At 39.1% G+C, this 217527-nt stretch overlaps 16 protein-coding genes, 2 long non-coding RNA genes and 1 other non-coding gene across 24 annotated transcripts; 13 read left to right on the forward strand and 6 right to left on the reverse strand.

The window, feature by feature from the left end:
• Positions 1-18692: 18692 nt before the first annotated feature.
• On the reverse strand, positions 18693-31590 carry LOC132984311 (basic helix-loop-helix transcription factor scleraxis-like). Its single transcript, XM_061051105.1, has 3 exons — positions 30564-31590; positions 30059-30275; positions 18693-19382 (listed from the first exon to the last, which is right to left on the reverse strand). The coding sequence occupies exons 1-3, from the start codon at positions 30947-30949 to the stop codon at positions 19344-19346; spliced, it is 642 nt and encodes a 213-aa protein (XP_060907088.1). The 5' UTR covers positions 30950-31590; the 3' UTR covers positions 18693-19343.
• A 20189-nt stretch (positions 31591-51779) lies between these two features.
• si:dkey-33i11.1 (sialoadhesin) lies at positions 51780-61579 on the forward strand. 2 transcript variants are annotated; one of them, XM_061051106.1, is made up of 19 exons: positions 51780-51884; positions 51990-52055; positions 53252-53350; positions 53567-53678; positions 53772-53917; positions 54019-54139; positions 54247-54383; positions 54660-54782; positions 55294-55440; positions 56208-56313; positions 56615-56778; positions 56868-57017; positions 57203-57334; positions 58635-58716; positions 59015-59063; positions 59207-59293; positions 59402-59535; positions 60317-60441; positions 60674-61579. In XM_061051106.1, the coding sequence occupies exons 2-18, from the start codon at positions 52007-52009 to the stop codon at positions 60417-60419; spliced, it is 1941 nt and encodes a 646-aa protein (XP_060907089.1). In that variant the 5' UTR covers positions 51780-51884; positions 51990-52006; the 3' UTR covers positions 60420-60441; positions 60674-61579. The 2 variants fall into 2 exon arrangements, with proteins under 2 accessions (XP_060907089.1, XP_060907090.1); XM_061051107.1 differs by lacking the exon at positions 51780-51884 and having other exon boundaries at positions 51904-52055.
• Positions 61580-63652: 2073 nt separating this feature from the next.
• Positions 63653-68123, forward strand: LOC132984313 (B-cell receptor CD22-like). Its single transcript, XM_061051109.1, has 10 exons — positions 63653-63706; positions 63794-63852; positions 64041-64382; positions 64471-64695; positions 64806-65084; positions 65739-66035; positions 66195-66273; positions 66824-66854; positions 67120-67229; positions 67621-68123. The coding sequence occupies exons 2-10, from the start codon at positions 63813-63815 to the stop codon at positions 67679-67681; spliced, it is 1464 nt and encodes a 487-aa protein (XP_060907092.1). The 5' UTR covers positions 63653-63706; positions 63794-63812; the 3' UTR covers positions 67682-68123.
• A 637-nt stretch (positions 68124-68760) lies between these two features.
• LOC132984317 (uncharacterized) lies at positions 68761-69640 on the forward strand. Its single transcript, XR_009674911.1, has 2 exons — positions 68761-69208; positions 69281-69640. It is a non-coding gene; the product is annotated as an uncharacterized LOC132984317 (long non-coding RNA).
• Positions 69406-93073, reverse strand: hpn (hepsin). The gene is made up of 13 exons (XM_061051110.1): positions 92939-93073; positions 85081-85239; positions 78520-78627; positions 78177-78218; positions 76989-77118; positions 76793-76912; positions 76588-76628; positions 76177-76342; positions 74945-75135; positions 73406-73501; positions 73011-73153; positions 72699-72863; positions 69406-71672 (listed from the first exon to the last, which is right to left on the reverse strand). Exons 2-13 carry the CDS (start codon positions 85115-85117, stop codon positions 71628-71630), a joined length of 1284 nt encoding a protein of 427 aa, XP_060907093.1. The 5' UTR covers positions 85118-85239; positions 92939-93073; the 3' UTR covers positions 69406-71627.
• A 239-nt stretch (positions 93074-93312) lies between these two features.
• Positions 93313-99354, forward strand: LOC132984315 (B-cell receptor CD22-like). The gene is made up of 8 exons (XM_061051111.1): positions 93313-93838; positions 94133-94260; positions 94358-94419; positions 94502-94707; positions 95962-96225; positions 96679-96963; positions 97921-98023; positions 98464-99354. The coding sequence occupies exons 1-8, from the start codon at positions 93784-93786 to the stop codon at positions 98519-98521; spliced, it is 1161 nt and encodes a 386-aa protein (XP_060907094.1). The 5' UTR covers positions 93313-93783; the 3' UTR covers positions 98522-99354.
• A 549-nt stretch (positions 99355-99903) lies between these two features.
• Positions 99904-104556, reverse strand: LOC132984316 (B-cell receptor CD22-like). 2 transcript variants are annotated; one of them, XM_061051113.1, is made up of 7 exons: positions 103802-104556; positions 102731-103075; positions 102407-102628; positions 101300-101599; positions 101064-101160; positions 100915-100942; positions 99904-100831 (listed from the first exon to the last, which is right to left on the reverse strand). In XM_061051113.1, exons 1-7 carry the CDS (start codon positions 103836-103838, stop codon positions 100790-100792), a joined length of 1071 nt encoding a protein of 356 aa, XP_060907096.1. In that variant the 5' UTR covers positions 103839-104556; the 3' UTR covers positions 99904-100789. The 2 variants fall into 2 exon arrangements, with proteins under 2 accessions (XP_060907096.1, XP_060907095.1); XM_061051112.1 differs by having other exon boundaries at positions 101252-101599; positions 103802-104519.
• A 1291-nt stretch (positions 104557-105847) lies between these two features.
• On the forward strand, positions 105848-110348 carry LOC132983129 (uncharacterized). The gene is made up of 6 exons (XM_061049370.1): positions 105848-106104; positions 106675-106784; positions 107727-107947; positions 108967-109114; positions 109679-109801; positions 109897-110348. Exons 2-6 carry the CDS (start codon positions 106694-106696, stop codon positions 109944-109946), a joined length of 633 nt encoding a protein of 210 aa, XP_060905353.1. The 5' UTR covers positions 105848-106104; positions 106675-106693; the 3' UTR covers positions 109947-110348.
• A 5825-nt stretch (positions 110349-116173) lies between these two features.
• LOC132984321 (uncharacterized) lies at positions 116174-120200 on the forward strand. Its single transcript, XR_009674912.1, has 5 exons — positions 116174-116319; positions 117985-118029; positions 118445-119234; positions 119429-119453; positions 119630-120200. It is a non-coding gene; the product is annotated as an uncharacterized LOC132984321 (long non-coding RNA).
• Positions 120201-120693: 493 nt separating this feature from the next.
• LOC132984320 (phospholemman-like) lies at positions 120694-134494 on the forward strand. The gene is made up of 8 exons (XM_061051115.1): positions 120694-120852; positions 130100-130157; positions 130542-130574; positions 130915-130938; positions 131099-131173; positions 131307-131343; positions 131520-131563; positions 134227-134494. Exons 2-7 carry the CDS (start codon positions 130124-130126, stop codon positions 131560-131562), a joined length of 246 nt encoding a protein of 81 aa, XP_060907098.1. The 5' UTR covers positions 120694-120852; positions 130100-130123; the 3' UTR covers position 131563; positions 134227-134494.
• A 3665-nt stretch (positions 134495-138159) lies between these two features.
• Positions 138160-156669, forward strand: LOC132984322 (uncharacterized). The gene is made up of 3 exons (XM_061051116.1): positions 138160-138447; positions 139414-139644; positions 155729-156669. The coding sequence occupies exons 1-3, from the start codon at positions 138298-138300 to the stop codon at positions 155879-155881; spliced, it is 534 nt and encodes a 177-aa protein (XP_060907099.1). The 5' UTR covers positions 138160-138297; the 3' UTR covers positions 155882-156669.
• Positions 156670-161055: 4386 nt separating this feature from the next.
• Positions 161056-169935, reverse strand: sdha (succinate dehydrogenase complex, subunit A, flavoprotein (Fp)). The gene is made up of 15 exons (XM_061051117.1): positions 169794-169935; positions 168590-168673; positions 168251-168412; positions 167925-168068; positions 166868-167032; positions 166610-166758; positions 166313-166437; positions 163646-163814; positions 163349-163544; positions 163090-163261; positions 162732-162850; positions 162445-162556; positions 162196-162326; positions 161822-161935; positions 161056-161720 (listed from the first exon to the last, which is right to left on the reverse strand). The coding sequence occupies exons 1-15, from the start codon at positions 169854-169856 to the stop codon at positions 161634-161636; spliced, it is 1992 nt and encodes a 663-aa protein (XP_060907100.1). The 5' UTR covers positions 169857-169935; the 3' UTR covers positions 161056-161633.
• A 140-nt stretch (positions 169936-170075) lies between these two features.
• LOC132984324 (coiled-coil domain-containing protein 127-like) lies at positions 170076-174459 on the forward strand. The gene is made up of 4 exons (XM_061051119.1): positions 170076-170206; positions 170751-170888; positions 172322-172566; positions 172655-174459. Exons 2-4 carry the CDS (start codon positions 170759-170761, stop codon positions 173099-173101), a joined length of 822 nt encoding a protein of 273 aa, XP_060907102.1. The 5' UTR covers positions 170076-170206; positions 170751-170758; the 3' UTR covers positions 173102-174459.
• A 485-nt stretch (positions 174460-174944) lies between these two features.
• Positions 174945-176476, reverse strand: zmp:0000000930 (uncharacterized). The gene is made up of 2 exons (XM_061049371.1): positions 176195-176476; positions 174945-175509 (listed from the first exon to the last, which is right to left on the reverse strand). Exons 1-2 carry the CDS (start codon positions 176326-176328, stop codon positions 175173-175175), a joined length of 471 nt encoding a protein of 156 aa, XP_060905354.1. The 5' UTR covers positions 176329-176476; the 3' UTR covers positions 174945-175172.
• Positions 176477-177769: 1293 nt separating this feature from the next.
• mrpl32 (mitochondrial ribosomal protein L32) lies at positions 177770-179119 on the reverse strand. The gene is made up of 3 exons (XM_061051120.1): positions 178945-179119; positions 178562-178752; positions 177770-178230 (listed from the first exon to the last, which is right to left on the reverse strand). The coding sequence occupies exons 1-3, from the start codon at positions 179039-179041 to the stop codon at positions 177979-177981; spliced, it is 540 nt and encodes a 179-aa protein (XP_060907103.1). The 5' UTR covers positions 179042-179119; the 3' UTR covers positions 177770-177978.
• A 1399-nt stretch (positions 179120-180518) lies between these two features.
• On the forward strand, positions 180519-184794 carry psma2a (proteasome 20S subunit alpha 2a). The gene is made up of 8 exons (XM_061051125.1): positions 180519-180631; positions 181124-181200; positions 182129-182261; positions 182623-182745; positions 182897-182978; positions 183366-183439; positions 183671-183728; positions 183838-184794. The coding sequence occupies exons 1-8, from the start codon at positions 180591-180593 to the stop codon at positions 183952-183954; spliced, it is 705 nt and encodes a 234-aa protein (XP_060907108.1). The 5' UTR covers positions 180519-180590; the 3' UTR covers positions 183955-184794.
• Positions 184795-185208: 414 nt separating this feature from the next.
• LOC132984326 (ATPase family AAA domain-containing protein 2-like) lies at positions 185209-200831 on the forward strand. 4 transcript variants are annotated; one of them, XM_061051121.1, is made up of 30 exons: positions 185209-185594; positions 187075-187229; positions 187780-187835; positions 187969-188140; positions 188342-188429; positions 188518-188599; positions 188912-189079; positions 189243-189363; positions 189587-189601; positions 191658-191759; positions 192172-192280; positions 192493-192608; positions 192924-193098; positions 193234-193322; positions 194052-194211; positions 194386-194476; positions 194728-194905; positions 195024-195160; positions 195366-195498; positions 195828-196014; positions 196664-196849; positions 196987-197122; positions 197376-197593; positions 197715-197874; positions 197989-198111; positions 198480-198641; positions 198727-199404; positions 199617-199750; positions 199943-200071; positions 200188-200831. In XM_061051121.1, the coding sequence occupies exons 1-30, from the start codon at positions 185382-185384 to the stop codon at positions 200218-200220; spliced, it is 4506 nt and encodes a 1501-aa protein (XP_060907104.1). In that variant the 5' UTR covers positions 185209-185381; the 3' UTR covers positions 200221-200831. The 4 variants fall into 4 exon arrangements, with proteins under 4 accessions (XP_060907104.1, XP_060907105.1, XP_060907106.1 ...); XM_061051123.1 differs by having other exon boundaries at positions 185210-185594; positions 197376-197572; XM_061051122.1 differs by lacking the exon at positions 189587-189601.
• Positions 196138-196272, forward strand: LOC132984415 (small nucleolar RNA SNORA5). Its single transcript, XR_009674925.1, has one exon. It is a non-coding gene; the product is annotated as a small nucleolar RNA SNORA5 (small nucleolar RNA).
• Positions 200832-201765: 934 nt separating the features above from the next.
• Positions 201766-216143, forward strand: LOC132984329 (zinc fingers and homeoboxes protein 1-like). Its single transcript, XM_061051126.1, has 8 exons — positions 201766-202416; positions 204206-204524; positions 205195-205646; positions 205794-205991; positions 206096-206308; positions 206856-207020; positions 207252-208457; positions 210708-216143. The coding sequence occupies exons 2-8, from the start codon at positions 204317-204319 to the stop codon at positions 210978-210980; spliced, it is 2715 nt and encodes a 904-aa protein (XP_060907109.1). The 5' UTR covers positions 201766-202416; positions 204206-204316; the 3' UTR covers positions 210981-216143.
• The last annotated feature ends 1384 nt before the right edge of the window (positions 216144-217527 follow it).

Here is a 217527-nt window from a genome sequence, read left to right on the forward strand (position 1 = left end):
GTCACCCATCCCTACTGTGAAGTTGGATATTGTAATATTGAGCCTAATGGGAAAAGCCTGGACATCAAGGATCTGCAGTTTTTGGCACTTGAGTGTTGGCTTCATTATTGTCTTGTATCAAGACCATGACAAACCAATTCAGAAGATCTTTTACTTGATCCTTTGCACCATTTTCTCTCATGTAATATATAACATACCAACATCCTCAGTTGCTTTATCATTGTTAGGAAGGTTTAAAAGTCAGAACTGGTTTTAAATCAAATCAAATCAAATCTTTGTGACATTTGCAGTTCAGGTATTGTGTTGCATGTGGTCATGTGCCATTGGCAGGACACAAGAGCCATGACAAAGTACGCTTCAAGACAACAACAAATAATACTAAACTCAAGAAAAACCTGACTAAGAAGTTCCCCTGACAGTATGTCTGACCTAACAGCTCAGTTTGTCACATGTGCCTTTTGTGTTGTAGAAAAGTTGCTGCCTCAGCCTCATTTTGTGCTGATAAAACAGCTGCTCATGCATTGCTCACTATGTTTCCATAACGAACAGTCAGCTGCAGCTGCCACCATGCTGTATATTTAACTCTTAAACACTTAGCAGAAACTCCCCTCACACAGCCAATCTGTTCCTACAACAAACTTTCCTTCACTACTTATTCCACTTCCAGCTTGTTGTTTTCCCAAATTCAACCCACAGTCATTTTTGTAGTACAACTTTTATCTTTGTCTGGACCTTAACCTCTTGTATAGAAGCACAAATTTATCTTCAAAACTTTTCAGACTCATGGGAGAAAAGGGTTGGGGTCTCTTTAATCTTAGTTAAACCCTAACACCATGTTCATAATCACATGTTAGAAATGAAATAAATAATATAACACTTCAGACGGCTGTATCAGATTCTATGAAAAAACCTTAAACCACATGGTGTGAGAACATGTTGACTTTTCTTTTTCTTCACAATCAGTTAGATATTTGTGGTTTTAGGGAGATTGTGCTATTATACTGTATTTCTTGTTGAACAGCTGAGCACAATTTTGTTTTGCAGGGGTTGCCAGGCATATAAGTGCTGGACATGGGGATACCTTTTGTTCCTGAAAAAAATGTTAGACTCGTTTCCCTCTGAAGCAGAACGAGATGGAGTTTTCCCCTGAATGTTTTTTGAGCAGAAAGGTGATAAAGTTATGTAAGAAACTTGTATTATGTGTTTTAGAGCTGAGGGTTTGAACAACTAGTATCCAAGGTCATATTTATAGAGTTACTTCTCCTGTTACTTAAAGTCTTTCTATGTGATTTTTCACACTTAAATATAATAGAAATCAAGTATATCCTCTGAAAATAACTTAGTGAGTCATGACTGTCTACAATGGGTGTAACACCCGAGTCCCACTGTCTGTGATGTTTTCAGAGTTTTCAGAGTCCTATCTTCACTTTGTTTACATCGCCAGGACGGCCGGCTGACTCCTCCTCTCATGTATAAAAGTTGTTTAATTGAGGGACTAGAGAAAAGAAGAATAACATACTGTACTCACTGCTTAACTGTGTTTCTAGATCACGCTCATTTCAGGTAAATTTACATGCAGTGTGAAGATACGAGCATAATAAAGATCACTAGCATTAGCATGCTAACACAACAATGCAGCAAGAGTTGTTTTGGTTTCATGCTGGTGCTCAAGGGCGACATCTGCTGGATCAAAAAATCGCATATAAAGCCTTTAAGGATCAAACCATGGATGATGTAAAGATAAGTGTTCCTCCATTGATTAGCTATTTTTTGTTTTCAATTAGTAAAACCTTCAACAACAGAATGGAAATCCCATTTAATTAAAAAAAAAAACTAAAATAACACACTCAGTGTGGGCTCAGACCCAAATACGCTTGACCCCAAAGTCTGATTCATTTAATCAGTGGGAAAACAAACTTACAATTACTGGGGTACCCTGCCTTAGTCCGCTTGAAGGGGTAGTCTTGGGCATGATTTATGTGTACTTGAATACAGTCTGTGGGAGATGTGAATGCCACTGTGCTCAAACAAGGATATGGACCGCTATATGACGTAGTTCTTTAAAAAACTTCTTATCCACCCAGCACAGGCCCATTTCATCGTCTCAGCTGCACGGTAGATGTGAGAGTAGAAGGAGGGTGGTTGTTGGCGTCTCAAAAACACCAAAAACATCCACAGTTTGCAGGATGGACTCAGCATGCAAGTGGTTGCCATGGTTGCCATGGATGACACATTTGCAAACTATGTGCATCAATCGTTTGTACTGTTATTGAACAGTACATATTACATTCATAATTTGTTAAATTTCCATTTGAAATGTGGCTTCCTGTGATATATCTAATGTTTGTTATTTCCTGTGCTTGAGTTAACTGAGGTGACCAACCCTGCAGGGAAGATGGTTAGAGCAAGATGCACGCAAATGTACATGTCAGCCGCTTTATGTTTGGTTTTCTGTTCCAAGACAGACGCCAGGGCTAGTGCTCTTGTGAGTTGATTCATGCTCAACTCCCTGCATTTCTTGTTTTCCCAACATGATGTTTGGCACATTTCCTGGTAGAACATGTACATTTCTAAATAGATGTCAGTTTATTGGGCCTTCAACAAAGCCTCTTGAGTCTGCATCCTACATCACATTTACACATCTTGCTGAGCTGTCTTACAGGGAAGGCTTTTTGAATGATGATCTAAGTTTCAAGTCCTGTGAGAAACACAAAGTCAAGAGAAGGAAATTGTAGAAGAAAAGCATCTGTACTCCCTTCTATTGTTTTTATAGATTTCTCAAGCCAGATTTATGCAGCTTTATCTTGAAATATCTATTTATGTCAACCATTATGTTTGTGACGTGAAAAAAGTGGAACCAACGGCATCTTATTTATGATGATCAAAATGTAAAAATGTGTTCTTTTTGCAAAAGGAAAGACAATTCTGAGCTCTGATGGCTCAGAGTAGAGACAATATCTAATTCTTTCATTCATTTAAAAGCTGCCACATTTCTGTATGCTCCATCTCCTCCATCTTTATTTCTGTTGGCAGACTTGTATTCTTCTGCCTGGACATCACTGTCTGGAGAGGATAAGGTTAGTTTGTGGTCTATAAACAAGTGGCAGAAGCACATAACATTAGTAATAAATCCCATCACCTCACATCTTACGGTGGCTGCTGGGGTCAATTTACTTCAAATTCAGTCTAGACAAAGTGTAAACAGAAGGTTCCCTGTGTATAAGCATCATGTTCTTGTGATAATTTATTTATCAAAAAATATATCCACTCTGGGACAAAGCCAAAGTCTAAATCAAAAACACTTTTAAAAATGTATTCTTGAGCTTTCAAGCCTTTATTCTAGATTGCACAACACAGCCAAACATAGCTTTGACATTGAGCATCAAACCAACCACTAGGCCAACCGGTGCCCCAGAAAAAACACCTTTTGAACATGAAATGAGAATGGAAATCATCGCTTGTCACACTCATCACTGTTTAATTTTCTGTCTTAACAGGAAGCATCTTCCATTCGTAATGTCTACTGGCTCTACTGGCCATGTTTTCTGTCCATCTGGCTTCCCTTACTTTCCTCCTGTCTGTTTTGTCATTTGAATCTGTCCAGGAGTCTAGGTCTTCTGAGTCAGCAGGTCTTCTGGGAAATAGAGTTCTGAAGGTCCTAATCCTTTCCATTAAGACGGCAGCTTCCTTTTGTGTGCCTGTGTGTTTTTGTGTGAGGCTACATGAAAATGTTTCATGGCCTGCTCTGATAAAAATAGAAAATTCATAAAGGCTTGTAAAATAAATTAAATGAAATGTCTAGTAAATGCACACAGGATGCTGCAAGTTTCAGGCCAAACTCATCCATCCTGTCTGAGGTTGATGTTGAAACAGGAGTAACATTATTGATTCAGAACCAAACAATCCATCAAACAATAATTCATGAAACTTCCTGAAATCTGTCTTGAAAAAGTCAAAATGAGAAAAAACCACAACATGAGTCCAAAAACATTCCTAGTTATTAATAAACCTCATTAGAAAACTGCTCATTTTGCGTTTTGTAACATGTCCAATCATGTTTTGATTGATATATTCCTGGCTCCCAAAACAATGGTGTACCATGTGAAATTCAGCCTAGTGCAGATTTTAACCGTCTGTTTGAGTTTGTCTGAGGAAGAATCAGAGCAGGAAACAGAAAATACTCATTTGAACTGTTCACTGAATGGTGAGTTACAAAGGGTTTACTATCAATGGCTGGTTATCAGTTTGCAAAAAAGACATTCAGCATAACCTCTTAATAACGATCAGGGGCGTGTCCACATTGTTTTGACTGGGGTGGCCTAGCTGGGGCACTGACTTATGCAGGGGTGGCATGACCTTTGGGGTTCCATTCTGGCATGTTACCCTTTCATGCTATATGGAGTTGTAAGTAAAACCATTAGGCAACATGTAAACCCTCTTGCTTGATTCTTTACAAACTTAAAAACAAAGATGTATGTGCAAAGTCATCATGTTAAGAGAGGTTTCAGTGGGTACTTATCCAGTAAAGAAACCTAGAGTCACACAACCAAAAACATGATTGGTTCTTTTTGAAATATTGTAATTGACTGAATTTTTTACAAATGTTTCACAAAGAAGATCTTCAGGTTCAAACTGAGAGCTATTATAAAACACAGTTAAGGTGTAACGGTAATATGAAACAGAGATTGAATCTAAATTACAAACATCAGTTCCATCTTTGTCATTTCTTAAGTCTTAAATATCTTGAAACTATAAAAAATGGTAAGACAGCAGTGGCAGAGTATCTACCCACAGATCGAAGGGGGGTTTTCTTTTTGGTTTTCAAGCTGGTGCTTCTCCTCTGTAGGGGAGCCCAGTGTGCTCTGACCTCCGCCCTGACCACAAACCCTGCACTGACTGCCCGGGTAAACTGCTCGTGGAAGTGGCTACAAATCTATGGCACGCGAATCAGGGCGTATCCAGTGCTTCCAGCTTTCTATTGCTGGTAGTGTATAGCTTCTTCATCAAACACAGTTCAGGCATCTACGTCTTCTCAGAGTAATATAATCTTTGCACAGACTGCAAAAGGACCTGGTCGAAGCTCACTTTAAATGTACATTTTCTGATTTCACAATCTTGTGTCTTTGTGGCATTTTCTCCCTCTCTGCTTTGGGTGGATTCATCTGGATTAAATCATTCCTCTATATACTTGCAATACAGAGCACTTTTTATTTTATTTTAAATCTTGTTTAGGGAGTCTTATCATCTGTCATCTGTCTCTATTCTCAATATTTTTCTGACTTTAAGAGAAAAATGGAAGTTGTGTTTCTGAGGAAATAGGCAACAACAATATCATATACAACTTTACATTTGAAGAACACTTCCAAGACATTTGGTGATGGAGTGCTATGACTGCAGTGCCTGTAAGGCCACTTTGATCGGAGCCATAGTGCAGTCCCACAATTTTTCCTTGAAGTCATCAACTCTGAAATCAGATACTGGACTTACCATAACCTTTTTTTTTTACCTGTTGGCACTGTATCGAGACCAAACAAATCACGTTTTTTCCATGGCAAATGTATCTTACGCAGAAGCATAGAGGAATCTGGACTGGCAGAAAACAAACTAATGGAAGCTATCCACAAGGTCATTCTTTCAAGTCCCAAAGCTCTGAACTGACTACAGCAATGCAGAGCGAAAAGGATCATTATTCCAAAACCAGCTTCCAGTATGTCCACTAAAAATGACCAATGAAGCGGAGTGAGACACACTCAGACACTCAGAATGTGCAGACGGTCCTGTATGATACATTTCCAAACCACATGCACGCCTGTGACTGATGCCCCTTTTTCCATGTGAGCCACTGCCAGTGTACAATCCTGCTCGTATTTAAAAAAAAAAAAAATGTTAGGACAAGAGATGCCCACAGTAAAACAATGCTTTATTTTTATAACAATGGAAGATTCCCAGGTCATAATATTTGTGCGCAAATAATCTCTGGGACAAAAAGGCATACATATGGTGGCCGGGAGAGCCCATACCTTTACAATGAAATGAGGTTTGAGCCCTCAGAAAATTTCATTTGAAACTTTGTGTACACACCTCTTTTCATCAATTGTTCAAGGTGATTAATCTTTACATTCTGTAAAAAATACAAATGTCTCAATGCTATCAGGCAATGCCAATAGAGGAATCGAGGATGTGCAGTAAGTACATATTAAATTCCTCCTTAAGTTCCTGCCTTTTATGTACCTTCACTTAATGCAGCAACCATCTACCGAACCAGGACCTGGATGTAAGGACATGAACACAATGAATACAAAATTAAATGTAAAAAAGTTCTCAGACCCATACATCACATGGAGCATTTTCTCAATTCACCAAGTCAACCCACAGGAACATGTCATTAAGGCCCATAGCAGACAAAAGGGGAAAATACGAGTACTTGTCATTATGCGGTATATGTAACGTACCTGAATGACTTTAAAAATGTTACTCTATGGAAAACAATGTTGACTTTTTGTTTCACAAAGGACAGGAACTCCACACATCCAAGGGAAATGTGTGTGTTTGTTCAATCAGTTCTCTGCAGAATCCAGAGACCTGCCACATACTGTAGCTCTTTTTAACGTGACCTTATATTGTACAATTTCCCAACAGCCAAATTCAGCGTTTTCTTTGGAAACTGAGCAAAAAGGCTCAGCAGGTGAGGTTGAAGTAAATAATATGGTTTACATTTTTGACCAATGATGTGGAAGATTGGGAAGATACAAGTAATGTGTCGTACCTTTGGATACTCTGTGCCTTAATGTTCCACTGAGTATCTTTTATACTAGTTAAAGGTCTTTGAACTTACATAAAAAACCTACAGAGATCAAAATTAAACCAGTACAGGATAAAAATCAGACCCAAGCAAACGTAAATAAAGCCCATTAGACTGTGTGACAATACTCCAGATAGTATCAGAAGTGTGTTTAAAATTGTAGGCCAACCTGTAACTGACATAACAATCAATTGAGGCTGTTAATTAGCCCTACTGGGTTAGGTGTGTGTGTGAGTGTGCCCCACTATCTGACCTATAACCTTTGACCTACTAATTCATCCTTCGCTATTACATCTTAACTCCACTGAACAACAACTTAAATCTGAGTTACCGTTCCACTTTTTATCCGACCCAGGAAGAATGTTTTCTTGAATGATGCTACAATAAACGATAAATTGCCTTGACGTTGATGATTTTGTCTTGTACCTCTCTTTATTGGGTCCAGACCAGTACCGGTCAGAGGAAATATACAAATCTGTACAGCTCGGGTTGCATTTGTAGCCGGTGCTGACAGTGGTGAGGAGTAGGATTCATATGGAACATATTGTTGTTGTTATGAGCGGTGGAGGCCGTCCAGCTGCCAACAGAGCGAGAAATGTATGGGATCATATGGTTAAAAAAACCACAACGCTTCTACTCTCCACAGCCAAAACCCTGTTCATGTCTCTCTCATTCTTATATAGGCCTACACAAACACAGAAAAAATCCTGAACATAAATAAATGGATGCACACAAGGACACTCAGCAGGCACACACACACACACACACACACACACACACACACACACACACACACACACACACACACACACACACACACACACACACACACACACACACACACACAAACCCTCACTCATTCACATGCACAGACAATTAATGCTGATATGAATCATTGGTCCAATTTTTTGTTGGAGCGAGAAGCACTTTTTTCCAAATTCCACAAACTGATCTGCAGTAATTTATGGTGTGTTTTCCACCGAGGGGAGTGATACCGGGTTCTGGGCTGTAAACGTTGCTCTGCCATGTTTATTTTCTTTTCATTTTGTTCTGCCTCTACTAACACTTTACCTTGGTGATTTAAGGAGGCTGAGAGTGGTTTTGGAATACAACCAGCTGGCAGTGTTTGTGTGTAAACTTGTGTGTCTGCAATGTGCGCCAAGGTCTTAAGCTACTGAATCCTCTTCTCCTTATATTATTATAGGTTTGTAAAAAGGTGGCATTAAAGCGTCACCTGTTGTACTCTGTGCACCTGTCACCTTTGATGATCCATGAAATTTTCTTTAGTGGTCGATTCAAAATGTTCAGTTCTCAAGGTGCTGTGTCGTGTTTAGGGATATCTATTGACAGAAAATATCAGCATCCTCTGAATAGTAAATTTACCTGAACATTACAGTTGTTGTGTTTTGTGACTTCAGAAAATGTACTTCATGCCATGTTTGGATAATATAAGGAGAGTACCCAGAGAAGACTTTTAACCAGAAGTCAATGAACAAAATTCAGAATAAAGGCTCAAAGTAAGAGTGCATGGAAATCAAAATCTTAAAGGAAACCAAGACCAACTGAAAGTGCAGCTTAGAAAATGAAACACAAACAAGGAGCTACAAGAAAAAAATCCAAACTAGAGGCAGATCCAAACAATATTTAAAGAGTCCAGAACAAAACAAATGAAAAACACCAATCTCTACAAAGTTCACTGAAATAATTGAGGGTGACTTGAAAAGTCAAAGTGCCACGGAAGGGAAGGAACAAAGGGTTGTCCAAAATCACACATTACCAACACCACATACTCGTACACAGGGAGTACTCTGTAGAGATAGAGCACTCATCAACAAAAAATAAAAAAACAGTTCGGAAACTGCTCGCTGTCTCGTCGTCCGCAGAGAATGACATCCATTCTGTTGCACAACTAAAAAGTACAGTAACAACGATACCTAACAGTAGAATTTCATAATAAATACATACTAAATGTGTTCTTAACAAAATGATGAAACATATTTTCACACCACAACTCGTTTATTTCAGCATTCAAACGATAGTGTCGTGCCCGTCATCATCATAAGGAAAGACAAAAGTTGCTCTGTTCAATAAAACAGCTTCTGGATTTTGTTGAAATGTCACCTATAACGCTAGCTTTTGTGTGTTTCTGTGTTCAAACTGGTCGTGCCCCTCTCATCTGTCTGTCATTAATGAGAGCACGTCACTCTTCACTCACTAAAAGCTTTACACCACAGTACATGATTATATTGATCAGATAGTGACTATTGGTTGTGAACTACTTTTGAAAATGCATTGTGGGATACAATAAGTGTAGGGTATAACAACGGCCACTCAGAAACAAATATGCAGTAAAGTAAGGACTTTAAAGTTTGGTGTTATATTCTGAGAAGGATGTCAAAAATGGCTCCTGATGGACATGCCGACCGCTCAGGGCCAAAACTGATCATTGGAAGGACTTTAGTTCAGCAGGTAAAAGAAAGAGCTCATTAATCTCACACATACTGTACGCTGCCAGCTGCCACTCAGCCAGTCAGTAATCGTCGCTCATCAGTCAGCCAGTCAATCCTTCATTCTGTCAGCCGTGTTAGCCAGCCTGTCAGCACCCAACTAGCCCATCAGCTAGTCAGCAAACCAAAGAGAGGAAAAAAGAAAAACAGTCAGTCAAATCAGATCCCATCGTGCTGGTTAAGACTAGTTTTCCTTAAGGAAATCTGATTTAAGCAAGAAAAAGAAAGCAAGTGAAAAAGAGGCTTCAAGAACCACGCACGCAGACGTGTGTGAGTGAATGAAGGAAGATTTGTATCAGTGTGTGTGTGTGTGTGTGTGTGTGTGTGTGTGTGTGTGTGTGTGTGTGTGCAGGCAGATCCGGGAGTTATTTTCTGTAATACCCCCAGTTTCATTTCAGGTTTGGTTTGCGTCCAGGTGGTTGGCTTTAATGTAGTCCAGATGGGGCGATGCAGAGCCGAGAGTGGCCAGATTTTTCCAGAGTTTAGTTCGAACTGGGGCTTTGCTAATAAAAGCAGAGGAGATTTTCACAGTTCCGCAGACAAAACCTTGCGCACCAATTCTCGAGGGGGAACGGAGAGCGAGCGAGACCGCAATGTTATACTTTGTTTTTATTAAAGAGGGTGATTGACAGCTCGGAGGGAATTTTCCAACATTAAAGCAGGGGTCTTATTGGAGAGGACAGAGTGGAGAGCACAGGGACCTGGCAGAGCTAAGCAATTCGCTGGCATGCTGCTACTAGCTGAATGCTTCTTATTCTTTCTTTCTTTACCATCCACCAACTTGTAGTCCATCAATCACGTGTGACACGATTGCTGCAGTCTGCTCCTCTTCCTTTTCTTTCTCAACCTAGATCACCTTTGACTTCCTGTTTTCTGTTTGAGTTACTCCCTATTTTCAGCTCTCTCTCTTCTGTTTGATTTCTTGTCTTGTGCCTCATAAATGTGAACGGGTGCTTTTGACTTTCACTTTTGGGAGGGCGGTTCATTGTGAGATGTGTACACGCCCGCTTAGAGGCTAATAAAACTTGACTCTCCTCCCAATTCACCGAGCGTGTAAAAGGATGAAACACTTGCAGCCCCTGTTTGAGCACATGCCTCCATACATGCACCTCAGGGTGTGTCCCAACCTCTATTTATCTCAATATTCATCTATCCTGAGCTCAGATCAAGTAGATAAGTCTGCATGGGTCACAAGTGTTTCTAATGCAGGAAAGATGGAAGATCTCTACATCAACAGCAGTCACAGATATTCTGTTTTGTTTTGGTTGCTTGGATTTCCCACACAGCCATTGATTGTCAGCTGGTAGTCACTGAGACTGGACTTGGTTAAGGTCTGGATTTCTTATTGCATCCCTAACAGCACAGAGCTTCTGAGTGAAATGTAAACATCTTAAGACCTTCATAATAATCCAGTGTAAATGATCTAATTGTCCTCAAAGTAATTATTGTGTTTTCCACTTTACGGTAGCTTGGTTTGTTCAGTGTGTGGGAAAATTGCACGTTTATCCAGCTCATTATTCTTTTCACATGTAGCCTGACCTCTGCAAGGCCTGGCTCTGCTCTGGCTCAGGATCAGAGCTGGTGCCCTTTAATTTCTCAGCATATGGGACCACAATCCAGATTGCACCTGTGAAACTATAGCAACGGCACAGCAGCCATTGTCAACATCGACACTGTGAAAAAAATAACGTTTATGTAATTAATTACTGGCCTATAATGTGATTCAAGCTTATTTTACTTCCACTGTTTATTCAGACCTTTCCTGCCAAAATGCCTTTGCCACCACTGTCCCCTCACTCTGGCATAAACTTTTGTTAGGGCTTTTAATACAACACTGCAGACAAAAAAAGGGGAAAGAAGAGAAATACAAAAACATAAAAGCTAAAAATTTATACAGCAGACATCCTTGACTGAGTAGGTGACCTAAGCCTTCAACATTTTGCTCATTCTATTTCTGCCAGCTTACTGCTAAGTCCACACTAACACTCAGGGCCATTTATCCATCGATGAAGCTATGTCCATTTGTCTTAAGCATCCCACCTTTACAGGCATCATGTTGTATGTCTAGATATGAGGACATTATTATCTAATAGTATTCTCTAGCTAAGTCGACTAACACTACAGTTGACTGACACCTAATGCGGTTGGGAATTGACATTCTCTAGCATTAATACACCTCAAGACCAAGGTATCAACATTGCGATGCTTGTTAGTGAACCACAGATGAGATACAGTTTGTTGTGTCAGCTGAAGGAGTTCAACGTATTCATGTACATGGAAGGAAGTCAAATGAAAACTTGATTTGGTGGTGAAATTTGAAAGTTGGAGAAGTGAAACAATTCCATGCTTTTTTTCTCCTGAATTAAATACACAAACTTTATTTGTGTCCCTGGAGCACTGTTTGGAGCTAAAAAAAAACTGCAGTTACAGTTTGACTGTTGATATTTTGCTTTCCTTAAAAATGTAAAAAGCACACTGTCTAACTTGAAATTGACTTAATTTCCAATAAATGTTTTTGTGCAAGTTATACAAGAGTTTGCATGCAATCTTCATGTACTTAAAATAAAAATAAAAATGTACATACATTTTTGTTTTTGAGTCCCTAAAGAATCAAGCTAAGAAGATGTTTATTGTTGCCAAATCATGTTACTTAGGCATACATATCATTAGTGGGGATAGAACATTTATCAATTTGCATGTGTGGGCCCATAAACGTCATGCCACCCCTGCACAAGTCACAGCCCCATGGGCCTGCACTCTTAAAAGTGTCTGGACACGCCCCTGTATATTAAGATATGTCACAATAAGTGTAATAAAAATATTAAAGGTTTACTAAATCATTGATCAATTAAATAAGAATAATTTGGCAGGCAGGACACCAGCTGTCCCTTCAGTCTTTGTTGATTTAGTTTCTTTGTCATTTTCACATTGCTCATCAGTGTACATTTTCCAGACAGGCATTAATACAGAGTCTAGACAGTCGCTGTAAGCTCCCAGTGAGAATTCTTCTTTAAAAAGTGTGTGGGGGGGACCAGAGGAATAACAATGGAGGAGCACAAAGGGGAAACAATCATTGACAGAACGGCAGCTTTCCTTATCTGGCTTGATCCCCCTAAACCACAAACTTCAGTGCATAAAATGATGTCTGACAAGCAGAGCTGAGGAGAAACAACTGGCCTTTTATATTCAGGATATGTTCAGGAGAAAGAACATTGAGCAAGACAATCATTTTGTTCAAAAAAATAAAAACAGAAAAGATACAGACCCACACAGCCAATTACAATTATTAAGGCTTCCATGGTGGTATCCACATGAGCAGGAAATGTCTTTTTAACAACACAATTAAAGGTGAGCCAGGCTGCTAGCTTACAACAGGAATGTTTACACAGAGGAGCTTTCTGAGGGAGAGAACGGGGGAGACAGATTCATCGTGGGGGAGAGAGGAGGGAGATAGAAGAGGAGAGGAGGTTGAAAGAAAGCTGGAGAGCAAAACGAGGGAGCGTCAAGGATTTGGCACTTTCACAGGTGTGCACAACAGGGGTTTGAGGAGGAAGGAGTTGTGTGTACATGCACATGTGTGTGTATGTGTGTTAGAGTGGGTTTCTGAGTGTATGGAGCTGCCAAACTGGCCACCTGTCTTTCCCTCGTTGTAGTTTTAGTGTTTCCTTTCATCCGGCCCTCGGCAGCACAGCTCCCACTTGGAGCAGTTAGCCTCCTGCCGTGTGTGACTGTGTGTGTGCGCGTGTGTTTGTGTGTGTATATGTTCGTGTGTGTATGTGTGTTTGTGTAGCTCATGTCCCAGCTGGGTTAGAAAGACTAATGTTCCTAAAGGTGCATTTTGCTCTTTCCTCCACGTTTTTATATCTTTGTTCTTGATGTTTTATTGAGACAGTTGGAGCTGAGGCAGGAAGTTGGCCAACAGGCCGACAGAGCGGTAGAGGACACCAGAGGAAACTTTTGCTCCAAAGTCAACAGGAGGTCATGCTTCAGGAAAAACTGCTACCTATCCGTCTTTAATTAATAGACCTAATTCAGCTGGGTACAATCTGAGCGCAAAAACATGGATGAGTTGGAGAAACAACAGGAAGTGCTCCTGTCTCCTCCACTGACTCTCATGTTATGACAGTTGAAAAATGTAGACATATCTCGTTTGTGTTTCTGAAGGTTTCAAGAGTGACTAAAGACACGTTTGAAAAAAACAACATTCCTATATGTAAAAACTTTGGTTGCAAGTTTGATTGCAGAATGTCAAGCTGCACAGCATCATTTTCTTTCCAACCATGTACTGGGGGCCTCACAGTAATACAAGCATTAATGGAACATACAACGACACGTTACACCTTCAAAGATTTTAATATTTTCATTTTCTGAACTGGTTTTGAGATCTGGTTCTTTGGCTTGGATAGTACTGGAGGATAGTCATGTAGAAATTAATTAACCTAGCTTTATTGTGTACAATGTTGCTTTCTTTTTTGAACCAATGAGAACTAGCTTACAAAGTGATACAGGTGACAAAATTAGATTTATTCACCGGCTTTAACAGAAGCAGATATATGAGTGTGGGGTGACTCCATAGTCAGAGTCTGGCAGTATTGTAGACTTCATGTAACTTACGGTAAGGCTGGACTTAGAATTAATAGGTCAATGTATTCTGTCTTGAGAATAACATGCACTTGTTTTTGGGGAGCTCAGCACAAGTTTAACCCCCAATTCACACATACTCCGTGTCAGCCACTACACCGTACTTAGCTGCCACTCTAGTCAATCATTGTGTTCACACAGGGCGCGCTGCGGTCCATCTCCGGCGCGTGCCACCGACGGCACTACGCTCTGCTCCGTTTCAAATACGCAGCGAGTCTATTTTCGCCGGAGTACGCTGCAGGCACGAGTCAAGCTGGACAGAATATGACAGCCCGGACAGGAAGTCAGACAAGGAAACGCACAGAGCATCCAGTCCATATACGATATATGGACTCACGATCGTATTTTTCATCACTTTATCAACATTACGTCAAAACAGGTACTGAATGAACAACAATGCATCCTCAGAAAGACAAAGCAACATGTTGTTTGCATGTTTTTCTCTTTATTCCCGCGGGATCTTGTAGTTTATCTGTGATGTGTCATGGGTGCGCTCCACTGACGTCCCAGAAACGGATCCAGTGTGAATGGGCGCGAGCCGTCAGACGGAGCAAAACTGTGGCACTGACGGACTGCGGCGCGCACGGAGTATGTGTGAATTGGGGGTAAGGCTATCCAAAGCATTGAGGATTGAATTAAAAGCAATCTTTAACTGCAAAATAGCTGTTGGTACATGGTCAAATTGTACATGGGAATACAATATTATGTCATCAGCATAAAGATTAATTGAACAATGTTTATGCACTTAAGTCGATATACATTGGCAACAAAGTGGCCCAAGGATAGATCCCTGAGGCACTCCTTTGCTGACTTTACATTATCTGCAACCATTGCTTGACTTATTTTAAGTAGTTGTGGAACTGACTAGAAGCAATTTCATCAAGACCATCATGCCCTGGGTTATTCTCCATATTCATAGCTCAACTAAGTTCATCCAGTTTTCAACAAATTCGGTCTTCAGGCTCCATCCTGCAGCCCCTCTGGCTCTGGCACCACCCGTACATGCCAAGACAAAAGCTGCTTTTTATTACTCCAGCTATCAGTATTCACACGCCAGATTTCCACGGGGGCATCATTGTCAGAAACCATTTTATTGATAATAAGAGCCAGTCAATCGTCCAACCTCCGGTTCACCTTGGTCCAAAACCGCCCACTTAACTACACTGCAGCAGTCTGCCCTCTCAGCTGATCTGTTTTCATCAATGTGAAACCCAGAGATCATTAGACATATAAGCTATATCACAGATCTTTCTGCTTAACGCAGTGCGTGCATGTGAGCGTGCGACAGCACAAGCAAGCCGACGTCCATCTATTTGTGCATATGTAAGTTCATTGGAGTATGAGTGTGTGAATGGTCATCCGTGTGTGTGTTAAGTTGTGCTTGTGTAGGCGTTGGGGGAACTTGATCTGGTCTGTGTGGGAGGAACTGGTTCCTTTTTCCGCGCTCTCTGCTGCTCAGACAGACGCTCTGCTAGAGAGATCAGACTCTCAGACTAACTGGACCAGAAGTCATTAGGATACAGACACACACAGTTATTTTATTTTTTTAATCTATTGCTTCCTTTAAAAAAAAAAAAAACCTTCAGCAGTAAGATTATCGACATCTCAGATCTAAGATCTTTTAAACAAGACACAAGGCACTTTTAAACCTTTGTCTCAGGAACCAGTGAGCAGCAGGGACCACTTACCCTCAAACTGTGCCCTGAGATTTAGTCTTTTGTTTCCAGTGTTAGGCTTTGGAAGGAAAAATGTTGCTCATGCACTTGAATCTAAAGGGCATTTTAAGCAGAGCAGGCCAGAACATTTTGTCTTCGGTATAAGAAATTTAGCAGGAAGGGTTTTGCAACAATCTTGGAATGCAGTTCCTGATTTTTTCTAGACTTTTTAAGCATGCTATTAACTGTGTAATTATATATTTATTGCCACAAGGATTCCCCCTTCATCACCTAAGTTATTTCATATAGTTAACATGACATCAGTAGCCTCAGCTCTCAGATCGACTGCACGTGTGCAGTACTGTTTATAGTTCCTGGGTGTTTGTGAAATTACACACACAATAAATCTGATTTGTTTAAAGAGTGGCTTCCACTAAAAACTGTGTTTTGGCCGTGCAATCAAGGGACATTTAAATTCTTGTTGGTTGTTTTTCTTTACCAGGCACTTGTCACATTGAAGGAAAAAAAGACTCCATTATTGGCACCTGAGTCGCAGAAGCAGCTTGTTAGCATTGTTAAAAAATAATTTGGAAACACTGCACTGGAGCTGTACCGGGGATAGCCTCCATTAAAAGAAAGGCTCATTTACATTCAGCTTAATGGTGGAAAATGGCAAAAGAAATATGCTGTTATGAGGATCAAAATGCTGAGCTAGGACACCATAGAAAGGGTATAGACTCAATTATATGACGCTTTAACTCTAAAGCCATTTTAATCTGTACAAAGTACTAGCATGACTCATTTTCAGTGAACAAAATCTCTTGTTTTTTTCCATGAAAAAGTTGCTGCCTATCTTGTAATTTAGTTCAGTAATATCACACAAGAGGGAGTGATGTTGGGCTGAATACGACCTTGTGTTTACAATCAAACCACAGCCGTGCTGATATCAAGTCAACAGCATCTGGACGTTGACTGTGATATATAAAATCAACAACAGATCATATTTTAACTCCACCAACCATTTCCAAATTGTACCTGAAATTTGTTGTTGTTAAGCTACCCAAACATTCCCCTGCTACTCTTTGTGCCCAGGTTACCACAGACCAGCTGCTTTATAGTAGTTGTAGGCCTATTTTTAAATAAATGCATTTATTATTAAACCAGTGAAATGAGTGTCTGTTGTGTGATTCTGATGCATGGGGTATCATAAAGAAAACACTGTCAGCAGTAAATGTAAACTTAAAGTATTCATAACTACATTTTGTGAAAAGTCCCAGTGATGTTGTTCTCCTGTAGACCATTTTTGTGTTTGTAAACGGTGATGATGTGTTTGGTGGGCTGAGCCAAACTGGTGGCAAAACGTAAGCTAGCGGTAGCTACAGTATAGCAATACATAGACCTTCCACAGCAGAATAATACTGCTGGTTGATCAGAAAGTTATGGACCAACTAGACGCCTTCTCTGGTTATTTTAATAGTTTGTCAGTGGCAAATCAAGGTGTTATATAGTGAAAAGCTAACTCTTGGAAATGGACTTAGGTTTCCTTACCCATACTTACTGTCTTCTCAGTCGGTCTGCAGTCCAACCAAATGGCCGGAAATACAGGGCGTAAAAATCTTCTGACGCTTACAATTTTGTGTTCATATCCAAGACACTGATTATCGGGAGTTGTCAGATGGTTTTTATGTTTTAAGGACTGACGCACATGGGAGCCAGCGTCAAGGACATACAACACAGCTATACAAGACGTGCAGCTATCATAAACAAATCAAACAGATACTGTCAGCAAACTGTACTTGTTTGGCTGGGTAACTCTTAATGATGTATGTTAAGTCACTCTAAGGACTGCTGCTACTGGTATCTGTTCTTTTTAGTCCCAAATATTATGTCATGCTCTAACTGTAGGGCAAATAGAGCGTGTTCTCTATGAATTCCCAAATATAATATAATAATAATATTATCAATATTATCTGAATTTATTGTTAACATGTGATTCATGCTCTAATGTAGGCCAATAATCACAGGTAAGGGTCGTGCTGCGACACAGACAGTAAGGTGGTGAATTGAAGCCTGTAGAATGTATATCGATGCTTCTCACTATGTTTTCCCAATAAACTATTTAACTTTACCCACAGATCCACATCATCATAATCGTTGACTGCTGATATGAGAACTCTGCAGTGTATGAAGATATCAGTGTGGATTCTGTGACCATATAGAAGCACTCGTGGGTAATGATGAATGGAGGATAGTTTAGCACTGCAGGACGACGTGTGAATGCAGCAGAAACGTCCGTTACAACCTCTGATCTGTTTTTATTTTGTGACCCTACTGCTGTAAGCAAACAAACGCTATGTGCTTCCTGACCATTCATTCACGAGCACCTCCATTTCTGTCACAGAACGTTTATTTTCTTCGTCTTACTTCCGGTTGTGGAAGTGATTGTGATGCTGGAAACCTTTGAAAGATGTCTGAGTGTAGTTCATACATAGATAGATAGATAGATAGATAGATAGACAGATAGATAGATAGGAAAAGGAGGAGAGGAAAAAAGTAAATGGTGCGTAGCTCAAACACGCTGGAAAGTCATCACCAGCCAGACCCGGTCCAGTGGCCCTCCAGGGAAAAGAGAGGAAGAGCAGAGGAGGAGCGGAGGAGAAGAGCATGTGTAAAGGTAAAGAAGAGGACAAGCAAGGGGACACAGGCAGATGTCCAAGCAGCCCTACCTGCAGATTCAATTCCCCTCGTTTTTTTCCTCACTCTTTCCTCTTTCCTCTGCTCCTCAAACCCCTTTCCTCTGTCTCATCTTTGAACCGTCTCTCTTTGTGTCAGCTCAATGCCCCGGGAAAGAGAAAAATAAATGGAGTATGTGAGATAGATAAAAGACAGAGAGATTGAGAGAGTGACGGTCAAAAGTCAAAGCAGGAGTTCGGTTGATGTGAGCTGCAGGTGTAGTTGTTGTGGATCTTCCATTTACTGTACCGCTTCTTTTATGTAGGACTTTAAAACTTCCTTCGACATGAACAAACAAACGTGTGATAAAAGCAACTTTTAGAATACATTTTCCATTACAGTAAATCATTTAACTCCCAGATATACAAAACATTTATTGGTCATCTTTAGTTATTTCCCAGCATCATGACATTTTCAGGAAGTGATTGTCAAAGATAAGCCAATACCACACCAGTTCCAGCATGCTTTTTTTTGATTGAGCCATGAGTTGGTTTTTGCACAGTTTTACCTTTCTTATTTTGCCATGACTGCTGGTTAAATTACATATTATCAATATATAATGTTATATCACATAAATATACATTTATATTTCAGTTTACACATCAATAACACACAGGTTTGTTTGACTAAAAATATGTCTTTCATGTGCCATATGTTCCTCAGACTCTTTGAATGATACAGTACAAAGTCTCTTATACGTGTTGTTGTAGATTCTTCATGGTCTTGATAAGCATAGGGAAGCTCTTAAAAAGTACCATTCAACTTTAAAGGAGTGTTTCAAGCATATTTGAAACACTGTAAAAAGTTCTTGTAGAGTGATATAAAAAAAAGAGACAAAAGAAAAAATGATTGGTGGAGTTCCTTCAAAAGTCCTGGAAGTGCTTAAGAAATCCTTCAAAATCTTTGAATCCCTCACACGTCTGATGAGTCTTCAAGTTGGAGATATTTTAAAAACCAACTAGAGCGCTGTGAAGCAGTTTGTCTGTGTGCTTTGTGTCCTTGGTGTTAACTTCTGATGGCTGTCTTCCTGTCTCTGTCTTTGTTCTGCAAGAAAGAGAAACATCTCACATCACTGAACATTCAACACTGAAATCATCTTGAAGGAACAGTACAACTTAGCTGACAGAATTGCTATAAACAAGAAGATTTCACACTTTTGTATATGGAAGAAACAAAGAGAGGTATAACACGAGTGAGTTTGAAAAGTGCTAGAATTTTGTTAGCTTTGGGCTAACAGCCATCTGGCTCATTAAGATATGTCAATGGCATTAATCTTCTCATGAAACTTTTGCAGTAAGAGCACAAGGATATTTCCCTTACTGGCAGAATTGTGTCCTCCATGATTGAAATTCTTCAGATTAAGTTTGTTATGTTTTTAACCATTTTTGCACCTTTTGGTTTTTACAGTGTACTTCTACTGATTTCTGATCCCGCCAACATTTAATTCACTACTTTTCCTTTGTTTAAACTGTTAACCAAATGGCATGACACTGTTTTTTAAAGCGGACAGGTATGGCAACATTCCTTGACTTTGATAAATAAACATTTGAGTGAGAAAGCAGTCTTCAGGGAAATGTAGGGCAAATGAATGAAATGGATAATCATGTTCATGTGGCAGATGTATGTTTGGTTTAGTTTTGTACTATGATTTGTACTACAGTAAATATACCTTGGCTGCATGCAGTAAACTCACACAAACACACTTGTACAGTAGCATGCATTCTGCACACTAATTATGACTGTGGTAGCTAATTAAAGTATCTATAAACTATGATATAATAGGATGCAGAGCGACATCGTGAGCTAGAGTTTGACAGCCCTGCAAGTGTTTCTCATTTCTCAGTGGTATCAGGACACAGAGGCCTTGATTTCCTGGCTGCTGGGGAGATTTCTCTATCTGGCCAGGAAAATAACATCACATTTTCCCTCCACATTTAACCTCTGCTCTGCACACGTCTCAGACCATCCACCACTCACTTTCCAAGCCACTGTCAAGGGGATTAATAAAAAAAAGATATCACTGAGTGATGTGCAACCCAAGCCATCCTCGTCTTTCTTATTATTTTTCACAGTTGATGTTTGATTAACTCATCGGTCTCAAATGAGCCTATCTGTCAAAACCAAATAGTGGTAGACAAATGTGGAAAAAAAACTCACTCTCCATTTTCATGCAGAAGTGAATGCAGGAAATGTAATTTGGTAGTAAAAGTACACAAAGGCGCTGGATGAAAAAGTCCAACAAGTGATCAACTTCTGTGCACCTCAGTCCTCTGCTGACTTTTCTTCCCCCTCTCATATCGTCTCGTCTAACACTCAGCCTTCCCCCGTCCCCCCTCGCCTTCCTCTCATCAGCCTCACACCTGTTCCACATTTCCTCTCAGCCGGAGCAAAAGGTGTAGGTGTTTGGAAAAATCTGTTTGACTGACATCACCAAAGGTGGGTAGGTGTTTGGAAGCGTATCAGTTCTGTAACGAGAGAATGAGATCACAAGATCTGGACAGGAATCAGTCCTCCCACTGATGGATGGTTTGTGTGAGCAGACACATAAACAAATAGTGTCAATACTTCCTCCAGCTGGACAGAGAGCAGAGCATTACTCTCATATTGATGTTATTAAGAATTCAACCATTACATTTTGTTCTTGGCAACGTGCGCACCACTTTATTTGATGTATATTGCAGGTAGAAGACCTCTTTGAGTGTTTACAGCTAGATTTAATTTCTCGTTTCATTCTTTTGTTTGGCGCTCACTTTGTATGCAGGTTATGTGACTATGTCTGACACAAGTAAAGACGCACAAATACTTCTGAAACAATAACAGCTATTGGGGGTTTATTTGCACCTTAAGTGTGCACTTATAAAAAACTGGGGGAAAAAAAGTTTTTACAGGTTAAACTTTGTGTTACAGTCAACATTTCCATACATTAGCGTTCGATCATTAATCAACATTCTGCCTATTTTTGGTGTGTGATCACTTTTTACAAGTGCCGTCAAAACACTGAGTGTTTTTACAGAACTAATGTCTTCCTACCTTTTTTAAGCAATTTTTTTCTAACAAGTTCAGAATTATAGTGACTGAAGAATTGTAATTACATTTTAACATGAACTTCCTCAGAAAACACTCAAGTGTATGTAAACAACAACTACTGCAACAACAAAAACAATTTTTCAATAACAGGACAAAGAGAGGACTAAACAGATGTAGTTTGTTTTTTTGAGGATCTTGATGATCTCTTTCATGCTGTAAGGAAAATAAGCAACCTTTTAACAATTCATTCCACAAGTGGAAGTGTACATACCTGGTATTATTCTATTATTGTATTTTTTCTCCCTTTATTTAACTGATGTACATATGTTTGATTTTTAACTTCTTGTTATTTTTAATAATTATATTCCTGATTCCTGTTTTCTTGAGCTGTTGTAACGAAAAAATGTCCGCCATGGGGGATCAATAAAGTTTATCTTTATCTTTATCTTTTGGCTAATAACAAAACAACCCATGCTGCCAGACTTCTTAATGACATCAGTCCGTCAGTACCTGTTTTTTATAGTTATTTGACCTTAGTTTTGGATTGTGGGGTAGGGGCGGGGGAGGTAGTCATGTTGTGGCTGTTTGATTTATTTTGATGTAAAAGCACTTTGTGCACTTGCTCCAGCTGGAAGAGACAAGTTTAGCCGCGCTGATTAGACACTACTTTTAAAAACTGAAGGTATTAATCAGTGAGAATAACATACAAGAGGCAGGTTACAGGAACGTGGGTACATTACAAATCTCACTTCAAAACTGTGCAGGACAATTGGACTATTTACCAAATTACATGAAATTACTCTGAAACCCATGTGAGCGCTGAGCAGCCGTTTGGGGAGCACAGCTGTGGCTGGTTCAGTCAAAACAGGCGGAGGGAGGTTTAAGGGCGGCCTGGTAGTCAAAACAATCTCCTGAAGACTAATCGGACATGCTCAGATGGCTTCTCTGCTCTCTCTTTCTTTCTCTAAACACCCACACACACACTCACACACACACGCAGACATACCTCTGATGTCTCGGGGGGGTGATTTGTCCGACACTAATCTGATTACCTGATGATATTTTCTTTAGATCCATTATAATGATATGACCTCGCTGGAATAATATGGTTTTTATCAGAGTTGAATGTAAAGACTGTAAACACTTTCTTAGCATCATCTTTTCAACTCTTCAAATTCAAATTCAAACTCTCAATTTGTTTTTCTCTGGCCATTTCTTTAACCTATAACTAAATGCTTTTCCATGCTCTCTCTCTCTCTCTCTCTCTCCCTCTCCCTCTCTCTCTCTCTCTCACTTTTCCTGTGTTAAGCCGTCCTGTCAAATATAAACATCTAATTTAGTTTCTGGCCGCGTGAAGAGAGAAACGACCGGTTGGAAAAAGTTGTTCCACTCGGGTACTGGCCCCGACAACCATATAGGAAGATTGCTATTGAACCGTGAAATGAAAACTGGTAATATCCCTTTAGTTTATTGAGTGAAAATATGTGAATATGAGTCAGTTCTCTCTTGTGTCTCGTAGAAGCTGAAATGACCCTCATAAATGATAATCAATTAGAAGATTATAGACGTACAAAAAAAGAGTGTGATAAAAAAGTTTTTAATGAAGCTAACGAACAAACCAAAGAAGCCACAGTCACATTCATGTGGTTTGGAGACATCACACATGTACTTCATGTTCACTGTGGTTTGTTCATAAGTATCCTGATGGCTTCTGAAAAACACAATGAATCTAAGATTGACTAATCAGATGTAATTCACACATACATTTAATTATTCCCACATTTTGAATTGCTTATAATGACTCCAGTCCACTTCATTTAGAGCAGTCTGCGATGACTTCATTCTGCTGCGTTACGCACCAGAAAGCACTTTATCATCAGTGCTCAGATGGTCACCCAATAAGGCATTAGCTTCAGTAGGTATTTACTAAAGAAACTGCTTATTTTAACATCCAAATCCTGCTTTTCTCTGTGTTTTAGATTTCTGTTAGTTTTGTCCTTAGCCTGGCTCGGCTCTCTGTGTTTTTGTTTGAATTTCTTCTGCGAGCAGCTTTCTCCCCACGGACCAAATGACAACAGAATGATAGTTTTGCTAATAGATTTTGTTAGTTATCTGAGCTGACTTCTTCTGTTGGTGTTAAATTAGAGTTTAACTGCTTCCATCTGTGCTGAAAATATACAGACAGGTCCATGCATGAAGCCTCACGTCATACACAGAGCCAGGGTAGACACACACACATGCAGACAAAAACACACACACACACAGAACGTGGGTAAGAATATTTTTAAAATCTCTCTCGCTGTGTATAAAGCTGCCTTCGATGCACCTCATTAGCATAGCTTGAATGAGAAGCAAACAGGCCGTGCACAAAACGTTAACTCCAGTCAGCAGCATGCAGCATTTTATCAGTAAATGAGGGTAATTTAGTTTTCATCTCTGACCTTGAAACGTCTACTTTCATGCACACAAATGACGTAAAGCTTTTTTCCACTGCAAACAGACTAATAACCGAACGTCTGCAGAAACCGCAGACCATTACTTTGCTATTGCACATGTCCTATCTGTGCATTTAAGCTCTCTTAAGGTGCACGCTTCATTTCATCTCTATAAAGAGGCAAAGTGTAACTTCGGCGCAGTCTTAAAAGCAACTGTCCAAACCGGAGGATAAATAGCTAAGTTGATTATCCCGCTGAGTCGTTGGATATTTCTCTGCCTCTTTTTCGCCCCTTCTCCATCTCTGTTTCCACTACTTCCTGCACACCATTAGTTCAGAAAGTGTTGAAAGCTCTGTCGTGATCCAGGGCTCCTTAAGTGAGTAATCATATATGAGATTTTTTTTTTTTGGGGGGGGGGGGGGTCTAGAAAGACGCAATGAAGTGCCGTCTGGTCGAGGAAGAGAAAAAATAGAAGAGGTGGAGTGAAACGCTTTTGATAAAAGTCTCTCTGAGTGTGGTGCACTGTATTTCTGTATGTGTGTGTAAATAGTCGTGTGTGTGTGTGTGTGTGTGTGTGTGTGTGTGTGTGTGTGTGTGTGTGTGTGTGAGCAGCCAGGGCGTTTCACAGAGAGTGGTTTCTTTAACATTACCATCAAAGACCGTCGTCAATGTGTTTCTAATAGCAGCAGCCGAATTAAACACTGGCTGAACAGGCCTCAGCAGAGTATAAATCATTTACAGAACAATTAGCTCATTTGTTGCTCCACTCTGCACCGCCAACGACTTCCAGACACAGAGAGCCCGCCAATTTGTGTATGCGTGTGTGTGTGTGTGTGTGTGTGTGTGTGTAGGAGCGTGTTACTGTATGTTAAAAAGCCCCTCTATGTCACTCACATCCATCTCAAAGTAACAAACACATACAGATCAAATAACCACTCATTTAGCCTCACACACACACACACACACACACACACACAACACACTCCAGTACAGATAAGTCAGTTTCCAATAACACAGTGCAGTTTTAGTGCCACTGTCTTTCCATACGCCCTGCTTTCCAGCCACACACAAAAATCTTCATGTATAAAAGTTTTACTGCAGCCTGAGATGAAAATAAACGCTCTTTGTGAAATTAGGAGCGTTCAACCCTTCTGCACTGTGCGGCTAAATTATACATTTCTTTTTTCATTTCTAGAAATTCCAAATAAATAACATTCCTGGAGTTGTAATTAAATCAGAGTTGTGCCTTAAAATTCTTGTAAACTCAACTAAATTTGACCATATCAAAGCAACAATAGTCCTTTCACAGCTGCCACATAATACGTATCATTTTTGTCATATTTTTGCACAATTTTTTATTTTGTTTCCGAACCTATAAATACTCCTTAAATTTGTACAAACGCGCTTCTTTAAATTTCCTCGATTGGAAAATGTGTGGACTTGTCATATCCAGCTTTGAGGGGGAAAAATTTCAGATTGATTGCCGCTACTGGGAGATGAATCAACGTCTCTGTTTACGTTTGTCATCGGACGGAATTGACCCTTTGCCTGTGTCGGGCCAAAAGAAATAAGACAGAGTTGCAGAGGAAGCTGTAAAAATGTGTCAGGCGCTGCAGACTGCCCACAACAAAGTAGACAAAAAAATCAAACTTAAAAGAGCTTTTTGTTTCACCTTATGTTAGATAGCTGAACAAACATTAAAGAGATTCTTGCTTACCTAAACATACTGAAGCACAAATGAATATGTATTTACAGCACTAAAGATGCTTGTAGTTTCTAGAAGAGATACAGGACATAATAACTCCAGAATGATTTAGAAAGCAGTGATAACGTAGGTTTTCAGTAGGTTCAGTCCAGGCACCTGACAGTTGCAACGATCAGCAGAAGCAGAGGGCTGCACAGGATATCTGCATCAATCAACCCGACAGCGCAGGGATTTCAGCAGCCCTCTGCTCACCTTAATCCTCCATCCTCAGTCCTGAACATTTCATTCACAGATGGATCCATCAGGAGACTCCCTGTTTTTTGTTTTTTTACTGCTACTATCACAAGCACAGCTCCAACGTATCCCTGCCAGCTGCTGCTCTGTCCCACAAACGCTTTTTGAAAATTTGTCAGGACATATGTGGAAAAAAAGAGGAATAGCTTGGAATCAGATCAAAAGATAGGGAGTAGAAATGTTCCTCAGTGTGTGGCTACAGAGCTGAGAACTAAAGAGGATGAAGAATATCTTACAGTAGTGCAAAGTAACAGATATGCAGTGGGATCTCCCGCTGAAACTGAGCAGCAAAACTCTTTAAATGGCAATACCAGAAAACAAAAAAACAATGTATTGTGATTGAGGCTCACACTGAGGAGATTTTCACTGATCTTCAGACCTCTACACATGTTCTCCTAAACAAAAACAATCTAAAGGGAACATGTGCGTCTTGGAATTGGTTCATTTGGGTGAAGCACGTCTTTAAATCCTGTGCATGAAGTCCCACATAATGAAATCCCATCAGTATTGCTCTGAATATGTAATTCCCCCTCTCGTTGCAGTAGTCATTACTAACACACTGTTTGTTTTGAAACCGTTATACTGTATGGACACATAATAAGAGGAAATGAGCGTATACTTTTCTCACTTTCACCCTCTCCAGCACTGGAAATAAGCATAATTGTAGCAGCGGCTCTAAGCGGAGCTGACAGCTGTGATGAACCTCAATGAGCATAAAAACATACAAAGAGAGCACAAAGTCTCGTTTTACCTCCACAATCGTTTCCTCTCTGTAATCACAGCACTGGCTCTGCCCTTTAGCCCACTTAAACCCTCTGCACGGCCACTTTTCCAGGGAAAATGAAATCCCGTCAGGTGCTGTCAATCAACAGTGAACCATTTACATGCCAGGTGAGCCAGGGATCCCTTAAAGTCTCCTTAAAAAAGAAGTCTAGGGATATACTAGATTTTCCATGTTTCCATCAAATATCATAAATTGACAACAAAAGACTAACAATTGATATCGTTAACAAGCATAGTTGACTTCTAAAAAAACCTGTATATTACATTATTTTTCTATTGCAGCCCAACAACTTCAAAAACAAAGCACTTATCAAAACTCTTGCACTCATTAATATTTCCCTTCACTTTTGTTTATATGTGCATTATAGCTTACTCTGAGTCAGTCACATTAACATCATAGTGCCGCCCTAAAAGCTACCAGGAGCTCCGAATGTGAATACATGTCCCTACACTATACACTATCAATCCTCCTTTTTGAGCTTTCCAGGGAATATACTGAGCATTTGTTTTCATAAGCCACTGAAAGATTAATGTGTGTTTGTAAGATTTATTGATATGAAATCACATTTAAGTGGACGATGATGGATCATAAAGCAAATTCATTATAACGACACAAGACTTGGACAAATGCTAAAGTTGTAATAGTTTTGTAAAAAATCACACAAAATGTAAAGTGGCTCATGCTCCTTTTATACAAACAAGATCAAAAATAAAAGCTCTGAATATTTTTATTTCTTGTCTTATTTCTCCTGATCGGTGCTTTTTTGTAGCCTGTAGAAAAATCAGTCAACAGAAAGTAAAACAATGACTTTCATTTGGGTTATCTGATAAATATTATAAGGTTATTTTTAAAGACACAATCTCCGATATTTTTAGGATTAATAGAATCAAAAAGTACCAAACCTTTAAGAATACTTAAAAACCTCAGTCATATTTTTAGCAAACGCTGCTGCAGGCATCTTATCTGCACAAACACCAAAATCAGCAAAGTATTTTTGCATTGCAGACAAAGTGCGAGAGGTTTTTGAGATCTTTATGTAATTAAAAACAATAATTTCCCCAAAAGTGGGCGCCTTGGACTTGTAATTTTTCAAGAGAGTTTTTGATATTTGGATTTTACTAGCATGGTTTTCAGGTTTCAAAATCTGGTTACATGAAAATCTGTTATATTACATGAGAGAAGAAATACAATATACACAACAGTGAATGGTGCTCACTGTTGGGCTTAATGGGAAACAGCATCATGTAACTGACATGAGGTCAGAGTCAGAGTGTCTACAAGTGAAGGTTTTGACATGAGAAAGTTTCAAAATAGGTTTCTACCCAGCATGCAGTTACAGGTCAGTCCTGTGTCTGCAGCAGAGAGCTGACAGCAGCAGATAATATTACACAGCTCCTACTGACAGCTCTGACCTCCACCCGGCTGATCGATACGCAGAGAGACGAGGGAGACGAGGGGGAACAAGAGGAGCAGGGAGGAGGAGGAAGGGAAACAGAATAAGGAGTGCGTGAGGTATACATGAGGAAGATGAAAAAAAGAAGTGAAGAAGTGATGAGAAAGAAAAGGAGACAAGAAGAGAGAAAAGGAGACACTGAGGATGTGAGCCGAGGGTGTCTGGGTTTCAGACACTGTGGACGTCTAGGCTTTCACTTATAAAGGCTCAGAGTGGAGGTAGTGATTGTGGGGGGAGGGGGGGGGGGGGTCTCACACTGCTGAGACTCAGGTTATCCCCCTGCTAGAGGGTCTCAGGGTTTAGACACTGAGGAGGGTATTAGCTTTCACACACTGCTGGGGTAACGGGGGAGTCTGCCAGATGTCAGCTCCTCACCCATAAATCCTGCTAAATGGGCAGCGGCTGGGTTTGAGGGGTGGGGTATGGGGGTGGGGGGTTAAAAGGACGTCACCTCTCTAACATCGTCTGAGTGGGCTGCTGGTGTTTGTTGAAGTCAAACTGGAGGCCTACAGTATGAATTGACCTGTGAATCAATCACACCAGTTTATCTATAATCTCAATGAAGCTCTTCTAAACTTTATCTCTATTAAGGTGCAGACTTTATGACCGTAGAGACTTAGGGGAAGGATGGAAAAAATGTCACAACAGATACAAAACGATGGAGCTCTTGATTCTAAAGAAGCAATTTAACTGATAGGCCTACGTATTTGTTCTGCTTCCTAAACACAATCAGTGTCTGAAATGTTAATTATAGGTCTGAATTGTTAAGTATTTGTTGTATGTATAGGTACAAAAACATCTAAAAGTGCTTTTGGAAGATTGTTCTTCCTATTTGAAGTTTGGAATCTGAGGAATTTTTATTTTATTTTGGTTTTGGCGACCCCTGTGGACAGTGGGCAGTACAGCTTGTATTTTTGCTTATGCTGATTTGTAAATACGTTATATATATATTTCCTCAGCCTTCCTTTTAACTTTGTGAAGTTCTATTCACTATTCCCTCTTCTCAGGGGAAAGTGTAAACAAATACTCGTCTTTGTCTGGATCTGACAGAAGTAACAGTCATAAGTTCATAGAAATAATCCTCTCTCTTGTGTCTCATGTGCTTCTATAGGTCACATAAACAAACATTATTTATTTCAGTATGTTTAATAACCAGCAAGAAACTCCTCACAGTATGGTTAAGATGTAAAAAGAGAATTTGACACTTTGTTTTTTGTGACTTCCAGTTTCAGTGGAACAAAGTTGGTCACTCATGTTTGTTCTTCAGCCGTTGTGATTAAAACCTTTCATATTCCAACTGACGTCAACACAATCTTCAAATTACACACATGGTTTTGGAAGGATTTTATGGTCGTCTTGTCATAAATCTAACTGTGTAAATACCCCTGTAAACTTCACATTCTTATTTTAAAAAAGAAAGGGGAAAAAAGCATTGTTTGGTTGGATGATTTTATATCTTACCCTGTTTTAAATCATGTCGTTGTAATGTAGAGATATGTGAGTATATCGTTTGTACCTCCCTACTCGGCCCTCTCTAAGTCACACAAAAACAATTACTTCTCTTTGCTAAAATGTTGAAAGAGTTTAAGAGAGCGCCTTCAACTTTCAAGCCACCTGCTCGAGTAAAACGAACCCCCAACAGAACAATAACACAAAGTCCTTCACCCCCAGAAGAGGACTTTAAAGACGTTCTGCTTTTAATGTCCCTCAGGGCCAATCAGGTTTATAGGCACAGTCACTGATCTCAGGTCAGCTTTAAACACCACATTGACCTCAAAGCACTTTTCTAAAAGTGGCTTCACTCCACAGATTGAACAGCTTTTTTTCTATTCTTTAAAGCTGGATAAAGCTCTCATTTAATGTGTGTATAGTATTTTTGTAGAAAAGTGTAGACATTTTATTGTAATTAGTGACTTTTTTTATAATTTTGTTTGAGATCTTCAGCTGAAAACGTTTCCGTGTCAGATGTTTTTTTTAAACTTTTTTTTCCTGCTTGTTGATTAATAACTTGGGTCTGCTCACCATTTTTCTCTGGTTGCTGAGACAGAAAGTACAGATGTGCTTCGGCTGAGCTGATTGGTCGGATCCTCGGCTGGGGGAGGAGTTAACGTGAAAGAACGGCGGTGAGGGAGCGTGGCACGGCTGTCCGTCGTGGAGACCCTCGCCCAGGAGCAGCACGTTCCCCAGATGGCTGATGTAGCTGCTCGCCAAACGTAGCGTCTCAATCTTGGACAGCTTCCTGTTCACCAAAAGAGAAAATAATATTTTATTATAAATACAAAGGTAACACTTCTATAGTGTATACAAAAATGAAGAGAAAGATTATGAATTAAATTTTCATACAGTACTTAAGTTTCAATGAAGAAAAGCTAACTCTATTAAATATCTATTAGAAGAAATATTCACTCATATTTAAAATGCCATCGCCCCTCCTGTAACATTCTGATTGTTTGTATGTCACCTGTTGTCTAGAGATACTTTCTTGTTCCCCAGGTAATGAGGACAAAACGTCTTGTTTTCTCCGTACCTGTCTGCGGGCTCGGTGGGGATGAGCGTCCTCAGTGCTGTGAATGCTGTGTTGACAGAATTGGTTCGATCCCTCTCCCGAGCATTTGCTGCCGTCCTCTGGCGACCCTCACCGGGGGGAGAAGAGCCCGGGGGCACGAGCCTCTCTATCATGGCCGCCATGTCTACCCCTGACGCGCACAGCTTCCTCTTCCTGTTCATCTTGATGTGAAAGGCAGATGGCGAGGAGGACAGGCGATAAGCGCCGGAGTTGGAGGGGTTGTTGGCACGTTCCTCTGAGCCCGATCCCTCGCTGCCATTCTCGTCGTCGTCTTCGGAGAGGAGGGCGATGTCGCCATACAAGAAGCGGCCTGCAGGAGGCGCTGTGCGCAGCATCGCGAAGGTCATCTTTGCTATAGATGCTCTTATAGATCTTGATCTTCTTATAGATGCAACTGGGCTATTATTGAAGATGTGTAACTCCTAAAAGTTGTTATCAGAAGTGCTTTGCTGTTCTTTTTTCTGTGATGCTAACTGAAGTTTGTCAACTCTACTCCTGCAACTTTACACCACTTTGTTTTTCCAAAAGTTGATAGAGACAGGTGAATCAGATAAAGCCTTTGAGATGATAAAAAAAAGGCTCAATTTAACCTGTCATGAAGTCGATCCTTTGACAATAATCAAGAGCAACCCGTCCTCAGAGCTGCTGGGTCTCAGGTGGCTGCAGGTTCCACGTCTGTTTTTCTCTCCTGGTTTACTCAAAACAGTTCACATTCCAAATGTCAGATCTTCTCTCAGTTAATCCTTTGAAAGAAAGACAAATCAAAGTGGCATGTTGCAGCAAAATGAATTGTCCTCTATCACTTCTCAAAACGTCTGTCCTTGTCCTTTGTTTCTATATTTGTCTTTTGTTTTAATCCCAAAACCCCTCCGCTGTTGCAGAAGTTTGTCACTCTCTTTCTCTCCTTCAGCCTCTCTTAGCTTCTTTACGTTCTTCTCTCTCTCTCTCTCTCTCTCTCTCTCTCTCTCTCTCTCTCTCTCTGTCTTTCTGCCTCTTTGCTCCACGTGTGCCTGCTGTCTGAGTGTTTCCGTCTGCCTCGGGTCTTATAGCTGGTGGGAGGGCCCGAGGACTTGTCCGCTCCTCCCTCTGAGCACTGAGGGTCCCTCGGCTGCTGTCGAGGAGCAGGCCAGAGAGACCGGAGGCAAGAGGCGAACCATCACCAGCAGTTTGTTTTGGCTGCATGCTGAAGTGTTTAAAGGGAAACTCAACGTAATACAGAAGCTGCATCATCCTCTTGTGCTTGGTGGGTTTGGTGACACACATTGCTGATATGAATACAGTATACATATTGACAAATATCAAACATCTGACACTGAACTAAACTTGAATCTAGTTTTTGATTCTTTAAAGACCTTTCTTTCATCAAAAGTAGCTTAATCTACAATTTTCATATACTTTTCTGATCTTTTCATTTTTAGTTGTTGGTATAAATCAATCCTACAAAAATATGAGCGCACAGTCTTCAGTTTTCCTGTTGTTGTTTTTTTCCAATTGGGATTATCTGAGTATCATTTTAGACAAACTTAAAGGCAGGGTTGGTCATTTTCTAAAACTAGCATGATTTTGAAAGTAGCATTCCCTCAGTGATCCGTCTGCACCCACCCCCTCCCCTCTGTGCTCCCTCAAAAGCCACGCCCCCTCACTTACATGCACAAGTGCCGTTGGTCCAGAAGCGGACTTCAGCTCATGCTTTGAGTGTGGGCTCGTGCATGCATGGGGTAGAGAACGAGCAGGGAGACATGGAGGCGTGTGATTGGTTCATCAGATTGGTACCTCGTGGCAGACATTCGTCAAAGGTCTGTCAGGACCTAAAGACAATTTCAACCAAAATCTTAAAAGTGTATCTGGAGAAAATTACCAACCCTGCATTTAATCTAAAGATGCTGCCATCCACATGTAAACATTAATCACAATAGTTATTTTTACAAATGGCACCAAATGAATGTGTAATATACTTACTCTGCCACAATTACTCAAAACATTTCAGACAAATGTCATTTATTTTTTTAGCCAATTCATTTTTGCATAAAGATAAAAAACAAAATAAAGATAAAAGACTCCAATAACTGTTGGTTCTCCTCATGTGCAAGTTAAGTAAAACAAAAAAACACCTTACTCCCAGTTTGATTTTCAATGTGAATAAAAAAGGGTGTGAGAGACTTTTCTCTTCCAGGTTACAGTACATTAAGCAGGAGAAGATCTGCTCTGGGTTGGAGTTGAGCTGAGGGAATTTAGTCGTTGGGCACAAACAGCTTCAATCTTTTCAACTTGTCCGTCTCTACTTTCCACTAAATGTCCACAATGATGCTAAATTTATCTCAAGACTCTGTCATCCTTCACCCACAGATCCAATTCTGCTCTTATGAATCAGTGTATGTTCTCTCTCAAAGGGGACTTGAAGACTGAGTAGTGCTCGTATTTTTTATTGTATTTTTTTTTTTTTGCTCTCGACATCTTTTGCCTTCAATATTCTTCCCAGCATGAGGCTGTGAGTTTGGTTTGCAGGAGCGGATGTTTCCTTCAACCACATTCTTGACAGCAAGAAGCGAGGAAACTCGAGTGCTGAAGCAAGAGTTTCCCTTTCTCCCTGTGTCCTCTTTCTTTCCCCTTGCCTCCCTGCTCTGGGCCGTGTTTGTCTCTGGACAGCAGGCTGGGAGGCGTGCAGCCGCAGCGCTGGACAGTCCAGGCTCGTGGTCAAAGCCAGAAACTGGTTTTATTCAGCCACAGCTGAAGCCTTTTATCAGCACAAGCTGTGACGCTGCTGGGCCTGCAGGCAGTTTATCCTCAAGGGATTCAGATTTTTAGGGTGGAGTCTTTTTGGTGATGAAGGGGAGGCTCAGGGATGTGTAGGAGTTGCTTCTTTACTCACTTTCACTCCTTTTAATAATCTGTCTTCCTCTGAAAGAAAAAGACAAATGAGAGCAGACAGCAAAGGGAGCAAATACAGAGCAGGGATGAAGATAGAGCTAATGAAAGACAGAACAGAAAAAAGGTCTATCCAGCTTGTTACTTTTCAAGCTACGGATACATCTTAAACACATGTAATAAGGTGGACAAGTTTTTTCTGTACTAGTTTGGAAATCAGCTTTTGCCTCAGATTTAAAACTTTTACACAGCCTTCTTCAAACTCCGATCTGCTTTTCTTACTTAAAGTCTTTTGGATTGTATTATCCTTGATCGAGCAACTTAACTCATTTCCAAGGAACTGACTGACCCTTAAATTTTATTTCCTGCTTCGACTGTGCAGGGTTTAAAGGTTGACAGCCTATGTAAAACTCAACTATGAAGTCTGTAATCCTCGGTGGTACATTATTGAAAACTCTAAACCCGGCTGCCATTGCTGGTATGCTTCTTTTGTGTAGATTGGCAACCGAGAGGCGATGTTGAAAACTAATAGCACAATGAATAATCTGTCAGTAACACAATGTTGCAGTCAGCATTCATCACTGTTTTCCTCTGCTGTCCATATTTTTCTCTCCTTCCCTCCACTTTGTATCTATCTCTACCCTTCAATCATAGTCTAGTGTTTATTCTGTGGTATTGACTGTTTGAGCTGAGGCCAGAGCTGGCTGCAGCCGTGGATTTCACTACATGCAGGAAGTGCTTGGGGCAGCAAGGATGGAGGAAGCAGACCAATGGGTTGAGCTATAGGTGGGAGATCAAACCACCGCCTTTACACTGTGATAGAAGAACAGCACACAAATCTGAGTTTTCCCATTTATGTACCAAGTATCTGATTTTGAAAGACAGATGAGGAAAAAACGATGAGAAAAGCATCTGGGGTTGGCACTCCGAGATCTTGCCTGAAGGAAACATTAGCCCCGGCAACACTTGTCTGTTCCTGCTCGGACAGCCAAGTCTGCGTGGGTTAACATTTTGTGGTTTGTGTCCCGTTTTTTTGCTGCCATGCTAGACATGCAAATGCATAATACATTTCCTGGCATTTAACAACAACAATTGCAGAAAAAAATTGGACCAAGACTGGAAACAAGAAAGCAAAATGGTTTGGGCTATAAACATTTTTCCACCCCCTCTAGATCTCTTATGACACGTCCGGTCACTGGATATGAGATCTGTTTGAAAACAGACGCCTGGCTGTGAAATATCTGAGGCTCAGTGTGGATCAGCATTACATGGTATACTGTAGGTTAAAAGCTGCTTCCTTTGCCCTAAGCCCTCTGCAGCAACCTTTAGATCCAATTCCATCACCAGATCTTCACTTCCATTTGTGATCTTCAAAAGCCTGTATTACTTTGGTTAGAGTTATGTTTTTTTTTTTTTTAAATAACCAAACCCTCAATGAAACAGGACTAAAGAAAATAATTGCCCAATTTAAACAAACTGAGAGAGTCAACTTTGCAAAGCAATCAAACAGCTCATAGCTCCTGCAAGGGGAAAAATATGACAACAAGAGGTAAACAATGTGACTTGGGTCAGATTCCCTTTTGGATAATTTATTATAATAGTCAGAGAACTCATGGCAAATCATTGCAGACCTTGAAATTATCCAAATTGAACAATAAAAACTATAAGGGAATTCTTTTGATCATGTTTCGTTTAGGGTGCAGAGAGTTGAAAGACCCAATGAGAGCTAATATTTTATATTTTGAGGGACTTTTAGTTCAGATCTAAGGAAAGTCTATAGTGATTTTAAACTTATTATATTTCTTAGAATATATATTTAGCTAAAAAGTGGATTAAATAATAGCGGATTAATGATGAGGATGATGATGGTCTAGATATTATTGATGATGATGATGATGGTTTTTGTTTGATAACGTCGACTTATAAGATGGTTTCTATACTGATTAGAGCTCTCAAGAACTGCCCTCAATGTTGTGCTTTGCCTCTGGTCACTTCCTGTCAGCACCTGTGTGTCCAATCAGACTCAAAGCTGATCGTTTGCTCTTACTGACATTGTTCACTTTTTCTAGATCCTTGCTTGTGTTGTTCTTACTCTCTGATGTACGTCTCTTTGGATAAAAGCGTCTGCTAAGTGAATTGTAGAATTGTAAATAAAAAATGGTGACAGCTTTGAATTAAACACAGGGTACCAATGCCCTAATTAAATAATATCTCAGTGAATCCATCTCGTGTCCCAAATATGCCCCTATGCCCTACTGAGAAGTTACGTAACCTACCCTATGGCCCTTATAGTTGCCACCACAACCAAACCAGCATTGCCACCTTCAACAGAGCCAGGCTGTGTTGATGAGAGCTTCAGGTAGTAACAGTGATGAGACTACCTACCCCAACACAACTCAATTAACCGTGTAGACTGATGGACAGGGAGAGCCAGGAGCAAGTAGATCCACACCTGGATTTATGACTGTTTTCAGACTGAATATATGTGGATTTATCTTGATACTTGACTATATTTTCAAGCCAACCTCACTCTCTGTGGTCCCACATTACATGCATTAGCATGATCTTCCTCTCATTTGCATCTCCCAGGAGTGTGTGGCTGCTCTCACACAGTATCCATTTCTCTCTGAATCACTGCCCGCAGGCCAGAAAACACTGACTGGGTATAATGTCGGGTTTTCAAAATCACAAATGGCTTTATTTGCTAGAGGAATGTTATATAAAGGAAATAGCTCCATTACAGCACAGTAATGGACATTTACATCAAACTACATAAAGTGTTGACCTCAGTCTAAACACACACTCTGGATTTCTGAATATTAAATAACCACCACTGGTTGTCTCTTACATGGTATTGGTTAAGTTTTTACATTTAATAAAGTTAAATATAGATTTATGAGTTAAGTTCAGACAGTGCAGATCAGAAGGGTATAGCAACACAGATACAAGCAAGTCTTTTGGACAAGAATATGTACGCGTTGATATAACTGTTAGCTTTTACATAGTTCACATTTGAACAAATTACAAAATCGGTGAAATCCTAAAAGTTCCAAGTCTGCATCAAGTAAACTATATATGTCATGTTGTGGAAAAATTAGTAACTGGACCCAATCGTAGATAGAACAAAAACTGAAATATTTCTTAAACAAAAAAAGTCACCTGGAAACACAGGTAGGTAAATGAATGAACTGAAACTAAATAGACACTGGAGTTATCAGACAAAAATCAAAATGGAGGGAAACCTTTTACTGGCCCCACATGAACGAACAGTTATCCACTCCATATTCTCCTTTTTGACTCGTGTTTTGGTCTCTACCTTCTCCTGACTGACTGGCTCTTCAGCAGCAAAGTTATCAACTGTTTACCTGCTCATTGCAAAGTCGTGGTTTTCTTTCAGCAGGTAGTGAACAGACGTTTCAACATATTTTTAAAATGAAAGAAATATGCATAGTGCTGCCATAAAGTCATAGCATGCAAACAATCAGATCAGACTACACATACCACCTTAAAGCCAAATGCAGATTTAGGTTATAGTTCTATGCTGGTTCAATACTACTGGGGATATTTTCACATTATTCCACTGATTGCACTTTCTCTTTTGTTATAAAATAAAAAATACTACATAGGTTCTACCAAAGAGTGAATCAGTCCCTCCTGACAGTTTTAGTAAAGGTTGCTGTTACTTGTGCTAAAGTGTTAAATTACAATCACGAGTTGGACTCTGGTGTCTGCCTCAACAGAGACATTGTTTCCTCTTTAAAGTGATATTTGCACACTTATAAAGATCTATAATCACATCTGTGTATTTTATCAATTGAGTGGTGTTCTCCTTTAAGGAAACAGCAGCAGAAGCAGCAGCACAGTAGTAGAAGACCATCTGATAGTCATTACCCTCCCCTCTCCTCCCCCTGCTCTCTCCTCCTCCTCCTCTCCTCTCGCTTGATACTCTTCTCTCAGCTCAGACGTATTATTCATTAGTCTGATGAAAAACACCCACCGACTTAGCCTCGCTTACACACACGCGCACAAAGACACATCACACACACACAAACACACAGCCCCAGCCCAGCTGAACCGCTCTGGCGTGGGTCAGGGACCTGTCAAAACTCGGAAGCAGGTCTGGACCCGATATGGTACCAGAGAGCGGGGAGATGGGGGGTGGGGGGACTCTGAGGAACTGAGCTATTTATCGTAGTCCTTGGAAGGTTGTTTTTTTTTCTTTTGCTGAAAGTGATAGAAGGAGAGGAAGAGACTTGTTATGGTGCGACTGAGCAGACGTCTGGAGAGGGTCATTACCAAACGTAACCGTCTGCTAACCAGTGAGCACAAAAAGAAGAACAGGAGCGAAGGAAGATGAGAATGTGAGATGTTGGAAAGGAGTTTGGAGACAGATGAGGAAAAGTAGAATGGAAAGGAAGGAAATGAAGGAAGAAATGGAAGAATACAAAGGGGATAGAGCCGGCGGCAGCCTGCCAAAGCTCCAGACTGCGTGGTGTATCGCAAGGGGGGAAAATGGTCGGAAGTGCTCACCCCTCTAACTTGCACCCCCACCACCAGCCCCAATTTCAGCCTCATTCAGCCCCAGCTCCAGCCACACTCTACTGTGTTTCCCAAGAGAGCCCAACTCTACAGCTGGCCTTATTAAACCGAGAGAGGCTGAGAGACAGAAAAAAAAGAAGGGAGAAGGAAAGAGAGGTCACACAACTGGAAGACATCAGCTGAAACCGTGCTGGCTCTCTTTTTTCCGTTCATATCCCATTTTATGATAGAGTTTCTCACAAACACTCTGGCAGAGCACTGGGTTCAAACACATAGTAAAAAAGCTATTGTTTGATTCGACATCCCCCAGAATGCTGTAAAACAATGAAACAAATGCCTGGAAATTAAAGTCTGTGTGACTTTTATCTCAATTGTCTGAGTGTGTCTGAAGGCTGTCGTCATGCATCTGAGCCACGCTGCACGAGGACGTTGATCTGAATCCGGCTGTATTTGTGAACACACTGGGGCAATAAAAGAAACTGTGAGGGCTTGGAGGCTGTTTCCAATCCATTATCTGGTGTTCATTTGTAATTTGTGTCTTTTCTACTGTAGCTTGTCTGAGTTTCAGTTTGACCTTCAGGAGTTTTTCTTCACAATGTCTGTTTTAGAATGACAGAATAACACTGAGAGTTTCCACAAACAGCCTCTTGTGCCAATGATCTGCTCCACTTGGGCAACTGATGGTGAAGCACATTGTAAGTCAACATATCACCTCCTGTATCTTCAGGCCAAAATATAGAGTTTAGTGTAAGCAGTCAAATTGGCAGAACTCTACAGCTAACAAAAGCCTATCGCAAAAGTCAATCATTCTGTCTTGTTTAGATGTGCTAGACTCGAGCAACAATATGGCAGCCATATATTACATTGAGTTGTACTTTCATTTTAAGCATCCTGGGACAGTCTATAAGGAGTAAATCATTGCAAAAATAATGACCAATGGATGCAAGCAAACAATAAATGTTTTTAGTAACAGTTTTTTAGTAAAGTTTCAGCATGCAATTCAGCTCTCACATACAATTAAATATTTTAAGAAAAATCTCCAAGGCAGTCAAAATGAAAGCCAAAGTTTTAATGTTGAAACATGCAGGAGTTTTTCAAGGTCTACATGACAATAAAGGCATTTTTTTATTAATCATAAGAGAGTGCCTTTAAGTTTACTTTTATCAATCAATGAATCCTGATTCAAAGAGCAACTAGGATTAATACTTTGAGTCCAAGGAGAAGTCCTTTCGTTGTATTGTTGGTATTACTCTCTGACTTCTTTTTTCCACTTCTCTGTCATTGTCTACTTTCTGAAGAGAATAATGGAGCTGCTGGGAGTGATGGGAGGAATGCATCAGGTCATTCTGTTTAAAATCAAGGGAAACTCGTCCCTGCTGATCAAACCACCTCCACCAATGTTACGCAATGCAAGAAAAGCTTTGGAGGCAGGGAGTAAGAATGAAAATGTGAACAAATGGATCAACATTATTTCGAAGGTGTGTGGAAGAAAGCATTTTAACACACCTGCCCAAAGTCTTCTGTAGGTGTTTACTTGGGTTGCAATCTAGTGGTGGTAACCTTTTCTTTCAATCATATTCAACAAATCATGTTGTGAATATTCGTGCTCTACAAATGGGGCATTGTTATCCTGAAGACTCAACTCCCACCAAGATAGAAGTGTTTCTCTTATAAAATGAAGTTTATAGCAAACACAAACTTTGTGTTGATTTACAGTGACACTTAAGGACAAGTGGACCCAAAACATACCAGCAAAATGCCCCCACAGCATAAAAGTTTGGTCTTCTAATTTTGTCATCCTCCTTTATGATGTAGCCTGTTGCATTGGCAGCAATGATATCTGTGTGCTTGTGTGCTTGTGAGCTTGTGTGCGTGCATGTGTACGTGGGAGTGTGTGTGTGTGTGTGTGTGTGTGTGTGTGTGTGTGTGTGTGTGTGTGTGTGTGTGTGTGTGTGAGTTCATTTCTGAGCTTGATCAATATGCACAAACATAAGCCATCTAAGGTGTTACATTTCCACTTATATCTAAGCCAAACTGTATACTATAGTTTTTAGATGACAGCAGTACATCATTTTTATCCCACAGTAAATTACGTTACATTTAATTGTGCGCTAACTATATTCAATAACATAGACAAACCACTCTCAACAATCTGATAGGCCCAGTGTTGGGTGAAAAATCTGGGTAATGTCAATGGATATAAAAAATAATTCAATTTCCTGCAGCTAATCAGATCCCTGAACAATGCTTGTTATCCTCTTCTGGGGAGTATTATTCCTCTACTTCCTGATGAATGGCTGTTCGACACATAAGACAAATGGAGGGAAACTTGACAAAGAGATTGAGTGAAGTTGATAAAGGGCCTGTTTGGAAAGACTGCGGCTCAAATGTAAAGATATTTGCTTTGTTTCAGAGTAAAATATCTGAAACCTCTCTGTAGACATTAAAGTGAGCCTCATCCTCATGGGAAACTGTTAAAGTCTTTGTTTCAGCTAAATCAGTTCAAGACAGACAGCTGCAGCTGCCCTGGTATTAGTAAGTGGTATTAAAGAATCTGAGCTGTGATTACTCAGCTCAAAAAAAAGGCCTCTCAAATCTGAGCAGATCCGGCCTCCTTTTTACTCGCTCTGAGTTATAGACGATATAAAAGCAGCTCCCCAGACTCTGCCGTTAAAGGCTGTGGTCAGTAGCAGCTTCCCCCTCCTGTAACAGAGGAGCGGTGGAGTGTTTGAGCATTATAGTAGCAGGCTAAAGGAGAAATCAGCTGTGATGTCATCGCCACTAATGAGGTGGCAGGAACGATTGTGACCACCTGACTCACTCACCAGCTCACCTCTCTCTCTCTCTCTCTCTGTATTTTTAGCTTTCTCTTAAACTCTCCCAAACAGTTTCTCACTCCCCCTTCCTTCCTCCCCCCATCTGCACCCTCCCTGCCAACCACTCGTGTTGTTTTCCTGGTTCATGTGATTTCCCAGGTTGTCCTGCTTTGTAGTACAGTGACTTCATGACTGCAACTCTTAAATGAAGCAGTGGGGCAGTATGAGCTTACTGAGACAAATGTTGCACCCTTGAAATGAACTGGTCAGAACTCGTCCATTTTCACTTATTTGCAACTTTTATTAAAGAAAATGCCCACAGCTTTACACAAGCTTCGTTTTCAGCCTACACACACCTCTGTGTCTCCTTCACTGCGCCTCCCTTAAAGGGCCAGTGTCTTAATCTTAAAAGGTAAATAAAACACACAGTATTTACTGTTTACTCTTAGAAATTTAAATTAACTTACATACTTCTGCAAATTAACTTATTTTAACTAGACACACTGATATAACAAAATGACAGAAAAAAATATGAAAATATGAAAAAGCATTTTCAGCGTGTTACACAAACACATGAAAAACAACTACATGTGCCTACAGTAAATGAAGCTTACCTCAGTGGCTTAACATTTAACCAACAATTAGGTCTTCTTAAATTACTAAGTTTCCTAGGTCTAGTTCCAACAAGATAAAAGAATCCAAACATCAGCACTTCAGTGGTTTCTTGTTAGGCTTCTTAGATTGGTTCTCCCAGTTTAGTGTTTTAGTATCTCATGGAAATCAAAGCACAGCTCCCCACATGTCTAACCTGACTGGTAATGTTAGCAGCTTCACTGTAAACACCAGTGGTGTAACGGTACACTGAAGTCATGGTACGGTCCGTACCTCGGTTTTGGGGTCACGGTTTAGTCAAAGTTCAGTACAATGGAAAAGAAGCAACAGAAGTCCAGAATGCATAATTCTAGGTTTTAATAATTTGTTTTTTTAACTGACTGCAGTGCAAGTTGTTAGTTTGTTCCATCTAGTTTCAATTAGGCTGCTACCTGTGTGACAGTCGCTACAGTCATAGTGTATCAAAAATCAAAAATAAAAGGAAGGAAAACAAAATCAATGATACAAATAAACAGCAACATAGAAATGAAATCCCCTGATTTTGAAATATGAGACAAAATAAAATACATGCCTTTAAGAGCAATGAATCATATTTATGATCTGATTGGTTAATGCATAATGATCAGTCAGAGTTGATGAAGTGTGCAGTCACTGTGAGATGGCTTTAAGTGGCACAGGAAGTCTATCCATCTGATGTTAGTGCAACAGCGGCTGCAGCGCTTATTCATGCTCAATCACTGCTCTGTACACCAGAGAGAGAGAGAGAGAGAGATGATAGGAAATAAAAAAGGAGATACAGAGAGAGCAATAGAAAGAAAGGGGTTAGGAAGTGGTAAAGATCACCTTTGGGCAGAAAGTGACTGCAGCACTCTCACTGCAGTGACCCAGTGGAAAACAGGTTGCCATTCTGAAAAGGTGCATATTTAAAAACATGCAAAATTCCAAAACAAATGCATTGCCAGAAGTGCACTGTAAATTAAAAACAAGCCACAAAAAGGAAACATAAGAAACAAACACACTGTTCTTACAGTTCACATATTATACTCAACACGTTTAAATAAGTCTCAGAGGTCCCCAAAAAAATGTATGTAAGGTTTCTTGCTTAAAGTCCACTCTGATCCTGTGTTTTGTCATGTCTATAAACCCCTCTATTTCATCCCTGCTCAGAACAGGCTGTTTCTGTGTCTGTACCTTTAAATGCCAATCAGCTGTGTCTGACCACGCCCCCTCTGCAAGGGGATGTGACTTGGACTTTCTTGCACCGTGCCCTATTCTTAACAGTAAGAATGCAGGAGACACCCACATGGGGGAGGGGTTACTGCCCTTTGTGATGTCATGAGGGGAAAATCTCCAAACCACATATTTTCTGAAAAGTGGAGCAGGCAAAAGATGGAGAGGAGTTTCTTCTTTAATAATTAGGGTTTTTTAAACAGATTAGGGACACATATTAGTGTTTGAAAACATGGTAAAGTGCGTTTTGCATAATATGTGACCTTTAACACTCATCTGTTTCAGTGCACTGTTTAAAGCTGTTGTGATATTTAACAGTTTTTTTTCCTGTACAAACAAATGCAAGGTTAGGTGATATCTTTAGGGCTCTGTGGCGGCAGGCATGGGTTAAATTATTTTACTGAAAGTCCTTAATGTGCAAAGTGTCATTATTTTAATGGCCAAGTGAGTTCACTCGACTCTGCTCACAGATTTCAAACACTCTGGTTTTTGACAACTTTTGAAATGCCCGTTTTTTTCCAGGAGCCAGACTTTGGAAAAGCTAAAGTGGAGGTGTAATATAAATAAATATTAAAATGTAAAAGCAGTTTAATTGTCAGGTCATAGCCAAACCTTTCATACTTCATACTACATTTTATGACTTTACTACTGTGGCGCAGCAGCCAGGCGACTTTCCCAGACCAGACCCCGATGACTGAAAAACAATCCTTCTTTAAAAATATCACTTCAATTATTTGGCAGCGAGTTAAAGAGAGGATTTTTAAAGTCTTGCTTCCTTAGTTCAAAGATCAGATTCACTTTTATATTTCAGTGATACAAAAGACAGTTTGTGTCTCTATTTCAGGCATATGCACAAGATGTACAGAATACTAGCGAACAGATTGTTTGGACATTTTCTTTTATTTTAAAGAAGAGGGAGCGACCACAAAGATGGGAGTAAAGATCAGAGGTGTGTCAACAAAAGAACATGTGAGTAGAAGAGTTCATTTGATGAACTTGTTAAGGGAGGCTGAAGGTTGAAGTGAAAGATGTGTGAAGTCGAACCTTTGTGTTAAGTGTGTGCGTATGTGTGTGTTTGATGTTACAGTCTTGTAAAGCAGCAGCTGGAGAGGGCTGTCCCCTGAGAACCACCGCAGCCGGCTAGTAAACCACACACACACACACACACACACACACACACACACACACACACACACACACACACACACACACACACACACAGATGCACTCTTTAATAAAGCCATTGCTCGGGAAACAGGCCAGACCCGACTGATCCGAGGCTGCTTTAAGGTGAGAATGACTCGGTCATGCTCTCATTCATACACATTCACATCCTCTTAGCCAGAAACAAAGACAGAAGAAACTCATTGTTCTGACTTTAAGCTCGACAAAGCAGCAGATTCCTAATCAGACAATAAAAAAATATATGACAGACAAGAAGCGGATGTATTGAAATGAAGGCCAATCGTGGACTCCTTTTTACTGATGTTATCAATTACAAGTATAAGTATATATTTTGTCTGCATATGGTTCCACTGTAAAACTGTAAATGTACTGTAAAACTGTGGAGTCCAGATGTGGAGTTAGTAATACAAGCCACAGCAGGAGGGGACACCTTAAGAGCTCTATGAAGTCAGTAGCTCAGTGAAACTCATTAGAAAAGTCAAACACCTGGAAGAGCCTGAGAAATAGCAGAAATAGGTAAAGTTTCTCAGGTGTGTTGTTCATGATAGGGCTCTGTTTACTCATTAAGCCGATAAAACTGCATGAACTGCTTAAACGACTTGTAAATGATGTGCTCTGCATCTTAAAAAAACAGTTTTAGTGCTGTTTTAACTGTTTATCCACTTGTGAAAATAAAAGACAGCAGGTGCAAGAGCTCAGGCAACAAGTTTCTGTGTTTATGGCGAGTCTCTGTGTAGACAAACATTAGCTTCAGACGGAGAACCAAATTAGTCTGCACCACAAGAATCTCCATATTTAAGGAAACCGCTGTTCTTTGCACATTCACTTGTCATCAAATATCTTTTTTTTTCCCTTGATTGTTGGAAATATATTGGATGACATCATGCTGCAGCTGACTGGGAGCAAACAGTCCTATTTTAAAACTGTGGACCGTTTCCAGTGAGATGATATAACGCAGTCCAGATGAGCCTCTCCAAGGATTGTCTCATTATCACACACGCCGCAGCTGCACCACCGCTGTGTGTATGAATGACCGTGTTTAAATACGCGTGTGCATGCAGGCTGCATTGTGTGTATGTGTTAGCGTGTGCGCTTTTGTTACCGTTTAAACTCTACTCACAGTCAATTACCAGAAAATGACTTGTGTGGACTATTTTCCCTCCAAAAAAACTAATGATAGGGTTTGGGTTAAGGTTAGGATTGGGGTTGGACTGCAGGAAAGCTGAGTTGGTTCGATGTGGACGACGTGAAACCAGAGGCGTAGCCGGAGCACGGTCAGAGTGGAACTGGACTCCATCCAAATCTGATTGCTCCCCCTTTGTACCACCCCAAAGCTTTTAGTTTATCTTCAGATATTTTCGGGTTCCCCACTTCAAGTCACTAAGGTAGCCTCCCTGACTGTAAGACTTTATTATTAAGCAGCCAGAGAACAGTCAATCCTTCAACAACAACCTTTACAGTCTAAAAGGTTTACACAGAGTTCAGTCTATTCTTCCTTTAAAATCACAGCTGACATTAAAACACATTAAGCCTGATGAATGTGAGTCACTTCACAACACACAGTTTTAATGAAAGCTTGTTACAGACATCATAATGTTCAATCATCTCTCTAACAGCTACAGAAACTGATCTATTAGTGGTAGCTTATTTACATAAAATGGTTCCTATAGTTGTTGTTTTTTATACGAACAGCAAACTCCATCAGATGAAACACTGCAGAATGTGACAGTTTTATTTTGAGGTGTTTTTGCCCATTAAGGTTCCAATTAGGATAATTTAAAGCAAACATATATTATTGTTATTCAACAACAATGCAGGATTGGACCATATTAATAATAACTTTTTTTCTCACTTTCAACTTTGAATTATCCCATAATATTCTTTATTCATCTGTATCTCAGATTATAGCTTTTTGTTTAACTCATCATCCCTCAGTTGAAGGGCAACATTCTACGAACCACATTTGATAATGTGATATTTTGCTCTTTTAAAAAACTTGCCTTTTAAAAATGAGAATTGTTTGCTATTGTTTTGATACATGGATTAAATACTGAACTATGGAGCTGAGGTCTGTGGTACCTGAAGTAAGGTAAACTTTAGATTTTAAACCAGTTTGTGGCCTATGCCTTTTTACCCTTTTTTTAGCTATGATGTGTACAAAATTGGGTCATAATAAGTTTATATTTCTTTGGGGAATTACCAAAATATGTTCTTTGAGATGTCTCTGTAACATTGACCTTTGACCTTGACCCCTAATGTGTTCCTGTTAAAAAGAAAGGGACAGATTAGAAGAAACAATCTTGTAAAAGCAGTGCCATAAAATCACTGCAAATCTTTTTTAACTTCCCCCAAGTGATACATTATACCTTCAAAATGATGTATAACATACTAACTTCATGACGAAATCTATAACCTGTACGCGTTGTATGATCTTCACATGTAAAAAAAACAAAAAAAACAAAGAGGAGGAGTAGGTGAAAGAAGAAGTGTTTCCGACAGTAGCCCTCACCTGACAGCTTCCCTCATATCCGACTTCATTCAGTCCCATACAGGGACTCTGCACACGGTAAACCCATCACAGGCACAGAAACACACACACACACACACACACACACACACACACACACACACACACACACACAAACACACACACTACCTCTGTTTTTCATGCACATACAGACACAAATGTTTTTTTTCTGAAACTCTAACCAGGAAATGACTTTAATTCATATTTGATATTTATTTACAAACAGATAGAGAATCATTGTGTCACTGGTGAATGAGATTAAGATAACCAGCAGTGAAAATCTGAAAAGTAGAAGGTGTGTTTCCTGATTCCTCACCTTGACTGTCACTGTGGCTCTAGAGAAGCTACAAGTTTCAAATAGCTTTATGTATGTATGTGTTGACGTGCTGTTAATAATCGCCTCAGGTTCACCATACATGTTAATGACATGTTAACCAAACATACAAACGCCTCTGTGCACAGCGGTAGAACTAAGTTGACAATTTAGGCAAAGAGAAAACTAGATTGCTCGGGGAATGATTTGGAAATAAAACTGAAACAGTTATTCTACTTACACTAGCGTAAGGCAGTGAACTGAAGTTCATAGTCCAAGCTATTTGCTTGGACCCTTTATGAAACTTATATTTAAGTTTATATAACTTTGATGTAGTGAGCTACGTTTTCCCTGTTGCTGTATCTTCAGTTGCTACCATTCTTCTACATTTACATTTTAAATGTATCTTGCAAAATAGACGATATTACACAATGGTCAAGTCATGTGACGTCACGTTTAAGGTGGGAAGATCAATGTTATCATGTCGTACTTCTGTGTTCCAGGTAGACATGCCATATAAACGCTGAGAATCGTTTTGATGTCAGTTCTTCCCAATTGTTCAGAAACTACAAAGACAATCCATACAGAAACTCCATCAGCGACACAGCTAACATTAGCATTCAGACACCTCAATGTTAATATTTACATTTTAGAATCATAGATATGATAGAATAGGTGTATATTCATTTTATGTATAAACGCTGATCGTGAACACATCAATAGGTGAAACTCACTGGATGTAAATTATTTGGGACTCCAAATGAATATATTTTTAATCATGTTTAATTCCATTTCACATGTCGCATGTTTGAAATTCTATTATTTTTCATTTCAAGACATATTTGGGTGTTCTTTTGATTTTGTATTTTGTAATATCTCAAGCTTAGGGTACTTTACTTCCTGTTTGAATGAATATCTTTTTATTTTGAAAGACAATAAGGAATTTCATGTGATCAAAAGTTATGGCATCAGGAACTGACTTCATATAATTTGAATAAAGGGTGCATGATCATCACAATGAAATAGTAAAGGAGTAGTTCTGTATTTTAGGAGAAAATCTGTCTCCAGTGCCTCTAAAGGTCATTAAGTAAACACAATATGTCCCATGTGTGAAAGAAGAGAACATAAAAACAACAAATTGTGGTTTCACAGGGGTGTGTATGCCAGACTGTTTACAAGCAGGGCACCTCACTTGCTCTAAATGATGTCAAGGGTTTCCCTTTCTCTTTTTTCAGTCCAAATACAAAGGTAAGATAAGTTTCTATTAACCACACAGGCGTGAGGGAAAGATTGGTTTCTTCGTGAATTTGGATTTTTTTTTCTAAATCTAATGTCCCTCCCCTAAAACATCTGTCAATTATCATTGTTTTAACATTTAAAAAGCAGATCAGACATGTCTCGATTTTCAGATTTAAAGATACACTTCCTCCTTTTATTTTGACCTCAATAAAAAATAGGACAAAAAGTAAACTCAACTGCAGTCTTACACCACAAACCAAAAATGTTTCCTTAACTCATCCAGCTTGGTTGAAAGAGAACCCGATCCTAGAGTCAGCTCGGCTGGAAGAGGCTCAAAAAAGATGTAATTTTGTCAGCTGCCACTAGACGGGGTGAGAGATGGGGGGAGCCAAACCCCTGCCCATAATAACCACCAGACATGACTCATTCAGCGTGGAATACCACAGCAGCCACAGACAGGTCTCTGGCAGACGACAAGCAGAAACCCGACCCTGCAGCCCAGTTTGTGAATGGAACCCAAATGAGCAAAACCAGAGTGATTTTATTAGAGCTCCTATAGGTCTCAAAGATTTAAGAGTTTAAAAAATTCATAAACGCTTGGTTTGGCTTATTTATGAAAGTTAAGAGTCTGGGAGGCTAAATATGATATTTTTTATTCATAAGTGCGGCTTAACAAAGGAAAAAGTCATTCTTTCTCGCTTGCCATTTCTTTTCATTCCTCCTTTTTTAATTCCCTGTTGGTTCAGTGATTCTTCTGGCTACCCCCCCCCCCCCCCCTCCCATCCAGTCATCCTGCAGAGCTCCTAAAAGACAGCACAGGAACAACACATCACCTTGTCAGATACAACTGTAGCTCTGATCATCGTCAGTCTTTGCCCAGACGTCCCCCTGTGGAGACCACCACTCAATGTGAAGACTAACACATGTTGGACAGTCAAATCATTATTTGCTTACGTGGAGTGCGTCCAAGGCTAGAGGGGCCTGTAGAGCCAGGAGTCTAATCTGTGGGCATGAGGAGGAACACAGAAATAACATATTGTACAACTTAAAGAATGGCAGGGGAGCAAACTGTGAGCGCTCACGTTACATGAAAACAGCAGGCAGGAAGTGTTTTGCAACAGCGGAAAATCTTCAGGTCCAGTCTGACCACCAGACGGTCACACTTCATCGGGCCTGGAGGCTGCGGTCAGCGGACGGATACCTTCCCTACCGTAGGGGTTGGATATGCTGTCATGCATTTGTCTGTTGCTCCCCCTCAAACTTTTTTTTTCTCTATTCCTCCTCTTTCTCTCTCTTTGGACAAACTGGACACTTTTGTTTTTTAAATCGTCCCCCTCCCTTTCCTTACAGTTCTCTGTTTCATCCTCAGTCTCGTCTTCCCTCCCCCTGTAGCAGCCTTACCTCATTCTGTTTTCGCCCTCTTTTCTCCTCCCACTCACCCACCTTCCCCCTCAAACGTTCCCAATCCTCCATCTCTCACCCTCTTTCTCTCTCTGTTTGTGGTCAGTCACACTTAATCTACCTCCATCCATCTGTTTCTCTTCATTCGTTTAGTCTGGTCTGTTTTCCATTAAGATTACATCAGGCTTTGACCTATTAGTGCGCCGTGATCCTTTTGAAGTCATTCTGTGGTTACAGGTTAAGCTCAAAGCCCACCACTCTTCTTACTCTACATAACACAGACTGTATTTATAAGGAGAGGGTTTTTAAAACTTCTCAGCCTCCGACCAAAATGACTTTTTTTTTTCCTGCAGATCATTAAATCATACGAGAATTTTTTGTCATGTGGAGACCCGTCAGAGGAGGGCCTGCGACCCATTTTGGGTCCCAGCTCATAATCCAACCTAGCAATCTGTGAACTGGAATATATTGTTCATTTGACCTCACATCCTGAGGATTTTGATGGTTTTTTTTTTCTAAATAACTTTCCCAACCAGAGAGTCTCTGTTCCTTATTAAGGTTCCTGTTTAAAGTCGGGTTGAAATCCCCAACTTAACATAATACAGACCTCTTGAATAAAGTTTTTTTTAAGTGTTTCCTGATAGCCTTATAGTTAAAATACAAAATCCAGGGTTGTAAGTCATATTCCAACTTTTAATATTTCTTTCCATTACACTGTCCTATCTGATTACGGCTAAAATACCGCAAAAATGATCTTAAAATAATCAGTGATTTTAGGAACAACATGCAGTAAGGAACACATTCCTTTGATCTTATTTGAATAAATAACAGGCTGAATAAAAAAGGAAGCCTCCAAATCTTGAGATATAGCAAGATATAAATCCAATATACATCCATCTTTCTTCATTGATCCCTTATTGCCAGCCTCACTTGGCAAATAATTAAGCAGTCACTGTTCATTTCCAGATGTAGATCTCGATATCATCTCTTTAACCTTAACTTTCTCTCCCTTCTTTCTCCCTGACTTGATGCCAGTGAATAGAGATTGACTGAAATGTTAAACTGTACATCATCATTACTCCTGGGTCAGAGCGCGGGTAAGTAGCCAATTGGCCGAGTCGTGATGTTAAACTGACATCTATTGGCCGAGCTGTGGCAGGGTGGGATGTTAAAGTCATTTAGACTCATCAGGCTAAGTGGACACAGTTGAATGAGAGGTCTCGAACCTCCCCACGTCTGCTTGTGGGTAGATTTCTGCGCCAACGATTCTCAATTAGAGCAGTGGATGAGAGGACATCTGGGCTGCAGAGTGTGTGTCTGCTTGACTAATGTGTATTAATGTACGCCAACAGAGCTGAGTTCCCTCGACAAATGAACCGTACATGTCTTTTCAACAATCAGTCAATCATGATTGAGAGATACTGTGAAAGTCTCAGATTGAAGGCTGACTGTTTTCCTGCAATGAATCTTGTACATTTTGATATTATACATATTTAAAATGTCTAAAAATGACTATGGTATGTGTAATACCAAGGTGTCACTCACTGAGGTGATTGAACAGAGAATTATTATCAGCATCTGTAGATCTCCTGAACGGGGTCATTTTAGCATCTTTCAGCACATTGTTTTGGTTTAAGAGAGAACAACTTCAGTGTTTTGGTTCACTCTCAACTCTCTCCATCTCTCATCAGTCTTTCTACAGTCTCAGCAGGCAAACACAGAACTACTATACTAAACTATTTGTTTTCTCATTTAACAACTAAATGAAGTACAGAATGTTGTAACCAATTTTTTTACATTGTCCATGACGAGTGTTACATTTGACTGAAATTTGTCTGAAAAAACACAACTTATACTTGTACAGGACAAAAGAGATCAGTGTTAGCACTTTTTCAACAGGGGGCGCCAAATGGAAACACTCAAATTTCCTCACAGGACCTTTAAATAAAAGAGGGGAAAAAGAAAACAGAATAAAGACAGAATTTCAATAAAAAATAAAAAAAACAGTTTTTTTATTGATTTTGTTTGTTGTTGAAAGAATCCGTTCATAGTGTATGCAGGTATTTATTACTTACAGTATAAATGTTTCTGTTCTTTTCACAGCTTTTTATTTCTAAGGAATACTTATTTGTGTAATTGTTTTCTTTAGTTATATGAGAATGCACACACATTTAATCTTTTCATTCATGTCTTACTGACCTCAGGTCAGTTATATTAAGTCACAGTCGAGGAGACTGATCGAAAGTGATTCCATCACAAGGACATCACAAGTTCAAAATAGTGTAAAGCCATCAAGTCATTGACCTTTAAAATCTGCTTCAGAGGGAGACGTGGAAAAAGTCAAAATAGAAACAGTTCAAAGTTTCAAGACTATTGGAGGGTAAACACACTACTTCCCCTTCCTCCTGCTTCTGCCCCTTTTACTCCTCCCATCTCCTACCACCTGATTCTGATCACCATGCAACAACCATCGCCATAAAAGATCACCTCCATCACTGCGTCCCTGAAGCCCTGCCCCATCTGACTGACTGATGTGTATAAAGATACTTTAAGGGGTAAGTGCTTCACCTTAAATCAGCTGGATTTGTTTATCCTGGTTAAAATATTTGATCATCTGTCCTTCTCCTTCTTCTTGTGCTGCATCTCCGGTGCCATTACAGCGTTTGTGTCAGCGGAGATGTTGGCAGGTGTGTTAGCTCTGGCCACCATCCTCACAGCTGTACCAGGTAAGAGGACTATAACAAAGCTGATTCATAACTTTTTATGTTGAGGTGTAAAACTGAACAGAAAATGTAGAAATAAGTATATTGTTTTATTACTTAGTTAGAGCTGCAAAGCTTCATCATTGTCAGATAACTGTTTTGAGTTTCAGATGTTTCATAAAAAAGACTCAAAGAAAGGTAAAACAGGTGGAAACTGTTGAAAAAAGAATAGCCTGACTTTTTGGATTCATTATTCACAGACTGAAAGGTGCTGCAGCCAGGTGCCCTTGTCTTTACGCTCAGGTTATTTATAAGTATTGATTGTCTTTTGTGCAAGGTAGTCAGCCAGGCAGGCAGATAGCAGCGCAGGACGACACCACGGCTGCACATACAGGCTCATTGTCACTGCTTCAGTTTTATGTGTCGCTCTGTGAGCACATCCAAGTTGTGGTTTGACAAGTTTTACTCTGAGGAACCTGTCTGAAGGAAATATTGAAATTCACAGTTCTTTTAGTTTTCAAGTATGTGTTCCCTAATCTGTTAGTTTTAATTAAGATTTTAAACTGTTACTAGTCCTTGATGAAATAAAAATAAGAATAACACATGAGCACTAATGGTGAACAGTATGAAAAGATAAATCAGAATGGACATGATCTTTATCTTTATACTCTCTCTTTTTTTTATACTTTGTTTTTATTTTTTTAAAGAGTTGCTTCATTCATGTGGTCATTTCATTTCAACAAACATGTTTTCAACATAAGATGTTGAATGAATTTTGTTTTTTTTATATTATATATATTTATATTTATTTTATTTTCTCTCTCTTATTTCATTGTTTTGATGTGTATGTATGTCTGTGTATTCATTTCTAAAGATGTTGCTGCTTCTTTTCTTGGGGGTAGTTTATTTTTTGATATCTTTCATTCTCAAGTTTTTGGCACTCATATCGTACCACCCCTAACGTATTGCCCCCTCAAATTGCATTGTACCATATATAATAACGTATTGAAACATATGTTGAATCACATTGTTACATATTGTATCCTATCATGTTATACCACAATGAATCATATCCTTTCCTATCATTTCATATTATATGACACTGTATCATATCAAATTGTATTTTATTAAATAATTTATACTGAGATGTACGTCGTATTGGATCCTATAATCATATCTTTATGATCTTCATTTTATTTGTCATTTAAATTGTCTTACAGGTATCCAGAGCAGGTGGAGTGTGACATTTTCTCGAAGGGAGATCTGTGTGTGGGCAGGAACAACTGTAACTTTGCCCTGCCGATATGACTACCCTTCAGGTATAAAATCTATTAGTGATCCTTCACTAGAATTCATTTGTGTTTTCATACAGTGATTGGCAAAGTCATAAAAGTCTCTAAATATTATATATTACTAAGATCCAGGCAACATAGCTGGCTAAACCCCATAAAGCCTGATTATGTTTCGCTACTTTTGTCTCCGTGATTTGTTCATGTAACATTTACTCTCAGGCTCTGCTGTGTTTTTCTCCACAGGTCACACTGTGAAGAGGGTCATGTGGTTCCGGGTTTCTACGGACGGTCGCAGGGAGTTTACTCACCACACGGACCCAAACCAGATCAGCCTGTCGTACAGAGGACGTACACGGTTGGAGAAACACACATTAATGTTTAAAAGCTAATTTACAAATATTACAAAAATATATGCATGAATGTTTGACAAATGAGTATTTGGTTCCAGCTACATCGGGGGAAGCTACTCCAGCTGTTCAGTCCAGATCCGGGTTGTGAGACTGAGTGATGCAGGTCAGTACCACTTCAGGTTTGAGACGGACCAACCACTGGGGAGATGGACCTCCCCCAACACCATCACTCTGGATGTGACAGGTTAGACGTACACAAACTATCACCCAGATTAACTGATTTGTAACAGTTCTGCGCTGGGCTAAAACACCCATTCTTTTTACCTCAATGTCTTCCTATTTCAGACCTCCAGGTCCAGGTCCATCCAGCACGGCCCTTGAACATGTTTGGATTTGGTGAGACTGTGTTTGTCGGCTGTCAGGCTTCAGGATGTGCTGCACCTGGAAGGAGCCTTGCTCTGTACAGGTGAGTTACATGTGGGAGTATAATGGGTCATCCAAAAAGTGGTTCAGAGCATATTGTATTAAAAGAATATATAGCGTCTGTCACAATGATTATATGATGTTCTGTAGGAATGGACTCAACCTGGGCTCCTATGAGAAATGGATGATTATAAACCGATTTGACCTGCAGCACGCTGGAGCGTACAGCTGTCGACCGATCCCACCACAGAACGTCCAGTCACCTTCTCTCTCCCTCGCTCTGGGACGTGAGTAATCAAAATCAAACAATCAAAATGTCATAAATGTACCTGCTGGAGGCTTTATTGTTGAGATTAAAAAAACACAGAAATATGAGAAGCTTAAACTATGAAATGCAGAAATTTTAAAGATGTCCCCCGAAAAGTGATCAAACAGACAACTGCCACTTTTCCCATAAAGGTCAACATAATTGAAAGTTTGTTATTCTGCATATTGCATTCCCTCCATTTCTTTCTCATATTCTTCTTTACCATCCCTCCCATTTTCAATTTCTTCCCTTGCAGACACTCCTCGCTCCACCTCCATATCAGTCTTTCCTGTAGGGGAGTTGTCAGAGGGGGGGTCAGCCACTCTGACCTGCAGCAGTGATGCAGCTCCACCTGTGGAGAGCTATGCATGGTTCAAAGGTATGAAACAGCATGTTGCTATTGTGTTGACCAACATAATAGAGGTACTTTACTCTTAACGTTCACTGGTTTACTTTGTTCAGAGTTTTTTTCTGAAGTTGGAAAAGTAAATATCCATTAATGATTTGTTGAAGCAGATTGGTAGAGGTTTATGTGGATACTAATGAACAACTGATGTTTTGTGAGTTTCCTGTAGAGTTGCAGAATATTTAAACTGTTTGCTGTTTATGCATACTCTTAAATGTTAATGTGAATTTGTGTGTGAACTAATTTGGCACACATGTTTTGGCTGTTCAGCACGAGTCTAGTTCTGCTCACAGTTTCTTCTTGACAAAAGGAAGTTTTTCCTTACCGCTGTTTCTTGTTAAATTTTGCCAAGTGTTTTGCTCGAGGTGGATTCATTTTGGGTCTCTGCTATATATAACAACTGCACGGTCTAGACCTGCTCTTTTTGTCAAGCGTCAGAGATATACAAATAAAGATTGACTGATGTGTCTTCCTTGCTCTCCAGATATGGAAAGCGGCAGCATCCCAGACAGTTTCAGGCCTCAGCTCCTCCTGCCTCACCTCAAATACACAGACAGAGGAGAGTATTTCTGTGTAGCAAGAAACTCACTGGGAACCGACCGCTCCAAATCCCTCCTGCTCAATGTCACCTGTAAGTCATACTGGAGGTTCAAACACCGGCACACTTTAGAACAGAAGAAAAAAAGCTTTTCTTGGAAGTGTAAGGTCTGCTGCAGGTTTGTATCTTAGGTCCTTGTTGTGTAAATCTGTCTGGGGTCAGTCTGTGTTAAACTGATGAGGAAACAACTCTATTTTAATCAGGACTCTTCTGTCATGTGCATTTAGAAGGAAGTGATAAAAACAGAAACTACTGACATATTACTTTTGGTTTGTCCAAAAAAAGTAGAAAGAGCTAAAGTGATACATCAACTAAGTCCTCCAGCAGAAAATAATCTTTTGACATTATGAAACATTCAACTGTATCATATTGCATAAATATTTTGTTTTGATCATTTTTAATGTGTGATTTTGTCTCTCCTGGTACTTGTCCTTCCTACCTGACTCCTTTTTCTCATAACTAAACTGAAAGTATCCGCAGACTTGTTCTTAAACCTTTCACTGATTTATTTTTGTTTTACATTTTTTTAACTTAATTTTTGTTTTAACTTAGTTTTTATACTTTTCTGTTACACTGTTGTGGGCTGGGGGAAAATGACATTTTTTAAGGGAACTGACAATTTATCTGAATTTCATGAATCAAGACTTGACTATATTTCGAATCTCCTGTTTTTCAGTTTGTTGATGTTCAAAGCCATACAGGACGTATGCACCAGTATCTGTTTCACACACATCACATGAAGGGATCAAACATGAGCTTATGCTAAAAGCTGTTTCCTCCTCGTCCGTCTGCCTGTTTAGACTCTCCAAAGAACACACGTGTGCTGTTGAGTCCTCCAGGGGACATCAGAGAGGGCTCGTATGTAAACCTGAGCTGTGTAAACCAAGCCCACCCTCCTGCCAGCAGGTACAATCAATACTTCTCCTTTCTTTAAAAAAATAAAGGATTGAAATTATTCTGCCATGGCTAGCATCAATCTTAAATTTGTCTTTGTCATCTGAAAATCTCTATTTCTCTTTTATTTTTTTAATTCGCTTTAGAAGTGCAGACTTTTACCTTATTTCAGGGTGTTGTGAATAAATGTGAAAAAAACTAATATATTCATATGAAAATTGTGTTTTTGAATCTGAATATGATGGAAATCATAAACAACAATTTCCCAGCCCTATGATCATTTTCATCATCTTCTCCATGTTCTCTCTTGTAGGTTTGCTTGGTATCATATTGTAGGTGATCAGATGATGAATAAAGGAAACGTCCAGAATCTGACGTTCCCCTCAGTGCGGGCTCGTCACACTGGTCAGTACTACTGCTCAGCCTGGAACCGGTTAGGATACCAAAGCTCCCCTGTGGCTACACTCACCGTACTGTGTAAGTGCAGGTCTAAGTTTTTCCATTTGGTTCAATGTACTGGTATGTATCTAATGAACAGAATGTCATTTATTCTCCTTCCACTACAGATCCTCCTAAGAACACGTCTGTTCTGGCTCGTCCCTCCACTGTGGTGGACGCTGGCCGGCCTTTGACGTTGACCTGCAGCAGTCAGGCCAACCCCGCAGTGGACAACTTCACATGGCACCGTCTAGCTCTGGACGGGGGCTCTGTACAATGTTAGCATCTTAAAAAATGTGGTTCCACTCAAGGTTAACATTAAGAAATCATCAACTCTATAACCACTGGATAATGTTTGCAGTCAGTAAAGTGTTGCTCTTTGTGTGTTTCTGGACTGTCTGTTGGTTTGGATCCTCAAACACTGTCAGAGTATATTTTCTCTCTGTGTGTGTGCTCCCTGTAGCGTGGGGCACAAAGTCCGGGCCTGTCTTCACCTTCTCAGAGGTCGGCCCTGGAGAGAGCGGTCAGTACTACTGCGAGGCCAGGAACCGAATCGGAGCCCACAGCTCTCCTGTCCTCACCGTACGAGTCAGAGGTAAAAAAAAAAAATGATACATGTATGGAAAACGTGTAACTGAAAGCAACTTTGGAGTTTGCTTGTGTTGTATAAAATTTTGGAAGGACATTTATGTCCTCTTGAGGATGAATCCCACTAACTTTGAAGGCTCCACCATAAGGTTCAGATTTGCAGTTTTGAGCAGAATTTGTCTTGGTGATGGAACTTACAACTCTTAACCGAGCAATGGCTCTATACCACTCTTTCTTTCTGTTACCTTTTGAGTTAAGCTCTTTTTCTTTGTTGCAAACACATTTTGGTCTCATGACTGGCTGAGACCAAAATGTGATGTTACACACTGGTTTGAAACTACCACTGTGGCTAAGTGGTAGAGTCAAACGTCTCTTAACTGTAAGGTCCAGGGTTCGATCTCCAGCTCCTGCAGCCACAAGTTGAAGTATCCTTCGGCTAGACACTGAACACTGAGTTTAAGTAATAAAGCTGCACAAAGATATGGAAAAACATTATACGTGCTAAACAGCATGTTAGCATTGCTATTGGTAGAAACTTAGCATGCAAATGTTAGCATTTAGCTGTAAGCACAACTAAGTAAATACAGCATCACAGAGCATCGAGTAAAAACTAAAGACTCTTGTAAATGTATATATAATTTCCTTGGAAACAACACCCAGGAACCGAGTTGACCAACAAAAGCCAAAAACATAAATGAAGTGATGAATTGTTGACTGGCATGTTGGTTACACCCTTCCCATCTTTGGACGTGTCATGGATGGGATGAACTGTCACTGATAAGCTCAGTGAAACCCTCCTGCCTCCTGTGTACATCTATGTTTCTGATTATCTCAGACAAGGACCAAAAAGAACAGATTATTCTGAGGTTATAGCTCACAGGATGTTAGGATGGGTCTGATGTTTGCTAGGAGTGATGGGTGATGAGACCTCCCCTGTCTCTATTACAGCATGGCTCTAACTCCTCGCTGCATATGGTGTCATGGTTCCTGACTGTTTTTATGTGAGTCATTGTGAGTCATGTTAATCTGTCTCACTATGAGGAGAGAGGACAGGGTGATGAGGTGTTGTGGAAAACTACTATTTGAGTCTAGACAGCAGAAGTGGAAACACAAATCTGAAGTCTAGACACTTCAAAGATGATGCACAATGTTTTCCTCTTTCTTCACTTTCTCTCTTTCTATTTTTATGGTTCTGTTGTTTTTATAGCTTGCTGCACTTCTATTTTTATTCAACACAAGTAACCTTCAGTTTCTCTCTTCTACTTGATGTTAGAAGTCAGGCTGATCAACTGTCTTTAAACCGGCAGGTCGTCTAAAGGTCATCGCCCTGGCGTCGGCTGTAGGCGTGTCTGCTGGACTCATCACTCTCACTGTGGCCATTATGATCAGGTGACAGGAAGTACACTGCTATTTAGTCAGTGCTTGATAAGCAATTTTTGCACTATTGGACATACAACAAAAATGAATTCTTTAAGCATACTCTCTGTTTTGTTTAGGGAAGAAGACCCAACAATTTAGTTCCCATTGTTGTTACTTTTTGTGTTCAGCACAATTTATTCAGTGTCTTATGGATTTGCACCACATTTTGATCTTCAAAAAGTCAATTTCATGGTTTATATGAATCACTTTTGTGGAAGGAGTCATCACTTCTTTATAGTTTGATAATACTGTCCCCATGTCTTCACAGTAAGAACATGCACAGAGTAGACATGGAGACAGGAGAGGTACCAAACAAGGTAAAATATTTTACATTTTCTGATGTCTTAGGTGAAAAACACATTTTCAATACTTCCAAAACTGTGCAGTATTCCATCATTATGTATAACTTTTTTCCTTTTATTTACCGTGTGCATATGCGTGTGTCTTTGTGTGACCCCAGCGTCCATCAGTGACAGCTGACACTATGTTTTACGAGTTAGCCCAGCAGAGCTTTCCAATGAGGAAGGGCAAGATGTCCGACATACCGGTACACAACCAAGTAGACCCTCGCAGATTCTTCTATAAAATTGTGAAAAGAAAAATAGGTGAACTACATCAATGCATTTATCAAAGTGTGTTTGTGTGTGTGATGCAGGAGGAGCCAGAAGACTTGAGTGACAGCTGCCACCCGGCCATCGTCCCCCTGAAGGATGCCCCTCCAATCACAGAAGTTGAAAGTCGAAGCCCCGCCCCCAATTGCATCACTGTCCATTACTCCAAATTGTCCAGGTAAACACGATATTTTGATGCTATCCGTCAGCCATGTGTCATCCAAGTAGTTGACTTTTGGCCTTTTTTGTGTTTTCGTATAAGGTGGATATCAAATTAATTATTAATTATTATTAATTATTTGTACTTTATTTAGAAGACTTGATTTTATTTCAGGTGTTTTTGGTAGAGCTGGGTAATATTGCTGTGGGTATGGTGTAGATTTGTGGGCAGGTGTTCAATAAGATTGGATGGGCTTGACCACCCTGTGCTCCATTTAATTTGAACATTTTTGTATGTTTTGATCAATTGAAAATAGAAAGATCGACACTACATCCACCTTTCTCAGTCTCTGACAAACTCATCGATTCTATATTTGTTTCTCTCTGCTTCTGACTCTTTTATTTTAATCTTTTGTCCTTCCTTTTCTGTCTCCTGTCTGCACCATCTGTCTCCCTGCAGACTGTCGACCCCAGCACTAATCTACTGTTTCGTGTCTTGCATGTCACTGATTTTTATTTTACAGCTACACTGGCCCTCTACCTTTCTTCTTTATCTTCCTGTCATCACGTTCTCTATGCTTTCCACTCCTTGTCAGTTCAGCTCCGTCTTTACTCTGTCGTCTGGGATATCCAACACCTCTGTCTGTTTACGAGAGGATAATACATTTCTCATCCAGTTTTGGAGGTTAAAAAAAACATTTTAATGGACGTGGAGTAAAACAAAGACTTGTTTTTGTGATTTAACTCATGTGGAGAAGAACTCATGTGGCTGCTGCTGTTGCTGTTGTTGTCGGTTTCAGCTCAGAACATGTGCAGGTCCACAATCTGCCACGAGGGGGAGACAGAAAGCCCAAGGATTCATCCAAAGTTGTTTACACTTTGCTGCAGCAGCCATGCCACTAACAGCAGAACGATGGCAAATCAGGTATGATACATTATAACTTTCAGTATTTACGTTTCCAAATGAACAGCCTGTCAAGTTTTTTTGCTTTTGGTTTTCTTATTTTTACTTTCACAATAACCTTCTTTATTTATTCATTTCCTGTCTTACCTGCTGCTGTTTCAACTTTCTACCTACTTTATCTTACTAACTTATTTATTGACTTAATTACTTATACCCATTATCTATTCTCCTCTTCCTCATCTGAACAACACAGCACACCTGATGTGAACCGATCCATGTACTTCTCAGACTGTGGGACAGGTCAGTCACTCCTTGTGGACCCGGATGATGCCTTACTGTGCGTCTGTGTTGTAGGCCTGACATGTTTCATCTGACCCTGAGGACAACTTTGGGCTGTGGTCCAAAACTGTGTTGCATGTCTTTTCCTGTTTTTGTTCTATGCATCTAACCCCTGTATGCAGCCTGATGAAGGACACATGCTTCAAACAATTGTCTGCCACGTTGCTTGATCCACCCTACATGCTAAATACAGTACACTATACTGCTGCTTTTAAGTCGATGGATGAAAAGGAATTTCCCAAACCTGTAATTATTCCAAGCCACAAAGAGACCGGTTGCTATTTCCTCAACATTGAACTATAATTGTTTGTATTAGAATATAGTTCCTTTGTATATATACTTTAGTGTCAGTAATCTGTAGAAAATAATTTGACATTTATGAAGAATGTGTAATATTTGACACAGACACGTTTGACTCAGATGTTCACACTTATAGTGGACTGACCTATAAAGATGCTCATTTTGACTGAAAATAATGAAATATGAAATATAATTACATAATTGGAAACAACAAAAAGTATTGGTGCTTGGAAGTTTGTTGGAATTTTTTCAAGTGAACCAAAAAAAAACAGGCGGTAAAGATTACCGAAGTGAGGAGTGACAGTGAGGAAAGTTAAAGGGTTAAATCATTGAGATTGTCTGAATTCTCATGAAAATGTGTCTCAGGATTATAAAATAGAAAATATTATATCTCCTTTACGCATCAGTTTCTTTCTTACAGTTTGACTGACAGTATTTGTTTTGGTACAATGATGTGATAAAACGTGGATCTGATGGTCAGCCATGTTTAACAATGGTGGCAATAAAAGAGTTGATATCAAAAACATTAACGTGTTGTTTCTTTTCTGTTTAAACTCATCACACACAAATAATTGAGCGTGAAATAAAAATAAAGGTTTTTTTTCTTTTCTACTGTGAGGATTTCTTACGACTTCAAATTAAATATTGTTTGACCAGTTTGTTATGAAACACAGGAGAAAATCTTAAATCGGCTTCTCTATATATTTACTGAGCAACTGTTTTATGCTCTTGTGATTTTAAATGTACAGCACAGCATCAGAAAGGATTGTTTTACCCAGACATTTGAGAATGTTCCAGATGACACAGGTCAGTAAAGGGACATGTTTCTACATTTGTGTTGTGTTTCACTTACGGAAACTCATACCACACACACAGGACCTTACAAAATTCAGGAACCCTCTTCTTGCGATACAAATCAATTATAATAGCACTCAGTTTCCAAACATGAACTTTTTGTCACCTCAATTTATCACTTTGTCTCAGACTTTGTTTCACAAGTTGCAGAGGAACTGTTGAGTGTAATAAATGTTGTGCAAAAAAACCTTCCTCTCTTCATTTGAAGCTGAGATGTTCAATGTCAGTTGTGTCATTTGATGGATGTTAAAAGACAACATTTGAAAAAGTAATTAATCAAATTTAAGTGTTTATTAATGTTTAAAAAAAAAAAATTGAAGAAGAAGATATGCCCGCTCATCAAAGCTTGAATCCATCACAATCACCATCATGAATACATTTGAAAACAATGATTTATTCATCTTTTCTCTTCTGAGCTATTTTACGACAGAGGAAATAGAGTTCTTCTGCACTCACCAATAACAAAGCCTTTACTTCTGATACACACATAAACACACGTTGAAAAGAAAGATTCTGGAGGTCATCAACAAGAGGTCAACACATTATGCAGACTGCAAATAAAAAGAAACCGTTATCGAAGAAAGACATGACAACAACTAAAAGCTAATCATACAACCACATCTGTCTGAAAGTGATATTTGCAAAAGAGGAACATGTTTAATTTAGCGTCCAGTTTTCCTTTTTGAAACCCGCCAGTGATTTGCATTGGCAGATATTGGTTACAAGGTCCAGTAAGACCACCACCCTGTGGCCTAAAATAGATCAAGGGTTTTAAATAAAAGTGAAGTTAGCTGTTACTGTTACTGACATGCTGATAGTTGAGACAAATCTCAGATCTTATACTTTAAACCTGGTTCCATGCAGGATGGTCACTTCATGACACAAACAAATGACGTGCAGGTTATAAGTAAAGCCTTTCTTTATGGATCTTCAAACTTTATCTTACTCACCCTCTCTCACTTATAGTTATGCAGCCTAAGGAGAATAAGTCTGGTATTTTAATGGTTTTTTGTATTGTATTTTGTTGTGTTGTTTTTTTCTTAACTGCTTTAGTTTGTCTGATTATATAACATCCAGATTTTTTTACAAGAGAAAAGGAACCTTAGTTTGGGACAGTTTAGATAACCTCTAGAAAAGAACTTAACTCTTCTTCTTGTATACTTTAGAGATGTTGATAAATGTAATAGATGATGCCTTGTTAACTTGGTGTACCCCCTCCACCTGCACTTTGTAGGTCTCTCACTGATTTCATTTTACACAACATCAAAAGTGACGTTCCTTGATTTCCCCATGAATATTCTTTTTAATTGGCTTATTAATCATTTGATCAAGTGGGAACTTTTTTGCATTGAATTAGCTAAGTGGCATTTTCTGATGGCAGGTGACCAATTTTTTGTCAATCTATTTATAATTTCACAGTAAATTTAAGGTATTTTTTTTGTCTAAACTTGTTTTTTTCTCTGTAGATTTAGTTTACAAAATTGGATTTCTCCCTGGGGAAGCTTTGCTGTATTTCAACTTCTTCCAGTGTGAAGAAACTGGTAGCTTGCATAGCAATTCTTTCAAAGCACCTTCCTCAATACGGTCAACCAGGGACATTTTAAAAAAACATGATGCAAAAATCTGACAACATATTTTGAGTCAAATCTCCAGTGACGCTCCGCCCTCTGTGTGTGCATGTACAGGGTTAAGATGGGAGGAAGCTGTGTGGGGATAATACCCTCCAACTTCTGCTTTTCACCACACAAAATCAAGTCAGAGAAGAAGACAGGGACAGCATTGTGTCTTCTTGGTGAGTATGTTCATCTTTAATGTAATATGTGCTTAATCATGTTCACAGACTGTATAGTAACATGTATTCTGTGTCATGTTGTTGCAGATTCATTTTAACAGAGCTAATGGAGAGTTCGATTCTGATCATTCTGTTCATCATCCCAGGTAGGAAAACTTTTATTTTGTTTACATTTTTAATTCTGTATGGTGTCTGTTATCAAATAATAATGCAGCTTCTGCCAAATACTTGTACTCATTAAACTCATACAGTCTAATTTGTATTTTATGTTATTAACCATGATCCTGTGGGGAATGAGTTTTCAATGTGTCTCTTTTATTATTTTTGCTCAAAGGTGTCTGGAGTGGAAACTGGGGTGTGACCTTTACGGATCAGTGTGCTCTGAAAGGAACATCAGTGTTAATAAAGTGCGAGTATGACTATCCTACTGGTCTTATTGTCACTGGAGTGGCGTGGTATCAGAGACTTAGGATATCGGGAGGGTTCAGACTGGTTCACCTTTCAAACATACCCTCAGCCCCTGATCACTTTAGATATGTGGGCGACAAGTGGTCTGACTGTAGTCTGAGGATTAATGATGTTCAAAGCTTCGATGCTAGAGAATACTATTTTCAATTTCAGACAACCTTTAACAAAATATGGATGAGTCGGAGACCTGCTCTTTTGACTGTAACAGGTAAATATTGAAAACAAAAAAAAGTCTTCTTAATGTGGTTGTTTGTATTGGTTTCATTAAAAGGGTTCTGCTTGTGTTTCTCATTTAGAGTTGACTGCTTTTGTCGAACCAAGCACTGTGACAGAGGGAGATCGCGTCAATCTGATCTGTGTGTCAGGGTGTCCTTCACATGTAGACGTAGTTTGGTTCAAAGACGGACAACCTGTATCAAATCCAATCTTTCAGGCCAGGAGAGAGGATGCTGGGAGGTATTACTGTGCCGTCCAGGGACAGGAGAAGAGCCGATCTGCCTCTGTGGCTCTCAATGTTCAGTGTAAGCATGTGAACTTAACACCCAGCTTTTAAAATATACAACTGCCTGTAATTTGTAATGTGTCACAGTTATTTTGAATCCTGAAGTGAATCTTACATTTTCTCCCTCAGATGCTCCAAGGAAAGTCTCGCTGTCAGTGAGTCCATCATCAGAAGTCCTCAAAGGGAGTGCAGTGACCTTCACATGCAGCAGTGATGCAAATCCAATCGTGACACACAACGGATACAGCCTGCATAAAGACGGACATTTGATCAGTTCAGGAGCGATTCACAGCATCTCTGACATCCAGCCAAGCCACAGTGGACTGTTCTGGTGTCAGGTCTGGAATAACATCAGCAGGGGGGGCGTGGACCTGATCAACTCTACTGCGGTTCACCTTGACGTACAGTGTAAGTTTGCTTGACATGACTCAATTAAAAGTCTGCATTCAATGTTTTAGCTGTTTAAGAAACTGTTTGGCTACAAATGCACTCTTCATCTAAGCCATTTGTTGTTCTGTATTCATGTGGGGTCAAAAATTCCCCTGACAGAAAAGGAAACAGTTCAGTAAAATGATCTGGGAGTAAGAGGAGGTTCAGACCAAAGGTTCATGAAAACACGTGCTGCATTCAAGTGTCAGAATAATTGTTAAAAAATAAGTTTCCTCTTTTGAAAAATAATGCAAACTCCCCCTTAAAGACATTGTTTCATGACAAAGACCTACTGTATCAAGTGTGAGCTTTGGTCTCATTAAAATGTTGACTTAGAGAAGATTAATCACATAAAACTAAAAGTTCATAATCAAATGATTTTTTAACGTGTAATTATATTTGGTTTCCAACCTTTTAACACTGTGACCCATTATCAGTTATAACACATAATGTCAGATTATAGCAGTAATCTTAACAGTTATTTACTTTAGATTGTTTTGTTTGAAGGACTTTGGGTGCATAAGAGGTGAATTTGAAAAGAAAAACAACCAAATTAAGAGAAGAAACAGCTTTATGATTTTAAAATAAACGAGTATTAAATGTGAACACATGTATTGTTTGTATTTATTTCAGACCCTCCAGTGAACATTTCTGTTTCAATGGACCCTCCTCATGTCACTGAGGGCAGCAGTGTGAATCTGACCTGCAGCAGCTCTGCTAACCCTGCAGCACAAACCTACACCTGGTTCAGGAGGACAGCTTCTCCCAGCTCCGGCTCCAGCTCCATGTTCCAGGTGGGCTCAGGACAGGTGATGTCTCTCCCCTATATGCATGTGAACCACACTGGACTCTACCTCTGCCAGGCCAGGAACACAGTGGGGGAAACCAACTCAACTGAGGTGCTGCTGACCATAAGTGCCAAAAATCATGGTTTGTACCTCTTAACTGTTATTGTTCATCATTAAGAAAAGATGAACTGTTAAAAATCCTGATAGGAGAAGTTTAATTTATTCTTTGATGCTTATTAAAAACATTTCATATTTCATCTTTATGTTGTACTAAGAAACCACTCTTTGTGCTTCTCCTCAGGCAGTCAGTCTGTCCTCTTCTTGGCTGGAGTCGGAGTCTTTCTTTTCGTTGCACTTGTGCTCATGGTTTTTTTCTTCTGGTGAGTCCCGTGATCAAAAGATGCAGACTTATTTTTGCTTCTCTTTTCAAAATATTTTGTAACTTTTCACCCAAAGTTGTCATTGTTGAATGTGTAATAGCATGTGTGTGTCATCTTTGTTTCCATTCTGTTTTAACTTCTTACAAAGATTACACTTGCCATCGCCTCAGGGATATAAATATATTTCATACCCTGAAATATTTTTAAAGTTTTAATTTTGTTTTCTGTTAGGCATACTGTTAGGAATAGGTTATAATGCTCCAAGTTGTTAATGTTATTATTGGCTTATATTAATAGGGCTATGGCTATACATACACAAATAGAATTTATTCTCTCACACTTCTAGTTTTCTACAGCTCACCTCTGACAAACAGAAAGTGAATATGTGTGATCTGAGCAGTGATGTAATGAATGTAAGGAAAGAGCGGAGCTTCTGTGATTCCCGCTGTTACAGACAACTTCCTGTGAAATGTGACATATAAGTTTGTGCAACAATGGTTTTTTTTCAGACTGATTTATTAGTTTATTTGGGTTTTTCTTGTCTTGCTAGGAGGAAAAAGACTAACTACACAGAAAAAAACGTGAGTACTTCATATATGTTTTTATTATTTATTCATGACAGTGTGAGAACAGACCGAAACAGACTTTTAAATGTGGTAAAACCTTTTTTAATGCCATGTAAGTCTCTGTGCTGCAGCATTTAGTGAAAGAAGTGAAGTATCTTAAAATCAGAACTTCACGTTACAGCATCACAAATACATTATCAGAACATAGACTTATGTTGATCCAAGTCTACTCATTACAGTCTGCATGAGTTGCTTTGACAGACTCTTTTCTCTTCCTCAGTCTCCAACATCTCATGAAGATGACGTAACGTACTCAACAGTGACCATCAAACCCAGAATCCCAGATGATCCACAACACATGAACAACAACAGAGCCATGAGGGACTCCGCGTAAGTTCACTGTTAAGTTCATGTTTTTAGTCTTTGGTCATTGTTTTTATACAGATGTATAACCAAGTAACAGAACATTTGACCTTCAATGAGAATTATGACACATTTCTGTTATCAGACACAATATCACAGCAAAATCCCTCCTACCATAAACTACCCAACAATGTTTGGGTTTGGACTTATTTACTTTCTCTCTGTTAAATCATTTGATAACTTGATTTAATCAGCGAAATCTTCTTTTCAAATTGAATTATTTTAATTCTGCCAAATATGCAGGACAAATCAGAAACTAATGGAAATAAAAAAATCAAACTTCGGTATGACCTTAACAGACTTCAGTCAGAGTGACATCTTCAAATAAAACAAACAGGTGATATTGTTTTCTCCTCAGGTCCAGAACGGGAGAATATGAGGACACTGTGATCTACGCTACAGTGGCTAAATCCCGCTGAGTCTGACTGACACCTTCTCCACCTGAGTCAAAAGTTTTACTATTATTCAAAAACCAGCGAGTCGTCATTCATGTAATGTAGCAGCATGAGAAGATCAAAGCTCAGTCTATGAGGGGCTTATCAGTGAGGTTTAAGATCCTGGGCAATAAACCACTTTCATAAATGTTCAACATTTTCAACAGTATCAGTAAAAGTATTTATTGTATTAAGTTATATTATTATGTTATTTCAAGTTGTGAATTTGTATGTTCTTACTACTCTATTCTCTATTCTTAAAAACTTTAAATATGGATGATTAAAAGATATAATTTTATATAATACAGTATTTGTTCTCATGTTGTGTACCTCAGTATAATTGTTTTTCTATTTTTGTAGTTTGTAGAGTTAAATGTGAATGTGTTTTTATTAAGTCTTTATTCCAATACAATACTCAATGACATAATTCACAGTTTACAGTATTTATTTCATCACAATTGCTATAAATGTACATACATGGATTTTTTTTCAAAGGGAGAACAGGTAGTGAATTTTCTGGGGTTTAAAGGGCCCATATTATGCTTTTTCTGGTTTTATATGCTCTTTAGTGTGTTTTCCAAGTGTCCTGTGCATGTTTAGGCACATCTATGTGCAAAAATTTAAAGTCTGCGGAAACGCGGCTTCTCCTACGTCCTCCTGTTAGCTGTAGCATTAGCTGCATGTAACGCTCGGTTCTAGCCCCCCTCGATAAAAATTTGTCAGTGCAGCGTCATTGTCAGTGTGAGATCACTGATCTAAGCCCATTGGCTCGTTGTGGCAAGCCCTGCAGCTCATGTGAAAATTTCCGAGAAGCGTGCTGAGCAACTGACCAATAACGACAGAGCGGATCGGCAGACCAATCAGAGCAGACTTGGCCCACGTGGGGTCTAACAGTGGGGGCTCAGCAGAGCGTAGCTGACGGACTCAGAGCGTAGAGGGAGCAAGGAGGAGCAGTACATGAAAACAGACACTTTTTTCGGACTTTAGCTATTGTGAACGTACAAAAGTAGGTACATAGATTAAATATACGAACCCCAAAAAGGGCATAATATGGGCTCTTTAAAGAAGATAAGTTAAATGATGAGAGTTAGTTGGGTTCACATCTCTTTACATCATCCTTTATTCAGGTGAGGTGCAGGTACAGATTCAGTGATGTTTGCATTCTGCATTAACAGATGAACATTGTATTTTTGATAACATTTCTTGACAGGCACGCTGTAGTGTATCATTTGTGTTTGCTCACACTCTGAGTTTCTTTCAATCACTAAGGGTGTTCCACAAGGTTCAATCTTAGGCCCAGCCCTTTTTACAATTTTTTATTAATAAAATGATTCCATTATTATCTAGCGACCATTCACATGCTCACTTATGTGCAGATGATACAATATTGTACTGTATTGCTAATTCTGCTCAGCTTGCCATGGAGAACCTGCAACATTCCTTTAATGTTCTCCAAGTTGCACTTAGCAATATTAAATTGGTTTTAAATGTTCAGAAAACTAAATGCATATGGTTTTCTAGGGCTAAATGTGAAACTGATAATAACCTTCATATTACCACCCTGCTAGGATCCATTATCGAGAGAGTTAAAGACTATAAATATCTCGGTATATGGATAGATGACAGACTAACATTCAAACTTCACATTGATAATCTTACTGTCAAATTACGACAAAAGATTGGTTACCTAGAAATAAATCAAATGTCCCTATGTTCTGTCGGAAAAGGATAATTGAAGCAGTATTTCTCTCAGTTTTGGATTATGGTGATGTGGTCTATAGGCATCACCACGGCATTCTACATGATAAAGTTGGTTGGCCCTCCCTCACTGAGAGACGCAATAACCACTGGCATCTTTTTATCTATAAAGCCCTTACCGGAAAGCTTCCATCATATATCACCTCATTGTTACATCTGAACCCTGGTCCATTTTAACCCGCTCGAGTGAGAGGCTGGTTCTCCAGGTTCCTTATGCCAGGACTGACCTGGGGAAAACTGCTTTTAGTGTTAGTGCTGCAAACTCCTGGAATATTTTACAACAGGACCTGAATTTGAGCACTTTTGTCCCTTATGGACACTTTAGAAATATTATTTTTAACCGCCCAATACCTGACTGTAACTGATTTATTTGATTTTAATTTCTGACTTATCATTGTAGTAATTTCAAGCTTTTAAATTGTTTTAGTGAATATATTTTATTGTTCTTATTGCTCTTTTATTGATTTTATTTTCTGTAGTAGCTTAATCTCGTTTCTCGTTGTTTATCATTTATGTATGTTTTCTCGGCATCATTGTAAATGAGGGTCGTCCTCAATGATCTCTCCGAGAACTTACAGTAATAGGTTGATGATGATGACAACAGGTTGCCTATGTGCAGTAATCTTTATCCTGTATAATGTGTGTCAATAAAGAGTCATTTCTAGTGTGCAAATATTCTCGATTGTTCTTTAAATGTTTCCTTTTTCTGTCTGAATGTCTTTTCTTACATAATAAGTTTAATGTCCAAAAGCAAACAGTGTTACTGAAGTGTAAAAATGAAACTATTGCCAGATGCCACTGTCATCTTAACTGTACAAACAATAAAAAAAAAAAAAAAGAATAAAACTGGGCAAGGCTGAAATACAGTATGTTAGTGTTTTACGTTTAAAATTACAATATTACATTTTTGTATTCAACACAGAACTTCAGACATCAACCTGATGTTTGGTAATCATTAGACATCAAGTTATTTCTCTGTTATTAAGCCTGTTTTTAAGACTCGTGGTGTAGGATCTGTGGTTCATGAAGACATCCGTAACATGGCTCAAATAAACATGTACACATTGACAAATATTTACAAGACAACAAAAGAAAGTGGATTTCAGTATTATTGAAATCAAGTTTCATCCTCACCTGTTATTACTTTCATAAAGTCTGATTGTAAATGAATAGTTAGTTTTAACAAAAAAAACAAGACTGCATTTAAAACAACATTTATGTTTAAAAGTCTTGATGTGCGCATCAATTTTACAAAATGATGCTAACATGGGAAAGTTTAATATGTCAGCTTTACTCATAATTACTGAAATTTAAAATCTTTGTTCGTGTTTGTTCTTTGTGTGTGTGTGTGTGTGTGTGTGTGTGTGTGCTTGTATACGTGTGTGTGTGTGTGTGTGTGTGTGTGTGTGTGTGTGTGTGTGTGTGTGTGTGTGTGTGTGTGTGTGTGTGTGTGTGTGCTTGTATACGTGTGTGTGTGTGTGTGTGTGTGTGTGTGTGTGTGTGTGTGTGTGTGTGTGTGTGTGTGTGTGTCTGTGTCTGTGTCTTAGTGAGGCACAATGTGCAGCTCTTTGTACTTCAAGATGAAATATCTTTACTTTGTAGAAATTAAAGGTGCAGTCTGCATTTACTTACACTGATCAGGCTCACTGTGCTGCAAGAAGCCCATTCATTAGTGTATACATCTTTTCAATTACCTGGAGAGTGCTTAAAATGAATCTTACTTTTACAAGTCTTAAATCTGGTCAGCACGTTAGTAAAAAAAATCTTGACTTCTGGTTACTTAGCAGCAGCTGAAAAAGGAAACTGGCAGCTTTAATCCAGTTTAGTGTTCCTAATGCAATTTCATTTTCACCCTTTTGTCATTGTACTTTTTATGAAAAACAAAAAAGGGCAACCAAAATAGCTCCTCCAATATCACATTTCCTACTTCACTTCTCCTAAAGAGCTCTGTCTGTCTGACACAGGGTAGACATTAAGAAATGTTGGCAGATTCATGAAGGGGTTAAATCCTCATCGCAGGTTTAGGATAAGAAGGGGAATCTCATGTACCGTGACATAAGGGGAACCTCACATCCCTTGATCCTTCTGTTATACAGTCCCCATGGACATTGTTGAGGTCTTTTAGTATTGTCATCCAAGAATAGAAAAAAAGGGAAAGGTGAGAGCAGGAATCTCATGTTCGGGCCATTTTGTGAAGTCCTGGTGAGTTGTGATAATTCTGGAAGAGAGAGAGGAGAGCAGAGTGGTTAAATACATCTGTAGCCCATATAAAATATAAGGTTACTAAACCCTTATATGTTATTACGATGTGCAGATGCCCCCTTTCCCGAGTAGAAAGCGCTAACCGCTGTGTAGCATCAACAGTAGAAAGTGCTACATAAAGTCAGCATCTTCACGTCCTGCCTAATCGTCCTGCAGGCGTGAGGTACACAGCCACGAGCAGACGGAGCTTTTCTTTAACATGTGCTGAGAGCCTGAGGGAGATACTTCTGTCGAGTTATAAATGTCTTCATAAATCTCCAGTTTTTGTTTTTTTTTGATATCAGAACATAAACAAACTCAGTGATGGTGAGCCCAGCCCAGTGAGGACGGTGGCTTACGCAGTGTGGCCAGCTACAGGAACCTTCCCCAGAGGACGTTGATTGCTTGATTCAATAGTTCTGATCCCACATACACACACCATTGACCTACCCGAGTAGTAGAACTTGAACAGAAGTTCACTGAACAGAAACATCTGGATTATTCCCCCCCAGAATTGAACTCTTTTGAGCTTCACAACTCTTCTCGATTGAGGAGCATTCAAGTTTCGATTCCAACTTGAAAGGACAACTTCTTTTGTTGTTGTTTATTTTTATTAAAATGTTTTAAGTTTTGTATACACACAGCACTGCTGTAGATGTTTACTGATGCTGAAAAGTGACATTAAAAATTGTCAACTGTTCAAACCAACACCCTCCGGGAGTCATTTAAGGTGTATCCTCCTGTTGGACCTAGATTCATGTTAGTATCTCATCTATCTAACCATCGGTAGTATAAAAGTTTACACAGATATTTGATATTTTGTGAGGACAAACCAGCCTGTCCTCAGTGATAATTTTTTATACATAACAGTATCAATAATAAACTAGACGGTATTAGAGAAAAGTGATTTCTGCTTTACAGCTCATGGACAAAACCACTGAAAGTGATTAACGAGTTCATACAATCAAAAAAGCAGATACAATAAAACAATCCCCTCTCTCACCCTCATGGCCGTAGATATCCAGGGCAGAAATCTGGACACCCGAGTGTAGACCCCAGGTTTCTTTGCCATGGCACAGCCCGTTCCCCAGCTGACCACGCCCAGCAGACGATACCGATTAGTTTTAGACAGGCAGTCATCTGCCACAAACGGACCGCCGCTGTCTCCCTGAAACCATCAACATACTTTATAACTCAGGCAAGAATACATACATAGTATACTTAAATACATTCATATCAGTGATGTGTGGGAATACGATTATAAATAGAAGTAAAACCTAAACAAATAAACACACAAACACAGTCACAATCTTACCTGGCAGGCATCAATGCCTCCTTTGTCATAACCTGCACAAAACATGCTGGTGGTGATCTGGTTGTCATAGTAATCAGGAGCATTACAGACATTGTCACTGATGATCGGGACGTTTGCTTCCTGCAGAACATCTGCTTGATGACCTTAAGTAAGAAATATCACAGTCATTAACAGTTATATATGAAAGTGAATTTATCTTTCTACTGAGTCCTGAACTTTTAAAAATGTCAGACTCATTAACTCAGAGTGAGAAAATTAAATACAGCAAACTAATGCAGAAAAGCAAAATAAGGATGGAAAGGCAACATTTTCAAGCAAAACATTTTTTTATTAAAAAGAAAGGCTTATATCTGACAATATCTAATTTAATTTCAAGTGGTCAAATGTCAACTCACCGTAGTATCCGACATTCCCCCAGCCTGTAACGGTTCCCATCTGTCCGTCTATCAGTCTCTGACCATATGCTGGCAGGCAAACAGGTTGGATGTGTTCTGCGCATACACAAAGGTATTAAATAATAATAAGCAAACATATGAGCATAATAATACCTAAAAAACACTTAAACACAATCATCTAAACTTTTGTCACAGTATTGACAACAAACAAAAACATTGAGACATTTGAAGTATTTAAATATATGAACTGATATCCCTGATCAGTTAAACAAAACAATAAGTAAGCATGAGAAGTCATACTGTTTATAATAAAGGATCTGTCCATGTCCTCACATTCAGTCATGGAACATTTATTACTGGAGAAATTAGTTCAGGGAGGGTTGAGAGACTCTGGAACCAACATGTACAGTAGAGACATGTATGACATTTTCAAACATAACACCTCCTGTCTGAGTCCAGGCTGAATGAATGACATAAAGGTTAAAGCTTTACACTTGGGCTACACAATTCAATTCATTACAATCAAAGCTGTCATATTTCCAAGTGTAAAATGTAAATACACAGCTTTTTCAATAACTGTACACTTTGTGATTAAATATGATTTTAATTAGTACCTGTAGTGATGATGAAATACCCTGGCCTTTAAATCTTTTTTTCTAATTACTGTGTTTTCCTAAACCCCAACAAATACCACATTAACGTTTTGATGTTTTCAGTGTAAACAATACCAGCTACGCACACATTCTGATTAACCATCACTTAATGATCATCACAGTCACAATGTCTTTAATTGCAATATCTCTTTTTTATAAGCCTTACATTTGCACTTGTGTACTGAACAGGATGTAACGGGGAACAGGAATTTGCTTGATTTGAAACCAATAGTGGACTTTGTGCTGTTGCTGTAATTATGAACACCAGACACCAGATGGCAGACATGAACTACTGAACCATTTCTAACTTTTCTTCTGCTTCATAGTAGGTCATGATATTTTCTAACAATAATGACTCAACAGTATGATGAAGCCTTTCAAAGCCTCCTTGTGTAAACACTGCTTCAGACAATTTGTCCATACTGTTTCTTTATCCTGATCAGGTCACGCAACAATACAATATATATCTGCACTGTGATATTTGCTGACAACCCATTAAGCATGTAGACCTAGATTTATTTAGCTTCTTGACTATCACAATTGTATAAATAGATCGCTCTTACAAAAAGCAAAATGTCAACTAAAATTGTTAATGGCTTTGAAAATCAATTCTCATCAACCTTTTCACAAGCTTCCTCAGATTCCAGTAACATTACAAAGGAAGCAAAAGATTTGCTCTAAAAGTATCTTACCTCAGTGTTTAGGATTGATAAATAGTTATGTTGAATAAAGGAACTTTTATCCTGCTGACTGCTGGGAAACGGGCAACCTCCAGATAGTAAATAACCAAACGACATCCCTCCTGTTCGTATCTGTTGATTGTTATTATGTATTCCTATCCTCATGTGTGTTAATAATTATGTCTATAAGTTGTTATGAAACCTACCGTTAAAGGTGAGGGGCTGGGTAAGGGCCAGAACAGCGATGTCTCTACTGTTATCATCAATATTAGGGTCTACAAAGGGCAGGTAGCTGCTGTGGTAAACGATGGTCTTCACCTCCACCAGGTTACCGTTCCCTGGTTTATTATAGATGGAGCCCAGCAGCACACGCCAGCGGTTAACGAAGCGATACCGCCTGACACAGAGGAGTGACAGAGGAAAACATTATAATGCCTGATAAGAGTATTATCATACAATGTACACAGATACACCTCCATTACTGTAACACAGACAGAACCATCACTTCTAGACTGATGGAAAAATAGACATCAACACGGAAACAGATTCAAGTTTGCAAAACTGAACATAAGAGTTAGTTGTTCAGATTATTTCTTGTTGTGTGTTAATAATATAGACTCTATATAAGAGGTGACGTAGCCTTTATGTTTCAAAAGCAAGGTCAATACAAAGTGAACAAATCCAGCATTCTTTCTAATGGCCAGCAGGGGGCGAGTTCAAATGTCAAATATATTGACAGACAAGTTTAAAAAGCATGCTTCTCCAACAGTTGATCTACCTCCTCAGTCTAACTGACTGTGAGGAAAGAGAGTCTTTTTAATAAAGCTGCCTCCATAAAACCTTCAAAAGTAACCAAGACCAACAGAGAGTTACGTTTTTTTTCATCTGTCACATCTGTCATCAGCTTGGTGATGAAGCAATTTATAGAATGCAGACTGAAAAGCCTTTTTGTTCATTTTTATTGCCATTATCCACCTGACTGATACAGAACAGGATCTTCAGAGAGATGAGAAGTACTGAGTGTTGATTGAACACAAGCTATAAATCCTTTGTTTCAGCTCTTTATTGCCTATTTTGCTGAATCAAAGTCTTTTCATGCAGAATGGTATTCTTTGTATCCTATGGTCGCTACATCAGCGACACATCCACCAATATAAAGGTGTAGCATGAGTATCCACCCACCTGCCTAATGTAGTCACTTTAGCCTCCAAAAGACAAGTTGAGGACAAGGAAATATAACATGAGGTGGTGATTGACTACATCTACATCTACTTATATACAGTCTTTGGTCTCAACTGAAAGGTACAATCAATTTTTAACAGCGTCTTTAGTTTCGTTTCTCTCCCAGAAATGTGCCGAAATTAAGAATTTCTTAAAATGACAACAATCACTTCAATTCAAATGTGATGTCAGTATGGTTTCAGGCAAGATCACTTACTCTGGGAAGCAGTGAGCTGCAGACACAATCCATCGGTCTGAGATGATGGATCCTCCACACTGATGGACCCCATCGTATTGCAGGCTCACCTGCCATGGCCAGCTGCCCTGCCTTGCATCCACACCATTAACTATACGGTCTGCTGCAAAGCTACGCCTGCCGCAGTCTGCAGAGAATGTTAATGTCTGGATTAACTCAATGTGATGCAAGAATGAGAACAGGTAAGTCAAATGAAATAATGGCAGACTTAGAAGAAAAAGAACGTAATGAACGGTGACAGGCCCATGTTGATAAACGTGTGTATTAGTAAAGTTGTCTGAGTCTGAGATGGGAGGGGGGTCTGGGTTATCTGAGAATAAAGTGTGTCAGTGTGTCAGACAGAACAAGAGCAGATCTGAGATCACATCTTACCTTGGCACAGGAGTGTGAGAACCTCCCTGCTCTCACAGTCACTGAAAAAAAGACACACAGAGTTATATCACACCAACGAACAAAGAGAGGACATCCAAACTGTAAAGTTCTCTCCTTGTAAACCGAGGAGGCAGGACGAGGAACAGAGAGGATAGTGAGACTGTTGTTAGACAGTTGAAGGATCAAACAGGCAAGTGTTTATTACCATGGAAACAATGAGTCTTTGATTTTCTTGCCATAGCTGAGCTCCTTCTCTCTGACGCAGAAGAACTCCCCTCCGTCTCCACTGGCCTCAGGCACCAACGTGAGGGAGTAATTCACCACGCTAAAACAAACACATTGTGCTGTATAACATTTTGCTTCATGAAGACAGTGAGGTATAATCGTGCAAATGCTCTCACCTGACAAAGCCCATTTCTTCACAGCTGATGCTAGCTAGAAGCTCGTCTGCTGAGGAGGAGCACACCTGACGCCACCTCCTCTGGGCTGAGTCAAAGACTCTGAGGCGTTGGTCAGGAGAATTTACCTGAACTTTAGGGGATGATAAAGGTTTGTTTTCAAACAAGCTTAATGCAAAAACAAAGTCCTGCTTACAAGTATCCTACATGTATTTCTTCCCCCATTGTAACTGAAGTGATCAACTAAGAATTCTTTGTGGATCTGAAACTAATTAAAAAGTCCTTCTTTGTTTGTCTCAGACAGTGGTGGAAATATATCATTCAGGTTGTAGTGTAGTTTAAACATCTTTACAATGGTCTCAATGATCAATGATTATGGCTATGAAAGCTAACAAAGTGAATTTCTGAGCTGTTGTGAAAATAAAATATGTACACCAAAATTACCAAGTCAAGTTACTGTGGCTTGAATGAATGAACATTTATAAATATTGTATATTTTAAAACACTTCTATGTATGACTGCCTGCAAATCTGTAAAGGAAGAATGTGCAACTTTTTGATCCAGTAGATGTCGCCCTTGAGCACCAGCATTAAACCAAAACACACCAAGGAGTTGAGTTATAAAGCACCATAGTTATCACCATTAAGAGCTAAAATTGTCTTTTGCTCGAGCTGCAAATGCCTGTGGTCTGCATTGCTGTGTTAGCAGGCTAATGTTAGCGCACTTTGGTTAACTCATAGCTTCACATTGCACATAAATTGACACAGAACGACCGAGATCTAAACACACTTATGTGACATTCAAATAAGCGGGGAGTATGTTATTCTTCTTTTCTCAAGTCCTTGACTAAAACAGTTTTCCTCGTCCATGTTAAAATGATGTAAACACATCTCCGACAGCTGTACAGATAGATGGCACTCTCACTTACTGTAGACAGTCATGACTCAGAGATACATTCACATAGGATGTATTTGATTTCTGCAATATTTATGTGTAAAACGTTGCACATTCTTCCTTTGATGCTGTGTTACATGTGACTGCAGGCAGTGATGAGAGTATTGTAATCCAGGGGATCAGAGCGCACTCTGCTGGATTAAGTGATGTGTTTGTTTTTTATGTTCAGTTAAACAAGTTTTCACATGAGAACAGAGTCAAAAATCATTTGAAAACATTCACCCTCTCCATGCTTACCATCATACAGTCCTGTGTCTTCCTCCATTGTGCAATACGTCACTACAAACGGGTAGCAAAACAAACAAAAGTCAATAAAAAATACGAGAGAATGAACAGCCAACACACTTTTTAAAACCCTGCTACATCGTCTTGTTTACTCTTAAAGGGACAATTACCTACAAAATAGGTATACTGCTTTATTAAGGAAACTCCAAACCAGTAATTGAGACTATACATCAAAAGGAACATGTTTCCAGGGGTTATAAATCAATGGCCAGTAGGATCATGTATCAGAGATTATACACAAGCTGCATCCATTTCTTATTCATCTCTACGTGTGTGTGAAAGCATGTGGTCTGACCTACGGCCCAGACGGCTGCTCCAATGGCTCCCAGGGTCATCAGGACCACACACACCCCAATGACACGACAGGGGGTTAACACACAGGTTAGAGAGATTCCCCTGCTCCCTGTAGATGCAGACACACACACACACACACACACACACACACACACACACACATGGACAAGTGCACATATATGTGACTGCAGCACTCAAGCCTTCAACAGTAAATAATATTCTATCACACAGGTGGCTGAAGAGAGGTCAAAGGCTAAATATTATTGGTTTTATACATCTAGATTTTATTAGATATTTGGATGCTAGTGTTTAATTTGGGCTTTTTTTAGGAAGGGGGGGGTCTTAAGCCATCCAATAACAAACATCAGCAAACTGGCTGCTGTCAGCTCTCTGTCCTGATGTGAAGGGGCATGCAGCACTTTCCTGGCACAGATAGAAAAGTACAAATGACACTGATGAGATCAATAGTCTAAAGTCTACCATTTCTCCACAAAGCAAGAACAAACTTTTAAACGAAGATACGGTGCCATGTCTGTGCAGCGTGCATGTATATAAGTGTGTGTGCCCCTGCATGTGAGTGTTATTCTCAGTGTGTGTCCCTCTCTGCTCCGAGCAGAGTTTTGTCAACTCGACCTACAGCTAAGAGTTTAAACACACTGTAGCAAAATAAGTGGAAGAAAGCACTGCCAGTGTGATTATTCAAATGTATAAATCCATCCAACTGTGCCAGTTTCAGAGTCTTATTGCTGTGCATGCTGACTCACAGTCATGAGGGAACTTGTGAAGTCCCATTTCTCCCATTTTTCTTCTTTTCATCTCAAGGTTTTCTTTTTATGCTGTTAAAAACTAACTTCAAGGAAAGTAGGAGAACAAAAAATGCAAATATTATTAAACACTCAAAAATCTTCTGTTCATGTAATCAGCCTGAAATGCCCTTTTCACTGAACTGCTTATTTTACAACCCCATTTCCTAAAAAGTTGGGATGTTGTGTAAAAGGAAAGTAAAAACAGAATGTGATGATAGACCCCATATTTAATTGAAAAAAAAAAACACAATGACAACATGTCAAATGTTCACACTAAGAAATGTTGTTGTGTTTTGGAAAATGATATGCTCATTTTAATTACAATGCCAGCAACAGGTTTAAAAAAAGTTGGAAAAAGGTCATGTTTACCACTCTGTTGCATCACTTTGTCATTAGCATTTGGGATCTGAGAAGACCTACTTCTCCTCAGGTCCAAAATAATGTTTTACCATTCTTAAGTGCTTAATGTAGGACTTTAGCTGTTCAGCAGTTCGGGGTCTCCTTTGTCTTATTATACGCTTGTTAATGCTCCAAACATATTTAATGGGAGACAAGTCAGGACTGCAGGAAGCCAGTTTTCACCTGACTCTTTTATCATGAATTAAGTGTCTTCAAAAACAAGTTGTCTATTTGGCAGCTTATATACCTTACAAACTGAGATGTTCCGTCAGGTGTTTTTTAAGATTTTCACAACTTTTCAAGTCTTTTGTTGCCACTATCCCAACTTTTTTAAAACGTGTTGTTGGCATCAAATTCAAATTGGGCGTACAATTTTATAAAAAAAAACAATGAAATATCTCAGATTCACTTTTTTTTTTTTTTTTTTTTTCAAATCGTCACATTCAGTTTTTATTTACATTTTAGACATTATCCCAACTCTTTAGGAGATGGGGTTGTACTTCCCACCATCAACAAAGATTGAAATCCATGGTCATTATCATAATCCGCTTCAGCATAATCATTTTCATCATCATCATCAAAGTTATATCAACAGTGCAGACAAAAGGCTACACCTCTTAACTACAGGAAAGGTGAGTCATTTTACTGTTGCTTTAAGTTTTATGACTCTACAGCTGGCAACAATGTTGGTTCACAAAAGGAAAAAAAAAACCCAATCCAGTTTTATTTACTATTTAATTTTTCTGGCTCTACAAACCCCCTCTTGTATTTGTCACCTATAACTTATAAACTTTAATTTTTTTCTGAGATGGAAGTAGGTTTGAGTTACACTGACATTATGGGTATATGTAAGTATAAGTAAGTGCATCAAACTAAGAATATCATCTTTGACTAATTGTTTAGTTGTCACAGCAGATAAATCACCAGCATCACTAAGGACATTAATAATGGCTTCAGGTATTGTAGAAATCCATGACTGTATGACACTAAGCCCAACATGCACTCAACAAAACAAAGCAGCTGCGTTCAATTCAAACATAACTAACACACAAGCATTCAACCCCTTTCTGCATTAATAACACTCCTTATCTTCTGGAGGCCTTCACACTTCAGAGCCCCTCTAATGACCCCGACACACATAAGGAGGGATCACTTCTTCCCAGTGTAAGAAGTAGACAAGTAATGATACAGGCATTTTAGCAGCACATTTGATTTGTCTTAGAGAGCCAATCAGGTGTTACAAATAGTACTAATGATGGCTGCACCAAATACAAGCCCTGTCAATACATCACATGCACAGTGGCAGCCATCATGATGTTATTGATATCGACCCTGCAGTTTCCAGCCATGACATGTCAAAATAAACTGGTATGCAGACAGCTAGACTCCAGTAAATGTATTTTGTATTTAATTAAGCAATCATGTGTTTTAATGTATTAATAATAATACTTTAGATGAAGGAAATAATTAGTTTTCAATGTTGAAATTGAATGTAATCCTGAGTGGAGTACATTTATATTTGCCATTCAGAGCCTGATAATCTATAAAAGCAGGGAGAATTAACTAATCTAGAGGATTGTCTGTTCATTACATTGCATAAGACAGTCAGGATTTGAAGTAATAGCTCATATCAATGTGCCAGGAAACAACTGAAGATACAGAAAGTATATGAGTATCCGATCGAGTCAGAGAAAAACACTACATGCCTCATTTCCTTCCTGCTTCTGTCTCTATCGCACGCTATCCTTGCTCCCTCACAATCTCTGTCTTTTTTCATTTTCTGTGAAAACGTTTGAGGAAGAATAATGTACCCACACGGTCGATGAACTTTAACTTAAGGTTTACCAAATGTAAATGTTCATATTCTGAAGGCATTTATGATTCTTTCTTTGGACATATAAGAGCCAATCTGACAGCTCTGAACTAAATTATCTTAAAAATGTCTTCTTCTCTGTTTTGTTCACACCTCTCTTCCTCTATTTGTGCTTCACGTCTGTAACGCTTGTCCCTCTAATACTGGTTCATCGCTACATTTGAAATTTAATTGTTGACCAAAAGGCCAGTGAAGCATTTTAAAAGTAAGTAAGATTTGATTAATGTATGTATATCATACATACATCACCTGATACATCAGAGGGACATTCAGGCTTGTTCATCCAGATTGTATTTCCCAGTTAAATACCCCAATGTTTCCTCCACACATTTCCACTCCAGCACAAACACCACTAGTCTGGCCACCCTGCTCATTCCCAAATCTCCTTTCTTCATTTATTTTCTCTTGCTCACTTCCCCCAGCTCTGTGTTCCTGATCACAGAGCTGGACAGAACAAACACTCTATTGTATTCTTTTCTACCTGAGACCACGTTCTGTTGTGTATATGTGAGTCTGCATGTGTGTGTCATGAGTCAGGGCTCTCCTGAACTCAGGGGCCTCACGTGCAGTGTCGGCTAAAATAGTCAAAGTCTGTGGGCAGTTGTGAGTGCACTTCATATTTTGTGCGGCTTGTATTTTCATAATACAAATACTGAAGAACTGTTGTGAAGGTCCATTAAGTTCATAGCACTGGTTGATGATAAACATATATTTAGTCATTTACCTAGCACTGACACAAAGTGCGTGTTTATTGAATCTTAAATGTTGATGAAAGTTAAATTCTGGATCCGATGTCAGTAACATTAAATCATGTAAGACATACTATTTAAATTATGCTTTACTGGTCCAAAACAATGGTGATAGTGTCCAGTTGGATCAATACATATAAACAAATAATTCAAGTTTATCTAAACACTGTGCGTTACTGGTAATTATTTCAGAGCTTCAAGCAAGTTACAAACTAATTTACTCACGCTCAATTTGGGCTTAAAAACCATACATTTTACCGCTGTTTCTGTACATCAGGTATATTGTTCAATACCACTCATTTAGGGTTTAGCCGCAGCGTGACTGCATCGTTTCTTTCAGTGTTTTTTTTTTTTCACCACTGCTGTAAACAAGCCTGGCAAGAGAGGTCAGAATGATTCATGGCTTACAGTTAGTGACCAATCGACAGAGATTTAATGTACGCATCGATGTTTTATTTTGGGTTATGTCCACCCTCATGGATGAGTAACATGACCACACAGAAGCAGCACGATGGAAAAGGTTCACTACGCCTTTGACTCATCCTCTAGGATACCCTCTCTCACACCAAAGTGTTAAACGGAAAAAGCAGCTGTGTAGCAGACGAGATGTGAGGCTGGCCACATCCTCCCAAAAGCCAAAATGGACAAGCTGATGACTGTTATCCATAGAACTACAAACCAAATACGTTTCTCAGAAATTTATTGTGACTTATCATCTTTGACAAAAATCCATCCTATAACAAAAAACTGATTTTTATTTCTAAGAATATAGAAGCAGAAGTGTATTTTTTTCCTGAGGCAAACTCCCTGGATCATTCTTGGCACGCATGCTTCAGAGTTATTCAGAAACGTGTTTTTGTTAAAAAAATCTGACGTCATCAGTATTTTACAAGATTTATTCAGAGCTTTTAATTGGACCACAAACTTCATCAGCCGTTATACCTTGAATTGTTGTCATGGAGATGGAGCTGACAGCTCAGTGGTTGTTTTGAAATTTATAAACATTGTTTAATGGCTTCTAATTCATGGTTTGATTTTGGTTTCATGTGGCTTTTTATTAATTTCCTTGAAAAGAGTGGTTTGTCACAATAATCCAAACCTAATGTAAGCTAACTATTTGTGTATGGTCACAATCTACAGTATTATTCTTCATCCTCTTAGAGGCACTTTATGTTTCCTGTTGTCCATTTAAAACAAGAGTTAGCTTTTTCTCCTACAGCTGAAACAGGACAAGGAGTTTCAAATAAGCTTCACCATCCTGTGCAGACTGAAGTGAACCTTGGCAACAGTGGGGTGAAGCAAAGATAACAGCGCAGACACTGGGGGAAACCTCACACACACAAACACACACACACACAGATGAAGACGTAGCAGAAGCTATGAGTCATAGTGGTAGCTGTAAAAGTAGAAAATAAACACAACCAAAGCATGCAGTAAATGAGCCCGATTAGACAAACGCTCTGCTCTGCTGTATGATTGTGTGTGCAGATTTCTGCTTCTCCACTTCTTAATGTGTGCATGTCAGGATTAAGGTAAACTCAGTTAGTTTCTGAAAATAGATGATGCCCCACCTCGTCTACGCACACCGAGTAAGAGCATGCGTGCCACTCCTTGGCTAGACCCTGTTTGTCCTGTAATTAGACACACCAAATAAACGGTCTGATTCACTGCATATGGGTGGACTCCTTTAGTCAGCCACAGAAACTGTAAAACCAAAGGACTAGCTCTGTTTTGAGACAGAAAGTAAGGAACTGCACATCGCTGACACAACTACCTAGAAGATGGACTAGAGACAACCTACTTCTTTGTACTGACTGTTTTTCCCTGCAATGGGAGGTAGGTACTTCAACTATTATTTGGGATCTTATTATTGGGTAAAAACAGGATCAGTGTGAATAAATAGTTTCTACCAAGTTGTAGCGCCTGTCAGAATCCCCTTTCTACACACCTTCATTCGTTGCTTCCTCCCTCCTTCCTTAACATTAAAATTATGCACCAAAAAAACAGTACAAATAGAAGACGCGCTTGTGCTCATGGCAAAGTCTCACATTTTATACTGACAGGTGTGCTTTCTAGCCACAGTAAACATCTTAACTCTTCTTCTGTAAAACAGTATCATATAATTGGCAGTAAAATAATTAGGAGCCATAAATTGAATGATATTTTGCCAACACGACAACACTGCAAGTAAGCAAACGCAAAGTAACAGAGCACGTGTTTCCCCCTACAGTAATGCCATCATATTTCTATTTGGGTAAGGACTTAATTCAATCCAATAAAAAGAAGAAAATCACAACCTTTTAATCTTTTTTTAAGCGGACAAATAAACCAAGTGAATAGAAAGAAAGAGAGCCAGCTTTAAAGAAACCAGTTAATGTTTAACTTGTCAAGTGAACTGATATCTGGTTCCAAATATGACCTGCCAAGGGACTGCTGATGTTAGCTCTAAGCTAACTCTGGTACAATGCATCAGATGGCAAAATTAAATAGTATTGTACATGGTCCCTTTTTAAAATAAATGTAATTAATTAATACAGACAGACTGGTTGCATGAGCTGCAGCCCGACCAGCAAGAAGGTTTTTTTGTGTGTTTGTGTACGTGCTTGCATGCGTGCGTACATACGTTTGTGGGTACATGTGTGTGTGCGTATACGTCAGTACGTGTGTGTGCATGCTTGCATGTTTGTGCGTGTGTGCTTTAAGCATGTGTGTGTGTGCTTTATGCACGCACTTACCCATCTTCCCCTCTGTCACCACCTTCTCAGCATACATTTGTATGCAGTGTGAGGCAGAGTGCAACAATAGATAATGATCTGTCTCCTTCCTTCCTTATGTCCTTCTCTCCTTGACTCCTCAGGGCAGATGGTCTAGACCCCCTTGGTAACCAAGTTTGCCTGAAATATAATGTTGAGGGTTTAAATTAATAAATAAACATCAGGTTGAAGTAAGAAAAATGATCAGAGTTACAGATTTATAACCAACTTCGACCTATATTCTTTATAGGATATTAGTTTGTTGTTTAGTTTGTCAGGGACCATGAACAACATACATACATCTCAGTTAATGAGAGGAGATACAGTGCACCAGATTTAGTTGATTATGAAGTATCATATGCAGTCCCAGGGCAGAAAGGGGCGAATGCACAGGTTGCAAAAACAATTCCAATTGTATTCAAGTCAATAAACAAATGACTCTACTTGTTTTATAAACTCAGCAAATATTTAAGTGATTTTTATTTTATAAAACAGCATGATTATTTTTGTAAATGATGGTCCTATTCAGAGTAGATGATAAAGCAGGGTGAGCTTCACTAACTGTGATTGGCAAATTGCTAACAAGGTGACCTGTCAACCAGGATAAGGACTACAGATGTGTTATCCATCCTCCCTTCCAAATATGGTCTGTTGTAGCCCCCAGAATTCATTGGGAAGTCCAAAAAGACAAATATGGGACTTCAAAACAGTAGTTCAAGAGCCAATGGGTAACAGAAATGTGGCTATAAAGTCTATCTTTTTGTAATAGTTTATTAAATGAATAAAAAGTGATAGATATCCCCAAAATTACATTTTAGTCAGATCATGATTGTTTTAGATCAGTTGTTTTTTATTTAGGTGGGTTATTCACTTACACACATGAACACTAACACACACACACCTTAATATTTACAGTCTAAGGCACACACTCTGAATACCTACAAATTGTAGGGCCCACCCCTCCAGAAAGCCAGATCTATACTAACAAGTTGTGCCCTTATTATTTCTGATGTGGAAAACTGACAAGGAAAATAAAAATCAATACTTTGTAAACTCACTGAGCTGCTTTTCTAAATATTTGCAGCTTAAATCAATGTGAACAAGCTCCTCATATTAAGACGAATACAACTGTTTAATATAAATAAAACAGTTAAAAAAAGTTTAACCAGGTATAGTAGAGGAACTTGGGCCCCTAAAAGTTGAGAGGTAGAACAAAGCACAACCATATTTTTTCATAACTTGAACATGTCTAGTTTATGAAATGGATAGTTGTATAACAATATTTTACTGCAAAATAACTTTTTTTTGCCAAAAAACGAAAATAGGTCAAATTAGGGCTTCTCCAAAAGGGACAGCTCTAGCCTTATCACATGTATCTCTGGGAATCAGAATCAGAATTTCACCAAATTTGGACAGGATGTTCACAGATAGTTATTAGTTTCAATTATGCAAAGTTTTATCAATACCATTTTCAATTTTTTAATTTTTCACACTTAAACACACATGTAGTTTAGGCGGAAATTGAAAATTGAAACAAAAATTCAAAAGGTATGTATATCAAAGTCTGTCATTTTTTAAGTAAGGACACCAAACATTTAAATATGTCATTTTTTATCTTCTTTAGACTGTTATCTCAACATAAAAGCAAGTTATTTGACTTTTCACTTGACCCTGTGCTGTCACCAGCCCCTAACAGGAAACTAGTGCAGCCAGGATTTCAGGGCGACCTGGTACAATGCGGCCCTATGGATGTGTATGTGGGAGGAGGTGGCCACAAACAATTGATTAAGACTTAACAACAAGACACAATATAATTGTATTCTGTAATATATATATATAATTCAACATTTTATAGTTATTCCTAAGAAACTTTTTCATACACGTATTTTACCTCATTATATATATAATGACGTTTGATTTTAAATGCTAATTACAAAGGATGATTTCCACTTTTAGACAAAATGACTGTGAACCTGAGAGCTTAACACCTTGCAACTAAAAACCTTTGTGTCACACTAAGCATTCCCTGGGGACAAAGTTTGACCTCTTATCTCACAGGAGCTTTAAGAAAACAATTGCTGCAGAAAATAACCATCAACAAAGTCAACCAACCAAATCAAGATACCACAAATAATCAAGAAATCACAATCAAATCAAGACGCCACAATCAAATCAAGACGCCACAATCAAATCAAGACACCATAACCAAATCAAGACACCACAACCAAATCAAGACACCATAACCAAATAAAGACACCATAACTAAATCAAGACATCACAACCAAATCAAGAAATCACAACCAAATCAAGACATCACAACTGTATATTGTACTTTAAATGGTACACAGCCAAATGTAGAAAACACAACCAAATATATACAATAGAAAAGATTGCAGATGGCAAAACCTTACGCAGGCATCAAAATCAATTGTACGCCCACCGGCTATAGTCTGATGAGCATTTAGCGTCTGCCCTGCCTCCAAAGATAATAGCCTCCTTCGGATTCTCCATTCATATAATCTATTCTAAGACAAATGACAACATATAATCAAACACACACGTTTTTTGTTTAAAAATACATTTAGCTATGTTATATTGTCTGTGGCTGGATTGCCTGTAGATGGTAATGCCTTTTCCTTGCATTTTGTTGTGTTGGCTGCATGTGGTTATTGTGTCAGTAATGTCTAATTTTTGTTGCCTTGTTTTTATTTTGCTGTATTTGATTGTGTTGAATGTATTTCTACAATTCTACAATTTATTTAGCAGACACTTTTATCCAAAACAACGTACATTAGAGAGTAAGTAAAACAAAAGCGAGGATCTAGAGAGGAGGAAAATGATGTCAGTAAGTGCAAATGAACAGCTTTAATACAGATCGGACACTAATGCTGACAGGCAGTGCACAGAGGCAAAGCACAACATTGACAGCTGTTCTTGGCAGCTCAATCAGTATAGAAACCATCTTAAATTCATGGTTATCAAACAAAACCATCGTCATTACCATCATCATCATCAATAATAATTTGGTTATGTTGTCTTGATTTGGTTGTGTTGTCTTTGGTTGTGTTGTCTTGATTTGGTTGTGTTGTCTTTGGTTGTGGTGTCTTGATTTAGTTATGGTGTCTTGATTTGGTTGTGGTGTCTTGATTTGGTTGTGTTGTCTTTGGTTGTGTTGTCTTGATTTGGTTATGGTGTCTTGATTTGGTTGTGGTGTCTTGATTTGGTTGTGTTGTCTTGATTTGGTTATGGTGTCTTGATTTGGTTGTGGTGTCTTGATTTGGTTCGGTTGTCCTGATTTGGTTGTGGTGTCTTGATTTGGTTGTGGTGTCTTGATTTGGTTGTGGTGTCTTGATTTGGTTATGTTGTCCTGACTTGGTTGTTATCTTTGTTTGGTTGGTTGACCTTGTTGATGGTTATTTTCTGCAGCAGTTGTTTTCTTAAAGCTCCTGGGAGGATTGTTTTGGTTGGTTATGGAGCTCACTTAAACTTATACTGATATCTTTGAATGGTTTACGAAAGCAAACAAGACCTTCAGATAGGAGATATTTTCTTTTTTTTTTATATTTCTTGATTTGGTTGTGGTGTCTTGATTTGGTTGTGTTGTCTTGATTTGGTTGTGGTGTCTTGATTTGGTTATGGTGTCTTGATTTGGTTGTGGTGTCTTGATTTGGTTGTGGTGTCTTGATATGGTTATGGTGTCTTGATTTGGTTGTGTTGTCTTGATTTGGTTGTGTTGTCTTGATTTGGTTGTGGTGTCTTGATTTAGTTGTGGTGTCTTGATTTGGTTGTGTTGTCTTGATTTAGTTGTGGTGTCTTGATTTGGTTGTGGTGTCTTTGGTTGTGGTGTCTTGATTTGGTTGTGGTGTCTTGATTTGGTTGTGGTGTCTTGATTTGGTTGTGGTGTCTTTGGTTGTGGTGTCTTGATTTGGTTGTGTTGTCTTGATTTGGTTGTGTTGTCTTTGGTTCTGTTGTCTTGATTTGGTTGTGTTGTCTTGATTTGGTTCTGTTGTCTTTGGTTGTGGTGTCTAGATTTGGTTGTGGTGTCTTGATTTGGTTGTGTTGTCTTTGGTTCTGTTGTCTTGATTTGGTTGTGTTGTCTTTGGTTGTGTTGTCTTGATTTGGTTGTGGTGTCTAGATTTGGTTGTGGTGTCTTGATTTAGTTATGGTGTCTTGATTTGGTTGTGTTGTCTTGATTTAGTTATGGTGTCTTGATTTTGTTGTGTTGTCTTGATTTAGTTATGGTGTCTTGATTTGGTTGTGTTGTCTTGATTTAGTTATGGTGTCTTGATTTTGTTGTGGTGTCTTGATTTAGTTATGGTGTGTTGTCTTTGGTTGTGTTGTCTTGATTTGGTTGTGGTGTCTTGATTTGGTTGTGGTGTTTTGATTTGGTTGTGTTGTCTTGATTTGGTTGTGGTGTCTTGATTTAGTTATGGTGTCTAGATTTGGTTGTGGTGTCTTGATTTAGTTATGGTGTCTTGATTTGGTTGTGTTGTCTTTGGTTGTGTTGTCTTTGGTTGTGTTGTCTTGATTTGGTTGTGGTGTCTAGATTTGGTTGTGGTGTCTTGATTTAGTTATGGTGTCTTGATTTGGTTGTGGTGTCTTGATTTAGTTATGGTGTGTTGTCTTTGGTTGTGTTGTCTTGATTTAGTTATGGTGTCTTGATTTGGTTGTGTTGTCTTGATTTAGTTATGGTGTCTTGATTTTGTTGTGGTGTCTTGATTTAGTTATGGTGTGTTGTCTTTGGTTGTGTTGTCTTGATTTGGTTGTGGTGTCTTGATTTGGTTGTGGTGTTTTGATTTGGTTGTGATGTCTTGATTTAGTTATGGTGTCTTGATTTGGTTGTGTTGTCTTGATTTGGTTGTGTTGTCTTGATTTGGTTGTGATGTCTTGATTTAGTTATGGTGTCTTGATTTGGTTGTGGTGTTTTGATTTGGTTGTGTTGTCTTGATTTGGTTGTGGTGTCTTGATTTAGTTATGGTGTCTTGATTTGGTTGTGTTGTCTTGATTTGGTTGTGTTGTCTTGATTTTGTTGTGTTGTCTTGATTTGGTTGTGGTGTCTTGATTTGGTTGTGGTGTCTTGATTTGGTTATGGTGTCTTGATTTTGTTGTGGTGTCTTGATTTGGTTGTGGTGTCTTGATTTGGTTGTGTTGTCTTGATTTGGTTGTGGTGTCTTGATTTGGTTATGGTGTCTTGATTTGGTTGTGGTGTCTTGATTTGGTTGTGGTGTCTTGATTTGGTTGTGTTGTCTTGATTTGGTTGTGGTGTCTTGATTTGGTTATGGTGTCTTGATTTGGTTGTGTTGTCTTGATTTGGTTGTGTTGTCTTGATTTGGTTATGGTGTCTTGATTTGGTTGTGTTGTCTTGATTTGGTTATGGTGTCTTGATTTGGTTGTGTTGTCTTGATTTGGTTGTGGTGTCTTGATTTGGTTATGGTGTCTTGATTTGGTTGTGTTGTCTTGATTTGGTTGTGGTGTCTTGATTTGGTTATGGTGTCTTGATTTAGTTATGGTGTCTTGATTTGGTTGTGGTGTCTTGATTTGGTTCTGTTGTCCTGATTTGGTTGTGGTGTCTTGATTTGGTTGTGGTGTCTTGATTTGGTTCTGTTGTCCTGATTTGGTTGTGGTGTCTTTGGTTGTGGTGTCTTGATTTGGTTGTGGTGTCTTAATTTAGTTATGGTATCTTGATTTGGTTATGTCCTGATTTGGTTGTTATCTTTGTTTGTTTGGTTGGTTGACTTTGTTGATGGTTATTTTCTGCAGCAGTTGTTTTCTTAAAGCTCCTGGGAGGATTGTTTTGGTTGGTTATGGAGCTCACTTAAACTTATACTGATATCTTTGAATGGTTTACGAAAGCAAACAAGACCTTCAGATAGGAGATATTTTCTGTGAAGTTATTCTTATTCGTTACTGCTTTCAGCAGGTTGGTGTCATTTTCTACAGCCAAGATTCAGAGTTAGGGATACATTTGACAGTTCAAACTTGGCAGAAGGAGATTTTTCATCAGTAAAAACAACTTACACAAGCACAGGACAAGATCAGCGAAGAGATAAGAGGTCAAACTTTGTTCCCAGGGAATGCTTAGTGTGACACAAAGGTTTTTAGTTGCAAGGTGTTAAGCTCTCAGGTTCACAGTTATTCTGTCTTAAGTGGAAATCATCCTTTGTAATTAGCATTTAAAATAAAACTTCATTATATATATAATGAGGTAAAATAAGTGTATAAAGAAGTTTCTTAAACATGTTTGCATGATTATTTTCCTAATTCACCTCACACAGATTTACGCCATCATAAGAATTGTTTTGTATCCCAGCTCCATTGGTTGCCTGATAAATCATTCAACAAAAATAGCTATTGTAGCTTTTTTTTTTAAACACTTTATCATACTTAGGGTATTATAAAAACTATCCCTTCATCCAGTGTATCCTCTGGAGTAACTAGGGTTCATCTTAAAAGCAGGAGATATGGTGACTACACACCATCTTTATATGACTGAAATACATATAAAAAAAACTACAACAGGCTGTATGGCCGATATACAAATAGACTATATGATGTATATTTAATTTCTAAGAACTCAAGGTTATATATATCAATACTGTTTTTTTAGTTCATTAATATTTCACAACTGATGTCAAGACAATGCTTTAATTTTTTAGAATGAAATAGAAACAATGTCATAGGTGACAATATTGTTGAAAGCAGCAGGTTGACTCTGAGTGTCATCATATAAATCATATGTAAGATAGAAAATATGAGACAAAATGTATTAGGAATAACTATAAAATGTTGAATTATATATATATATTACAGAATACAATTATATTGTGTCTTGTTGTTAAGTCTTAATCTATTGTTTGTGGCCACCTCCTCCCACATACACATCCATAGGGCCCCACTGTACCAGGTCGCCCTGAAATCCTGGCTGCACTAGTTTCCTGTTAGGGGCTGGTGACAGCACAGGGTCAAGTGAAAAGTCAAATAACTTGCTTTTATGTTGAGATAACAGTCTAAAGAAGATAAAAAATGACATATGGTCATTGTGTCATGGTGTCCTTATGTGTGTTACATGTGTGTTTAAGTGTGAAAAATTCAATTCCCAGAGATACATGTGATAAGGCTAGAGCTGTCCCTTTTGGAGAAGCCCTAATTTGACCTATTTTCGTTTTTTGGTAAGACGCATAAAACATCCCAAAAAAATTATTTTGCAGTAAAATATTTTTATACAACAATCCGTTTCATAAACTAGACATGTTCAAGTTATGAAAAAAGTATGGTTGTGCTTTGTTCTACCTCGGGTAGGGGTATCTCGAAAACTAAAGCCTTTTTGGGGGGGTTGTTCCTCTACTAGTAGCCTACAGTATTGCTAATAACAGGACATGAAATCTCAAGGCAGCTAACAGGCATTAATTAAATTCAAGAATAATAGTAGTGAAGTTTTTATGTCATATTCGATTACTTTTTTATACGCAGAAGTGTATGAAAATCATTTAAAATGTATATTTTGCTTTGAAACATTGATACATTAGCTTTTTTATATTAGCCTGAGCCCACTAAGGCTAATTGGGACTGTAAAGGTCCTGGGACAAACATTGTAAAACAGGTCAACATACCAAAGTACATTAACAAGTTTTGGGAAAGATAAACTGATATTTTGAAATAAAAAAAATAGGCTACTAGCTTTTACAACTGAATAATTCTGAGGGCATATGCTACTTTATTGTTTCCACAGCAAATGTATAGCCTAACCATTATCTGATAAAAGAAGATCGTTTTCAGAGTTCGCCTAACACTTGACTTTAGGCTACTAATATTAAAGTCGCCTTCCAGGGAAGTGACTCACCTGTCTTTCCTTGAAGCAGGTGGATTCTTGCCTTCGTCTTTATTCACAGTTATTACCTTTTCAAGTCTCCTTTTGAAAATTGTAAAACGTAAAATAGGCTACTTAAAGCCTCTACAGGCGACAGGCTGTTAAAACGCCACCACAGATAAATCCAAAGTTTGCGGTAAATCCTTTTTCTGCTCTCTTCACAGGTTACTGACCCCACAGAAAGAAGAGGAAAAAACGTAGCAAAGTTTTTTTTTTAGCGACCGCTTACATCAACCGAAACCATCGGTGCCAGCTTTTAATGAAACAGAGATAAACATTTGGATGATTTTGAGTTATTTAGACAAATTTAGAAAAAGTTTCTCCGAAGTTTCAGTCGGTCTGTGTGGTCGTCCTGAGAGCGGTCAGCTAAGCACACAAGAGGGGCACATGTGACGTCAGCGTACGTCCCTGCGTGAGAGCCCTCACGGAGTCTGTAGACCTGCTCCAGGTGAACACACTGTCCCACAAGTGTAAATAATAAGAAATAAAACCATGTTCACAGGGATGTTATAAGGATGTCAGTTATTGTCTACTTTTCAAGGCCACAGCAACTTTGATGCCTCAAAACGGATTCTGCAAACTTTTTGTGTCTTCTGAGTTTCTTTTAGTGTCAGTCAACCACAGTCATCTCCACAGTTCCCTTTTAGAAGAGGAAATAAAGGGTAGTTGAACAATCTGACCTATAGCCTAACAGTTTGTTCCTTAAGAAGAAAAGCTTACATTTGACCGATTGAACTAAAGAGTAGTGACAAGAGTCCAAGAGAGGTAGAGGAAGGAGAGGGAAAGTGGACAAGTTATAGCAACTACAAGAGGAGAATATGGTTGGAGGAGCTGCAAAAATAATCTGGCTGCTGGTTGCAGTCTGTCTAAAAGGTAAGAGCATCATGGTTTCATCAATATTTAGCAAAGTGAGGATCAGCTGACCAAACATCTGTCTGTGTCAACAGTCAAAGCTATCAGACCATGTAAAAATCAAACTTTAGCCTATGCAGTGTGGTAACAATATGTTTTGCATACAGTAGCCTATAGGCCTATATTTAAGTGTATTTACAAAAGTGACTTATTTTAAACTAAATCTATTAAGAATATATGAATTATGAGGGAATGGTTCACAATTTGAATGTGACTCAGTAGTTCCACTGTAGTGACATATCCTCTGGCCTTCAGGTGTTATTGCTGGTGATTGGTCAGTTCGTCTCCCCTCAAGTCCTATCTGCGTTGTGAGTGGTTCCTCAGTGGTATTTCCTTGTTCCTATGACTACCCCCAAAGTTCCAATGAAACCACCTCTGCTCAGGTAATTCAACAAAGAGGGCTTTGTTAGCAGCCACAGGAAACTCTGTAGTGTGTTTTTTTAACCAGACAGTAATGGAAAATGTAATGTTCCCCCTCAGGCTGGAGGAGAAGTTTTGTCTGAGATGTGGTGTCTCGAGGACAGCCGCTGTATCACACCTAGGTATCATTTAAGTCGCACACAGAGCTCATATATGTTTGAGACAGACCTAGTATCTAATTGTCAGTATGTATGTCTGTCTCAGCTATGTCTTCCACAGCGATGGCATCTTCCCTGATCCATCCTACCAGAGCAGAGTGGAGTACCTGGGACGACCAGGAACAAAGAACTGTTCTCTGAGGATTTCTGATCTGAGGCAGTCGGACAGCGGAGCTTACGTGTTTTACATCATCACAAGCCACCCGACACAGAAGATGCCGGAGCAGAGAGGTGTACATCTGCTGGTGGCAGGTAGGAATATATTATCTGATCAACTCTATATCAACCTCATTGTGATAAATACTTGTCCCAAAGCATTATCATCACAATTATCAGTCATTCATTTAGACTTTTTTAATGATGATGGTAGACAAACCACAGTGTCCTGTTATGTGTCGTTCCTTTATGTTGAGACAGTTTTTGTCTCTTCCTGTCTCTCATTGAACCTCTCACTATCCTGACTGTCTGAAGCGTCATACTTGTTTGTATTGCTGCAGTATGGATTGCAGAATAAAACAGAAAACACTTACAGTATCTGTACTTTCGAAACTCACATCAGTTTTATTCTTATTCAGGCAAAAAGAGTTTGAGCATAATTCTATTTCCATTAAACCACTTCCTTTGTGTAATGATCTGTTATTTACAGAACTGAAACTCACCACAAATGCACAAAGTGTAAACTCAGTAAGACATAATAATCAGTTAATAATGTAGATTTTTTTTATGCAAGTCCGAGAAAATCTGTAACATGTCTTTACTTTGTTAAAATTAGGCGGTTTTAGAATGATTCAAAGTATTAGTGCAGACATAAAGCTAATTCTTTTCTGTGTGTGTTGGTGTGGGGAAGTGCAGCTGTCATTTTGCGTCAAAGACTTCTCGTTGAGAAACTTCTGTCTTGAGTCATACTCGTGTTGTTTTCCTGTTGCCATGCCGTTGCCATGCCGTCTGTAAATGACGACCTGTAACTTTGATTAATCAAACTATCAAAACTGTATGAACAGAAATGACACGACAGCTTTACAGCTAATTAAAAACAATACTAGTTTAAGAAATTAAACCAGCTAGATGGTCAAAAAAACCTCTTTGAATCGTGATAAGGACGTTCACACTACAAGACCTTTTAGTGTTTTTGAAAGAAACTAAAAGGAAGGAGTTCAACTCATCCCTTCAAATGTCCACAATTTCTTCATGTTTCTTACTTTACACAACTATGAAAATGCATTACTCAAAATAAGGTTTAAAGGCTGATAACAATATTTTCAGACCTAGTGTCTATAAATGAAATAATTAGAGTAATTAGATTATTGAAAAAAATTTTCAAAATGCATTAAAGAGGAATTTATCTCTCAAATCTGAACTCGATCTTGTGATAGATTTGCAAAGACCTAAACTTTTGGGCACATCGAGGACGTATTGGATTCCAATAAAAAAACATGATCTTGCAATACTTGAATTCACATGTGTATTTAAGGTTTATTTTTCTCTTATAACTCTTAATTTCTGCAGACTCCTTTAGCGCAGTCTCAGTGTCAGCAAGTCCATCCAGTGACATCACAGAAGGCAGGACCTTACGTCTGGCCTGCTCCAGCCCTGCAGCCACGCCACAGACTCGTTTCAGATGGTACAAGAGCACGAGCAGCAGCCTGAAACACACCGACCAAGTGTGGAGCGTCAGCGACATCACATCTGAGGCCTCAGGCAGCTACTTCTGTCAGATACAGACCGGAGATAAAGTGCAAAACTCAACAATGCTGCACATTGATGTCCAGTGTGAGTAGAGTTTGATCCTGAACTGGTATTCATGTCAATATTTCACGTTTTGTGGACAAGAAAGACAAAAAGAAGGATGGCTGGAAAGAAAAGAAGACAGATTGTCAGACTTAAGACAACCCAACAACAAAATTCAGTAAGACAGGAAGAAAGTAAAAAAGACAGAAGAAAGAAAGACGGACAGAAAAAAGACACATAGACCAACTGATAAAGGAAGAAAAATAGACAGACAAAGATGAGAGACAGTTAACAGAAAGAAAAAAAGAAACAGAAACAGAGAAAACAAAAGAAGGAAGGAAAAATAACTCACCAAGCGATTGCTACACTTATCATTTAGAATTAGATTATTTCTTGAGAAATTCATCTTTGGCTAAAGAAACTTCCCCATATGGTTTTTATAGTGTAGTAAATGTTTTCATAGAAGCATGTGTTACTGACCTCTGCCCTGTCTAGACTCTCCTCGAAACACGACTGTATCAGGCTCACCCTCTTTTGACCTGAAAGATGACCTTCCTGTGACTCTGACCTGCAGCAGTGATGCTAACCCACCTGTCCACACATACACCTGGTACACGGGTGCAGCATGTCTCCCTACATCAGACAAAAGCTTTTATCAAGCCATACAGACAGGAAGAGCCCCGACGCTCAGCAGCACCAAGGAGCCAGGACTGCACTGCTGTGTTGCACATAACAAACATGGATCACAGACTTTCAGCGTGACACTCATGAGCTCCAGAGGTGGGTCAATAAAGAGTCTGCATGCTCCATAACCCTGCAAAAAAATAGTCGTAAGCCCCTTTCACACATGCACTGCACTACGGATTTTTCACTCGGACTTCATCCTGCATTTTTTTCTGCCAGCGCCAAAGTAAGATTTCTATAAGAAGTAAGGGGGAGCTGAGTAAGAATGCAGCATGTAAAAGTCAGTAATATTAACCGCTACTGAGTGAACCGGGGATGACGTTCATATCATGTGACTGTCGTGAAACCGGTGTGATATGTGTGCACATAGAGAGGCTGCTTCATACTCTTTTCTGCTCACCAGTATGTTAATTTCCACTCTTTCCTTGATACTGTGACTAAATCCCATAACAGTGATTAAAGGAAAACTGTCACAAAAGCTTATAACTCTGTTGCATTGCCATTGAAAACATTACACCCCGTCACTTCAGCAGCATCTTACCTGCATCATTTCTTGAAAGAGACAAAAAGTCAACTACAAATGTCCTTTAGGCTTCTTTTATCAGTTCAGTGAACGTTGATGAAGGCCTATAGTGCCGAAACGCGTCCGTTGCTGTTGCTGTTGCTGCCTTACCCAGATAAAAGAAACCTGGTGTCGTGCACCTTTTACTGTGTTTAACTGTCGAGAGTGCTCCTCGTTTGTTGTTTTTGTACATCATTTCTTGCCTCCTGGAACCCGTCCCACCCCATTTCTTCTCCTGTCCAACATGGGAAATCTCCTTCAGTGAAAGACATGTGGATGAACAGCTCAGGAAGGTTTCAGGAGGCAGACTGAACTCAATTTTCTTGAAATTGTCAGGAGTGCATGTGTGAAAAGGAGCTAACTTTTGGTCTGTAACTAAAACAGATAACTAGATCAGCGTTGGTCCCAGGTCTAGATTGTCCCATGCACATTGTAGTTTAGATACTTCATGAGAGTGTCGTCTTATCTCATCTCCTTTCTGTCCACTAAAGCATTAACCCCATCAGAGTCTTCAGGAGGCAGATGGGTGATGATCGGAGTGACCATCGGAGTTCTGCTGGTTGTTATAGCCACAGTGGCCTTTCTCCTGAGCAGGTGAGTTTTTTGCTCATCTAACAACCAATAACAAAAACAGAATTTAAGCATTCAAGGAAAGGGGCTGTAGCTGGATTGTTCAAAAAGATCAAATTGGTATAAAAGTCACTGCTTCAGTAAACCTGGCATATGTAAAATGTGTGGTTAAAGACATACCTTATATGCACAACCGAACAAGAAGCGATACTGAAGGACCCTGATGCACCACTCATAGTAGTATGTTTCACAGGTTGTTGATTGGACTGACATGGTTAGATATGTCAATCATGTCTGATATCAAATGACTGTAAAAGGGGAATGTTTACAGTCAGATTCAGAGGATAAAATATTATCCTAAAACATTTAATTGGTTTATAGTTTCTATTACGTGTCAAGAAAAATAAATCAAGACAGGAATAACTCGATAATGTGAATGAGGAATCATCTGTTTGTCCTTTCAGGAGACGAAAGTCATCGAGAAACCAGTCATATGTCCTCACAGCGACTAATGCATCTTAAGGACTCAGCAAGACCACGGCCTGTTGTGTGCAAACTTCAAACAGATGACAGACACACAAAAGACAAGAGACATTTTTTTTATTTCACTCCAATAACTCAAGAGAGGTATTAACTGTTTCTCAATACCCTCGATCTTGTGTGTTTGCCTTCATGCATTGTGTACATTTAATGTGGAAACACCTTGAAACTAGAGCACGTTTCAGCCTGGTCGGACATTACTGAAATTGTGTCTACAGAAAAAGAGACAGCTTTAAATCCTGTTGACAGTGGTGTTATTTCACACAGAGATGTGGCTGATTCTACTGCACATGCTCAGGACAAAGAGCTGAATCACTGAAGTCCTGGGGGTCAGTCGGCTGAAAGAGGATGAACTCGGCTGACAGTTTGATTAGAAAATTGCTGGAAGTGAAGCAACTCTTATTTTTATGATGTTCTATTTTTTTTTGTTCAATTTATTTAAATACAATTGTGCTGTGGGAGAAGCTAAATGCTGCTACAAGGAATACACCTAGCCATCTTCAAGTTAAAATCTGAATTTATAAATGAGAAATTAGACCGTCTAAGCCCTTATTATCCCCAAGCTGTAATAAAAAGGGCCGTGCTGAGGTTGTTTGAATTGAGACAGTGTCCGATGTGAAGTTAAATACACCCTTGACAGTTTGTCACAAAAGACCACAAGAAGACATCCAGAGCTGTTTGTAAGCATGGACACAAAGCAAGTACTGTATGAGCAATGTCCAGCCTGAAAGCCTGTTTGTGATGATGAGCATGATGATGATGATGATGATGGAAAATATGATCCTAATGATCCAATTAAATGCTATTGGAAGAGAGGGCTGTGTGGTTTGGGGTGAACTGTTCCTGCGATAAGGCTCACACAGACACAGACCAGAGCCTGAGGAGATGTGGAGGAGGTTGAGAAACCAGCAGGACAGTGACTCTTACAGCCGGACATACATGTACAAAATGAACTTAAACATCAACCCGTTAGTCTATTTTAAGAATATAGCATTTGTCTATTTTCTGTATTATAGTGAAAATAGTGAAAATAGTAGTTTATTGGTGCCTGCATGTTCTCTTTTTAACAGTGCTTTACATTGCAGTTTAAAAAAATCAGTGGATCTACGAGAAGGCAGTTTTTCAGTCGAATGAACTGTTTATTTTTACATGATATAAAAAAAAAGAAACAGAGCTAATTATTGTTGCATATATAAATATCGAAGGCTACACAGTGTGTCATGAGATTTGTCCAAAATAAGTTTTATGAACCACTTTTAAGAGTGACATTGAGAGTATGTCAGAACCTAGATATGATGAAAAGCCTTGTTTTTTTATGTCAGTTTCAAATTGTCAAATGTTTAAGGAGAAGCTTGACTCATAAATAAGATAAGTATGTTTATTGCATGATCAAACTCTTGAATAACACATACACTTCATTACAGCAGCCAGCATTTATATTTAACTTTTGAATATAACAGGTTTATATGTATACAAATGGCAGTAATTTTATTTAATGACAAGACAATTAAATAGTGATTCTTCCTTCTCTAAGACACTCTTACTCTTTGCATCCATCAAATTAAGGCTGTGTTGTTTTCTTTCTTTTTTTTGCAAGTATACTGATATAATAAAAGCTTAAAATACAATCTTAACCAACTTAAGCCCTAACCTTACGAGGAAATTGTTCAGGTAAATTATACAAATAATTGTAATGATCTTTATTTTAAAAGTCCTCACATTGATGTACATGAGTTTCAACTGAAGGGGGCAGCATATTCTGGTTTTACAACAATGGTTTAACTTGTCACATCACTAAAAGTAGATCAAGAACAACATTCACAGGACACAAACTCTGATGAAATGAACTAAACACGATGGCATAGAGATAACAATAAAACATGAATTGGCCCACTCCACTTTCATTATGGTAAAGCATAGCTTTTAGAATTATAATGCCTTTTTTTGTTCAATAAAATTCACTGTGCTTCTCCGAAAAGGTCTTTCTTTGATGAAAGGAACAGCAGTGATGTCTTATTGATAACATTTGATACTCTTACATGTCTCTTCATGTGTCACAGAGAGGAAATAAGAAAGAAGAATAACCTGCTCCTGAGCTGTTCCTCCAGTTCTTGTAGTCGCTCTCCATCCACAACACAAGTCACAGACTTATGCCAAGTTACATGGCAGCGTGTCATTTAAATGCCATCACTCGTCTCTGAGATGCTTAAACAGACATTTCCTGCAGGCCAGGCCTGTCTTTTTAATCCATTATACTCCAGTGCTTTCATTTTCATAGTCATGGTCGTTCTCCTGAAACATAATAGGGCAAATTAGACAATTTCACACAAAACACTGGTCATAATTTATTTAAACAGGGCTGGGGTTTTTCTCACCTCTTCATTTTTTATACGTATATGTCTCCTTTAAAATGAAACGAGAAGAGCTTTCATAGTAAATTCTTTGAAATTCATGTAAAACACAAGAAAAACAGCAATATCTGAGAGTCACAAGTTAAGAACATTTTATTCATAACTGAACTTACCCAGCCCAGATGATAACCAGTGTAAGAGCCACCAAAATTACTACTTTGACTCCAATCAGGAGGATGACTTGGCTTAATGATAAAGAACTCCAAAGCTCTGCATGAAAAGTTCAGCCATATGTTAGATTGTTTTGATAAAATAAACTTAGTAAGAGTTATAGTTGATTATTGAAAATGGAGATTGTGACCTTTATTTATCTCTGTGTGATTTCTTGTGACTCCTAAGTGAAACAAACCATGATTGTTGGCACTTATGGTCAGCAGCACCTCAGTTGAGTTGGTTTCCCCCACTGTGTTCCTGGCCTGGCAGAGGTAGAGTCCAGTGTGGTTCACATGCATAGAGGGGAGAGACATCACCTGTCCTGAGCCCACCTGGAACATGGAGCTGGAGCCGGAGCTGGGAGAAGCTGTCCTCCTGAACCAGGTGTAGTTTTGTGCTGCAGGGTTAGCAGAGCTGCTGCAGGTCAGATTCACACTGCTGCTCTCATTTTGGCTATCAGGATAAGTCACCTCGACAGACACATTCAGAGGAGGATCTGTAAAATAAACACAGAAACCGTTTGATACACTCACTTAAGGACTGTAAAACCCATAGACTGTATAAAAGAAATGAACACAACATCTCCTTAAAAGTGAGGCCAAAACATCCAGCTCCCCATCCTGACTGGCTGAAGTATAGGTCATGAACTCTGCCTCCTTCATGTTAACAGGTGGGACATGGATCAAACTAGAAAATCAGAATCAGAATAGAAAATGATGATTCCAATTGCGCTGATTTATTTCCAATTGTGCATTACTTTTAGAATTTAAGTTTGAATAAGTTATTTGATCATAAAAAAGAATAAAGGAAAAGAGAGAGGAGACATGACAAACACTAACTGTGAGGGTCCTTATAAGTTAAATCTGTGTTTTGAAAGGGGCAGGAGAACAAAACCACAGCTTAGTCAACAGCTTAACTAGCTTAACAAAATCATGTAACAAGTGCAATATGTCCGCACATGTTGTGGGGGATATTTTGGCTTCATTTGTACAGAACATCAACTGCATGTAAAGATGGACATTGTGTTTTAATGTCTTCTCATGTCCCCCTTGATTGTAGCTAACTACTGGACACAGGCTAGCTGTACATCCCTGTTTATGTCTTTTTGCAAGGCCAAGCTAACTAGCTGCTGGATTTAGTTTATTATCTAATAAATGAACATGGGAGTTGTAGGTCATATTTTTTTCACATCTAATTCTGGATCATTATACACAGTACTAAATGGACTACACTTGTATAGTACCTTTGTAGTCATATTTACCCTAACATTTATGTCTAGAATATTGAACTATTCCATACTTACACTGAACATATAGAGCTACAGGTTCCGATTGCACTGACTCCTGCCCTTCAACTGCACAAAAATAATTCCCAGCATCCTCTGCCTGAACCTGGAACTCTGGTTTGGATACTGGGTGTCCATCTTTGAACCAAACTGTGCTGCTAAGATGGCAGGATGTATTACATTGAAGACTCACGCTGTCTCCTGCTCTCACAGTGTCAGGGTACACTCTGGCATGCAGCTCTTGATATCCCAAGTTTAAAAAAACAGAGAACATCATATTAAGAAAAGTTAAATATATCTACTGTAAAGTGTAGAATAAAGCTCATTGTAGAATAAATGTACCTGTGACAGAGAGATACACTGAAGTCTTACTGCGCCACCCAAACATGTCAGTGTCAAACCTGAAGTAGTAATACCCAGTGTCAATATGCTGCAGGTCATGGAGTGCCAGGCTACAGTCGTGTTGCTGGTCACCAATGAATTCAAAGCGATTTCGATATGAAGGAAGGTCTGAGAGCTTCACACGTATCCAGACGCCATTTTTTAATTCCCCTTTGTACCACTCAGTCTTTCTAACAGTTTGTCCATCTTGGTAGTTGTACGAGCACCTGAACTCCACAGACGACCCCTCCACAGCGCATGGATTTGGGTTTTCGAAAGTCACATCCCTATCAGCACCCACAGTTCCTGCACAGAGATCAGAAAGATGTCATGCATTGTGTTTAACATATAATTAACCTTTGCAGGAAAAACAAGCAAAATTATACATAAACAACAATCTTTAGAAGTGACTTGAAAACTTTAAAGGGTGTGAATTGTTTTGAATGAAAAGGATTATGATGAAATCACGGGCTCTTCCTTCCAAGATAAAATAAAAACAACACAACACAACAAACACAGTTTAAACTGTTGTGTTGCATATGTTATAACTAAATAATAGGGTTTTTTGCCCCTAGCTTGCTGAAAAAAAAACACAAAACACAATATATATTTTCCAAAAAACTTTCATTTTAACACTTTTCAATGGGATGTGGCAAATATTCTTTTGTGATCAACTTTTCAATTTCTTTTAGACAAAAGTTGTTGGTGTACATCATGACATAAATCCATAAATTGTGACTAAATTAACAACATAACATAAGATAACAACATGTACCTGCTAATATACAAATAAACTTTGAATCATTGATCACTTTCAGTCTTTTTTCAATCTTAACCTGTCCTGCCTGGTTCATCCTACACACAGAGAGCTCCATAGATAAAATCGCCATTCACAAGTTGATCTATTGTTGTATTGAAAGAGCATGTGATGGCTGGAAACAGTCCGAATGGATGGAAACACTTTAAAAACAATGCAACAGCCTAGATACAGTTAATAAATCTTTCATCTAGTATTAAAAAGTAACTGCTTACCTGCTCCGAGAAATGAAAGCACCAGGAAAGCGATCATCTTCTTCAAATCAGCAACAAAAAGCAAAAGGCTGTGATTTGTTTTTATCTTTCATAAGTGGGCATGACATAAGGCAGTCTCAAGCTGATCAAAAATAAGGTTCTTATTCCTGAGCACGATGCTCTGTAAACTGCAGTACATCATAACCATATCATAGGAGGAGTTTTCTGTTTCTCTGAATCATTTGAATATTTTTAACACTACGTGTCAGTAAATGGAGAACTTGGGGTTGACACTTCTTGCTTCAGTTAATTTACCGCATGTTTTCTGTTTTTTCTTCTGAAATACTTCCCTAATTTAGCAAACGTTTCTTTTTTTAAGGCAATTGCTAAAACATAATGATCTCCAGGGCCTTGCAGTGTTTTTAATCATTGGATAAAGGAGAACAGCTTTGCACTCAAAAAGAGCACTTAGTCATGAGACGTTCAACATGTCAGTGTTTGATCCAGACTGAGAGTTACAAACAGTCAGGACTTTTAGATGATGAACGTTTAGCTGCACTAACCAATCAGTCAAAGTATCCTGACATTCCAGATATTTGGTGGATACTACACGGTGGTGATAGATAAATGTCTCTCAACAGGAAATCAGCTAGCCTAAAGATTTTCTCAATCCCCAGAAGAAAGTTTATAGACATTGATTCACTGACGTTTCATCTATTCTACAAAATTCCTTCAAAACATTTACTGTATCACCCTTTTGTTAGCAAGCCAAAGTTAGCATGGTAACGGGCTTCACCAAAACTAGTGCGTAAACAAACCTGCTTTACATCATCATGCTAGCTTTCATGTTGTAACTCCCAGAATGCACCGCACCGCAGGCCATTCCCAATAAGGTCCTCAACAGACGTTTACTACAACACATAAGACCGTTTCCTCAACTGATTCAGAGATTTCTTCCAGGAGGAATTAGCATCTTAGAAATTCCTGGCAGAAAACAGACTCTATGTCTGTGTCCATAGACAAACAGTGAGAGCACCGACACCACCAGTCCGCCCCAGATCGAGCCACCCCCGGCTCCTCATCTTCACCGCCGCCGGCTCGGCTGCAGCTGCCTTGCCGCCATATTGCGGTTCATAGCGATAGCCACGAACACCCGATTCGAGCACAAGACCTTCAAAATCCCATTCATCCATATCAGTTTGAAGTTGAAAAACATATTTTTTTCGCCATTGTCGGTTCTTATCAGCTTTCTCCATAGAGCCTGTTAGCATAGCTTCCAAGCAATATGGTGGACGTTGAGTTTGATTCTGGGAGTGAGTTCCTAACCACTGATCTGTGATTGGTCTGTAGCTTCAGTGGTGGAAAATATGAGGAACTAGCTTTGTAGTTTCATCCTGCTAACCTCAACAGCCTCCGATGATGCAAAATGATGATTATTGCGTCACTGGAAACTTCTTTTCAGACTTAGAAATACAAAGATTTCCCATCTCAGGGGAAAATGAGGGAGAGATGCATTCAAAAATACTACCAGGTTTCTAATGATACAAAGATTAATGCAAATGGGTGAAGTATCCCTTTAACCTTTTGTGTTGTTGTTTTTTTTAATAATTTGTGTATTTGTTCATTTATGTGTGTTTGGACCACTTGATGTGTGTTTTTAAAGGTTTTACATTAATGAAGCTTTACTGACGTCACTGCTCTCAACTGCTTTCAAGCAATGGTGAGAGCCAAGCTGTGCCCTTCAAGAAAGAACGAACGCGTATTTGAAAGTAAAATTTTGTTTTGCAAGTATTTAAAGCTCATTCTGTAAGACAATACTAAGGGAAAGTAGGGGGGGGGGGGGGGTTGGAGTGTGGCATAGGGATGGAGGGATAACAGGTAGCTTGTGTGTGCACCAGTGTGTGTGCACCAGTGTGTGTGACTGAGATTAAAGTAAATGAGGCTTCAGGAAGGCCGACTGATGTTACTCCCAGCAGCTACCATTGGCTTGGGCCCGTCCTGCTCAACCTGTTTGTTTTTGCATTTGCAGAAATCCATCCCATGCATCAAGAGAATGGCCACATTCCTTCAGAGGCCTTGTTGTTATTAATATCGTTCCTGGTTAGAGCGGGAGGATGGAGTGAGACAGACAGGCCGAGAGCGCTGGAGAGAGAGTCGCACTGTCAGGAGATAATATAGACTCTGATCTGTATCGGAATAATAGTTTAATGAGGCATCTAAGGAGCTGATTATTTTTTTTGTTTACTTTAAAAGGAGAATCATCACAATCTACAAATAAGGAAGCTTCCTGCTGACCTGCTGGGGATTTTCTAGTTCTTTTTGTGGTCAGTGTTTTTCACTTTAAGTTTCTCAGAGTTTCTTTATGATTCATGGTAGAATTTTCCATCAACTCCATATATCATATATCATATGAGAGATAATTTAGATTTAGGGATAAATAAGTCATATTGTGGATGACAGGATTACAGCACCGATTTGAAAAATAGTAAGAATTGATTAATTGATTTACTGCTCACACTGCATAGGCCAACCACTTGTAACTCTGATAGTGCAATGTTAATAAGATATATTCTACATATTTTAAATAGACTACAATGATTCTTTCTCACCGTCATCTTTACAAAAAAAAACCTGTTTGAAGTATCCAAAAATACTCTCAGCTCTTTTGTATGAGGCAGTGAATCATTGTATCTAAATTAAGGTGTGACATTATATTTAACTTGTTATCTGCCCTCAGGTATCCATCTTCTGCACCTCTCTTTCTTATTCAACAACATTCACTGACGATGATGTCTATGTAGAAAAAGTACATTTCATGATGCGATGTATTTTCTTTATTGTTGTATCAAAGTTTAAGTTACATCTTCTAAACAATTGCATTGATGTGCTAAAAGACACTGAGTGGAGAAAAAGATGGAGAAGAGGGGGAGAGTAGAGATGATGAAGGTGAATCGTCTGTGGTTGCTGCTGTTGGCTCTGCTCCAGATCTCCACACCCTCCTCCGGTAAATAACCACAGCAACTATTTAGCATAAAAGACGTATACGAGTGAAGCGTAGGTTTCCACACCTTACTGACATTATCATCAACACATTCTTAGAACAGCCAGAAATAACCTGAAAGAAGAAGTCAAAGCAGGAAGTTCCCAGTGTGCAGAGAGACATAGATCTTCGGTTTTGTTCGATTTTCAGTGAAAATTTAATCAACAAATGTTTGCATCAAGAATGTTCCAACCCTGCCATGGAAATCTTTCAGGGAAACCCAAGTTTCCCTTCATTAGCATATTCAAATTATAGGGAAGAGAGTGCGTTTGTGTTTGCACATGTGTTTCTGATAAACAACAAGGCCATCTGGAGCTTTTAAAGCTATTGTGAGGAGGTTTTTTTTTTTGCTGGTAACACAACAGGCTGAAATTCTTATTTATGCCATGAGGTGAACTACAAAAACAACACTCGACACTCAGAGAGAAAATTCATTATTTCTATAAAATTATTTTTATTTACATGCATCCTCTGATGCAGAGTAAGTGTCAAATAAAGGGAGTGACAGCATGCCTTTTATACATTTTTTCCTAGCTAGAGAATAAGTGTGAGTTGTGCATTAGACATTAAAAATAAAGCAGGTTGAGATTTATTTTACATAAAGCACAACCTACACATGTTAGGTCAAGAGGAAGGACAAGACAAGATCAGCAAAGACAAAAAAAAAATCTTCTCACTTTGTCCACAGGGGGCGCCAAAATCCACACAACCTGATAAATCCTCACAGGTGCTTTATTTGTTCTTAGAAAACTTAACTCACAAAGATCTGATAACATTGTTATATTGTGTGCAGTGTGTTTAACTGTTTCCCTTATCTTGTATGATCTCTGAGTATGTTCTGTGGTGTTTCTGTTGATTTTATCTGTTCATTTCTGTTTCATAATCAACACCTGACCACTGTTTCAGCTCTAAACACAACCAGTAGCCCCACCACCACTTCAGCACCGAACCCCGCCGGGCTGGAGTACCGCACACGTCCAGCTGACGTCAGAGTGGCTGTGGGAGAACCTGCAGTGTTTCACTGTGGAGTCCCTGTAACCTCTCCAAACCTCACCTTCACTCTCTACAGCAGACATGGCAACTACAGTCTCACCTGCCCTCAAGGCCACATGGAGGACATCCCCCAGGTAAGGTTGTGATAAACGCACCCATTCAAACACACACACACACACACACACACACACACACACACACACACACACACACACACACACACACACACACACACACACACACACAATTGGGGGAGTAAACATTTCCCAGAACAGCTAGTTCGTTTACTGCAAATTGTATAGGCCTATATTTCCCGGGATTTAACTTTTTTTTTTTCAAAGTCAGTGTAAGAATTCAAACATTAACAACATTTTTAACATTGTACTCAGTCTATGATCTCGATCTTGAAAGAGAACTGATTTAGATTGTAAAACAGCTCACACAGCAACTTCTCCTGATTGGATGTTAATTTAGAATGAAGAAGAATAAAACATCAATTATGGAAGGATAGCTGTTTTGTGGTGGGATGCATTACAGTCTGAGTCTCTAAAAGCATTTGAACGTAGAAAGTAAATCTTTAGAGGCATAAAAAGATATATAACACTATAGTATTTACCTTCTGACCATTTTTGTTGAATTTCTCAAAGAAGAACACATTAGTTCTCGTCTGTCTGGTGAACATAAGTGCTAAAATAATCATATCTGACATATCTGACTAAACATTTTACGAGGGCTCAGATTCTTCAAGCATATTTGAAATGTCCATATTGTGACAGACTCAGCCTTTCCTGCACAAGATTCAACAATCATACCCAACACAAGCAGAAGAAGAATTAGTGGAAGAAAGATGTGCATCAACTGGATGTCATACTAAATTCAAACACAATATGGGGTCAAATGCAACACACACGAGAAGAAGAATACAGCATTAGGTTGTGAGTTATGTTTGTTACCTGCAGTGCTACATGTGTGGTTTAAATGCCCTCTTGAAATCTTTTAATGTAGAAGTGTAAGTGTCAAGACTAAAAGAGTTTTTCACACCCATCTGCAACAGAGTGTTGTTTTAATCAGGTTTGGACGTATTAAAAGTGTAAAGACATATAAGTGAACACTGTAAACTTGAATCTTGTTGATTGTCACCGTCCTCTCTCAGGCTCTCTATGGCAGCTGTGAAGTGAAGGATGGGGAGTCTTTGGCTGTTTGGACCATCAAGGGAACTTCTTTCTCTGACAACGGCACACGAGTTGAATGTCAACAGTCAAACAATCCTGACAAACGTGTTGCTGTTCTACGTGTTTATGGTAAAGACTCGTTAATCGTTTTATATGTTTAAAGCCATGCTGAATCATTTTTATCATTTATCATTTCTATTCCTGTAATTCAGCCATTTTGACATTTTGGCATTAACTGAAAGAGCTATTGTTAAAGATCCTGTGAGGAACTTAAAGTTTGTGTCCCTTCAGGAGACCCCTGTATCGACAATGTGTCACTTATATGGACCCCTTTAGACAAAACAGCACCTTTCATTTCTTTACTGATTTTGAAATATAGTATCTTTTTCGCTAAATAAATCTTATTCTATGTTCTATTGACAAACATAGAGGAAGTGACAGAGCATCAAATTGTTGTTCTTTTCATCAAGCATGTCCATCACAACATAAATACAAACTGAAATCATGTAGTCCCCTTCAACTCTTATGTGTTTCCTTCTAAAATAGGTGGAATAGAGCAGCCATTCAGTCAGAGCGAGCTGTGTCATTCTTAGATATCTTGATGCAAAGATGAACTTTCTTATGCTGTTGTTGTTGTTTTTTTTGCTTTATCACAATCCTTCCCTCCATCCATCCCATTCTCATTACTCTTAGATAACGGCACAAACTATGCCATTCTCATTGGTTGTGTCATTGGGGGATTTTTCGGCATGCTGTTGGTGGTTGTTCTTGTGTACATCACGCTGCAACGATCTGAGACCTTCCAGGAGTGCTTCAGTAAGTACACTAATTAAATGTATTATAACAAATACAGTGTATGAAGTACCCAATGAAAAAAAGATAAGAAATGTCCCTCTCTTTTTTCTTTATAGGGGGGAATCAAGCAGAAGGTGATACGACAACAATTGTAACAAAGGAGTAAAAGGAGAGGAAAATGTTACTTTGTAAATCATACTTATAGTTGTGCTTCATTCACCAGAACAGTTTGTTTTGTTTTAAATCCTTTGACCAATTTTAGTGAAGTTTAATCTGGATTGATCCAAGGTCCGTCTGTCCAAGTCAGAACTTGTAGTTCACCTCCCTTTTTTCTTTTGCCATCATTATTTGAGCCAATAGAGTATATACTTTATAAAACATGTGCACAATTTGTGATTGTGCTCGCTAATGTTGCTCAAACTTTAAAGCTTGTGCAGAAATCAATAAGATTACTGTTTGTGTTTTTCAAAACAAAGTCTGTCTGAATTACTGGATTTTTTTTTCCTCTGGTCCAACTTCTAAAAATATCAATCCTTTGTCAGATGAGTTACTGACTGCTGCAGTCTGTGGTAACAGAGATGTTATGAAAGTGCTGAACTAGTGATCACAAAATGACCACATGCAGACAGAAAATGAGGAACAGAAGATAAGCTGCTCTAAGTCTACGTTACAAAGAGAAATATTCTCTTTGAAAGACCTGACTCTAAAAACAACTGTAAAACTAAAACTTATTTATCATGAGAATAATTTGCACTTTATATTCATTTAAATATCCTTAAAACAAAATGTTGTTTCTTTATTTAACAAGGTAGCAAAGTGAGTGTAATGTCACGATGCAGAGTTAAGTATTTGTAGATTTGCATTCAGAAGTTAATGGTCCTAATCCTTGCTTTCACAGTGCTTGTATTTGCATAAAGTCAAAGTACAGTGGACCTTAGCCATACAGATCTCAATCGTGAATTGATGCATGTGTTTGATGTTATGCTGCTACTATGTTAATTGTGCAATCTATTTTTATTTCCTTTTTGGCCTATAGACACAAACTTTCAAAACAGAGCTTGCTGCCTGTGTCATCTATAACTCAAATAAAGTTATAACTGTAAAAAAAAAACATATGACTGACTCTCACTTTTGTTCTGCCTGAAATCGATCCCTGATTGGATGAAACAAAGAAAAAGAGAAAGGTGCACCAAAAACAATCATCGATAAATAATGATGTCATTATGTGCATACATGCATTCACGCACACACAAATGCAAAGACTTGAGTTGTAATGCTCACACAAGCATACACTGATTCTCAAAGTTATCTGCCAGCCTTTTAAATACTGACTAGTTTTAATTAGATGATGTGACGAGGAGGTTTATGTCTTAAGATCTCTTCGGTAACTTTCTGCTTTCCTGTAATGTGAAAGAAAAGCTAGATGCTGAAAATTGACCGGTGAAAAATTAATTGGATGATTTTTGCTGCCCCCTTGTGGTGAACCCCTGACACAACAGCTTGTGTGAGGAACTAGATTTCCAAAGTGTTTAGCAGCTACTAAGTTGTCTTATTTCGAATAAATGGCACAATGTAGCAGAGGCAGAAGTTGTTGTAAAATGCAGATACCTCAATATGCATTTATAATCGAAGGAAACTACCTATTTACTCATTTACCATGGCTTTAAAGTCATCGGAATAGCTACACACACAAGTTAAATTTGAATCTGAAACCTGCTAATTTGTCCATGCTGCACTGTACTGAGCAACCTGTGGTCCCTTTAATACATTTGATTTAAAATATATATTATCAGACTACCCTTAACCAAATTCTTAAAACCAGATCATTCCAATCACTTCTGTGTAGAAATGCAAGGTTTAAAAAAATGAAAAGGAAGTGTCAAGAGGCCGGACACTGACATTTCATATTGTTGACCTGCATGGCTAAAATCTCAATTATATGAAACATGCTCTATTTGTATAAAAAGAGAGAAGTAGCTTGTAGCTTTTTAGATTCAGTGTGACTTCATCACATTAGCTTTATTAGCATTGGTACTAAAATGTTGAAATAAATATATTAATTTCCTGGAAATCCGACAAAACAAATAACCAACTGATAAATTATCATCTAAAAATGAACATACATGTTCTGAGGGTGTGAGCATTAATACATCTCCTGTGAAAAATATTAAAAGATATGTAATTCATAGTATTTTTATACTTTTGAAAATGAAAAATAAAATAAAACAATTCAATAAAAAAATGAACCACTAAACAATTACAACTTTTATTCTACTTCTTTGACTGCGGTCTGCATTCCCCAGACTGTGTGTGGTGACCTGATGAAGCAGCACGGAGGGCCAGAAGAAAGAAAGACACACACACACACACACACACACACACACACACACACACACACACACACACCACACACACACACACACACACACACACACACACACACACACCGACACACACACACACACACACACACACAAACACACACACACACACACACACACACACACACACACACACACACACACACACACACACAAACACACACACACACACACACACACACACACACACACCGACACCGACACACACACACACACAAACACACACACACACACACACACACACACGGCAATCAGCAGGAGGAAATTCTGCCTCATCTTTATTTGATACAACAGAGATTGTACGAAGCAATGTGTTGATTCAGCTGCTCCGCTACACCCCGCTTCGCTCCATGATAGCTTTCTGACATATTCTCTTTCCCAATTTCTTTGTTTCTGAAAGTGTTACAGACATAATCTGAGACTTTGATTGGCTACATTTGGTGTTTGCATGAAAAAATAAGGAATCGAGTTTTATTTACAGAATAATTCAGTCCGTCAGCTCTTGGCTCATTTGTCATCTCTTTCTCCAAATACACAAAGTTGTTGTCATGTGGGGACCCTACACTTAGAGTAAAGGATCCATTTTTTTAGTGTTCTCAGATAATTTCTTGAAAATCTTACGTAAGAATATTTTAAGAATCACTATCTTTTACCTGAAAGTTTCCATCAGGTCTGAATGAAGCTCTCTTATGTGCTGACTGACTGAATCTCACTCATTGCTACAGACACTAACAACCTGCTGTTAGACCTTCAGTCTGACTGTTTATGGACAAACAGCACAAATACCATCATAACAGAGACTGTGTGTGTGTGTGTGTGTGTGTGCGTGTGTGTGTGTGTGTGTGTGTGTGTGTGTGTGTGTGTGTGTGTGTTTGTGTGTGTGTGTGTGTGTGTGTGTGTGTGTGTGTGTGTGTGTGCGTGCGTGTGCGCGTGTGTGTGTGTGTGTGTGTGCGCGCGTGTGTGTGTCAGCTAACCTACATTGTTCAGTGTGTTCTTTAAGATGACCTTTAGTAGATAATGAATTACTTATGATGAATTCACTGATCACTATCTCATGACACTTTAGTTAAAGTATTACAATAGAAGTTAATTAGTCACAAGTTAATCATATGACTTTACAACTTTTGAACCATTACAAGTGACCTACAACTAACCCCTAGTTTTTTCCACGGCGAGGGGGGTCAATGCTGCAACGAGCATCAATTGTTTGTTCTTAACAGACAAAGCCATAGTCTACCTGCCACATTAAAAATAAGAAAAGCAAAGTTTGCTCTGGAGTGAAAACACAATTAACGATTACTCCTTACATCCACGAAGATATATGATATTATTTATAACACGTCCTGCTGAAAAATGTGCTATGTCACTACAGTAGGTATATCTGAGTGACGCACTTCACAAAGCTGCATTTAAACTAGAGAAAAAAATGTCATATTTAGCAAAAGATTATTTTGCATAATAAAAATAACGTTGAGAATATCTTGAGAATCCCTCAGCGCTGGGGGTGATGTATGGTGTGTTGTCAAGATATATAATATTTTAACTTTCACCTATAACAGATATATCCTTTCTCCTTCATACACTGGATGAAATACAACTCTCAGCATCCTCTCTCTGTGTTCTCTGGCGCCTGTAATTGTATCAGTGACGAGCTATTGACATGGAACAAAGTGACCTTTATTTAACCTCTTATTAACAAACTGACGCAGCAACAGCGCACAGACACGGTGAGGACAAAGAGCCCTTCACTTTCTCCATGTGTGTGTTATTGACTCTAAACAAGGAAACGCCATTTTAAGGGACCTATTCTATTATTTCAAAGTTGTGTGGAGACGAAGATTTGCTATCCATGGAAGTAAGTCAATTCACATGTGAGAAATGTGTTGGGGATAAGTGAGAGACTGTATGTTTTATCTCTTGTCTGTCTCTCTTATGTCATGACTATTTACCACTCTATCGGCTGTCAAATTAGTGTGTTATCAATTACACATACACACACATAGAACTACAGAGTCTGTGTCTCATCTCTCCTCATAGTATTATCATTAGTTAAGAGTCTGCTGCATGCCTCAGCTTTGTCAGTGTATGACAGGAAAATGTATAAATAGTTACCACTGTGTGCCACATGCAAAAGTCCTCACAAATTTCTGCACACATAGGTTATATGAATCATATAAGTCTTCACAAAGACCCTCTTACACACATTGTAGGGAATATGAATCAGTCAGTTCTTTTTCATGATGTTAAAAAAGTGTATTTATTGTGTAAGTCCGACTAAAACTGGACCTTTAAAATGCATGTAAGCACTTTAGTCCAACTGAAATCATATTAAGTCGAATTTCCAAAATGATGCCGTTGGGGCTCGATTTGCTTTTGCATACGCTTTAATCGGACTCAAACAGATATGGGCGTTCACATGTTCACATGCACATGTGTCATCTGCCTTCGTATTTCATACTTTCACCACTTGACATACAACCAGTTTGCCTCTTGCAAACTTAGAAAGGTCAACCTGATGAAGGTCTAATGGTAGTTTAAAGGAGGCATACCGCAACCTATCACAGCAGAGCGGACATACTTCTCTCAATAAATCAATTCTGCCTCACAGCTTTGATAATGGATCAAGAATAGTGGTCCATTTGAATGACCTAATCGAGCTATAACAATAGCAAGACTTAACTGTGCATGTGAACATACTGATTGATGTTGAATGATGTACCACACATTTATCATCTCGTTTCGTTTCATTTCATATCACTTCATATTGTGTCCTATTGTATCGATTGTATTGTGAAGTCAATAAATAACCACTAAAAGCCACCAACTTTCAAATGTGAAATGGTCCATCTCAAAGAACGGTTGTAAGATTGAGGCAGTTAAACTGTAGAGAAAAAGTAGACATAGCCACAATTAACTGATGCACTTTATTCAATTAGCCTTGAGTTACCATTGAATAGTCCCATTGCCATCTTGTTTTGGTGCCAGAATGACCATATAAGATTGGGGGTATATAACTATATAAAGATGTAGTTATTAAGTTCATGCCATAAGCTGACTAATAAGCTAGTGAGGTGCAGTGTTTCTCACGGAATAATATTTTATTCATGGTTGGTTGTTGCTGATTTAACTTTTTAATTTATTAGGCTTTTAAGAGAACTTAGCAGACTTGCTTCTTACTCCATAACTCATAAAGGAGAGGTATAGAGAGGGAAGAACACAAATCTGGTAATTTAAAACCAACTGGATCTCATTATGGCCTGCTGTCATCTCTAGTTGAGCCAGTAACATCCCTGACTCCCATGAAAGAAAAACAATACACAAGCTAATAGAGAGGTACAGTAAACACAAACAACTGCCAATTAGAGCTGAAAAATTAAAACTAGAATTGACTCAGTGAGTAAATTGGTGTAAAGCCTTTTTGGATACCGGTAATCTTTTAATACAATTAGGAAAATGGCATATTGTCTGCATTATGCAAAACCTCAAAGCTTAAATCTTAAACCTTGATATGCTTTAAACTGGTGAGTGAAAAAAAGATGTACCCACTACCATGAATAGAAAAAAAAAGTTTTACAAACAAAAATCAGATTTTTCTACCCAGTAGTAAACCTTATTACTGTATTAAAACATCGACCTCTATGGCAACTGGCTCACTTAGGAGCCAGCCTCAAGTGGCCAGTCTTGGAACTGCAGGTTTTGGTACATTGGCTTCATTTTTCAGCACCAGTTAATGCAGCTTGATGTGAATCAATCCTTGATGTTAACCCCCTCCCTCCTGACCATGGTTCATTAACAAATAGAACTGCCTGTCAACCATGAGACCAACACAGTTCAGTCTTATGCTCAGAGAGAGTAGCACTGTGGAGATACTTGACATGGCCTCAAAGATCAGGGAGACAAACGAAGTGTATCGTGTGTATATAAAAACGGCTTCTCCGTTCTTCACAGGCACACTCCCTCATGTTTATGGAACAACATGGTTTCCTATATAGGCTACAACATTCACATGCCCATTCTTAAGTTTATACCCCAAACAAAGAGGAGGAGCAGGACTTTCTTATTCAGGTGAAATATAAAAATGCTCACTTTTGACCAGGCATTGTCTTGGGACATTCACACACACACACACACTCCTCAACTCGTCAAACGTCTGCTCAGGTAAGCACAGGTGAGGTGGAGAGAAGCAGGATGGCAGTCTGGGTTAAGGGTCAAGGTCATCTTTCTTTTAAATCTTTTTGTATGTAAACTGGAGGTTTTAGTGAGGATAGAGCTGTCAACAGGAAGAGGCATGTTGAGGAATTTATAGTAAAAAATGATCTTTTGAATTACTCTGGGAAACTTCTAGGAACAGGCTTTGTAAATTTGCTGATAGGCTATAAATGATGTAGTGTGTGGTAAAAGTTTACTTGCTCCATACATGTCCCTTTACAAATGAGCATGAAACGAATTTGAGATTTTAAAAAAAATAAGAAAAGAAAAGCTAATGGAACAACAAAAATAGTTCCTCCATTTGTATCGTGAATGTGATGCTTCTTTTTTCTAATATATGACCTTTAAAAGGGCAGATTTCTTGTCCATGTGGATTTGACAAATGAAGCATTTTGCTATCTTTTAGTTTCACATTTCTTTGATATTGGGTATTTTCCATACTGGATAAGAATGTAGTTCTCTTTCTGCCTGTTTGACAGACAAATGACTATGTACAGTTTGACCTTGGTAAATGTCATGCTAACTGATAGCTGTGGAGATTGAGTCTGTTGTGACAGAGGACAAAGGCCACAAGGAGGAAGTGACACAGAGTCTCTGTATTATCTTGGTTTTCATTTGACGTCCATGTCTTGAAAATGTGGTGCAAAGTGTGAATCTTTGCAAGAAGTTATAAAGATAGATGCTTCACCTTTGATCTTCTGAACATGTGTTAAAACAGTATATGTGTGTGTTTTATACGGTCAAGTTCACTATGCAGCTGCTGTGCAAAACTTCAGAGACCGACGGGGAACATTTTTTTTGAAGGAATAGAAACTAGCATTAAGACAGAGAGAAACACAGTTAAAGACAGTGAGGGACTCAAAATTCAAACATGCTGTGAATCTCCCCTCCACAGAGGCCCAAGGGTGTCCAAGGTCACTTAGAGGTTACAATGATGACACTGAAAAGTCATTTTGCTTGTCACTTTGTCTCCTAAACTTGGTTGTTATTTTGGACATTTGCTAGGAAATATAATTTATGTTAAATAGAAACATAAGGAAAGTTCAGTCAGTGAAATGTATATGAATATAATGTTTTTGCTATTTTGCTTTTGTTATTTATGCTTTGTAAAAAAAATGATTTCAGGACTGACTGTTTTCTTTTGTCAGTGTGTTAAGTACATTACAATTGTAGAACAACACTAAAAAACGTTGATGTGACGATGTTAATATTTTGAAATTCATATCAAAAACATCTCATCTGAAGTAGAAATCCAGAGAAATACCCTTAGGCGATTCTGAAAAGCACATGACTCGATGTGAGTGGTGTTTGAAGGACAGTTTTCCGGTCACCTGCTGCGTTTTGCCCCAAGACAAAAATGATCAGCTGTTTACTCTCCAAACACCCAGAATGCATCCCTGCTGACGAGACGTTGACCTCTCACACAACAAGGACACTCCTCCCGGGGAGAGGGAGATGTGTGTATGTTGTGTAGTGTCTTCATGTGTGTATGTGTGAGAGAAAGAAGGGAAAGCGATGGGGGGAAATCAACACTGTCTTTGTGTTGTACTCTCACACAATTATGTTCTCAACTTTCTTTCTTTATCAGTTGTTTTTTCTCTCTCTGACTCTTAGTTGTGATGAAGATGGGACAACTCAATGTTTTGGCTGTTATGGCAGGTAAATAAAGTCAATTTCAGAAACGTTTGGCCATCAGTGTGCAACAAATATACAATTTTTACCAGGAAATTAGAAAATCTGTGAATATACAACATGTAAGATTTTCCCATACAAAAGTGGTTAGTTCCATAAACTCAAGTGACTTTATACAGTGTTGTAATGAACATAGAAGGGAGAACATTTTTAACCAGACATACAATTTTATTTATCAACTTAATATATCATTTGTCTGAATTTTTCAACACACAGAATCTAACTGATCCGAGAACTTTTTTAACACTGGAATCCTTTATTTTTTTTTGTCTAATTAAAATCTCACAAAGCGCCATTATTTCTATAAAGAGAGACGCACACTTTAACAGACTACAGCTCAACAAAATTAAAATTTGTTTTTTTTTTCTTTATTGTTTTGCAGTACTCTTCTCCCTTTTCATGGAAACTGAAGCAAGTAAGGCCAAAACTCAATTTTCCCCTAATTCTGTTCTGAATGGTTGGTCAAGAAACTGGTTTGGGAAGAATTTACATTAATTAGCTTCTTTTGTCCGAGTAACAATGACCTCTTCTCTAGAATTAAACTGTCTTTTGCATTGCTTGGCCTGCAAACCTCTGAATACCTTTGTAGGATGAAAATGTTTTTAGATGGCCTCCTGAGTAAAGAAATACTTTGTAATAAATGTTTAAAAGCACATAAAGGTATTTCAGGAAAATAATCCAATGTGCAGTAAGGGCTACATTATATATTTTACAGTCAGTATTTTCTCGGTGTAAAGGGTTAAAATCTTTATATCAGGAGGAAGTCCTTTACCCCTTACTTATTTGACCTCATCTTGTGTTTCCTTTGCAGATCCATTTATTTACAGTAAGTACAGACAATTATATCTCCTAATTCTTAAAATCAAATGCAGTGCATCATGTCACGTATTGTGTGTTTAAGCCAACATGTGTGTAACACAATCAGCCACAGCAAATGTGATTGTTCAAAAATAGTGTAGACAAACATATGCCTATAAACAACAGATTCAAATGTTTATGATAACTTTCATAAATAATTTTAGCATGTGTTTGAATTAAGTACTTTTTGTCTGCTTGTCAAATGCATCATCTAAACATCTGCCATTATCGCCTTACAGACTATGAAAGGCTACGAATCGGAGGCCTGGTCTGTTCCTGCCTGTTGTTTGGTGCAGGACTCCTAGCTATCCTTTGTAAGTCCTTAAACCACTCAGATAGAACATAGATAAATCAGTGGTGGAAAAAGCTATTAGCTGTAATTGAGTCAGGGTTGAAGTAAAATGCATTAGCTGATTACAATGAGTCTTGTTGTTCAGAATAATGATTTTAAAAATATCAAATAACAGTGTATTAATGTGTGTAAAACCATTTCACATTGTCTTCACAGACACGAGGTGCAACAGGAAGCAAAAGTAGGTTTTTCTCTCATAACACGGTTTAAATGTTTTGTATTTTGTCTATGTCTTAACCTTGACATGAGACTTTCTCCCCTCTTTGTTGCTCTCTTTTCCCTCTTGTCTCTTTGGCTTTTATTCCCCCACAAACCGCCTTGCTTACTCCCTCCGTGCCCTTTTCTCTCACCTTGTAGGAAAGCAGAAGATGACAACAGTGAAATCTGATCTGGTGCCTGTCAAACTGGTTTTGGGCCCAGAAGAAGCGTTGACATGCAAGGGGTGGAGAGAGAGTTGGTGGTTTGGTGGGGGGTTTGGAGGAGACACACCCTCTCAGGTGATTTAACCTGAGCGGTCCTGTGCAAAGAGTAACAGTTTTTTGTGTGTGTGTGAAAAGAAAAGCAGATAAAGAAAATCAAGCCCTCTTAAGTCTTCAAAATGTATTCCTGTTGGTCAGATCTGTACTGATATGCAAATGATGTTCATTTTTATTCATGTAGATGCTTATCCCTGTAAACACACAAGTACTGGTACACTATTTTACATATCCATATATTCTGCTTTGTGTAGTCATCACCATAATATTGCATAAAGCCAATGAAAGATGACATCCTTAGGAGCATGTGGTGTTAATTGCATAATAAACTGTAGTAAGATTATCCATGTGGTCAACCATTTCAATATTTACATTTCTACACCAACAATTTGTTAGAAACCTTAAGTGTGCACGTGTACAATTAAAATAAATGTCACTATGTCAAAACCAAACTGCAGCCTAATATTCACGTGTTTTATCATTTCTGTGAATAATGTTAATTAAATGGTAGTAGCCTACTCGATGACCTTTAATGACCTTCACTTGGGCCTATAACTGATAGTGGCAGGCTATTGGTCTAGTTCTAGTAGACTATCAGTGTGGCTGCAGTAAATATAATTAAACATTATTAAGCCAAGGAATGCTGGCCTATAGGCCTGTTGCTGTACTAAAATAACTATAGGCCTGTGTAATTGTCATTGTCTCTGTTATTCTGCCTTTAATGTTACCAGCTCCTAACTCCAACAACTCGTCAAATTTCGACATCTTCGTTCTCGACAAGCAAACATTAATGCTCCGCTCCTCCTCCTCCCGGCTCTCACTGCTGACTCTGGATCAGCATCCGTCTCCTCTATTCAACTCCACCTCAGCTGCCAGCGTAATGGCAGAAACCGACCCTGGATCAGCATCCGTCTTACGACGCTTTAGCATTTTAAACTCGGCCCCCTTTTCCAAAACCAAGCCAACCTGTTGAGTGTCTCAGTGGATAAGTCTGGGTGTTGGCGCACAGAGCGGAGAGAAGTCGATGCCTCTGAGTCAGATATCCGCCTGCTTCTGAGAAATCTCCCGTTTTTTCCCCCCTGACACACACAGCGTTTGTTTTAGGTAAGTGCTGAACAAAGAAATTCGCTCACACATGTTAGAACTTTGTCTCTTCAAGCGTTTTTTCTGTAGTTTATTTAAGGAAATTGTACAGAAAGTTCAAGTTTTGCAAATCTGCCCGTGAGCATCTTAGGAAAGTGAAGAAGGGTTTCTGCTCACGTTAAACGGACACATTCAGGCCAGCTTACACGCAGTTTCGTTAGCGATGCAAAAACTGAACTTAAAATCTCTGTTAATGAAACTCATTTGCTTGTTCAGCTATTTTAAAGTTTTAAAAAGGTTATTCTTTTTTTTTCCTGGAGAAAGTTGAATAATCCTTTAAAAGCGAAAGAACAATACACCATATGTCACAATAAACAAATCATGTCATTTCTCCTGGTGATACCACCGTGCGTAACGGCTGGATAGTCCTCATTCACGCGCTCTGATCAGCATGTTCATGTCAACTTTTTTCCAGCCTGAAATCTCAAAAAGTTTCATTAGTTCTAGCCCTATCTTAAAACTAGCAAATAAGAGAGAGAGAGAGAGAGAAAGTAGGCTGAATGTGGCTCTTTAACAGCATATTTAGCAGAGGACATGTGGTCTATAGTGTGAGGGGCCAAACTTCAAGATGAGTGTTATCTCACACACACATGAGGCTTTCAGAGAACACAGGGTGTTGTGAAATGTGTCCATTATTGTCATACACTCCTATGCTTTATTGAGCACATGTGTGGTGAGCATACCTGTAACGCTTGTGTGTGTGTGCGAGTGTGTGTGTGTGTGTGTGTGTGCGTGCGTGCGTGCGTGCGTGTGTGTGTGTGTGTGTGTGAGAGAGTGAGAAAAGGCCAGTTGATAAGAGCAGGGGAGATAAGAGTTTGCTACCATGTGGCACAAGGACAGATTGGGACAAGCAGATACAGTATGATGTGGTGCACAGTGGAACTGTAAGGGACAAAGGCCTTAAAATATTGATTATTTGGGGAATTCGTATTTAAAACAACTGGTTAACCTATCAGCACTTTTTCGATAATATGATTTAAACTTTCCAAATACTCACAAATGATCAAGGTTGGGGCGCAATAATCTGAAAGATTTCTCTTCCAGGTGAAAGGGAAGTTAATAGTTTTTACACGTTTGTTGAAACAACTGAATGTTATTAGTTTGTCCTTAAGCCAATATTCAGACTGTGAGTACTTACACTACAAGTAATATCAGAATATAATCTCCTTTCCTCACAGAGTCAATTAGCAAATGTGTATCTCATATCAAACTATGACCATTACACAAAGATAAATCAAATATACTGGAGGCCCAGGTTGAATAGGCAAGAACACACAAGTTGTAAAATATTGATTATTTTGAGCATTGGTGTTGCAGCTGTTTGCAGCTCTCTACAATCTGCTTATCTTGCAATGAATATAGCAGCTGCTTCAGATAGCAGCTGCTGGAGTATGTATTAGCATCATTAGCGTTTTAAGGCAGAATGGGAGGATTACATCTACCTAAATTAGAGGGACAGAAGTCCTTTTTAGAATTAGTTTTGAATATTACTGTAGGCTATATCATAGAGCAAAGTCATTTAGCATAAGACACATTTTCTCTTCTTTGCATACAGGAGTTACATAATGATGCCAAACAAATAAACATTTAAATTTTAACTCATGCAACATACTTATAGTTTTAAATGTATCTTTAAGATTTAAATACTAAATACCCAAATGGGTGTTTTACCACTACATACTGGAAGAATTGTTTCAGTTACTGATGATGTGTGAATGTTATCTGTACTTTATGACAGAAAATAACAGCTCATAAAAGAATCAACTGAACATTTAAGACGAAAGCACACTGAACGATACCTCACACATTAAACCCCCACTGGAGAGAATAGAGAGGCAGAGAGCTGAGAGAGGTTACAGGGTGAGAGACAGAGGTGGTGACAGACAGACACAGAGTTGTCTTTCCTCTGTCAGTCGAAACAGCTCGTCCTCACCTCTCCTCACATGACAACAGTTCTTAAAAAAGAAAACAAGCAGGAGAGGGAAACAGTTGAGAGAGAAGGACTATAAGCGCCCTTAGGAGAGGCACACTTTCTCCTCAGCTTTCCACACATCATGAAACACAGACTTTTAGAAACCTTGAGTAGACATCGATTTTTTCCCAGACGTCACGGTGACCTTCAGTGCAGTCACTATGAAACCACAAAGGTTAGCAGAGACAAGAATGGGAAGATTTGACTTTAAGTTTTTTTAAGCTTTAAGCCCTATTGATGTCCTTTTTTAATAAGGGCAGCCAAGAACTTTATTAGTGTTTGATTTGATGTTACACTGTAACTATGAGCATTATTGAAAGGGTTAATAGTAGTTCATCTTACAGTCCCAAAGTAGCACTGGGAAGCAATGCAGAGAAACTGTTCAGTGTTTTTACCAGGCTTAATCAGAGGTGTCAAAAGTATTCACATGCATTACTCAGGTATAGATACTATAGGGTTTAAGAAGACTTCTGTAGAAGTTGAAGTATCAACTCAAGCTTTTTACTCAAGTAAAAGTGTAAAAGTACTGGTTTCAAAACTACTTCAAGTATAAAAGTAAAAGTAATGTAAGGGGGAAAAAAATGCCATCAAGGACAAAAGCTTAGGCCGCGCCACAGAGTGTCGGAATGGTATATGTCTATACCTGTCATCCAACCACAATCAAATTCACTCTATCCGGATGGCGTGATTTATCTGGATAGGGTTTTTTTGTGTTTTTTGAACGATGACAAGCCGGAATGAAAACAAGCCGAAATGAACTAGGAGTAACGAGGCTATTTTTAAAATGTAAGGAGTAGAAAGTACAGATAATTGTGTGAAAATGTAAGAAGTAGAAGTAAAAAGTCGGCTGAAAAACAATTATTCCAGTAAAGTATAGATACCCAAATTTCTACTTAAGTAAGGTAACAAAGTATTTGTACTTAGTTACTTGACACCTCTGGGCTTAATCATCATAAAGTTTGGACCACAGTTGATTATTCTGAATTTTTACTAGCTCATTGCTTCTTTGTTTTCTACAAAACTGTTATCTCAGAGGAACAGTTTTATTATTATGTCAATATCTCTGAAGATTATTTATGTTTATTAGACAGATGAATAGTTTTATGTTCATGAGGTGAGGTGAAATAAGGGAAATGTAGTCCATCCTTGAATCCACTGATGATGACTGGGGAGTGAGTAGCATGCAGCCTGTTGCTAGCTGCTAGCTGCTCACTGCTAAACTTGTGGTTTCCATGTGTGACTCATGGTTCTAGTATGCTCCACTCCCTTTTACCCTTCGTCTGTCTCTTTGTGTCCTTTCTCATTCCCTCTCTTTCCCAACCACACTCCCCCTGTCTCCCTGCCTCCTCCTCTCATCCCCCCTAGGCTTGAATATCTCTTTTCTCTTCCCTCCCTCTTTAACTCGTTCTTATTTCCAATCTTGATGTTTTGTTTTTACTTCCCTTTTCTTCCTCTTTTTCCGCTCCTCTTTCAGTGAGCTGCTTTCACCAATTCATCCTTCCCCCTTTTCTTTTTTCCTTTTTACACATTGATGTTGTCAGCTCTTTTGCTGGACCAAGACATCATGTTCTGTAGTCATAAAAGACTAATTTCTCAGTGCATGGGTGAAGTAAGCCGGAACAAGATTGACTCAGTCTCAGCTGACCAAACCTCTGGTGTTAAAAAAACTGCAGTTCCTAGAATGTGACTCCAAAAGCCCCGGAAGTCTCAAAATCCACATTCTGCCACAGACGGCAGAAATAAACATATTTACAGCCTGGTACAAAAAAAACATTTTTGTTCTGAATAGTTTATGTCTATATCAACACACACTTTGTTGTGTGGGGGGGGGGGGTCTTCTGTTACTAGACTGACCCAAAGTAAAGTTGAGACAGCATTCATTTTCAATATGGTGACCGTTAGGCCTGGGCAATAAATAGAGTTTTTAGATATATTGATATTTTTTCAAATGAGATATAGTCTATCAATATAGTTCATGTTGCATTAAAATGACATTATATCTTTCTTCCATAGAGCCACCAGTTCACCTAATTCATCTCCTCTCCTTGTCTGCTCCTCTTCTTCCTGCTCCCTCCTCCCTCCTCCCTCTCTGAGCAAAACGCAAAATACTTCCTGCATAACAAGGTCCACAACATTCAGCGTTTTGTTATACAGGAAAGGATATTTGTGTTGGTGTGTTTTTTTATTTAAAGGTAGAGTCAGTAGCTTTTACCTAAAAAGTAATGTGTCTTATTCATCACTTCTGGGCCTCCATACATGTGTGGTGGTGACTGTGTCTGCAGAGACCCTGTCCTCTGTCTGTGTTTCAATGTTTTGTTTTTGTTGACTCGGGACGTTGGTCAGAAACGTTGGTCAGAAACGTTGGTCAGAAACGTCCCGAATCAACAAAAACAAAAGCTTGGGAGCAGCGCCCAGGTTCAGTGATTGGATTCAAACAGCCAAATATGACGGACGCGGAAGTAGCGGCAAATTAAGTGCGTGCCGTCAATGACACTACAGTCATGTTTCATACAGTCTGTGATGTTGTGTGTTGAGTTTGTTTTTTCCAGGACACAGGAGGCTTTCCTCCTGCTGTGTTTGTCTGTGTGACATAAAGCATGTGTTGCACACTGGAATCCAGTAGAGCTAATTTTGGAATAAAAAATGTCGCTGAGAATAGGCAGCTGTCTTTGTAGTGTTAAAAGGAACATTCAAACACATACACACACACACACACACACACACACAGTGTCCAGCAATCAAACGGGAAGGTGGGGCCAGTGTTGGGAAAATAGAAACAGTGCCTAAGTCACACAGACATGTTGTGCACATCACATACCATAACAGTCGCCATATTTAATCTCTCATTGTTGGGAATCCAGACACAGCAATATTCAGATGGCTTCTTGGTGCTTATTGGCCCCAGTCTGGTTGAGCAGTTTTCAGAAAGTATTTAACTGTGAGGTGAAGAAGAGTTGTTCAAAGGACTTGACTGTGTGTGTGTTTCTGTGTGTATTTGAATGTGTGTTGTCCCTTTATTTAGCAACATGGCAGTAAACACATATCTTACATTCAAAGCCAGCTTGTGTGTGTGTGTGTGTGTGTGTGTGTGTGTGTGTGTGTGTGTGTGTGTGTGTGTGTGTGTGTGTGTGTGTGTGTGTGTCTGCGTGTGTGTCTGTGTGTGTCTGTGTGTATATATCCATGTATGGAGCCATGCTGATCTTTTGGCCTGATTCAAAACAAGTATTTCTGATATTTCTATTACAATTTCTATTTGATGCTTGCAGCATTAATATTCAAACATCTTAAAAGTACCATCTTATACTTGATAATCTGTTTAATATATCGCTATATTATGGCAGCTTTTTGTTTCACACTACTGTTTAATAAAGAGGAGAAGAAGAGTGGGAGGAGCAGAGATGATGACGTCGTATGAGCGTGAGACGAAGAAGAAGAAGAAAGCCCGAGCTCTGGGGAGTTTGGCAGGGAAGGGATAAGTTGATGGAAAAGACTTAACAAAAGGAAAGGAGACGGGTTAAGGAGCAAGGACGTGCAGAAGTGTGTCAGTAAAGGGAAGCAGTGGAGGAAAGGTTTAAGGGGCTGAAGAGGATTTAAGGACTTTAACATTAGCAGTATGAAACAGTGGCTTCTAACAGACAACTGATTTGTAAAGCTTGTTTAAAAGAAGTAGAAAAAAGGACATAGGAAAGAATGAAAGAAGCAGAGGGAGTGAAGAGATATCAAGAGACAAAACGTAGGAAAACACTCCTACAGACAGGAAGAAAGAGAGATGCAGTAAGAGCTGAAAACAAAAAAGCGAGGGATAGTCGGAGACAGGCAGAGGAGCGTGACAGAGCCAGAACAGAAAAGTCTTTATCCCAGGAGCAGGCGGAGCTGGAGGAGAGAATCCACAGGAAGTTTGAACTCAGGGAATGATTTTGACTGGGTATGAGCCTTCAGGAATGCATCAGCTATATTTGTTATTATGCTTTCTTTGGTATCAGACCGCAACTAAGTCGGATTCTTTCTTGTTAGAAGAAGCAGTGTGTGGGGTTAAACTTCAGCTGAATTAGATCTGAAACAATTAGTTTGATCAATGAATTAAGGAAATGATTGAGATTTTTCTCAATGAGAAGTCAGTGTTTCTCTGCGGCTCCGTGGCCACCCTTTAATGTTGTTGCTTTAGCTTGGCTTGTTTGTTTCCCTGCTAACTTTAGAACCAGACATCGGATGTGTATAGTCCTTAATATAGTCAAATCATCTCCATAACAATAGTGACAACTTTAAAATTTTAGACAGAAATTTAGTTGGAAACATTTAAGTATCCAGCTGAGCTGACAGCCTTTGCTGATAGTAAATTGATAAATGTGAGTCATACATGAAAGAAATGCACACATGTAGGCTGATGCACAAGTTTGGTGCAGGGCTGAAGTAAAAAGCAAATAGTTAAACCTTCATTTTTTTCTTGTTTGAACTGACACAACTGTGAGTCAGGTTCAACCCTTCTGGTTGGTGATAAAAATCATTATTTAACAGTGATGACAAGTTGTTCTATGACACTATTGTCAATGAATGTATCTGCAGCAATCAAGGTTTCTCACACGTTAAAGGCAAACTGATTCCTCAGTTAATGACAAAATAATCTTGTGTTTTAGAAGCACATAGCTTTAGAAGTATTCTTTAACACAATACTTGACCAGCCAGCATGGTGCTGTGCTTTTGTCCTCTGAACTCCACATGAACGCAAGATTTGAATACAGCCCTCCAGGACTCTACTCCTGACCCCACCTTACACTAACATTTGTTTTACAATATGATCTTCAGATAGGAGGAGGGAGGCACCACCTCTATTATACTCCCCTGCTGTCTGTTCCTCTCCATGTCATATTTACTCTTCTCCACTGTTCTCACTATACTCTTCCTCTCCACTCACTAATAGACTCCTCCTCTGTCCCTGTCCTTTTCTCTCCTGTTTCTCTCCTCCATCTCCTCTCCTGAGGTAAACTTCCTCTAGTGGCTGTTGGCCTGTTTCCCATCCTCTACATTCCCCCTGTCTCGGCACATGTTGCTGTGGAGAGGCACCAGGAGAGAAATACTTATCCTGCTCTTCTTCTTTTCTTCTCTAAATACCAACAGCAGAGGAGGGGGCCACATTATTTTACTTACGTTCTCTTTGATTTGAATCACTGTGACTCCTCAGGTCACTTTTGAATGTGTGTCCTCACAGATACTGAAAAGAAACTACCAGAAACTATATATTTGCAGGAGCTGAATCTTTAACATTTTTTATTGTCTTTCTGTCAGTCTGATCTTCAGAGCTTAAAGTTGAGGTGCAGCATTTTTTTTACATTCAGTCTTTCTTATCCAAAGGCACTCTCTGTGTTTCCTTGAGGTTGAACATGCTGTACATGGTTATTCATTTTCTCTGCACATTAGAAGACAGGTCTCACTGCATTGTTAGATCTATGGGAGCATGTTAGTTACTTCTTTTCACTCACTGCATTTTAGCTGCTGTGTTTATTTTGAGCCTATCAGTATACAAAAGATGAAAGAAGGAAATACTCCTGTATCATAGTGCTACAGCACATGATTATCTCTCTTATATCTCCCAAATGAGAAAGACATTAGACAAAGACACTAAGATGTTTCCAATTTCTAAAAAACATTTTCATAGAGCTAAAATATGAGCGAGCCAAACACCTTAGTTTCAGCAGGAGATCAGTTCTACTGACTCATCCTTTGATACGTTATAATGCATGTTTTTATTTGTGCGAGTTTTTAACTCACAAATGACTGTGTGTGTGTGTGTGTGTGTGTGTGTGTGTGTGTGTGTGTGTGTGTGTGTGTGTGTGTGTGTGTATGCCAGTTTGAAATGTGCTCTGGTGTGTTTGCTCTTCACTATGGAGCAGTCTAAGTGGAAAAGTGCAGTAAGTGGAAAATCACTGCTGTTGTTACTCAAGGTGTGTCTCCTCCATGTGGGCGTGTCCTCTCCTCCCACTGCTGCTGCTTTTTAACATGGCAGCGAACACAGTACGCACACACAGCAGCTTTACTGGGAGTGTGTGGATATTGGGAGTTAGACAGTGAGTGGGATGTTATCTGTAGCTGACAGGAGATGATATAAATAATATGGTTATTGTAAATGTATGTGTCAGTGTTGAGAACCATCTCTGATGATAAGAGCTTTTTGTCCTTTTTTAGCCATTAGCAATGATTGGGAAATAAAAATATCTTCATTGCCTGTTTGCAGCTCAAAATGCCAACCATGTACACACCAGTGTTCAATAGAAATAAGATTAAAATCCTATTTTAGACAGGAATAACTTTTAAAGGGGGAGTTCTATTTGTTCATAATCACATTGTTTTTTTTGTCGATGCTGTCATACAAACTGGTGGAAAATAGTATAAAGTAACCCTGAAAGCAGAAACAGGATGGTTGCAACACTTAGGTTTAAACATGGCAACAGTGTAATGCTCAACCCGGAGAGCTTCAGTCTGCTGTTGAGGCTCCATTAGAGCACTTTGTTCCCATCAACATCAGATCAAGTTTCAGATCGAATGTGTATGTGTGTGTGTGTGTGTGTGTGTGTGTGTGAGAGAGAGAGAGAGAGAGAGAGAGAGAGACCACTGTGTGCCTATTAGTTCATTTTTTTTAACTCAGTGCTGTGCTTCCAAAAATGAATGAACTGTAAAAGTGATGCATTCATGTGTGTGTGTGTGTGTGTGTGTGTGTGTGTGTGTGTGTGTGTGTGTGTGTGTGTGTGTGTGTGTGTGTGTGTGTGTGTGTGTGTGTGTGTGTGTGTGTGTGTGTGTCTGTGTGTGTGTGTGTGTGTGTGTGTGTGTGTGTGCGTGCGTGCGTGCGTGTGTGTGTGTGTGTGTGTGTGTGTGTTTCAGTCCTTTTAGTGCCCCTCACAAAACACAGGAAGGCCAACTATTGCAGCAGCTCTCTGTTGATTCTGGAGCCAGTTACGACTATAGTAATCAGCTTTCCAACATTCACATCAAAATATGATTATTTTGCCATCGGGACTTGAGATAATGTTATGTAGCCCATGTTAAGCTCCGTTCCACTAGCCTGCGAGTACACCACAGTTTGTAGTAAAACTCAGTCAACAGTTCAAGCATGAGTGAAAAACAAAGGCACAGTTTTGTTAATACAAGTCAATATTTGAATCACTGATTTTTCTGTTGTAGTTAACTATTACTGTATAGATGAATAGTATTATTTATCTAATTAGTGTCTATTTATCACCTCAGGCACAAAAAGCATCACAGGTGAAGATGGCAAAGATCCATGCGTTGGTGTTTATGACCCGTGAGTAAAACCTTTTAAAGACTTCATTTAATCACAGTTTTCAGCAAGAATTATTTCATTACATTATTCATGTATTTAAATTGTTTAGTATAAGTCAACTATAAGCAACCTTATACTAAACTCTGTCCATTTTATGTCTCTCAGTTTGTGGGAACAAAATACCTGAAGGCATTAAAATCTGACCTGTAATTGATGAAGAACTTTAAAATTAATTCTGTAAAAGTGCACCAAACAGATTTCAGATAGTATATTTTTCATGTGATCGCATGAATCCATTACCTCCAAATAATCAAACAGCTTTGAAATATTTGTTCCTTTAAATAAAACGAGATGCCTCCCGCTGTGTTTCACTTTTGTCATGTGTCTATCTCTGCTCTCCTACAGTCATGTCGCTGGTGTTGGCAGAAGCACAGGACGGTGAGTACACTTACAGGCTATTCTTGACCAGGTCAATACATAACAATGTATTGTAATGTACAATTGTAAATAATAAGATAAGAGAATCACAAGTCTCTAGTAGCCTTTTGCTAAACTTATGACTACAATAAAGTGTTACATAACTTTTCAGTTGAAATGTATTGATCTGATGGTCAGGTGTGTCAATCATTTGCAAGAGAATCAAACCAGGCCATTGTGTGTGGTCATCTCACTTTGTGCTGTTGACCTTACTGTGTCGCAGTTTGATATGTTGGTGTTTCTTTCACATCCTCATTTATCTGCTGCTGTCAACTGACCCTCGCTTTTTGTCTTCCTTCAGTCGAGGATGACCCATTTACCTTTGGTAAGTCATTGCTTTACTATTTTCACCGTCATTTATCGGTTGTTGGAACTTGAAACTGCGATCTGAAACTGACTTTACACGTCTTTCTTTTGAATGTATTATTTCATTACCTTTACACAACGATAAGTTATAAAATGTTTCACATATTTTTGCCCTGCAGACTACCACAGGCTGCGTGTTGGAGGCCTGATTCTAGCTGCTGTCCTCTGCCTTATTGGCATCACCATCCTGTTCAGTAAGATGCAAATTAAACACATACAAACCCTTATCTACACATACTGTACTTAGACATAAACACACACACACATTCAAAAATACGCCCTGATCATATCATAAAGAAGGCTAATGTGTCCTTTGTCTTGTTCCAGGCGGCCACTGCAGGTGCAAATTCAACCAGGACAAGAGGTGATGCTTCATTCAGTCAAACACAATGAACTTTTGTGGAATGGAAACTCCAAATATTTGTATTTTATTGTAGAAAGGGTTAATTTACTAAGGTCACCAAATTCTTGAGATCTTAAATATAACATAGCTCATAGCAGACCTTTCTCTCCTCTGACACTCATTTCTGTTCTTTGCAGGAGGAGGACAGCAAGCAATGCTCAGCAGATGCTCCCCGAATAAGGTAATGTTTGTTCACCGACACAGCCATTGCAAGAAGCGCCAGGTTTTCATTCTTAAGAACATTGTAACTTTGGAAAAATAAGGGAATATCTACACATTTGGCATAAATATTCATTTGGAATGACACAGTTTATGCTAAGGATGCCACAATGTAATTAAAAAGTGTGATAGGAAAAATGATGAATTGATTAAATTTTGTAACTCTTGGGTCCTTTTCACGGTGACATCAGTCTTGAATTATTTCTTTCATTGCTTTTTTTTACCCATCTAAAAGAAAAATGCTATCTGCGCCCTAGCTGTCAAAAATCTCATATTATTATTCCCTCGTGATCTGATTGTTGTGATACAGCGAGAGGGTCTTCTGACGATCACATGCGCTGCTCAGAGACACAAAGAGAATAACATGTTCTCTCACATTATGTCCTTTTTAGTAGATGAATGCGATGACAAATCTCCTGTTTGGGCCTACTGATGCTTTTTAAATTATTTCCAATATACAAATATTTCCCTGCCCCCTGTCGACACTTCAGGCCACAGTAACTCTGTAACTCACTTTGAAATACTAATGCATGTAAGCTTTAACTTGACTGATTGGATAAGTGGTTAATCTAGTTAAAGGAACAGTATGTAACTCTGACATGTAGTGTGTAAAAGTGGTACTGCTGTCCAAATTCAAAACATTAGAGAGAGCTGTCTCCACCACGCGCCCCTCCTCCCTAGAGTCGATGTGCACGCAGGTTGCCATGTTGCAGAGACGGAAGCTTCAGTGTTTAGCAGCTCTGCATCTTGAAACCTTTCTGCATTCTAACCTCTCTCCATTTTTCAAAAGCATCTCCAATATAATAATATTGATCCTAGTTTGACCACGTGTCTGCTCGTAGAGCTTATTAGAAAATTCCAGGGCTTTTTAGGCTGGCTAGAATCAGTTATATCTAAACCAGTTTGCTTGCCTGTTTCCATCGCTGCAACACCTGTTGGTTTGCCGAGGGGCATCCAAAACGGCCATGAACTGCCTCCCTTCTCTGGTCAAGGCAAAAACATAGTAAGATGTCTCATAGGTCTGGTTAAAAAAATCTATTCATCAATGCATTGCAATTATTATTTTCCCAATTCAATATGGATTCAGGGAAATCCTGAGAGCTATTTTTCCCTTGTAATGACACCCCTCTCCACTAGGGGGCACGGTTGATGCTGTGAAGTCAGCTCAGGCACAATGGTGCACATTACATATACTTTTTTCCGTTGTATTACAGCACTGTTATGTTTATTACAGTATTGCTGTATATTCAGCTCAGGCACAAATGTGCACTTTAGGTCAAACTGTACTTTAATATTTTATTCTTTCTTCATTAAAGATTAATGCAACAATAAAATACATTTTTTGAGTCAGTTTGTTCCAAACCTATACAAACAATGCAAGCATAATTATTGAAAAAATACCAGAAGGTTCTGTGATGAGTTATCTGGGTATTTCTGTCATCTGTTTGTATCCTTAAAATCGATATCGAAGCATTCCCATGAAGTAAAAGATTTCATCAGCCAGTTGACGTCTAACCAAGTTATATTTACTCTGTCCATCTGTTACTGTAAACGGCCTCACACACACTCAGACACACACACATATTGACGCAGTATGGAATGCTCCCATCGTGTTGGACCTTGCTGTTCAACAGGTGGTGGGACTCTGGGTGTCTAGCAGGAGGAGGAGGAGGAGGAGGAGGAGGAGGAGGAGGAGGGATGGAGGAAGGGGAGTAAAAGTGGTGTGTGTTTAATGGAATGGTAAAGCCATGAAAGATGCGATCTAGAGTCTGAGACACACACACACACACACACACACACACACATACACACACCCTGGTATTTAGACACATAGCTTTGTAGTCTCTCGACAGTTTAAACTCTAAACATGTTTATATCAGCTGATGGTGGAAAGCAAAGCTTAGACACAAAACACAAGTGGTCCATGTGGAAAAACACTGTGTGTGTTTGTTTGTGCAGTACGTCAGCAACTGAGCAGCACCCTACAGGGACATACTGCAATTTCCACCTGCATTGGCATAGACACACACACACACACACACACACACACACACACACACACAGACACACAGAAACAAACACACATACTCTCTCTCTCTCTCTCTGTATTTCCCCTGCTCATTATTATCGAGTTTGAGGCAGTGTTTTATTAACCCCATTAAAACGATCCTGCAATAATTTATTACAATTATTTTTGCATGAAAGTAAATAATAACTGTTACTGTTAGTATCAATATTTTATACTTTTCATAATATTTTTTTATTTGATTCTGTTCACATTGTTTGGGCATGTTAATTTAATTTACTACCAAAATATAAAATTTGAGATGTTCAAAAAAAATTCAAAAACAAATATGGGCTGAAGAAACAGTGAACATTCTTCTTGATGATTTGGTATGAATGACTGTCAGGATGAATGAAATATAAATGAAGCTTTAAAATAGTAATAAAACTTCAGTTTGAATGACATCATTAACTATGTGAATTATTATTTTAATTCATTTTTCCAGAAGTAATCAAAGAGGAACGACATCAGATGAATTCAGTGGTTGTGTCCACTGGTCACATTTTGAATGATAGCGCGTCTTAATATGGAAACTCACCCTCATGTCTGTTTGTCTGCAGGTCGTTCCTGTGACTGATGGATGTCAATCAGAAAAGACACACTGATGTTTGACACCTGCAACCAACAGAACACACCTGGGGGCTTGAAACATCCAGCGCGAGGATTTTGATTTCATGTTAGAGAGAAGCAGAAAGTAGTTTGTGTGTTCCTGCTGTAAGGAGTGAAGCTTTCTCCCTAATAACTGAGCTACTGATCTGAAGCATGTACACATTAGTCACTTTCATTTCAATCAACTGAACTTTTTCTGGTATTTAGATATTGAAAAGGGAAGAAAGAAGAACTGATCTAATAATGGAGCATAAATGGGTTTTTTGTATTAATTGATAATCATTGTGCTTGATTGAGCTGAAAGTGACTCCAATCAACGGTAACACAAACCTTTTACCAAAACGTCCTTGAGTATCCTCATACTGTAGCTTCAATCAGTCTCACACTACTTCTAGTGTCTGTTTAAAGTCAACATTGATAAGATAAAATATGCGTTTGTTGTCCCCTTGGAGACATTTTCCTTGGACTCCATCCAGCTGCAATTTACATGAAACGCTAACTGTGACCAACTTAACCCACTGATCCATGCTTAAATGTCAAATGTATCAAATCCACGTAGTCATGGTCCTTAAGAGAGCTGTTGTTAATACTTCATGATAATCTGTTCATCTCCATGTTTAGCTTAAAGGAGGAGTGTAGTGGATTGCACTGTTCAGAGATACACAGAGACTCTGTCATGTTTCTATAAAAGAATTATTGAAAGAAAAAAACTTTGAGAGATGGCTTTTGTTTTTGTTTGTCCATGTTTGTGTGTCACTGGTTCCATATCTTAAGTTTGAAGCTTAACACATTCTCTTCAGTTTGCAACCCTGGTAGTTAAACATCAACTTGAGTCTAGGATGAGTGAACTATTTTAATGATTGATGAACTAATGGGATCGCTATTGATTATTAATTTGTACTCCTGATAGAAAGATAAGATAATAGTTGCAGTCACTTTAATGTCTAAAAGAGAGTCTAAGTACACCGAGACATAAGGACAAACTTCATTTAGAAAAAAAAGAAAATGTAAAATATTGCTAAAGGCCTGGGATAACAGATTGGAATATAAATAATTAACTTTAGAAACAAAAAGGAATATTGCAATAAAAAATGAATTAAAGGGGACATATTATGAAAAATCCACTTTTACAGTGTTTTTGAACATATATTTGGGAGTGTCTACCGACCCATAAATTATGAATTCCATCCAGTCCTTTGTTTGTGGTCTGCATAAGTCTTACAACACAGAGAAAAGTGTTTCAAATTTGCTCAACTTGTGATGTCACAAGATTCTGGTAAAAAAAAAAAATATCCTCCCCTCCCCTGATATCTCCACCCATGGACTCCACCCCCAGTCTAGAGCTAAACTTTTGTGCAGGTCATACATTTTTATTCTCTCTACAGAGGAGTGATGTCTACCAGGAAAACTCAGGGGGGCTCATTACATTTAAAGAGACACACACACCAAAACGGAGCGTTCTGAGAGAGCTGGTTTATACAGGGTCACAAACCTCCTCTGGTGCTTGATTCATGTTATATTTTGATCAGAGCACAGCACAGATGTTTCATTTAGACCACAGGGGACAGTTTGAAAAGATGGAGAAGGGGGATAATATGTCCTCTTTAATGCTGAACATTTAAATGGCACACCACCAGTGCAGTCAGTGAAGCTATATAAAATAAAATAATGGTAGAGTATATAGTCAGTGAATTACTGGCCTTTCTTTTAAAAATATGAAGGCACTGTACATCCGGCAACATGTTGAAAGTCACCGCTAGAGTTGTCAAGAGTTGGCTGTTTCTGAACTGGAAACAACTAAATATGAGGAAGGGAATATTATACAAATTAAACATCTGTCTCCATGGAAGACGGGTTGCAACCTGTAACTTTCATCTTTTGCCATCAAGTGGAGACAACAGGTACTGAGAAAGGAGGTGTAAGCATCACTAAAAGTGAGCACCTGTATAAAAATACAGCAGATCATGTTGATGGGCCTGAATTCTAAGCCTTCATATGTAACGTGTTGGTTGTTCATTTTAAAAACCTTGAAAACACAACCAAACAAGTTACTTCAAGTTTAAAGTGTCAACAAAGAATCAACTAAATTAAAATAAAACATGTGGTGTAGGTGTATGAAAAACCTGACAGCGGTTATTAAAACAGAAAGTAGAAGATAAGATAGATAAAGTTACAAAAATATATGTATGATCACAAACCACACACCCAGAAAGATAGTAATACATTTTTCTGGCATGTCATGATTTTTGTCAGCCTGCTGTAAAGGCTCTGGCTCCATCTTGTGGACACTTTCATATACCAACTTTCTCATTGAATACTCTTCAAACCATGCTGTTGGGATATTAACCATCTGCGTGCTTTATGTTTAACAGAATAGGTTGGACATGATGGAAAAAGACAAACTGGCTAGAGTATAATAATAATAATACTTATTACACAGGAACCCGGGCAACTTAAAGCTTGAGACCAAGAGGACTGAGGATGTAAGAGGATGAATGATCGATTAAAAGAGCAACAGTAAGAAGTAAGAGCATTAAGAGATAAAAAAAATAAAAAAAACTAGAGTCTAGAAATCAATATAAGAGAAATATTAAAGAAGAGAAAAATAAATAAATAATAGTAGGTCATAAAATAAAATAAGAGACTAAAGCAATAAGAGGGGGGTATAAGCTAAAACGAAGTAAACCATAAAAACTGCAAAAGCATTAATAGATCAGATATAGAGTAAGGTGCCTTAGTTTTTCCCTCCTCAATGAGAGTTTGAACCGATTTTTAGTCATGTTGAATGTAATCCAAGTTATAGCCTGCTAACAGAGTGACTGGAAAACATAATTATCTTCAAGGTTCTGTTTTCCTGTATTACCTCGCCCCCATTGGCCCATCCCTGGTCATTTATTGGCTGGATGTAATGAAGGAGCCTGCAGCATCAAGCTGACCGGAAATGAGAATTTTTCCTAATAAAAGCCTAAAATAACTCACTGCGGATTGTGTGTCAAATTTGTTAAAGCTCGATTTTAAAAACGTTACTTTTACAAGATGAAGATGTAGTGGGTGTTTTCTTTCGGTCATTTTTAAACACTCTATATTTAGTTTTATTTTTGAAGAACTGTTTCATAATAAAATGTCTGATTCTCCGGAGTTTATGCCTGCAACTTTTGATACATGACATATGCCTGTTTATTGTGGACAATGCAAGCCTGTTAATGGCATGTCAAGAGAATTTTCAAAGTAAAGTGATGTTGCCAAATAACCATCGAACAAGAAAACCTTTTTATTTATTTGTTTCAAAAATGTTTATTTTAGAATCATTTTAATACAACCTAAATCATTCCTCCCTGCTGCAGTCAGACTCTTCTAACAAGCCTAGTAGAAATATTATCAACAATTTATTAATTCCAATGTGCAATAACAAACTCATCCATTCTTGTGAAATGTGTTCACTGTATTTATGTTTGAATGTACAATACTAATATGCAACAGCTGCATTTCTGTAACTGTTTTGGTTTTTATTAAACTACTTGGATGTTGGTTCACTGCTTACACATTTTACTGTATATACTGAACATTTCCACTCAATAAATCTATAGGCTATCTTATTTTATAACTAATAATAATAACAACAACAACAACAAAAATAATAATTATATTAATACATAACCTAATTACATTATTTTTCTTGTGCGTTGTTTAGTCTAGCACAGAGGGAAAACTCACTCCATATAACTATTACGACGTCCTTGATGCTTCAATACAGCGGGCTATCAATTTTATAAGGCCAAATGAAAAAGCGTGATCATTTTAGACAGTGCCTTTAATTTGAAAGTTCAATCCGGAAATTGGTCATTTATGTTGTTTTTCTTGACGCTGGACAGAACATTTCATCACTCCTCTGAAGTGGATGAAAGTTATTCACGACGTCACACCAGGAGTGCAACATCGGCAACACTTGAGGATTATAAAGGTGCTTTATAAAAAAAAAAAAGTAAGATTTTTTTTTTCTCTGGAAGTAACTTTCACGTTGCATGATGGACCCTGACAAGTCTGCGAGCGCCCCTCCAACGAACTGGACTGGTGAGAAGTCCTCCATGGGTCAGGCTGCCCCTCCGCCATACCAGGACAATCCACACCCATGGCACCCGCAGCCTGGCCAGGGATACCCGCCCCAGCCTCAGGTCAGAAACCCAGCTCACTGACCAGCAAGAATACAAATACAAGTTCATAATAAATAATCACTTTACAGCAGACAATACTTCTCAGCTTAGTATTTTGTTTTTGTTTGCTTTTATTATTTATTTATTTATTTATTTATTTACCCTTAACGTTTCCAAATATGGTGAAAACGGCAATGACAGTGCATTTTTAATGTTAATCACTTTAAAATATATTTTGTCTGTGTAGAAGAATGTAAAAAGAAATAAACGAGACGTAGCCTATCCTACATATGCAATAATATATTTATTTCAGCTTTAACAGTCCTTAATGACGACTTTATGTTCCTGTTCGGACCGATGATATCCAAGTCACCGAATAAAAAAACACAAACACAAACACGGTGCTTTTGGAAAATATTTTTGAAATGTGTATAAGTAAGGCTATTTTTCTTTGAGGATGAACAGTTACTGTTATGCACTTATTTAAATTTTCATTACGGGTCTTGTGGACTAAAAAATGACTATCATAAAAGCCCCTGTGAGGTTTTTTAGGAAAACAGATGTTTTCAATCAGGAAACACTACCCACATGCAGCACAGATTAAGTTAAGACATGCATGACGTTTTAAGACAGAAACAGTATTAGTAAGTATTACTTTGCTGTAATGGCTATAGTTTGTTGTATTTCTGGTTGGTGGAAAAATCCTAACCAGACCACTGTAGACATATAAATAAGCAAGCAGGGGAAAAAAGGAAGGTTTTTACTATGTGGTAAATGTTTACAGCTGGTGTCTTGGGTTACTGTTAATCATCAAACCGTATTTTAACATTAGTTTCACTTCCTCAGTTCCACTGATCCCAAATCTAAATACTTTTGTTTCATGTAAACCCATTTCCACTTCTTCACAAACGTTTTATTGGCTTCACTTGGCACACCTGTTCAGTTTAGTTTTGAGTAAGTTGTTTTTCATGTTTTTTTGGCACGTAGGGTTATGCAACCCCGCCCCAGCAGTATGGAGGCCCAGGATATGGACCACAGCCTTTCCCTGTGGGTCAGCCGTACCCAGGCCAGCCGGCCAGCATCATTGTCCAGCCCACGCAGTATGTGACCCCGACCCCGCTGCAGCACCCTGTCAATGACTACCTGTGCTACTCCGTCTTCACTATGATCTGCTGCTGCCTGCCGCTGGGAGTTGCTGCTCTAATCTATTCTATCTCGGTGAGTTTGATACTATTTTGATTATTCTACAGGGAGTTTGAAAAAAGTAATCTGATTGGACGAGAGGCATTCCAGAGTGCTGATGTAAAGCACAACATCATCAGTCATGTGTATCACTCCACTACAGGTTTTCTGAATTCCCTTGATTAGCAATGAAGCTGGAGGTTTATGTCTGAAATGAGGAAGATGCTACCTCAGAATTACACTGGCAACCAAAACATGAGGTGATTTCTGGCCAAACAATTCTGGGTACTGGCAGTTTCCTGAGAACTACACATTATGGGAAGGTTTTTTTTCTTTCTGCAATCGCACCGCCATGGCACCGACTCTGAAGCAGGAATTAAAAAGGTTCCTCTTAATGGGGTTTTATAGAACTAAAACAGTTCATAGTTCCTGTGGTGTGGAATTAATAAAAATGGAGGAGGGTTCCACCAGTTCCTAGAACTATGAAAAAGTTCCTGCGGTGCAAAAAACGCCTCATGATGTGGTCGATGGAAACACACAGAAGAGTTTACATTAAAGTAAGTAGCTGCTCTGGTGAAATGAGGAGACAAACACAGCTGTGCTATGTTGACATTGTTGTTCTGATCAATTTCCACCAAAACTTGAAAGGCAATAAGAGAAGTTCCTCAGTGTGTGTGTGTGTGTGTGTGTGTGTGTGTGTGTGTGTACGGCAATTTGACGAGAGTTAATAGAAGGGGTGGGGGAAGGGCAGTGGGATGCTTAAAAAGTAATGGTGAAGGCGTTTCCTGTTCCTGAATGTTTTTTTGTCTGAATCTGTTTATCTGCATTTTCTGTGATTTTTCAATCAGCCAGTTTAAAAAGAAGTTGTGCTCTCTAGGGCTGCACAATCAATCACACATGTACCATTATCACTATAGATTCATTCAGAGCAAACACAGGACAATAGTCTGATTTGATGTCATAAATAAGAAAAAATGTTTTGTCTAAACAAGCAGTGCTTTCACAACCAGTATATGTGAACATTGTACCCATTCATGTAAAATGATGGAGGCCTTAGAATAAAGTCTGTGCTTTCACACTATTTTGATGCATTTAGATGAAAAGCTAGCTATCAGCTAAAACTCACATTAATTGGTGACAATTTATGGCTTTTATATTATAATCCTAATATAGAACAATGTCATCACACATCGTATATTTTTCTTATTTGTTAATTGCAATTTGGAGTTAGAAGAATCCTCAAAAACATGCACAAAGGCAACAGTGCAAATCTTGTCCCCTGTTTTGAAATGTTTGCCCCCCTAGCACTGCTATGCTTATGAATATCCATGATAAGTTCCTCACTAATTCCCTGTTTGTTTGTTTTAAAGAAGCCCTCTGCTTGCTGTTAGGGTGAGCTGTAATGACTTTGTTTTTGCTCTGTCTCTGATTTAAAGGAGAAATGTTTCCATGTGGGTGGTGTTTAATCGTCCTCAGAAAAACACTTCAGGGGAGACACTGAAACACAAGCCACCTGTGTGTGTGTGTGTGTGTGTGTGTGTGTGTGTGTGTGTGTGTGTGTGTGTGTGTGAGAGAGAGAGAGAGAGATTACTAGGGAGTGGCTGTACGGTTGTGCACTCTATGTAGCAACCTCTGCCATCAGTGTGTGGGTGAATGTGATACAATGTAAAAGAGCTTTGAGCGGTCTGAAAACCGGGAGAGTGCAGTCCATATACTGACCACAGAGCTGCAGAGATAAGATGATGAATTTGACATTTGTATAATGGAGTACCACCAACATGCCAAGGGACTACAGATGGACGTTAGCTTATACAATCTTTATACAGTTATACAAACATGTTTATGCTCGTTAGTGTGCACTGTCCCTTTTGTTATTTAAATAAAAAATCCATAGTGCACTGATAGGTAAACAAAAACTATAAAAACCACTAACAATTATTTAAACTTAAATTAATCTGTTATTTTGTTATTATGAATCCAGTTGTTGTTTGGTCTTTAAATTACAAAAAAGGGAAAATGCCCAGGAGAAAAACCCAAAATATTCACAAGGCAGGTATCAAAGATTCTGTTTATCTCATGAAAAGTGGATGAGGAAAAAATATTCTAAATAGATAAATTAAATCTGTAGTTGTCCGTTCCTGAGTATCCCTGGCCTATAGGACACTGCATATGACTTCCTCATATTCAAAAAAAAACAGCTTGACTGATATTTTGACTAATAGTGGAAGTGAAGCCTCACAGGACCTGGTTTAACCTGTTTGACATTTTTTCTTCCCTTTTGTTTTTTTGTATATTCTTTGTCTGAGTAACTGCCATCAAGTGCTCAACCAAGCAGAGTAAGAAATAAATGAACTGAACAGGCAGCTGCAGTGAGATTCGCATATGAGCACAGTGATCACATAGATGTAAATGATATATTATTAAGCTGTTATGGACATTTTTGAAGCAGACATGCAGCTTAAACTATGATCAGTGAGTAACTGTTCAGAGTAGGAACACATTGAAAGCTCATTAAGATCCTGTAAACAAACTTCCCCCAGTGTGTTTATGTTGAACAGGCGTACATTCTTAAGCTTCAGGAAGTGAAAGAGCTCTTGTTGCTTTTCCTTTTTTTTGAGTGGGGGTACTTCTGTACTGAAAGGGCCTGATTTACTAAGATCCCAATTAAAGAGTACTAAATTGCGTGTTCGTTTCAACAAATTGCACGTTTGGTTGGTGGGCGTTTTGCGGGTGATCTACTAAGACAATTTGCGTGAATGACACCAGGTGCAAACCTTGTGGAGGCGGTACTATTTAAGTTAGGTTTTTGCGTGTTCTACTGGTTTACATCATCACGGAGAGTTTGGACGGAAAGCAGGACGACTGCTAGCGCAAAATAGGTATTAGTGGAAGAGGCAAATAAACGTACAGTATTTTCGAGTTATAGCAGATAAAACTGAATATTACAAAAAGAAAATTTGGTTTACAAGAAAACCTCGTTATTAAACAGGGCCTCTCTTTTCTTCCCTCCATCTTTTGAAGATGAATTGTCATACATTGCGCAGAAGGTGCGAGCTGTCTCCCCTGTGGCGCTCAGGCTCAACACTCGGCACATTGTTGCGCACCAGACAGCTGGCCAGCGCTGTGTCTGATCGGACATAAATGCTCTGGAAAGAGGTATCGAAGATGGGAGTACAAGCAGTGGTGAGGTCCCCCAATCCAAGCGTAGCAGCAGCGGGCTGTAGAGGGAGGAGACGAGCGCACTATGGAGAGGAGCGCACCAGAGGGGGCGAGCTGGGGGAGAGACGCGCAGCCCGAGAAAAAGGAAATCCTCAGTTTAAAAAATAATGTTGGCGAAATGAGGGAAATAGGAAGAAATAAATGTCAATGTTGAAATTCTTTAGAATGCAGAGGCTGTGGATGTTCAGGAAATAGGCAACAATATAGTTTAATCGTGGTGTTTCCTGCTGTCATTCCAAACATATTAACATGTGTGGGGAATAACGCTATCTGTATGCCTTCTTTTATTGAGCCTCTGTCTCCTCCTAACTTCAATAACAGCAGTCTGTTGTGTGTAACACTGGTCTCCTGGATTAGCACGTTCTTTTCAAAGGTGTTAAATACAGACACCGTCACAATCACCGCAGTTTTTGTCAGGCTTGGTAAATCATAATGCGTGTACTAACTTCAGTTCTTGGCATTTTCTCCTCCCAGTATTTTGCAAGCTAGGGCAGAAACGCCCCATATTGCATATTCATTAAGTCAAACGTACTAAATGGTCAGTGCGTGTTGTTTTGTTCTTATGAAAGAGCAATCCTCACATTTTTTGCTCGTGGTAGCCTATCAAAAAAATGTGTGTTTGCACACATTTTAAGACACGCAAACCTTTAGTAAATCAGGCCCAACGAGTTTAGGTTTTATTGGCCAACATACACACAAAGCACTGATTCATCTGTGATAAGCCAAAATCAACTCAGGGCTGTTATCGTTTGCTGGAAGTTGTTTAAATTCTGGCAAAAGATAGTGAGGCTAGTACTTCCTGTTTAAACTGTTACCATGGATGCCAAAACAACAGTCCCTTCATTACTGTTCATACTACAGATGTAGTCCTCATGGTAACTTCAGTCCAGAATCTGAAGATATATGAAGCACTTTATTCATGAGGTGTTGAAAACGGATCCTAAGGAAAGGCCTCGCCAGATCAACAAAGACATTCTATCAATCAAAAGTTTCTCAAGTTACTCCTATCTCTTAAATAAATAATTGAGAAGAGTAAGTAATAGATACATGCAGAAGATGTCAATGTGGGAATCTAGATTTTCAAGGATTCACCTCAAAAATGTATTCCTCCCAAGTTGTCTTTGGCAAAAAGCAAAAGTTTATCTCAGAACCTGTAGAGATAAACTGCACAGGGAGAAACCACGAGAGGCAGGGCTCTCTCAAGCTACTGTGTGGAGCTTGTGATTTAGTGTTGACCCTGTGCACCGTATTGTTTTTTCTTCTCTATATAGAAGTGTTATGGGGAAACAAACCTCAGTCCTTTGTTCATTAAGCATCCAAAGGAATATCCATGGAGAATCTCTGATAGTAAATTAAGCAGCTTGCAGTTCATTGTCTGACACCAGTTTATAAATCTTCTAGTGTCTTCTTCTTTGCTCTTGTAGGTCGTATTGAGGCCTCAGTTTTACTTCCAGTCTTTCATAATAACAGGTTAAACACTCCTCACTGCTTATTGTACTTTGGTGGGACTGAACCTTTAAATTACTTTACTGAAAGGGGCTGATTGACCTTTACTGAAGCATGTATGGAACTGAGAATTCAATGGTCCATGAATATCACTTCCTACACAGGTGTGATCACATGTCTGTACGTGACTAAGCTGTCTGTACTTCTGCAGCTCAGCACGGGACTTTTAACTGATGTTTAACCCATAAAAGGGTATTTTATTTCTTATTGAGTCAGTGCTGCATAAAGAGATAACGAGACTCATCCTGAGGGGTTAAGACCTGAACTGAGTGTTGTGTAAATGTTTACCTTCAGCTTGTTTGTGTGGAGCCTCATGGAAAAACCCATGATGACCTCACTTGTTGGTTTTTTTCTTACTGGACACTGTGACTCCCAAATCTTTTTGGCTTTCCTTTTCTCTGAACAGAAACTCAACCTTTCCTCCCATCCTGTTTAAACTGAAATAAATGGTGTTTATACAGAGTGCACACTGCTGATAAGCTGAATAGATGCCATTCTTTTTTCTTTTTTTTTACCCAAAGTATGATTTTGCAGATTAGTTTTATCAGATTTTAAAATATTTTCATCTGTATAAACTCAGTAAGTTAGCAAAACGTACAGAATAAATGGGAATATCTCAATTAGATTTTCCCATTCTTTGACTAGAATACAAACAAAACAAAGCTGTTTGAACAAAGTTGAGTACATATTGTAACTTTTCTGTCATGTACACGGCTGTATCTCGTTTTATTTTCACACAGCATATCAGCTTTACTGACTGGAGTTTTAAACTTAAGCCTAGCGCACACTAAAAGATTTTTAAAAATCTGAAGTGATTTTGAAAATGTGAGAGACCCCACACATGTCGACAAATAAAAACACATTTAACAGTATTGCTCCTATAGTGTGTGGTCTCTGCGCACACAATTCATATTATTCAAACCTGACTTAAGAGTTCATTATCATGATGGTCAAGCTAAATGTGGCGAGCTGTTAGCTACCTGGTACATCCATTGCGGCGGCAATTTCAGTCGAACTCCTTTACTTGTCAGTTTGGTTTTGTAATGTTTAGAGGACATGATATAAACACTTGTGTTGTTGCCACAAATCAACAAGTTGGTGACTAACGCCTGTCTAACTTTAAGCTTCTCGTTTGCTGTCATCACAACGGTTAAGTTTGTTGTGCTTCCTGCTTCAGTTAACTTGCTTCCTGATATTATTTTTCTGTTCCACTTGACAATCCAAAGAGTACGTGCTCGGCTGTCCTCGGTGTTCTCCCCACAAATCAGTATTTCTAATCTTAAATATTTAACATGCTTAAAATGTTTGATTTCAAATCTGTTATTTGTCATGGATAAATGGAGTTTATTTAGACATGCTTCTTGTACTGTCTTTAACAGGTCAGATTTAACACTGTATAAACAGTATCATTTCAACAGTTAATGATCGGCATTAAGCCTGAGGACATTTCCCAGAGTTGCTTAATTTTATAGTCTTGTAGTGATTTCCAGTAAGTCTGACTTGAACTGTTGTTGACCTTGGCTTCTCTTGGCTTCTATGTCTTCAATGTCTTCTCTTTTTCTGCTTTTCCTTCTGTCTTTAGAGAAGTCTCTCTCTCTCTCTCTCTCTCTCTCTCTCTCTCTCTCTCTCTCTCTCTCTCTCTCTCTCTGAACAGAGTGAGTCCAACCCTCACTCAAAGCGATATACACAGTGTCTGTGATTATAAACTGTCAACTCCATTTAGCTTGATAAATACTCAGACATGGGATTAAGTGCAAACAATACAAGTTATACTGTAGATCACTGGTGAATGCAGAAGCCAGTTAAGTTCATCGACTACCACGGCTCAAAGTGTACTCCAAATGGTTGGAACACGATGTGGTCATCTTGTTTAAATAAGGCCCGGGTAAACAAAGCCAGAGCTGCTACATGACGAAGATTGAGAGGTGGAAGGGGGCAGGGCAGGTATAGATTGAATATGTGGGATAAAAAAATCAACAAATATTATGGTTAATCTGAAATCAGAATATATGTTGATTTTTAATGTTTATTAGTAATGCAAAAATAATAATAGTAATAATTCCAGAAACTCCTTTGACAATATTTACTGGAGTGTTCTCTCTTGGTTTGTTGTTGCTCCTGTGAACAACATTTTACAATATCACATGGTCCTGAGGATTTCGCTGACTGGCACTCAATAAAATGGTTGCAGAGAGGAGGGAGAGAAAACAGAGCCCGCTTCTGTGCAGTCATTTTAGATCTCTAGGGGTCGATGGCTTCTAGAGTCTCCATTGTCCTCTTCTTTGGCTCCAAAATGACGGAAGAACTGAGAGGTTATCGAGAAAAGTGACAGAGAATAAAGAATTGAAATGGGGCGGAGAGTTTGAGAGAGAAAGAGAAGCAGAACAAAGAGGGATAGTCATGTATCGGCGGTGCTTTATTGAGACATTTTGGAGAATTCATCGCTGGGAGGCTGAACAGAAAACAAAAAAATGCAGAGACAGGAACAAGATAGAGGAAAAGCAGACAAGGAGAGAGGGGAGTGGAGGAGAGATATGGGGCTGCTGGATTTAGTCTCTCTTGACATTTTATCTCTTGGTATTTCAACCATGAGGGAAAAGAGAGCAAAGTAACTGCTCTATCACATCTTATCGAGACGATGCCTTGATGTTCATTTCTCGTTAAGATTTTTTTTCCTTTATGGATTGACTTAAAAAAAACAATGCTTGGATGTCTACAAAATTAAGCGATGATTTTTAGTCAGCTGCAGTTGTAGTGGGTCTAAGTGTTATTCACAGTAAGGTGCATAGCTGACCTGATTGAGGGTTGGGCCTGGTGTAGCTGTTTGTCAAGAGGGTTAAGACCCGCCTTAGCCCCAACTCTTGGCCGAGGGGAAATTCTTTTCCACAGCACCGTTACTGTCCAAACAGACAAGTCCCACCAAAGAACATTCACACCCAAAACACACAGAGTATAACACAACAAACAGAATTAGACAACAGTCAAAGGTTCGTTGACTGAAAGTTAGGCTGAGAAAGCATTTCCAGCATGGTGATTTGGTGATTGCCATCGACGGGCTTCCAAAGCCCCCTGCAGTATCAGATGGGTGATGTCACTCAGGCTTGGTCCATTAATATTCAATGTATGTTACAATGTGTAATTCCTGTGATTTGGGTGTGGAACTTCTTGCTTCAAGTACAACCAGTAATTTGCTTGTGATAAACAAAACTGATTCAGGCTGTAGTGAGCTATGAAGTTAACGTTACAACACATTGAGGTAAACTGAATATAGTTTCATTAGAATGTGGATCTTGAGATATGTTTGAACATTGCTCAAAGCATATTGTGCAATGTCCACTTTTTTTATTCCATGCAGTGGGATTTATAGTGGTCTGTTGTTGGTCCCAGTTCATGTTTCTGGTGATAAATTCTTCTCGGCCTTGATTATATCTTTCACAAAATGAGAATTATTTCCTACTGATATCAGCATGGAGAGTTGTAAAGCTGACCACTGGAACAACAAGACAAGAGAGGCTTTTGTAAGATCAGACATCAGCGCTCTGTCTCCAAGCCACTCATACTTTCTGTGACTGCACCATCAAACAGCCCTTTGTTTCTCCAAAACATGAGCTTTCCTCTTAGCTTAGCTCTTATTGACAGTAAAGGAATACCCAGACAGTATTTGGCAGGAGTCCTTACAGGATTTGAACATCCTGTCCCTTATCAGAATCAGGACTCTGCAACAATAATGAAACTAATCCTAAAGTTTACTTAGCACTGTAAAGACTGGTAAGCTAGTCAACCTAAATGCTGATGCAGAAAATAGGGTTGTTTTCGGCAGAAGAAGTCACCTGCTCGATAGACTCAAGTTTTTTTCATGGTCAAACAAAATAAAATCGTAGTAGTTTGGGAGTCTTACAACTCAAGAAAGATTAGCCATAATCAGGTTATAAACTATGTTTCTAAGTGACACCACAAGAGGGACTACTCACGAGAGTATAAATATTGTCATTTGAAAAACGACACAGTAAAATAGAAACAGGGGAAAAACACAATCACATTTTCACACTATATTAATTGTTCACACATATTGTGTTATTTTAGTGATGCAAAGGAAACAACGGTTGCACTGTGGAGCTTTTTGAGACGTTTGTTTCAACATACTTCCAACACCAGATAAATTCCTCTTCACATCATCATCACATTTCACAAATCTACAAAAAAACATATTTTCCATCATAACACTCCTTTTCTGTCTGATAAAATGAGATTAGATCAAATAAGATTAGAAAGACATTTAGAGGGCCCGATTGATATGAGATTTTTGGGTCCGATACTGATATCGATATTAGGGGGAGAAAAAATCAGATACCGATATATTGGCTGATATCTTTCTTGGCTCCCCGATCTGTAGAGATAAATAAAGATATAGGTATATTACTGCGTTGTTCCCTCAAATGCAGTTATCAAACACTTGTGGAAAAGATATAAAATGAAAACAAGATGGTCACTCGACTGGAAAGCAACCGTGCATGTAGGTGCGTCACCGCTTGACATGGTGATAATGCTTGTTGTAATCTATATCGTACTCTCTGCTGGTGAAAAAGAACTGCTAGTGTAATACAATGAAACTCAAATGGAAAGCTATTTGACTGTTTAATAAATCTAGTGATATCATATCTGCAATAAAAGTAGCAGTTACCGATAGTCACTGGATAAGCTAGTATCGGCCGATATTATCGACTGGCCAATTAATCGTTGTGCTCTAATTATTTATAGACTTTATTTACTCCCCAATGGATGAATATACAAGTCATAAAACTCTTTGTGTAAAATCTGTATTTATACTTCTTTATTCAGTTCAGAGGTATTAGAGATTAATTTGTTTACGTGACGTGACACTTATTAATATTTTTATTCATATTAAGCTGCAATTTGTGTGAGAGAGAAAAGAAACAGAGATCTGAGCTGGGGGTTCAGCTTTTGCTCTCCTGTTTGCCAGCCAGTTGCTAACTTTGTGCTAACTGCATGCTGGGTACTTGTTGTACAGTTGTTAATCTGAGCTTCATCTCCTGAAACAGCTGCTGCCTGTTGCAAATAAGGCTGATGAGAGAAAGATCACAGGTCAGAAATCAAAAACTATGAGCTTAAAGACGGGGAAAAGCCTCATGGAGCTGAGAGAAACTAAGAATTCTGGTGCTAAATCTCTGTGGGACACATTTATTTATAAATGTGGCTTTAAGGTTGAATGAGTAATCCAAGAATCCTACGAGTAACTGAGCTACCTGGCTCTACGTATTCAATAATACAAACACAAACTAATAAACATCAGTGTCTTTTTTCTGACCGAGTGAGGTTCCAGGTCTCAATTCAGAAAGCCACACTGTAATTGATTCCAGATGTGGAATTTTAAAGACCTACTTAGCCGACCGTAAAAAGCTGAAATCACGCATAGCTCACTTTGAGGAAGTGGGCAGCCCTGAAACATGCTGCAGCCTCACAGCTACGTCTGTTTGGTATTTTTGAGCCACAGTGGCCTTGTGAGCTCTGGTTATCTCTAACACATACCTGCAGAACACAACGCCTGTGGCCCTGAATCTGTAAAAGGCCCTTTCACACATGTGCACTCCTGAACATTTCCTGACATTGTCCAGTTGGGCTGCATGTGTGCCTAGTAAAATGTCTGAAGTGTGGGCGAATGGGTGTGTGAGCATAGTTGGTAATAGTCTGGAACATTCAACACAAGCAAGTAGGCAGGGTGTTGGCGATTTGCTTTACACTCTTTACTTCTCGCCTCAGTCACCAGTAGTATGTTTTCCACAGTTGTGTTTGTCTTGAAAAGGCATTCCTATACATGTTGTAGTGATATTAACCCAGAAACAGTCATCGTCACTGAAGACTCCTCCTTCTCCGTCCTGCAAGTATCGATGCAGATAGATGTTGCAGAATCGATATGGCTGCTAAGCTGTGATGACAGTTTTTTAAGACACTTAGATTAGAAAGACATTTAGAGGGCCCGATTGATATGAGATTTTTGGGTCCGATACTGATATCGATATTACCGATATATTGGCCGATATCTTTCTTGGCTCCCCGATCTGTAGAGATAAATAAAGATATAGGTATATTACTGCGTTGTTCCCTCAAATGCAGTTATCAAACACTTGTGGAAAAGATATAAAATGAAAACAAGATGGTCACTCGACTGGAAAGTAACCGTGCATGTAGGTGCGTCACCGCTTGACATGGTGATAATGCTTGTTGTAATCTATATCGTACTCTCTGCTGGTGAAAAAGAACTGCTAGTGTAATACAATGAAACTCAAATGGAAAGCTATTTGACTGTTTAATAAATCTAGTGATATCATATCTGCAATAAAAGTAGCAGTTACCGATGCAGATAGATGTTGCAGAATCGATATGGCTGCTAAGCTGTGATGACAGTTTTTTAAGACACTTGACCTATGGTGCAGTTCACAGCAACACCTCAGCCATTTAATATTTTAATGTATTTCTAGGATCTCCGAGGACCTGAATTGAAGTGTTTTAAGCTGTAGGATCCTTATACCTCTGCTGTTATTCTCAACAATAAAGAACAGCTGTTAAAGTGAATTGTAAGTTGACACGGTCGTTATCCACATCAGTGTATATCACAATATGTATCGGGGGATTTTGGGTGACATGAAACATTCTAGTCGAGTTATGCTAAAAGTGTGGGAACGAATGACAGAGTGGAAAGTGGAAGTAAAACTGTGAATCACTGACCAAAAATGTCAAATGTTGAAATCCCAGACTCAACTCATACTCCGTCCTTACTTTCCTTTCATCATGGTGTGTGAAGAAAAGGCCCTGTTAGCGCTTCATATCTGTTCCATCCTCTCTTTCATCAGCTCCCTTCAGCTCTTCAGATCTCTGATTTTCTCACACAGTGAACCCCCTGCTCGTATATATCCACACTGACGCATATCGCTTTCTTTCATGGGAAGAAGCCAGGAAAGACACAGACAAAAGACATGCAAACACACTCACACAGACAGAGCACACACACAATACAGCAGGAAAATGAATACAGGTACACATGAAGATATGCAGCCAGTTGGGCAAAGCTGAGCCAATCTTCAAAAAAATCTATTTCAATTGAAATATGCATCAGTCTGTGTAATATCATCTAAGGGGATTGGTTTGCAGTGTGAGGATGCATTACAGCAGAGTCTTTATACATGCACCACAGTCAAGGGCTTTTTGTTTTATTTGTATAAAACTATTATATCAAACTTTTTAAAATCTTAATGCTGTTTTAGAAAACGTAGTATTCCTCCAAGTAGGCATTACGTTGTGTTTGTTTAATTTTTTAAAATATAAATGCAAAACAAAGTATGTTTCTTTTTCTGTTACAGACCTTAATTTGTCCTAAAAAAGAAAAAAAGATTCTGACCAGATGACACACTTCAACTTCTATACCTGGTCCAATATCTAACACTGTCAACTGTTCTATTGGACTACAGTCAAAAACACTTTCCAGTGACAAAAACTATCATTGGCCTAGTCTATTTAAAGGAAAATCAATCTGGTGCATGTCTATTCCAAAATGGCATACATTAAAAGAATCTGATTCTTATTATCCTCACTGAGCCCGCTTTATTATTTCAGTACATTTTAGACTTTCTCCTACACCCTTGTATTTACTTATTCCTTTTAAATATCTTAGCTTCTTAAAAATCCCCTGGTTCATTGATTCTAGTGGCCTTGTATCCACCCGTCTTCTGGTTCTTTAAATGTTATGTTGTCTGTCTTTTACTTGATTCTCTAATGACTGGATGTCATTGTAAATGACAGTTTCCCCTCAGTCATTTCTGGCATATAAAGAGAGGTTGAATGAATGAATGAATATGATAAGTAAAATATGGTCCCATTTATTACATATTACCCTTTGGTGTTGTCTTTTGTTGTTGTAGTTGTTGTCGTTCAACTTATTTATCACAAGAATCTTCCAGAGAAGGATATTTGGATCTGAAAATACCTCAAATTGAGTTTTAACTTACAAGGTAACTTTGAAAGTATTGGTTCATAGATACGTTGTCTTTTAGAAATAAACATTTTAGAGCACTGGCTAAAATCACATGAAGCATTAACTCGATAAACGTTTTTAGTATTTGCTCTACATGCACAGCTGTGTTGACAGTTTCTGATTTACTTTCAGATACTTTGGTGTAGAGGGAAATAAATACACACAAACACACACACACACACACACACACACACACACACACACACACACACACACACACACACACATACACACACATACACACACACACTGATTGATAAAGGAGAACACACTTCCAAGAGTTAGTCGTTCTGCTGTTGTTTTAACTTTCTGTGTGTGTTTTATTCTTTCCTTTATTGTAGTATAAATAAACCTGTTGGGTTTCGTACAGTTTAAAAGGATCAGTTTTAATACTGCCAATTACAAGAATTCCTGTTCAAGTTACAGGCTATAATTATGGTTTTGTTAATAGTATAGTAGGTAGGCGCGGGAATCAATGAATTGTGCAACCCCTTCAGCAGTTAAAAATTAAAAAAGCATATCTAAAATATCAAATTCAAAATATCAATACTTGGCTCCCATGAGACCATATAATCGCCACACAAAATATCGTAATACTATACTGTATCGATCTTTTACCCCATCTCTCATAGTAGGTAAAGTAATGCTATTGGAAAGGCTTTGAAGGGTTGTATATATTGGTTTAACAGTTGAATATCCAGTTTTTAATGAATGTGCACAGAGAACAAAGTTAACCAGTCAAATGTTTTGTATGTGCACACATACCTGGACAATAAAGCTGATTCTGAAGATCAAGGTCTCTGAGCAGAAAGATGCTTGTTACCACCATGTGACCGTCACACTTTTTTATTATTATATTGTTCTATTCTGCAATCAGGGAAGGAGTTGCAAAGGTTTTATATTGGAAAGCAGTGAAACACAGAAGTAAAGCCAATTGGCTGAATTTCTATTTAATATAATTTTCCATACGAGTGACTGTTAAAAGATGGAAAGTTTCTTACTGACTGAAACAGATATGTATACTATCTGATTCAAATCTCCATTTGTTCCTTAAAGTGTGAGGTCACTTGAGTTGTTTTAGAAGCTTTTTACGAGTTCTCAGCATGTTTTGATCATCTTCATGTTGTGAATTTCATTTATGTGAACAGCATAACTGTGTCGGGATTATTTGGAAGGAAGGAAGGAATCTTTCTTCCTGTCACGTCTTCCTGTTAGATGTTGTGGAACATGTTTTGAAATTCTGTGTGACGAATACAGTAATGTTGCATTGCAAGTTATTGAGACAATTTTGGGACTTTCCACAACCAGCACTGCACATAGCATGGATAAACAACTGACTTGATTGTACTTGACTCTTAATTTGACTAACTGTTGACACTCACTCTGTTAACAGACCCCTAACTTTTATTTCTGTATATGTTTTTGCTCAAGACTTAACATTTATCACCTGTAAATTTCATACAGTTTTAGATGTCATTTAAAAGGCGGATTAAAAAATGTAAGACTTCCATGAATTTATCCTGAGTGATGTTAAAGTGATTAAAGACAGCCCTCTTAAAAGCGTCTCTCTGTGATTAAAACTTTGACATGTTGATTTAGCTGACCAACATTGCACAAATAATGTTTATATATTTCATGTACTTGAACTAAACTGTAGGTTAGAAGACATCATGAACGTTTCATTGAGTATTTCATGTTTGAGGATGTAGTTCCTTTTTTTTCCATGATCTAGCTGTCAAGCATGTCTTTTTTCCCAAATCGTCAACATGATCATTTCATTTTTCTGAGGTTACCAATACCAAAATAACAAGGTTGAATGTACTCTTCTTAAATTGTATCACTTAAAGGGGGCATATTATGATAAATCCACTCTTACAGTGTTTTTGAACACATATATCTGGGTAACCTGAGTGTCTACAGACCCATACAATGTGAAATAAACCCATCCAGTCCTTTGTTTGTGGTCTGCATAAGTCTTACAACGCAGAGAAAAATGCTCTGTTTCAAATGTGCTCTCCTTGGGATGTCACAGTGGGATTCTGGTATAAAAAAATCCCCTCCCCTGATATCTCCATGGACCCCACCCCCAGCCTAGAGCAAAACTTTTGAGCAAGTCGGCCATTTTTTATTCTCGCTAGCAAAGGATGTAGATGTCTACTACGAAAACTCAGGGGGGGCTCATTGCATTTAAAGAGACACACACACCAAAATGGAGCGTTCTGATAGAGCTGGTTTATACAGGGTCAAATATAAACCATAATGGAGCTACAGTAAGAAGATTTGTAGTTTAGGCTAACATTAACCCCAGGAGCATGCTAAAAACTGCTATGAAGCTTAATTCAGAAAATAGTTATCTTAGCTTAGCATAAACATGTAAACGTAAACTTTTTCCAGAGGATATATCATTTAAAAAAAATCTTACTTGAGCTGCGTTTACAAGATAAAGGACTGTTGGATCTGGACATTATCCTCTCAAAATAGTGTAGGGTTGTCACAGTTTTTTTGGTACAGGATGTGCAGCATTGAGTAGCTGGACAGTAGCAGGCAGGGCCTTCTCACAACACCGAACAAGCACACACAACACACACATGCAGTGGAATACACACCCAGACATAATCAAATAGACACAGGGATTCAAGAGGGAGTGGGAGTGAGAGTGGCTGTTTGATTAGATTATGACTGAGGGCTGCTGGTGTCTTGTTAAAGGCACAGAACTCATTATACCCAGACCTGTCTTAGCAGATGGACCACAGCTCTCTTGCTCCTTCAAAAATCAATACCATGATTTGTTCTAACAACATTAAAAACCCACCATATAATTTCCTTTCTCAAGAAAACAATGGACCTCACCTTCACAAACTGTTCTTAGTTCAGTTTTCAAGAATATTATAACATTCACCAAAGTTTCTTATCTGGGGTTTGGTCTTAGTAAAGAGAATAATCTACACACTCACATATGTACATCTGACTGTCAACATGCCTGGAAAAAGCAATGTGTTGTGTTTTGTTCTTGAATTCAGCTGTTGGATGTGGTCAAGGGTTTTAAAATGTGTTTCACAGTTTGATCATACAGCTTGAAGTTAATATCAAGAAAGAAATGCATGAAAAACAAACTGATTTCTGAGCATAGCTTTGTTTTTTTAGTTTGCATGCATTTGCACGCAGTTAGCAGCTAGCTGGTAAATATAGTGTGTGTGTGTGTGTGTGTGTGTGTGTGTGTGTGTGTGGATAGATAAAATCAGAACTTATTCTCAATGATGCAATATTTATACTGACCTCTTGTTTAAAACATTTTTTTTGCATATTTTCATACTTATTTTGACGATAAAACATCTTTCTGTCCTTCAGGCTCGTGAGGCCAACATTGTTGGTGACCGGATAACAGCCGAGCGGAGCAGCAGGACGTCCCGTACGCTTAACCACGTGGCCCTAGGAATCGGGATCGGGGTCTTCATCCTCACCATTGTCTACGTAGTGGTGATGACATCAATGCTTTACTAATAATTAAGACCACATGAACAACATCACCAACCATCAGGTAGAAATTTAACTTGAAAACAATTGGAACCCTAAAGTCACCTGAAGATCCTTAACGTTAGACAGGAAGTGTTTTTCGACACTTTTTTGATGGCAAAGCACTTAAACTTCATATCCCATCAGCGTACTTTGAGGTTGTGAGTTTCTCAGTAATGACGAATCATTTTGATTTGTAAAATAATTTCCAACTATGTAGTTTTAAAACCTGAGTCTGGGTTCAACACACTCAACACCACCTGCAGGGATCAAGTGTTATCCAAAGAGTTTTATATTTTGGAAAATAGCAAATAATACAATCCAGTTTATAATTTTCAGGGAAGTTCAGTTATTCAGTTCTGCAACTGAATGAGATTTATCAGATTGTACAATGGTAGACATTTTCCTTCCCTTTAAAATAAATATGTAAATACGCACTAACATCCCTTTATACTCTAAAAGTATAACAAGAAAAATACAAAGTATAAAAAAGTAACAAATATACCCCCTAAGGGAGACTTAGCTGAGTTTAGTTGAAGAAGGAGAAATAGTCAGAGTGAGCCTGTTTGTCGTCAAAGTGTATCTTGATGTGAGTTGCATGCTTCAGCAGTCCTCTTTTCACTGCAGCTGAATACAATCTGTCACTTTCTTTAAAGCAGCAGTCTGTTATCTATCACTGTTCCATGTAAGATCTGTGTTGACCATATCTGAAAACAACACGTTTTACTGCATATCAAATTTCTATATAAATAAACTTTATTAAGTGATAAACAACACTTGAACTGTGTGGTCTATTTAGATAGAGGTGAGTACTTTGAGATTTTTGGAGAACTCATAGTTGTGTGTTTGTACATATTTCATTAACTATGTTGATTTTAACAAAAGGACCTGGCTTATGTGGCATTACACATAAAAAAAAAACACTTTTTTGTTGTCAATGTTTTGTTTTTCAAAAGTTTAATGTTTTCATCTATCCAGTCACTTTTTAAGGGCCAAAGTTGCAATCATGTGATTAAATGACATCACATTTGACTTACTTTGTAAGCTTTAATGTATAATTATAATCTTTATAAGTTTGACCTGATTGGAGTGAACATACTTTGACTCCAGTTTTACATAAAAATATAAATCTACTATGTAAAGTACTTTAGATATATAACAAATAATGTACTACTGTTTAATCTTGAAAACAAGTATTCCAGTTGTTCTCTTGAGATCTTGACTTCTCTTCATATGTCAAGATAACAAAGCTGGTGTTCTCATTAAAACAGATGCACACATCTCATTATTCCAAAATAACAATACTTGTTTTCTCGTGATAACAGGATAATTATCTGGTGATTTAGAAAACAAAACAGGGACACGCAGAAACTGTTTTCTTACAATGGGCACAGAGGCGCCTCCCCCTCCAAACATTACTACTACTACTTACCTACTTAAACATGTGAGACATTAATCAATAAGACAATGCGTACATTGCGCCTGGTACGCACTACAGCACCTCAGCATTTATTCAAAATGGGTACTTCTTGGCTGAGGGGCGGAGACTAAACACAAGTGTTAAGTTCTTAAACTTTTGCAAAGCAGGGGACCTGGTCCTGAGGCTGCAGTGACCTTAAAGGGGACATATTATGAAATATCCACTTTGACATTGTTTTTGAACATATATTTGGTTAACCTGAGTGTCTTCCAACCCACAAAATGTGAAATAAATCCATCCAGTCCTTTGTTTGTGGTCTGCATAAGTCTTACAACACAGAGAAAAATGCTCCGTTTCAGATTTGCTCCACTCATGATGTCACAGTGGGATTCTGGTTAAAAAAAATAAAAAAAAACCTCCGCCCCCAGCTTTGAACAAAGCTTTTACGCAGGTCCGCCATTTTTATTCTCTCTACAGAGGAGTGATGTCTACCAGGAAAACTCAGGGGGGCTCATTACATTTAAAGAGACACACACACCAAAACGGAGCGTTCTGAGAGAGCTGGTTTATACAGGATCACAAACCTCCTCTGGTGCTTGATTCATGTTATATTTTGACCAAAGCACAGCACAGATGTTTCATTTAGACCACAGGGGGACTGTTTGAAAAGGTGCAACAGGGGTATAATATGTCCTCTTCAACATTGGTTTGTCTCATATTTTTCAGACACTCCCATTTTCATTGGCACCTAATTGGTATTGTTCTAATCATGTTTTTTCCTCTAATATGATTGGACAACTAATGCAGTCAGTCATGTTCATGGGTATTTTCCAAATAAACTTCATTAAAACATTGCCGTAAATATAAATACAGATACACAACTGATACTCCTGCCCTTTAGCTTACTGAGTGACCAATGGCACATCTGTAGCGTTACAGACAGTAGAGATGTTATTGAAACTATTATCATCTCTTAACATGCAATCTTTCAGCTCAAGTGATACCAGATAAATCAGTGGGGATCACAAGAGAAAAAACAAAAAAAATACTCTTATACAGAGTAAATAAAAGGCATGGATGCATATCTGCTTAGGGCTTCCGTACAAAGAAGACTTCAAAGGTGTCGAAATGAAATGTTCGGTGGAGAGGTGAAACTTCTTTTTAAATTTTCAACTGAAGATGAAGCTTACTCTGAATGCTAGAGAAATATATTTTTTACAATATAATACAAAACAATTCATTTAATTAGTCATCGCAAAAGAAGCGATGCAGCTTCTGCGTCAGACTCAGCAGCAGAGTTTGGAGACAGAGTGTGGAGACACATCAGCTCTACTAAATGTTTGAGCTCCAGGCTGCCATGAGAAATGTTTGGTCCCTACCCCAAACTCCAGCCCCACCCTCACTTCTTCCTTTGACGTATTCTCTTTCGACACACTCATACCCTCCTCCCCCTCCTCCTTCTTTCTCCACCTTCCTCCCTCATTCCTCATTCCTTCCTCCTCCACATGTCCATAATCTGTCCTCTGTTTCTTCTAAACTTCCTCATTCTTGGTAAGGACTTTAAAGCCTCTCTTCCCCACTCATCCGGTCTCTCTCTTTCTTTTTATTCTGCTTCTCTGACTTATTTTCTTCTTCTCCTTCTGCCTTCAACATCTACTTTTATCCTCCTCTTATTCTTATTGTTTGCTTGTAGTTTTAAGAGTCAAACCTACCTTTACAAATCCTGGAATGCATCTCACAAGAGTCCTTCAGCACAAACTCACATTATCACTCTTTTGTTTAACCTTAACCCTAACCACCTTTACAGTCTGTGTCAGTCCTTCTTCTTCATTCTCAATGCAACCACGTGTTGCATTAGTCTTCAGTTGTGGAGATAACCCCCCCCCCCCCGTATTATATTAACCTGCAGTTGTTTGTGATTGAAACGTTTCTACAGGGCTGCCCTAGAGGAACATCAATAATAACCAGGTTGACTGTGAAATATAGAATAATAAGTTTGAGTCAATATGTAATGGTTTTCAAAGAGGAGCTAAGTTCTGTGGTTGCAGAGAGAAGGCCACTCAACCGTACCCTGAGATCCTGTCTGATCTGGTGCAAGCTGCAAACTTCAACTGAGTGTCATCTCAGCCGTTTTATGTGGTGTCACTGTGTTAGTGGTTTACTAATTCTGTATGCAAACTCTAAGGTTTAAGTTCCATAATAGTTTACAGTTTCCCACTGACTGCTTTTTGTAATGAAGATTTGTCTGTAGGTAATATCATATAAATGCAGATCATGTTTCAGGTTCTTCAAACAGTTGGTTCAACAAGGGAATGGCCTGAGGGTAAACCAGGTATTGTTTGTCCTCTCATTCAACATCAATCATTTTATTTGTACTAATAAGAATGACACGGACATCCTCTATCCCTCTCATCTCCATCATCTCTGGGTTTGGCTTTTACAGCTGGTCAGGATGTGAAAGTCACTCAGATTACTCTTGTTTGTTCACTCACAATTGATGTTCTTTCTGGAATTTCCGAAAAGGTTATGCAAGTACAGCGCCGCTTACTAGTACAAGAAATACTGACATTTCTGAGTGAGATGCCAAATGAGCAACACATGTCAGCAGCCTTAGAAAACACAAAAGAACAGTTCATTTAAAACAGATTGTGCTACAGAAATTATTGTTCAATTGTGTGCTTGTGCTGCCCCCTAGCGGTCACAAAGTGGTACTGAACACAATAAAAGTTAGACTTTTCGTTGTATTCTTAATTATTTTATCGAAATGATAAAAAAATAAATATACATTGATCCTGAAAATATAACAGACAGAAAAGAACAACAAAAAGAACGGCCAGAAAAAGACGCTAATTGTATCCCCTCTCATCATGACGTGAAGACCGCCAGTGGAACCTGAGAAAACACACACATGCACACATTTACACAATAATACATACATTATATATGTTTCTGAATTGACTTTTACTTTATTTGACTTTATGAAACATTTCACACCTATGACCTAAAGCAGAACGTTGTAATAGGTAAATGATTAGTATTGGCTCTTCAACTGTATAACCTTCAAATATCCAGGTACCCTCCCCATCTGCCCTCAACAACAAATCAAGAGTTTTTGTTTATATGCATACTCTGCACTTTATTGAACATAAGAAAAAAAAAGTACAATTTGCAGACCCTGAAGAAAATTAACTTTTTTTTTTTAAAACAGGCAAATAAATTAAGTCACTCTTTTAATGATTCAGCACAAGAAGCCTGGCATGTTTTCAATACATCAAGTGACAACACAAGGACATCCTTCTTATTTGGAGTGTGAGACATGGTCATAAGTTCCATATTACGCCAACACACACAGCTTTGTTTTAATGGAAACTTCTCTCATTAACGGTCCAAGAAAAGCACTGACTCAGAATAATTCATAGCTTGCAGAGAAAAAGTCAAAGCGCTCAGTACTTAATTACCATAACTGGAAGTTAATATCTCTGATCAGTATTTGAAGAAATACAGTTAGACAGAATGGATAATAGATACACTCATCAAGCTGCTATATTTGGATACAATTCATATTGAAGACTTGTAAATTGCTTCATCACGTCTATGAGCTGATTATGTACGGAACATCCTAATGAGGATTTATGTGATCACTTGGACTACACACATGAAGCATCACAAGACGCCAAAAACCATTAAACCATTACTGAAGGCAATAGTGAGTGAGAAAAGACTACATCATACATCAAGTACATACAGTATAACTCGTCATGTTTATTTAACATTTCTGCAATATTTACATACTTATAACTTCCCTGTGTCAATGACAACATGTGTGTGTTTCAGGTTTCAAACTCTTCCTCAACCTCTTCTCTTCATAGAGCTTGAGCAAAGAAGCAGTAATTAAAGAAGCTTAGAATGCTTTGCAAGACAAGAATATGAGACTATTGTTGTCATCATGTGACATCAAGTGTGGTGGTACATGTCAACCGCTCCAATTTGTTGTCCTTTTGCTCCAAGCTGACAGTTTCTCACTTGTCTTGCATGCATTATGATATATATAAAAAGTCAAGAACCGTGTTGAAATGCATCTGCTACAGTTTGAAAAAAAGGCAAAGCACACATGAAAGAGAGGAACAGAAGGGTAAAGACAAGACAGTTTTGTATTGAACTATTCTAAATGGATACACACGTGCAGCCATAAGCATAATTTGTCCCAAAATGTAATCTTTAAAACAGGAAGAGAGGCTCCATAAATAGTGAAAAAAATATGAAACTGCATGTGCGAGGAGAGGGGGGGGGAGGAGGAAAGGTGGAGCAGAGGAGATCTTCTTAGTAGGACCGGATGGCAGGAGGGACGTGGGCACAGTCCTGCTCGTCAAGGGAGTGGTCGATGACAGGGCGGTACTCCAGGGTCACCTGTGTTTAGACAAACATCATGTATTGTATTACTGACTCTAATAGCAGAACTCTAGGATTGAGCCGTAAGCACACAGAAAACACACTGCAGGAGAATGTACCTTTCCAGTCTTGGGGTCAACATAGGACATGGTGTGCTTCCTCCAGTGCTCATCGTAGGGCTTGGCCTCCTGACCCTGCAGGGGCTTTGAGTAGTCGTACTCATCCACACGATCCTGGAATATATTAGAGAAAAAAGAGTCAGATGAGAAACTGGCTGTGAGACAAAGTGCATGTTTGGTTGCTTTTTTAAGCAATTATATAAAGACACAAATAGAGAGAGAGATAGAGCGAGGATAAGAACATTTGAGAGCAAATGGCAGTAAAAATTAATCTTGGGTAGGCAGAGAATAATGGAAAGAAATGTGAGGAGCAAAGGATACAACTACTGCAACAATAACCAACCACATTCATGTCAACAACTAAAGTAACTGACCTTGAAGTCCTCTCTGGCGTGGGCTCCTCTGCTCTCCTTCCTCTGCTCAGCAGAGTGGATGGTCTGGACGGCATTCAGCATCAGATTCTGCAGCTCCAGCGTTTCCACCAGGTCTGTGTTCCACACAATGCCTGCAGATGGAAAGCAGTACCGACACATTGTAAGTCACAGTTCAATACTATGGATCTGCAGAAAGCAGAGTGATCTGTCACGGGACATCAAACAGACATATGAAGTGGTATATAGTACCTCTGTCAAAGGTCTTAAGCTCTTCCATGGTCTGGTAAATAGCGTCCATCTTGTCACATCCCTCCTTCAGAACGGAGCCGGTACGGAACACAGCAGCATGAGCCTGCATGGTCTGTGAGACATAAATCAAGTTTGTTTATGGCGTGCCCTAGTAAACAAAGCACTTGATCTAAAAGATCAGGTACAGGCTATATGTGCACAGTGTCACATATGAGACATTTGTATATTTTTGGATTATTTACAACACGTTTCCTCAAGTGTTTGTCTGCATGCAGGTGTGACCTTACCTTCTGCATGTTGAGCCTGATCTCAGAGGTTCTCATGCTTCCGTTAGCGAACCTCAGCTTGTCCAGGTTGGCCACAGACTCCTCTCCGGCACTGGGCTTCAGAGGGGACAGAGTCTCTCCTGAGGAGAAAACACAACACCAGAATCATCAGTGACTCAGCAGGTAAAGCTTACAGGAACACTGTAACATTTAACAACCTTTTAATCACGCCCTAACAAGAGGCGCTACATATCTTTAATTAGCACGACTCAGTATTTTCTTGACATCAGAACGGGCAATTGAAAAATGACAGCGTAATAAACGCTCCAAGGTAAAATAAATTCAATCAGAGCTTAAACTGTGTTGTGGCTAAGCTCACCGGGTTTGTTCTCCTCTGCGATGGTCAGGGCGCAGGCTCTGCCGAACACCACCAGGTCGAGCAGAGAGTTGGCACCCAGCCTGTTAGCACCGTGAACACTAGCACACGCTGCCTCACCACAGGCGTAGAGTCCGGGAACCACCTTGTCCTCTCCTTTGGTATGAGTGATCACCTGGTGGAGAAAATGTGTTGACACTTTAGGGGGGATATTCTTGACAGAGAATGACCTGCAACAGGCTGTGGATAAATATGACCTCACCTGTCCCTTGTAGTTTGTGGGTACTCCCCCCATGTTGTAATGGACAGTGGGCAGGACGGGGATGGGCTCTTTAGTGACGTCCACTCCAGCAAAGATCATGGCTGTCTCGGAGATACCAGGCAGTCTGGCTGCGAGCTGCTGGGGAGGCAGGTGGTGGAGCTGCAGGTACACGTGATCCTTCTCTGGACCTACACCTCTGAGGGAATAAAGACAAAAACAGTTTGCTGCTGTTTCTTCATTTTCTTCCAGAGACAGTGTGTGTTTAAGTGTGTTTCATCACAAATATGTTTTCTTTACCTGCCCTCTCTGATCTCAATGGTCATGGAGCGGGACACCACGTCTCTGGAGGCCAGATCTTTGGCGTTTGGTGCATAGCGCTCCATGAAACGTTCTCCCTCGCTGTTAATGAGGATACCTCCCTCACCACGGCAACCCTCTGTGATCAGACACCCGGCTCCATAGATACCTGTTAAAAAAAAAAGATGTATGGGTTTAAAGGGACTTCATACAAACACTATACATTTTGACATCAAACAGATGAGTTGCAGTTATCCAGTTCTAATCTTGAAGGTCTTTGCACACTGAGCCCATCTTTTTCTGAAATTGGCGCACGTTTAAAAAGAAATAAGATCTCGTGTCAATCATGATTGAACACTGACTATGAAACTTTCGTCCCTCATGATTTTATTCAGCACAGGTTCCATTTTCTGCAGGTTTTTTATTTACGTCTGTGCCTTCACTACCTCAAACATATTGCTCGCTTCTGTTCAGGATCAATTGCTTGGCGGAAGTTGATGGTCTTCATATCAAACTGGACCACTGACATCCTAAAATTCATCTGGAATCGGGATAATTCTGCAGCTCCTCTATCAACAGGTGAAACGCTCCTTCCTAAGGTCTTGTTTTCAGGAGAGGGTGGACACCGAGTTTTGTTTTTCTTTTTTTTTAATGAGTGAAAATTACACAAAATCATCTTCACTGCGGAATGATTTTATGTTGATTTGACTGGGAACTTTTGCAGTAATAGAAAAATAAACGCATCGGACTCAGTGTGCAAGGTTTACGTGTGTAACTTGACAAAAAATGCATCTGAAGTAAACAGTGTGCAAAGACCTTAGTTCTAGGATTTTAGCCACACTTAAATGACTCAGTCTTTCATGGGCCACATTACTCCTCTGGGTTACTATGGTAACTTATCATTGAGATCTTGTCTCTTCTATAAAAAGGGGTTTTCAAGCCATTAGATCCAAATGTTGATAACTGGATAATAGGAATAAATGTATAGTTCAATAATAAACTGTATGAAAAACAAAGTTATCTTCAAGATGAATGAAGTTCAAAGTATTCCTGATGTGATCGATTTGAACCACTCTACCATCAATAAATTCTAATGATACGGTCAACATAAAATCCACTCGGCTCTACGGTTAGGGCACAACATAGTGTCAATAGAAACTCCAGGTGAGTGTTTTATAAACTGTACTGTGATAAGGGGGTTTAGTTTTATACTCAAATTAAACTGTTGAATTTCCCCACTGAGGATCAATAAAGGATTATCTCAAATGTATGTACTGTTCATATTCATTCTATTTATTAGTCAGAAAAAGAAACAGTGTATAATTAAGATTATAATTAAGTTCCATTCATACAGAGCTTGCTGCGCTCACTGCAGGACATAAACACACATTCATAGAAAAAAGGATTTGTTTTCTTTTCTCTGTTTTTGGGATTATCTTGGTATACAGTGATTAATTTAAATTGATCTCTCAACCTTTTCATACTGAATATTCAGCTATTATTTGCTGTTTTATAATGCGTTTATATTGATATTATGGGATCACTTGAATACAGTATTTTAATGTTGGTTTTCTAGTGAGGATTGCTCTTTTGACTTATATCTGATGTGTTTATTATGTCCTAGAGGCCAGAAAAAAATGTTGCAGGCCTTCACCTGCGTACACCTTTGGTGACTCTCTTTGTCAGTGTGTCATTACACCCTAGACCTATGAATTAATAGGTCTAGTTTTATATTTTTCAAACCATCCTGTGTTTCTGGAACTGGATAATTTACTGTACAATGTTTTTCTCCACTCCACTTTTATGAAGTATTACCTTTCATGAGCACCGGTGGTTTGAGGGATGCGAGAAGCGCTCCTGTTGTCTCTCTTTTACACAATCAGATGACTTAATGCTCTCATTGCCCACTGATCAATGTTAAGAAGTGTCACAATCATCTGGATAATGATAAAGGTATATAGAACTATTCTAGGCGCTTTAACAGAAGAGTAAACCTCATCATGGAACTTCATTTGTTTTTCAAGATTGTCTGCATTCAGGTAAACAGATATTTTCAGAACACATATCACTCTAGCTCAGCCTTTGGTGACCTCCCACAGCTCACATCATGCAGCTACTTTAAGTACAACTGTGGAGTCTGGTGTCAAATGTCTAGCAGGACCATAACTAAGGATGACCACTTTATGCAACTGAGGTCTATTATTGGAGCATATTTTAAGAATTGGTCCTTTAAACTCTTGCATGAGTACAGTGTTTAAAAAAAACACACAGAGCAGATCTAGAGAGTTAAGGGACTAACCAAACAGGAATACATAATAAGTCATACCATAAGTCAATAATAAGTCATAATTGGTGCTCACATTGCTCAGTAATTCTTAATTTTCCAGAAAGTATATGAACTTGATGAGAACATAGAACAACATTGACCACCAGATAAAAGACTATTTATACCATGTCTTATCACGCCTTTTAAGACAATAACAAAGTGGACTTTGAGCTGACAGTGATAGAAAATATATACCAGTACTATTTGATATTAAGTCTCAATGTCAACAAGTTCAATAATGCATGAAGCTGCTGCAGAGAACTCAACCACCTGTCTTTCAAAACAAGGTTCTCACATTTATTTTCTTACTTAGGTTTAATAAGTTTGTTTATTTTCCTCACCAGTGGGATGGAACTGTACAAACTCCAAATCCTGGCAGGGCAGGCCAGCTCTGGTCACCATTGCATTTCCATCTCCTGTACTGGTGTGGGCAGATGTGCAGCTGAAATAGGTTCTTCCATAACCCCTGGAAGGAAAGTTTCAAGTAGTTAATTATCTTGGTTTCTCATGCAGACTTGAGGAATTGTCCGTTAATCTTTCCAAATGTTACACTGTAGTTGTAAACTACTTTGGTTGTTCATGAAATCAAGTACGTGTTGATTTCCTCTGAATTTGCAGGCAGTGAGCATGTAGCATACCCGGTTGCGATGACAGTGTTCTTGGCTCGGAAACGGTGAATAGATCCGTCCTCCATACAGAGCGCAATCACTCCTTTACATTCTCCATCCTCCATCAGCAAGTCCAGGGCAAAGTACTCCACAAAGTAACTGGTGTCATAACGTAGTGACTAAATCAACAGAAGAGGAGAGGGACACGTGAAACACTGTGTTGAATCTCTGGTTTCTCAGTTTGTCCATGGACTGATACAGAGAAGGTAGGAAAGTGTGTTCACTTACCCTTCCATAAAGTGTATGCAGCAGTGAGTGTCCAGTCCTGTCTGCTACACAACAGCAGCGATGAGCCTGGCCCCCTTTCCCATACTTGAGACTCTGCCCTCCAAAGGCCCTCTGGTAGATCTTGCCATCTTCAGTGCGGCTGAATGGCATGCCAAAATTCTCCAACTGGGAAAGAGGTACAGAAACATCAGGCTGATGATTACAGTTGTATCATACATTTAAGTACCGGTAATAAACCATAAGCTCTTTAAATGGTGTCACAATCTGTACAATGGAAAGGTTAGGGTTCTTGGGATTTCTTTATTTAGCTTCAAGCAATAACACTGCTATTTATTCATGTGCAGAAGCACTTTAATTTTAATTCAACAAAATCCAAAATGTTGGACGAGTATATGAGTATGTGATAATTGCTTTTGAGCTAAAAATAACTAAAATAATGATTCTAATCGATCCATTATCTATAGAGCTTTTTCCCATTCAGGATCCGAGGGCTGGAGCCAATCCCCCCGGACTGGTCGCCAGTCAATCACAGGTCATCATTCTAACCTTCAGAAATATTTCAGATTTGAAGCTTAAGCTCAACAGATAAATTGTGTAGCTTTTCCCCTATCTTTAGGTTGTATACTGTATTTGAGATGTGCTGAGGGTACACCAGCACTCAAAATCTTGTTTTTTTATTCCTGTGATGCACGTCATTTGGATTAATTGGGCTGGATCTTGTGTGGAAAGAAATTAATACATGATTGATGTGTTCTGAAGCTTTAAATCATCACTGGTGTTTCAGGAAGCTCTTTATTCAGATAGACTTTTTTGCAGCTAAACAATGAAATGACCTCAACTTTGGGGAATTAACAGGATATTATAACCAAAACATGGGGGTGTGCATTAAAGATATGGTCACAATTATAGAAACAGTCCCACCCTGCTTTAAGCTATAACTACATAGAAGTAACCACATAATGTAATGAACAGTGTTAAAAGGTGAGCTCACAATACCAGTCAAGGCAAATAATAATCAATAACCACAGTAACAATCAGCTTAAAAGGGAAAATCTACCTCTACAACGGCTGCAGGAGCCTGCTCAGTCATGTAGTGGATAGCATCCTGGTCTCCGAGCCAATCAGATCCCTTCACTGTGTCGTAGAAATGCCACCTCCAGTCATCACCTTCCATGTTACCCAGAGCTGCATTGATCCCACCCTGTTACCCAGGTTAATATAAACAAAAGTATCATTAGAAAAAGCATTAATGTACAGTAAATTCAGTGCAAACAAAACTATGGACTTGTGTTAAAAAATGCCACTGCGAGTTTAGAAAAATAACTTGAGGCTGGTAAAATGCAGTTGAGAAAAAAGGCCTCACAAGTGAATATGTTGTTATACCTGTGCAGCAACAGTATGAGATCTGGTGGGGAAGAGCTTGGTGATGCAAGCAGTGTTGAATCCAGCCTCTGACAGGCCAAAGGCTGCCCTAAGCCCGGCTCCTCCTGCTCCAACCACCACTGCATCAAACTCATGATCCACCACAGGGTACTGAGTTGAAATCTGAACAAAGCAAAAGAGTTAACTTCCTGTAAAACTTACAATTACGTGTTTTAGGCAATTGTTAACATGAAATGTGAACGTTTGTTGATACTGTTCTGTATCCTATGGCGTATGCATTCCAGTAAAAACCAGACAAAATGCTGATCTACATATGAGAGCAGATAAAACTTCACTTACATTATCTGATACACTGGCACTTTTCTTCTTGCCATAGATGGAGAAATGAAAGTTCCTAGAGCCCTGGACAGCAGCTGCAGGGACCTGGCAAAAAGAGAAAACATTATATGATTGGAGAAATAAAACTAATTCAGCACCTTCCTCAAATCAGTAATATTGACTACAAAGAAGGCTGCTTACCGACAGTAAACACACTTTGTTTGTAGGCATACAATGCTTCGTTTAGTTATACATTAATAGCAGCTTATCTGTTGATCGATTTAATTACAATTTCATAACACATCACAACAACGTAAAATTTAAATAACCGAGGTGCAAATATTAGAATTCACTCTGTGCTTTGTTATTCCTTTGATTAAATATGATGATATTATAACAGTCTCCACAAATATCAGCTCTTCACCCCACACCTCACAGACTAAATGGACAGCTGACCACCTCACAGTGCAATATTAACCTTAAAAACAAATTATATAAATGTGAAAAATATAAATAACCTTAGGTGCAATAAGAGATAATAAGTGCAATAAGAAAACATATTTATATTTTCATTTCATTGTAGTGTTCCCCTTTGTTATATTTTTGTATTATATATTTTCTTTAATACAGTGTATAACTTCTGTACAGTTTATTTTAAATCACTTAGCTGTTACTACAACTTATTTATTTTTACTTTTTTTGTACTTTTCTACTCTTTACTTTATAATGCTATTCTATTTTATATATAATTTTAACTTTTGTTGTAGAAGCTGACTCAGGGAGAAACGCACAAGAATTCCAATGTACCTGTCCTGTCCTGTACCTGTGCAAATGGCAATAAACATCTATTCTGTTCTCTGTAGCCTCGCACAGCTAACATGTAGCATGTTGACTGTTTCCCACAAGGACAACAGAGGAAACTGACATTAACAAGCCGGAAACCCCAACTGTGTTCACATTTTTCTGAAAACATGACTCTATATTTTTAAAAACGACACAAACAGGGGTGGTATAGTTCTATATTACATGGAGAAGTCACTAAATAGCTCTTCTTCATGGAGTCACATTGAAACACCCTGAGCTACATAATACAGCTTACGCAAGTCAGAGTCTGCAGGTTACACAAGCTGGACAAATCAGCAACTCACGTTAATCACACTCACAACAAAAGAGAACATGCAGACAATATGTATAATATACATAAAATGCAACTCCGACAACTCACTGGTGTTGTTTTAGACAGGACCCTCTTGGAGAGGAGACGGGACGCAGCACGAACACTCGCCATGTTGTCAGTTTGAGGGACAGATTCTGGAAGACGGCGGAGGATCACGTTTACCAGCGCACCGGACCAAACCAACTCGCAAAAATGGGGGTGCCGTATAAATAACACATTATAGAATTATTCAAAAAATATTTACTAGAGTGTTTTGTATGGTAAATTCTGCTTTGATAAAACACTAATTCCACAAATAAATCATCAATGATTAAAATGTTTTGTCTTTTTGAGTATTTTATATAAAACTATTCCTATCAACTACCCTTCGTCGGCATTGGATTGACTGCTAGACCGTAATAAATTGTGTAAACTGGGTGTGCAGGAACAAATGTATAAGTGACCTAGACATTTCATTCAAGGTGAGACACAGCACCATATATTTAACAAATATACAACGGCTTGTAGTCGGACCAATGCAGCTATTCTTTCCCGTTTCATGTTTGTATAAAATACTGTAGCGAGCATACGCCATGAAGCAAAGATGTTAGCTAGCATGTTAGCTCGTAGCTAACAGTGTTTGTGGTTAGCTTGACTGTCAAACTTCCCAAGCCATGTCTGACTGGTGTTTTTGTTCCTGCCTGATACAGTGACTTGATAAATGCTTTCCAATTGCACACACAAATTAATAATAATAACACTTTATCATCGGGTAATGTACAACATATGTGCACATACTTTCAAAAACGTGTTTTTAGTATCCTAGTTTATTAATGATCAGCTGTTCAGCCATTTGTTATTGTTGCAAAGTACATTGGGTCCTAGGACAGCCATTGTGTTATGAGACAACACAGGCTTTGACTTATTTACTTCTATCTATAGCTCCTATAGCTGTTTGTAATGTTTAGACTTTGTTTGCTGCAGTATGAGTGTTTACAGATTTGTTTTGATTCATGTGTTTTACAGCAGCCTCTATGAACAACTTGAATGACCCCCCCAGATGGAATATCCAACCAGACCCCAGAGGAAGGGGGGCGGGGGGCGGGGATGGGAACCAATGGAACTACGCCCTTTTGGTCCCCATGCTGGGACTGGCCGCATTTCGTAAGTTACACAAGGAGACGTGAGACTGTTTGTAGATGAAGCAACAGAGTACACCTGCACGGGGTTTTTAACTTATATAATATAGACAAGGACATCTTACAAGCTGTAAATGTTGAGTTTTTAAAAATGCACATGTTTACTGATGCAGTCATATTTCATTTGACATTTTTTTCTGATTTGCAAATGTGTACATTATACATAATCATTTTTCCAGGATTTTCTCTATTTGCAAGAATGCAAAACAAGATTGGAAGAAAATTATTTTATATCATACCCTAAAACAAACCAAGACTTTGATTCTATTTCATGTGCTGTATGTCCAATAATATTAAATACTTCTATAATTTTCAAAGCATTTACCCTGCAAAGAAAATAAAAAATAGTGTTTTAAGTACTAGTGATGGGAAAAGCAGTTCTACTGTACTGAATCAGTAGAATCAGTTCAGTAAAGTGATTCGTTCAAAAGATTATTTCACTGAATCGTTCAGTACTTCTCTGCAGCTCTGTCTGTGAATCAGAATTTAATAATCTGAAACACGGCCGAACGTTTAGTTCTGCTCGCGATCGTACTGAGAACAGCCGGTGGTGAATAATAAACCAATGAGCTGAGAATTTAGTTGGATAAAGCTACAGTTTGCAAACTGAAAGCTGCTAAAACAATCACATTTATTTTCCCCGACCGTTCTGTTCAGTACATTCAGTACAAGCAGAGGAAGAGAGTGACTCGGAGGCGGAGCTCTCGTTCAGTTCGTTCACTGAACGAGAGCGCCGCTCTTCCTCTCAGTTCGTTCAGTGATTCAGGTCGGAGCTCCGCCTCCGAGTCACTCTCTTCCTCTCAGTACGTTCAGTGAACGAAACACTGACTGAACGTGAACGAGCGAGACTGTGAGTCACCAGCCTCAGTCACACACACACACTGTACTGACTGAAACACGATCGTTAGTGGATGTTAAAACAGTCAGCTGAGTGCAATTACGTTGGATATAAAAGCCGTTTGCAAACTGACAGCAGCTATAAAAAGCACATACATTTTCGCGACACCTAAATGTTAAATAATATATTTGCTACTTCCTCAATTTTGGAGACATGAGATGGAGAAGTAGTGGCGGGCTTTAGCGACACAGAGTTCCTGACCGACTCCGTCCTGTTGGTTCAGTCAGTACGTATCACTGACATGAAAGGGAGAGGGAGGGCGGGCTTTGAGCGACTCTTACGGTCTAGAGAGAGAGACACGAGACGGGAGAGAGGAGAGCGCAACTGAAGTTGAGAAATGAACGACTCTTTTCAGTAAGTGATTCAGTTCAGTTCGTTCACCCAGATGATTCATTCGTTTTGAACGAATCGTTCACGAACTACACATCACTATTAAGTAAATCAAAGTGAAGATTATAAATGTAATTCATCCCGTATCTTGCCTCCCACTCTGATCTCAGGCTGGATCTGGACAAAGGAATCTCAGAGGGAGATCCAAAAGGTGAAAGCTCAGTATGATAAGGATGTGTCTACAATAAAAACCAAGATGGAGGATCAGTACCGTGAGACGCTGACAGAAAGGCGCAGGGCAGCAGCTGTGCTAGAGTTGGAGCTGGAGAAGGAGAGACAGAGGGTGAAAGGTTACAAGCAGGCACTTGTGTCACAGAGCCAGAACCTGATGGAGGAACGGAAACAGTTACAGAAGGTAACATTTCCCCTCTCCTCCACTGTTATTGTGCACTACTCCAGTTGTTGTTTATCATACCTCAAAACACTGTCTTCTCCCTTACAAGGAGCGTGAGGCTTTAGAAGAAGAGAAACAAAAGACTGTAAAGTCTGGAGCTGCAGGGGCTTTGCTGCACCAAGCCCTGGAGCGAGAGAACAACTGGTACCACCGAGCCTCAGCCACTCTGAAAGAACTGGAGGCTCAGCTTTTGGAGCGCCAGAACGCCTACTGCTCCCTGATACAACCTCGAGATCAACGGCTGGAGATGGAGAAAAACATGCTGCTAAAGGCCATCAAAGACCCCCTCAGTTCAGAACTGGATCTAGAGTCTGATCTGAAGGACATTTTTAAGCGAGATAAGCACTGTGCGGACCTTTTAAACATGGACAAGAGGAAGAATGGAAGCCTGATGTGGGTTTACCTCAAGTACTGGCAGCTGCAGGTCACTGTCAAGAAACACAAGAGAGCTGAAGAAGCTTTATTTGGAGGGAACATACAGTCTCATGCAAAGTAACTAAAAAGACAAATACGAGCTTTAGTTTTTCATTTGACTTTTAAGAATGTTTAAGAATGTGGGTTGGGAATGGAAATGCATGTATTATTCACTCTTCAGTATCTTTACTCGACAGGGATGTTATTAAGACACGAAACAGGGAATCTTATCAAAAACAGCCCAGCATCTGAAAGTCCCTCCCTATATCACATAGTTTTGAAAAGTAGGGATATTTCAAGCACACTGAAATATATACTTCCATGAACTCGGGATCCCCTCTACCAGTAAGACCCATTTACTGTCAATGAGCTGTTTGAAACGTATGATGAATGCATTAGGATCATCCAGATGATATCCATGTGAGGTTCAAAGCTGAACTAAAACACATAGAGATCCAATTTTTCCCATAAAGCCCCTTGGAAATGTTGTTGGAAAATGTGTGTCAATTTAACTCCCACTCCCTTAGTACATTGAATTACAGAAAGCTGCATATGTTGTATACCTACACCTTGGGTATGAATTTAGGTGCTCCAATAACGGGTCTGATTGTGATGCGATAACACCCACTCATCACCTTCAGGAAACAAAATCCTTCTCATCATAAACACTACTATGTGAGAAAACAGCCAGGAATTGTAAACACAATGTAGAGAATCTATTTTCAGGAATATTTTAATGGAAAAGTCATTGAAGTCTGTCCGTTGAGTATTCTGACCATGTTCATGATGATCAATTGTTGTGTATCATGATGTCTGTGGGGCATTATCTGTTTTTACCAGCACCTTTGTCCATTACTTTCCCTCATCTACAATATCTGTCTTTACTCTCTCTGTACAATTTATGAGTCTAAGGATTCTGTTCATGATCTCCGGTTTTACATTTTAAGTCTTTGTTCAAGTGTGTTAGGGCTGTTAAACTACCAGGGAAACAGGACTCTGTGGGTGCATGTGAGGGGACTATATACGTGCTTACACAGTACCACAATTAACAACACAAAATGGCCAGACAGTATCAGTCCATCTTCATTTGTATAGTGTCAATTCATAACAACTGTTATCTGCAGACACTTTACAAAGCAGAGCAGTGTAGACTGTACTATTTGTTGTTGTTTGTACTTACAGGGACTCACATTAACCCACGGTGAGCACAGCACTTAGCAACATGCAGCAAAGAAACAGTGGTCTCTACCCTTTTACTTCCTGCTTCACTCCTGCAATAAAAATGATCAACTAAAGCTGTAGCATCTGCATAAGGTAACCAGGCTGTTAGGTTTTTGATTTGATCATAACTTGGTCAATAAATTCTGAAATAAAATACTGACGTGCTGACGCTAACCACTTGGTAAAATCCTCTCAATAAATATTTGGTGAAAGACTTGATTTCCAGGCTGTGTTTTTACTCTTCTTTGAATCTCTTCTGTTTTAACCAACAAGTTCATTCATTGATAATCCCTCTGTGATGTTGTTTTACACATGTAGGAGCAGCCACTCAATTTATGTTCTTGAATTGTGCACTTGTTAAATATACCAGCTGTGTGGAAGCTTTTACTGTGATATAGGAATACTCAGAAACAATTGAGTCTATTCATTATAGTAGTACGATAAACTACAGTGGATGGATGTAAGTCATTTAAAAGAGGAAGCTAGGAAAAGTTTCTGGACAGTTTCGTGAAGCCTTGTTAGGAAATCAATGATCTATGAACTTGATTTTTCTAAAACTTTAAGAGTTTGTAACAGAATGTGTTCATGCAGTTTTCCTTTTTTTAAAAAAAATAAGTTATACATTTTACAAATACAGCATAGTTTCAACTTTAATGAGATAGTGATTTGGTAAAATGTTTAAGAGAAAAAAGAAACATACGTCAATAACCCAAGAGATTATTTTCTTCATGTCAGTGTTTTGTTTATTTGAAAGTGAAAAGATGAAGTCACTGAGTAGAGTTTGTAATACATAAAAACAATATGCATTATGTAAATCAACTGGAAATAATTTTTCCCATAAATCAATGTTGAAGATGGCTTGTACAAACAGCATGTAAATCAAACCAACAAAGGCTTTGTCATATTTTCAGCTCATATCCCCTCTCCTCGCTTCACACCCTCCTCTGTGCACGCTCAGAAGTTTCCCTCGGTGAGGACATCAGGCTCGAGGCTCTGAAGTTCACCCTCCGTGACTTGCTGGGATCTGGGCTTGTGGCAGCCTCTTCCTGTTTATCCTCCTTCCCCTGTATGAAGGCATGTTGTTCTGAGCTGCCCGAGGTGCTTGATCCTCTGCTGGTGTTGAAGAGGGGGAGCTGGTGCTTTGTCACGGCTCCACTGTCGCTGGCCAGCCTCAGAGTCTGGCTCAGACTCCTCTGCACCATGAAGTGGACCACCTGTTGCTGCTTGTAGCTCTCTCTGTGAATGCTGTTGCTCTCTGACAGTTTCAGCCTGGAACACATTACACACTGGATAAATTACCTTTAATCCCCTCTAAGTCGTAGAGTGGTGCTGGGATCCTTATATCTGTTTCAGAAGTATTTTAAAATGGCCATCAACTTGAGGATAGAGTCTTAACTTCTGCCTCACTTCTCTCAGTACACAAGAAAAAATACCTGCAATGACATCACTGATCAGTATGAGGTCATGTAGTGCAACTTGTCACAAACAAGTTTATACCTTGCTGTATGTGAATCGCTGAGGTTTTACCCATTAATATTACAGCATGTCAATGTCATGTTTTTACAGTAAATATATAACAAACATGCTGCTTTGTTCTGCACCTACCTGTGTACTATGGCATACATATTAAAATATTTCACTGTGTTTCACTAACATAATGCAAGAAGTAAGTAGTCCACATGTCGTGGGGAATGATAAAAAAATATATTTTTTAATTTTTCTTAGTTGAAGTATTTCAATGGGGTGCTGGTGGCGCAGTGGTTAGTACACGCACCCCATGTATGGAGGCTGTAGTCTTCCAAGCGGTCGGCCCAGGTTCAAATCCCACCTGTGGCTCCTTTCCCACATGTCATTCCCTACTCTCACTCTCCCTGATTTCTGACTCTATCCACTGTCCTAACTCTATATTAAAGACACAAAAAGCCCAAAAATAAATCTTTGAGGATCAACCTACTTGTATTGTGGTCTTGTTTCAAGGACCAGGCTGAGCCAGCATGCTTCATAGCTCTCCTTCTTCCACTGGTTTTCCTCTTGAAGATCACAATAAGAGTTGACCAGGTAGCAGCCTCCTCTGCTCACACAGTGCATCGTGTAAGTGTGTATAGAATGAAAATCTCAGTGATTTCAATCCAAACCCAAAATCCTTAAAAATGAAAAAATCTTATAAAACTCAAGGGAAACGGACACAAAGAATCATCAAATCCTGTGTACCAAGTAGTCTGAGAGGTGAGTCTTAAATTGTGAGTCTTAAATAGCCAGCCTTGTTTCTATTTTTACTCCTCTGCATCACTTTGCTGTGAATGTTGTGAATGTCATCACTCCAGGCATCCTGAAGGTTGGTTTCATTTGAAAATGAGCTTCCGTTTTTTTTTTCCATGACATGAGATATGGACCCAGATGAAAGTGAAATCTGACCCCTCACTTATTTCATTTATTGAACCTACATGTGTTATACTGGAGTCTCTCAAGATACTAAGTGAAGCCACCAGTTATTTGAGTCACATTTGCATCATTGAGTGTTTCACATGACACTCTGAGTAGGATTTGATTGTGAGCATGTCTGTATAAGTTGAGGGGACCTCTTAGCTGCACCCACACTATAGCTGCCTGTGTGTTATTAAATGAATAATCTGTCTGAATGACGTTGATATGGAGTTCACCAAAGATAAAAAAAATCATCCCCACTCCTCAGATGTCTTTCACTTAGACTGTGTGTCACGGGAGGGAAACAGCTGAACGAAATTCATATCACTTCATAATCCAACTCATTCATCCCAAACTGCAATAGAATCATGTTAAGAATGAAAAGATGATGTTTGTGACTGATTTTCTTTAGAAAAGAGGAAGAAATAAATCTCACATCTGCTCAGACATTGAGGGTCAAACTGGTTCAGAGGGTTTGTGTGATGATGTGACTGAGGCAGTGGAAGATATGCTGGACTCAATGCCAGCAGAAACAGTCTAATCCAGAAACACAAGAGCCAGTAAACATGACCCCAGTTTGATGATAAGTCCTGATTAATAGACATTGCTTTGAAAACATTTGTCCTCTCTTTTGAGTGTTGAAGCAGAAATGTGTTATTCACCATGAGAAGACAATTTTACAGGACAGTCATTAACAAATAATTTAAATCATGAAAATGACTGGATGATCAGTTACAGGGTTTACATTCACTCCCATGTGTTTTATTCATCTCTGACTATAGTGTGTTACGTAATTATCTAACAGACAGTCTGTATTTTTTGACTCAGTTGTCATGCATTTCAGGTATCAGACCAAAATGGGTTAAATTAGAGGTTGATAAAAGTTGAGTCATCGATAACAGGAGGGGAGGAGGATGCTAACACCTGTTACCTTCCCTATAATGCAGATATATTTACAGTACATCAAAACTATTGTTTTCTTTTACCCTATCATGGAAGAGCAGGGGTTGACCTTCAACCAAAAAATCCTTCAGAGTTGAATAAAATAAATATTAATTTAACAAACACATTCATTGTGTTAACAAAGCATAGACACATAAGAGCATATTGTCGAATAACACATTTATTGTCAAACACTTAAATCACAGTAAATATAACGTGGCTACATTTGAGAAAAGGACAAAAAATAATCCATGATGTCTGACAACTACAACTTCAGTGACTTTTGTTGTGTGAGCTATAAATCTTTATGATGATAAATCACATTGTGTACACAGAGAGAAAATGTGTCACACATAGTGTTACATGTTAGCATCAGTAGCTGAACCATGCAGGCCTCTTCCTGGACCTCTCTACGATCCTCTTGTCTTTGTCCTGCTGGTTTGGCGTCTCGCCCTCATACAGGACGACAGTCTCCACACTGGGGGCCCCATGCGGGCTACCTTCCATCGCTTTCATCTGCTGACGAATCAGAGCGGTCTCCCTGCACACCTTCGCATAACAGAAGCCGCACATGATGTGCTTCTGCTTCATGTGGCCACATTCTGGACACGGCTCGATGTTAGTCTGAGAGAGGAGACAGAGACTGTGAGTCGGACAATGGAACAGAAACACTGTCTCTATACCTCTTATGACACATCATCTTTCACTGGTGGTGAATAATCTTTACAACTTGTAGAGCAGAAATCTGACTTAAGACTTGTGTCTGCTGAATATTTAAAATTTAAACTTTTGATTTTCAAAACGCCACTGAGCTTAAATGTCCTACGGTGAGTTACAGGTGGTGTCTGCGACCCTTTACAAATCCTTTATATTCAGTCAACACAGATAGGTAACATCTCTTATGGTATGGTTGGTAATGAGCCTTCTTCTCCGCTGGTCGTCTTTATCACTGTACCTTGACTTTTAGGAGCTTTTCTTCAGCTCTCCTCCTGGTGAGGTTGATTTCTATAGTGCGTCTCTTCTTGGGTGCTGCCATCCACAGGATGCTGTCCAAAAGACCAGGGGGCTGCTCCTGACTCTCCTCCAGGTCCTCCTCCCTGTCGGGCTGAGGAAGGAGGCTGGGGCCAGTCACTGCCAGCGCTGGAGCTGCAAACAGGGACAAAAAGTTACCAATGTGTAGAAGTTTAGACAGCTAAGACAGCCAACGAGCAGGGACTTCAGAAAAAGGTCACACAACAAAGATACACCGTATTATAGCCCACTATCCGTGTGTGTTTATGTCAGGGACAGAGCTTGTCACAAAGATTAGCGTTCCTGAGCTCCAGTCATTAAACTCACCCAGCTGTCTGTCCAGTAGCACCACCTGCAGCAGTCTGCTTTCAATATGTAGTAAAGAGGATCTGAGACTGTGGACTAAAGCCGATAAATTCATCATTTTTACTATCAGCACGCTGACTCTCTTTCCAACATGCCAAACAGCTCACGGTCACACAGTAACAGTACGTCACTAAACAGCGACAGTAATGTTTTCTTCTTCTGTTTCCTTTCATCCAGGAGTGACAGCTTTTGGCATGTTACTACCACCTACCGGTCAACCTTTCAAACTGCACTTCAACATTCACAGTAATTCAAAAGGATGGTGCAGCGGCCTCGAAGATTATTGTCAAAACCAACCTCTATGCATTCTCGTACTTTTTGACGATAGTTTAAAAACCACAATTATTATCTAATAATTTCAAGTTCTTTTAAATTAATTTAAAAAAAAGTAAACTGTGACATTAGTTAGGAACAAATTCATTTCTTTAAATGCATCGTTTGAATGTCAAAGTATTGCAATACATATGTTTTTTTAAGTAATAATAAATGTATAATTTCACTGTAATTGAGCCTAAGCCTCATTGGGAGTGCAGGGACAGAGTTTGCGTAAAATAGAATGGGAGACGTCAGATGAAGCAGATAAAGCCAGTCAGTGGATCTGGATGAGGAAGAATAATAACAGTTGGGGGCCTAAATAAAGGTAAGAGAAACCCATTAATCTCCTCTGTTTTTCCTATCTTTTGTTCCCTCTGAAAATGAGGGAGGGGGTGAGTGACAACCCCGATCAGGCCACCTCACCTGCTTTGTTTCCCCCGCCCTCTTTTCAGACTCTTTTGCAGTGTCTTTCTATTTTCTCTTTTATTCAGTTTACTGTTCTTTTTCATGTTTAATGTTGGAACCACCAATAGTTGCATTTTGCATGGGGGTGGGGGGGGGGGGGGGGGGGGGGGGTAACTCTAAGATGCTGGAGTAAAGCCTTCCCACTCACTAATTGGAAACACCTGTGATGAGAGGTTCCATCGTGACATCCCTGGTGATGTCCTGAGTGATGTCCTGAGTCCTGACCCTTGCTGCCCATCATTCTACATGTTTGAGTTGTGGGGGCCAGAAGGGGCCATGGGGTTGGGTACAGGTAGTTTTTGCGTTGTCACCACCTTGAAGCCGCATCAACACAGCCTTGGTCTGTTAAAGGTGGAAATATATCTTAGCGCTTATTCTTTCATTAGGGCACGAGTAGGAGTACCTTGTGTTTATTTCAAATAATTTACCTGAATTGTACTAAAAATATATCAATACAATTATTGGTATATATATATTTTAATTAAAGCTTTCTTATTTCTTAAAGGACTTTCATGTGTTACATGTGTTTGCTAATCAGCCTCTGATGATAACACCTTCTAATAAACAAATAACGAATAATATATATAATAATATATTATATTATAATAATAATAATAATAATATATATATATAATATAATATATATGAAATTATTATTATTATTATTATTATTATTAATAATAATAATAATAATAATAATAATAATAATAATAAATAACACAAGTGTTTAAATTGTCTTGTCTGGTGGCGGTCACATGGTGGCAGTATACAGGCTTAACTGTGTTTGTGTGGCTGCAGTCAACACAGAGTAGAAGAAGAAGAACAAGATGGCGGAACGAGGCTACAGTTTCTCACTCACCACATTTAGGTAAACTTTGTTTAATTTGTCATAAAACTTGATACGGGCGTCTTGATTTGTGCCAGGAAGATGTTGTGTTTATAATTCATCTTGAAAGATGTTATGCAAATCTTTAAAATGTCATAGGATACCCGGATGTAAGGAGCCGCTGTAGCTGATGCACTGTCATTGTCGTCTCAGTTAATCAGCTAGCTTAAACCGTTAGCATGTCGAGTTGTGGTTTTGAATGAAAGAGAGAATTGATTCATACATGTGAACGACAATAAACAAATCAACCTGATTGTTTTTAAGTGTGAGATAATACATGAATAGACAGAAACGGGTCCGTTTATCTGCTAACTGTCTACATACATGCTAGGCTAGCTACATTAGCTCAGATGAGTCGGTTGTTTTAGGTTTTGCTTTCAGTTTCTCCTTTATGAGTTTAAACATTAACCGCACTAACAAAACAACAAGCGCAGAGTATTCTAGTTATTTATCATGATGTGTTTCCTCCTGCAGCCCCTCGGGTAAACTGGTCCAGATTGAGTACGCGTTGGCAGCTGTAGCAGCAGGAGCTCCATCAGTCGGCATCAAAGGTACAAAGTGTGAAACAAAGTGTGACACCTGCTTTTCAGATCATTGTGTTGTTCTTCATCAATAAGCCTAATGCACTTACAACATGGCATGAGTATAAATCTTATTCATTTGAAATAATCTCTATGTTGTCAGAGTATATAATAGTTTGTCTAGGAGCATTATAAACTTAAATAATATTCATTAATGGAGGGTTAATTAACAACTTTAATGATCTTGGTTGATTTTTCCGCTCCTTCAGAGTAGGGCTGGGTGATATGGACCAAAACTCATATCTTGATACTGATTAGCTGAAAGGTGATACTCGATATATATCGATATGTATTTTATTAACAGTGAAAACACATGGAAAAATAAACTACCTGTTTGTGAATTTAAAAAGTAATATTATAAAATAAAAATGTTCCTTAAATACAATAAAAGAGAGAGAGAGAGGAGGAGCAGGGTTAAGAGAGACAGACAGTCAGTCATCATCAGTGAGATGAGAAAAAGGCGACCTGGCACCTCTGTAATGTTATTTTAATGAAACTTAAACTATATCCATATTAACGATATTGTCTTACCCGTTATCTTGTTTGAAAATATATCGATATATCTTAAAAACTTGATATATTTCCCAGTCCTACTTCAGAGTAGTTTCTTCTAAATAGGTTAAAACAAGAAAACGTGTGTGGCGAATGTAAAGTATTACAACTCTTCAGTTTCTCACATTTTTATGCAGTACTATGTATCCATAATATTGAAGAATTTATTGTACATGCTGAAAAAAGCTGCACAACCTAACAGGAAATGGTGCAGCAACCTGAGCAGTCACCATATTTCGTCAAGGCTTTGTCTGATTTATGTAGATGAAGCTGATTATTTGATACTGACTTTCAAATAATCCTGAGGTCTGAATTTTGAAGGCTAATTGTGATATTGTCTTTTCAGCTTCCAATGGCGTTGTCCTGGCAACAGAGAAGAAACAGAAGTCGATTCTGTATGATGAGCAGAGTGTCCATAAAGTGGAGCCCATCACCAAACATATAGGCATGGTCTACAGCGGCATGGGGCCTGACTACAGGTGGGGATTATTTTTTTCCATCTCTGAGAAAAGAAAGCCTGGATCTCTGTTAACTTCAGGCAAAATAATGCATCTTTCTGTGTGCTATCCAAAGACTTCAAATCCATTCAAGAAAGATCAATGTGAAAGAAACTGTGCTTTGATGGGGCAGCAATATTTCTAACTTCATCCAATCTATTCTAAATATTTGTGTAATATTTTGTACAATATAGAGCATATTTATGTGTTATTTGCGCAAGGTTTTAAAAGAACATCCATCAGGACTTTGATTTCTCTGAATCTGAGAAATCCAGCAGACACAACCAGAGTTTGTAAACCGATTGAACCTAAACGAAAAATGAATGAGTTGTTATCCTTGCAGGGTTTTGGTCCGACGAGCCCGTAAATTGGCACAGCAGTATTCTCTGGTTTACCAGGAGCCAATCCCCACAGGCCAGCTCGTCCAAAGAGTGGCATCTGTCATGCAGGAGTACACACAGTCTGGGTGAGCACACACACACACACACACACACACACACACACACACATACTGTATATACATAAAAACACTCAAATACAGTTTCAAGCACCTTACCCTTTTTTTTTTTTTTTTTTTTTTTAAATTGTCCTGGTTTATTTGTTTATCTTTTCTTCAGTGGAGTGCGTCCGTTCGGCGTTTCATTGCTGATTGCTGGATGGGATGAGGATCGCCCCTACCTGTTCCAGTCAGACCCCTCAGTAAGTTGTTTGCTGACTTAAGAATTTGTTGGTTGGGGAAAAACAAAACATTTTCAATTATTGTTCTCTTTCAAGCTCAAGGTTTATTAATTTTTTTATTTTCATTAATCTTTGAAAGCAGACGTGTCCCACCTTGCTAATAAAGTATTACTGCTTGTTTATTGTCTTACACAAACTATTAATAACAATGATTTAACATTTCTGAGTAATTAGGGTAGTTACCTTCTGTTCACCACTTATACCTTTTAAAGTAGAACATTTTTGTCAGCTCATTAAATTTCCCAGTCCCTGTTCATCTGCTGTGTTTCTAAATTTTAGCCTGATTAGAACTTTTGATCAGAGGGATTTTTCTTGCTTCATCTTTATTCTTCTGTTTCTGATTGGCAGGGTGCATATTTTGCATGGAAAGCCACAGCAATGGGGAAGAACTACGTGAACGGAAAAACATTCCTTGAAAAAAGGTATGATTGTTCATTTCTACGGGCTGCCTTATTCATTATTCATCTGTGAATTGTATCCCTCCCACTATTCTGTATCAAAAATCACATATCAGTCATGCTCTAATGAACACATTAATAGCATATGGTTGATGCGCTTGGTATGGTGTGTTGACACCGCTCTTTCAGTTCAATAATGGAGTTACCCAACAACAGTTTCTGAATGAGCACTTTGTTTTTGTTCTTGTTCTCCAGGTATAACAATGACCTGGAACTGGAAGATGCTATCCACACAGCTATCTTGACCTTGAAGGTACGTTGTTCCTTATTAAAATATTTAAGATGTTCAAATCTTATCTCACTGATACTATGTTTCTTCTTTAATTATTTTTTATTCACACTCTTCTTTCTTTATGTTTCAGGAGAGTTTTGAAGGTCAGATGACAGAGGAAAACATCGAGGTGGGGATCTGTAATGAGGCCGGCTTCAAAAGACTTACCCCAGCGGAGGTGAAAGACTACCTGGCAGCGATTGCTTGAACACACCCTCCCTGATGACGGAGCTTTCCGGCCACATTCAAGAAGACATAACTGCACAGTAGCCAACTGTCTCATGCCACATTTTTGTTAACCATAGTCATTTAGTTTGGTAAACAGTGTTTGTCTTAAAACATGAGATGATACCTGCAATAAATTCCCTTTATTCAAGATAACTGACATAATCTGACAGAATGAGAAGGCCTTTTTTGAGATATTGAAAAATACCTTTTCACTTAAAGTGACAGACTTGCGTGAGCAACCTGTACATCTACCACTCACATCTACATTGTTTGAACCCCACTAGTTGATATATGATTGATAAGAGGTTATCACAGAATAATTTGAGTTTGTTGTCAAATATGTTTCCCACTATTGTGAAATGTGGCAGTTGGCTAATGTGCATATGAAAATGAATGTGGGCTCTGATGAGTAAAATCTCAAGTCTTTCATTGAATCCTTCTATGCTCAATTCATTGTGGGGGGAAAAAGCTTCTGGTCTTACTAGAGAGAAAGAAAAATTACAATGAGGAAAAGGCAGTTTGTTATTTGGGACCAAAAAGAGCTCTGGTCTCTGGTTGAATTTATTCATCCTGAATTTTTCCCCTTCTAATCTCCCGACCGCACTTCAAAAGAAACACACTAGTATGGAGGATAAGAAGAAATTGAGCTGGTAGAGAGGAATCAATGAAAAAAAAAAGAGATTTTACTGTCGGCTTCTTTTTGCTTGTACAGCAGTTTTTCACAATGTACTCTGATTTTTTTCAGGCTAGAATCAGTTCTAGAGTTTGTATTTTCTCCTCTGGTATCTGTCACTCATTCAAATAAAAGATGGAGAGTTGATGTCGAGTCTGTGGATTTGAATTTGTATGCGATACGGTTTAGTAAGAGCAATATTATATACAAAAATATAAGTATTTAATTGGCGAATGTACCCGTCAAGACGTGGTTGGTGTACAGAATGAGCTGGTGCATGTACGCCCCTTGGAGCGGAGCGCGCTCTAACATTAACCGGAACACCTTTTCAAATGTTTTAGGTATTCCTCCGCCTGCGTTACGTTTTAGTTACGTTTTAATTAGTAAAATAACCACTATTGTAACTATATGCACCGTAACCACTGAATGTTGCCCTATACCTGATGTAATCAAAAATCAAATCGATTTGACTGGTTGACGTAATTTATCATATTTGCAAAGATCTATTTTTCCTTGCGGTAGCTCAATAGCGTCTTACCTCACAACCTCCTGATGACGTTTATGGCGCCAGAAATCAAGGGGTTTAGTGTGGAGCTTGTGTGAGTGTCAGCTGGTGCAGAGTCCCCGTTATCTGTGCTATGTTAGCGGTACCGTGAACGTTTTACATTTGATGCCGAATAGTGACGGGTAAATCCGTGGTTCGTTAAACGGTATAAGGCCGGGTTGGAGTCAAGATGGTGATACTACGCAGCAGCAGCGGCGGTGGTGGTGTCGGAGCCGGCTCGGCTGCAACAACTCCAAAGAGGAGGTCGATGGAGTTGGATACCAGCGCCGAGTTTCTGTCGCTTGTTCCCGCGTCGCAGAGAAAGTCCGCCCGCCTGACGCGGTCCTCCCAGCAGGCCCTAGATGACAGCTTCAGCAGCCCTGAACACACCACGGCGAATAATGTAAGCATACACACCCAAGAGCGCTTTTAGATAGCTACATCTTCAATTTGTGTAAAAACTATAAATGGACATAACTTTGATGCGCTAGCCTCACTAGCACGCTAAGCTAAGCTAACTAGCTAGCTGTCTTGTCAGCATGACAAATTAACATTACTGACTTTCTTATGAATGAGAACACACAGTCTCTACTGATATTTTCCTGAATCAGACAGATTGAATAAAAAAATAAAATAAATAATTATTATTGAATAAAAAAATATTTAAACAATATATATTATTAAATAAATAAAATAAAAACAGACTGTTTGAATCAATCATTTTGCAACGAATGTTTACATCAAAATGACATAATAAACAAATTATATTAATGTTTAGTTCGCTGTGTTAAAGCATGCTACAGGAGCAACATGTAATAAAGCATCTCTCATGGAGGCATATTTGTGTACAGGTTGTTCAATGGATGATCAGCTCATATTTGCATGTACTCATTCATTGATTTACTTGAACTCTTAAGTTCTTAATATATATTTTTTTACCTACTCTGTAAATCACATTAAAAAGTGTGCTTTAGTGTTAACATCTACATTTAGGAGGGTTGTTAACTGATGGTGAACACACACTAGTTGAATATATTCTGAGAGTAAGCAGATTTTTTCTTACTTCTAGGACTTCAGTAACACAGGTTCAGCTGCACGGTATCAACATGTAAATGAAAAAATGACATATAAATAAACTACCGGTACCCATTTGTGAAATTAAGAGTTATAATATTAAGTAACATTGCTTCTAAAATAAATAAAAAGGTCCCTTTCCTGCATAACATAATACAAACAGCTGTGTATTTTGTTGTACAGATAGTTTTTGAGTTTTGCTTAGAGGGAGAGACAGCAGCCCCTTTCAGACTGCTTTTTCCACAAGAATTCAGCTTAGCGGTCATCAAGTCTTTTTACATTCATATTGATTCCGCCACGGCGTAATATTGGTGTCCCAGTCTGTGACTTCACATTGACCAGCCAAATGGGTGCTAGACTTGCACACACATCCCTGCGCTGCCCAGCTGGCTCCGCTGATCCCGTCTTCCCTCTGTTACTACCTCCAAAGATGGTACAGAGGGGGGATCTCTTCGTCCCCCAAATAATCCTTTGCAACATTCAGATTGAAGGAGACGCATCACAGGGCTGTAAATATTGAGGCTTGAAACGGCAGTCTAAATAGGGTTAGCAAGACTAAGTCAATATATCGCCCAGCCCTATATGAACCCATGACATTTTTACAAAGAAAGTTGTGTCATTTAAGTCTTTCTTTATGTTTATCTTGGACACTTACTGTACATTAACTTAAGACTCAAGCTTTGTGGAAATCAATAAATATTCTCAATCTGTGCCCATGATTAAATACTTATACCAGATTAATTTCCAACTCAAACTAGCAATCCTTCTTCAAATGTGTGAACTATAAAGTCTTAATTTGACTCTACCAGGGACATGCTGATATGAAGCAGGATGAGAGAAGTGGTCTCCAGCACTCTCTGAGGACCAGAGGACAGAGAGTTAAACTAGAGGTCTCTTTTACTGAAATGGAACCACAGACCAGCTCACCTGTGAATGAAGACAAGATTGGAGGATCGTGCACCAGGTAATGCAAGCCCTCCCACTTTAATGTTATTGGCCCTTTTTACCAGCTGGTCTCTAAGGACTGTTTTTGTTGGATCCCTCAGTTACTTTGATTTAAATTGTTTGGCATTGAGTAAGTCTGTCCTCCTTTTCTTGCTGCTACCATCTAAAAGCCCTGCATGTACATGATGTGCGCTTAAGCACCATCTTTCTACAAAATCAGTTTTTCTGGAAGTTAAGAGAGATGAGATGTGTTTATGGGTTGTCTTCCTCTTCAACCTTTCCAGCAAAATGTTCAGAATCAACCTTAGCAAGTCACCCTCTTGTGTTTCTTACCTTCTGTGGCAAAATTTGATGAAAAAATAACCTCTGGCAAAAGAATATCATTAATTGTTTACATTTTTTGTCTGCTATTTGGAACCTATATATTTTACTGTGATGTTATTTTTATCAAGAAATGATACATTTGGGGATAAATTATTTTTTTGAGTGGAAATAACTACACATTTTTTACATGATTAAAAGAATATTGTGAGAAGAATCTAATGTTTTTTTGTCATTCCTCCTATAAGAAAATCTTCCAGGCTGCAGAGAGATGGAAAAGCATCCATTGGCCAACAGCAAGCAGGTAAAGCTCATTACAGTAAATATTTTTCTTTGAGATGATCTCTGAAGCTTTTTTTTTTCCAGCAGCATTTGGTTTGAAGAAGGGCATAAACAACTATTAAGCTTCAAACTAACTTTTTCAACTGATGCTCCAGATGTTCCAGATGAAGTGGAGGGGTCCTCCACCCCTAAGAGGAGTCGCTTTAACCTACAAAGCCCTGAAGAGGAGGAAGAGGAGGATCGCTCTGTGCGACGAAGTTCCCAAATCCCAAGAAACGGACTGAATTCCCGGAACCAGTCAGTGCTCTATGACAGACTCATCACCAAGTGCGTTCAACAATATTTACTCCACTTTCTCTTTTATTCTCACTCGAGGCTTCAGGTCAAATAAAGCTAAACCATAACCCCACCTAGTTTCTCACCAACAGACTAGCATACATCATGGGTATTGATTTGATTTGAAGCAAATGAGTTATAATATTTTGGACAAAGTTTGATGAAAACCTTCCTCCTCTGATTGTCCCTCAGCACTGCTGAAGCTGTTCTTCAGAAGATGGATGACATGCAGAAGATGAGACGCAGACTGAGGAGCAGAGATAGAGACACTCAAGAAGAGGTGATGACACACGAGAATGTTGTGTTGTATAATCCTATTGTTAGCTTTAAGACAGTGAATTTATCAGCAACCTGTTTTGTCCGAGCAGCTCGGCATGTACACCAGGGGCAGGATGCTGAGGTCTCTGAGGACGAACGTTGAGAGTAAAGACACAGAGGAGGAGAACCAAGGTGAGCTGGATTAGGTGTATCATAACATCAGGCGAATAGCCTTATGGGGAATACCTACAGGGCATACTGGTTTGGGCCAGGAGGTTCAGAAAATGAATACGTACTTCTATACACCTGAGGGCTTTAATACTAACGCCAGAAGAAACGCCTGCATACACCATAAAGGTTTCTTCATGTTAGATTGTTTTGCTGTCACAGCAGAGATTCAGCAGAGCAGACTTTAAAAATGATTCTAGTTAATAAAAAGTCCAGAAACTAAAACTGGGCGTTGACACAAATGGTGTTTGTTTTTTCTTTTCTTCCCTATAACAGGAGGGGATGAGGACGAGGGGGATCACGAAGAAGAGGAGGAGGAAGAGGGAGAAGATGAAGAGGAGGAGGAAGATGATGAAGACGGCGAGGATGAGGAAGAAGAAAATCAGAGACGCTATGACTTCAGACAGCGAAAGACTGTGGTTCGCTACCAGGCTCCACAGGATGGTACTGCTGCAATTAAACTTAATAGTTAAGATAATACAGCCTTTGAAACACTGAGACTTGAGACTTTGAGTTTTTGGTCATGTGCCTATTTTATTAAGTACTGTACTGTTTATTTACCTAATAAATTAGAGTTTGATAAGACTTCTTTTCTTTTTTTTTTTAGAACCCAGAGAGCCCAGAAAACGTAGCATGTACTTCAAGGATCACTCGTCTCCGACCAGGCGCAGGTTTAGGTTCAGCTCCACAGCCCCCAGGAGCCCCTACAACAGAAGAAGAACCAACAGGTGAGTGTGATATTTCAGCTAATCTGCCTTTCCTCTGAAACAAAACATCTGCTATGGAGTCATTTGTTCTTCAGAAACCATTGACAGTCTGATTCATACATTTGACATTCTTTTAAAAATGACTTTGAAGTCAGCAACAGTGGTCTGAGACCTGGATCACCCACTCATAATGGTTCCTAAATTTGTAATTTTTTCCCCCTGATTCTCTTCTAACCAACCTAAGGAGTAGTTCTGAGAGGTAAGACACTCACTGCTTGTCCTTGTCTGTGTTATTGTTAGTTTGTAGTCTGTTTTTGAATGCTGTCTGTCTGCTGACACTGTAGTTGTTGATAGTTCAGCACACTTGGGAGACACTGTGGTTGAAGTGTTTACAGTGAACCAGACCTCACTGGGATCAAGTCAAGGAAAGGCACTTACCGTAAAATCTGTTGTATAAGACGCACTTTTAATACCTATTTTTTCGTCTTAAAAGTTGGCTGCGTCTTATACACTGGTGCGACCAATACACCAGTATAAAATACTGAAACACGTGCCGTCATTACGGCGGGTGCAGCAGACCCTATCACTGTGACCTGAAGTAATTAAAAACCCAGCCCTATTCATTGTGTATTGAAAGCTGAGTGCACGCTGTGCTGAGAAAGACGGCGACACAGACCAGTCTGGCTGCGCAACTTTTTTCACATCTTTTCTCCCTCACGAGGTCATAATCATGCATTTACAGAAACAGTATATTGTTCCGTAAATAAACCTTGTGGAGTTCACTTTTGATTGAAAGAGTCCTATATTAAAGTTAAAGAGTGACCAGCGGAGTCAGGCAGAGCGACTTGCAAGCTAGGAATCTGTGCCTCTGCCAACTTTCCCTGCAGCAGCAGGCTGAGAGCTCAACTACCGTACTGTAGCTAGTAGGAGCGCAAACTCCCGAAAGTGAAAACAGACGGAATTAAAAGAGCTGCACAGAAACTGCACGTTGTAGACATCGCTGAACACAATATAAATCCTCACGCAGGAAAACAGTTTTAAAGTTTTTTTTCTCCCAAAGAGACCTTAAAACAGGGTGCGTCTTATACACCGGTGCGATTTATACTCCAGATTTTACGGTAATTAGTATTATGTAATTAAAAAACAACAGGAGTAGACTCAGACAACAGATGGGTGTGAGACTCAGTCGTTTTCATTTTATTTATATCGCACCAATTCAGTTTTAACAGGGCTAGACCTTGCTCTGTGTGATGTTATTTACAGAGATCTACCAGTAATCTGTCATGAGCACAGCACTTAGCAAGCAACAGTGGTGGGGAAAAGCTTCCTTTTATCAAGCAGAAACGTCCAGCAGAACGGGACTCGTGTTGAACAATCGGAGCAAAAACAACAAGAATAGTTCAAACCAACTTGTGTCTACGTTGTCAATACTAATGAAAAAACGACGTGTGCTATTAGCAGGAACAGCAAAGTAATGATAATAGACATGGACTGCCTCAATCCAGGTATTCACGTTTCAAAGAAATGACAATTAAAGGAAACCAATCATAACTTAACTTAACGCTAATAACACATTGGGCCCCATGTCCACATATAGTTTTTCTCTGAGCCCATGAGGAGAGAGCGTTTGCAGCAGCAGGCCCTGTTGACGTCACCGGCTCTCTTTTCAAATATATAATGTTGCCTCATATGTTTCTCTCCTATGTATCATGCCCTTTACTCGCATCCTCCTTGCCCGGTGTCCAGACAAAGTAGATGGGAAAGCATCCTCCGTTTGATGCTCAGTGAAGGGGAAAACATTTCTTAATTATAAAACATTCAGTAAATAAGTATTGCCCTAGAGAGCAAAGGCCAAACAAAAAGAAAAGGCCTCATAATTAAATAAGTATAGATACATAATTCTATCCAACCAAAAGCTTTAAAAAAAAAAAAAAAAAAAAAAAGCTTAAATAACCGCTTTGGGTCTGTGAGAGGGAACCTGTGTTTCTCACCTGGTGTGTCATTCATGCATGGTGGTAGTGTCATTTTAAGGTGTTGGATGAGTCCTGTTTGATACGATACAGAATCAAACACTAGCTTTTTTTTGTTTCCGATAACTGCTGTGTCAGCAACATGAATTTAGATAAAACATTAATACCTATAAACTACTGACTGGTAATAATGTTCCGTTTGTTTCTTGGTCCTGATATTGGTCAAGATGTTGTTTGTAAATACAAACTACCTTCACTGGCTAGCATCGAGGGATGAATAACAACGAATACAAAAAATGTAGCTTACAGGAATCACAACCTAAATAGTGCTTTGATTGTTTGCAGGAGGAGACATGCCATCCACAGCAGCGACTCCACCTCCTCATCTTCAGACGAAGAGCAATTCCAGAGACGGAGAAGTAAAAACAGGAGCAGGCCGGTCAACAGGTAAGAGCAGCAGCTGTCATTCAGTACAGGTTACAGGTAGAAGATGATGACAGCAGTGCTTTTGAGCACGAGGGAAACACGCAGTCCTGACGATGTAAACAAAGTGAGGATAGGACTCGGAAAACATCAGATAGTGGGACTCGGGTGTTACACCCATTGTAGACAGTCATGACTCAGAGTTATTTTCAGAGGATATACTTGATTTATATTACATTTAAGTGTGAAAAATCACATATTAAAACAAACCTTTAAACAACCCTTAGTGTAATGGTCTCCTGTTACAATGACAACTTTCAGTGAACACTATGGAATAGTATTTATATTTTTATGAAGTATGTCTTTATTATTCTAAAAATCCCTCCTGGAAATAATGCCTTGAACCTTAAAAGTGTCTAAATGTTTTTTCCTCCAGATGTCTGCCTATGAACCTTGTGAAAGAAGACCTGCTGGGGATCCATAAGGACCGCATGAAGATCGGAGCGAGCCTCGCTGATGTGGACCCCATGCAAATAGACAAGACGGTAACTTGACTGGCCTAAATATTTCACCCAGAGTACAAGACAGTATAAAGGCATTACAGAGAGTTTTAAAAAAGTTACTAGATTTATACTGAATGATATTGAATTATAGTGAAAGAGGAGAAATCTGGAAGAGTTTGTGTTTCACTGACACATTAATGACATTTGTAATAATGTGAAAAAACAATCCAAACACGACTCTACTTGTCATCCAGGTGCGTTTTGAAAGCATCGGAGGTTTGAGCAGGCACATCTCAGCGCTGAAGGAGATGGTGGTCTTCCCTCTGCTCTACCCGGAAGTCTTTGAGAGATTCAAGATACAACCTCCAAGGTAAACAATGTGTTTGCAAGGATTTAATTTCTCCATCGCATAGGCTGAATTCTGTCAATTTCCTATTTATAATGATATTTATGGTCAGTGATGATCAGACGTGAGAAGAAATATAGCAAAGAACGGTAGAGTAGTGTTTTTTTACATGGCCAGACAAACAGAATCCTCTCTTTTAAATTTGAGGTAAAAACTTGCTAACTGTTTCCATGTCTTGGTTTTCTTCTTGCAGCCTCAGGCTTTGGTTTAAATGTGACACATTTACACAGACCGATAATACCCACTTTTGGCCGTTGTCATGTTTCCTCTTGTCTTTAGGGGTTGTCTATTTTACGGTCCTCCAGGCACAGGAAAAACCCTTGTAGCCAGAGCGCTGGCCAATGAGTGCAGTCAGGACGAAAGAAAGGTGTCTTTCTTCATGAGGAAAGGAGCGGACTGCCTCAGCAAGTGGGTGGGAGAATCAGAGAGACAGCTACGACTGCTTTTTGATCAGGTAAACCAAACTAAGCTCCTTACCCAAACTATTAATTTGCAATATACATTAAACTGAGTAAAAGTCTGTTCATTAAAATCTCATCAGTGCTATAGGTAATGAAGTGTGTAACTGATACTCTTGAACTGATCCTAGGCTTACCAGATGCGTCCGTCCATCATATTCTTTGATGAGATTGATGGTTTGGCTCCAGTCAGATCCAGTCGTCAGGACCAGATCCACAGGTGAGCAGCACTCCTGCTCTTACTTTTTATAGTATGTGTGTGACGATTATACTGAAGTTAGAGAGTATAAAGAGTACAAAGTGGAAGTAGTTTTCATTCTGCATATAGCCTTCACCCTCCTGGCCACTGGTTTTCAAAGATCACTGGCCTGACCATTGTAACCGCTGGCCCAGGAACATTGCTTTTGATTTGAAAAATTAAAGTCAACAATTTACTCTTGAACCATTCAGATGCTAGAGTAAATTACAACTTTTATTTAATTATTTGAGCTCTAATTATAAAAATATTTTGTATTTTTCTTATATTTATGTGCTCATGTTTATTCACCATGCTGGTAACTGTAAGAGTCTACTTAATCTGATATTTATATGAGGCTGTGATAGATCTGGAATTGTTATGATCACCTTTCTCTCCTTCTTTCTTCTCTGTGAGAAACTCTTCATCCTTAGATCTTTACTTTGAGCATGCAATCAGCTCGACATTATAACAGTTAAAATGTCGAGCCCTGCATTATTACGATTTCATGAAGATACTTTTTTATTTTCCGATGGTAAATTAACTTGAGCTTGTTTAGCGCTTTTTACAGCACAGGTCCCACCACAATAACACACTGATTGCAGTATCAGCTAAACCATTCATACACACTCACACCCCACAGTTTGGGGTTCAGGGCCTTCCCAAGGACACTTGAAAAAAGAAGTTTAAAACCACATCTTTCTGTTTCTGTAGCTCCATTGTGTCGACACTGCTGGCTCTCATGGATGGATTAGATGGAAGAGGAGAGGTTGTTGTGATCGGAGCTACAAACAGACTGGACTCCATTGACCCAGCTCTGAGGAGACCTGGACGCTTTGACAGAGAGTTCCTATTCGGCCTGCCGGACAGAGAGGTGAGGAACTGGAGATGCCCGTTCAAGCCAATCAAAGATAATACAGCAGACCGATTGGCATGATGGTCACCATCCAATCGGATGGCAGTCACATAATCTTATTGGGCTTGAAGTGTAGAGGGCTTTCATCTTCTACCAAAACCAAAAACTCTGTGATCTTATGTTGTATGGCAGGCAAGGAAGGACATTCTGAAGATCCATACCAGACAGTGGACTCCACCACCTTCTGACATTTTTCTGGAAGAGTTGGCAGATAAATGTGTTGGTATGTATGTAAAATACATTAACAGTTTGTAAATGATACACCTTTCTGAACTCAGGCTTCCTTTAAAGCATGGACAACTGTAGCATTTGATTTGACTCATTTACAGGTCGTGATAAGCATTGAAAAAGGCATGGAAAAAGCATTTGTTTTTCAGACTCTAATAGCAATTGTAAGTGAAGCACAGAAGCAGGGATTTTATTCATGTGATCACAGTGTGATCACAACAACGTGTCTTTCTCTCCTCATGCCAGGTTATTGTGGAGCAGACATAAAGGCAGTGTGTTCAGAGGCTGCTCTGTGTGCACTGCGACGCCGCTATCCACAGATCTATTCCTCATCACAGAAACTTGTGCTCGATGTCAACTCAATCGCTATCACTAACAAAGACTTCATGTGTGCCATGTCCAAGATGGTGCCTGCTGCTCAGAGGTATGACCAAATCAAACTGAAGTATATTTTTATTTAGTGCCATCCCTTGATTTGGACTGTAACATTTGTCCAAGTTGCCTGGTTCTTATGTACCTATTGTGCTGATTGTGATCCTCAGGGCAGTAGTGTCACCAGCCAAAGCCCTGATACCGGCCATTCGTCCTCTGCTGAGCGCTGCCCTGCAGAACATCCTGTCCACAGTCAGCAGAGTGTTTCCACATGCTGAGCAGGGCTTGAAGAGGAGGAGGGAACAAGGTACAGTCTCTTTATCTTTGTTGGTCTGTTGTGCATTCAGACATGGCCTCTGTTTTCATGATGATCATGTATTTTTTTTCATTTAATTTTATGGATAATACTCTATTTTCCCAAAGTGTGTGGAGTATTCATTTTCTTTATTGGAGCACGAGTCAGCTATCAGGAGTAACAGCTGTAATGTGTCTGCTTGTTTGTTTGTCTCCAGATGTGGGCTGTGGTGTGTCTGAGGATGATCTGATGTTCAGTGAGGATGAGGAGTCAGGGGTCCTCCCTGGTGGACAGACATCTCTCTCCCAACTCAAAACACCTGCTGCCAATGGACTCCTAAACTTCAGCAGGTTGGTGAGACAGTCACAAAAGAGTTTTTCAAACTATTTATTCTTTGATATTGTTTTTTTAATATATTATTTTAAATCCAATCTAAATCATAGTTCTATATATGGGTAACACTCACCTGGGTAGTTTACACTTTGTAGTTATTAAACTTGTCTCCCTAAATCTTAGCTGTGAGCCATTCTGTGTCCCAGTGACACAGTGACTTTTTTTGTATTTCTTTCAGGCAGATTAATGAGCCCTGAAAAATTAAATGGAAATAGATCTGACTGTTTCCGTCACTTTATGGAATCACTTTAACTTTCCATGCATCTCTGTATGTCTCCTTGTGTAGGAGTGTCCTGAGCCATCCAACCTCCTACCGACCCAGACTGCTGTTGCAGGGCAGACTGGGCTCAGGTCAGAGCTCACACCTAGCTCCTGCTCTCCTTCACGCTCTGGAGAAATTCACTGTGTATACACTGGACATGGCCGTGCTGTTTGGAGCCAGTGCTACTGCACCAGAAGAGACTTGTGCTCAGGTAAATAAGACACTGATTCTAAAAATAATACACAGGTACGTTATTATTCATGCACATATTTAACTACATTTCAGTTCAGGACATTATTGCACAGAAATGAGGTGGACTCCTGGAAGTCACTCTTGCAGCCTTGTCAAATTCAGTGTGTCCTCTTTGGTGGACCTCACTGGCCAAAATGGCTGCCACAGAAACTGTAGTTCATGGGCCCCACCTCCTTACATTGTGGGGAGTGGGGATAAATATGTACTACAGACAAAAACTTGAACGGGCCATGACCATGGCAGAGATATAGAGTTTTAACTTTACATTTACACAGGATGAAAAATCATACACATCTGGATTTTTTATGTATTCTGTAATTCAAAAATTGTTATTGTATTCATTAGTTGCTTTAAAAAGATTTAAATCATTCGTCATCAATGTGTGAGGTCAAACTAGTTATCTCTTTAACTTTAGTCAAACAAAACTAAAACATTTCCTGTCAGGTTAATTTGTTCATTAGTTTTTATTGATCCTTCTTCATGTTGTGTGAACATGCAGCTGTTCTCTATGCTTCTCTGTAGATTTGCTCCAACTTTTAGATATACTGTATATATGTGTGTACAGTAAATTGATGTGTGTTTCATGTATGTATCGTTTGTTTTTGCAGATTTTTGTTGAAGCCAAGAGGACGTCCCCCAGTATCCTGTACATCCCTCACATTGGACAGTGGTGGGAAACAGTGGGTCCGGCTTTAAAAGCCACCTTCCTCAGCCTGCTCAGTTCAATCCCTGCCTTTGCACCAATACTGCTTCTGGCTACATGTAGCCTGCAATATGAACAACTCAGTGTGGAGGTACGGAAAGAAGAGAGGAGGTTGCATTAGAGCATTGAACACTATAAAATATGATGTCTTACATGTGTATACAACAGCTCCCTCTGACAGTTGAGAAAGTTTTATCTTCAAGTTTTCTCTCATTTTTCTCAACTCAGGTGCAGGAGTTGTTTCGAGTGGAGTATGGAGAGGTTTTCCATGTCCAGGTCCCAACCAGTAGAGAAAGAAGAAACTTCTTTGAGGATTTGATCCTCAATCAGGCTGCCAAGGCCCCCTCCTCTAAAAAGAAAGCTGGTGAGAAATAGAAGAGTGCTTCAATAAAATACAGATCCAGGCTAGCTTTGTGGGATCTGTAGTTGAATTAAGCTGTTGTGCTCGTTAAGCTGACAGTAAGCATGGCAGTGTAAAGGGTTTGTACTTAATGTGAACTTTTTCATTAATGATGAGGGGATTTTGGAGATCCTGAGGTTAAATTTACTTGCATCTGATGTTTATATCAACTCCTCCCTCAACTGAGTGCATCTATTAACCCTCCAATTCACTTCAGTGCTCAGAGCCCTGGAGGTGCTTCCTGTTGCCCCAGCGCCTCCCCGACGTCAGCTGACAGAAGAGGAGACCCAGAGACTGGAGGAGCAGGAGGAAGATACCCTCAGGGAGCTCCGCCTCTTTCTACGTGATGTCACCAACCGCCTGTCGCTGGATAAACGGTTCAAGGCTTTTACCAAGCCTGTGGATTTAGAAGAGGTAGCTGTTACACCAACGTCAGTTACGTCATTTACTGTCTTAATAAAGCAGTGAGAATAATGTCTGAAGTTAAAGTGGTGATCAGATTGATCATTTTACCACATAGTTGTACTCACAGCCGCCTCTTATTCATGTGTTTCAGGTGCCAGATTATGCAGAGGTGATCAAGAAGCCGATGGACCTGTCGACAGTCCTCTCCAACGTTGACCTCCATAAGTTTGCGACAGTCAAAGAGTTCCTTCAGGATGTGGACCTTGTCTGGCAGAATGCCCTCGAGTACAACCCAGACAGAGACCCCTCAGGTTAGCACGAAGAAAATTCACAGTCTTAATACCTATCAGTACTTATTAGTAGAATTAGACAGTGTGAGTAAAATTTCTGTTTTACTTATCTGTGCCTCTGTGCTTCTCCTCCAGACCGTCAGATCCGCCACAGAGCATGCGCGTTGAAGGACACGGTGCATGCTATCATTAGAGATGAACTGGATGAAGATTTTGAGAAGATTTGTGAGGAGATCAAAGTGTCACGGAGCACAAGAGGTGAACGTTGTGTATATTTGTGCATATAGTTATAAGATTGTTTTGATAACACTGACACCCTGTGTAGACCAAACTGTAATATATTAACCAGGGTAGAACAGAATGCGATGTTACCTCCAGTAAATAATTTTCCTCTTTGCCGACTGACCTGCTTTGTCGTTCAGGTCACATCACATTATACTGAAGTAATAGAAGCTTGTGTATATTGGCTAATCCATTTTAATATATAATGAGACTGCACTATTAAATCCCCTTAAACAAAAACTTCAATTTCACAGTTTGAAATTTGTTACAGTGGAATTAAACAGTTTCATGTTGTAGAATGATAATGAAAAAAAAACATTTGCTTTCTCTTTTGGCCACCACAGATTGCTCTACGGTCCGATTTGCTCCGTCCTTTTACCACGTCCTGCCCAAACTGCCCAAACCTCCTGCTGATGAAATGACCCCACAAAGAGAGCAAGCCAGACCCACAGCTGCTGTTACTCCAACTACAAGTGCCTCCATTCCTGCAGTTCTTAAAAACTCAGGTAAAGACTACAAGATTAGACAAAAATTGAATGTTTTTAATAAAATAATGTGAAATATATACTCACCCCTTTTTTGTCACATTAGTGCAAAAGAAGAAAAGGCGGAGGAGTCGCTGGTCCTCAGGCGTCTACGCTAAGAAGAAGTCTTCGTCCTCTCCTCACACATCCAGAGAGGATGCACACTTGGGGTCTGATGACGAAGAGGAAGATGGGGATGATGAGGAGGAGGTTGAGACAGGAGAAGGAGTAGAGGTTAAAGAGAGGGATCAGGAGGATCAGATGGTGGTTGATGTAGAGCCTGGGTCTGCACCAGCTCAGGAGGGAAGCGAGGAGATGAGTCAAGCTGCTGAAGATAAGGTGTCTGTGTGTGAAACAGAGAAATCAAAAAATGAAGACAAGATGCAGGATGAACGAGAAAAGGAGGAGGAAACTGTTACAGATCAACAAAGACAGTCAGAGGAAAACAAAGTGTCGAAAGAGGCAGAAAATGATAGAAGTGAAACCACTTCAGTGAACACTAATAAGGACAGCCACACTGAGGCAGAAGGAGATACCCAGGATCAATCCATCACAGAGCAGAGGGAGCAAACTAATAGCCAAAAGCTGACCAAAGCTGAGGCTGACAAATGTAAAACTGTAATGGAAACAGATAATGGGAGCAACCATGAATTCACTTCAGTGGAGGCAGAGCAGAGCAGCCCAATGGAGATGGAAGCAACAGAAACTCCTGCAGCTGTCAGAGGAGAGGAGGACACAGGAGCAGGTTGGATATTTAAACTTTCATAAAGACTTGCACTTAACATTAAAGTGGAAAAAACACTAATTGAAATCACCTAAAACCTGAGCATAAGCAGAAAGTTAAAGGAGTGTTCATCAGATAGTGAGATGTAGCCAATGTGTCAACGTGAATATATCAGCAGATTGTCATCATTTATAGCAGTTTTAACACTTGGTGTGTGTGTTTTTTTGTCTCAGAGCAGAGTGTAAGGCGCATTACTCGCGCCCTAAAAAACACAGTGTTGCAGCAGCAGATGATAGACGTGGACAAAGCTCTGCAGATCCTGGACCAGGAAACTCCTCTTCTGGTGGTGGATAGAGACAAATTAAAGGTGTGTATGATATCATGGTTGTCCGTCTTATTTTCAGTATTACTTTAATGTCTTGTCCTTACTTTCTGTGGTAACATAACATTTTTATTTTCTCATCCTGCACTGAGACTTTTTCCCCACAGGAGAGTAAGAAGTTAGACAAGTAATAATGTAATCTGCTCATCGTTCCACTGTTTTCTGCCCGACTCTCAGGAGCTGTTGGAGAAGGTTGTGTCAAAGACTGAAGGCTACGAGGTCTACAAGCTGGAGAAACTCTATGCTCTACTCTGCCAGAGCATCTACAGACACAGGCGAGACTACAACAAAACTGCACTAACACAGGTTGGTATTGGTTTGAACTGGTACAAACTGGTAACATTTAGTAGATGGTTTGTTCGCCTGAACTGCTTACATGTATCTAATCTATTGTCCTCTACTGGTCTTCTCATCTGAATTAGGAACTGGAACAAGAGATTGAAGACTTCTGTTGACCCTTCTAGAGGAAAATGTGACCATTTTTAAATGACACTCATCACCCTCTTTGTAAATATACAAACACTGGTTCTATTTTCATAGATATCTACAGGCACTTCTATTTGAGTATTAGCTAACAAACTTCATGTTACCTCTTCTGTCTATATTTAATTAAATGTTTTTCTCTAAATATCACCGGGTGTCTTTTTTTTGTACTTAAGATTAAGACTACAACTGTTAGTAGTAGAAAATGAGTTATGTCAAAGCATAAAGTGATATTTTCCAGAGCGTATGAATCCTTGATTCAATGGACCTCTACAGTGTGCATGACATTTGTATTAGAAATTGTCAGGATTTCTCTTAATTCCCGTTTGTGTGCTGCAACAAGTTTTTCCCCATATGTGTGTGTACGTATGTAAACGTGTTGTGCTTGACTTTGAAAGACATGTCTTCATGTGCCGAGTTGATAGTTTGAAGCCTTGACTGGTTGAGAAAACAGTGTGGTGAAAAAAGAATGAAGATGCATCCCTGGCCTAGAGCCCATAATTTATGATTTTGTGAAAATACTAATTTTGTACCTACATTAGCTGTGTAAATAGTAAAATAAAATAAGGAAATTGAAGTGGCATCCCTTCAGGTATCTTGTTTTGTCCAGTGACAGCAATGTTTTTAACAACCTAACAAATGTTGGAGGATTACAAAGTTAATTTTTGAGAATTTAGGCATCAAACATTTTCTCAAAGTCCTACCAGATCTAGGGACTTAAAGTCGGTAAATGGGTTTATCCTGTAGTTCTTGGCCTTTTTCAAATCTGCCTATACAGCCCAAATATTTAATAGAAGCCATACACTGATCCCTTGTCTAGAATAGAATAGATGTTTATTGCCATTTGCACAGGTACAGGACAGGACAGGTACATTGGAATTCTTGTGCGTTTCTCCCTGAGTCAGCTTCTACAACAAAAGTAAAAAATTATATATAAAATAGAATAGCATTATAAAGTAAAGAGTAGAAAAGTACAAAAAAAAGTAAAAATAAATAAGTTGTAGTAACAGCTAAGTGATTTAAAATAAACAGTACATTATTTATACACTGTATTAAAGAAAATATATAATACAAAAATATAACAAAGGGGAACACTGTACAATGAAATGAAAATATAAATATGTTTTCTTATTGCACTTATCTCTTATTGCACCTACATTTCATTAGTCTTATTCTCATTAGTGCCTTACAATTGACATTTACACCTTGCCATGGCAAAGTATTTCTGGTATTTGTTGATCTCACATGGAAGTGTTAGTCAAACAATTGTAGCCTGATGACACAAATAACTCAAACTGAAATTAATATCCACCTACATTCACAGCTAGCTACACATTTGGCTCAGGTATTAATATATATATATAGAGAGAGAGAGAGAAAAAGCATTGCAGCTGATAACATGAAAGTAGTCAAAGTGAGTCTCCACACAGCAAAGGCAGGAGGAGGTGCACTGACGGAAAACTTTGCAAAGTGTGTGTTGTCCTCAAATAGCTTCTCCTGCTGCCTCGGGAGGTCATGTAAGGACATTAGGAAGCCCATTTAGTTTACAGCACAAATAGTAAAGTTTGAAACTTCATTATTTTTTTTCTGGACAGAGTAGAGTTGCACCTTTGTTCACACAGAGTATAATGTATTGGTATAAAATATATTTGCTATTTTACGAATTTTTATAGCACCGACAGTCGCTGATGAATGACGTCACGGCGTATCACACCGATACAATGTCGCCGTTTGATCATCAAAGAATCTGCCGTTAAAAAATATCAGAGAATTAGGTCAGCAACTTATCAGAGCCAGCGGCCACGTTATGAATGTTACAGCGATGTTTTTTATTTTAAAACTTTTACAAACACGCGGCCTAGGAATAAAATAACCTGCTTACAACGAGGACAAGAGATGTCCGGTGATTCCAGCATCTGCAGACCGGGGCCGTAAGACCGTCAGACCGGGTCCGTCTGTCTGCCTGTCTACCTCCTCCTCCTCCTCCTCCTCCTCCTCCGCCGGCTTCAGGAGACCCGCAAGCCCCCCAAACAACGTTACCTCTACTGTAGTCCCGTCCCGGCTGGGGCTGAATGATTAGCCGGGGTACAGACTCCACAAAGCTGAACCTGAAGGCTTCATCTGCAGGAAATCACTTCTCGTCTCGACTGCACATTTCAATAGTTGCAGTAAGTTTACCGCCATGCATGATCAATAATAAGAACTGCTAACACCGGCTAGTTGGGCCACCTCATAAACATGCTAAATGCTAGTTACCCTTTGTTTTCGTTTATGTCTTAAACCTTAACTTAAATTGTATTAAATAAGATATCTAACACCCCCAAATTAACATTTAGATGCTAACTGTTAATGCAAATGATCTCATGATGGCAGCATGCTGTACACCAGGGGTGGGCAACTGGCGGCCCCAATCAACCCTCAAGGTGGCCCTCAGGTCAATTTTTATATATCTATTAATTGAAAACATGAAGAAAACATGACAAAATCTGCCATGAAATCATAAAACCCAGAAATATGACCATAATAATATTTGATCACTGGTATATGTTGAGTTAAATTTGAGACATAATTGATTGGAATCGTTTTTGTATCCTACAATTTGGCCTTCTGGCAGTGAGAATTAAATTAATGTGGCCCTTGTTGTGACCAAAGTTGCCCATCCCTGCTGTACACGGATAACGTTATTATTAACTATCAACCTGCCAGGGACAGCACAAGAAAATTAGCCGGCATGGCTAAATCTTGCACATTCACATGATGGACCAAAGTGCTGATGTTTATTTACAGTATGGGGTTGCTCCCTCTTTAGTGAAACAAAAGCAGTTTGATCCATACCAGCAGTCACCTGGGTCACAGTTGGCTCCCAGCGTTTGTAGTGATGTCTTAGATGTGGACATTACAATTGACCATTTGTTACATCTCTATCAAAGTGAATAAAGGAGGCAGTAAGTCAAACCATGCCGTGCCCTGGAGGATCAAAATAAACAGACACAGACACAAGTGAGGATTGTTGTAACCAGGCAAAGTGGCACAAATGTAGTTAAGACAATCTTAATAGTATCAAAGTGTTGCCTAAATGATTCTGGTAGAATAATATGAGACTTGTACATAAAGTCTATGCGGGTTACCTTTTTTTTTAAACCTCCAATGTATTGTGGATTAAATTAAATAAGAAACGAGTGAATGAAGGGCTGCATAACAACTTAGTGCTCTAGTTTTATTGTTTTTTGTTGTGTTAGGAAATATAATTATTGTCTGAAATTACAAGTTCAAGCAGAGCTGCATCTAATAGCAGAATAAGTGAAAATGACTGAAAGCTAAATGTATGGTGCATCTTCAACTAGTTGAATCAGACATACAGGACTCCTTTTTTTAAATTCAAGTTTTAATAATAATAGTATATTATTGGTAATGTGTTGCTTGGTTATTAAAGGAACACAAATATTTTCCAAAGTTATTGACTTGTTGTGTGTATCATTTAAACACACTTCACTTCACACTTCACTTATATGTATAATTGCTTAACCTGTGTTTTTAACTGTTTGGGTAATAATTGCCCAGTATTTTATTTTTTACTTAATCATAAATATGAGAATGGCTGCAAGTAACAGTGACTTTGACAACTGACTCTGTTTGTTATTTTCACAAGTAGTTGTTACTTAGTTTAAAGCTATTGTTTAGTCTAGTTAAAGAGGCCTATCATGAAGCACCAGAGCTTAAAAGTACTTCCTTTGTCTTAGTAACAAATTATAAATATATTTAGTTTCTGCTGAAACAAAGCAGAAGAAGAAAAACCTGTCCTCAGAGGTGTTAAGCTACTTTTGTTTTATAACCATAATGGAGCCACATAAGGCCAATCATTGAGAAAAGAAATCTTAAAACATCCTAAAAACACTTTACACTTTGCTCTCTAGTGGCACATCCCTAACCTGACATTTCTTATGTGTCATCCACCAGAAACGCAATAAGGACTCTAGCCTGACAGCACAACCTCCCAAGACATGTGAGCCCTGATCCTGCTAAGTTCATCTTTACCGAAAGCCCAAGTAGATAGAGTAGAGTTTGACTATGTCAAGCCGCAGGAAATCAACCACACCCTGCATGGTGCTGCCCTCCAATGTGGTGGAGCAGGAAGAGGGAGAGGAGAAAACAGAGAGGACAGAAGATGAAAAGAAAGAGCATGAGGAGGGCAACGTGAAGGAGGGACCAGATGAGGGGCCGACTGCAGAGGAGCTGGATAAGGCAGTAGTGGTCGTGCCTACACCTCCAGATACAGGTAAGACTTGTACTGACACCTTCTGTTCACCTTCACATTGAGATAGATAGATAGATACTTGATTGATTCAGAGGGAAATTCAAAGCATCCAGTAGCAGCTTACAAAGACACACTACATGATTCATTGCTTACATCTAACAACTCCCACTCCCCCCTCCCCCACTCCCAAAGATTTAAAGAAACCCCTACACAGGTCAGAATGAAACATGTGCAATTACAAATTAGTCTTATTCCAAGAAAATGTACATAACCCGTGCAGGAATAACCTATGTACAATTGCAATTTCAAAACATTGGTAAAATTTGACCTGTATTAGACACATTAGAGCTTCACAGCAGCAGTTATGTTGCAAGGTACAGCAGTGTCTAAGAGGAGGAAGTGCACTTTTAAATGAGTCTGTGTATACTTGAAATGTTGTTTATATATTATTCTAGTGTCCAGCTAGAAGCTGTCTATTTTAGACAGCTGTGCAGCTGAAAAATGAAAAATGCTTTAGTCTAAGAGTCACTGTGTGCTTTCCCTCTGCCACAACAGTGAGGGGTTGTACAATCGTATGGCCAGATGGCACAGGAGACCCTGAAATATACACACCCATATACTAAAATAAATCTGAACTAGGGACTACATGAAAATGATATATCAACCTTAAGAATGTTTTTTTAAATCATAGATGAGCCCAGTGTCTCTTCTGAAGACCTCGGCCCCTCACTGAAGCACAGCACTACAAGCCCTCCTGAGGATCCAAGCAGCGACCAGCCCGCCCAGGAACCACAGAGCGATACACCCGAGGAGGGGGGCTCTGACCCTGCTGCCGTTGCTGCCATCTCTCTCAGCAAGACTCCAATCATGAGGATGAAGACCAAATCTGAACCCAAGAGGATTGCCGTGTCACTGAAGTCAGCAGATGAGGGCGTGGAGGGCTTCGGAGGGGGCGGAGAGGGAGAGGTGGGAGGAGAGCAGGAGCCCATCGAAGCTCCTCTTGGGCCGATGACGCCTGTTGAGATGCTGCTGCATGACTCCATGAAGCTTGGGGGAGCAGGCCTGCTGGTCAGCCCACCCTCAGAGCAGCATAGGAAATCATCTGCTTTAAACCCCACAGTGCTTCCTGCAGGCCTCGCACAGGTAGACAGTCTTAACGTCTATCTATTGAAGCGTTATAAGTTAATAAATAATAACACTCCATCTAACCCTGTGACATATTAATGAGATTAACCTTGGCCTTGATGCAGCATTGTGAGACTTTTCTTATCTCCTCCCTCTCTTTTTTAGGTTCTTTCTGCTTTCCACACCCAGCAGAGTGCAGCTCAGCCACAGCTACTGATTCCCCTCAGCAGCATCCCCTCCTACAGTGCAGCTATGGACACCAACCCCCTACTGGGCAACACATACAAGAGGTTTCCTTACCCATCTATGGCTGAGATCAGCGGCCTTGCAGCACAGACACAGTTCACAGAGGAGCAGATCAAGGTAGAAGAAAGGGTCTTCACTTTGGGGGGGTGAATTAGGGGTACTTAAATGTTTTCCTTGCTGTTTGTCATGAAATGCTCCAAATGTTTTTGATCCACTCCCAGGTTTGGTTCTCCGCACAGCGGCTGAAGCATGGGGTGAGTTGGACTCCAGAGGAGGTTGAGGAGGCCAGGAGGAAACAGTTTAATGGAACGGTGCACACGGTGCCTCAGACCATCACAGTTATTCCTGCTCATCAGCTGTCAGCTGCAAACGGCCTGCAGTCCATCCTTCAGACTTGCCAGATAGTGGGCCAGCCCGGCCTGGTGTTTACACAGGTGGGTAAGAAAGCAAAAGATGCTGTAAGACTCAGCTCTGACATTTCCTTCGTCTTGCACCCTGTCAGTGTAGGACTTTGATATGCTTTTGTTTAGTTTAAATTGAAATCAAAAATCCTTTGATCTTCTGCCCTCCTCAGTTGAAATTGACAGGAATTTGCTTTTATTTACTTATTTCATCTTTATTTAGCCAGAAAAAAACTTGAGATTGAAAATCTATTTTTTCAAGAGTTTCCTGGCCAAGACTGGCAGCAGCAAAATGAACAGCGTTTCTGACAAACAACAAGATTTAAGTGACTATTATTCAATTGTAATTGCAACTTATTTTAATTTCAATTAAACAATTTGATTAGCTGTGCTTTTACAGGACACAACCTCGTCTTCACCTGCCTGCTAAAATATTTAACCAATTAAAATAGGCAGTATGACATGAGGGAGATACTACTGTCTTATGACTTCACTAATCAAACATGGCTCCAGGATCAGAAATCCCAAACCAGTGTGTGTTTCTATCCTCAATAAGACTCTTTGTTTGATCTCTGTGTAGGTCGGCCCGGGAGGGAACCTCCCAGTGACCAGTCCCATCACTCTGACAGTGGCAGGTCTGCCTAGCCAGTCTCAGAGCTCCAGCAGAGGTTCCTGCCAGCCCACCCTGACAAACAGCGAGCTGAAACGGGCCACCACAGTGCAGCCCCCCTCTCTTTCTCCACAGGTAGGGAGAGCAGTCGTGTGCTTTGTGCTTTCATTACTGACAACTAGCAAGTTTTTTTTATTATTTGGCCACATTGTGTTTCTGTCAGTTTATATATATATATATATATATATATAATGTATGTCACATGCTTTTTGGCTTTTACCTAGAAGGTATTTGGTACCTGTGGCTGATGAGAAGTACTGAAGAAACCCTAGTTTATTGTGTAACTCTCCTGCTTCTGTTTCTCAGGAGAACTCAGCCCTCAGCGTTGACACATTCAGTTTGCGACCAAAGAAGTCCAAAGAGCAGCTGGCCGAGCTGAAAGCCAGCTACCTGAAAAACCACTTTGTCACTGATGCAGAAATTGCCCGGCTGATGAAGGTCACCAACCTGACTAAGGGAGAGATCAAGAAGTGGTTCAGTGACACCAGGTACAACCAGCGCAACTCCAAAAACAGCCACGTCATCGTCTTCCACGACGGAGGGGGCAGAGGGGGTGGCACCTGTAGCAGCAGTGCTTCCACCACCATCATCATCGACTCCAGCGACGAGACTCCCACGTCTCCCCATCCTCCTCGAACGCCTCCTGTGAAGGAGAAGGAGTCGCGGCCAAAAACATGGAATCCCTTTCCGGATTTCACCCTGCAGAAGTTTAAGGAGAAGACTCCGGAGCAGCTGGTGGTGCTGGAGGAAAGTTTTGAGAAGGGTAGCACTCCTGCTGATGAAGAACTGAGCCGTCTGAGGACAGAGACTAAACTGACGCGGAGGGAGATTGATGCCTGGTTCACTGAGAGACGGAAAATGCCGTCCGTCAGTATTTCCTCACCAGATTCTTCAGAGGGAGGAAAGATGGAGACGGATGGAGCAAAAGCAGGGGAGGAAGCCAGCTCTTCTCCTCCTTCTGCGTCTTCATCTCGCAAAGGGAGTCAAACTCCTCCAGGCAGTCGCAGTAAGCAGCTGCCCACCACCAGCAGCCACAAAGACATGAAAGATAAGACTAAAAAGACCCCAGAGCAGCTCCACATTCTGAAAAGTGCCTTTGTGAGGAGTCAGTGGCCCACATCTGAGGAGTACGACCAGCTGGTGGAGGAGAGCGGCCTCCCTCGCTCCTACATTGTCAGCTGGTTCGGGGACTCTAGGTACTCGTGGAAGAACAGTAACTTGAAATGGTTTTTCCAGTACCAAAGCGGAAACGTCGAAGGGCCAAATGGCAGTGGAAGCAATAAAATGGGAGGCAGAAAAAGACGCGGACGAAACCGTGGTTGGGGGCGTTCCCGAACTAGAAGGCAGCCGAGGAGGTCGGCCTCCTACAGCGCGGATGTTGACAGATCTCCACCTGCCAAAAAATCCAAGAGTGGGAGGGAGATCCTGAAGGAATACTACCTGAAGTATCACTTTCTCAATGAGCAAGACTTGGACGACCTCGTCACCAAGACCAACATGAGCTATGAACAGGTAATGCCATTTCTTCTTTGTGATGATAGGAATGGAGAAAGCTTCAGAAACCTACAACAGTCATTCTTAATGGCAAAAAGGAGTTTTCAAAAACATTACAATTTAAGATGCTCTCACAAACATGAAGAGTTACCATGCAGGAATCTCCTCAAACTACGTGTTTCCTCTCGGTCATTTTCATTTGAAAGACTTGAAAGCATGATTGCCCCCCCCCCTCGCCATTCACTCGCTGGACTGCACTCACACAGCTCCAGGACTAACCTGGCCTGAGCACAGTTACCTCTTGTACCTAACATCATTTTACAACACATGCATGTCTTTACGTAATTATGAAGCGTGCTCAGTTTACAAGACAAGCTGACTCGAAAATTTAAAATAAAAGGTACAGGCCGCGTCCGCACACCTATCTTATTTTGAGTCATGTTAGTCAGATACAGCCATAACACTCTGGGATTTCTCCATAATAAAGGCTATCCATGTTGTGTACCCGTGCTTGTGCTCGTGCATGAACTGTACCGTGCTGAAGCACACCTCTTCAAGCGTGCCAGGGCCAAGGAAGTGTACCGTGCTTGATCCCACGGATCAGAGCACTCACGATTCAAATGAACTGGCCTTTAGGGGTGAAGCCTGCTTGGGCATGGTGCAGAATGCACCCTTAGCTTTTATCATGACCAACTCTGTTGAGTTTTATTTGAACCAAAATGATTGTTGAAAAATAAGAATCAGAGCTCACACATTTCTTTAGTATTTGTAGTGTTCTCTGCCTCTTTCTTTCCACCTTTTCTTCTTCACATCTAGTAGATAATATGCTACTGACTAGCCTGATGCTATCTCGCTTCTTTTTGCTTTCTTCTAAGTCAAAGTGCTGTAAGTCAAATACAGTTCTTTTCTTCATATAGACAAAAATGACAAAAGACTTGAAACACTTAGATGTCTTCAAACCATACAGTAGTTCTATTATAGAAATAATGACTTAAGCATCCTCGAAACATGACACACATACTGTATTCATGAAAATGTTTTTGTCTTATTGGCTGAAGTTCCTGATCCAGTTTTACTCTGCTGTTTTCTCTATCTGACTTCAACCCAGTGACATGGATTCAAATAGAACACTATAGACTGTACTCTTTCTTTGCATAAACCTCAATCATACTTTTATTTACTGTTTTGAATATCAAGCAAAGCTTATCAGAATCAGAATCAGAATCGGGTTTTATTGCAAGTACATTTACACATACAAGGAATTTGACTTCAGTGTTTCCCCTAGGTTTACAGCGTTGGGGGGGTGGGGACAAGCCGACATGACGACACGACGACACAAACACTTGAAGGAATCTTGGTGTTCATGTGTTACTTTTAATGACAGATGTCCTTTTCTGTCGGAAAGGTATCCTTAAATGACTTCTTTCCCTGATTTCCGACTCTATCCACTATCCTATCTCTACAATAAAGACACAAAAAGCCCAAAAATAAATCCTTAAAAAAAACAAAACTTTTTTTTTTTGCTTGACCTTGGGGGGCCATTGGGGGGGCGGGCCGCCCCAACGGCCCCCCCAAGGAAATAAAGCAGAACTAGCAACAACTTAAATAATACAGTATAAGAAGATACTACAATATATAAAATAGAATTTAAAAATGTAAAATAAAAGACACAAAATGTACAAAAGGTGCAATGTACTGTAAAATCTTACAGTGTATGTAACGCATAAAGAACAGTTCAGCATTCACATTACTTGATGTTTTACTGACTGTGGGGCTGATGAGAGTCTGGGTTATGTGGGAGGAGGAGGGGGGGGGGGGCAGGGACATTGTTCATCAGGCTGACAGCAGAGGGGAAGAAACTGTTCTTGTGGCGGGAGGTTTTGGTCTTGATGGACCACAGCCTCTTACCAGAGTGGACATTCTCAACATCCACAAAAGTCCATTTGATAAAGCACATCTAAAGTTCCATGAGGGGTTTTTCTGGGGGGGAATCGAAAATGTTTTTATTACCTCACACGTATCTTAGCACTACTCCAACCACCAATGAAATGTTTCAGCAACCACACTTAATGAGTATTTATAAGTAAAAGGAATGGTTGATTGAATCGTTTATTTATTTTGACTGATTACTGTAAAAGATCCACATCATCATGCATACTGATGATCACTTTCATTCTCTATTACAATTCTTTTGGCAGAAATGTCACTAATGACATAACCGTGCTGTCCACTATGGCGTTTCTTAACCATTCCTCTGTCCATCACAAGGTGAGGGAGTGGTTCGCCGAGGTCCAGCGTCGCTTGGAAACGGGGGCGGATCCTTTCGATGAGGCGACTGCAGGCGGGGCCGGGGGAGGAGAGGGAGAGGAGGTGCGGGGAGAGGCCACCACGTCCACCAAGGAGCAGACCGGCACTGGGTTGGGAGACGAGGAGGACGATGAAGGAGATGAAGAGGAGGAGGAGGGCGATGATACCGACGACAGCGAGGTTTGGGAGCCGTCGCGCAGCGTGAGGAAGTCCTTGTCAGTTTCTGAGGATTGATGATTGTGAGGCGCACAGGGAAACGCTACAGAGTGTCATCAGAGAAATTGGGATATGATCAATGCTGGAAGACGGTTAGCTAAGCCAAGTCTTTTTGCCACTGATTTGCATGTTTACAAATGAGCAACATTCATTCACTGTTTTTTCAAACTATTTCTGATTCATGTCGACATGAGACTAACTGATGGATTATTAGCTTTAGCCCATTTTACTGTAAGTGATCTGTAATAGTTTTGACAGAAATCATCCATGTAGAAGAAGTTTGAGGCAAACTCTGCTAATCTTACTTGGCACACCGAACTTTGAGAAAATTAAAAAAGAAGTTGTGAAGTGCAATCTTCAAGCTGAGCCGAGGATTAAAAAAACATGTCCGTACATGCTTCTTTAGAAGCAACTGATCAATTCTGGCTGTTGGTGTAAAAGAGAGATGTTTAGAGGAGGAGTTTTAATCTTGCCCTTGTGAAATTTGCACTCCTTGCTGGCTTAAGTTAAGCCATTGTTGGAGATGTTTTAACATGTTTATGCTGCATTGCGTGAGAAATAGTGTTTGTTATACTGCTGTGAGCACAGGCCTAACTTCAAACCTTAAATCTCCAGTGTTATGAATGTTTCCCCTCCTCGCTCCCCCCTTTTAAAGGACTTGTATTGTTTACAAAGTTGCTCTAAAATGTTTCACAACTGGATGAACCCCTGAGCAATGTCACCAATGAAAGTAGCCCTCATCTATTTGTGGGGCTGGTTGAAAGTAAAGATAATCACAAGAAGGACCTGATACAAATCAGCAGGTTGTTTGGGGCTGAAGTGGGTAATTAAGAAATAATGACGCTGAAAGTCTGGCTTTAATCGGTCAGAGATAAACGCCTAGAACGATGCGAGGTCGGCACCTTAATGCTGACTGAACGCCAGTGCCATGAATCTTTAAACGAACACAGGATGTCCACTCAAGTCTTCCCTTTACAGTGGCTTGTTGTTTCATTAGTATTATTTGTTATTCAAGAAAGGCCACAGTTTGTGTTTAATATGCACTGTTTTAATGTTTTTAAACCTATTTCTCACCTTTTGATGAAATCCATCATGCGCTGTAGTGACTTTTTATAGCCACTATGAGGCTGTTGTCCCAAAGTTGAATGTGTTGTCTCCAGCTTGAGGCAGAGGCGCCGCATATGAAATCCTTAATGACCAAGTCAGACATGTTGGTCCACTACAATAAGAATAGAATCAGACACACATTAAATGGATGGACTGAATTGGAGGATGGAGATGCAGATTAACAGAGTTTTTTCCCCCAAACTAGCTGCAGCCCCAGTGAAACCTTTGAGGAAGTCAATCCACAGTTCATCATCTTTACAATACTTGCAGTCTCCACCAAATCATCGACACCTTGCCTTTAGGTTTGGGCTCACCTGCTTCGTCAAAAGCGATGCCTAAGAATCATTTTGGGTCTTGACCCGATCCTTAAAGAAAGACTGTTAGACAGAATTTCCAGAGAAAAACATGAAGCACCTAAACTAAACTTTTTTTTAAAAAAAGTTGCACTTTGTCCATTTGTTATCACAGTGGACTAAATCCTGATTAGGCACCTTAATCTCTTATACCATGAAATGGCTCTGAGAGACCAAATCTGTTTTGTATGAATACAAACTAAACCAGTATTTTGCCTTTTTTGTCCTCCATGAAGGAGGAATCAGTGTGTCTATCCACCTTCTAATCTAATGTGTTGTGTCATAGTGGAATGTTTGTAAGGCTCATGGAAACGAAAGAACATTAACGCAACACTTTCCTTTGCAAAATTGCACAATTTGAGCCCCATTTTTGATATTCTCTCCTTTGAAATGCACATGTGTTCTACTTGTTGTGTTTTGTATTGTTGCTTTAAATCATGGAGATGATCTCCATTGCTCCTTCTCTTTTCCCTTACGCCCCCTGTTTGACTCTTTACCCTTCTCCTGCAGTCCATGTTTGTAAAATGAATGCCTAGATTCTTGACGTGCACTTCTCAAGACATGTTTCTGTAAAAGTTATGAGTATGCTGTTGAGACAGACAGGGCTGTAGAGACATCTTCAAAACACTGAAACTGTTCAGAAAAGCAAAAGAATTCCCTTTCTCTCACTGAAGGAATTGTTGTGATGTCTAAAGGAACTGAACTGCTTTCCCTTTGTGGCGGGAAATCAACCAAATAACATTTTACTGCCGAACAAACTGACCTGATATCAAACTGGAAACTCTTCATTACAGTTCAACACAAACAGGGGAGAGATACCCTGAAGAAGCTTTGCAGACAAACCTTTGTGCCTACACGGCTCTTGTGCTTGTTTTGAACAGAATCTCACCAACTCTGGACAGAAGAGGACGAGAGCTTGTCTTTGGAAATCACACACTGTGGAGAGTTTCTTATGGAAGACTGAGTTGCGTTGCATGATCAAGCTCTGCTTTGTGCTGACGTTTAAAGATGCCTACTTACTCTGAAGTTCACAGCTTCTGTTGTAAGACCTTAAACTGATACCGAGGTGTTGCCACCAGTTTTGTTGTATTTTTCACCAGGCACTTGTCACACTAAATGTTGGCACCTTTTGCTGTCCAAAAGCAATTTAATGAGTCTTTGAAAGCAAACATCGTCTGCTAGGGTTAGGGTAAGCTAACTGCGCTAGCTAGCAAGTGAAGGGGAACTGAAACCGTGTAACAGTTTGTCGTTACTGTACGTGACAAGTGCTTGGGCAAGAGAAAAAAACAAATTCAAAATGTAAAGGTAAACCTTTATCTGATATTGCATGCAATAACCAAGACGAACAACTTCTCATTTTGTACATACCGTGTGTTGTGTTTGGTTTACTTGGCAGAGAATAAGCCTACTCTGTGATTGAGTCTTTGTGTAGCTATGATACCAGTTTCTTTCCACTGCAGCATGGACCTGTTTTTTTTTTTTCGTTTTTTTTCATTGATGGTTTCCAGGAAACATTTGAATAAGCCTTGTCACTGTTAGCTAACGCAGGCTAACGTCTACGTTAGCTAGCTTTTCTTTCTGCAGAACTTTTTAGTCACTGCAGTTTTTAACATTTTATGGCGGCCATTTTCTGCTCTTTTTTAAACCTTTACATCCTGGTACTTCTTGTGCTCATTCCTGCACATGCTACAAACCGGCTGTCAGTAATGAGTTTGTTTTAGCCCCTGGGTTGGAATTACCCCCCCCCCCCAAGTATCCTGCCCACAGTCTTTTCCAGTGTGCTCTTTCTTCACTGTAGTCCGTCTGTTTTTCAATGGTTTTCTATGTTTCTATTCTATCTATGAAAACTGTGTCATTACAAGTCTTTCCAGACATCAATGGATTGTTTGTCATCAGGACAGACTCATTCAATATGTACAATAGAGTAGTGTTTTTGAAATAGAACCAGTTTTAGAGTTCAGCTAGTGTTGCCTGAGTGGCTTTTTGGTACTTTGCTAAAAAAATATATAATTATAAAATCAGAACTCTTTGAAAGAGACGCTAAGACGACTGTCTTTGTAGCACTTGGGAATCTTTTTTCATTATTTTGTTTGCCAATAATGTGTTCAATTGTTTTTTTTAAACAATACATGAAATCTAACAAATGTAGAAACACAGCCGCCCAATTCATTTTTACACTTCAAGTTTGAAGCTTTTTACACTCCATCTATGAAGACACAGTTAAGTAATGTCTTCTGTGGCCCCATTATAAGCTATCTGACATTTTAACCTCAACCTTGTGATCAAAGTTGGATATTTGGAGTTGTAAAAATATAGGCCCTTAAAAGGGACCGAATGTGTTCCTTTGTAGAAAATGATGATTCTGTGTTTTTGGCGCTTCACTCGTTTTTTTCTAATCAATTGCTGAACATTTTAATTGTAAATCCCGAGCCTACCATCATAATGATTTTCTATCCATTACACTTGTAAAGCTCCGTCATGTAATGGTTTATCACGAGACCCTCATAAAGGTGATTGAAGGTGTAGACATATGAATGGAATGTGACAATATAACCTGTAATATTACAAAAAAGATTCAAAGTAATATTTCAAATATGAATCACGCATCGATTACTTTTCCCAACCTACTGAGGTGCTGCGTCCTCTCCTCGAGTTGTGATTTTATATCCCTCACCATGTATCCCAGTTAACCTTGTGCAGTAGAGCTAAGAGCTAACCGTGTGATCTAAATAGTTAACCTGCTGTCCTGTCGTGCACATTTGTCATATCTGTATCCTGCGCTTTACTTCTGCTATAGTCCTCACTTGTTCTCTGTAGGTAAGAGTATTCCATAAAGCAAAATCATAGATTCAAGTGGTTCACAATGCAACAGAAGCGAGTGTTGTCTATATCGTGTTATACTGTACTTGTAAATGGATTCAAGGTGCAATCTTCACCCTCTAGTATTCCCGCTCTTATTTTCATCTTTTGACTCTTTTTTTTTTTTTTTTTTTTTTTTTTTTTTGGAGACATTGCTCTTGTTTTAAATGTCCAATTAACAGTTTTCTCTATGTTCACGCTTCAGTGCGTCTCATATTACCAGACCTGTGTTACCAAACGATGGCAGTGATTTCACCTTCTGTATTCAATGAAGGTTCTGTAGACACAGATACTGAGAATACAATGATGAAACTGTTTACTTAACAGGAGACAAACCATATTTAAAATGCTACTTGAAATCGACTGTGTCTCAGTTCTGACCTGCAACAACTCACTGATCCTCATCATCATGATAATGATAAGGTGGAGAAAACATTACGCTTCACCCGACAGCATTTATAAACTCAAACGTTTGAAAGTATTCATCTGTGTCTACAGATCTGACGTCACCATCTACACTTAAGTTATTTCTTCCTCCTGTCTGTACATGTGAGCTGTGTTACAAACTGAGAGTGTCTGTCATAAATTCTGATTAAACACGTATGTATGTATGTTTGTGTTTGCCTGCTTTAGAAAGCTTTCTGTTCCCTCATCAGCTCGTAGCTTCTTGCTGTGAGACACTTTGTGCAATGTTGATTTTAAATCCCAGCTTCTGTTGCTTTGGCTCCATTTAGAGGGTTATATTTTATACTTGTTTTGAGGACTAAACCCAATAAATTTTGATCAACATTTGGCGTCTTTTGCTTTAAATATTGAGAAATGAAACCGTATGGACTAAATACAGTTGCAGTGTGGAAAGTAATGAATGGAGTCTTGTTATTATTTGTGTCCTACTTTTCATCACTATATGCTCCTATTGACATTGAACGCGTCTTTACATTAGCTACTCGTCAAACACCTACTGCCAGAGATGAATTTATCTACGCTGTTATCACCATTAACACTTTAAATTCAACTAAGAGTGGTGCAGTCAGTTGTTGAAAAGACATGGGTTAGAATTGCTTTCTTTTCATGTATGTGTTCAAATGACACTTTGAGCTAAAAAAAAAAAAAAAAAAAAAAAAACATTACTTGACTGCAGCAGCGAAATAGATTTTCAACATAAATAAATATATTTTATTTGTACAACACTTTCTGTTAAAGCAAGGAAAGGCAAATCATTTTGTATTAACATCAGAGAGCTTGTCAGTCATTGTGTGACCAAAGATTTAAAAAATGGTCAGAGAAACAGACAGAAAAGAAGTCGGCTTAGTGTGTAGTTCACAGGGAACTCAGTGGAATGACTCCCACCAGAAACACCTATGGACCTGGATTCCATCCTCTACACATCATAGACTGTAACAGACTAAGACCAGGGACAGAGCCAAATGGCCAGAAAGCCGACACCACCTTTGTGTTTGTTGTTTTTATTCATTGAAATTCTGCTGTGAAAATGACATGTCAGAAGTAAATCAATAACTGTTTTTGAAGCCTTATAGCTTAAATAGTTCTGATGGATATATATGTTTTTTTATTTATCATAAACTGGGACTTTACTTGCAAGCTTGCATTTGCACCATTATTTATGTAAATCTGATTGAATGGCATATCCTACATTTTTCCCCACATTTGAATATATGAAAGTCGTGCTTGTATCCATGTATGTATGTGTGCCTTTCTTAACAAACAAACTTGCATTTCACACAATTTATTTTTGGGATATCAGAATTGAGTAAACAAAAAAAATGTAAATACATTTAGGATGTATAAATCATCATCTCTACTCTGATAGATGCTGCAAACGTCACTTGCCCATTTTTATTTGTCCAAACTCTGGAGACCATGACTAAATAATTACAAGTTTATTTCTGTACATCATTAAATAGGTGGTAATAGGCTCATTGCTGGTGTTGCCTCGTTTAGCCTGATTTCCTTGTTTAAATCCTCGTAGAATATGTTTTATGTGTGAATTTGGACTGAAATATTGTCTGTATATGAAGATATCATTAATGTAATACGTATGTTAGGCTAAAAGGCTTTTTATTATTTTCAAATAAAACTTGTGCACAGCAAAGATTTGAAAGACTGTGTAAAGGTACAAAAGTAGGATATCGATAAACACGTTTAATAAATCATTAATTTGGCCTTGCTTTGTAAAACAGCATGCAGACCTGCTTGATGGCCTGTACCATAACACGCTGCTTTTT

This window comes from Labrus mixtus, chromosome 11 (assembly GCF_963584025.1).
Source record: "Labrus mixtus chromosome 11, fLabMix1.1, whole genome shotgun sequence".
NCBI lineage: Eukaryota > Metazoa > Chordata > Actinopteri > Labriformes > Labridae > Labrus > Labrus mixtus.

Bases quoted from the DNA above. Each gene is read 5' to 3' on its own strand.
- si:dkey-33i11.1 (XM_061051106.1), top strand. From the start codon at position 52,007: ATGTTGGCAGGTGTGTTAGCTCTGGCCACCATCCTCACAGCTGTACCA. The intron at 52,056-53,251 runs GTAAGAGGACTA...ATTGTCTTACAG, and splicing joins CATCCTCACAGCTGTACCAG to GTATCCAGAGCAGGTGGAGT. The intron at 54,140-54,246 runs GTGAGTTACATG...GATGTTCTGTAG, and splicing joins AGGAGCCTTGCTCTGTACAG to GAATGGACTCAACCTGGGCT.
- hpn (XM_061051110.1), bottom strand. From the start codon at position 85,117: ATGTATGCTGAGAAGGTGGTGACAGAGGGGAAGATGG. The intron at 78,219-78,519 runs GTCAGACCACAT...ACCCGTTTGTAG, and splicing joins AGCAGCCGTCTGGGCCGTAG to TGACGTATTGCACAATGGAG. The intron at 73,154-73,405 runs GTGAGTTGACAT...TTCTTACTTAAG, and splicing joins GGGGAATGTCGGATACTACG to GTCATCAAGCAGATGTTCTG.
- sdha (XM_061051117.1), bottom strand. From the start codon at position 169,856: ATGGCGAGTGTTCGTGCTGCGTCCCGTCTCCTCTCCAAGAGGGTCCTG. The intron at 163,545-163,645 runs GTAAAGAAAACA...TTATTCCCTCAG, and splicing joins ATTGAGATCAGAGAGGGCAG to AGGTGTAGGTCCAGAGAAGG. The intron at 163,262-163,348 runs GTGAGGTCATAT...TTTCTCCACCAG, and splicing joins CCACAAACTACAAGGGACAG to GTGATCACTCATACCAAAGG.
- LOC132984313 (XM_061051109.1), top strand. From the start codon at position 63,813: ATGGAGAGTTCGATTCTGATCATTCTGTTCATCATCCCAG. The intron at 63,853-64,040 runs GTAGGAAAACTT...TTTTGCTCAAAG, and splicing joins CATTCTGTTCATCATCCCAG to GTGTCTGGAGTGGAAACTGG. The intron at 66,855-67,119 runs GTGAGTACTTCA...TCTCTTCCTCAG, and splicing joins CTAACTACACAGAAAAAAAC to TCTCCAACATCTCATGAAGA.
- LOC132984329 (XM_061051126.1), top strand. From the start codon at position 204,317: ATGTCAAGCCGCAGGAAATCAACCACACCCTGCATGGTGCTGCCCTCC. The intron at 205,992-206,095 runs GTAGAAGAAAGG...ATCCACTCCCAG, and splicing joins TCACAGAGGAGCAGATCAAG to GTTTGGTTCTCCGCACAGCG. The intron at 208,458-210,707 runs GTAATGCCATTT...GTCCATCACAAG, and splicing joins CCAACATGAGCTATGAACAG to GTGAGGGAGTGGTTCGCCGA.
- LOC132984320 (XM_061051115.1), top strand. From the start codon at position 130,124: ATGGCAAAGATCCATGCGTTGGTGTTTATGACCC. The intron at 130,939-131,098 runs GTAAGTCATTGC...TTTGCCCTGCAG, and splicing joins GGATGACCCATTTACCTTTG to ACTACCACAGGCTGCGTGTT. The intron at 131,344-131,519 runs GTGATGCTTCAT...TGTTCTTTGCAG, and splicing joins AAATTCAACCAGGACAAGAG to GAGGAGGACAGCAAGCAATG.
- LOC132983129 (XM_061049370.1), top strand. From the start codon at position 106,694: ATGGAGAAGAGGGGGAGAGTAGAGATGATGAAGGTGAATCGTCTGTGG. The intron at 106,785-107,726 runs GTAAATAACCAC...CCACTGTTTCAG, and splicing joins GATCTCCACACCCTCCTCCG to CTCTAAACACAACCAGTAGC. The intron at 109,802-109,896 runs GTAAGTACACTA...TTTTCTTTATAG, and splicing joins GACCTTCCAGGAGTGCTTCA to GGGGGAATCAAGCAGAAGGT.
- LOC132984324 (XM_061051119.1), top strand. From the start codon at position 170,759: ATGAACAACTTGAATGACCCCCCCAGATGGAATATCCAACCAGACCCC. The intron at 170,889-172,321 runs GTAAGTTACACA...CTCTGATCTCAG, and splicing joins GCTGGGACTGGCCGCATTTC to GCTGGATCTGGACAAAGGAA. The intron at 172,567-172,654 runs GTAACATTTCCC...CTCCCTTACAAG, and splicing joins AACGGAAACAGTTACAGAAG to GAGCGTGAGGCTTTAGAAGA.
- LOC132984326 (XM_061051121.1), top strand. From the start codon at position 185,382: ATGGTGATACTACGCAGCAGCAGCGGCGGTGGTGGTGTCGGAGCCGGC. The intron at 195,161-195,365 runs GTACAGTCTCTT...GTTTGTCTCCAG, and splicing joins GAAGAGGAGGAGGGAACAAG to ATGTGGGCTGTGGTGTGTCT. The intron at 198,642-198,726 runs GTAAAGACTACA...TTGTCACATTAG, and splicing joins TGCAGTTCTTAAAAACTCAG to TGCAAAAGAAGAAAAGGCGG.
- LOC132984315 (XM_061051111.1), top strand. From the start codon at position 93,784: ATGGTTGGAGGAGCTGCAAAAATAATCTGGCTGCTGGTTGCAGTCTGT. The intron at 93,839-94,132 runs GTAAGAGCATCA...TCTGGCCTTCAG, and splicing joins GGTTGCAGTCTGTCTAAAAG to GTGTTATTGCTGGTGATTGG. The intron at 96,226-96,678 runs GTGAGTAGAGTT...TGCCCTGTCTAG, and splicing joins GCTGCACATTGATGTCCAGT to ACTCTCCTCGAAACACGACT.
- psma2a (XM_061051125.1), top strand. From the start codon at position 180,591: ATGGCGGAACGAGGCTACAGTTTCTCACTCACCACATTTAG. The intron at 181,201-182,128 runs GTACAAAGTGTG...TTGTCTTTTCAG, and splicing joins TCCATCAGTCGGCATCAAAG to CTTCCAATGGCGTTGTCCTG. The intron at 183,440-183,670 runs GTATGATTGTTC...CTTGTTCTCCAG, and splicing joins AAAACATTCCTTGAAAAAAG to GTATAACAATGACCTGGAAC.
- mrpl32 (XM_061051120.1), bottom strand. From the start codon at position 179,041: ATGATGAATTTATCGGCTTTAGTCCACAGTCTCAGATCCTCTTTACTA. The intron at 178,753-178,944 runs GTGAGTTTAATG...CCCTGTTTGCAG, and splicing joins GCTACTGGACAGACAGCTGG to CTCCAGCGCTGGCAGTGACT. The intron at 178,231-178,561 runs GTACAGTGATAA...CTCCTCTCTCAG, and splicing joins AAAAGCTCCTAAAAGTCAAG to ACTAACATCGAGCCGTGTCC.
- LOC132984316 (XM_061051112.1), bottom strand. From the start codon at position 103,838: ATGATCGCTTTCCTGGTGCTTTCATTTCTCGGAGCAG. The intron at 103,076-103,801 runs GTAAGCAGTTAC...ATCTCTGTGCAG, and splicing joins GCTTTCATTTCTCGGAGCAG to GAACTGTGGGTGCTGATAGG. The intron at 100,832-100,914 runs GTGAGAAAAACC...ATTATGTTTCAG, and splicing joins TACGTATAAAAAATGAAGAG to GAGAACGACCATGACTATGA.
- LOC132984322 (XM_061051116.1), top strand. From the start codon at position 138,298: ATGATGGACCCTGACAAGTCTGCGAGCGCCCCTCCAACGAACTGGACT. The intron at 138,448-139,413 runs GTCAGAAACCCA...TTTGGCACGTAG, and splicing joins GATACCCGCCCCAGCCTCAG to GGTTATGCAACCCCGCCCCA. The intron at 139,645-155,728 runs GTGAGTTTGATA...TCTGTCCTTCAG, and splicing joins CTCTAATCTATTCTATCTCG to GCTCGTGAGGCCAACATTGT.
- zmp:0000000930 (XM_061049371.1), bottom strand. From the start codon at position 176,328: ATGCACTGTGTGAGCAGAGGAGGCTGCTACCTGGTCAACTCTTATTGT. The intron at 175,510-176,194 runs GTAGGTTGATCC...AATGTGTTCCAG, and splicing joins GAAACAAGACCACAATACAA to GCTGAAACTGTCAGAGAGCA.
- LOC132984311 (XM_061051105.1), bottom strand. From the start codon at position 30,949: ATGACCTTCGCGATGCTGCGCACAGCGCCTCCTGCAGGCCGCTTCTTG. The intron at 30,276-30,563 runs GTACGGAGAAAA...TTTGGTGAACAG, and splicing joins CCCACCGAGCCCGCAGACAG to GAAGCTGTCCAAGATTGAGA. The intron at 19,383-30,058 runs GTGAGCAGACCC...TCTTTCTTGCAG, and splicing joins TCAGCAACCAGAGAAAAATG to AACAAAGACAGAGACAGGAA.